The sequence below is a fragment of the Panthera onca genome, chromosome B3, assembly GCF_046562875.1.
Source record: "Panthera onca isolate mPanOnc1 chromosome B3, mPanOnc1 haplotype 2, whole genome shotgun sequence".
Taxonomy (NCBI): domain Eukaryota; kingdom Metazoa; phylum Chordata; class Mammalia; order Carnivora; family Felidae; genus Panthera; species Panthera onca.
The window spans coordinates 105,216,227-105,460,019 of record NC_138344.1 but is presented as its reverse complement, the minus strand read 5'-3'; the positions used below and the strand labels follow the sequence as shown (position 1 = coordinate 105,460,019).

General features: G+C 39.2%; 2 long non-coding RNA genes across 2 annotated transcripts; both read right to left on the bottom strand.

The window, feature by feature from the left end:
- Positions 1-5,882: 5,882 nt before the first annotated feature.
- On the bottom strand, positions 5,883-142,600 carry LOC144616650 (uncharacterized). Its single transcript, XR_013556099.1, has 6 exons — positions 142,507-142,600; positions 139,983-140,187; positions 95,770-95,914; positions 84,881-84,981; positions 7,446-7,537; positions 5,883-6,422 (listed from the first exon to the last, which is right to left on the bottom strand). It is a non-coding gene; the product is annotated as an uncharacterized LOC144616650 (long non-coding RNA).
- A 16,614-nt stretch (positions 142,601-159,214) lies between these two features.
- Positions 159,215-164,679, bottom strand: LOC132669923 (uncharacterized). Its single transcript, XR_009606292.3, has 3 exons — positions 164,507-164,679; positions 163,860-163,923; positions 159,215-161,498 (listed from the first exon to the last, which is right to left on the bottom strand). It is a non-coding gene; the product is annotated as an uncharacterized LOC132669923 (long non-coding RNA).
- Positions 164,680-243,793: the final 79,114 nt, after the last annotated feature.

The window sequence follows — 243,793 nt, the reverse complement described above, 5'->3', positions numbered from 1 at the left end:
AAAAATCATTTTAATCTTCAAGTCCCATAAAACAATATAAGACGCTCCTATAACTCACTTTCCTGGAATGAAGGTTATAGCAACTAAAGTACTTCCAATTTTATTTTTAGAAACCGGTTCGTGCATTTTACATTGAATTAAGCCGAGTTCCTTTCTGTGACAGTTGGAGAGTTGTTTTAAATCTCAGCCAGGAGGTAAAGAATCATTTTTGATGTACGTTTTTGCTTTGAAGAGACCATAGACTCTATTAATAAAACAAATGCTCAAACACATTTGGTTTCCTTGAGAAGCTACAACCTGCATAGTTTCTGCTTGACAAACGGAGACAAAATTAATTGTGAGAAATTTTATATTACAAGTTAACATGGGAGCTGAGGGACTGGTCCTGAAGAGTGACAATGACATAATGTCACGAGAGTGACATTACATTCCAGAGCCACAAATCCTTCGTGACCCCTGCCCGCAAGGGCTTTTGGATGGAATTTCTAAGCCCTTGCAGATCCATATGCAACCTTTCAAGATAATCTATACCTCAGCTGGTTCCTAAACCTCAAAATTACTGCCCACAGACAAAAGCATAATTTAGAAAAGAAACTCCCATAAAAATACACAGATGAAATATAGGTTGAAAATGGTGTATAATTACTGGTACATTACTGATCATTACTGGCGTGTTGAGTTTGCTCTGATTAAAGAGATAATAAATCTTCAAGGAATTAAATAATTCTTAAAAGGCAAAGTGACAGTTAACGATGATTTCTATGTCCCGCCAGAAAAAACTAGAAACTACATTTACGTGGGAGGTAATTTTTTTAGTTTCTCAAAAGGCAGCATAAACACTATCCTTTTTGCATTGAATGTGGAGATCGAATAACAAGTAAATCTTTGGTAAACCCCTGGCAGTCTGGAATTAGCTCAGCAAAAACAGAAAGGAGAATTCAGAAAAGCCACAAGGATGAGAGCCATGGGCTGATAGATGAAGTATAACTGCTGAAGAGGTTTATGCGTAAACCTCAAGCCACTTGTGTTAACTGGTTGACCCTCAGCGTGGACTACCGATCGATCATTTATATCCTGCCTGGTGACTTCTTTTTAAGTTATTATACTTTTTAGGTTTGTATTTTTCATTTTCTCCAACTTTCTGCTTTGAAAACTCTTAAATCTATAGAAGTGTTTAGGGGCACCTGGGTGGCTCACTCGGTTGAGCGTCTGGCTTGGGTTCAGGTCATGATCTCACAGTCTGTGAGTTCGAGCCCCGCGTCAGGCTCTGTTCTGACGGCTCAGAGCCTGGAGCCTGCTTCGGATTCTGTGTCTCCCTTGTTGTCTGCCCTTCCCCCACTCACATTCTGTCTCTGTCTCTCTCTCAACAATAAACATTAAAAAAAAGTGTTTAAAGAATAGTAGGATAAACCCTCTTATATTCCTCACCTAGATTTACTAATTGTTAACATTTGTCACATGTGTGATACATTTGTTTGCTCTGTGTATACATCTCTCCCATCCATTTGCAAGTTGCAGTATCTCCTAAGATCAAGGACATTCTTCCACATAACCCCAGTACCACCATCACACTGGATATTAACATGGTTATAAAAACACTGTCCAGCTATACACTGAATTTACTCATATTTCCCAAATTGTTTCCAAAATGTCCTTTATAGTATTTTTTTTTTTTTTCCTGATCTATGTCCAGTCAGGAATCATGTATTTGGTTGTCTCATATTCTTGGTCTCCTTAAATCTGCTGACGCTCTTCAGCAAACACTGTCTGGACCAGATATAAATACAAATATTTATATGTAATATAAATAATATACTACAATATAGAAATAATATAAATATAAGTATTTTGGGTTTTGCAGCTCATACTTTTCTTTTGCAATTATCTAACCTCTGTTGTTACAGCATAAAAGGAACCATAAATAATCTGCGATAGGAAGGGATGTGGCTGTTTCAATAAAACTCTACTTATGAGCTTATGAGATTCCTATAATTTTCACATGCCACACGATGTTTTCTTGTTGTTCTTTTTCAACCATTTAAAACTATATAAACCATTCGTATCCCACAGTCATAAAAATAAGTAGGTGGCAGAATTTGACCCACAGACCATAATTTGCTGGCCCCATATCTAGAACAATCCTCTGCCTTAAAAAAAAAAAAGTAAACTTTTTCTTGAAGTATAGGGAAGCATACACAACTTTCAGTGGAGAGCTCGATAATTTTTCACAAAGTGAACACGTTCATGGAACACAACTCAGAATGAGAAATAATTGCGATTTTCTTTTTTTTTCTTTTTTTTAAAATTTTTTTAACGTTTATTTATTTTTGAGACAGAGAGAGACAGAGCATGAATGGGGGAGGGTCAGAGAGAGAGGGAGACACAGAATCTGAAACAGGCTCCAGGCTCTGAGCAATCAGCACAGAGCCTGACGCGGGTCTTGAACTCACGGACTGCGAGATCATGACCTGAGCCGAAGTCGGACGCTCAACCGACTGAGCCACCCAGGCGCCCCCCGATTTTATTTTTAAAAACACTTCTTGGTGTCACATGTGTTGACCCACAGATGGTTAGCACCAAGTCTAGGTGTGAATCTATAGAATACTTCTAGAAATAGAAATGGAAATCCTTCTAGAAATCGAAGTCTTTACCCTCTGTTTACACAGCAAGGAGATCTGCTTGATCCAAACGTCTTCCATGTTGATAATCAGCCTGCCTGTTGGGCCAGCCCAGCTAATGCTCACATTTGGAGCCATCTCTGAGAGCCTGACAGTGCGTGTAGTTTCCATTAACTTGCTTTGCCCCCTCTTATCTTGCTCTCTTCTGGCAATACGCATCACCTCAGGTGGTGCCCAGGCTGGAAGGTGCTATTTTAGAAATGAGCTCAACAAAAGGTAGACATCAGCAAGGCCCGCAGTCTGTCAGGTTTGGGCTAAGTGAAGTTCACCTTTATCAGCAGATCTGCTCTTAAGATTTGGAATCATGACAGTCTGGTTAGAGGAAAGCCATCATGCCTGCCAGGTAACGGGCTGGTGGGACTCCTTAGTGCAGTTATTATATCTTGTTTGCTGTATTCTATTTCCCCTGGGGGGCAAAATCTCCTGGCTTTGTAAAAACAGAAGTTGGAAAGGCTCTTGTAGACATGGGAATGGTCACGAGTGACTCACGGGATCACCTCCTGAAACACAAGTCAGCTGCCTCACAAGTTCCCTCTGGTGGGTTCCAGCTTTCCTGTTTACTCCAGGCACCTTAAGTCTGTTTATGGTATTTCTAGGGATTATTCTGAGTATGAAGTGGGCATTAATGCATTTTCTCAAGACTTGGAGGCAGCATCAAGTCTCAGTTTCTCCAAAGGTGGCAGAATAGCTTGGATGGCTGTTTGGGACATATATCTTCATTTGGGGGATGTGCAAATAAATAAACAACGGTCCAGCCTTGAGCCTCAGCACGTGGGCTCGGTTACTCATTTTTACAGGGGAGAATTTGTTTGCCAAAGCTCAGTCCCAGGGCAATGTCCACTGCAGACCTTTAATATTCTCCCAGGGAATCTCACACTCACATTCCAAACTAAAGACCACATTCAAAGAGAGGTCAACATCAACACTGAAGAACCGAACAAACGAGGGGGCCAGTTTCACTCCTGGGGTTCTCAAGCCCCTTCCTTTTTTTCTACTCTCAGATCTGATTTTATGTTAAACTCCAGCACTACCCTCCCTCCCCCCACCCCAAGCTATTTTCACTTGGCTGAAGGCATTAAATTATTAGCACTTCAATTGTATTAAAAAATGTTTTCCCTGATATTCACATGCCAAATAATAAAAGTGGCACAGTGAACTAAATCGCATGGTGGAGAGACCCTAGTAGAGAAAAGAAACCAATCAGGCATTATGGAATAGGGACTTCCAGGTTAGGAAGGAGAAAAGATGTGATGGACTCTGACGGCTTTTCTTTTTAAGTTTATTTATGAAGATGCACTTGAAGAGATGATGGGCTTTCTCTTTTTTATTTACAGTAGGACAAGGTTGCCGACTGTTAAGCAAATCCCATTCTCTGGCTTTCCCATTTAGCTTGTGCTTGTGGCTCACAGCATCATAAATAACCAATGAAGAAAAATACTGCCTAAACATTAAGAGAGATTTCCATAAATGTTCACATTAAAAATGCATGATTGATATGAAGACTTAATTTTAGCCATCGTGCAGTTGCCGTGTTTGACCGCAGTCATATTTTGCTTTGCATTGTCTGTCTTCGCTATTTAACTTTGAAGCCCTCTAAAGATGAAAAATGGGCATTTATGGAGCAGGCGCTTATGACTTTAGTGGTTTGGTTGCTGACCTGGCATTTCCGGCTCTGTAGCACCAGCCATTGTGCAATGAGCTTTAACTAGTCAAACCATCTCAAATCAGAGCTGGTGGAGAGAAATCGGAGCACTAGATGTCAGTGAGGGCATGTCAATTGGCTACATTATTTCTATGGTCTGTAAATGTGGTGAAATAACATACACAGAATCGCTCCCTCTACTCCAGCTATGTGACATCTAGAGTTCTGCAAAGTTGTGCTAGATCTACTCACTGAGATTAATAAGCTTCCTGAGTGAGAGCTGAGTAACGTAGACGTAATGTTCTTACAGTGACTTTCTTTTCATCACAACCAAACTCAAGCCTTAGCATGAGAGAGAGAAAGACCCAAAACAGGCTCTTAATGACTATTATTGTTGTTGTTCTTCATGCAAGCTGGGGAGCTTCTGATCAATTATTATTCTTTGTCAGAACATGTTAGTAAATATTCTGAAATGCACTTTGTAAAATGGTTGATGTTGGGAACATAAGCAATAGTAGCCTTTTTTTTCTTTTTCTTTTTAAGTTCTCAGCTACTAAACTTTTGATGAGGCGGTCAGGCTGCTGCGGTTTTTGCGGGAAATATCATGCTGGCTTTGGGAGGATTGTGAGGCTCAAGTCAGGAATCATCCAGAATCTTGGGGTTCAGAGCTCTTTGGCTGTCTGGGAAGACAGGCTGCAAAATGTCCTTTATTTCCACTGCAGTGGGGCTGCTCCAAGACTTCTTTTCTTTGCCTTCCAGTCCCAAACATAAAGAGTGCGGAGATATTTCAAGCCAAACAGATGAAAGTGGTAAAGCAAATATGGCCATGATAGGCTAAGGATGGAGAAAGACCCTACGGATTAGACAGGAAGCAACCAGTGTCATGTCTCAGAGGAGGAAAGATCTAGGAGCATCTAGATCGGGACCAGAATTCTAAGAGAAATTCTGATGATTTTATGAATATAGCTCTGCTTCCCAAGTATATTCCAAAGTTGTTAAGAATTAAGGCCCTTGGCTTCTCTATGTCCTCCACATAGAACTCCCAGCAAGGAAACTTCCACATAGGTTCAATACATGTCTACTGAGACTCATATTGTGCTTTAAAAAATTCTTATTATATTTTACTTCTGTGTATATTTTGAGGATTACTACGATGGTGAACTTTAAAGTACAGCTAATTCACATTCCTTTCTGTAAAGTATACACATGAACTAAGTGCGGAAAGTCCAGAAATAGCCTAACCTTGTTTCTAGCCTTAGATTCAAGAGCCTGTCTAATCTGTGAGGTATTTGGAGAAGCAACACTGCCACCTTCTGGTAGATACATGTTACCTTTCTTCCAGCCCTTCAATGGCACCTCCTGCCCATCCATACCTAGTGTGTTGATCAATACAGATCTGATTTGAAGTTTTGCAGCCTTTAAATCAAATCTAAATAATATCTTAGTTAAGATGGCTAAAGATAAAGGCCTCTAATTCCCTTTACTTGTTCTTTTTTTGGAGAGGGCTATGATTTGATATTAAAGAAAATCTTACCCCAAGACCACTATGATATTAGCTTTAAGAACTACTACTTTACTGGAGATATTCTAATAGACATTTATCATGACCAAGAATGCTCTGGAATTAGGGTTGGGGATGAAAGAGTGGATGCAGGAAGAGTATGGTAAAAATTCACAGACAAGTTGTATCAGTCGTGAAAAAAAATGGATGAGCAAGCTGGCCAGACAGCCTGCCTAAGAGGTGAACAGGCAAACAGGATTTTCCACAGTGTGTTTTCAGACTTGTAGCTCATCTTACTTGCAGTTAAATGTTTCCATTTACAGTTACTGAGTAGTTTTCTGGAAACTCATGTGGACTCGTGGTTTTCCTAGAGCTGGGACATATGGTATGTGTCAATAAGAATTGATTGCATGAATGAATGCATGTGAAAATGTCTTTGCTTTTATAACCCATTTCTGAAATACTCTGAGGGACTGGTGCTGAAGAGTAGATTGTGAATTTTCCTGATTTTTCTTACCTATTCCCCAGGACAAACAGTGTTCATGGACCAATCCGATTCCTTTTTCTTCCACTTGATCCATGTAAGGAAACACTGAAGACACTGAAATAGCAAACAAGATCAGTATCTTTTCAAGGGAATGCTATAATGACTGGGGAATTATCCGCCTACAGTAATATGCACCTTTGTCTTTGACTAGGCTATCTTGTAATTCCGGAGGGAGAAAGGCAGCTTGTAGATAACAGAGAGCAATGCAAATATGTCAAGAGACATACAGTTAAATTCTGTCCAGTGGAGGGTTGACTTTCTTCCCACTTCCCTCCCCAGAAGCACCAGTTTTGTTTCCATTTGCAAATTCATTTCAGTGTTCCTGATTTATAAACGTCTCTGCTTTTTGGCTTCTCCTCTGAACTACCTGTTAATAAAGCCTTATTCTCTTGACCACCAAGCAATGTGTTATGTCCATTTAACTGGGTTTCCTGTTGAGTTATTTGAGGTCCTCATTTTACTAATTTCTTCATTTAGTTAATGAGTTAAATGGAAAGTTTGTTACCTGTTTGTTTTATATTTATATTAGAGCTATGACTGTACTTTGTTTTTTAAGTTTCTTTAATATTCGACATTAAAACAGAAGTCTGGGACCTCTTTCCATTTTGTTTCTATGGGAATTGCATCACGGGTATTCTGAAATTCAGTTCCCTTGCCCTCTTGGGAGCAGAGGGTGCTGCTGAGACTAACCGAGACCATCTGGTGACAAAATGCAGGAGACTGTCCATCTCCCAGGGTGATGCTCCCTACCCCCGGCTGGGTGACTCTATAATCATCCTAGTGATCCTGCCTCCATGTAAAATTATTTGTGGAATTCCTTTGCTGGAAGTTTCTTCAGAGCCTGCTGCATATTCTTTGGACTCTCTTGGGTTTGCAACACTGGTGAATTTCACCTGACACCTGGTTTTGGTATTGGTCAGATCTGCTTCAAATTCTAGCTTTCCCATGCACTAGCTGTGGGCTCTCATGCAAGTTACTAGCTGTTTCTGGTTTACTCAACTGTAAAGTAAGGCTGTGGTAAAGAGTGGTTGAAATAATGCATATGTGTCTGACACAGAAGCGCTTCCTAAATCTTACCTATTACTGCTATGCAGAGAGAAAAACATAGCTGGGAACTGGAGGCTCTCCTTTCTTCTTTGGCGTTGCTGAATTGCAGCTATGCAGGAACACTATGGGAGTGAAGTTTGAAGGTCATGGTTAATTCAGACAGCACTGTATCCATATAACCTTCACAGGGCCAGAAGGATCTAAGGGGCTGGGTGGACTGGGTCAGGCAATTTCGAAGCAAGTAGACCAGCCCGTAACCTTTTAATTGCTTGATTGTGGGGAAGTCCAGGGAGTCCCGGAGGAGGTCCCAGAGGTCAAAATGTGGTGAGAGGCATGCAGTAGACAAGGGCAGTGGGTGCAGACCGACCACTATAAAAACGTTTCAATATTTAATAACTGGTGTGCTCTGCTGAGTTAAAATCAGCCCTGGGAAAGGGTGGACGAGTTGAATTGGGGTGGGAAGGAAGCCTTCCCAGACACACCCCAGGCATACTCTGTAGGAATGGCCAAAGGCAGCCAGATGACCGAGTAAAGTACTCCTTTACCTTCCTCCTGATAGATTTTATGTGTGCGACGAACAGCTGGTAGGGAGAAGTTCTTTAGTAATAGGCTGGCTTTGCCACGCTGCCCTTCTAATACAAGTTTCATGGGCTGGGAGATATTACTACTAAACCAGGATGTAATTAAATAGAGCCTTCTTAAATATCACGGCAGCACAGTACCCTTTAGAGACTCCTCAAAGGTGGCAGTGATACAAACCACATCTACTCACTCCCTTCCCCAATAATTTCCACACAATAGGAAGGGCTGACTGAAATTTACATCTCAGGCACAGAAAAAGGAATTCTTACACCAGTGAACCATCAGAGCTGAATTTGAAATTCAAAAGCTATAGAGTGCCTGGGGGCCATAGCTGACTCTTGATCTCAGCTGAGGTCATGATCTCAAGGTTTGTGGGTTTAAGCCCTGCATCAGGCATCCGTGCTGATGGGGCAGAGCCTGCTTGGGATTCCATCTCTCCTTTGCTCTGCCCCTCCCCTGCTTGTGCTTGCTCGCTCTCTCTCTCTCTCCCAAAAAAATGAACTTAAAAAATTAAAATAAATAAATTCAAAAGCCATAAAAGAAGGTTTTGAAGATCATGTGTATTATTATTTTGGTTACTCGGCTGTGTTATTGACGTTTAACTTCAAATATCCAGTAGAGGGCATGAAAGGAATCGTTCAGCTCACTGTATTGAAGACTGGATTTGAACAGCAAAAATGAAAAAGCAAATGCAAATAGACTATATATTGCAACTTTCAGACACAGAACAACAAGTAATCTTTAAATACCAACCTAAAATACATTGCAACCTTTACTTTTTCTTATTATCTATACCCTTCATTTAAAATATAATACATGTCTCATTTCTCTAGAATTAGATCTATTATATTTATAAAATACACAAAATCATTAAATATCACTGATTTTATTCAGCTGTATTAGAGACAAACTCGAAAACTATATGAAACTTTAGTAGAGACATTATGCTAGGCATTGGAAAAATAATTTTACTCTTTATAACAACTCTAAGAAGCTGATTTACTTTTTCTATTTTGCTGAGTCTCAGAGAGGCTGCAAATTTCACCATATTTCTGTTTGGCAATCTTCACTATTTCTCATAAAACCTTTGGGAAGTGAGAAATAAATTTTCCTTATGAACAGACTCAGGATCTATAATCCATTTTTTAAAAAAGTTTATTTGTTTATTTATTTTGAGGGAGGAGAGAGAGAGAGAAAGAGAGAGAGAGAGAGAATCCCAAGCAGGCTCTGCACTGTCAGCACAGAACCTGATGTGAGGCTTGGACCCACAAACTGTGAGATCACGACCTGAGCCGAAACCAAGAGTTGGACACTTTACCAACTGAGCCACCCAGGTGCCCCAGGATCTAGAATCCTTAATTTAGATCATGAAATAACTAGCCTGATCACTTCTGTATTTACATATTTTGCACATTATCTTTACCTGTATTTTTTTTATAGCCAAATCCTGTATCTAGTTGATAATAATGTGTTTCTAATTAAGTGATTGATTGATTTGTGTTTTCCTTTCTGATTAGCTTCTTAGTGACTCTCCAAACTCGTCAGCACTCTCATATTCATAAAAGAAATCTGTCATCTGTTCTAGAGTGGCAACCTTGTCTTATATCATTTTGTTTATAGCTTGGGGTCACAGTGTTTCTAAGATGAAGATCAAGGGCCACCTGCATTAAAACATTTTGAGGAGTTTGTTTAAAACAGAGATTATTGGTGGGGGGGAGGGGAGCTGGGTGGCTCAGGTTAAGCATCCAACTCTTGATTTTGGCTCAGGTTATGACCTCATAGTTCGGTGAGATTGAGTCACACATTGGGCTCTGCTTTGATGGTGCAGAGCATGCTTGGGATTCTCTCTCTCTCTCTCTCTCTGCTCCTCCCCTGCTCATGTTTTCTCTCTGAAAATAAATAAACATTTAAAAAAAGATGCTGTTAAAATAGAGATTATTGGATCACAAAAAAGATCAGTTGAATCAGAGAATCTTGGGTTGAAGCCCAAGAGACTGCCACTTCACATGTTCCCCCAGATATTTCTCGTACACACTAAGAACTGAAGAACTGGCTTAGTGAGAAGGACTGATGCTCAGGCAGCACTTACTGAAACTTTTATTGTCAGTGACAGTGCTTCAGGCATTGGACCACGTCAACTTCCATGTGGTAATGGTTGGCTACCAAGCCACCACAAGTTTGTGGAAAAACATGGCTTGAGGAAGCAGAAGTACCTAGATTTTGATTACTTACTTAGCCTCAGTTTCTAAATATTAAAGTAATACCTATCTTACAGTATTTTTTGAAGATAAAATGAGATAATACAGGTCAAGCACCTACCTAGCACAGTGTCTGGTCCATATTAGAGCCTCAGGTAATGGTAGATGCTAATATCTCAACATGAAATCCCATTAAATAGATATAATACTAATATTTGGTGTTTGAGAGAATAGGGCTCCTAGAAAGGGAAACTTTACTATATGCTTATAGAAAAGGCATGCTATCATTTGCATTAAATTTGAATTCTAATGAAAGATCATAACTAAGTATGTCTTCTGGAAATAGTTTTCCCAACAAAACGATAGATAAGCATAATTCTTCCTTTATGCAAATGTTGCCAAATTCTAGAGGACAATTCTGCATGGGTCTCTTCCATTTCTGCATGTCTTAGGAGGAAGGCATTGATTGCTTTTTGTTCTGTACTATATTTACAAGGATATTTATATAGCAAACAGCTTTAGGAAATAGAGTGTCTATTCTGGAGCAAAGTCAGGCATGTTTATTGCTCATTATAAAAGATTCATGTACCCTATATTCAGAGTTCCTGTCCTGAAATGCAACCAACTGTGTGCGGGCTTCCTTTTGGGTCCATCTGTGTCTTCCCCATGCAACTTGGGGGCAAGAACAAGTGATAGAAATATGCTGATGCTCAAGCTGCTTGCTAGGTCATAATAATAAAGTCCTTTGTGTCTGATCCAGAAGTCTCGTGTGTGTGTATGTGTGTGTGCGTGCGTTTGTGTGTGTCTTTTTGCCAGCATTCATGAAATTGTGGCAGGCTAACTCATTGGATTTCAAGTATGGTAATGTCTTTCAACACTTCACAATTCTCTTAAAAAATATATTTTTTAAAGTTTATTTATTTATTTTGAGAGGGGGATAGGGGCAAAAAGAGAGGGAGAGAGAGAATACCAAGCAGGCCCTGCACTGCCAGCATGGAGCTTGATGCAAGGCTCAATTTCATGAAACATGAAATCATGATCTGAGCCAAAATCAAGGGTCAGATGCTTAACCGTTGAGCCAGCCAGGTGCCCTGACCCTTCACAGCTCTTGACACTAAAAGCACCTTTACCACAAGTTTTGTACATTTTACTTTTTTTTTTAATAGCCCAAGTGCTTGTCTGGTGAAATCAACAATGACAACAGAGGGGCACCTAGGTGGCCCAGTTGGTTGAGTGTCCAACTTCGTCTCAGGTCACGATCTCATGGTTTGTGGGTTCGAGCCCTGCATCAGGCTCTGTGCTGACAGCTCAGAGCCAGGAGTCTGCTTCGGATTCTGTGTCTCCCTCTCTCTCTGCCTCTCCCCTGCTTGTACTCTGCCTCTCAAAAATGAATAAATGTTAAAAAAATTAAAAAACAAAAACAAAAACAAAACAATGACAACAGAAAGAAGTAGGTGACTTGACCAAGATCACAGAGCTAGTTCCAAGCTGGGTCTGGAAATTTAGACTCATGACTTCTAGTCCTCTGCTTTTTTTCTATAGGCAGGGATATCTGGCTAAACATCTCGGGCAAAGAATACAGAAAAAGAACACGATTTTATCAGGATAGCTAGAAATATTATCATGGAAAAGAAATGCTTTCTACTGGGCAATTGGGATATGAACAGAGTTATTCTTAGGCCATTTCTTCAAGAAGCTTTTCCATGTAAAAATGTATGGACTGCAAAAGGTTCTAAAAGGGAAGTTTACAGCAATAGTTTCAGAAGCAAGAAAAATCTCAAATAAACAACCTAACCTTACACTTAAAGGAGCTAGAAAAAGAACAAACAACACCCAACACCAGCTGAAGGAAGGAAATAATGAAGATTAGAGCATAAATAAACAGAATAGAAACTAAAAAACAATAGTGCAGATCAATGAACCAGGAGCTGGTTCTTTGAAAAGATCAACAAAATCGATATATCTCTAGCTAAACTCATGAGAGAGACAGAGAATGAGGTGGGGGGGAGAGAGGACTCAAACAAAATCACAAATGAAAGAGGAGAAATAACACCTGACACAAATAAATTATAAGAGAATATTATGAAAAACGATATGCCAACAAATTGGACAAGGTAGAAGAAATGGATGAATTCCTAGGAACATATAACCTACCAAAACTGAAGCAGGAAGAAATAGAAAATTTGAACAGACCAATTACTAGCAATGAAATTGAATATGTAATTTCAAAAACTCCCAACAAACAAAACTCCAGGACCAGACAGCTTTACAGGCAAATTCTACCAAACGTTTAAAGAAAAGTTAATACCTACTGTTTTCAAACTATTCCAAAAAATAGAAGAAGGAAAACTTGCAAATTCATTCTATGAAGCTAGCATTACCCTGATACCAAAACCAGACAAAGATAACACACAAAAAAAGAACCACAGGCCTTTATCTCTGATGAACATAGATGCAAAAATTCTCAAAAAAATACTAGCAAACCAAATCCAGCAACACATTAAAAAATTATTCACTATGATCAAGTAGGATTTATTCCTGGGATACAGGGGTAGTTCAATATTTGTAAATCAATCAGTGTGATATGTCACATCAATAAGAGAAAGGATAAAAATCATATCATTTCAATAGATGCAGAAAAAACAGTTGACAAAGAACAACATCCATTCATGATAAAAACCTTCCCCAAAGTAGGTTTAGGGGGAACATACCTCAACATAACAAAGGCCACCTATAAAAAACCCACAGCTAACATCATAGTCAATGTGGAAAAACTGAGAGCATTTCCTATAAGCTCAGGAAGAAGACTAGGATCTTCACTCTCACCACTTTTATTCAACATAGTACTGCAAGTACTAGCCATAGCAATCAGACAAGAAAAAGAAATACAAGGGACCCAAATTGGTCAGGAAGGAGTAAATCTTTCACTTTTTGCAGATGACATGATATAATCTGTAGAAAACTCTAAAGACTCCACCAAAAAACTACTAGTCCTGATAAATGATTTCAGTAAAGTCATAGGATACAAAATCAACATACAGAAATCTGTTAAATTTCTATATACCAATAATGAAGCAGTAGAAAGAAAAATTAAGAAAAGAATACCATTTATAATTGCATCAAAAATAATAAAAATATCCAGAAATAAACTTAACCAAGGAGGTAAAGACTTATACTATAAAAATATAAAACATTGTCAAAATAAATTGAGGATGACACAAGAAATGGAAAGACATCTATGCTAATAGTGATAATGGATTAGAAGAACAAATATTGTTAAAATGTTTATACCACCCAAAGAAATCTACACATTTAATGAAATCCCTATCAAAATACCAACAGCATTTTTTACAGAACTAGAACAAACAATCCTAAAATTTATATGGAGCCACGAAAGACCCCAAATAGCCAAACCATCTTGAAAAAGAAAAACAAAACTAGAGGTATCACAGTTCCAGGCTTCAATTTATATTACAAAGCTGTAGTAATAAAAAAAATTTCAGTGTGGTACTGACATAAAAATAGAGACATAGATCAATGGAACAGAATAGAGAGCCCGTACATAAACCCACAATTAATACAGTTAATTAATCTTTGACAAAGGAGGCAAGAATATGGAATGGGAAAAAAGACAGTCTCTTCAACAAATGGTGTTGGAAAAATTGGACAGCTTTGTTACATCACACATACAAGAACCAAACTGGACCACTTTCTTATGCCATGCACAAAAACAAACTCAAAATGGATTAAAGACCTAACTTTAAGACCTGAAACCATAAAAATGCTAGAAAAGAGAACAGGCAGTAATTCCTCTGACGTTGGCCATAGCAACACCTTTCTAGATATGTCTCCTGAGATAAGGGAGACACAAGCAAAAATAAACTATTGGGACTACATCAAAATAAAAAGCTTCTGCACAGCAAAGGAAACAAGCTACAAAACAAAAAGACAACCTACAATGGGAAGATGCTCAACACCACTCATCATCAGGAAAATGTAAATCAGAACCATAGTGAGGTTATCACCTCATACCTATCAGAATGGCTAAAAAAAAAAAACACACACACACACACACAAGAAACATTAAGTGTTGGTGAGGATGTAGAGAAAAAGGAACTCTCGTGCACTGTTAATGATAATATAAAAAGATAAAGCCACTGTGGAATACAGTATGGAGGTTCCTTAAAAAGTTAAAAATACAGCTACATATGATCCAATCACACTTCTGGGTATTTACCAAACAAATACAAAATCACTACACTTCATCTTAGCCAAAAGGCTGAGAAATGATACAAATACAAAATCACTAATTCAAAGGGATACATAAACTCTTATGTTTATAGCAGCATTATTTACAATACTCAGATTATGGAAATAGTCTGGATGGAAATAGTGTCCATCGACAGATAAATGGATAAAGAAGAATTGGTACACACACACACACACACACACACACACACACACACACACAGAGGAATATTATTCAGCCATAAAGAGAATGAAATGTTTCCATTTGCAACAACTGGAATGGATCTACAGAGTATTATGCTAAGTGAAATAAGCCAGTCAGAGAAAGACAAATACTATATGATTTCACTCAAATGTGGAATTTAAGAAACAAATGGACAAAAGAAAAAACAGAGAGATAGAGGGAGACAACCCAAAAAACAGACTCTTAACTATAGAGAACAAACTGATGATTACCAGAGGGAAGGTGGGGGGAGGGGGAATGGGTCAAATAGGTGAAGGGGATTAAGAGTGCACTTGTCATGATGAACAGTGAGTAACAAAATTGTTGAACCATGGAGCACCTGGGTGGCTCAGTTGGTTAAACATCTGACTCTTGATTTCAGATCAGGTCATGGTCTCACAGTTCATGGATTGAAGCCTCTGTGTCAGGCTCTGTGCTGACAGCTTGGAGCCTGCTTGGGGTTCTTTCTCTCCCTCTCTTTCTGTCCCTTCCCTGCTCATGCACTCTCTCTCTCTCTCAAAAATAAACAAATAAACGTTAGAAATGTTGAATCACTATGTTGTAGACCTGAAATGAATATAATACTGAATATTAACTATACTTGAATTAAAATAAAAAACTTAATAAAAAATGGAGGGACTGCACCTTTTGGTGTCATTTTCATAGACCATTCAAGTTCATAGATTGAGCAGTGATGTTAACATGTATAAAAGGAAAGCAGAGTAGAAACTACATCCAAGCCTTGGGATGGATGGATGTGCCAAGCTGTTATATAAGAGGAATTCTGGATTACACTGGAATCTAAGGTGATAGAATATACACATAGCTATAAATGGAGAGAGGCCAGATTTTGTTTGGGGTGGATCGTGATGGGGTACAAAATTGGGAGGTAATATAAGAAATAATTCTATTCAAAATACTATTTCTTGGGGTGCCTGGGTGGTTCAGTTGGTTGAGCGTCTGACTCTTGGTTTCAGAGCAGATCATGATCTCATGGTTTGTGAGTTTAAGCCCCACATCAGGCTCTGTGCTCGAGGCATGGAGCCTGTTTGGGATTCTCTCTCTGCCCTTCCCCCACTCATGCCATCTATCTCCCTCAAAATAAATAAACGAACTTTAAAAAAATAGAAAAAATACTATTTCTTTATAAATTTCTCAGTGCCTTTTGGTCAGTGAAAGAAAAACTTAAAATCTTGGAAGTAAAAACAGCTGGAAAGCATTAAGCAATCACCAAGAGTTAGACAAAGGAAGCAAGAGGTTCAGATAGAGTCTCAAAGCAAAGAACATTTGATTTAAACTTCTGTCAGGAAACTTGGCATTGTTTTGGAAATTGCTTTTACCTAGGTATCAGAGTTCTAGTCAGTATAATACATGCATATTCTTTACTTTTGCTTACAGTGTTCCTGTGCCAGGAACAATTTCTGGGAGGACACAGAGTCTTTCTCTAGTTACGTATAATTAGCTCATCAGGCAGCTATAGGGTCAAGCCTGAGCGGACACTGAGAGTACAAATGCATGCAAAGTGTCTCTGTCCTTAAATTGCTTCCAATCCAGTAGAGGAGACGATATATGAATGAATAATAGGGTGATATATGTACAATAATATAAGAATTTATGAGATGCAGAAGAGGGTCACAGGAGGCTTAATTCTATCTTGAAGTAGAAGGTAGTGAAAAGGTTCACAGAAGAGGTGACATCTATGTCACTGGTAGATCCTTGGCCTCATTCTTTAATGTGATCTACAATGGTTTGATTTCCCCTGTTAACAGCATGTCCTTTAAAAAAAATGGATGGCCTCTGTGATATTGTGATTTATAATAAGAAATATATATTTGACCTTTGTCCTCTTGCTAGCACAGAGCTCCCCAAACCCTTGGAATTTCCTAAGTGAAGAGAACCATAAAGTCATTTTTGTTATGTTAATTAAATGACTTTTGGGAAGCTTGTAAGGATGGAGGCTGGCTGTCCGGGTAACCAACCAAGTAATTAGGAGGTTGGAACTTCCAGTCCCACCTACAGACACTAGGGAAGGGAGAGAGGCTAAAGTCTGAATCAATCACCAATGGCCAATGATTTACTCAGTCATGGCTATATAATGAAGCTTCCATAAAAACTGAAAAGGACAGTGTTTGGAGAGCTCCCAGGTTGGTGAACACATGGAAGCACTGGGAGAGCATTGCCCTGGGAGACTATGGAACATTCGCACCCTTCCCTCACACCTCATCCTATGCATCTCTTCTATTTAGCCATTCCTGAGTTGTATCCTTTTATAATAAAGCATTAATTTAGTGAGTAAAATATTTCCTGAGTTCTGTGAGCCACTCTAGCAAATTAATTGAACCCAGGGAAGAAGGGGGACCGTGGGAATCTCATTATAGCTGGTTGGCCAGAAGGACAGCCCATAACCTGACTTGTGACTGGCCTCTGATGTGGAGGGGTGGGGGCAAGTCCTGTAAGCTGAGCCCTTAATCTGTGGAACCCGATGCTATCCCCAGGTAAATAGTGTCAGAATTAAGTTGAATTGCAGAACACCCAGCTGGTGTCCAGAGCATTGCTTGGTGGTGGTGTGGGGATGCTCCCCGCCCCCACCCCATCCCACAACACATTGCAGTTGGTCTAGGAACAGTCTCTTCTTTCCATCTCATGGAGAAAATGATTTACAGTCCACAGTAAGTTGTTTGGCCTCTTTGAAATGTTTTCCAACTATATAGATACATAAATCATATCCTTTGCACAGATGATTTCAGAATTATTGAGTGATTGTGCTGTAAAAGATTAGGCATCAAGACAACGTGCTTTTTGATTTTTGTCATAACGATGCTGAGAACTAGTTCATTTACTGACTTCAGATTTGAGTTGAGCTTAGCAGGTTAGCTACTGAGACTTGGTGATGGTGAGGGGCTGTAACACCTTTCAGACCTAAGGACCTAAGGGCTCCTGTCATGGGTACCTCTGATCCCTATGACAAATGTTAATGTGGGCTCCACAGGAACTTAGTCATTGTCAGCTTTTCTTGCTATTCTAGTCATTCTAATTTCATCTGCTAGTTTTTTGGGGGGATAGTACTTAGTATTTTCACAGTTCTTCCCTCTTGCTTTTAGGAGTCTCCTATGGGCGGAATGCACAGGCACTTGGGCTTCACGTATTCAAAAAATTTGAAACTTTTTCCTAAAGACTTCAGGCACAATAGGAACCTTATTCTCCCCCCCCCCCCCAATTTCAACTCCCTTCATCATTCTTTCTAAGACAGTGCCCATTTAGTGTTTGAAGTTTGCCTTGTTCTCCTGGGAATTTCAGGTTAAAAGGGGATGGTGGGAAGGGCATTCCAAGTAGAGGAAACAGAATGAACATAAATTAAGGACGTTTAAGAGTAGGCATTCAATATTACTGGAGAACAATGTACCAGGGGAGGAGAGGAGAGTAGGAAATGGAGCAAGATGGGTGGGCAGGGATCAGTCATAAGGCTGGGGAGGAGAGAATGGATTTGAAACCTATTTAGAAAGGGAAAATAAGAGGCACCTGGGTGGCTCAGTTGGTTGAGCATCCAACTCTTGGTTTTGGCTCAAGTCATGATCTCATGGTTCATGGGTTTGTGTATCAGGCTCTGTGCTGGCAGTGTGGAGCCTGCAGTGTGGAGAGAGATTCTCTCTCTCTTTCTTTCTCTGCCCCTCCTCTGCTCTCTCTCTCTCTCTCTCTCTCAAAATAAATAAGTGAACTTTAAAAAATACATGAAAAGGGAAAATAAAAAGAATTTTATAAGAGAATTGATTTAAGGGTGAATAAAGGCAACTAGCAAAGATAAATATCAGGTTTCTGATTTTGGTGAGTCATTAAAGGGGAAGTCATAAGAAAGAAGGAATATGGGAGGAGGTAAAATTTTGAGAGATAAGTGTCAGCCTGACATCATTGTGGGAGTTCAGTTGAAGACATTTAGAGGAAGCTGGAAATGGGAACAAAATGTTGACTGATAATATATAGGGGTGAAAAACACCAGCAGTAGGAAACAAAGGAAGAGATATGCTCAGGCAATAAACTGGACATCAGTAATTATATCTTCCCAACTACAGCCTCTGCTGTCGAGGTAAGCCTTAGTACTTTCTACTCTGTTTCTACCATTCATTCAACATTCACTTGACAAGTACTTTTTGAGTCCCCATTGTCCTAGGCACTGTGGCAGGCATGAGTGATCATTTGGAGAACAAGACAGACAAGGTCCCTGTTTCATGAATTCACATTCGAGGTAATCACACAGGCAGTGAGAACACCACATGCAGTAGCCTTTAGGCAGAAAAAAATCCTGCTGTAGTCTCAGAATTTCATCACAAGGGGTGCCTGCGTGGCTCAGTGAGTTAAGCTTCCAACTTTGGCTCAGGTCACCGTCTTGCAGTTCACGGGTTCAAGCCCTGCATAGGGCTCCATGCTGACAGCAAGGAGCCTGCTTAGGATTCTCTCCCTCTCCTCTCTCTGTCGGCCCCTCCTGAATAACTCATCGGCATCTTGTATCTGTCTCTCCTGGTCTCTTTGCTCCAGTCTTGTTGAACATCTTTCAGCTCATTAATCCATTAATTAAACCATTAATCCATGCTGCTTCCCAGCTCAAGACAACACTTGGGTGAATGCATACATTCTCTCCGCCTGAAACAATGCCAAGATCCTAGCTATTTACCTAACTTTTGCTTACTCATCTGTTAGGTTTTAACTTAAGCAATGCTTCCTCAGGAAAGCCTTCACTGTCCCAAATGACAAGGTGAGGTCTCCCCGTTTCACATTCAGAAGGAACTGGACATTTTTCTATTGTAGCGTATTTCACAACTTCGATGAATCAGTTTGATGTCATAGTGGCTCATACACAGTACACTCGGCAAATATTTGTTCAATGAGTCACTGAATCAATGAATGAAGAGAGTCTGAAGTCACAGGGGAGAAAGGGAATTCACTTTTTTTTTTAACATTAATACAATCCATCAACTTTATTCAAATTTCACTAGTTTTACATGCATGGATTTGTATATATATTTAGTTCTATGCAATTGCATCACATGTATAGATTTGTGCGGCTACTAGCACCGTCAAGAAATCGAATAATAACATCACAAAGATTCTCCTGCCAGCCTTTCATAGCCAGTTTTACCTTTCTTCCTGTACTTCTTTCTGACCATGGGTAATGAGTAACCTGTTCTCTGCCTCCAGTTTTTGACATTTTGAGAATGCTAATTAATGGAATCATACCATATGCAAAATTTTTGAGACTGACTTTTTTTCACACAACATAATTCTCTGAGATCCATCCAAGTTTTTTTTTTTTTTTTTAATTGCTAAGTAGTATTCCATGGTAGAAATATGCCACAGCTTGTTGAACTATTCACCTGTTGGAGACATTTGGTTTGTTTCTGGGTTTTGTGTATTATGAATAAAACTGCCATGAACCTTTGGGTACAGGTTTAGTGTGAACCTAACTTTTAATTTCTCTGGGATAACTGCCTAAAAGTGAAATTGCTGATCATATGGTACACACATATTTAAGTTTTTAAGAAACTGCTTAATCACAGATATGTGTACGTTCAATATTTTGTTTAACCTTGTTAGTATTCGTTCTATAAAAATAAAATTGTACCGTAGGTAGTCTTCTGGGATTGACTTTTTCTCTCATGGGATTTCTAAGATTTTTCCATGTGGTTTCATGTAGCTGTAGTTCACTCATTTTCATTGCTGTATAAATATTTCACTTTGTGACCATATCACATTATCCAATCAGTGATGGAATAAGTTGTGCCATTTTGTGAGTAAAATGCATCATTTTATGAATAGGGTGTTCACGTGCAAAAACTTCCTATTTGGGTATTTTCTGAGGACTGGGGTTGCTGTGTGTTCAGGGATTTGAAGGTTCAGCTTTCAGATGAAAGGCTGTATTCATTTTCTAGGGATGCTGTGATAAGCAACCACAAATCCAGTGGCTTGAACCAACTGAATTTGTTCTTTCACGGTTTCGGAGGCCAGAAGCCTGAAATCATGGCGTCCGCAGTGCTGGTTTCTCCTAAGGAGACTCCCCTAAGGAGAATCTTAGGATTCCAGAAGGATTTCCAGGAGGAAAGCTCTGAAATAAAATCCGTTCCATGTCTCTCTCCCAGCTTCTGGTGGTAGCCAGCAATCCTTGGCTCATGGACACATCACTTCCATCTCTGCCTCCATCCTCACATGGTTCTCTTCTCTGTGTGTGTCAGGAATTCTTCACAGAACAAAAACCTAGAGGTGGTGGAAAGGATATCATCCAGAAACAGGTAAATGGAGATAGAGGAGGATACTTGGCACTGTGCTCCATGGTTTACAAAATGTTCACATTATCTCAAATGATCTTCAAATCAACCCTGTGTGGTATGCATTATCTTTATGGCTATGTTGGAAGCTAGAAAATTTCCAGCGGGGGGGGGGGGGGGGGATCTCAGGTTGTCAGAGCCTAAATCTGAGTTTTTTCCAAGACTTGACTTGGATAATTTCCATGTATGTGAATCTTAGACCTGTTCTGCTGGATTGCCATCTGAATATTTTGATGTGTGAAATATCTGGTAATGTTAATTGTTTAAAATAGACTTTGCCCATTTCCACCATTAGGTTAGAAATCTAATACTCTTTGGGGTGCCTGGGTGGTTCAGTTGGTTGGGGGGTCCAGCTTTGGCTTAGGTCATGATTTCACAGTTTGTGGGTTTGAGCCCCGCATCAGGCTCTGTGCTAACAGCTCAGAGCCTGGAGCCGGCTTCAGGTTCTTTCTCCCTCTCTCTCTGCCCCTGCCCTGCTCAAGCTCTGTCTCTCTTACAAAAATAAATAAACATTAAAAAAATTAAAAAAAAAAAGAAATCTAATACTCTTTGGCTCTGTTTGTTGACAATTCTGAATGCAACTGCACCCTGCTCACTTTAAATGGAGAAAGGCAGAGACTTGAAACTGAGACCATCCCAGGAAAACATAGAGCTTTAGGGCATGGAACTTTCCTTCTGGAAGGCCTTGCTTTTCTCAGGTTTTCCACGGATGGTACTTCTAAATTTCCTCACCAAGGACTTGATAATTCTCATAGCTATTGCCAAATGTGTGGTTCACCTCACTTCCTAAATTTTGTTGCCAAGTGGGTGAGGGGTAAACTCAATTCCCTGCTTGAAGAATTTCTCATGTTTCCTCCAAAACCACACTAGTCTTTAAATGATGATTCCACTAGTTCAGTAAATTTCTACCACTATTACTTAAAATTATATTATTTTTAAATATACTTTTTTTGCAGCACACTGTAGACTACAGCATATAATTTCAGATATTCAAATTTCAAATGAAGCTAATAAAATATTTAAATGCTTCTGAAGTCTTAAAGGAAACATCTCAGGTTTTTTCTGCTTCAGAGACCAGTGACACACTATCATGATGGTGCAACACCAACTATTAGAAGGAGCACACGGGGAGGTCTTTCTTGTCTGGCTTTGGGTCTAGGCATTTACTGTTTAAAAACAAGGAATAATTGAGGCACCTGGGTGGCTCAGTCGGTTAAGCATCTGACTCTTGGTTTCAGCTCAGTGTCATGATCTCACAGTTGGTGAGTTTGAGCCCTGCATGGGGCTCTGTGCTGACAGTGTGGAGCCTGCTTGGGATTCTCTCTCTCTCTCTCTCTCTCTCTCTCTCTCTCTCTCTTTCTCTCTCTCTCTCCCCCTCCCCTACTCACACATTCTCTCTTGCAAAATAAATAAATACAACTTTAAAAAAAGCCTTAAAATTTAATAAAAAAATTGAAAAAGGAATAATTGAAAAGAAAAGAATGCTCTGTTCATTACTTTTATGTGACAGAAAGCAGAAAACCTTCTGGGTTTTTTTCCTTTGTTTGTTTGTTTCTTTGTTTTTTAAAAAGTTTATTTATTTGCTTTGAGAGAGAGAGAGAAAGAGAGAAACCCAAACAGGCTTCACACTGTCAGTGTAGAGCCTGATGTGGGGCTCCAACTCACAAACTTTGAGATCATGAACTGAGCCACAATCTAGAGTCAGATGCTTAACTGACTGAGCCACCCAGGTGCCCAGAGAAACTTCTGTTAGTAGAGCTTATAAGACATTCTGTTAGGAACAACTAAAAATTTTTTCTATATTGTTAACCATGGTGTCAAGTAGCCTGAAGTGCTGGGACAAGGCCTTTCTCTCCCTCTTTTGTTCCCTGCTATCGTGTGGTTCCTTTCAGCTTAGCACTTCTGTGTTTTTCCTTCACTGGAACTTGGAAGGGACAGCAAGCCAAAGCCTGTGCCTAGTCTCTTAAAACTCAAGTTTTTCTTTAAAGATTAAAAAAAAAGTTTTTTTAATGTTTATTTATTTTTGAGACAGAGAGACAGAGAGTGAGCAGGGGAGGGGCAGAGAGAGAGGGAGACACAGGATCCGAAGCAGGCTCCAGGCTCTGAGCTGTCAGCACAGGGCCCGATGGGGAACTCGAACTCACAAACCGCGAGATCATGACCTGGCTGAAGTCGGACACTCAACCGACTGAGTCACCCAGGTGCCCCGCTCCCTTAAAGATATTTAAATAACATATTTATACTTTTATTTCTAGTCCCATCAATGTAGGAAGTATTTCTAGCCTTCTCCTCATGGACATCAGCTACCTTTACTGTCCTGCACCTTCCCTCCATGCTTCTCCCTTTCACCTGCTGGAGGCGATGCCTTTACTCTGACAATATCTAGGTTTAAAAGTTTTACATTACATTACAAATCTCCACAGATGTTTGAGATGTTCACATCATTTGGAAAGGAAAAATGGAGCAGCACATGATGAGACCGGCTAGTTTGTCAGTAACCTTGGGCTGTTTCTTCTGCTTCTTTGTACTTGCTGTTTCTTTCTCCCATTGCCTGCCTTTTTTCTATTCATCTTTCAGGTCTGAGCTGAACTGCATTTCTTCAGGATGGCCATTTCTAACACCAAACCTTAACTGTGACCCCTGCTGTCACAGTAGCCTGTTCTCAGAGCACCCAACATACATTGTCATTACGTGTTTGTTCCATGTGTTCTTCTTCTGTTATTTCTGTCTCTCCCACTAACCTATAAACTTCATAGAGCAGAGAGCTTGTCTATTCTACTTACTGTTTTATTTATTTATTTTTTCTGGTTTGAGATAGTCTTTATTCTGCAAACATCTGTGTTTAAAATACATGAACCCTGCTCGCAATTCATATATTGGATCTGAGACACAGTACACAAAGTTCAGGCATCACAGGGAGATGGTGGGGGCTCGGGAGCAGGTGGAAATGCCTGGGGCTGGGCTGAATCTCAAGACAGCAGGTGCAGAGGTGGTAAGTAACAAGGCAGAAGTGCCTGCGCAAAGGTCTGGGCCTAATGCCAGATCCCAGACTACCTCTTGGACTGAAGAAGTGTAGCGGTGAGATGCCGACTCCAATACCTCATGAGCAAGCTGCACCCTAAAAGTTCAACCCTCTGGCTCCCATACCGCTCCCCAGCTGTGGCCCTTGGGGAGCTGCCTACTGTTTTAAACCTAGTACTAGCTTACTGTCTGGCATCCAAAAAATGTTTACTGAATGAATTCATTGGGTTATTTTAAACATAGACTTGAAATATTAACGGGACTTAGCATGGCAAGGGGTGATGTTGAGAACATTATGGGACCAACAAATGCACCCTTTATTCCACCCATTGGCCATGTGTCACCACAGTACAGTTTGGGGAGTTGGCCTCTGCTTCCACGATAGATACTATTTGGTCTAAGCCACATTAGTTATCCCATATCCCCTGTCACATATGACATACCTCTGGTGACAATTATTTGTTTAGCAGTAGAAAGCCCATGACTAAATTGACCCAGTTAGATTGAGGGGCAGAAATGTTGTTCCACTGTTGGGGAAAAACATTTACTCTCTTGGGCGCATGGGTGGCTCAGTTGGTTGAGCATCTGATTCTTGATTTCGGCTCAGGTCACGATCTCACAGTTTGTGGGTTTGAGCCCCAGGTTGGGGTCTGCGCTCACAGTGCAGAGCTTGCTTGGGATTTACTCTCTCCCCCTATCTCTGTCCTCCTGTGTGCTCTCTTTCTCAAAACAAATAAAATAAACTTCAAAACTAAAAACAAAACAAAATGAAAAGCATTTACTCTCCTTTCAGCCAGATGTGCAAGAGGAAGGATGTTGCCATATGTCACTGGCAGCCATCTTATAACTATGAGAGTTTATGAGAGTTTTTAAAAATGTATAATATACATTTATCTGTGACATTTCCTCATTGAAGATATTTTAAAATACATCAGTGTTTCATGAAAAATAACTACCTAGTAGAAGATTTTAGATAATACCTATAATATACATGATTTGACTCCAAATATCCTTTTTCATTTCAAATATCATTTTTTTAAAAACTAACACAAAAATGATAAGAATTGCTGCATTCTTCATACATCCTGTGTATTCTAAATTTTAATTCAACTACCTGTTCCTTTCTCAACCATGTATGCTAATGGTATATGCTTCTGTTTTTTGGATGGGAAGCGTATCCATTTTCTGTTCCTTAACACTGATATTTAGGTCTTCTTTCTCTGATTCTTCAACAAAATGCTTCATGCTGAGTTTGAATGGTCATTGAGGGTCTGATCCAGAACGTCATAGGAAATCACAGATATCTCTAATTTTGAGAGCCTGAGGTATGTGTCTATCGAGTCTTTGGGTCAATTTCCATCAAGAAGGGTGTGTTGTTAACAATTCTAGCTACTTGGGATGACCGTGGAGGCTATCTGCAAATTCCAGCTGCTGCTGCCAAAAACATTGAACTGGTTGCCATGTATACACAAGCCTTTGTCAGCTTCAGCCTCCAGTGTTCCACTGTTTGGAACATACACTCTTGCAATTCAGATTGTATTCATTGGCCCCAAAGTGCCAAAATGTCTCAAGGACAAATGGCCCAAATCACTGTAAGGAAAATCAGACCTAGGAAATCCAATAAGTCAACCAAGCTGGCCTTTCCCACAGCATGGCCAAGTGCTGCATGTGCTGTTTCATGGCCCAGATGGATGAAATAGAGGCTGTGGACTATACAGCAAAGGGCATAAAAACCTGAGTTTTTGATGATGTCTTTGAGATATTGCATCAGCAAGTCCTGATATCTGACCTGTCTCAGTGAAGCAGGGAGAAACAGAATGCTTCAGACAGAAGGAACTGGTAAGGAAGGGTCACATATTTGAGGAACAGGAAGAAGACTGGTATGGCTGGATTATTTGCCTTGGAAAGAGTTTCCTGAGATGGAGCTAGAAAGGTGAGGAGGGATCAAATCATAGATAGGACTTGTAGTCACATGATCTGTCAATTGAGAACTCAGTATCTGGAACTGAGCACACCTGGGCTAAAACCCTAACTTTCCTCTTTTTTTTTTTTTAAACGTTTATTTATTTTTGAGACAGAGAGAGACAGAGCATGAATGGGGGAGGGGCAGAGAGAGGGAGACACAGAATCGGAAGCAGGCTCCAGGCTCTGAGCCATCAGCCCAGAGCCCGACGTGAGGCTCGAACTCACGGACCGTGAGATCGTGACCTGAGCTGAAGTCGGACGCCCAACTGACTGAGCCACCCAGGTGCCCCCAAACCCTAACTTTCCTATTTCCAACTGGGTAACCTAGGGAGAGCTACCTGGTTTCCCCTCTATACCTCAGTTTCCCCTCTTGCAAATGAATGACAATGTAGTAGCTTCTTTGTGGTGTTATTGGGAAGAGTAAATGAAATATTGCAAAGAACTTAGGAGTTGGAGAAACGAACAAAATAGATGAAATAGAAAGCTATTGTTATTATTTGAGGGGGCAGAGTTAACGTGAGTGATGATATTCACTATAACGATTTTGGACTCTCTAAAAGCGTATGCAGTGAACATCATGATCAAATTTCCATTTTTCAAAGCTCCTTCAGGTTGCAAAGTGGGTAATGTATAGAGGCAGGGAGATCACTTAGAAGAGATTATTGCATATTTCAGGCGAAGATGTTGGAGGTTTGGACTAAGGTAGGGGCAGTAAACATAGAGGGGAATTGATGGATTAGAGTCACTTAGAAGGAAGAATTGGCAGGAAGTGATCATTGATTGAGTAGGAGGAGTCAGGTAGAGATAACTCTGAAGTGTCAGGCTTTGAGCACTTATTAAGCCAGGGAACCCTGTAGGAGACACAGGCTATATATGAGTGCCTGCAGGGGTGGGGTGGGGGAGTTGTGGGGTCAGAGATCAGTTTAGTTTTGGACTTGATGAGTTTAAGTTACCTGTGAGCTACCCAGGGGGAGATATTTAGTCAGTACTTGAGTATATCTGTCTAGACTTTAGAAGAGAGGTCTGGTCTAGAGATATAATTTTGATTGTCAACATGTAAATGGTTACTAGAGTCATGGAGATGGATGAAAATGGGGAAGAGAAAAACAATCACACCCTAGAGGAAATTCACAAATTAAAGGCCATCGAGTCAGAAACAGTGAGTTTGGTTGTAAATAATTAGGCCAATCCAGACTGTCTTGAACAATAATTGGTTATGAAATGACAAAGCCCAGTGGTAATGTGGGCCTCAGAGGTGGTTAGATTCAGCAGTTTAATCATGCCATTAACTCCTCAATTTCTTCTCATGTCTGGGCACTACCTTATGTACTGTTGGCTTCCTTCTAAAGCCTGACTCCTTTATATAGCTGTAGGATAGCTGCCTAAAATTTGCAGGGTTACGTGCTTCTTTTCCACACTGAGAAAGGAGAGTGGTTCTATTATTTTTCTCAGAGAAGGAGGAGGCTTTTCCCTCTGAAGTCCCTATTAAAACTTTCCCTTTGTTAGCTAGAATTGGGTCATATGCCCATATCCAAACCAAAGTTTATAAGCCTCAGGGAGGCCATCTCTCTAGATAGAGGCCAGAGAGGAAGAAAGAAGCCACACGTGGGCAGTTGTTGTTGACATTTGACCCCTGTGTGATAGAGGGCAGGTGTGCTCATTAGTTTGGGTTACTATTCCTCCCTAGGGAGAATGAATGATGGAAAGGAGGGAGGAAAGTTCTTTTCCAACACTCCCAATATAGTGGAAGTGTCTCTTTAATCATCTGAGACACGAACTTCAGGAATAGAAGAGAATGTGTCCTCTTTTATGATACAGGGACAAACACCCTAAAATACATAATTTTATGTTATTACCTACAAAGTTGCACCTATGTAGGGGAATCATGCAGAATTCACATGGAAAAACTTTCCTGAATAATGATAGAGTTCCAAGACATTTTTTCCATAGTTTCCCAAATGTTCCATTTTAACTTGGATTTAGGTCAGAATTATGAGGTTTCTAAGAAACATAGCCAGAGACAGTAAACAGGGCTTGACTTATTTTAAAATACATTAAAATAAACAGATCCTTGTCACCCTAGGTCTACCCAGGTCAGCTGAGGTGTGTATCTCATTTCTGTGACCCACTTTGGTGATGTTAACATATTGCAATAAGCATGGTAAAAATCGGGCTATTAGCCAGTGAGAACAACGCAATGTGAGCATTCAGTCACAACTTTCTGGCCACCACGTCTCTTACACAGTATTCTGGCTTTGAGGCTTCAGTAGAAAGTAATGAGCCAAATGCACCATAAATCCTAGTATGGCAGCAGCTACCTCTGAATACTGGGGGATACTGCACAGGCCCTGGCTTGCTTGTAGAAACAGGAAGGCACTATCATGGTGACAACAGAGGATGTCAGAAGAGTTAGTTCTATTTTCCCTTCACACTTCTTCTGTAATGAGATTTCTCGAAGTCCACCATCAGATGATTATATAAGGGGAGTTGAAGGGAAGTTAAAACACCATCTGAGGACTTCTAGTTTAATTTTGAATTTGTTACATGGGAGAAGTTACATATTAAGTTGTTAACAATCTCTAGAACCTTAGTATGAGCCTTAGCAAATCTTATCCCACAGGATAACTAGCTGAGAGCAAGCTCCTCTAAGACAACAGGCATTTTGAATGGCTGGGGCATGGGAGTGGCTGAGGGGAATGGGGAAGCAAGGTTTAGGAATGACAGCCCTGAGGGAGAAGCATCATAGGGAAACCAGAAGATGGGATACCAACCAGATAAGGGAAATGGTTCTGCTTCAGCAGACAGGAGGACATCAGTGATTTCACCTCTGTATAAGATTAGCTTTTCTCCCTCCAAACACCCGCAAAAGCACCATGCCCACCCATGTCAGAGATGGATGATTGGCAACTCTCTTCAACCTTCTAGCAGCAGCCTCCACCCCTGCTCCACTGCTGACCTCAGTACTGGTCAGAGGCTCAGACTGGACACACACACAGACACAAAGACATGCATACACACATATAAACATAGATATACACACAGAGCAACAACCATGAGAACAAGTTAAATTGAAGTTCCCTAGAATACCAAGTGGCAAATATGTCAACAGATGGTGATTGATTGGCTTCAGAACCAAAGTATGAATAATTCTTTGGTAAAATCAATGCATGCTCCTCTCCTGGTCCTCCCTTCTGACCACAGGTTAGGGAGGCTGCCATTTTATCTTGTTCTACAAAGTGCTGCCATAGATGTCAGTGAGCCCCTTTGCTCAACTACAGACCCCAGTAGTTAAAACCAGAAATAGGCAAGACCACTTGACTCATGCTCTAGCTGAAACCCATTGTTCTTATTTCTTACAGCACCCTCTTGAGGCATGGACGAAGATAGTTTGCAATGACTGGAACATTCCAGTTACTAGGCCAGGAAAGCTCTGGAATGCCTGGAAGACCACATCCTGTATGTCCTCTTTTCTGTCCATAATCACCACTGAACACATACTTATCCCAACCTGTGATAACACGTTCTCTGCCTGCTCTCCTGCATATGCCCCCCAAAGCCTCTCTCTCCCTATAAATCTCTGGGTGTCCATCTTGCCAGTGGAGAAGAAGTTGTTAAGGCTTAAGGTTGCCACCTGCTCTGGCTGCTGGCACCTAAAATAAATCTCTCCCTTTCTCCTTTTCCAACACTTGTCTCGTGAGTCATTGGTCTCTCTTATGACAAGTTTATCCAAGTTTATTGGATGACATTGTTGGCAAACCCAGCCAGGAGCTGTGCTCCCAATTTGTCCAGCCCCCTTAGGACTCCCCAGGACAGAGAAGTTGGCCACAGCAGTGTCAGGGTTTACCCTTTCATTTCCTGAGTTAGCAGCTGAGATGGATTGACCAGTAACATATGGAGAGAACAGAATCCTGGAAAACTGGAAAACCCCAGTTAACTGAAGCTCAAGTGATTGGAACTCTCACTTAAATGGATAATCTTTCTGTAGTTTTCAAAAAACTACAAAAGATTCTGATTTGAAGGGGCACATGCACCCCAATGTTTATAGCAGCACTATCAACAAGAGCCAAATTATGGAAAGAGCCCAAATGTGCATCAACAGATGAATGGATTAAAAAGATATGCAATGGAATACTATTCAGCGATGCAAAAGAACAAAATCTTGCCATTTGCAAGAGTGGATGGAACTGGAGGGTATTATGCTAAGCAAAATAAGCCAGTCAGAGAAAGACAGATATCACATAATTTCACTCATATGTGGAATTTAAGAAACACAACAGATGAACATAGGGGAAGGGAAGGAAAAATAAGATAAAAACAGAGAGGGAGGCAAACCTTCAGAGACTCTTAAATACAGAGAACAAACTGAGGATCAATGAGGGTGGGATAAATGGGTGATGGGCATTAAGGAAGTCACTTGTTGGGATGACCATTGGGTATTATATGTAAGTGATGAGTCACTGGGTTCTACTCCTGAAGCCAAGACTACACTGTATATTGACTAACTTTAGAATAAAAAGAATAAAAAATAAAAGAATAAAAAATAACCACTGATACATGGATTTGAGCATTAAAAAAACATTTCCAGGGTGAGTAAAAAAAACCTGCTTGGTGTGAATTGGTAGATGACCATGCAACATAATTTCTGTGTACTGGAACTGGAGGCATGAATCCCCTTCCTCATCAACACTCCTCTTCAGAGAACATTCTGAGCTCTGCTAGGATACAGTGGAAAGTCCAGACTAGTCCCCTTAGGAGTGCATTTAAACATGACCTGGAGGCAGTGTAAGTTTTAGAATTATTGTTTTAAAAGGAATTTAATATAATTAAATATTATATATATAAATGACATATGTAAATTTATATATTTCTATATAAAGTTCCATATATAATTACACACAAGAATTTAATTATATTCACTGTGTTTTGCTTACTGAGGCAGGAAAGTGGGCTCACTGAGTCGAATGATTTCATAATGCATTTTCTAGCTTTTTATGTAAAATTATATATATATATACATATACATATGTATACACATGTATATATATACATATACATATGTATATACTTGCATATATATATATATATATATATATATATATATATATATATATCTGGCTTCTTGAGCTAACATTGAGGTAACCATTATATTCTATTCTTCAAGCATTTCAGCTAATTGCCATTTTATTGTACAATTCAAACATGATATTTCTCTTAATCAGCTTAGCACTGTTGCAGCACATGCCTGATTTATTCATTTCTAGGACAACGGAGAGTCTCAGGAGACTAAAAAGCAGGCAACAGAGAGAAAATCAGTGGTATTACGTTTCCATGTGTCACTTAATCTGAGTTATTTAGTGTCATCTCTCAAATAGGCAAATGTCTTTGCTTTTACTTAGAAAAATTTAATAATCTTGACTTCTGGGAAAGATGGTGGAATAGGAGGACCATAAGCTCATCTCATCCCACGGATGCAACTAGATAACACTTACATGAGTGTAAATAACCCAGAAAATGACCTGAGAGACCAGCACAATAGTCTATCCATAGGTTAATGTAGAGAAGAGGGTAGGAAGGATGGAGACTGAGGGACTGTCCTGAGGGAGGAAGGGACACTGCAGGTACAGAGCAGGGAGAAAAACAGACTCTCACACTAGGAACCTACATGGAAAATGCACATGGGGAAGATAAATCCCATAACACTTGGCTTTGGAAACAGAGGGCTGAATTTTGCAAGTTCTTATAATTAGCAAAGCTTAACACCTGAAACCTTAAAAATCAGTGGGCTTGGTTCTGGGAGAGCTGGGAGGGTAAGAGGAAACTAGGTCCGCACCCTTAAAGAGACAGCACAATAAACATCCCTGCAGAGATATAGCGTAGAAGCAGTAGTTTGAAAAACATTTGGGGTATAGGGGAGGGAGATTTTTTTACTAATCTCAGAGTTCTAGAGGGGCAGGAATCATTGGGAGAGTTCTCTACTAACAAAGGAGCAGGCAGGTATGTCTGCCTTCTGTCCTCTGGCCTAGATACATGGACACCTACAGGAACCAGTCTAGCACCAATGCTCTCCACCTAGCTTGCTAACAGCATGCCCAACCTTGCATTCTCCTGTGGACATACTCCCTCCAGGCAGGCCTTGGTTCCAGGTCTCCTTCCACAGCAGATCCTGCAAATCTTGATAACACCATGTGTCCACCCCCTTGTTCTCCTGAAGCCCTCCCCCTCACCAATGTGCCTTTGGCTATTGCCCATCTAAAGCAGTGCCACAAGTGTGCAGGAAGCAAGCAGCCCCAATGGGGGCTAACATCACCGCAAAGTGACTCCTATCCTGGGGAGAAGGGAAGATAACTACACACACCAACTGCAGCCCCAGCAGTGGGCTGGGGCAGGCATCTAGTCTGACCACAGGCCCTGCCCACCAATGAAAGCTTCTCAGCGGACAATACAGGGAAAGTGCCCTGAAATCTGGTGCTACTGCATCTCTGGAAAACACCTGGTCTGACTCAACTCAAGCCCAAGTCAGTCCCAGAGTGGCCCACAAACAACACAGGGAACAAACTCTACCCACAACAGGCAAAGAAAATCATTGCAGGCAACTGAATTGAAAGCAAAAGTGGTTCACCCCCAACAGTAGGCACATGTAACACACTAGGAGACACCCATGAAGTGCAAGGTTCTGGTGCACAGTGGACATTGCACTGCAGGGCACTATAGGACCTCTTCTTCATAAGGCCACTGGTTTGAAGGGCAGGAGACATAGCGGACTGTCCTAATACCTAGAAACAGATGCAGAGAATTAGACAAAATAGGAGACAGAGGAATATGTCCCAAATGAAAGAACAGAACATCAGAGCAAGAGACCTAAACTAAATAGAGATGGGTAACATGCCTGATAGAGAATTTAAAGTAATGGTTATAAAGATACTCATTGGACTAGAGAAGAGTGGAAGACCTCAGTGAGACCTTTAATGAAGTGATAGAAAACATAAAAAGGAACCAATCAGAGATGAAAGACCCAATAACTGAAATAAAAAATACACTAGTTGGAGTAAATAAAATAGTAGATAAGAGGAAGCAGGGGAGGGGCCAAGATGGCGGGGCAGCATGGAAGTTCTCTGCTTCTCTCATCCCTGAAATGCAACTAGATCAGCACCAAACCATTTTGCACACCTAGAAAACTGATCTGAGGATTAACACAACAATCTGTATAACTTGAGCCACAGAATTTGGTAGGTACATAGTGTGGACAGGTGAACTATGGGTGAGAGAAGCCATGGAGGGTAGGGAGCTGTTTTTGTGGAGAGAGGACAGAGAAAGGGGGGAGAGTATAGGAAAAGCAGTCCCCCTAAAAGTAGCTGGAGAGAAAGAGAAAAAGTGGAAATACCCACAAGTGATTGAACAAGAAAGGGAGAAGGAGAAAGAAGAGGGTTTCAATACCATTAGGACTCTATAAACAGGGGACAGTAAAGTCAGAAATTCCACAGCTCAATATCTGGCAGTGCTCTGGTGGGAAGGGTGAATCCCCAGGAACAGGCAGCGAGGCCCAAGGGGTATGTGGGCCACATGGAGAGAAGTGGTTCCCCTGTTAGGAGGGCATTTGGTAGAGACCATAGGGCCTCCCCATAGGCAAAGGTCCCAGCTGACCCCGGAGAAGAGCCACACTTGCTGGCATTGGAACAAAGACATCAGGGTGCGGTGAAACCTGGCTCTAATTGTGTGTTGTAATTTACCATAGTCCCTGAACCTCTGCTGCCATGCAATTGCACAAACTTTTTCTGGAGCAAGCTGGCACCTGGCCACAATCTCTGAGCCTCTGCAGCAGCAGGATACCATGAATGTTCCCGAGGAAAGCTGGCACCCAGCCATTGCTCAGCAAGACCCAACTCTAGAGATTTGGAGAGGGTCTAAGCACAAGGCCCTCAGAAGTGAGGGGTTTGGAAACACACACCCATCTGAGATAAAATGCAGGAGGGAGATGCCACTTGGCAGGTTGATGGCTTGGACATGGACAGTGTAGAAGCAGGGAATGGATGGAAGCTGGAGACAAAGGAGGGGTGTTTGATTGCCAGTTGGTGAGAGTGCAGTGTTCCTGTGCCAGAGACTGGGAAGCTGGGTCACCTCTCCTGCACATGTGCATACCCGTGCACATGCATGCGCGCCAAACCTATCCACCCCAGTAAGCTAAGCAGCACCACCTAGTGGATAACAGAGTCATTACACCAAACCCAGTTCAACTGTGTCAACCAAGGCCCTATAGGACCACCACAAGTCTCTCTACTTGCTTAGTGTATGGACTATAAAGTGTTTCATAGTTGGACTTCTAGGGGGAAGTGGATGCAAATTAAAAAAATTTTTTAAATGTTTATACAATTTTGAGAGAGAGAGAGAGACAGAGCATGAATGGGGGAGGGGCAGAGAGAGAGGGAGACACAGAATCTGAAGCAGGCTTCAGGCTCCAAGCTTTTAGCACAGAGCCCAACACAGGGCTCAAGCCATGAGATCATGACCCAAGCTGAAGTCGGTCGTTTAACTGACTGAGCCACCCAGGTGCCCCAGAACTGGATGCAATTTCATTTGGATTTCATTCTGTTTGCTGGTCCATCTATTCATTTTTTTTCTTTTTCTTTTATTATTCTTGGATACGGAAAGAGAAAAAATTTATTTTCTGTTTTTGTAAAAAAATTATTTATTGTACTATATTTTTTAATTTTTTCTAAATTTTAAATTCTATTTTACTTTCTTCATTTCATTTTATCCTATTTTATTGTATATATTTGTTTTAATTTTAAAGATTGTCTTACTTTCTTTTATTTTATTTTCTTTCCCTTTTTTCTTTATTCTATCAAGCTTCTTTCAACAACCAAACCAAAACACGCCTAGGATCTACTTCTTTTATTTGATGTTTGTGTTTTTGTGTGTGTGTGTGTGTGTGTGTGTGTGTTTATACTTATTTATTTTTGAGAGACAGAGAGAGACAGAGCACAAGTGGAGGAGGGGCAGAGAGAGAAAGAGACTCAGAATCTGAAGCAGGCTCCAGGTTCTGAGCTGTCAGCACAGAGCCCAACGCAGGGCTCGAACCCACGAAGCATGAGATCATCACCTGAGCCAAAGTCGGGTGCTTAACAAGCTGAGCCACCCAGGCGCCCAATGTTTTGTGTTGTTTTTAATTTTTTAATTAAAATTTTTAATTTAATTTTATTTAACTTTTTCTTCCTCCAAAATGATAAAATGAAGCAATTCACCCCAAAAGAAAGAACAGGAAGAAATTACAGCCAGGGCCTTAACCAACACAGATATAAGCAAGATGTCTGAACTAGAATTTAGAATCATGATAATAAGAATACTAGCTGGGGTTGAAAAAAGCATAGAATACCTTTCTGCGGAGATAAGAGAAGTAGAATTTAGACATGACATAATTAAAAATGCTATAACTGAGATCCAATCTCAAATGGATGCCACTGTGGCAAGGATAGATGAAACAGAGCATTGAATCAATGATACAGAAGACAAAATTAGGGGGAATAATGAAGCAGAAACAAAGAGGGAAACTAAGGCAAAAGAGCACGATATAAGAATTAGAGAACTCAGTGACTCATTGTAAAGGAACAACATCTGAATAATAGGACTCCCAGAAGATGAAGAGAGAGAAAAAGGGGTAGAAGGTTTATGTGAGGAAATCATAGCAGAAAACTTTCCTAACTTGGGGAAAGACACAGACATCAAAATCCAAGAAGCACTGAGAACTCCCATTAGATTCAACAAAAACTGACCATCAATAAGGCATATCAGAGTCAAATTCACAAAGTACACAGAAAAGGAAAGAATTATGAAAGCATCAAGGAAAAAAAAGTCCTTAACCTATAAGGGAAGACAGAACAGGTTTGCAGCAGAACAATCCACAGAAAGTTGGCAGGCCAGAAAGGAGTGGCAGGATATATTTAACATGTTGAATTGGAAAAATATGCAGCCAAGAATTATTTATCCACCAAGGCTGTCATTAAAAATAGAAGGGGAGTTAAAAAGTTTCCCAGACAAACAAAAACTAAAGGAGTTTGTGACTACTAAACCAGCCCTGCAAGAAATTTTAAGGGGGACTCTTGTAGGGGAGAAAAGATGAAATAAAACAAAAAGACCAAAAGCAACAAGACTAGAAAGTACCAGAGAACACCACCAGAAACTCCAACTCTACAGGCAACATAATGACAATAAATTCATATCTTTCAGTACTCGCTCTAAATGTCAATGGACAAAATGCTCCAATCAAAAGACATATGGTAACAGAATGGATAGGAAAACAAGATCCATCTATATGCTGTTTACAAGAGACCCATTTTAGAGCTAAAAACACCTTCAGATTGAAAGTAAGGGGATGGAGAACCATCTATCATGCTAATGGTCGCCAAAAGAAAGCTGGAGCACCCATACTTGTATCAGACAATCTAGATTTTAATATAAAGACTGTAACAAGAGATGAAGAAGGGCATTATATCATAATTAACAGGTCTATCCACCAAGAAGATCTAACAATTGCAAACATTTATGCCCTCAACATGAAAAACCCAAATATATAAATCAATTAATCACAAACAAAGAAACTCATTGACAATAACACCATGATAGTAGGGGACTTCAACACCCCACTTACAACAATGGACAAATCAAATAAAATAAGCAGAAAATCAACAAGGAAACAATGGCTTTGAATAACACACTGGACTGGATGGACTTAACAGATGTCTTCAGAACATTTTACCCTTAAAGCAGCAGAATATACATTCTTATCGAGTGCACATGGAACATTCTCTAAAATAGATTACATATTGGGACACAAATCAGCCCTCAACAAGTGCAAAAAGATCGAGATCATACTGTGCATATTTTCAGACCACAATGCTATGAAACTCAAAATCAACCACAAGAAAATATTTGGAAAGATAACAAATACTTGGAGACTAAAGAACATCCTACTAAAGAATGAATGGGCTAACCAAGAAGTTAAAAAGGAAATTAAAAAGTACGTGGAAGCCAATGAACATTATAGTACCACGGCCTAAAGCCTCTGGGACACAGCAAAGACAGTCATAAGAGGGAGGAATATATCAATCCAGACCTTCCTAAAGAAGGAAGAAAGGTCTCAAATACACAACCTAACCTTACACCTTAAAGAGCTGGAAAAGAACAATGAATAAAACCCCAAACCAGCAGAAGACAGGAAATAATAAAGATAGAGCAGAAATCAATGCTATCAAAACAAAACAAAAAGAACAAAAAAACTCAAAACAAAACAAAAACAGTAGAACAGATAAATGAAACCAGGACCTGGTTCTTTGAAAGAATTAACAAAATTGATAAACCCAGAGCCAGTTTGATCAAAAAGAAAAGAGAGAGGACCCAAATAAGTAAAATCAAGAATGAATGAGGAGAGATTACAACCAACACAGCAGAAATACAAACAATAATAAGAGAATATTATGAGCAATTATATGTAAACAAAATGGGCAATCTGGAAGAAATGGACAAATTCCTAGAAACCTATAGTCTATCAAAACTGAAACAGGAAGAAATAGAAAATCTGAACAGACCCATAACCAGTAAATAAATTGAATTAGTAATCAAAAATCTCCCAAAAAACAAGAGTCCATGGCCATATGGCTTTCCAGGAGAATTCTTCTAAAAATTTAAAGAAGAATTAACACCTATTCTTTTGAAGCTGTTCCAAAAAATAGAAATGGAAGGAAAACTTCCAAACTCATTGTATGAGGCCAGCATTACCTTGATTCCAAAACCAGACAAAGACCCCACTGAAAAGGAGAACTACAGACCAATTTCCCTGATGAACATGGATTCAAGTTCTCAACAAGATACTAGCCAATTGGATCCAATAATACATTAAAAGAATTATTCACCACGATCAGGTGGGATTTATATCTGGGATGTAGGGCTGGTTCAGTATCTGCAAATCAATCAGTGTGATACATCACATTAATAAAAGAAAGGACAAGAGACACATGATAATCTCACTAGATGCAGAGAAAGCATTTGACAAAGTACAGCATCCTTTCTTGATAAAAACCCTGAAGAAAGTAGGGATAGAAGGATCATACCTCGAGATCATAAAAGCCACATATGAAAGACCAATGCTAATATCATCCTCAGTGGGGAAAAACTGAATGCTTTCCCCCTAATGCCAGGAACAAGGCAGGGATGTCCACTCTCACCACTGTTATTCAACATAATACTGGAAGTTCTAGCTTCAGCAATCAGACAAAGAAATAAAAGCCTCCAAATTAACAAGGAGGAAGTCAAAATTTCACTCTTCACAGATGACATGATACGGTATATGGAAAACCCAGAATATTCCACCAAAAAACTGCTAGAACTGATCCAGGAATTCAGCAAAGTCGCAGGATATAAAATCAAAGCACAGAAATCAGTTGTTGCACTTCTATACACCAATAAGGAAGCAACAGAAAGAGGAATCAAGAAATCAATCCCATTTATAATTGCACCAAGAAGCATCAAATACCTAAGAATAAACCTAACCAAAGAAGTAAAAGATCTGTATGCTGAAACTATAGAAAGCTTATGAAAGAAATTGAAGGAGACACACACAAAAAAATGGGAAAATATTCCATACTCCTGGATTGGAAGAACAAATATTGTTAAAATGTTGATATTACCCAAAGCAATCTACATATTTAATACAATCCCCATCAAAATAACACCAGTATTCTTCACAGAGCTAGAATAAACAATCCCAAAATTTGTATGGAACCAGAAAAGACAGTGAATAGCCAAAGCAATCCTGAAAAAGAAAACCAAAGCTGGAAGCATCACAATCCTGGATTTCAAGATGTATTACAAAGCTCTAATTATCAAGACAGTATGGTACTGGCATAAAAACAAACACTCAGATCAATGTAACAGAATAAAGAACCCAGAAATGGGCCCATAAACATATCACCAACTAATCTTTGACAAAGCAGGAAACAATATCCAATGGAATAAAGACCGTCTCGTCAGTAAATGGTATTGGGAAAGCTGGGCAGGGACATGCAGAAGAATGAACCTGGACCACTTTCTTACACCATACACAAAAATAAATTCAAAACGGATGAAAGACCTAAATGCAAGACAGGAAACCATCAAAATCCTTGAGGAGAAAGCAGGCAAAAACTTCTTTGACCTCAGCCGCAGCAACTTCTTACTCAACACATCTCAGGAGGCAAGGGAAACAAAAGCAGAAATGAACTATTGGGACCTCATCAAGATAAAAACCTTCTGCACAGTGAAAGAAACAATTAGCAAAACTAAAAGCAACCGACAGAATGGGGGAAGATATTTGCAAATGACATATTAGGTAAAGGGTTAGTATCCAAAATCTATAAAGAACTTATCAAACTCAACACCCAAAAAACAAATAATCCAGTGAATAAATGGGCAAAAGACATGAATAGACACGTCTCCAAAGAAGACATCCAGATGACTAACAGACATATGAAAAAATGCTCAACATCATTCATCATCAGGGAAATACAAATCAAAACCGCAACGAGATATCACCTCACGCCTGTCAGAATGGCTAACATTAACAACTCAGGCAACGACAGATGTTGGTGAGGATGCAGAGAAAGAGGAACCCTTTTGCACTGCTGATAGGGATGCAAACTGGTGCAGCCCCTCTAGAAAACAGTATGGAGGTTCCTTAAAAAACTAAAAATAGATCTACCCTACAACCCAGCAATTGCACTACTAGGTATTTATCCAAAGGATACCGATGTGCTTTTCTGAAGAGGCACATGCACCCTAGTGTTTACAGCAGTACTATTTACAATAGCTAAAGTATGGAAAAAGCCCAAGTGCCCATCGACATATGAATGGATAAAGAAGATGTGGTATATATATACAGTGGAGCACTACTCAATAATCAAAAAGAATGAAATCTTGCCATTAACAACAACGTGGACGGAACTAGAGTGTATTATGCTAAGTGAAATTAGTAAGAGAAAAACAAATATATGACTTCACTCATATGTGGAATTTAAGATACAAAACAGGTGAACATAAAGGGAGGGAAGCAAAAATAATATAAAAACAGGGAGGGGAATAAAACATAAGAGACTCTTAAATATAGAGAAAAAACTGAGGGTTGCCAGAGGGATTGTGGGTGGGACAGGGGCTAAATGGGCAAGAGGCATTAAGGAGGACACTTGTTGGGACGAACACTGGGTGTTATATACAGGGGATGGATCACTGGATTCTACTCTTGAAATCATTGTTGCACTGTATGCTAAGTGACTTGGATGCAAGTTAAAAAATAAATGATAAAAATAAATAAATTAATTAATTAATAAAAAGGGAAGCAGAAGAGTGGGTCAGTGACCTGGAGGACAGAGGGGTGGAAAACAATCAAGCTGAATAAGAGAAAGAAAAAATAATAAATAAAAACAGATTTAGAGAACTTAGCGACACCATCAAGTATAATAACATTCACGTTATAGGAATCAAAGAATCAGAAACAGAAGGCAACAGAAAATTTACTTGAGGAAATAATAGCTGAAAACTTCCTGAATCCAGGAAAGGAAACAGAAATCCATATCCAGGAGGCACAGAGAGCCCCAACAAAATCAATCTAAGGAGGTCCACACCAAGACACACAGTAATTAAAATGGCAAAAGTAGTGGTAAAGAGATAATTTTAAAAGTAACAAGAGAAAAGAAAAACAGTTACTTACAAAGGGAAACCCCATAAGGCTATCAGCTGAGTTTTCAGCAGAAGCTTTGAAAAAGCCAGAGGGGAGTGGCATGATTTACTCAAAGTGCTGAAAGGAAAAAAAAAAAAAAAAAAAAACCAAACCTGAAGCCAAGAATATTGTATTCAGCAAGGCTATTATTCAGCATAGAAGGAGAGAATTTCCCAGATAATCAAAAGTTAAAGTAATGCATGACCACTAAACCAGTCCTACAACAAATGTTAGAGAAGACTCTTTGAGTGGAAAGAAAAGACCATAAGTAGGAGCAAGAAAAATAGGAAGCAGAAAAGCAGTAAAATTAAGTATGTCTATAAAAATCAGTCAAGGGATTTATAAAATAAAAAGGATGTAAAGTATGACACCATATACCTAAAATGTGGGGCGGGGGAGAGGAGTAAAGAATAGATTCAAACTTAAGTGACCATAGCTGGAGGATGGTCCTCCTCCATCTTTCAGCTATATGCAGGAGATGTTATATACAAGCCTAATGGTAACCACAAATCAAAAACCAGTAATAGGTATGCAACACTAAAGAGAAAGGAATCTAAGTGTATCACTAAAGAAAGCCAGCAACCTATGACAGAAGAGAGCAGTAGTAAAAAGGAACAGAGGAGAACTACAAAAACAACCGTAAAATAAGTAACAAAATGGCAACTGATAGGTACCTATCAATAATTACTTCGAATGTAAATGGACAAAATGCTCCAATCAAAAGACATAGGGTGATGGTATGGATTAAGAAGCAAGACCTATCTATAAGCTGCCTCCAAGAAACTCACTTCAAACCTAAAGATTCATGCAGATGGAAAGTGAAGGGACGGAAAAGTATTTATCGTGAAAATGGAAGTGACAAAAAGCCAGTACGTTTTTGGACAAAATAAACATTAAAACAAAGATTGTAACAAGAGACAAAGAAAGACACTATATAATCATAAAGGGAACAATCCAACAAGAAGAGGTGACAATGGTAAATATTTATACACTCAACATGGAAGCACTCAAATTCATAAAGCAGCTAATAACAAACAAAAATGAAGTAATTGACAGTTAAACAATAATGATAGGGGACTTTAACACTCTATTTACATCAATGGACAGATCATCCAAACAGAAAATCAACAAGGAAACAGTGTGTTTTTCTTTTTAATGGTTATTTATTTTTGAGGTGAGAGAGAAAGTGTGAATAGGAAGGAGTAGAGAGGGAGGGAGACAGAGAATCCCAAGCAGGATTCACACTGTCAACATAGAGCCTGATGTGGGCCTAAAGCTCACAAACTGTGAGATCATGACCTGAGATGAAATCAAAATCAGACATTTAACCAGCTGAGCCACCCAGGTGCCCCAAGGAAACAATGGTTTTGAATAACACATTGGACCAGATGGATCAAACAGATATAGTCAAAACATTCCATCCTAAAAATCCAATTCTTTTTTAACGTTTGTTTATTTTTTGAGAGAGAGAGAGAGAGAGAGAGAGAGAGAGAGAGAGAGACTGAGCGTGAGTGGATGAGGGGCAGAAAGAGAGGGAGATACAGAATCTGAAGCAGGCTCTAGGTTCTGAGCTGTCAGTACAGAGCCCGACGTGAGATCATGACCTGAGCTGAAGTTGGCCACTTAACTGATTTAGCCACCCAAGCACGCCAGAATATTCCATACTAAAACAGCAGAATGCACATTCTTTCCAAGTGTATATGGAACATTCTCCATAATAGTTCACATATTAGACACAAAACAAATCTCAAGAAATTCAAAAGGATCGAAGTGATATCATGCATCTTTTTTGATCACAGTACTATGAAAATGGAAATCAATCACAAGAAAAACTCTGGAAAGCACACAAATACACGGAGGTTAAATAACATGTGACTAAACAACAAATGGGTAAACCAGGAAATCAAAAAGGAAACAAAAAAATACATGGAGAAAAACGAAAATGAGAACACAATGGTCCAAAATTTTTGGGATGGAGGAAAACCTTTCCTAGAGGAAAGTTGATAGCAATCCAGGCCTATCTCAAAAACAAGAAAAATCTCAAACAACTTAACTTTATACATAAAGGAGCTGGAAAAGAACAACAAAACCCAAAACCAATAGAAGTAAGGAAATAATAAATATGAGAGCAGAAATAAATGGTATAGAAACTAACAACAACAAAAAAAAAAAAAAACAATAGAACAGATCAATGAAGCCAGGAACTGGTTCTTTGAAAAGATCCATGAAATTGATAAACCTTTAACCAGACTCACAAAAGAGAGAGAGAAAGAACATGAATAAGCAAAATCATATATGAAAGAGGAGACATAACAACTGACACCATTGAAATACAAAAGATTATAAGAGAATATTATGAAAAATTATATGCTAACAAATTGGACTAGAAGAAATGGATAAATTCCTAGAAACATATAACCTACCAAAACTGAAGCAAGAAGAAATAGACAATTTGAACAAATTGATTAATAGCAGTGAAATTCAATCAGTAATCAAAAACCTCCCAACAAACAAAAGTCTAGGACCAGATGGCTTCAGAGGGAAATTCTACAAAATATATAAAGAACAGTTAATACTTATTCTTCTCAAACTATTCCAAAAAATAGAAGAGGAAGGAAAATGTCCAAATTCATTCTATTAAGTCAGCATTACCCTGATACCAACACTAGATAAAGACATTACAAAAAAAGACAGCTATAGGCCTATACCTCTTATGAACATAGATTCAGAAATCCTCAACAAAATATTAGCAAACTGAATCCAACAATACATTAAAAAAAATCATTCACCGTGATCAAGTGGGATTTATTCCTGGGATGCAAGGGTGATTCAATATTTGCAAATCAATCAACGTGACACACCACATCAATAAGAGAAAGGATAAAAACCATATGATCATTTCAATAGATGCAGAAAAAGCATTTGACAAGTACAACATTCATTCATGATGAATGTTCCTCAACAAATTAGGTTTAGAAGGAACATAACCTTCACATAATAAAGGCAATATATGAAAAACCCACAACTAACATTATAATCAATAGAAAAAAACTGAGAACTTTCCCCCTAAGATCAGGAACAAGACAACGATGTCCACTCTCACCACTTTTATTCAACATAGTACTGCAAGTCCTAGCCACAGCAATCAGACAAGAGAAAGAGGTAAAAGGCATCCAAATTGGTAAGGACGAAGTAAAACTTTCACTATTTGCAGATGACATGATACTATATATAGAAAACCCTAAAGATGTCATCAAAAAACTACTAGAACTGATAAATGCATTCAGTAAGGTCACAGGATAAAAAATCAATATATAAAAATCTGTTGCATTTCCATACACTAATAATGAAGCAGCAGAAAGAGAAATTAAGAAGAGAATCCCATTTACAATTGCATCAAAAATAATAAAATGCCTGGGAATAACTTAACCAAGAAGGTGAAAGACCTGTACTCTGAAAACTATAAAACACATGGAAGAAATTGAAGATAACACAAATGGAAAGGTAATCCATGCTTATTGACTGGAAGAACAAATATTGTTAAAATCTCTATATTACCTAAAACAATTTACAGATTCAGTGCAATCCCTATCAAAATGTTTTTAAAAATTTTTCACAGAGCTAGAAAAAATGATCCTAAAACCTGTATAGAACCAAAAAAAAAGACCCCAAATAGCCAAAGTAATCTTGAAAAGGAAGAACAAACTGGAGGTGTCACAATCCCAGATTTCAAGGTATACTATAAAGCTATAGTAATCAAAACAGTATGATACTAGCACAAAAAGAGACACATAGATCAATGGAAGAGAATCAAGAGCCCAGAAATACACCTACAATTATATGGTCAATTAATCTTTGTCAAAGGAGGCAAGAATATGCAATGGGAAAAAGATAATCTTTTCAATAAATGGTGCTGGGAAGACTGGATAGCTACAAGCAAAAGAATGAAACTGGACCACTTTCATACACCAAACACAGAAATAAAGTCAAAATGGATTAAAGACCAAAACCTGAGACCTGAAGTCATAAAAAGCCTAGAAGAGAGCACAGACAGTAATTTCTCTGACATTGGCTGTAAAAACATTTTTCTAGATAGATCTCCTGAAGCAAGAGAAACAAAAGCAAAAATAAACTATCGGAACTACATCAAAATAAAAAGCTTCTGCATGGCAAAGGAAATAATCAACAAAACAAAAAGACAACTTACTGAATGGGAGAAGATATTTACAAATGACATATCTGATAAAGGGTTAGTATCCAAAATACATAAAGAACATATAAAATTCAACACTAAATTAGTATCCAAAATATGTAAAACTTCTACACCTAACACCTCCAAAACAAATAATCCAATTAAAAATGGGCATAAGACATAAACAAACATTTCCCCAAATAAGACATTCTGAAGGCCAACAGACACATGAAAAGATGCTCAACGACACTCATCATCAGGGAAAAGCAAATCAAAACCACAATGAGATATCACCTTACACGTGTCAAAATGGCTAAAATCAAAAACATAAGAAACCACAAATGTGGTGAGGATTTGGAGAAAAAGAAACTTTCGTGCATTGTTGGTGGGACTGCAAACTGGTGCACCCACTATGGAAAACAGTATAGAGGTTTCCCAAAACATTAAAAATAGAATTACTATATGATCTAGTAATTCCACTACTGGGAATTTACCCAAAGGTTACAAAAACATGAAGTCAAAAAGATGCATGAACCTCTATGTTTATTGCAGCATTGTTTACAGTAGCCAAATTATAGAAGCAGCCCACATGTCAATTGATAGATGAATGGATAAAGAAGAAATGGTGTACATATACAATGGAATATTACTGGGCTATTAAAAAGAATGAAATCTTGCCATTTGCAACAACATGAATAAATCTAGAGAGTATAATGCTGAGTGAAAGAAGCCAGTCAGACAAAGATAAATACCATATGATCTCAATCATATATGGAATTTAAGAAACAAAAGCAAAGAAACAGACAAGCTAAAAAACAGACTGTTAACCTGATGGTTACCAGAGGGGAGGTGGGTGGGGGGATGGGTGAAATAGGTGAAGGGGATTAAGAGTGCCCTTAGCATGATAAACACTGAGTAATGTATAGAATTGCAGAATTACTATATTGCCCATCTGAAACTAATATAACTCTGTATATTAACTGTACTGGAATTAAAATAAAAAATGAAACAGTAAAAAAATTAATAAAATAAAAATTTAATAATCTTAACATTTATTGAGCATTTAATATGTACCACACTTTGTTCTAAGTTTCATATATATATTTCCTTATCTGTGAAATTTGGGTCATAATTGGTCCTACTGGCTATTTAGAAGATTATGAGATTTAGAAGATTATATCCAACAGGACCAATTATGACCCAAATTTCACAGATAAGGAAATTGAGGCACAGTGAAGTTAAATAAGCTGCCCAAGCTCACATAAACAGGAAGTGGTTGGTAAGTCAGGGATCTATATGGAGGCACTCTGATCCAGAGGCTAGGTATGCCTTTAACTAGTGGCTACAGTGTAAGGAGCTGATCTAATCCTTTCATTCAATGGGTGTGGAAGTTACAGGTGACTCAGGTTAGGTGTTATCTTATTAGTGAGGACCCAAGGTAAAATTAAAAAATTCAGAGCTCAACTTTCAAGATACTTCCTGACTCTAGGTTTAGTTTGGAGGAAGAGGGGACAAGAAGGGAGGGAGGGTGGATGGGAGGAAGAAAGGAAGGAAGGAAGATTCAGAGATAAGTTTGTTGAGTGGTTGATAAATCAAATGACTGGTCAATAGATGGATAGAAAGATTAATGATAAACAGAAAGAACTGACCATTCTCAGGTATCTCCAGCACAAAGCAATTCTGGCCTATAGTAGTTAATCAGTTATTCCTTCTTAAGCCACGAAAGAATATGAAGACATGCTATTAACACCACCCCTGGGTGGTCCTATAATTTAATGCAATTACACATGATGCTGTTATGTGCCTGCCAGGAGGCCCACAGCTGAAGGAGAGGCAAGAGGCTTCGAGAGGGTAAACTGCTTTCCCAGCAAACCCCCAGAGATTCCTTTGATAAAGAAGAATTGACTCCATTTTCTCAGTCTAAATTAGCTCACCTATTTTTGTTTTTGTTCCATTCATTGATTAAAGAAAACTTTAAAATTTGAAAATTTGTAAATCCTCACTCTCTTTGGATGACTCATCCAGGAAATTAAATCTCTTTGCTTCAGTTCAGTTTGTATTTTCCTTAGTTTAATTATCTTAGTCACATGCAGTCCTGCTCTCACACCAGCCACTGTTGTAGTACTTAATTAACAAGGTCACAGACAAGAAAGGTCCTGGTTGTGCTGTATCATTTTCTGTTAGATTCTAAGTGCCCTAGAGGACACAGATCAGGTTTGAACCCAGAATTTTGTGTTGCTTTCCAACTCTTTTTGACAAATTTTACATTTATTTAGTTATATCTAAAGTGCTTTAGGAAAGCAGAAAGAGGTCTATAGCCACTGGCAGAAATTGTAGAAGCATAATTTACTGAAATATTTACATATTTTTTTCTCCCTGCATTTTCTTCTCTCCCCAGTTTGCTAAGATTACCTGGACATACTGGAAGCCCACCTCAGGAATCTTTGTATTAAGGAAAGCATAAGCACTAGAAGCTTTTAGCTTTCACAAAAGCTCAACCCCATTGGTGATAAGATGATGCTGGCTTTCCAGAGAGAGGGAAGAGAGAGAGAAGTTTCTGGAGAGAGCAAGAGGAAGACATACAGGAGACATTACTGCGGATTGGAAAGGGATGGAGGGCTGGGGGTCCTGCACATTCCTCTCTGCTCACCTATGGGATGGAGTTGTGAGAGGATTGGTAACTGACTTTCAAGAAGTGGTACAAAAAAGTGGCCATAAATGAGGGTGGCTGCATTGGATGCTGAGGGATGCAGACCCCAGATGGTGAACCAAAGTTTAAACACCCTCCACAGTCACAACAGGCTTTGGAGAAGGTAAAGAGAAAGGGATCTCCCTGCAGATCTCCTTTTAATGCTAGTGCTGGCTCTTATGCCTGACCTCAGTCCCATCCTATGGAGAGCCTTCCACTTACTGGAATCTTGTTCTGCCTTCATGGCCAGTTCAAGCCCTGCCATCTCTGCTAAGTTTGTTCCAACAACTCTGGTCCACTTATTCTGCTCATCCTCAGAACCCCTCCCGTGCTTACAGATCGCTCCAGACAGAGAGGCTTTTGATAATTTATTGTCCTAAAGTTTTCTCTCATCCATTCATTCAACAGATATTTATTGAATTCCTGCTGAGTGGGCCAGTCTCTGTTCTTGGCACTGGGGAGGCTATTGTGTACACGGGGACAAGAATCCTGCCCTCAGGGCACTCATGTTCTAGTAGGGAAGAGACAGAATGATAGCTCCTGTCTTGTCCCAGTCTAATTATATGTCATGAGAAGGGAAATGTCATATAACACTTAGGCTCTTGGACCACTGTCTAAGAAGAAATGGTGTATTGCAAACTCCCCAGCATATACTGGAATATCTGAGCATACTAGCTAATTAAGGAAAGATGGTCCACAGAGGTCAGGTAGGATTCTATAAACCTTCAGTCTCAGGCACAGTGAGATCTCAGATTTTTTCCATCATAGAATTTGTATTTTGTCATTATTATTGCTAAAGACATAACATGGAAATATTGACTTTGGTGTATTTCCTTTGACCTTAGAGCTGAAGAATTCTAGAGTTATAGACTCCTCCTCTCGCTTAGTAAAAAGGCCATTGGTGATTTCTGAGATGTTTATGGAGCAGATAACCCTCATGTACAAGGAATGTCTTTCCTGTCCCAGCTTGAATGTGTCCGGTTGGTTAAAGGAACTTTTTTATACTCAGGGGTCATGGGTTGGCAGATCCGTTATGGCTAAATATCTTCCCAGGCCTAAATGAGGTGTTGGTTTGAAAATCTGGCTTCCCTGCCAATAGAAAGATAAAACATGGAAGGAAGGCAGATTAAGATTGGGTGGTCTTCTTCTAAATTACCGGCACTGTTAAAAAAAATTTTCCCCACAGCATTGGAGGCCAAGATGTGTCCATGGAGAGAAGGATTTTGGATCCACAGGGAGTAGTGAAGATAGAACAATAGATTGATGGTTTCTAAGAAAAGCAATTATCTTATATTTGGTGTTAGAGTCACTTGGTTCAGACCACTACTTATGGAACCATTCTTCCTGTTGAAGATTATCATTTTGTGAGGCAGAGACCTCAGCCATGGAATTAGGAATTGTCTTATTTATTTTTCTTACAATGGTGTGTCAACAGTAAAGAAAAGAAAAGTCTGGAAGAAGCAGGGTAGTGAGAAAGAGGTATTTGTCATCATTAACATGGTAAAGAAATAATTATGGATCTCAAAGAGACCCTAGGGTGATACCAGATGTTTCTAGCAATTGGGAGGAAACCTGGCTGGCTATGTGTGTGAAAGAGGATCTATCCTTGCCAATGCCACCCTTTGCGGCTTCAAAGAGGAAAATTAGAGCTTTCAGAACTTCACTTGCAAGTTGGCATGCAGTATTTTGTTTAAAAAAAAAAAAGGGAGAGGGAAGTACTGTATAAAAAGACTTTCTTTTCCTTTGTGCCTGCATTTTATATTATAGGAAGTTTCCTACTCAGGAAATGAAGCTAGGATTGACTTCTCATGAAAAAAAAGTCAATTGAGGATATGTGCAAAAAAAAAATGAGATTTTTATCTTCTCTTGGAAAGCTGACCCAGGACAGACTACATCCTTCAGTATGGTCACACACCAGATGAAAGGGGCCTAGAAGAATGACAAGGACAACTATCTTGTATCAATTCCATTCCCACTTTATTTAATATATGATGTTTTATGGCCACATTTGGGGGTCCTTGAGCTTCCTTTGGCCAAATGTAGATTAAGGGACACAAATGAAGGGAGGGTGCTTCGGGTTTCCCTTTCAAAGTTTATTTACTTATTTATTTTATTTATTTTGAAAGAGAGATAGAGAGCGAGCGGGGGAGGGGCAGAGAGGGAGACAGAATCCCAAGCAGGCTCCACGCTCTCAGCGCAGAGCCTGGTGCAGGGCTCGAACTCACAAACCGTGAGATCATGACCTGAGCGGAAGTCAAGAGTTTGCCACTTAATCGACTGAGCCCCCCAGGTACCTCCCAGTTGCCCTTTAAATAGGATGAATGACAGGGCCAACCCTGGATGCAGCAGAGCTCAGCAAATGCTAGCCGTCTGGAATGTGCCATTCCTGTCCTGGCATAATAACGCCAGATTTCTCTAGGAAATCTTGTCACTCTACCTGCTGGGTGCATGATGATTTCCTAGTCTTTATAAATTTCCCACAGATGCTGTTCTGTTTCAGCCACAAGCCATTATTTAAGTTTACTATGTTAGTGACTGAAAATTAATTTCTAAAAATTGAACTAGACGATAACAAAAATTAGAACAAGAACAGATGATATTAATTAAAAACAATATGAGTCACAGGAACAAATCCAGTTTTGTGAGTAGTATTTGGAGACCCAAAATGCAAAACAAACAGACTTCAATTGCTTGGGGAAAAAGAGGAGTAAAGAGGGAAATTTTTGCATCACTATAATTATCTGTTAATATGAAACAGATTTCAATCGTCTTGGGATTACTAACATCCCACAAATAGGCGAGTTCCAAAAAGTCTGGTTAAGAACATAGCTTTCCGTCTCTAAAACACACTACACACTACTTATTTCTATATGCTGCCCAATGCATGTTTGCAGCAGCAAAGGACATAGCTAATAAAATAACCAAATGGGTGACCAATCAAATACTTATGTGTAACATAGTGTTCTAGAAGCCCATTTGTCATTTGAGGCTTGTCCCTACCTGCTACCACTCTCTAACTAAAGTCTTTCAACCTCTTATTGTACATTTGTGTACCAGGTTTGATTCTTACCTGGTTATTAATGCTGAGTCTTACCATAGTGCATACTCAATTAAGGAATTATATTTCGTTTTCCATTTGTATTTCAAATTAGTATTTGTGACCAATCAGAGAAAATGTGTAATTTTTTTTTTTTTAATTTCAAACTGGGTCTTTAAGCAGCTGGCCAACCATCAACCATTTATAAACCATCAGATTCTTCTTCCTCCTTCTACCGTTTATATGCAGCCTCTTTTTTATGAAGTTTGCTTTTATGAACAGACTCCAAAACAAGCACAGAGTAGACTATGTAAACTTGGTTCTGTTCATTATGTAGCGCATTCAGGGCTAAAAGACTTGCTAAAATTAAATAAGTAAAATGACGATCACGCCAACCAGTTGGCCAAGATTAACTTAGGGAACATATCCTACGAGAAGTTTCAGTATCTTCAAAACAAGTCAGAGTGAGATCACTTGTCTCCTTCTTCACTTCCTGTTTACATTTTTTAGCTTTTATCTTACAAGCCATTTTATTCTGTCTGTATGATCATCCTATAGGACCATATATCTCCAGTGGGCCGGAACTCTCGGCCTGGGGTTGTTTGGTATGTTACTTGCACCTGGGGAACAGGTGTAGTATTCAGAGCAGTTGGCAGCAGTAGGAAAGTATGGCAGGAGCAGAGGCAACCAGAGAGGTGCAAAGTCATCTTTGAGAAATACAAGGGCAACTGCTCATGCCTGGTGGAATCTTTGCCCAGTGCTGGTGACAGTCTGTGGTAATCTGGGAAGCTGTACCTTTATTGGAGAGCACGCTGCATTGTCTCCTGCTTTGTGTAGCCACATCCATACATTTTTATGCACTGCCATTAAAAACACTTTTGTGCGCTTTAACTGGGTCCGTTGGAATTTTTCTGTTAATCCCCTCTTTATCCAGTTATGGTAACTCTATGGCTGAAGAGGGCATAGATTTGAACTGCATGGACTCAAGGGTTTCTATGTTTTTCAGTTCTTATATAGATGTTAAGGATTTCTAAGAATTAGGAGATGATGACTTCAAAATTCTCTGATGCAATAAAAAGAACATGCAAACTACAAAGTGCCTCTTTCTATGCTAGTACCCAAGGAAAATCCCAGAGCATCACAGATGGTGTGAGATAATCTATTTAGTTGTATATTAGGCTGTGCTGCTATATCTTGTGGTTTGCTCTCAGTTCTGAAGCATAACTGAGTTGGCTTATACCTGTATATTCCATGTTAATAATTACTAGCAACATGCTTTGTTAATAAATGTTAATAAAAAGAAGACCATAATGTACCACAATATGACACCTAAACGTCTGCATGATTAAGATAATATTAATGAATAGGAACTAACAATTCTAGGCCTAGAAGACCTTGCTACATTATCATTTCTTTCCAGAAGTATGGAAGAAGTCATGTGACCCCGTAAATTACTGGGCCCTGGATAAACATTGTGTTGCCTTTCAGATTTATTGCTGTCTAAATCCTAGACTACCACAAGTGCAAAACAAAGATGTTTACTTTAGTATTCCTTTGTGCTTCAAATAAAGCTACTATAGTCTGACTTGCTCATGCCAGAGGGACGGGACGGAATAATTATCTAACACTTACAACATGTAAGATTGGTTAATTAGCCCTTAGAATTGCTTAGCAAAATGAAGTCTGTGCTGAACTGGATGCAATCACCTGCAAAGTAAATATGCTGTTGGCTTCCTTTTTGACTTCAGTTGCATACATGGAACAATGGAAGTTTTAAGATCTTTTTTTTTAAAAGAAATTCAATTGCTTGGGAGTGCTTCGGGTATGCATTTGGATACCTTGATGACTGCCCTTTCTTCCTTTTTCAGTGAACCAAATTTGTGTTTGGGATAAGCCCTTGGTTGGTTGGTTTTTTTGCCTCTGCTTTTTAAACTTACAGATTCTCTGAAACAATTTGGGGGGCCATTTGCCTTGAGACTAGGGATGAGTAAAGTTTTGGGGGAGAAACCCTGCCTGGTTTCAATCAGAGCAGCTTTGGTTTTTCTCATATGCTGGAGTTTCATGCACGGTTTTCTGGGGTATGGGGGATTTTTACTGCTTAAAAATATACCTGAAATCAGTTTGTAGAGAGCATTGTGCTAAAGAACCTATGTAGTTAAAGCATTATGAAATGTAGTCTCGAAAAGGGAGTTAATACTTCTTAAGGTACACAGAGATGAGCCAAAGTTAGCAATGTGCATAACCAAAGGGCACAAGCTGGGTGGGCCTGAATGACAGTCAGCAGTGGTGGTTGGGAAAGCAGTTCCCAGGTGGGGAACCCTTCCCCTGCCATGCCCTGAAAATCAACATGGAAGTCGTCATTAAACTCCCAGATCACATCCAAACTGTACATTGCCAGTGATGATCATGCTTGAATGTCATCTCTAAGGAGATTACTGCAGTGTTCCTCTCAAAATCAGCTATAATGTGATACAGAACCTGAAGCAGTCTTTATGGCTAAGTTCACTGTTAGGTTTATGCCAGAATCTAATTTATTTGATCTGTAGATTACAATTCATTGATTATTGCTCTTTGAAAGAAGTAATCATATGTTATATGTACTATACACACACACACACACAATGGAATAATTATTATACAGCCAAAAAAAAAATAAGATTGTTCCATTTGAGAAAACATGGATAGATCTTCAGAAAACACGGATAGATCCACTAATGCTAAGTGAAATTAAGTCAGACCGAAGAAAACAAATACCATATGATTTCACTCCTATGTGGAATCTAAAAATAAACAAACGAATAAACAAAGAAACAGCAGAATCAGATATATCAATGCAGAGAACAAACTGGTGGTTGTCAGAGGGGAGAGAGGTGGGAGAATGAGCAAAATGGATGAAGGGCTGTGAGAAATACAGATTTCCAGTTATGGAATGAATAAGGCATGGAATCAAAGGCACAGCATAGGGAATACTGATATTGTATGGTGACAGATGGTAGCTACATTTGTGATGAGCATAGCATAATATATAAAGTTGTTGAATCACTATGTTGTACCCCTGAAACGAATGTAACATTGTATGTCAACCATACTCACAAAAATTTTAATAATAAAAAGGGAAGTATCAATTTGTATGCTTTGTTCTCATCTTTGAAGGGAATAAGCCTGGGGTGGAAAAGGACACTTTACAAACTAGAGTCCTATCTACTCATGGATTATTCCAGGGCAAACTTCTAGATCACAAATTAAAAGTAAGAAGTCAAAGGAAAAGCAGCATTATTGCTCATTGATGATAAAAGTTTCATTCCCCTTTGATCTGTCCTACAAAGGAGAATGTTAAATGTTTTACAGATAGACTTTCCAGTAAAGTCCTTTACAGGAATACATTCTAAAAAATATTTAGAGATGAAAAAAGATTTATGTACAAGAATGTTTTAGCTTTATTTGTAATAAAGAATAGAAAACCACAATAGAAATCTAGCAAAGGGAATTGAGTTAAATAAATTATGGTACATTCATGTATTGCAATGTTCTGCAGCCCTTTAAAATTACACTTTTCAAGACAAGTAATTTTAGAAAATTCAGATATAAATGTTAAGGGAGTATATAGTAAATATTATTATAAAACTAATTTAGTGCAAATGTTAAGATACTTAGAATTTTATCACTATATATTAAACACTTAGAATTTATTACTATATATAGAATTTTATCATTATATATATAGTGATATATATAGTATATCATTATATATATAGTATACCCTTATATATACCATATATATAATATTTATATAGTATATCTGTATATATAGTATTTCCTTATTATCTAGAAGATAATAAAGAAATTCATCTAGAATGGATAAAGATGTGGTGTATATGTATATATGTATATACACACACACACACACACACAATGGAATATTAGTGATCAAAAAGAATGAAATCTTGCCATATGGAATAACATGGATGGAATTAGAGTGTATTATGCTAAGCAAAATAAGTCAGTCAGAGAAAGATAAATATCATATGATTTCACTCACATGTGGAATTTAAGAAATAAAACAAATGAACACAAGGGAAGGGAAGGAAAAATAAGATAAAAACAGAGAGGGTGGCAAGCCATAAGAGACTCTTAAATACAGAGAACAAACAGAGGGTTGCTGGAGGGGAGATAGGTGGAGGGGATGGGCTGAATGGGTGATGGGCATTAAGGAGGGCACTTGTTGAGATGAGCACTAGGTGTTATATGTAAGTAATGAATCACTAAATTTTACTCCTGAAACCATTATTATAACATATATTAACTAACTTGCATTTAAATAAAAATTTTTAAAAATAAAAAAATAAGGAAATTCATCTAAATATTAATAATGTTTTCTCCATGTGTTGGAAATAATGTAAGTGCTTTTTACTTCTGCATATTCCTTTATTACACACATTCTTTATTAAGACAAAGCATGATTTTTAGACTCAGAAAAAACTAATTATGTAACAAGGCACTTGTCCAGGCAGAAGCTGACATGCTTTTCTCTATGAAAAAATATATGGGTGAAATGAACTTGCGGTCTCTAGGGAGGAGATAAGTAATTTACCTGAGAATTCCCAGAGCATCGGGAAAAGGAGGAAACCCAGATCTCATTCCCTTTTTCCTGATATTCAAAGTAATTGAAACTTTTGGGTGGGCTGGATAGCTCATAAGTCATGTCACCATGACCCAGTGACAAAAAAGGGGGGAATAAAACTCCACACACAATCATCTCAAGGACATAGAGAGGATCCCACAGTGGTTGTCAAAGAGGACTGATGTGTTGGTCATGGTAGGATGAAGACAGAAACCTGCCTTGACCCAGGATATCTTCTAGCTCTGGCCTAATGCTATAAACTAAAAAGAGTATTCCATGGACATATGGTATTGTCATTGAAGCTGTCTCCCTGCTAAGAAGAGACAATTTTTCTAAGGGAAGATGTAGAATCAAACCATTGCGTTAGAACCTTAAAAGGAGATGTGGACTTATTTTGGACCTCCGAGCTGATAAAATGGGACCTAACAGTTGTTATTTTTTTTTCAAATAAAGGGATAAAATTCGCTATAAAATTTTCTATAAAATGAGATGAAATGGTATAATAAAAGCCAGAATGATTAAGATTAGAAAAAATCTTCGCTAATTGTAAAATAAAACGAGATTAAAAATACAATGATTATATGAATAGCAATAAAAATAATTACCTTAAGGAATATCCTAGATAAATATTGTTAGTATTTTGTCATATGTCCTTTGAAAGTCTCCATAAAAATGTTATAATACCATACATAGTTGTTTGCAGTTTAACTTAAACATTTGCCAGATGTGTTTGTTGTACATCAGCAAATATGGATCTACACCATCTCTTTCAATGTCTGTGAAGGATTCTATTTTATGGTGTAGTGACAATTTGTAATATTCTGATTGTGATGATCTAACTTAAGGTTTGGGATTATGATGGTGAAGAGGATTCTGTCTGCAAGTGGGAACTTTCTTCTACAGATGCTTTTCTTCTTGTATAAATACCGCAACCAGGGCCATACTCATATTCAGAGCTAAGAGAGAATAGAAATTCTCATGAATTAAAAGATAACTTGGTGAAGGTCAACTGGACCCAGGCAGAGGAATATTCTAATTTATTAGACTTATCTCCTTATGTCAGATAAAACAGTTGAGCCAATGTTAGTTTGACCTGCTCTTGTCTTTCTGAGTCTTAAAGTGAAATATAGACCAAAGAGAGAAATTACCTCTGCCTCTCCCAACGTAACAGCCCTCAGCTGTGATAACAAGCTATTCTGGTGGACAGAAATCTGGAGAGACACTATAAATGCTCTACGCTCTGGACACACTGAAGCTGTTGCAGTCAGTATTACTTTTATTTTGCCTGAATGAAATCCTGCCCAACGTTTTCTTTCTAGATCATTCTATGTTGGAAATCTTGTGGATTTATGTAGATGGTCCATGAGCAAGAGGAGTAAAACACATCTATTCTGAAGGAAGTATATCTGGACCAATGAAAGTCTTTTACTAGGACAAGGGTGAGAGAGTTTGGGGGTGGAGTGGACATGTCACTTATTTTGCTCTTATATCCAAGAATTAGAATTATTTTTATTTTTAAATATCTGGTGGTAAAAGCTTAAAATAGTTGAACCATTCAGGGGGACTAAAGAAAATTAAAACAGGCTGGATGCATCATGATTCATTTAGCCAATTCTTTATAGATAGATATTTGGGGGGGGGGGGTTGGGGCTCTTTTTTGTTTGTTTGTTTCTTGGCCTGCAAGCATTCCTGCACATAAATCTTGTCATATTTATTTGATTATACTCTTAAGATAATTGCCTTAAAATGCAATTGCTGAGTAAGAATTTGAAAAACTTTAAAGTTTTTGATCTATATTGTTAAGTTGCCCTCCAAAAAATAATAATTTATATCCCACAGAAAGTGTATGAGAATAGTTGCTTTCCGAAAAGTGTCACCAACATCATGTGTTACCATTATGTTAAATACAATTTTTTCAAAACTGTCTAATCCAAAACATGAGAAATGGTACACCATCACTTTGTTCAGTGTCAATGGTATACCTCAGAATAATCATCATGATAATCATTATCACAACATTTATTTAGGACTTAGTATGTGGCCAACTGCTATGATAATCACACATCTTATCTTCTCAAAATAGTGCAGTGACAGGGGTGCCTGGGTGGCTCAGTTTGCTAAGTGTCTGACTTCGGCTCAGGTCATGATATCACAGTTCATGAGTTCAAGCCCCACTGCTGTCAGCACAGAGCTCACTTCGGATCCTCTGTCTCTCTCTCTCTGTCTGTACCTCCTCTGCTACTGCTCTTTCTCTCTCTCTCTCTCAAAAATAAACAAACATTAAAAAAAGGATAGTGCAGTGACATAGGTTCCATTAGTTCATTGGCCATTTATAATGTTTTGGGCAAATTTCTGTTTATGTCTTTTGCCTGTTTCTCTTTGTGTACAAGTACACTGTAAACATTAAGGCAGTCAACGTTTTCCTTTTAATGTCCTTTTCTGGGGCTATGTCTTTATTGATATTTCTATTAGTCAAAAGTAGTAGATAAATCACAAAGTAGGAGAAACAGACTCTGACTGAGATAAAAGATGGTACAAAATTAAAATGGGGCAAGGAGATGAAGAGATAATTGGAATTGGAAGTATTAATATGAACTTATAATTTCATATGTGTTAGTCTCTCTAAGCAACCTCTGGATTTGTAAACATGCCCCAGCATTAGCAGATTGCACAAACAAGTTCTGCAGTCCCCAGGAAACGTTTACTCTTCAATGCCTTCAAATGTGGCCACAGGGCTGATGGGCAAGGAATCGCCTTCCACAGCCAAGAGTCACAGACAGTAGGGAGTGCCTCTCAGAGCTAAATCAGGAACTTGCTCCCTCACCAGGACAGGGGGTCTTCACTATCTCTGACTAGAAGGATTTGGAAACAGTGACTGTGGTATATTTCCTCTTTTTCCCTTTTTTGTTCTGAACCTATCACTGCTGGTGGGAAAAGATCTTTCTCTTCAACTGTAGGTGATCACACCAAAAAAGCCACATAATGGAGAGAAGTGCCATTTACCAACAGATCACAGACTTGGAACTTGAGGATATAACTGGATGGGACTTTGGGAACATCTCCTATAGGAAGAGGGATGGTAAGTCATGTGCAGTTGGGTATTTGGGTGGCAAAAGAGGTCTGTGAAAGAAACTGCTTGTTAGCGATCCCCAGTCCCCATTCTCTTCTTCCTCTATAGTAGACATCTTGAATTTTCACCAAGTCCCTACCTCCTTTGCAACTACATGAGACCCTGGGTCTCTGGGTCCCTGAGGGACTTTATGGAGCAGATCTCTTAAACCAGCATGGCATCATTTACTTCCAGTCTGGTGAGTCAGAGAAAAATAAACTTCTAACTAACTTAGTCAATACACTACTGTTTTGGACCCCTGGAATATACAGCTGAACCTATATTCCAATTTATGTATGTAAAGATTACGTCTTAGTGTATTTTGCCATGCTACAGTTCTGAAAGGCATAGGAATTAATTTTCTTGCATAAATTTTTGTTGAGAAACCAAAGTATAAGTTAAAATACAATTTGATTTATAATAACATCCTAGATGTACTAATTAGGGATTTATCTTGAAACTGAGAAATGTCATATATATTTTTTCATTTTTCATGAAAAAACAGTTGCACGTATTTTTTCAAACACAAGTTTGAAAAACAAAACTGCTTTTAATCCTTTTATAAATGGAAGCTTTATATTTCAAATATTTTAATTGGTTGCTTGGAAGTTATCTTTTCCAAACAGAAACATTTTTTTAAGCATAGAGACTTTTGAAGAGCATTTGAAAACCCAAATGGTTTACATTAAACCTACAAATTCAGAGCTCTAAGTTTAGAGTTCTTTTAGAAAGCTCAAGAACTTATTTTTAAAAGCAAACAAACAATAATAACATGCACATGTTAAATATAAATCATTTCTTAAAAATAGTGTACTAGAACTAATGAAGGCATGTAACTTTTCTCCTTTCATTTTGAAACATAAAAATCAACCTTGTCTGTCATATCTTGCACAAACTGACATTCTTTTAATTGTACATTTAAAGCAGTTGTTTGGCATCAGGTTGGGTCAGCTTCACTTCTTTTTTGCCTAAGAACTTTGGCCAATCTCTTAGATTCAGCTGAGATTCCCTACAACTACTCAGTTAAGATTTTTTTCTCCAAGGGCTTCATTCTTTTTCTCATACAGTAAGAGTAAGAAATTCATTGAATTCCAATTAATTTGCTCCCTTGAATCTCAGTTCACCCCTAAAAACGAATAACTGAAATTATCATTGACACACCACTTTTTATTTTTGAGGATTCAAACTATGCAGGCACAACAGGTAAGCTGAAGTATGGATGGGTACCTGTTATTCTCAAGAGAGTAGAAAAATAGATGATTTAAATGAAACTTGAGGCTTTCCTGGCCGGGGGGGGGGGTGGGGGGGGTGGGTGGGAGGTGCAAGGAAGGTGTGTGTGTCACCAGTTCAAACACAGAAGACAATCAAAATGAGACCTGCCATGTATAGACCAAGTCCTTACCTAAGGTACTGTTTCCAGTCTCTTGGTCCACTTGAGAAGGTGAGCTAGGGCTGGCAGACAGGTGCACTGGTCTCGAGAATTCAGAAATTCTTGCATTACTTAATTGTGCAAATGTGATCCGAATTCCTAGCCCTATTTCACAGAGCAGAACCGGCTATATCTCATTTCACATGGTAAGAAACACTCAACATTTTGCATTTACATTTAATTTTAAGCATCATATTTATCTTTTCTAAGACTGTGTCTAGCAGATGTGATTATGTTAACATGGGTAGTATGATCCTCACCAGAGTTAGACAGATGACAGGCGGCTTGTTACAGAAAGCTTGCACTAAAGGTTTTAAAGGACTCTTACTTTAAAGATTGGCACCAGGGGACATAGCCATGAGAATTCTGTCTTGCTGTCACTTTGTTAGAAAGAGTTGCTTTGAGCCAACACCAAAACATACTGATGCATTTACATACAGAAGTCAATATAAAACCAGCAAAACTTTTATACCCTTTCTTTTCTATTTTACATGTCTCTGACTCTTCCTGTGTCTTAAATAGATTGACTATAGTCTTAAAAGTCTGCAGAAGATTCCATTTACTAACTAACACTTTACTGATTAGGCTGCTTCAATTTCTCATTATTATTAACAGTGCTCCTGGTGAGACCACCCCTTCCCAAGCCTTAATTCTTATCAGAGTTTGATAGATGGCTATAGAAAGGGACTGTATATGGATGTACATGTGGCCCAAAGCAATTCCAGGGTTGCTGTTCATGCTGGATTCATGCACAACTTTCCAGGCTGTAGGTGATGGCCCCGTCTACAGAATTTGAAACAATCCCAGGAAGATACGCTGCCTGTCACCTCCTTAGAGAAGATCTCTACTCCTGCTTCTTCAACATTATTCATGTGATTCTTCCAAGGTTCCTAACAGACCAGTCGCAAAAAGGACACTACAATTAAATTGATTGCCCACCTCCCCTAAAATTAAGAAATACTACGAAGATTATAAAACTAAGAAACCATTAGGATGAATTCCATCATTCTTTGACTTCCTAAATCTTCACACTCCTCCAACTCTGACTCTACAAGATACTCAACCCTCTGAGTTCATTCTCCATCACTCTGACCCTTACTTGGTAAAATGCCTTATTAAGACCTGATTATAACACCAGCTAAGGACAATACCTGGGGGGTTATAGTTGCTGCCCAAATGTTGGGGGCAATGCTGTGAAGTTGAGAGCAAGTAACTTATTCAGGAGATGAACCCAGAAAATGCTGGTAAGGGGTGAGGAAAAGAGATTGAAAAATGAAAGAAAACCATAAAGGATGCGTTTTTGAGCATATTAATATTGTAGGCAATTGAAGCTCAATCCCACCGAGGATCTTGAGAGACAGTATTGGACGTGTGTCACAGTCATCCTCTCTGAGGGGCAAGGAAGCTGGAGAAGTTTTTCACCAGCTCCCCAGTTATCTTTGTTTTGTGGCTGCTTTCAGGGCAGGGATTAACCCTTTGGCACTTTTGCCTTGCCGTTTGCAAGGGCTGGGATTGCTCCCAGAGTCAGATACAAACCCTCAGACTTTGACTATAGAGAGGTAGGTCCTTGGGCAAGTACCAATAATGCCTGCTCCAGGGGTCATCCATGATGTCATTTTTCAGATGTGCGAACTGATAAATTGCTTATTTTCATTTAAGAAAATTTGAGTTGGGTTTATGTTACTTTTAACCAAGTGAATCCTGACTAATCCATATAGCAAACATACATTGCATACCTACATATACTGTAAAATTGTGAGAAATACTAAGAAGAATGTGATACAGGACCCATATCAAACATAATAATTACTATGATGAATAACACTTGGCACTTCTTAATAGTTATAGTTTGAATTTAGTGGCCATCTGCTACACATTGGTCCTTATGCTAGCCATTTACATGGTACTAAAAATAGTTATATTTTTATAGTCCTTAACTTGAGCCAAGATTTTTAATTGTATTCTTTTGTTTAATACATATGTTGTTTTATTTGGCAAGGGAGGAATTAAGGTTGCCAATAACCTGACCTTGAGATGAGGGGATTGCTCTGGATTATCAGGGTGAGCACGATATAGTCACAAGCGTTCTTTTAAGTAAAAGACGGAGGCAGAAGTGTCAGAGTCAGGGAAACTTGAAGATGCTGATGTTCAAGATGAAGGAAAAGGCACAAGCCAAGGAATGCAGACAGCCTCTATAAATTGGAGAAGACAAGGAAATGGATATCTCCCTTTTGCCTCCAGAAAGAATATAGCCCCTAGACACGTTGACTGTAGCTCAGTGAGACCCCTTTTGAATTTATGATCTCCAGAACTATAATCATAAATTTGTGTTCTAAGCCCCTAAGGTTGTGGTAATTTGTTACAGCAGCCATGGGAAACTAATCCACTGCAACGAAGGGTGGGGGAAGAGACCATCTGTAGAACTAGCTATTCCCAAGGTTCCAGAAATAATTGTGGTGTTGATGTGAGATCACTTAGAAGGGTTACATTACCATTCAGATCCTGAAGAAGTATTGCCTCAGCACACCATGGAAAATTATAAGGAAAAACTTACATTTAAAGGTAGGACTGCTTAAAGATATTCTATTTGAGTGGAAGCTTCGCCTAGTGAGTTGGGGACTGATCCTGGGCGAAGACTTCCCTGGGGGTTGTTTTCTCCTAATAGTATAATAAATGTTTCTTGACAAATCACTGGATGCATTTTCCTTTTTTATACTCTTACAGTGAATCTTAGAATGCTTTTTTTTCCTTATTCATAGAGTATAATAAAAATAAAATAGGATCTGATAAATCCTACTTTACTTGGGTCTCTTTTCTTTTTGAAGTCTAATACCATTTTTTAAACACACGCTAGCAAACAATCTATTCATACCACAAATCTGGAAAAAAAGTTACAATTTTTATTGTTTCAACGTAAGTTGAAATATCTGTATATAGAGAGATTAGATTTATGGTCCTTTGAAGAATATCTATCATTTCTCTATTGATGCATTTGTTATTTCAAAGTATGTACTCCAATTGGTATATTGACTTTAATATGTACCTATTTGAGGAAGTGTTTCTAATTGTCCTGTGACACTTCCAAAATATATATATATTTTTTTAATTTTTTTTTCAACGTTTTTTATTTATTTTTGGGACAGAGAGAGACAGAGCATGAACGGGGGAGGGGCAGAGAGAGAGAGAGACACAGAATCGGAAACAGGCTCCAGGCTCCGAGCCATCAGCCCAGAGCCTGACGCGGGGCTCGAACTCACGGACCGCGAGATCGTGACCTGGCTGAAGTCGGACGCTTAACCGACTGCGCCACCCAGGCGCCCCCCAAAATATATTTTTAGTTTGTAAATCATATAATAACAAAAGTTATTCCACAGTGCCAAGGGCTTGTGATTCACAAGATCTGGTTCACTGGTGGAAGAGAATGGTAGGTTGTGAGGTAGGTTTGATCTGATAGGAACAGCTATATAAACACCAAGGCTATCTCCAAAGAATTTCTCTGAGAAATAGGACAATCATTTGGCTGCATTGTCAGGTCTCATATTAGAGTCAGGTTGCATCAACATAATGGTTATTTTCCTCCCCAATAGGTAGTATTTATTCCTTCATGCTGAGCAGCAAGGAAAAGAATAGGAAATGAGGACTAGAAAAAGACCTCAGGGTAGATAATCTATCCAAATTCATCTTGATTGGGCAAACTAACTAATAGTACATATTTTTGAGCCTACAGAAACATTTCCCAAGAATAAACTATATTGGACTCAACTGCCTGTAAATGCCAGCATATAAGTGATTAAACGGTGATATTTGAACAAAGTCCCCTCTCTATTCTTAAGTTGACTAACATTCCTCAGAAACAGATTTTTCCCCCCCTAAATTTTCACAGACCAGAATAGTTTATGTCAGGATACAACTGGAGTTCAAATTTCATTTCGCCTTGTGTGAATACTTTGGGATTGTTTACTTCTGTATATTGTTTAAATATGAGATCACATTTTTCTGGGAAAGAGATGGGAAAGAGATCTTTCTTGTTGTGTGTTTTGTGTTTTGGGGAAGGAGCCATCTTATGTTAAAGCAATCTGGCCTCCTGTGCCTCTCATTCTGCTGGTCTGTACTATTTAATAAAGATGGTTGCTTCCCAGTCTACAGGTACATACTGTTGATTGCTTTTGTGGGCTGCTACTTGATGGGGGTGAAGATATTTCAAGCTTTGGAGACAGACATTCAGGAGGAATTGAAAAATTCCTTTTTGGAGGCCAGAGAAGCTTTAATGAGTAACTATGCCAACATCACTCCAGAAGAGCTTGAAATCTTTTTGCAGGTAAGAGATAAAGGGGTTTTGTTTTGGAAGTTATAAATTTGCTAATTATGTGTCTAACTGTAGATGCCTTCTTGTTTGTTTTACCTAAACTTGCATAAGTAATAGCACTAGTTTTCCATCATCTGGAGAGGGAAAAAAGGTATAAGCCCTTCTAGTGGTAGGAGACATAAGGAAAACAGTAAGAGAATGCAAAGGAGTAAGATAGATACAGGTAAGAGCAAAAATGACAGAGCAGATACAGCAAGGGCACAGGAACTCTAAAAGATATCCTGAGGGTCAGGAAAGAATAACTAGTATTGGACTAACTCTTCCATTGACACTAATTGTAAAGCAAAACAAAACAAATATTACAAAAATAACTGTCTGAAAACACAGGAGTATAAGCAAAGCAGGTGGGTCCCCAAAAGGGAATGACCATTTAAAGCAAGCACGTGAGCTGAAGTCCACATTTACTTGTCTTTTCCTCTGTGAGTTATTTCCTAGTTACCTTGGTGATAGGTAGTAAGTCCTAGCAGAAAGCAGCAGCCTTACTAGACTGAACTGACAAGAAGTCAGAATGTGGGGTTCTAACAGTGGCTGAGATTTGAGAAGAAAATCCCAGAAAGGAGGATTCCTCAAAGTGAGAAAGCCCACAAGTTCCAAGTCTGCTATGAATTCCTCTCAAGCTGTTGGCCAACTCCTTAGTTATGCATTTGCAGAGTAAGACCTTAGAGAAACAAATGAAAGCAGCATCTGTGATTCTAAAGAGCTGTGTAGAGACTTTAGCAGCCATCTATTGCTGGGGAGACAGAAATTGGAGTTCAAGGCTCACCAAGTTAGAGGGATTTGGTAACCACCCTGAGTTGTCTGTTGAGATCCCAGAAACACCACACCCTAGAAGTAAAACTGAAAATACAGCAAGCTCTAACAAATTATATCATTTACTCTCAACAGGAGTAAGGAAATCTGCTGGTATTCCATCTGCCTGCCAAATAAAACTCCAAACCCTCTTTTTTAAGGAAGATAACATCATCCAGAGTCTCTACATATTTTCATATACAATGGCCAGCATCCAATGAAAAATTAGGAAGTATGATTAAAAATGGAAACAACTGACGGGAAACTAACGGAACCACAGGCATTAGAAAGAGACCAATAATTTGATGAAGAGTCATCATCTAAAGACATTAAAATAAGTATGGTTAATAGTTTAAGAAAATCTAGGAAAGGACAGAAAATTTTTCTACTGTAAGTATCTGGAATGCTTAAAAAACTGTCTAACCAGTATTATAGAGATGGAAAACAGATTAGTGGTTAACAGAGGCTAGGGATAGGGGTTGTTTTGATAGATGTGACTATAAAGGGGTAGCATGAGGGATATTTTTGTGTTTTGTTGATACAATAGTTCTGAATCTTGATTTTAGTGGTAATTACAGAAGTCATTACATGCTCTTTAAAAAAAAAGCTTTATAGGGGCACCTGGGTGACTCAGTCGTTTAGGTGTCCGACTTCTGCTCAGGTGGTGATCTCACGGCTTGTGGGTTCAAGCCCTGCATCAGGCTCTATGCTGACAGCTCAGGGCCTGGAGCCTGCTTCAGATTCTGTGTCTCCCTCTCTCTGCACCTCCCCCACTTGCACTCTGTCTCTCTCTCACTCTAAAATAAATAAACATTAAAAAAATAAAAGATTGAGATACTGTTCACATATGGTACAATTTACTTATTTAAAGTTCACAATTCAATGGTTTTTAGGATATTCAGAGTTGTGCAATCATTTTATGTTGCTGTTGTCTAGTTTTGCCATCAGTCATGCAAGTCTTACAGAGAGCGTTGGGAACAAAACCTCCTTACCTTTCTCCCTTCCTACCTTCCTTCCTTTAATAACTATCGTGTATATCTGCCTGCCCCATGTCTAATGAATAATGCTGAACTTGAAGTACCTCTGGGAAATTTATGTGAAAAGCAGTGTTCATACTCATGGCAGATTGTGTCTATTTTTCTCTTGAATTTGAGCTTTTTGTCTGTTTCTTTAGTAATCAATTTCATTTCTTTTTTTTTTTTAATTTTTTTTTTCAACGTTTTTTTATTTATTTTTGGGACAGAGAGAGACAGAGCATGAACGGGGGAGGGGCAGAGAGAGAGTGAGACACAGAATCGAAAACAGGCCCCGAGCCATCAGCCCAGAGCCCGACGCGGGGCTCGAACCCACGGACCGCGAGATCGTGACCTGGCTGAAGTCGGACGCTTAACCGACTGCGCCACCCAGGCGCCCCTCAATTTCATTTCTTTAATGGCTTTTAGCAGTACTTCACAATTCAGATTTAACTATAATTCTTGCTTTTCAATGCCATGTTTTACTATTTTGTTTTGTGTGGTTTTGGCATCATCTTAAGGGAATTTTAGGTAAGTAGACAAGAAAAAAGAGCCCATCTCACTACTTAAAATTACAGGTAGCCCTAATGTCATCTTTATGCCATTCTTTGTATACTATTTACAAATGATTTTGGTGTCCACCATTTCAACCAGCAATCCACACACAGCCCTCCTAGAGAGTCACTCAGAGACATGGCCGTAATTAAAATTTGTTCACAGTCTGTCCTTATCTTACATAGCCTATCGGCATCATTTGCCAACAGTGACTCTCTCCTTCTTGACAGACTTTCTTCACGTGGCTTCTGGGAAACCACACTCCTAATTCTGATTTTCCTCCTGTTTTACAGGTGGTTTTTTCTTGGTTACCTTTGCTGGTTCTATTCTTCTCAATAATGTTGAAGAGCTCTTGGGTGCAGTCCTCAGACCTTTTCTCTTTTCTCTTTATACTTATTTCCTTTGTGGTTCATCTTTCTCATGGCTGTAAATATCACGTATGTGCCAAGAACGCCCCAATTTTTATCTCCAGCTGAAGCCTTTCTCACAAATTCCAGACTGTAAATCCACTTGTCTATTTGAAATTTCCACTTGGATGTCCAACAAAGCACTCAGGCTCATCATTTACAACAATGAGCACCTACTCTTTTCCTTTCAAAAGGGAAATCTGCCACCCACCCCAACCACCACCTTCCTCATTTCAGTTGGTGGCAACTTCATTCTTTTGGTTGCTCAGGTGAAGAGTCGCATCATCCTTGACTGTGCTCTTTCTCTTAGTTTTAATCTCTCAGGAAAACCTACTGGCTGGGCCTTGGAAACATATTAGATTCCCACTGCTTTTCCTCCCTCCCCTCCCCCAACATTGCTGCCACCTGGTCTCACTGGGCCACCACTTGGTCTCTTCTGGAACTTCTGGAGTTCTGCAGTATTCTCCCAACAGGTCTCCTGGTTCTGACTTTGCTCTCTATATTCTTTTCTAAATACAGCGGCCAAAGTGATCTTTCTGGTATCCCTTTGGTAGGTAACTCACCTGTGCTCAAAACTTTCAGTGACTCCTCCCATTTCCTTCAGGTAAAATTCTTGAATCTTACATGAACTGGTCTTCCTCCTCTATTTCCTTTTCCATTACTCTGCCCTCAACTTTGCTCTAGTCACTGTGCTTGATGTCTCTAGAATGGTCCAGGCTCTTCCCTTTGATCTAGTTGTTTCCTCTGCTTGGAATGTTCTTTTCTCAAATATTTGGCTAACTTTTTCACTGCCTCTAAGTCCAGCCCAAGTCTTACCTTCTCAGTGAGGCTTTCTCTGACTATCTCCCTTGTCCCACCTTATTGTGCTCTACTTATCTCTTATCACCTCCTAACATTATACAATATTTATATTTATTTCCCTAAGCTAGAATCTAAATTCCACAGTGGCATATTTCTTTCCATATTGCTTTAAGGGAAAGTTCATACATTTCACCAAGTTAATGCTTACTTGTTTTGGTTTTACCTTGTGGACACTGACCTTTTCTGTAAAAAAATGGAATAATCCCCTTAAGAAATGAAATTCTTTATTTTAGTTGGAATTTTAAGAATTCTTTTCATTTGTGGCATCTATATTAAGCACAATAGGTGAGTAAGATGCTTTGTTTTTAGTTTTAGTTTTTTTTTAATTTAGAATACCAGTGCATGGAACTTTGTCTGCGTGAGTCATAACCCCTTCAAACCTACAAATTCAGAACCTGCTTTTATTGTTAAGATGACATTTCATCAATACATGCAACCTCCCCTTTATTTGTATTTTTAGATCATTTGTCACTTCCATAACAAATTTGATGTGTCTTTTCTCTTTAGTGGGTGGTCCTGGCAATGGCATTTCCATCTTGTCTTCCAACATACTAGTGAGATAAGTAGCAAAGCAAGAACCAGTCACATTTTCCAGGACTGCTGATAGATCTAAGATGTCTACAAGTTTCTCTGGAATTCAGCTCAAACTTGGCTAGACAATTTTGTAATTTTTAAAACAAAAAGTTACATAGGTTTCTACTAAACTTTAGACAATTATAGGGTATTTTAATTTCAACTAAGAGTTATTAGGGTTTACAAAAAGAATAAGCATAACTTAAGATAGCCATTGCCAAAGACCGTAAGGAGACTCCTAGGAAATACCAGTTTAGACTGCCAGAGACCTCTGGCACTGCTGTGGAATTTTCCTCCTCATGGGACTAGGACTAGAGAAGGTTAATAATGACTGTTATTTTCAGTATGGCATGCTCAGATATATTTCCTTCACTAAAAATAGGGTGCACATTTACAGTTATGGAGAATGTGATGCCTGCAAATTCCAAGCAAAATAATCACATTTGTTAGAAACTGTTCTTACTTGCTTATTATATTTCAATAAAAGAACTGGGAGAATCTCGGACTTTTAGGGGTCCACATAAGATCAGACTGTTGGGAATGGATGTCACCGTGACCCATGGTTTCTGCCCTGAGGATAATAACAACAAGGTCTGAATGACCACTTCCTTTGGTATATGGCCTGGTGGTGCGCACAGAAGTCCAACTGATTGGTGGATATAGAGAGCAAGATGGAGTCACTCATGTCAAGCAGGGACATAGGCAGCCAAGGGCATTGGTGCTAAGATGAGATCTTGCTGAAACCAGCACAGGCTGATGACACAGCAGAACCAGAAGAGGCCCATAAAGGCCTAAGACTGGTTAAGCATCTTCAAAAAGAGAGGACTTTTGCAGCAAATGGTCAGACCTCCAGAAGCTGACCCTTCCATATCTGACTGCATCAGAAAGGCAGTTGCTGATGAAAGGTCTGCCTGACTGATCTCTGAACATAACAGAGATCTTCCACTGCTTGAATATAATAAGCAGCGTGTTCGGAGAGCTGACCCAGGCTGAAACGAGCCCTCATCTCACTTGTGCACTCATGCACAGACTCCACATTTGCTTCACTAAGTTCTTACCCCTTGTTGTATCTTCCTTGTTGTGACTTTGTTTTATGCTCTGCTTTGTGTGATACATAAGAAGCTAAGTTAAATGTGTAGTGAAATGTCATTGGGTTTGGAATACTGAACCTGCTTTACAATTATGTTAGCCTGGCGGGGCGCCTGGGTGGCTCAGTTGGTTGAGCGTCCGACTTCGGCTCAGGTTATGGTCTCACGGTTTGTGAGTTTGAACCCCGTGTCGGGCTCTGTGCTGTCGGCTCGGAGCCTGGAGCCTGCTTCAATCCTGTGTCTCCCTCTCTCCCTGCCCCTTCCCCACTCATAATCTCTCTCTCTCTGTCTCTCAAAAATGAATAAACGTTAAAAAAAATTAAAAAAAACCCAATTATGTTAGCCTTGCTTTATGATTAAATAAAGCTGACACTGTGGAAAGACACAACTCATGTATGCACCTTTATAGCCTGCTTGCAACAGTGGGCATGAATTTTGTCATCTGATCCCTAAGCCATTCCAGTCTGGGCCACAGTAGATGAATAATTCTAACTTCAGGCAGTTCAACCGTATCCGCTGGTTCTGTTTAACAGGGAGTTAAGGGAGGTGAAACCATTTGACCATTCTCTATCATATGAAGTTCTCATATTTTCTTCTTGATGAGACAGAATCAAAGTACCAGCTTGCCTGAAGAATGGACGTAGTCCTTATTTTGTAGTCCTGGAACCAGTCAATAAGCCTACTTTGCCTTTATTCTTAAGACACATTCTTTTAAACAAATGTGAGTTAAGGCGAACTATGAATTTGTAGGAGTTCAGGCATGACTTTAAATGGGCATGAACTCCTCATGTTGTAATGACTTTAACATTGCCAGGCTGTTTAAAATATCACCACAGGCAATGAAGGGAGCTTTTGTGTGAAGTCCATGAAAAATTGTGACACTTTGGTATGGCATTCTTCTCCAACCTGTGTGTGTGTGTGTGTGTGTGTGTGTGTGTGTGTGTGTAGTGTATTCCTATTCTTTTGTAGCATTGCAAATAAAAATTGAGGGTGCCTGGGTGGCTCAGTCGGTTGTGTCTGACTTCGGCTCATGTCATGATCTCATGGTTCTTGGGTTCGAGCCTCGTGTTGGGCTCTGTGCTGACAGCTAATACCTGGAGCCTGCTTCAGATTCTGGTTCTCCCTTTCTCTGTGCCCCTCCCTGCTCATGCTCTGTCTCTGTCAAAAATGAATAAACGTTAAAAGTAAATAAAATAAAATAAAATAAAATAAAATAAAATAAAACTTAAACTTAAGAGCCACAGGCATAGAAGGGATAAAATTGTTTAGTTCATCAACTGCTTTCACAAAAGCAACCAAAATCCACAACTTACAGAAATGAAATTATGTTAAATTTTGTGCTATCTATAGGCACCAAATACCAACATGTATAGATTAAAATTAGATTCAGTAGCAAGATTGACATATTCAAGTTTAACTATATGCAAAGTAGCAAAATTCTCCATTTTTGTTATCCCATAAATAGGTTTTAAAAGTGGTTATAGCAGAATCCACAAAAAAGTCTTTTTTGTGTGCAGCAATATATGATTAATTTCACATATCATTGAATATACTTCCACAATGTAATTCTTAAAGACTGGAAAGTATTTTATTGGGCCATTTTACTCAGCATATACCTTCTAATGTTAGATACTTATGTTAGTTTCCATTATTTAGTCAAATAATGCTTTAGTGATATTCTTATACACTTTTCTGATCATTTCCTTAGGAGAAATTCCCAGATATAAAATGGCTGGATAATACTTTTAAAAGTTATAAGTCACAACAAAGCATTGACAACAAAACATCAAAAGTGCATGTTCCAAGGAGTAGTAGTATTGAGCAGATAATAAATTTGTTTTTTATCATCCATCAGGTTATGGGTCAATTGCTCCTAGAACTCCTAGGGGTCAGACATTCTGTGTCTTCTATGCTTTATTGGGGATTCCTCTAACTATTACATTACTGAAATTTGTGAGTAATCACAACCATTTTCTGGACTTAGTAAACACCTTCAGACTATGGGAATGAGAGAAGTAATGTTTACTAAATGATTTTTTTTTGTTTTCTTATATATTCTTGGATTCATAGCCTTACATAGAATAAGTACACGCACGAAATAAATTCTTGTTAAATGCATGCTAAAATATCTGTGCGTGTGTGTGTGTGTGTGTGTGTGTGTGTGTGTGTGTGTGTGTATGCAGGTATATATGTGTTTGTATGTGTTTTTGTTATGCTTGCCCTGGCTGTATTTTTTATGGAACTCCTAGATCAAGAAAAGGGTATTCAGACCAAAATAACAGCAGCGCTTTATTTTTCTTCTTCAGAAAACATAAGTATTATTTGAAAGAACACTTGTAGAATGTTATATAATGCATCTACATAGATTTACATACATATATTTATAACCATGATTTTCTTTGATTCCCTGGACCACCTTATGAGCTAAGTATGGTAAAACCTAACATGTAGATTTTCTACAGGAGTTTATCCTCTTAAATTCAGTTCTTCTGATTCTAGGTTCTGAGCTCCCTTGCCTCCTAATCCATTTCTTGATACTGTTAAGGGCAAGAAATTCTTTAAGGTTATAGGTTACAAAAGTATATCATTGGAAGAGCTATTGGGAAAAGTGCTTGGCAATTTGTCTTAAGTTGGGGCAAAGTGAGAAAGAGAGAGATGATGTGAGAGGATGGCCCATTCCTGATGCTGAAGATATCCCAGAAAGAGGTATGCAGAGAAGATAAAGACAAGCAAATATTTGTTCTTATTGCCAGCAGGATTTGGATCAGGTGTTCCTGCGACCCAGGCTGCACCTTAGCAATGACCCCTTAAGCCTAACTAATCCATTTAAAATACACAACTGAGGCAGGATGCTCCCTTCCCTTCCTCTCTGGACTCATATGCATTGGCTTAAGAGTGATACTTGAAAGGCCAGCTTGATGTCTAAACAGGCCTGCTCTAAGCCAGTTGTCCCAGGCCTTCTTAGGACAGAGCAGTTCTGAGTAAGAGTGCTAGCTGGTGGTTACTTTTCCAGTCTCAAGGAAGTGGAGTCCAGAGAAAGAAACTCCTTGGAGAATATTTGGCCACTTACTGTGCAGTAGTGGTCAATGAATGTTCTTGTACTTTACCCATTCCTACCAGCAATTCTTTCTTGGGGGTGAATAGAGAGGCAAGAACTTTGAGCATATCTTAGGGACCAAAAATTCTCTGTGAAATAGCTCAGCCAGAGAAGTTTCTTGCCCCTTCAAGGAAGGAGATCATATAGCATCTGAAAAGATTCTACCTGTTCCACCTGGGACCATGTTATCAACAATTGTAATTATGTCTGATATCAAAGATTTGGCCATTTCAGAAACTCAGGATCTCTTGGATGTTGCCTTCCAAAGCCTATCGGAGGCCAAGGCTGTACCTTATTTACATGGTATTAGATATATCTAAAGAAACTCATCAGAGAGAGTCACTGAGGTGCACCAGATAACAGAATGACCCAAATACAATTATATCAGTGACCTAGCATACCCTGAGTTTGCCACCATCATACAAAGTTAAACAAAAGGAGCTATTAACAGAAGTAACCTTAGAAAATGAAATCCTGAATATTAATCTCTTGTTCCTAAAGTTCCTTAACAGTCCCAAAATATATACTAAAAGTTAGCTATCTAGTTCTTCTACTCTCCTCTAATTCTGCCCTAATCTTCTATGGGTGGGTTATATAGGCTTGAGCATCTTTAAAGTTGAAAATGAATCTCTGTTTTCAAATTTCTAGGACAAAAATGACATATAAGAATTTCATTACATCAGCTCCATAGTCCCACAAATTTAAAAAATACTGCAAATCTCCCAATGCAATATAATTATTGCAATAAACATATTATATAAACACTAAAATTTAAGGAAATATTGACAAGATGTCCCTTTACAATAATAAATCAAAAGGCACGTAGAGCTGTCAGTAACGTCTGTCCTGTATGAGGTACTTTATAAGTGAAAGTTTAAAACATGTTATTTCTAGTATCAGTTTACTTATCTGTCTCTTCTCTCCTTCCACAAAACTGTAATTTCTGTGTGGAAAAACTGTCTTAGTTTTACTCTGTATCTTGAGTATTTCTCATGGTACTAATAGAAAAAAAAAAACTCAATAAATGATTATTGAATGAATTTGAATTATATTATAAAAACATTTTATTTTATTTAATTAATTTTTTTTAATGTTTATTCATTTTTGAGAGACAGAAAGAGACAGAGTGTGAGCGGGAGAGGGGCAGAGAGAGGGAGACACAGAATCTGAAACAGGCTCCAGGCTCTGAGCTGTCAGCACAGAGCCCAATGTGGGGCTGGAACTCACGAACTGTGAGATCCTGACCTGAGCTGAAGACAGATGCTCAACCAACTGAACCACCCACGTGCCCCATATTATAAAAACATTTTAATTAATATGACATAGGCTGTAAATGGAATATCCAATTTTAAGATGGGAAAATTCATTTACTTTCTCTTATAATTTATGCATAAATTATAATCATCTTTCTCTTTTTTTCCTCCTTCACCCTCCCTCCCTCTTTATCCCTCCCCTCATTCCTTCCCTTTGTCCCCTTTTTCCTTACTTCTTTCTTTTTTTATTTTTAGAGAAAAATTAAAATTCACGCACTCCTCTTTTTTTTGGTGACTGGACTTGTCATTTTCATCTACCACCATTACTTTTCATGCATACAGAGGGCTGGACTTACAAGGAAGGACTATATTTTGCATTTATCTCCTTAAGTACCATTGGGTTTGGTGACTATGTACTAGGTAAGTCGATTGAATCTTGGAATTGTATTAGCATTCATAGCCACAGAATTAACAAGATTTGAAGTAAAAGTATCGCCAGAAACATAGCATTTAACTATAGGGGTTAGGGTAGAAGCCAAAACTATTTTACAAACTCCAATCATCTGACAATCTATGAAAGAATCTAAAATAATTCCTTTCCATCCAACTTCCTTCTTTGTTGAGGCCACAGAGTACCCTAATTGTTGGAAAATGGAACAGAGGAATTCCTTTTAAAGCATGTCACCATTTGCTGATACAGGTATCCAAAATTCATGTGTAATGAAAATACCAGTACAAAAGAAATCCCATGTAACATGCACTTAGTGTCTTTCCCAATAGATAAATCCACTTTCACCTTAGATTAAATATACTGTATAAGAAGGAAATAAAGACCCCCAGACACTAAGTATTTACATACATACCTAAAATTCAACAGTAACATCAAAAAAAGTATTTTGTAAGATGATTTTTATAAAGGCTTTTTGTGTTTATAAATCCTTTAAAGGAACAAAGTAAGTCTCTAGGCTATGTATTTTGGGAAACTACCATTGTTCTTGGCTCATCTCTGCCTCAAATTAAGAGTCATATCAAACATTATTCTTACTATGAACATATTTTTTAAAAGTTGGCCCAAAGAACATAGGTATACCACCCCATTTTGCATACATGCATATGCCTCACACTTATATAGAAGAATTAGTATTCTACATAATAAGGACAAAGGCAAGAAGCAGAACATTGATGTATGTTCTACCACAATCTCTCTGGGTCAATTTGGACAAGCTACTTGGCCAACAGGATTCAATTTGATCTAATATAAAATAGCTGGGGTGAGGAAAACTTTGAACTAGTTGATTTTTTTCCATGTGAAAATATTAATTGTTGTATGCTGAGGAATTAGCCATGACTAAAACTTGACTCCTGTCTACAAGGAGCACACACTGGAGTAGGGAAGATTTAGATATGTAAATAGACAGTTACAATTCAAGTTCCAGTATGCCATAATTGAGTTCAATGTATAGTGCAATGATGTCATCAAGGAAGAAGAAAAAGGCTTACCACATGCTTCAGCTATGGCTACAGGTGAGTCTTCAAGGAGAAGCATAATCTAAGCAGTCTGAGAGTGAGAAATAACTGACAGTCCAGGAAGAATACTTATAAAACCCCTTTAGTTCTAATGTTAACCAATTTCTTTCTTTTCTTAATGTTTATTTATTTTTGAGAGAGAGAGAGAGAGAGACAGAGCATGAGTGGGGGAGGGACAGACAGAAGGGAAGACACAAAATCTGAAGGAGGCTCCAGGCTCTAATTTCCCAGAAGGAACATGTATTGATATCTGGAATTTTGTTTATTGATTACTAGGTCACAGAAGTGGGACGATCTGTTAGTCCCTTATTTAGAAAAGTAACACTGAAAAGACAACATGGTATAAATAGTCATATGGAATATAATATTCATTTCAGAAGTATTCTTATTTCTAGTTGATCTTTAATAATCAGCAATTAGACTCTAAATGTGGACAGTTTTATGGGTTTAGAATAATGTAGTATCGTTTATGAGGGAGAAGAAAAGATCAGAAGTAAAAGTCATGTTCCAATGACTTACTTTTTGTGATTTACTTTTTGCCTTTAGGTATAAATCCTTCCCAGAATTACTCAAAAATTTACCCAGCAATAATAATACTTTGGTGTACTTTTGGTCTTGCTTGGTTTACTCTTCTGTTTGATTTATTTTCAAAAATATTGGACAAATCTTAAAAAAAAAAGCTTGTTTGCGATATGCTATGTCAAACAGAAGAATGTCGTCTATGAAAAAAGTTCATATTTCTGGCCTTCTCTGGATTCACAATCAAAGAGAACATCTCAACTTTCTTTTTGAAATAGTGGGACAAGATGATCCAAAAGAGGATACATGTGCTTTAAAAATTTACCTGCCATATGGGTCACACCCACAGTGAAGTTTTGTAATTCATATTTTATTTTGAGTTATAATAAATAATTAAAAATACAAAATCTCAACCATCCTCACCAAATCTTCCATTTTCAAAATCTCTCATTATGTAATATTTGATATATTTAAAACAATTTATGTAATCACATAAGTTAAAAAAATATAAATATCCATGAACCCATCATACAACTTGTGATGTAAAACTAATGACAATATAATTGAAGCTACCTGTGTGCACCTTCCCAATCCTAGCCTCCTTGTTCTCCAGAGGAAAGAGCTATATCCATCCATGTTGTTATTGCATAGGTACAAAGTTATTTTTTTAAAGTAGCTACTCAATTTCTGCTTATACTAGAAGTGCATTTGAATTTCCATTATTCCATATTTTCACTTTGGTATTGGCAGATTAAAAAATTTTCTTGCCCATATAATGGGTATAAAATACTATTTAATTGTAGTTTTGCTTTGTTTATTTCTAATTACCATAGAGTTGAGCACCTTGTGTTTCTGGTCATTCTTGTTTTTTTGTTTTTTGTTTTTTTGTGAATTGCCACTTCATGAATTTTGCCCATTTTTTTCTACTGGGTTACTTGTCTTCTACTTAGTAATTTGTAGGAGTATTTTCTTTATGGCACATTCTGAATGCTAACCCATTTTCAGTTATATTTACTGAGGATATCATATCCAGTTTGTGGCTTATCTTTTCAGTCTATAGAATACCTTTTGATAAACACAAGCTCTTAATGTAGTTCATCTTTTTCTCTTAAAATCACCACTTTTCCAATCTTGTTTTAGAACTTCTTCCATACCTCAAAGTGACAAAGATATTTTCTGATTAATGTATTTAAACCAAATTAATTAAAGACCTAACTTATGTAAGTGACTACCCTAAGCATTGTGAGGAATATGAAAATATAGTCACTGTCTTAAATGGTAATTAAACATTGACTAATATTGGAAGCAGACGAATGAATGCCGATTGTGTGCCAGTCACTCTGGTAAATGTTTTGAATAACGAAGATGTATTGAGCACTCATATGCTAAATATTTTGCATTCATCATTTTATCTAATATTCATAATAACCTCAGAAGTAGGTAAATAATGCCTTTTTACAGATGAAGCAATAGATCTATGATAATTTGCCCAAGTCACTCAGTAGGTTAGGTGCTGAACATAGTTCACTCAGACACAGTAATGTTTCCAAGTCATCTTTTATATACTGTAAGAAAAACATGAAATAATCCAAATAAATTAGCATTTACATTTAAAGAACTGCTAGGTAAAGAGCACTGATTTATGTCTTTTTGTGTCTACATACCATTTTATATAAGTAAGTGAGTACCATAATTAGGATCAAAGTACTTTGGGATCAAAGAGGGAGATGCCTAGGATATAGTGGAAGAAAATCAGAGTTAGCATCAATAAGAAGGTGGAAATGACCTCTGTTTGGATGGCTGAAAATGACTCTAGTAGGTCTAGCAGGTTGGGAGGTTGAGGGGCAAAGGCACAAGGTTAACAGTGCCTAGAAAATGGAGACTTGAAAAGAGACCAGTAGGGCAGGAAGTGAGGTTGAGAATACAAGATTTGATGACTACAGAAGAGAACTGCATCATGGATGGAAGTAGGACCCATCTGTGACTAAAGAGTGATGATGAGATAAGATTTAACTGAAAGAGTTTAGGAGAGAATAGAAACTCTGAAGGTTTATGACGCTCAGAGTCTGTTAATCACAAAGACAAAGTTTCTTGGTGTTGGCCATTGTATAGACATGGTAATAATTGGGAGCAGGAACTAGCCAAGGCTTCAAATGGAACTATGAAGTGGAGGGATAAATCATTTAGGCAGGCTCAAAGTGTCCACTCAGGTGTAAAAGTCTTAAAAGATGAATGAATCATTGCCCAGTTTTGTGCTGGAGAAGAAGCCAAGGACTTCATCTTTTGGTATAAATGCTTGAGTGAGGGATCTAGCCAAACAAGATCTACCATTGTTTTAGGATTTTACCCTTGGGTAGGAAGCAGAAGCAGCTTTGGCATGGTGTCACGAATACTTTAGAATATCTTCCTACAGTCTCTGAAGACTGGGAACAGTGGCTGTTTTGTCTAATGCATAGAAACCAACACAAAAAATCAAGGAAAATAAAGAAATAAGGAAATATATCCCAAACAAAATGACCAGATAATCTCCCAAAACGGATTCTAATGAAATGGAGATATAAGATTTACCTGATAGAAAATTTTAAATAACTATTATAAGGATCATCTACAAGATCAGGACAATGCATGGATAAAGTGACAACTTCAACAGACAGGTAATTTTTAAAATTACCAAACAGAAATTATGAAGCTGAAGAATACAGTAAGTAAAATGAAGAATTCCCTAGTGAAGTTCAACAACAGACTAAAACAGAAGAAAGTGTGAGAAAACTTGAAGACCAGTCACTGGAAATTATCCTGTTAGAGGAACAAATAGGAAAAATAATGAAAAATACCGAAGAAAGCTTAAGGAACACATGGAACACCATAAAACGTATCAATATATGCATTATAGGAGTTCCAGAAGGAACTAACAAAATGGCAATAGCAAGTTCTTCCCTATCAGTAATTACTTTAAAGGCAAATGAATTATACCCCGGAATCAAAAGACACAGAGAGCTGAATGGATTTAAAAACAAAACAAAACAAAAACAACATCATAAAAAGATTTCACTCTATACCATCTATAAGAGACTCATTTTGGATTTAAGGACATAAATGAGCTTAAAGTGAAAGGATGGGAAAAGATATTATATGTAAATGATAACTAAAAGAGAATAAGGGTGGTTATACTTAGACAAAGTAGATGTTAAAACTGTTACAAGAGATAAAGAAGGTCATTATATGAAGATAAAAGGGCCAATTCATCCAGGAAAACATAACAATTATAGAGGACCTATATATAAAGCAAACATTGACAGAACTGAAGGGAAAAATACATAGCAATACAATAGCAGGAGACTTGATATACCACTTTCAATAATGGATACAACATCCAGACCGAAAATCAATAAGCATACAGTGGGCTTGAACAACACTAACGACCAAATGGACCTAACTGACATAAACAGAACATTCCACTCAATAGCAGCAGACTGTACATTCTTCTCAGGTGGACACGGAACATTCTCCAGGATAGATCACATGTTGGGTCGCAAAACAAGTCTTAACAAATTCAGAATGACTGAAATCATATCATGTATCTTTTCTACAAGGGAATGAAATTAAAAATCAATAGCAGAGAGAAAGCTGGGAAATTCATAAATATATGGAAATTAAAGAACACACTCCTGAACAACCAATGCATCTAAGAAGAAATCAAAAAGAACTTAGAAAATAGCCTAAGACAAACGAAAATGAAAACACAACATACCAAAACTTAGGAGATGCTGCACCGCAGTACTAAGAGGGAAGTTTATAGCAATAAATGCCTACATTAAAAAAAATGATTTCAAATAAACAACCCAACTTTACACTTCAAGGAACTAGAAAATATTGAACTAAGCCCACAGTTAGCATAAGGAAATACATAATAAAAATTAGAGCAAAAATAAATGAAATAGAGAATACAAAAACAAATTAAGGGTTGATTAAAAAAATAAAATTGACAAAACTTTAGCTAAACACACTTGGATAAAAGAGAGGGACCAAATAATTACAGGGATGCTTGGGTGCCTCAGTTGGTTGAGTGTCCAACTCTTGATTTTAGCTCAGGTCATGATCCCATTTCATTTGGCTCATTTCATTCCTCTTACATTGAGCTCTGTGTCAGGATCCACACTGTGTGTGGAGCCTGCTTAAGATTCTCTCTCTCTCCCCCCCCTCCTCTGTCCCTCTCCCCTGCTCTCTCTCTCTCTCCAAATACATACATGCATACATACATACAGTCAGTCAGAAATGAAAGCAGAGACATTACAACTGATGCCACAGAAATAAGTCATAGGTGACTACTATGAACAAATATATACCAACAAATAGGATAACTTAGAAGAAAAAATTTCCTACAAATATAAAACGTACCAACTCCGAATCATGAATAAATAGAAAATATGAACGAATCTATAGGAGTAAGGAGATTGACTCAGTAATCAAAAGGAGAATGAATGAAAGCCAGAAAAGTTGCAGGAGATAAGAGGAATATATAAAAATCAGTTCTATTTCTATGCACCAGCAAATAAAAATCTCAAAATAAGATTAGGAAATTCCCATTCACAATAGCACCAACAAGAATGAAATACTTGGAAATAAATTTAATGAAGAAAGTTCAAGACTTGTACCCTAAAAACTACAAAATATTCTTGAAATATTTAAAGAAAACCTAAATAAGTGGAAAGACTTATGTTTATATATTGGAAGACAATATTGTAAGAAGAAGATACTCTTTTTTTAAAGTTTATTTATTTTGAGACAGAGAGCGTGCGCGCAAGTGGGGAGGGGCAGAGAGAGAGACAGAGAATCTCAAGCAGGCTCAGCACTGTCAGTGTAGAGCCGGACGCAGGGCTCAAACTCATGAACTGTGAGATCATGACCTAAGTCGAAATCAAGAGTCAGATGTTAACTAACTGAGTGACTCAGGCGCCCCATGAAGATATTCTTTTTTAATGTTTTTATTATTTATTTTTTCAGAGAGAGACAGACAGACAAAGTGTGAGCAGGGGAGGGGCAGAGAGAGGGGGAGACAAAGAATCTGAAGAAGGCTCCAGGCTCTGAGCTGTCAGCACAGAGCCAGACACAGGACTCCGAACCCAGGAACCCTGAGATCATGACCTGAGCCACAGTCAGACCTTCAACCGACTGAGCCACCCAGGTGCTACACCCCTTCTTGAAGATACTCTTAAAGTTGATGTACATATTCAGTGTATGAGTTTTTCTATGAAAATTCCAACGGCTTTTTTCTTTTTGCAGAAATTAACAAGCTAATCCTAAAATTCATACGGAAATTCAAAAGAGCAAAAACATCCTTGATAAAGGACAGTTTGAGGACTCTTACTTCCTGGATTAAAAAAATTACAACATTACAGCAATAAAAAAAATGTGTTACTCACATAAGGATAGATATACAGATCAAAGGAATAGGAGTGGAGAAATAAACACATACATCTATGGTCAATTGATTTTTAAATAATTAATAAACTTAATTTTTTAAGAGCAGTTTTAGGTTTACAGGAATATTGAAGAGAGTACAGTTTCCAGATACCCCTTACTTCACTCCATAGTTTTCCTTATTATCAATGTTTTGCATTAGTGTGGTACAATTGTTACAACTGATGAATCAATATTGACATTTATTATTCAGTAAAAGTCCATGTTTTACATTAGGTTTTACTCTTTGTGTTGTATATCCTGTCATGGTCAACTGATGTTTGACAAGGATGCTAAGATGATTCAATGGAAAAAGGATAGCCTTTTCAACAAATAGTATTAGGTAAAAGAATGAATTTGGACCCCTATCTAAGCTAACATCCCATAGAAAAATTAACTCAAACTGGATCAAAGATCTAAGTATAAGAGCTAAAATTTTAAAACTCTTAGAAGAAAAGTTTGAGTGAGTCTTTGTGACCTTTGATCAGACAATAGTTCCTTAGACATGATACCTAAAGCACAAGCAACCAAAGAAAGGTAAATTGAACTTCATTAAAAATTAAAACCTTTTATGAGTCAAAATATACTATCAAGAAAGTGAAAAGATAATCTGCAGAATAGGAGAAAGTATTATTAAATAATATATGTGATAAAGATCTAGTATCCAAAATATGTAAAAAATTCTTACAACAATAAAAATACAAATAACCTAATTTAAAAATGTGCAAAAGAGTTGAATAGACATTTCTCCAAAAAGGATACATAAGTGAATAATAAGCATATAAAAAAGATGCTCAACATCATTAATCACTAGAGAAATACAAATCAAAACCACAATAAAATACCACATTACACATACTAGGACAGCTATAGTAATAATAATATGATAAGGGTTAGCAAGGACGTGGAGAAATTGGAACCCTCTTATCTTGCTGGTGGGACAAGTAAAGTGGTACAGCCACTATGAAAACCAGTTTGGTAATTCTTCAAAATGCTAAAAAGAGTTACCATATGACCCAGAAGTTGTACTCCTAGGTATATACCCAAAATAAATAAAAACATTTGCTTTCACAGAAAACTGTATATGAATGTTCATAGCAGGGTTACTCATAATAGCCAAAAAGTGGAAACAACTCAAATACCCATTAACTAATGAATGAATATGTAGTATATCCATAAAATGGACATTAATTCCTTATCAAATAGATAAATTCTGTATTTTTATTGTATGATATTTCTGTGCAAGCTATACTAAATATATACCTGTATAAATTATGGTTCATGGTAAAATAGTTCGTATGTGTTACTAGCTGCAGGATATTAATCTCACTAAATTAAAGTTATAGAAAACTTCTCACCTCCTGCAACGTTCTTGAATTTTTTCTGATTAATCACAGTTATATAGAACTTTAAATTCCATTATGAATACAAATATATACTTAACACATTCATTTTTATTGATTCACTGGAGAAGTCCTAAATCAGATGTGTGTGTGTGTGTATGTGTGTGTGTGTGTGTGTACACACACACACACACACACACACACACACATACATACAGTGGAATATTATTTGGCAATCAAAAAGAATGAAATCTTGCCATTTGCAACTATGGGGATAGACTAGAGGGTATTATGCTAAGCAAAATTAGTCAGAGAAAGACAAAAATCATATGACTTCACTCATATGTGGAATTTAAGAGACAAAACAGATGAACATAAGGGAAGGGAAGCAAAAGTAATATAAAAACAAGGAGGCGGACAAAACATAAGAGACTCTTAAAAACAGAAAACAAACTGAGGGTTACTGAAGGGGCTGTGAATGGGTGATGGACAAAATGGGTAGGGTAAGGGGCATTATGGAAGACACTTGGGATGAGCCCTGGGTGCTATTCATAGGGGATGAATCACTGGAATCTACTCCTGAAATAATTATTGCACTATATGCTAACATGGATGAAAATTAAAAAAATAATAAAAGAAATTAATTAATTAAGTTAAATAAATCTAGCTTTATGTCATCATTCGGACCCATAGCTATGAAATTTCACCAGCAATTTAAATGTAAAGATATTCATTCATTGAAACTGAAATAACAATGAAGTCCATTAAAAAAAAAAGTTTGAAGCACTTGCAAAAAAATTCTCAACAATAAGCAAGTATGAAAGCTAACAGAATAGATACTTGCTAACCAGAACATACTGAAATGGCACAATATTTAGGAAGTTTTAAATGGCATCCTGAAAGAAATGGTATACTGAATTATTTTCAAGACGCTTACTTAATTTCAGTAATATTCACAGATAAGCAGAGACTTTGAGGGAATGAAAATGCAAACCAGCAGTGTCACTGCCTCAATATATACCATCAACAGAAGTAACAGTGACAGAGCAAGGTGTCCTGATACGAACTCTTCCAAAACACAGCCAGAAGTGCAATGTTTAATCCTGTTGTTTATAAGTGAATATAATAACATTCCTGGGAGAATATCTAAAGCCAGCTATCTAAATGAGCGATGCTTTTGGTAAATGAAACAATATATTTTGAAAACAAAGCTTAGTAATAAAAAAAATAGACGTATTTTACATAGAGGTGGATTTCTAAGAGATCTAGTACACCAGAGTTGTTGAATAGTATTGGAAATTTCAATAAGGTTATCTCAGCACATGGTGTTCAATTTTAAGGGATTTGACTTATATATTCCAAACATTTTACTTTGTTCTTTTTGTAGTCTAACACCAAAGACCATTTTCAAGTACTTATGATTCAGGACATCAAAATAACAAATTCCAAAGTGGTGACTTTGAAAAATTATGACTACCAAATTGAGTAAATTTGCAGACAAAAGTGTTTGGCACTTTCCAGTGAATATCACCCTAATACCCTGGCAGCTTCCTTAATTAGTATACAAAAACAGACCGTTTCAATTGGCTTCATAATTTCCTTGCCTCTTTTAATAAATAGGCAAAAACTAACATTCTACATGTTTTTGGATAAGATCTAATAAATTACAATGCTTAGAAACATTAATTCATTCGGAATTGCTCACTAACTTAGTAACATTTCAGATATGTTACACAAATTAGCGTAGAATCTAGCTTGGTTTCTATGTCAGGATTCTCCAGAAAAACAGGCCATATCATTCATATATATATACATATATATATACATATATATGTACATATATATGATATATATACACACATATATGTATATATATATGTATATATACATATATATGGAATATATGATATATATACATATATATCATATATATATGGAATATATCATATATATGGAATATATCATATATATATCATATATATCATATATATGGAATATATCATATATATATGGAATATATATATCATATATATCATATATATGGAATATATCATATATATATATGGAATATATCATATATATGTATATATCATATATATACATCATATATATGTACATATATATGTGTGTGTATATATATGTGTATATATATATATATATATATATATATATATATGGAAAGAGAGAGAGAGACTATATCTAGAACCTGTATATATAAACAGATTTATTATAAGGAATTGGGTCACTTGATAATGGAGGCTGAGAAGTCCCATGGTCTGCTGTTGCAAGCCAGACATCCAGGAGAGCCACTGGTAGAGTTGCAATCTGAGTCCAAAGGTCTGAGGATCTGGAAAGCCAATATTCTGGTTCAAAAACAGTCAGGGAGAGCAAATGCTTCTTACCCTGCCTTTTCTTCTTTTCAGGTCTCCAGCAGATTGGATGAGATCCATCCACACTGGGGCGAGCAATCTGCTTTACTCAGTCTACCGATTCAAATGTTAATCTCATGCAGAAACATCCTCATAGACATCCCTAGAATATTTAACTAGGTAACTGGGTACCCTGTATTCTAATAAAGTTGATACATACAATTAATCATCAGAGTTTCTATCACAAAATTGCCTTTTAAAAAGTCAATTTATGAATATAAACCCTTAACATTTCAATGAACTTCTACAGAAGCCTCTGTTAGTCATACGAGAGTGTACTCATATACTTTATGAACTAAATATAATTATTATCCTCATTTTATTGAAGTGGAAATTGAGGGTAAGAAGCCTGCCCAAGGTTACCTAACTAGTAAATGACAGGGTTGTGGTTCAAACTCATCTATTTAACCACCCTTCACCAGATCACTCTAGCATGGAAGGAACATTTGAAGGGTTGTATGCTGGAGGCAGGAAGACTATTACAACCTTGTGACAGTGTGGATGGAGATCTTGGAACGATTTTAGTGTTTTTATGAAGAAGAATCAAAAACACTATATATCAGAGATGGAGTGGGTATGTATGAAGGAATGCAAGGAGCCAAGGGTGACCGAAGTTCCATCTTGAATATCTTCTATTCCAACTACTCAAATTATTACATTTGATTCTCATGTAAGTAATAATAATAGCAGATTGCATTTTTCCAGAATAGGAGACATGAAGAGTTTTGAAATGAGTCTTTAATTGGTTTACAGAAACCATATATAGTGCAATAATGAGAAACAGTCTTAATCCTAACAGATCTTCCTTTCTCTCTGAAACTGGTAGACAGACACTGGCTCTTGCCAGACTGCTATCGTCAACATATTGAGTTGATGAGTTTGTAACAGAGGGAAACATGGAGGGATGAAATGTAAGAAGTAATCCCCTCATTTATGATCTCTGGGCATATGGCTAGGAATAAGAAGAGAGAAAACATTGTGACTACTGACATTTGCCAGTCCTACCATGAATTTTGATAGAAAACTTCATTAACTTTCTTTCTTTTGAGATGTTTATTACTTGTTACCACCTTAATATAACAGAAAACTTTCCTTTTTCTTAAAAAAACCACACACACACTCATTATTGGGAGTATAAAATCAGTAAGAGACATCGAAATCAACTAAGTCCCTTTAGCCAAGTACAAGAATCACACTGGCCAAAATGCTCTGAGTAAATTTCATTAATCAACCATCTTCCAAAAGCACAGTATTTCTTCTAATTTCTTAGACATTATCTTTGACCATGTCTTAGCTTTTGAGGTGGTTTTTTTTTTGGGGGGGGACAGAGAGAGACAGAGCATGAACGGGGGAGGGGCAGAGAGAGAGGGAGACACAGAATCGGAAACAGGCTCCAGGCTCCGAGCCATCAGCCCAGAGCCCGACGCGGGGCTCGAACCCACGGACCGCAAGATCGTGACCTGGCTGAAGTCGGACGCTTAACCGACTGCGCCACCCAGGCGCCCCTAAGGTGTTTTGATTCATCAGTCAAGTCCTGCCAATACCTTAGAGACAGTACTAGAAAAGAAGGCTGAGTTTTAGAAGAGGGGCCTTAAAGCAAAGATTAGCACTTTCCTAGCTAACGGCTCCAAGTGCAGTTGTGGGATTATGGAGCTGCTCAGCAAGGGCATTTAAAAGCTCAAGAGTGATGTGGCCCCCTTCCATCTTTGGAGGCTCTTAGTTTATTAAAAACGTTCTTTGAATGCTAAAGAGTTCTAACACTTGAAGTGTAACATGTCTACACTTAATACTTTTAATGCAGAAATACAGTACAACAGAATTATGCCGTTTTAGAAGATAATTACAACATTGGCAAAAGTTACATATTCATAACACATGATGGGGCTGGGCCATCATTTAATCAGACCCAAGCATGAAATTGAATGATGGAAGTCATCGTCTTGCAATGGGTTCAGTACATCCCATTTGGAGATCCACATTTGAGGCCCTTCACAAATGTGGGCCTTAAATAAATGGCATCTCAGGTGCCCATTAGGGTAGGGCTGGGCCCAATTCATTTGACCCAAGAGAGTAGTTTACAAATAGACCTCAGACTTAGTTGGCAAATGATAATATTTCTGAGACATTCCTGCCCCTTTCTGTCAACTCTTTTCCTAAGAAAGATTTTTTTTTGGCAGGGCCGGGGGCAGGGGGGATATTTTGAATGCTTATGACTTGGGAAGTTCTACAAGTTGGCTCCTTGTGGGAATGGCCCAGAGTGATTTATTCTTCACAGGAATTTCTTTTAACCCCACAACACAGTCCTCTCTGCAACAGTGCCAACTGGACTAGATTCTGCCGTCACATAGATTGGGGTTCCACTTCTGCTCTGCCATGACTAGTTAAGTGACCTTGAGGAATTACCAACCACTCTGAGCCTGCATCTCAACTGGAAAATAAGGATAATAATAGTCTTTATTTCATAGGGTGGTCTGAAGATGAAATGAGTTGCTGCAAGCAAAGCATTAGTGTGCTGCCTGACATCTAGCTGGTACTCAAGCAAAGTTAATCATGGTTGCCGTTATTCTTTCCCGGAGTTATACCCAAATTCTCCAAGCAACATAGATATTGTAGAATATACAAAATACAAGCTTTTTCTCACTACTTTTTGACATTTTTAGTGTTTCAGATGTTTTACTTATTTTGAAAGAGGTTGAAGGCACGAAGAACTCTGAAGTGAAATAGCCCTCATGTAGTACCAAACTTGACCTCCAGATGTCAGTATGAACTCAACTGATTGAGGCAATTACTAACAAATAGTAGGAGGGTTGAGGTTCCTCTACTGCCTTCAATAGAATTACAAATGTACAATAACCATTCTTTGATTTTAGGAAGGTAATAAATAGGTCAGCTTCTCTGACTTCCTAAAATATTGTACCATAAAAATAGTACTGAAAAGTTGGACACCTTTAACCACAAATAAAAATATGGATGGAGGGTTATATTTAACACTTGCTCTTGGAAAAAAAAATTATATGATTGTGATAGATAGCCTATGGGTCTTCAAAAATATTCAAGAGTATCAGAGACCATATCTAATATTTTTTACATTCTATGGCTGTGCAGTACACAGAGCTATTTCTACTAGAGAGGTAAATCAGATAATCACAATTATCTGATTTCATGTCTATGAAAACCATGTCAATCCCTCTATAAAGTGGCTCAGATTTATTGCAGGTGTTGCTACAGAAATCTCAAGAAGAAGTTTGCTCTCAGAGGGCACTGTTATCCATTTTACTCATTTAATAAATATTTACCAAGCACCTACTATGTTTCAAGCAAGTTTTAAGTGTTGAGAATACAGCTGTGAAGAAAGCAAACACAATCCCTGCCCTAAAGGGGTTTGAAGCTTAGAAATGAAAGACAATAAGCACAATAAATAAACAACAATAGTGTATTAGAAACTAAAAATTTCTACAAATCAAAGAAGAGACGGAAACATTTAAAGTGTAGCAGTTAATGTGGGCCACACTGAAAGGTGGCATGTAAGCAAAAATTTGAAGGGACTGAGGGAGCAAGCCAACAAGCCCTGGGGGAAGGGCACTCCAGCCAGAGGCATCTACAAAGGTGAAGGCTCAAGGGACAGCAAGAAGGTTAGTGGGGCTGGACCAGAGTGGGATACCAGAGTGGGATGAAACTCCTTGATTTTCAGTAGTTGTGACACGATTTGATTTAGAACATCTTTGGTTCTTCTGCTAATAGACTGTAAGCCTGGAAAGGGCAGAAATCAGTTAGGAAGCCTCTGTATTACTCTAAGTTAGAGACTCTGGTGGTTTGGAGGAAGAGGTTTGAATGGAGCATCTAAATATTAGTGTTTCAGTGAGGATCTATGCATGCTTCTGGTAACTGGAAAGGCCTTCTAGGTTAAGGATGAAGCTGTTTTAAATTAAAGTCCACTCTAAAAACCAGCCAATTAACCAACCAACCAACCAACCAACCAATGAGACTTCATAGTCCTTTTATGCTTATGGATTGCTTTTGGGGAGCAGATTATATTGAAGTGACAAGACAATAAAATTTTTATTTCATAACAGTACAAAAAGAAAAAACAGAAAAAATGTCAGCATTAAATATACATAGAGCAGAGTGATTTTTATGGGAGACAAAAAGTGCAAGGTTTCTTCTGACCCTGGCAAAAATATTGGGATGAGATTTCATTCATAAAGAATTTTCTATTTTCTCTGGAATCCTAGTTTTTCTTAAATATCGCACTTACAACAAAAATGCCAATTCAGTGGTTTTTTTCCTTAATTAATAGACTTTTTAAAAAAAGCAGTTTAGGTTTATAGAAAAAATGGAACATAAAATAGAGAATTCCCGTATACCTCTTCTTCCTCTCTTCTCCAAAGCAGCTTCCTCTGTTACTAACATCTTGCATTAGCATCATGATACATTTGTTATCATTGATGAACCAATATTGGTACATTATTAACTACAGTCCTTAGTTTACATTCAAGTTCACTGTGTTGTGCAGTTCTATGGATTTTGACAATGCATAATCTAACGTATCCATTACACTATCATACAGATTAGTTTCATTGTTCAAAAAATCCTCTGTGCTCTACCTACTCTTCCCTCCATGCTTTACCCTGAACCTCATCCAACCACTGATTTTTACTGTCTATAGTTTTGCCTTTTCCAGAATATTGTATAGAATCATACTATATATATGTGATCTTTTCAGACTGGCTTCTTTCACTTAACATTATGTACCTAAGGTTCCTCTACATTTTTTCATGATTTTTTCATGATAGCTTATTTAATTTTATTGCTGAATAATATTCCACGTGTGGATACACTAGTTTCTTTATCCATTCACTTATTTGGCAATTATTAAAAAACTACTATAAACATTCATGCACAGGTTCCTGTGTGGAGATTTTCAACTCATTTGGGTAAATATGAAGGAGCACAAATGCTGGATTGTATGGTAAGACTAAGTTTGCCTTTTAAGAAAGTACCAGGCTGTCTTTCAAAGTGACGGTACCATTTTGCATCCCCACCATCAAGAAATGAGTTCCTGTTGCTCCATATCCTCACCAGCATTTGATGTTGTCAGTGTTTTGGGTCATAGCCATCCTAATAGGTATGTAGTTTTATCTAATTATTGTTTTAACTTGCAATTCCCTAATGACATTTAATGTTGAGCATCTTTTCCTAACTTTCTTTGCCATCTGAATATCTTCTCTTATGAGGTGTGTGTTCAGATATTTTGCTCATTTTTTTTAATGTTGAGTTTTAAGAGTTCTTTGTGTATTTTGGATACAAGTCCTTTGTTGGATCTATGTTTTGCAAATATTGTCTTCCAATCTGTGGATTGTCTTTTCATTTTGTTAACATTGCCTGCACCAAGGCAGAAGTTCTTAATTTTAATTAAGTCCAATTTAGCAAATATTTTCTTTAATCGATTGTGCATGCAAAAACTCACCATCAAACCCAAGGTTACATAGATTTTCTCCTATAATTTAGAAATTTTCTTCCAGAAATTTGTTGAAACCTCTCATCTGCTGGTGGCCTTCCTTCCCTCTTCTTCGTCAATCTGGCTTACCTGAGTAGACTATTGAGAAAGATGGGAGATGGATATTTTTTACAGCTGCCGTTATATTTAAAGCCAGTTTTGGTATTAAAATTCATTAAAGTTTATATATTTATTTTTATCCCAACATGGCACTATTATGGTTGATTCCTACTTGATTTAATACTTTAGTTATTCTTGGTTAATGTAGTTTATTCATTGTTTCCTTATATTGTCTAGGGAACCAATATTTGACATCCTTCTTAGAATTTATTACTTCTTTATCCATTACTTCTTTATCCTTATTACATTAAATACCTCCAGAATAATGTTTAATTGGTAATTAAAGGCAACTTAATTTTTTCCTTACTTAGATAGGACTATCTCTGTTATATACTGGTTATTTCTGAAAGATGCCCTCCATCAAGCAATGGGATTTTCCATGTCTTTCTCAGAAAGACACTGAATTTTAGTAGATAGCATTTGGTAGAAGATTATCTTCAAGACGATGAATTTAGAAATTCTTGATGAATTTTTCTTGATATTCTTCTAATTTGCATTTTTAAGCAGTGTTTATTCTGATATTTATTCTCTTTAGTGTGTATTTAATACTGTTAGCTTTTTTATTTTTAATACCCTGAATAACTTTTATTTTTGCCTGATATTTTATATTTTCAAATTCAAGGATAAATTTAAACTATTAAACCACTTTTCTGTTTCTTCAATCAATTCTATTTCAGTGGTGGCCATTTGTATGTCAGCTTTGCTATTTCTTTTGAGTGCTTAGAATTTTTAATGAAAATTTTTTACCGTTTACCATGCATAAAATATATATAATTAAGAAAAAAAAAAGATATACCAAAGGTTTTGATACAAGTGTCCAGTTCTTTCCATAGAACTGGCTATAACTGAACTATTGTGCTTACAAGCAGTTTTTGAACTATAGATTTTGATCATTGGTTTCATAATTTTTCATTTTCTGCTTTATTTATACATGAGTCTAGTTTATGCACTATTGGTAGTGGTATCGACATTGCAAGTATTTATTCATTCATTGATTTAGCATTTTAGTTCCTGTAATGTCCAGATACTGTGCTTCTGCATTTCTGACCTTTCCTATCCCCAGACTGGACCAGAAGTAGATTAACTAAGTGGGAAGAGACAAGTAGGTAAATTTCTGCCTTTGTATAGTGAGCTATCCTCAACCTTGTGAATGAAGGAAATATTTTAGGAAATGGCAGAGTGACAATTTCTTGATTGGTCATAAAAAACTTCTTATACTTTGCAAACACTTACTTATGTGCCAGGTCTTCCTCCCTTTCTTCCTTCCTTCCTTCCTTCCTTCCTTCCTTCCTTCCTTCCCTCCCTTCCTTCCTTTTCCTGTTTATTTTGAGAGAGAGAGAGAGAGAATGAACACATGGGAGAGGGGCAGAGAGAGAGGGGGAAGAATCCCGAGCAGGTTCTGCACTGTCAGTGTGAAGCCACACAAGGGGATCAAAATTATAAACCATGAGATCATGACCTGATCTGAAATCAAGAGTCGGAGGCTTAACTGACTGAGCCACCCAGATCCCCCTGTGCCAGCTCCTTCAATCTTACTGGCTTGCACAAAATTTAAGGAGCTCCAAAAATCTCATTAATCAAGATCCATCATATGTGAGTATAATATTTTTTAAATAAAAAATTATACAAAAAATCTATGATAAACACAATACTAAAATTTTAAATAAAGAGGATCAGTATTACCGATTTTTCCTATTGCTTCAGACTTCAATATGGCTTACAATGGCACTGTTACTAACCCTGTCTTTATTTAAAATCTTGATACTTCTGGGTGCCTGGGTGGCTCAGTCAGTTAAGCATCTAACTCTTGGTTTCAGCTCTGGTCATAATCTCACAGTTCGTGAGATCAAGCCCTATGTCGGGCTCCACTAACAGCATAGAGCTTGCTTGGGATTCTTTCTCTCTGTCTCTCTCTATCCCTCTCCACGTATGCTCTCTCTCTCTCAAAATAAATAAACTTATAAATTTTGATACTTCTAATAATTTTGACTCAATTGGTGCATGTCCCCTTAAATTTTGTACTCAAGGCAATGAATAAGTGCCTCACTCATATCATCCTAGTCCCAGCCCTCCAGTATGTACAACACACTGATTTGCAGAATCGTGTACTCTAACTTGACCCAGATTCATAGATCAGATTTTCCCAGGCATTCAACTTACCAAGTTCACCTTTCTTTAAGGCAATACTCTATTCAGGTAAACCAGACTGATGAAGAAAAGGGGAGGGAGGCCATCAGTAGACAAGAGAGTTCAACAAATTTTAATGTTCCTTTTTTTTTTCAATGTTATTTTTGAAAGAGAGCACATGAGTGGGGAGGAGGCAGAGAGAGAGGGAGAGAGAGGATCCCAAGCAGCCCAATGTGGGGCTCTATCTCATGAACCACGAGATCATGACCTGAGCTGAAATCAAGAGTCAGACGCTTAACTGACTGAGCCACCCAGGCACCCGATCTTCTGTCAATGTTCTGATCAAACTGCTGGAGTCCCTGTCTTGATAGTGGTTAAAATGGCTTTTGTTCCTCCTGGGGTTCCTCCTTCTGTAGGTAATCCCCAGAAGTCTTTGTGAAGCATTTCTTGTCCAAAGGACTAACATTGGTTCCTCCTGCTTTGCCCCAGGATCTAGAACTCAGATACATCTCCTTAAGGCTATAGAACATCACACCCACTGTGGGAAATCAAATAGCTATATCCTGGGTTGGGAGATTACAGGGAATGCACTGCAAAGCAGAACACTGCTTTCTGGACTTGCTGAAAACAGCGGGCCATACTTCACTTATCTAGTTAACATATATCTAGAGGTTGGGTCCTGCCTATGCTTACAAATTCCTTAGACCATGTTGTCACATAGAATATTTTATCCTGTCTTAATTTGCTTTTCTGCACATTTTCAATACGTTCTTACTGGCACGTAGCCCACCAATTTATTGCACATTGTTTCCCTGAATGTATGTTTAATAAGTACGGGAGCTTGAGAGCAGCTTGGGGAGACTTCCCATAGCCTCTCGCTCACCTCTCTTGACTTGCATGGAGTCTTCACTAGTCCTTTGCCATCCTCAGCTCTGCTGGACAAAGCCGAAAGCTGAACCCACAACCCACTACTCGAAGCTGGTTCTTTGAAATTATATCAAAGCTACACTCAGAGAGGCTGAGCAGGCAGCTTCTCTGGCCACAGCCGAAGCACTCGTCCCCCGTTGTGTCAAAGTGACACCTCCATTGAGCTCCTGCTCTGTTCACTGCCATAGTCCCCTGTGTGAATTCCTGAGTTGCAGTGGCCCTTCAAAGCTTAATGGTAAATGAACCACATGCCCTCTACCTCCACACACCCAGGACTATGAGGTAGTCCAGGGTGAATCTGGCCTGGGCTCTACTCTCCCTCTACTCTCTTCATGTTCACTTATCCAGATTATTTTCTCAGGAAGATGGCATCAGGACAAGATCCTCTGTCTATTGCACGTAGTAGAAAAAGACAAAAGAGGGAATAGTCTGGGTAGTATTTGGCCACACCCACCGTGAAGAACTTTGCAAATATGTAATAAAGAGCCCTGAACTTGAAGTAAAATTAGAATAGCCTCATTTACTTTCCATGATAAAGAGGAAATTGTTCAACGAGAAAAAAAATCTGACTAAAAAAACAAAAAAACAAAAAACCCCAAACATTGGTTAGGACAGAAATAGCCATATACATTTTTATTTTACAAAATCAGAGAGATCCATTTTAGGTCAACCACACTGACTAACCCTGGACAGAGCGTCTTGATATTACCAATCACGGAAGGGATTAAAGCAAAGTAGAAAGTCCTTGAGGTCAAACAGAAGCATGTTTTGGGTTAGCCATAGGCTCAAAAACTTTGGGTATGAAGACTGAACACACAGCTTGACAGGGACTAAGAAATAGAAAGGATCACACAACAATTACTTAAAAGATGCTAGTTGATTCTTTTCTCTCCTTTTCCAATATGGTTCCCTTGATTCTGTTGATTCTAATAATGTCCAGTACTGTTCATAGGTGATAGTATAATTTTACTTTCTTCAAGACCATTTCCTCTTAAGGAACAAGGCAACTTCTAGCTACCTAGGATCACCAGGACAAGTTTTTGCCTTCCATGGAAGATACTAACTACAGACTTAAATTATTAACAACACTCAGATCACGTACTCAGTCTTTGAGTAAAGTCTGGGCCGTATGGGGTTATATTCAGCAATGTAAAGGATCAAATTATTACATATACATGGCAGTGGGGGAAGTAATATTTGTTATGTACAATCCCTAAACTAGCTTCTAGGTGAAGTACGTGTACCCACTGTCTAAAAGATTCCTAGAGAATCTTTATCAGTAGGAGTATAAATAGACTTTTCCATTAAGGAGGCAGATAGCTTAGTGAGGATTCATAGGTAATTGAGCGAAGGAGACCTCAAAGAAATTCTTTTTATCCTCTCTGAAGTCTAGGGCAATACACTTGCATGATACATTTGTACGGTTTAGGGAGGTTGGCTTGGCACCTTAAACCTTTTGTGAGAAGTATGACGAAGCAGAAAGAGATCACCCAAACACTCAGCCTAAAGCTTAATAATGTATTAATGACACAGATCTTTCTTTAAGTGTTCAGCCATTAAAAGTTTGGGGAGCTCTGATAACCCTTGTTTGTTCTCAGCTGAGTTGTCTTCATTTCTTTCCACACTTCTTACTGGTTAGGCATGAGGCTGACTTTACTAGAAACAAACACGAGTGTTTAGGTGCCAGGCATTCTGGCTTTAGATGCAGCCCTTTAGGGAGTTGCCTGGGAAACACGGCTACCCAGCACCTGGAGAGGTTGGGACCTGTGGGAAGTTGTAGCCCCTTCTGGGGATGGTGTCAGGGCCAGGGGAGGGAAGCTCTGGCACAAGGGTAGATACCCCTAGTTCCTGCCACCTTAATCTCCATGCTACCTGGAATGAATTCCCAGGGTCATTACTGGACAGATTTGCTTGTTGCAACATAGTTGCCTTCTTGTCATGATGAGGCAGCCAGGGGAATAACAGGGCTTCATTAAACATTCTTGAAACCAGAAGATAGAAGTTACTTGTTGCATCTGATCCCTCTATATCATACCTGTAAATATATCCCGAAGTGGAAAGAAAAAAGAAGGCTGCAGTGTTCTTCCTTGTCGCCTCTCTCCCCTTGATCCTGGAGTCTGCTGGGGCGAACAGGCCATTCAGGTCAGATTTGACCCATGTGTCTCAGTCTGTTCAAGCAGCTGTAACAAAATACTATAGATTAGGTGGCTTATAAGCAACAGAAATTTATTTCTTATAGTTCTGGAGCCTGGAAGATCTGAGATCAGAGTGCCAGCTTGGCGGAGTGAGGGCTCTCTTCCTGATTTGTAGCCTTCTCACATGGTGGAAGGGGGCTGGGGATCTCTGTGGGATCTCTCCAACAAGACAGCTAATCCCAAACTAACCAGCTCCCAGTCAGCCACACAATCACAAGGACATACACCCAATACGCTGACAACCATTCTGTGCTCATACAACCATTCTGTTTTTCATTTTCAGCACAGTACTCAATATATTACATGAGATACTCATCCTTCCATTATAAATAGGCTTTGTGTTAGATGACTTTGGCCAAGGTAGGCTAATGCAAGTGTTCGGAGCATATTTAAGGTAGGCTAGGCTAAGCCATGATGTTTGTTAGGTATACTTAACATATTTTCATCTTATGGTATTTTCAGCATATGATGGGTTTATCCAGACACAACCTCACTGTAAGTCAAGGAAGGTCTATACTGTTAAAAGATAAACTGAGACATATTAAATATTTTAGGAGTTTATGTGAGCAAAAATAAATGTGAGCAAAAATAAATGTGAGTTTATGTGAGCAAAAATAAATGTGAGCAAAAATAAATGTCAGTGCCAAAACAGAAGTGCTTAGGAGCACTCTGCCAACAGGAGCTGGGTACAAGAGCTATAGGATAAAGAGCTCACCAAACTCCACACCCGAAAAACAAATAACCCAGTGAAGAAATGGGCAGAAAGCATGAATAGACGCTTCTCTAAAGAAGACATTCGGATGGCCAACAGACACATGAAAAGATGCTCAACGTCGCTCCTCATCAGGGAAATACAAATCAAAACCACACTCAGATATCACCTCATGCCAGTCAGAGTGGCCAAAATGAACAAATCAGGAGACTAGAGATGCTGGCAAGGATGTGGAGAAACGGGAACCCTCTTGCACTGTTGGTGGGAATGCAAATTGGTGCAGCCGCTCTGGAAAACAGTGTGGAGGTTCCTCAAAAAATTAAAAATAGACCTACCCTATGACCCAGCAATAGCACTGCTAGGAATTTACCCAAGGGATACAGGAGTACTGATGCATAGGGGTACTTGTACCCCAATGTTTATAGCAGCACTCTCAACAATGGCCAAATTATGGAAAGAACCTAAATGTCCATCAACTGATGAATGGATAAAGAAGTTGTGGTTTATATATACACAATGGAGTACTACGTGGCAATGAGAAAGAATGAAATATGGCCCTTTGTAGCAACGTGGATGGAACTGGAGAGTGTGATGCTAAGTGAAATAAGCTATACAGAGAAAGACAGATACCATATGTTTTCACTCTTATGTGGATCCTGAGAAACTTAACAGAAACCCATGGGGGAGGGGAAGGAAAAAAAAAAAAAGGAGGTTAGAGTGGGAGAGAGCCAAAGCATAAGAGACTCTTAAAAACTAAGAACAAACTGAGGGTGGATGGGGGGTGGGAGGGAGGGGAGGGTGGGTGATGGGTAGTGAGGAGGGCACCTTTTGGGATGAGCACTGGGTGTCGTATGGAAATCAATTTGACAATAAATTTCATATATTGAAAAATAAATAAATTTTCAGTGATATCTCAAAAAAATAAAATAAAATGCATAGAAGTAAAAAAAAAAAAAAAAAAAAAAAAAAAGAGCTATAGGAAAGACCCAGAAGCAAAGCAAGGAAATTAATTGATTGGCTATAGCTCAGGCAAGTTGCCTTACTTGGGAAAATCTAGTTGGCTGTTTGTAATTGGTTGTCCTCAGGTTTTTTGATTTCTTAACCTTGAGGCACTGGCAGGCTTAGATTGGGTTTGCTTCCTTAGGCTGCCAAGGCATTAGAAATCACCCCAGTCTAATGGCCTCCCTGTTTACTTTAACAATATATATGTGTATATACGTATATATACATACATACATGTATGCATATATATAAACAAAAGATTGGTTTTGCTTCTCTGGAAAACCCAGACGAATACAGGGTCAAATGCTGTCAAGAGCCTATGATTCTTGAATGACCAGTTTTACATTCTGTATACCTTGGTCACATACACTCCACATCCAGTCCCAAGTACAGGCCAATGATTCTTGAAATTCTTTGGTTTTACAATATCTATTCTTCCTTAACAGACCACCATGTCCCCTGGAAGTTTATGCAGGGATTTAACTCTAGTTGTTGGCCTGGCAGACAGGAAAGGGAGTGGAGGTTACTTCTGAGGGGAACATTTAGTAGCTTGTCTGAGAGAGACCCCCTGAAGCATTTTCTAGCAGAACAGCTTCTCTCAACAGGGAAAAATGTGAATCAATTCTGCAGGCGCAGGGGGTCCAGGCCTGAAGGATGTAGAGTCAAGATCCTCAGGAGTATCCATCCCAATTTCCCTGTCCCAAGTTTCAGGATGCACACTAGGGCCCTAGCTTTTGCATAATATACCTGCTTTGACTGAGCATTCAAAGGTTTCCAGAGTGCTGCGACTCTAAGAACAAGGTTTTCAGGCTGTTGTTCAGCTATGACCTTCCACTCTAGGAGATAAAGGTCTTTTTGTAAGCTACAGAAAGACTCTTAACTGTAGACACAAACACACCTTTGTCTATGTCCATACCCATACCTATGTCTACATAGAAATCACACTTTGGTCTTTTAAAAGGAACACGGTGTGGGGCACCTGGGTGTCTCAGTCAGTTAAGCGTCTGACTTCAGCTCAGGTCATGATCTCCCAGTTCCTGCGTTCGAGCCCCATGTCGGGCTCTGTGCTGATAGCTCAGAGCCTGGAGTCTTCTTCAGATTCTGTGTCTCTGCCTCTCTGCCCCTCTCCTGCTTGTGTTCTCTCTCTCTCTCTCTCCCTCTCTCAAAGAATAAACATTAAAAAAAATTTTTTTTTTTAAAAAAAAGGAACACGGTGAGCAATATTTTATAGCGTTAAAGACTAAGTTTCCTCACTTTCCCAAAAAGGGTAATGCTATAATTTATGGATCATACCTTCTGAAATAAATCTCTCATGCCATAACTTTAGGGTTAACATACTTTTTGTTTAATGCACAAAATTTTAAGAGGCAATGGATTGATAATTAGAAATAATATGTGAAGAAACAGATCTCAATGAAAAGAGCCCTATACAGTTTTGTACGTGTGTATTTCTACCTTTACGGAAATACATGAGGGGACAAAAACAATGCAAACCCGGCTTTCAGAATGAGCTTCTATTGTATACAAATGCCAATGTGAGTCCAAGTGTGGGGTAAGGCAGATATGGGGAAAGTTGACAAGAAGAGCTGAGATTTGCATTATATTTTTAAGGTATTTTTCTTAATGATAACACAAAATTAAAATAAATAAATGTTTTTGTGCAAATATAATGTGCACAAGAGGTTTATGGAGAGACACTTGGTTGTTTTACTATTCCTTCTTCCTGTTCTGACACTTTTGGATGTGTTCCATATAAACCCTTTGCAGTTTGGGTAGAGGAAACCTCCTAAATATTGATATATAGCACCTGACTTCTTTTTCCTTCTCTACCTTCTATCTCAGATGTGTCTTTATGTAGCTTTGATTCCATTTCTTGAAAAAAATTGGTTATTAAGTTAAACAGAAGAGCAATCAAGGCAAGACCTTGGAGATTCCAAATTAATAATAAGATTGAATAAATGATGTTCCTATTCTCTTTCACAGGATTTGAAACTAAAGACAGAATGGAAATAACATGCAAATACTCAGATGGTGACTTTTCTCCATATTTTCTTTCTATTCATTAGTACCTAGAAAAATGCCTCCTTTTAGAATCTGATTCTGAGGACAAATTAGTTAAAATAAGGCATATCTAGGGGCATATGGGGCATAGGGGTATATCTGGGTGCCTCAGTCGGTTAAGCATCTGACTTCAGCTCAGGTCATGATCTCATGGTTCATAGGTTCGAGCCCCGCATCTGGCTCTGTGTTGACAGCTCAGAGCCTGCTTTGGATTCTGTGTCTCCCTCTCTCTTTGCCTCTCCTCTGTTTGTGTGCATGCACCCTCTCTCAAAAATAAATAAACATCAGGGGAGCCTGGGTGGCTCAGTCGGTTAAGCGGCCGACTTCGGCTCAGGTCATGATCTCGCGGTCCGTGAGTTCGAGCCCCGCGTCGGGCTCTGTGCTGACAGCTCAGAGCCTGGAGCCTGTTTCAGATTCTGTGTCTCCCTCTCTCTGACCCTCCCCCGTTCATGCTTTGTCTCTCTCTGTCTCAAAAATAAATAAATGTTAAAAAAAATAAACATTAAAAAATAAAATAAAATAAGGTATATCTAAAATTATCATTGCTTTCAAGGAAAGACTATAAATTACACATATTCAGACTCTTGCTTTTTAGAGCACATCTAGAGGGTAAAAATTTTCTTTCCCTTTGAAAATTATCCTATTGAATACCATAATAAGTATAATATTTTGCAGTAAGTAATGTATTTACCATTGTTACTGCTAGGAAACCTTTGAAATGAGGGAAGGAAAAGATAAGTATGTAACAAAATCATTTAAAATGGGATTCAGATTTTATTAACAAAATTACGGTTCATTTCACTGTGCCACTTATCTGTACTTCTGAGTTTAAAATTCTAGAAATTCATTGCCTTTGTCATTAGAAATCCTGAGGAACTACTCTCTGAAGAAGGAAAAGAAAATCACTCATAATTCAATTATCCTAATACTTCAATACTGTAACTTTTACCTTCCTTTTGGGTCTTGTCATTTGTTTTTCATGACTGCAATCTCCATGTTTGAAGAGACGCAGTGAAAAGAGTGTGAACTTTGAAGGCAAAGAGAAGTAACCAAAAACAACACAATAAACACATTGTGATTTATCACAAGAATGCAATTTAACTGTGCTTATGAGAGCATAAAATAACAGAAAATATTTTAAATTATCAGACATTAAATTATTCAGTATTTACCTATAATTTCATAAATTAATCAGCTAAGATCGGTGAAGTATAATCATCAGAGAGTAAACTGAATAAGTACAACTGGAAGGCTACACTCACTTTTGATTTAAAAGGATATTTGGTTAACTGTCCCTGATGTAGCTTCTCCAAAATACCGCCTACCAAAACATGTGTGCGTGTGTATGTGTGTGCATGCACAGACACATCCACTAATAAAAGCAAAATATATCTAAGACTGAGAGTCCAATCTATTGACATAATCTGAGTGCATTGTTTACTAGCTAAAAAAGCAAATGTAAGGAATTTCTGCATTAGCATGTGGAAAATCACAAGAGATGATCATCGCCACACTAACAGAGAAAGAAACCAGATAAGCTGCAAGATCAGATTTTATTTAAAAAAAAATCAGAGAGCTGAGGAGACGGAAAAAAAATCCTAAATGAACCAAACGTTAGAAAGTGACAGCCTTTCCTAGGAGAGAAGCTATGCATGGCTACTTGTTTTCCTGTGGAGTGATACCCCCTGTGGGTGTATTCCAAGTACAAGAGAGGTTGTCCGCTGAAGCCTGGAAGGGGGGCAGGAGAACAGAGGGAACCTGCCTGAAGCACACCAGGTTTCACTGAGTGAAGGCAGCAGCTGGGACAGGAGAGAAGCTGGAGAACAACAAGAACAACCCAAGAACGCAAATGGCTGTAACCAGGCTGTAAACTAGAAAAAAAATGCAATCCTATGATTGTCTCACTGGCATTCAGTAACCAAACCTTGCCAAAGGGTATGTTTTCATTTTTGCCTCAAAATATTACAAGCCAGTGGTGGACTAAATCTAGCCAATGCTTCATGCAACAAAGCCCAGATCCAGACTATCTAAAAATGCAATAGTTTTACCCCTCCACCGCCTGCCCATACTAGTAGCCTGGAAAAAGAAAGGGTATGGGTATGCCTTTTTCTGAAGGTAAACATTATTCTCTGCAGTCTCTACTACCAGAGGCTGGCATACAATAAAAATTTAAAGAAGAAATAAAATGTGACACACGCTCCAGAGAAAATGCAGTCAACAGTCTTAGAGATGGACAAAGTATTAGAATGATCAGATAGACATCTAAAATAATTCCCACAAATATGATAAAGGATATACTAGAAACAATGGATAACATATAGGGGATAACAGTTAGGGAAATATCAGCAGAGAGAAAGAAACTAATGAGAAGTAAATGGAAATGCTAGAAATAATTGAAATGTAAAAGTAATAGAAATGCTAGAATGGGAAGTGAAGAAATCATGTGACGGGCTTATCGTGGATACAGCAAAGGAAATCATCAGTGAAACTGAAGACAGTTCAATAGATATTATTCAACATTAAGGACAAAGAGAAAAAAAAAAAGAACTTAACAAAAAAGAACAGAATCTCCAGGATCTCCGTTTGAAATCTTTGGAACCTGGGACTAGGCAAGATGTTCTTATGATATAAAAAGCATGGTCCAGGGGTGCCTGGGTGGCGCAGTCGGTTAAGCGTCCGACTTCAGCCAGGTCACGATCTCACGGTCCGTGAGTTCGAGCCCCGCGTCAGGCTCTGGGCTGATGGCTCAGAGCCTGGAGCCTGTTTCCGATTCTGTGTCTCCCTCTCTCTCTGTCCCTCCCCCGTTCATGCTCTGTCTCTCTCTGTCCCAAAAATAAATAAACGTTGAAAAAAAAAAAAAAATTAAAAAAAAAAAAAAAAAAGCATGGTCCAACAGGCAGAAATGGTAAGTGATATTTGCTTAAGATTAAAAGCTTTTTTTTCCCCCCTTTTGGTATTTATTTATTTATTTATTTATTTATTTATTTATTTCAATATATGAAGTTTGTTGTCAAATTGGTTTCCATACAACACCCAGTGCTCATCCCAAAAGGTGCCCTCCTCAATACCCATCACCCACCCTCCCCTCCCTCCCACCCCCCATCCACCCTCAGTTTGTTCTCACTTAAGATTAAAAGCTTTTGATCTGCAAAAGAGATTGATAAAAGAACTAAAAGACAAATTATAGACTGGAAGTAAATATTGGGTGCTGTATGGAAGCCAACCTGACAATAAATTATATTAAAAAATATTTTCAAATACTATATCTAGCCAAGGACTTGTATCCAGAATATACAAAGAATTCTTAAAACTCAGTAAGAAAACAAAAGGTTTGAACAAATTTCAAAAGAGAAGAATGCAGATTTCAAATAAGCACATGAAAATACAGTCAATATCATTAGGTACTAAGGACATGCAAACTGAAACTACAAAGAGATCCCCTACTAATCCATTAAAATGGCTAAAGTTAAGAGACAGAGAGAAGAGAGAGAGAGAGAGAGAGAAGGCATAATCCAAAGGTTGAACAATAACAAATTCTCCTATATTGCTATTGGGAATTAAAGTTGTTCAGATACTTAGAAAATAATCTGGTAATTTTTTTATACAGATACATTTATCATATGACCCAGAAGTTTCACTCCTGGCTGTTTATTCAACATAAATGGAAACCTAAGTTTGTTACAAAAAACTATATGTAAATATCTATAGCAGTGCTATTCATAATTGCACCAAACTGGAAACAACACAACTGTCCCTCATCTAGGGACTGAATAAACAAACGGTATATCCCATACCAGGAAAACTAGTCAGCATTGAAAAAAGAAAAAAAGAATTATTGATATATGCAAGAATAAGGATGAATCTCCTACACATTATGCTAAGAAACCAGTCTAACAACTCAACATTCTGTATCATTCCATTTAAATAACATTCTGAGAATAAATAAGTAGTTGCTAAGGGCTAATGAGAAGGAGGGGATTCGATTATAAAAGGTTAGCACAAGAGAAATTTGTATGTGTGCGTGCACATACGTGTTAGGGGTGGGGTAATGGAACCATCTGTATTCTCTTTGTAGTGCTTACATGCACTTCATGCATTTTTCAAAATTCATTGAATTACATATAAAAATGTGAATTTTACTATCTGTAAATTTAAAAGAAGAAATACCTAAGACCAATAAAATAGTTGGAAAAAATTTACACTGCAAGATGTGTGAATGACCAATAAGCACATAAAAATGTGCTCAGCCATATCTGTCACCAGGGAAATGCAAACTAACCCACAATGACATATAATTTCATACCCATTGCAATGGTCAAATTCAAAAAAAACAAACAATACCAAATACTGGTAAGTTTGTAGGACAGTTAGAACTCCCATATATTGCTGATGAAAGCGTAACATGATATATCCCCTTTGAAGAACAATTTTAGCTTTATTTTATGAAGTTAATATACATCAGCTTATGATCCGATAAAATTCCACCCTTACCTAATTACTCAGAAAAATTAAAACATAGATTCACAAAAACTTGTATGAAATGTTCGTAGCAACCTTATATATAATAGCCAAAAATTGGAGACAACCCAAATGTCCATCAACCAGATACTAGATCTTTTACATTGTGGTATATTCATGCAATGTAATACTATACAGCAATACAAAAACAATGAACTAACAATGCAAAAGCGTGAAGGAATCTCAAAAACACATCAAGCAAAAGTAGACAAGCACAAAAGCATACTCTATACTACTATTCATTTGAAATTTGAAACATGCAAAATAACTCCGCTGACAGAAATCAGAAAGTGGTTGCTTCTTTGAATGAGAGGGAAGTGTTGTAGAAATGAGCCAAAGGAAATTGTTGTGTATTAGCCCTATGTTATTTACTTCTTCACAGAAGGCTGGGCCACTGGCTCAAAAGCCCACAAGCACTAACTCGAACTATTCTACACCTGACTGTTTAAAAAATAGCCTAACTAAGCCAATTTTTAGTCATTTAGCATCTGCATGCTTTGCACATCCTGTGAAACTGTACCCAGCACCTGGTAACCATAAGATAAACATAGTAGCTATAAAAGCCTCCAAACCACTGCTGCTCTTAGAGCTCTCCGACACAGAGACCCTACCTCCAGGCTGCTGAGCAACACTGCCTAGGTCCACAAGACCCCCTGATTCTCCTCTGCTCAGAAGTTCCCTTTCTCTCCTCTCCTGGGCAATGGCCTCCATGTTGTAGCCTCTAGATGCTTTCATGTGGTGAGGGATTTACCCTACCTGCAAACCTGTCAGAGTGCAGCTCAAGTAAAGCTCATGCATGCTACTGCCACCTTAGGGTCATATCCAACCCCTCGATCAGCTCGGGAATCTGAATTCATTGCAGGAATTGATAGTAAAGGATCATAATGATACTGTTGAGGTGATGGAATGTGACAAAGTCTGGCTTCATTTTTGGTATTTGCTGACAGTTTCCAAGCCTCATCCCTCCTTCTTTCTGTCTTGGTTCACATCTGGGCAAACTTACAAGAAAGCCCCCATGCTCCCTCCCTTGCTGATGGTGGGAAGTTCAACCACACTGACACTGGCCCACTCGGGGGGGGGGGGGGGTTTCACCCCTTCCCCACGCCCTCATCACGGTAAAAGCCAAAGCCAGCCACTCTTTCTTGCTCTCTCGGGCAATGTGTAGACCTGCTTGAGAGTTGTCCTGCTCTACCCAAAAAGCTTCATCATGTGTGATGACTTTATACCACTACAACTAACCCTTGAACAACATGGGTTTGAGCTGCATGGGTCCACTTATACCCAGCTTCTTAAAAAATAAACACAGTCCAGTACTGTAAATGTGTTTCTCTTCCTTACGATTTTAATAAATGTTCTGTTCTCTAGCTTACTTTATTGTAAGAATACGGTATATAATAGATAGGACATACAAAATATGTGTTAATCAACCGTTGATGTTGTTGGTAAGGCCATCAGTCAACAGTAGGCTATTAGTAGTTAAGTTTTGGGGGAGTCCAAAATTGTACATGCATTTTTTGATTGTGCAGGGGTCAGTGCCCCTAGCCCCCGTGTTGTTCGAGGGTCAACTGTATTACACATTACTCTATATACAACAGTCTACCACTACTCCCCATATACTCTTGGGGTATGTGCGTGGCATCGTCTCAACATCTAAACCAACGTTTGTTACAAGGTCTATTCTGCCTCTCTAGAGCGATCACAACACTGAGATATTCTATATATCTGAGCGGTTACACCGAGGCATATGCTAACCAAATGTCACTGAACTGAATACTTATATCTGTATTTTGCCATAGTTAAGTTACATCTCAATTTCAAAAGAAAGCATATTTAAAGAAACTTCCATTTATGGTATTGACAACCAAGGATATTTAGACCAACTTTCTACACTAAAGACAAATGAAAACATTTGATTACATATTTCAAAATGTTAAAGTCATCAGAAAACATAAAAGTTTAGGGAAATACTGGGCCACATTATGAATACCAAAGTACCTAAGCCATTTTTTCTTTGAAGGTATTTTCCGATTCTAGAACACCAGAGGATTGGTTTTGGCAGCTCCCGGTGGTGTGGTAAAAGCAACATGAAACAAAGTCAATATTTGAATCAGAAATAATCTCACCAGCCATGCAAAGAAGCAGGAAAATATCCTTATCCAGGAGGAAAAAAAATCAATCAATAGAAATAAACTCAGAAATGACAGAAAATGTTGAAATAGCTGACAAGAACTTTAAAATCAGCTGTAAGTGAAATATTAAATTTTATTTAAAATAGCAGGTATTTCCATTTATGAAGAGTTTTTAATGACTGAGGGAAATCCTGATCTACATAACAGGATACAGAATTATATATACTAATTATGTCAAGTGGGTGAAGATATTTTTTAGATGTAGAGAATTCAGGTAACATATTGATAGGAGCTGATAGAATTATTATTATTCTTTAAAAAATTTTTTTTAATGTTTATTTATTTTTGAGACAGAGACAGAGCATGAGTGGGGGAGGGGCAGAGAGAGAGGGAGACAGAATCTGCGGCAAACTCCAGGCTCTGAGCCATCAGCACAGAGTCATCAGCACAGAGCCCGACGCGGGGCTCAAACTCATCAACCGCGAGATCATGACCTGAGCCGAAGTTGGACGCTCAACTGACTGAGCCACCCAGGCGCCCTGAATTATTATTCTTTTTATGATAAGAGAATATGATTAGAAAAATGGGTAGTAAGCTACATAATATAAGATGAAAAATTCTAGAATAAAATTAGTAGAAAATTTCTATGGGAATGCCTAGAAAGTACCAACTATCTCTGCTCTGGGAAAAATGTAACAGACTTTTCTGAGTGATATTTAAAAATAGTTCTTAGAGGGGTGCCAGGGTGGCTCAGTCAGTTGAGCATCTGAATCTTGATATCGGCTCAGGTCATGATCTCATGGTCATGGGATCAAGCCCCATTTTGGGCTCTGCACCGAGCATGGAATCTGCTTGGGATTCTCTCTCTCTCTCTCTCTCTCTCTCTCTCTCTCTCTCTCTCTCTGCCTCTCCCCTGCTTGTGCATGCTCTCTCTTTCTCAAAATAAATAAACATTTAAAAAATAGTTCTTACAGTTTTAGACGTAGCCTCAAAATATGTTTATTTTTATAAAGTTATCAACCTAGATGTTATTCATGATTTAATTTTTAGTCCTATCTAGATTAAAAATAAATATTATGGGGACTCTTTCATTTCTGGGCAGAATGGAGTAGCTAGTGATAGAACAATGCTCCAGATGAGAACTAGAGAAATCAGATAAATTTTAAAAGATTGTATGTTTAAAGGCACTAGAGAGTTGCTAAAGTAATGAAGACTAAAAAGATTAAGATACCAGGTAAGGAAAATAAGGCAGAAAATCTGCAACTGTTTTTTCCCTTGGCATTTTTGCTAATTCTGGGCACAGGCAAGAGGTTATGGATCTGGGCTTTATCTAAGAAGAAAGATACGACTGAGGAACAGGGACATCAGCAGACCTTTTGGTAGTCCTGCATGGCTAGATTGACAAAGTTGCAGATTTAAGGGTTTGAAATCTACAGTTCATTTTCCCCTCCAATATACTGCCATATTCTGAAGCTGCATGAGGCTAAAAAGTTAAGCCAAAGACCTTAAAAAGCAAAACAGAATTTCCAGTAGATCCAAGCATCAGGACACAAAAGAATTAGCTTCAAGATCAACCTAAGGGAATGACCCTGTGAACACAACAGGCTTTTATTTGAAGGTCACGAAGAACTATGATTTGGGAATAAGAAGAAACCAAAAGGAGACTAAGCCTTACCAAATTTTCAATCTAGTCTCAAGTCAGATCATTCCTTGACTGAATTAAAGTGTTCAGTTATCCTCCCACAGTCCTATATCTCTATATGTTTAACAGAGGAAACAGTAAAACCTCTCCACAGGAAGATAACATTACCTGAAGCATCTACAATTTTTAAAATATGCAATGTACAGCCTCCCACCAGAAATTATCAGGCATGCCAAGAGACAGGGCAATATGGCCAAAAATCAGAATAAAAAAGACTATTAAATAGGCCTACAGGTGTTCCAGATATTGAAATTGGTAGATAAGAACTTGACAATAACCATGATTATATATTCTTAAATATAAGATAATATGGAAAAATAGATGGAAAGATGAAGAATTTCACCAGAGAATTCAAATACACCAAAAGGGTGGGAGAACAAAAGCACACTTTAGAACTAAAAAAAAAAAAAAAAAAAATATGATACTAAGAACTCAATAAATGGATTTAAAAGCACATTACATATAGAAATTAGAATTAGTAAACTAGAAGGTTAACAAAAAATATCTTAAGAGAAGACAAAAGAAAAAAAAAAAAAGGAAAACACAGAAAGTACATCAGAACATGTGAAACCCAGTGAGGAGGTCTTACATTCATGTAATTAGTGTCCCAGACAACAAGGAATACTCAATATTTGAACAGATAGTAGCTGAGAATTTTCAAAACAGATGAAAAATATCAATTCCTCAATTCAATAATCTGTGTGATCCCCAAGCAAAATAAATACAAAGTAAACCACATTGAAGTAGATAATAAATTGCTGAAAATCAAAGACAAAGATAAAAGCTTAAAAGCAGGTATGGTGCTGGGGAAGTATGAGGTGCAAGGGGATGGCTCTGGACCTCAAAGCACCAACAATAAAACTAACAGTTGACTTATCAGAAATCGATGGAAACCAGAGAATGAAATGGAGTTATTAAAGTACTAGCTTACAAATCTATATCCAAAAGGACTTATGCGCTATTTAATCTTGACTCAGATATTTATGAAAACATTTAGGGTCTGTATGGATCTATCCATTTCCTTTCCCCCCTTTATTTTAGGAAGGAATCTGAAATGCTTTCTGAAAAATTTATATAAGGTACAGGATATAGGGTTAATCACTTAAGCCTGGTGTTTTGATTATATATGTCTTTTGCTTATGTGTGATCAAGCAGAGATACTTAGTTTACAGGAATTACTCTGTATCTTATTCCCATAGTCAGTGATCACTGTGGTGTGCGGAGAGAGGGAGCTGGACAGGGTGAGTTTATTTATACGATGAAGATCATTTATGTAAAAGGGGTTGACCTCTATCTTCTCTCTTAAAGAAATCTGTTAAAATTTCCCTTGGATCACTTATTTTACATCCTGTTTCAATCTGTTTCTATGATAGCTAACCTTATTTCAAAAATTATTAAGCCTCACCTACTGTATAGTCTCCAAAACCAGTTGCAGTTATGGTGGTGAATGAATAATAAACTCCTTCAAGTTAAGTCCAATTCTCTAATTACATGAAAACAAATGGTGGTAATACCAGAAAGAAAAGGAATCCAATCATGATGAAAAATACCCAAGGTAAACACTTTTCTAAACTATATTAGAAAAAGAGATAAAATGTTAGCATTTACATCATAGACCAGAAGCATTAAAAAACTGTTTGTTCTACTAACTTAGAGTTCTTATTTACTCCTTCACTGCTGAAAGGCTTGGGGCCCTTACTATAAAGGGATCATGCCTTTGAATAATCCTGCCCCTAGGAGTTTGTCCAGGCTCTACCAGTCTACCTCCTATCATCCTGTGTTCTGTCATCTCTGGTCTTCTCTCCTGTTGTTTCCTAGTCTCTGCGTCTACACCATGATTTAAGATTAATTTCCATGTAACACTTTAACTTGACCCTCTTCCTTCTAAGATTGCCCTTGCCTAGGTATCAGGCTACAGTTCTGCATTGTTCTAGGTGCGGCCCACATACCCCCAGCCTACTCCAGGACACCTCATCCAGACTAAGCTCTACACCTTTCTGTGTGCTTGCATTATAAGGTAAATTAAACAAAGTGTCAGCTTCGTAGAAGATCAGGTCACTGACTGGCATCAGTGAATGGATCATTTACTGCTTAGAGAACCCCACAGAAAAAAACCATACTTACATTTTCAAGCAGAATCAAGACATTCATCTTGTAATTTAATTTCTTCCTTCTCACTTTCTTTTTTTATCATGACTCAAGTCTCTACCCATTTATTATAAAGTCATCACTCATCCAGCATCTTTTGCCCATATTGCCAGCCAGCATTATAAGAGATGCAAAGCAAAAAAAGGGGGAAAAAAGACATATTTTAGGCCTTCACCAAGCTTTGATAAATCAACATTTGGAAAACTTGTTTTTCATTTACATAAAAAATATCATTTACTTATATTTACATATAATTTACTTCATAACACCAGGGACTGTGAATTCTAAGTACCACAATGACAGGGCTGAGTTTTAAAAACACTATTGCTAAGGAGATTTAGGTTTTTATAGTAATTAGTTGTAGTGGTCACATTAGATCCTGATGTGTACTGTATTTTCTTTTGTGGGGGTACAATTTAATATTTGTAGATTATTCTGAACGCTAGAAAGGGGGACACATGGGGAAGGGCTTTGGAATCAGCCAACATTGGAAGGGCCCCCAACTGGGAAGTACCCCCTCCCCCAAGCCCTCCTGGATGATACAGAGAAAATTTAGGGAAAAAAGGCAGCAGACAGACATTTGGTATAGATTTTGTGGATTTTATTTTTCTGTGGAATCAAGACGTGTTGAAGCATTCATTTCTCTGTGAGCATAATGAGAATGTTCTCATTTTATTACATTAAATCACATTCAGACAGAAGTTGAGCATTTCAAATGTTGGAAATGTCTTATTTGAATTCTGATAATATCTAGTGTAGTTTTTATAAGCTTTCCTGAGTGTGGATGGGCAAGATTGTGGAGCTTTATTTGAGAGGGGAAATCGAATGAGTTGGATTTGGCCCTGTTGTGATATAGCACTGACAGTGATTATGGACTATCTTAACCTGATTTCAAGGCTTCTGAAGACCGCACCAGGGAGGGTTTGACCTAAGGATCTGATCGTTTCTGTTACTAGGTGGATTTACAGGAGAGGAGAGAAAGGTCGTCGAAGAGGTCCTTGAAAGCATATACAGATTTCCCTGAGAGGCACAGCAGCAGGCCTGGCTGATCACACCCTATGTCTTTATGTCCACTGGGTTAACAGAAGAAACAAAAAGGCTGAGGAAGCTAGCTTGTAGTGAGGGCTAAGGGATCCCCAATCCACTTCTTCCCTACCATCGTGTCCAGGTAGGGAACACTCCAGGACCAAGGGCTCGCTGTGTGTACTCACTGTGTCTACCTCCTGGAAATTTTTCTATCTTCGGATTCAGTTATAGGATCAACTCTATCGTCTCAAATTCATGGGGAAGCCCTAACCCCTCCTATCTCAGAATGTGACCATATTTGAAGATAGGGCCTTTAAAAAGGTAATTAAGTTAAAATGAGGTCAGTGGAGTGGGCCCTAGTCTAATCTGAGTGATTTCCTCATAAAAACAGATTAGGAAAGACAGCAGGGGCTGACACCAGGGGCTTCCCAGGACAGCCTTGTGAAGAGGCAATGCGAGGGCAGCCATTTGGAAGCCAAGGAAAGATGCTTTAGGAGAAATCAAATCTGTCTGCACCTTGATCTTGGACTTCTAGTCTCCAGAATGGGAGTAAATAGGTTTCTGTTGTGGAAGCCACCAAATCTGTAGTATTTTATTATGGTGGTCCTAGCTGACTAATAATACTCTTTTGTCCCACAGGCCGAAAGATCTGCATCAACTTGGAGGCTACATTGCCTTGAGAAGTCTTAGTCTCCACTCAGTATTGAGGCAAACACTCTTCTTTTGGTGCTTGCACTTTCCTAACAGGCATTTGTCTAAACCTGCCATTCTTTCCCTCTTATCAATTACACATGAATGTGGGCCCAGGGGAAAGGACAGCAAAGAAGCCATTTAAGTTTGACCAAAGTTATCTTTATGATCCATCCTGAGTAGCCACAGGACCACATCCATTTGGTCCAAACACTTCAAAGTTGTATAAAGCATCATGGAGTGCTGGTTTTAGCAAAAATGGACAAGATCTTGTAAGCCTGCTTATCTAAGTTTATTATTGAGTATCTTGCCCTAAGCTCAACACAATTCACATAGCACTCTTTCATTCTATAGGCCTGAGAAATATTGTTGTATGTGAATGTATTAAACAGTCTATTGTACAGAGTAGTGATATGGAGAGAAGCAGAAGAGTTAGATTTTGGCTCTGATGTTAGAAATCTCGACCCTATCAGTTTGTTTCTATTGTTTTAGATAGTAATAGCTTCCCCACCTTCCCCCACCACAAATGGAGTTGTCTTGAGGACCAGATGATAATATTGTAAAACTAAACTACATATTGCAAATCTCTAAACAAATACTTATTCATACATGTGACTTAAAAAAAAAACTATTCAGATATTACAATATTTCCCCCACCCTCAAAGTTCTGTAATTGTCGGCTAAAGACTAATCACTTGATCCCAAATGTTTAAAATATTTTAGACTTAGTTTTTTGTTCTTACTGCCTCCCTGTCTCCCCATTTATGAAACAAGATTACATAAATCAGTTTTTACATATTTAACTTTTACAGCGAATAAAGTTGTGTTCTGTAAGCCAGAGAATTATTACAACTGGGGATAAGATAGCAAACAAACTGCATACAACAGTTTCTGGCCCCTCACTCAAAAATAAAACTTCTTTACACAATAATACATAACTAGCAATAAAAACAAACTAACTGTTAAATGCTAAAGATGAAAATTCACATGTACCCATAATAATATGAAAGTTTTGCTAGATGCTTAAAAAATGTAAAACGATTAGAAGTTATACAGAATATATACAGTTTTTTTTTTTTTAGCATGTTTCATTATCATGACAAATCCATTTTAACCACTATTAAAGTTCTGTTTACAAGTTTGTGAATGGGCAGGAGAGATTTAAAAAGTTCGTGAATGAATCGCCTCTCGGCCTTTTGGCTAAGATCAAGTGTAAAAAGTTCGTGAATGGTTTGTTTAAATTATTAATATAAATATAATTTAACATGATATAATTGTAGGTACATTATAATAATAATTTAAACATAAGTAAATTATGAAAAAAATGGAATACAATTAAGTCATTAGACTTCATTAAGTAGCTTTTTAAAATACGATCACAGAGAGGTGTCTATAATTTTGAAGCTAAAGAGATAATAAAATTTTAAAAAATACTGTGTAGGGAGTGATATCAGCATCATGGTAGCATAAGATATCCCTTGTTTTTGGCCCTGTTCCCCACAACAAAAATTTGGCATCCATCCATGGACAAGAGTGCCTTTGAGGGAGCTGTGGGATCCAGCCCCATATACCAAGGGACCCAAGAGGCATCTAGCCCACCTGTATGCCAGGTAATAGGCAGAGAAGCCTTGGTCCCAGCTGTGGACCCCCCAGTGGTCGATGAACCACCTCTAATTCCCCTTGGCTGCTGTGCTTTCTAGAGAACACTGACTAAGACAATCACTCCTAGGTGAGAGAACCTTTGTGGACCTCTAGGTTTCCAGAGGAAAAGTTCCAGCACTCCACTGGAGAAAAAAAAAAAAAAAAAAATCAGACAAGCAAAACAAGTTTGGCCACATTTGAATTGATAAGAGGAACAATTTGACTTTGCCTGTATCACCTCTACCTTAAAGTGGCCCAGCTGAGGGCCAAAAAAGATCTTTCTCTGCCTATGTTTTACCCTGTGGGGGAAAGAGAAAGAATGAGAGTGAGCACGCGAGTTTCTCTGTGTGGGATGCTGCCGAAGGGGCTCATTTCTCTCTCACCACATTCAGAGGACTGAATTGTGAGCTATGTGACTGGGGCAGGGGTGTGGGGAGAGGCTGAAAAGTACTCTTAGGGCATTAAAGGAACACAGATCCTAACTGTGTCTCAGATTCCATCAAGAAGCCCAGCTCTGACCACTGGGAATGCCTCACTGGCCCACAGGCCCCCCAGGGCTCTGTGTCTCACCCTCACACTCTCCTTACCCTATGGCCAGCCCCCTGTGTACATTTCTGACATGTATCAAGTCATGTGTCAAGGCTACTGAACAAGTGCAGAAAGTCAGCCAAATATGTGGGCCAGACAGAAACCACAAATTTGAGCTTTAGTGTCAGCTTTGGAAGAACAAAAGAGAGGCTGTCAGCACTCAGCTGGATGTGTTGAGGCTCCAGAGAAGGCACATTGGCTTAAGCATTTTGCCAAAAGAGCGAGAAAGAACAGGTACACACTTACAAGGTCTGAGATCGCCTCGGAATCTCCAGCAGGGTTGACAGAAAGTATTTCTATCTTGAAGCTAGTGAAACTGGAGGGGGTGTCTGCTATTTCAAATGAGAAGACAGCAACGCAAAACTTCAAAGCACATGAAAAATCAAAGCAACGTGACACTGTTAAAGGATCACAATAATTTCCTGGTACCCAAACCCAAAGACAGTGTTCTGCAATTTACCAGATAAAGAATTTAAAAAGTAAAAAAGACCAGAGACAACAAATGCTGGCAAGGTTACGGAGAATAAAAAGTCCTTGTGCTTTGCTGGTGGGAATGTAAACCCGTGCGGCCACTCTGGAAAATAGTATGGAGGTTCCTCAAGAAATTAAAAATAGAACTACCATATTATCTAGCAATCCCCCTTCTGGGTATATGTCCAAAGGAAAGGGTAACGATCTCAAAGAGGTAGCTACACTCTCATGTTCACTGCAGCATTACTCACAATTGCCAAGGCATGGAAAAAACCTAAGTGTCTTTTGACAGATAAATGGATAAAGATACACACACATATAATTGTAGATACATTATAATACAATGAATTATTATTGTATTGTATTGTATTATTGTATTGTATATAATTCGTATACAATGAATTATTATTCAGCTATGAGAAGGAAGTAAATACTGCCATTTGCAACAACATGGATGGACTTTGAGGGCATTATGCTGAGTGACATAAGTAGGAGAGAAAGATAAAAAGTTGACTCTTCAACAGCACTAGTTTGAATTGCACAGGGTCCACTTAAATGTGGATTTTTTTTACAGTGCAGTACCATAGATTGGTGCACACCTTAAACTTATATAAGGTTCTATGTCAGTTATATCTCAATAAAGCTGGAAAAATCCTGTATACATATGTTTGTGTATACATTGAGAAATTCTGGAAAGATATATAATGAACTGCATCAGCTTAGTGATTAATTATAAGGTGTTAATACAAGTCAGAATGCCGTTCATGTGCCCCATCCTTCCATCCTCCCGAAAATAACCCCTGTACTGACTTATACAGGAATCACTTCCTTGCATTTCTTAACGGCAGTGGTTCTTAAAGCGTGGACTGTAACTCCCAGGAGCCCCAAAACCTTTCTGCACATCTGCAAGATCAAAACTGTTTTCATAATAATACTAAGACATAATTTGCCTTTTTTACTGTATTGACGTTTGTACTGATGGAGAGAGATGGTGTTAAAACTGCTGACACCACAAATATCAAGGCGACAGCAGCTGACTGTACTAGCAGTCATTATATTCTTGAACATGAGGCATGCGTGGTTAAAAAAAAAAAAAAAGCCAGCCTCACTTAAGAATGTCTTAATCCAGTAATTTAAGAACTATTAAGTTATGAGTCTTGAGTACATGAATTTTTAATATTCTGCAAAATTAACTTATTTTTTCTGATATTAATATTCTGGAGAAAATGAGAAAGTATGCTTACTGCACTTCTGCTGATTACTGAGGTATTGTGCTTTTCCTAAAGAATAGTTTATCAACAAAAGCCTTTGAGCTGTTTGCACTCGATAATTTTTAGGAGTGGAAAGGCATCTTGAGACAAAAAAAGTCTGAGAACTACTGCTTTATGGTTTTATCACCCTATGTGGATCCCTATACACTTTAATTTAGCTTGTCCAGTTTTTAACTTGATAGGAGTTTTACAGCTTCCCCTCCGTTTTTTTTTTTTTTTTTTAGATGTTTGTTTATTCTGGAGACAGCGAGCATGAGTTTGGGAGGGGCAGAGAGAGAAGGAGACAGAATCCCAAGCAGTCTCCATGCTGTCAGCACAGAGCCTAGAACTCATGAATTGTGAGATCGTGACCTGAGCTGAAATCAAGAGTCAGACGCTTAACTGAGTGAGCCACCCAGGCACCTCCCCTCCTCCTTTTTTTTAAATGGTTATTTATTTATTTTGAGAGACAGAGAGGGTATGTACACTCACATGTGTGCGTGCAGGGGAGGGGCATAGAGAGAGAGGGAGAGAGAGAGAGAATCCCAAGCAGTCTCCATGCTAGCACAGAGCCTGATGTGAGGCTTGATTTCACAACCATGAGATCATGATCTCAGCTGAAGTCAAGAGTCAAATGCTTAACCAACTGAGCCACCCAGACGCCCCTCCCCTCCTTCTTTTAAAAACAGGTTTAACTGATGAAAATAAACTTTGGACAACTTCATAAGTTTTGACATATGTATCCACCTGTGAAACCACAATCACAATTATGATAATGAATTTGTCTACCAACTCTAAAAGTTTCCTCATTTCCTTTGATGGTCTGACTTACCCAGCTCGCCACACCCTATCCTGACCTCTGACCTTAGACCCTAACAGGTCTGCTTTCTGTCACTCTACAATAGCTTGCATTTCCTAGAATTTTCTGTAAATCATATGGTATGTAGTCTTTTTTTTTTTTTTTTTTTTTTTTGGTGTGGCTTCTTTCAGTAAGAATGATTACTTTGAGGTTTATCCATGTTGTGTAGTGTTATAAATAGTTCATTACTTTTATTGATAAGTATTCATATATATACACACACACACACACACACACACACACACATATATATATATATATATATATATATATACTATTCATATATCAATCACAGTTGTATATTCATTCACTTGTTCATGGACATTTCAGTTGTTTCCAGTTTTGAGCTACTACAAATAAGGTTGCAATGAAGATTTATGTACTAATCTTTGAAAGGGCATAAGCGTTCATTTCTTTTAAGCAAATACCTAGTAATGAAATGGCTAGATCATAAAGTAAATGTACACTTAATTTTTTTAAGGAATTGCCAAAAACTGTTTTTAAAGGTGATTGTACCATCTCATGTTCCCATTTCATGTATGAGAGTTCCAGTTCCTCCATATCCTTGCCAACACTTGGTGTGGTCAATTTTTTTCTTTTGAACTGTTATGTTAGATGTGTGTTGGTATCTCATTGCTGTTATTGTCCTGCATTGTCCTAATGACTAATACTTAGGATTTTTTTCTTAGCATTTTTTAATGTGCTTGTTTGCCTTGTGTATATTTTTTTACTGGTAAAGGTGTGTTTAAGTCTTTTTCCCATTTAAAAATACTGAACTATTACTGAATTTTAAGAATTCTTAAATATTCTAGATGCACACCCTTTTACTGGGTATATAATTTGCAAACATTTTCTCCCAGTCTGTAGTTAGTCTCTCCATTGTTTTAACAGTTTCTTTTGAAAGGCAGAAGTTTTTCACATTTTAATCTTAAGTGTCAATCAGGCTTTAGGTCAGTGTCTCTTAAACTTTTGTGTGCATCTTTATTCACCTGCAGGGCTTGTTAAAACAGACTCATGGACCTATCCCAGAGTTCCTGATTCAGAACTCATGGATGGGACCTGAGTATCTGCATTCCTAAAAATTCCCAGATAACATTGATGCTGCTATTCCTGGGACCATGCTTTGAGAGCCAGTCATCTAGATCAGAGTTTCTCAGCCTTGATACTAATGACATTTTGGACCCAATAATTCTTTGTGGTGAGGGCCTGACTTATGCATTGTAGAATATTTAAGAGCATCCCCAGCCTCGACCACCTAGATGCTAGTAGCACTTCCTCCTGAGTTGTGACAATTGAATATGCGTCTAGACATTGCCTAATGTCCCTCTTGGAAGGCACAAATCACTCCAGTTAAGAACCATTGGTCTGGATCCATGGTTCTCAACCTTGTTGCACACTGAAATGACTTGGAGTGGTTTAAAAACCATTGAGGGGGAGCCTGGGTGGCTCAGTCAGTTGAACGTCTGACTTTAGCTCAGGTCATGATATCATGGTTCATGGGTTCGAGCTCCACATCGGGCTCTGTGCTAAAAGCTCAGAGCCTGGACGCTGCTTCAGATTCTCTGTCTCCCTCTCTCTCTCTCTGCCTCTCCCCTGCTCACACTCTATCTCTGTCTTTCAAAAATGAATAAACAGATGAAAGGAGAAGATGGTGGTGTAGGAGGACGCTGGGCTCACTGCATCCTGCGGATCACTTAGATTCCACCCACACTTGCCTAAATAACCCAGAAAACCACCAGAAGACTAGCAGAACGGATTCTCCGGAGCCAAGCATAGACAAGAGGCCCATGGAAGAGGGTAGGAAGGGTGGAGAGGCGGTGCGCGCTACACGGACTGGAGGGAGGGAGCCAGGGCAGAGGGGCAGCCCGCCAACAAAACAAAGCAGAGACCCCGAGTCTGGCTTGCAAAAGTGGAGGGGCCGGACGGAGTGTGTTCTGACAGCAAGCGGGACTTAACATCTGGAAGGTAATAACACCTCTGCTCAGAGAATGGGAGGGCTAGAGGACAATGGGAGGGAGAGTTGTTGACCGCCCCCGCCCCCCCACCCCCCACGACAGAGCTCAGCTTGGCGGGGAACAAAAGCGCTCAACAGCACCATCTCCCTTCCTCATCCCCCAGCCAAAATCCCAAAGGGAACCAGTTCCCGTCAGGGAACTTGTTTGCACCCCGCAAACACCCAACGCTGTGCTTCTGCGGATCCATCCCTCCAGTGGCAGGTCTGACTCCCTCCCGGTGCTGCAGGGCCCCTCCTGAAGTGGATCACTGAAGGAAAAGCCAGCTGAGCCTGCCCCTCCCGCCCCGTGCACCTTGCCGATCCACCCCAGCTAATATGCCAGATCCCCAGCACCACAAGCCTGGCAGTGTGCAAGTAGCCCAGACGGCCACACCACCCCACAGTGAATACCGCCCCTAGGAGAGGGGAAGAGAAAGTACACACCAGTCTGACTGTGGCCCCAGCAGTGGGCTGGGGGCAGACATCAGGTCTGACTGCGGCCCCGCCCACCAATGCAAGTTATTCAAGACAGCACAGGGGAAGTGCCCCGAAGTTCTGCACCACTCCAGGGACTACCCAAAATGATGAAACGGAAGGATTCCCCTCAAAAAAACCTCCAGGAAATAATGACTGTTGACGAACTGGTCAAAAACGATTTAAACAATATAACAGAAAGTGAATTTAGAATAATAGTCATAAAATTAATCGCTGGGCTTGAAAACAGTATACAGGAGAGCAGAGAATCTATTGCTACAGAGATCAAGGGACAAAGGAACAGCCAGGAGGAGCTAAAAAAATGCTATTAATGAGCTGCAAAATAAAATGGAGACGACCACAGCTCGGATTGAAGAGGCAGAGAAGAGAATAGGTGAACTAGAAGATAAAATTATGGAGAAAGAAGAAGCTGAGAAAAAGAGAGATAAAAAAATCCAGGAGTATGAGGGGAAAATTAGAGAATTAAGTGATGCACTAAAGAGAAATAATCTACGTATAACTGGTATTCCAGAGGAGGAAGAGAGAGGGAAAGGTGCTGAAAGTGTATTTAAAGAAATAATAGCTGAGAACTTCCTGGATCTGGGGAAGGAAAAAGGCATGGAAATCCAAGAGGCACAGAGAACTCCCTTCAGACGTAACTTGAATCGATCTTCTACACAACATATCATAGTCAAACTGGCAAAATACAAGGATAAAGAGAAAATATTGAAAGCAGCTAGAGATAAACGTGCTCTAACATATAAAGGGAGACTGATAAGACTCGTGACGGATCTCTCTACTGAAACTTGGCAGGCCAGAAAGGAATGGCAGGAAATCTTCAATGTGATGAACAGAAAAAAATATGCAGCTGAGAATCCTCTATCCAGCAAATCCGTCATTTAGAATAGAAGGAGAGATAAGGGTCTTCCCAAACAAACAAAAACTGAAGGAATTCATCACCACTAAACCAGCCCTACAAGAGATCCTAAGGGGGATCAAAAAGTACCAGAGATATCGCTTCAAGCATGAAACCTACAGTCATCACAATGACTCTAAACCCATATCTTTCTATAATAACACTGAATGTAAATGGACTAAATGTGCCAACCAAAAGACATAGGGTATCAGAATGGATAAAAAAACAAGACTCATCTATTTGCTATCTACAAGAGATTCATTTTAGACCTGAGGACACTTTCAGATTGAAAGTGAGGGGATGGAGAACTATTTATCATTCCACTGGAAGTCAAAAGAAAGCTGGAGTAGCCATACATATATCATACAAACTAGACTTTAAATTAAAGGCTGTAACAAGAGATGAAGAAGGGCATTATATAATAATTACAGGGTCTATCCATCAAGAAGAACTAACAATTATAAATGTCTATGCGCCGAATACGGGAGCCCCCAAATTTATAAAACAATTACTCACAAACATAAGCAACCTTATTGACAAGAATGTGGTAATTGCAGGGGACTTTAATACCCCACTTACAACAATGGATAGATCACCTAGACACATGGTCAATAAAGAAACAAGGGCCCTGAATGATACATTGGATCAGATGGACTTGACAGATATATTTAGAACTCTGCATCCCAAAGCAACAGAATATACTTTCTTCTAGAGTGCACATGGAACATTCTCCAAGATAGATCATATACTGGGTCACAAACAGCCCTTCATAAGTATACAAGAATTGAGATCATACCATGCATACTTTGGGACCACAATGCTATGAAGCTTGAAATCAACCACAGGAAAAAGTCTGGAAAACCTCCAAAAGTATGGAAGTTAAAGAACACCCTACTAAAGAATGAATGGGTCAACCAGGCAATTAGAGAAGAAATTTAAAAATATATGGAAACAAACAAAAATGAAAATACAACAATCCAAACGCTTTGGGACGCAGCGAAGGCAGTCCTGAGAGGAAAATACATTGCAGTCCAGGCCTATCTCAAGAAACAAGAAAAATCCCAACTACAAAATCTAACAGCACACCTAAAGGAAATAGAAGCAGAACAGCAAAGACAGCCTAAACCCAGCAGCAGAAGAGAAATAATAAAGATCAGAGCAGAAATAAACAATACAGAATCTAAAAAAACTGTAGAGCAGATCAACGAAACCAAGAGTTGATTTTTTGAAAAAATAAACAAAATTGATAAACCTCTAGCCAAGCTTCTCAAAAAGAAAAGGGAGATGACCCAAATAGATAAAATCATGAATGAAAATGGAATTATTACAACCAATCCCCCAGAGATACAAGCAATTATCAGGGAATACTATGAAAAATTATATGCCAACAAATTGGACAACCTGGAAGAAATGGACAAATTCCTAAACACCCACACGCTTCCAAAACTCAAACTGGAGGAAATAGAAAGCTTGAACAGACCCATAACCAGCAAAGAAATTGAATCAGTTATCAAAAATCTCCCAACAAATAAGAGTCCAGGACCAGATGGCTTCCCAGGGGAGTTCTACCGGACATTTAAAGCAGAGATAATACCTATCCTTCTCAAGCTATTCCAAGAAATAGAAAGGGAAGGAAAACTTCCAGACTCATTCTATGAAGCCAGTATTACTTTGATTCCTAAACTAGACAGAGACCCAGTAAAAAAAGAGAACTACAGGCCAATATCCCTGATGAATATGGATGCAAAAATTCTCAATAAGATACTGGCAAATCGAATTCAAAAGCATATAAAAAGAATTATTCACCATGATCAAGTGGGATTCATTCCTGGGATGCAGGGCTGGTTCAACATTCGCAAATCAATCAACGTGATACATCACATTAATAAAAGAAAAGATAAGAACCATATGATCCTGTCAATCGATGCAGAAAAAGCATTTGACAAAATTCAGCATCCTTTCTTAATAAAAACGCTCAAGAAAGTCGGGATAGAAGGAACATACTTAAACATCATAAAAGCCATTTATGAAAAGCCCACAGCTAACATCATCCTCAATGGGGAAAACTGAGAGCTTTTTCCCTGAGATCAGGAACACGACAGGGATGTCCACTCTCACCGCTGTTGTTTAACATAGTGTCGGAAGTGCTAGCATCAGCAATCAGACAACAAAAGGAAACCAAAGGCATCAAAATTGGCAAAGATGAAGTCAAGCTTTCACTTTTTGCAGATGACATGTTATTATACATGGAAAATCCGATAGACTCCACCAGAAGTCTGCTATGAATTCAGCAAAGTTGCAGGATACAAAATCAATGTACAGAAATCAGTTGCATTCTTATACACTAATAATGAAGCAACAGAAAGACAAATAAAGAAACTGATCCCATTCCCAATTGCACCAAGAAGCATAAAATACCTAGGGATAAATCTAACCAAAGATGTAAAAGATCTGTATGCTGAAAACTATAGAAAGCTTATGCAGGTAATTGAAGAAGATATAAAGAAATGGAAAAACATTCCGTGCTCATGGGTTGGAAGGATAAATATTGTTAAAATGTCAATACTACCCAAAGTTATCTACACATTCAATGCAATCCCAATCAAAATAGCACCAGCATTCTTCTCGAAGCTAGAACAAGCGATCCTAAAATTCATATGGAACCACAAAAGGCTTCAAATAGCCAAAGTAATTTTGTTTTTTTTGTTTTTTCGTTTTTTTATTTATTTATTTATTTATTTATTTTTTTTATTTTTTAATATATGAAATTTACTGTCAAATTGGTTTCCATACAACACCCAGTGCTCATCCCAAAAGGTGCCCTCCTCAATACCCATCACCCACCCTGCCCTCCCTCCCACCCCCCATCAACCCTCAGTTTGTTCTCAGTTTTTAACAGTCTCTTATGCTTAGCCAAAGTAATTTTGAAGAAGACCAAAGCAGGAGGCATCACAATCCCAGACTTTAGCCTCTACTACAAAGCTGTAATCATCATGGTACTGGCACAAAAACAGACACATAGCCCAATGGAATAGAATAGAAACCCCAGAAATAGACCCACAAACGTATGGCCAACTTATCTTTGACAAAGCAGGAAAGAACATCCAATGGAAAAAAGACAGTCTCTTTAACAAATGGTGCTGGGAGAACTGGACAGCAACATGCAGAAGGTTGAAACTAGACCACTTTCTCACACCATTCACAAAAAAAAAACCTCAAAATGGATAAAGGACCTGAATGTGAGACAGGAAACCATCAAAACACTAGAGGAGACAGCAGGAAAAGACCTGTCTGACCTCAGCCACAGCAATTTCTTACTTGACACATCCCCAAAGGCAAGGGAATTCAAAGCAAAAATGAACTATTGGGACCTCATGAAGATAAAAAGCTTCTGCATAGCAAAGGAAACAATCAACAAAACTGAAAGGCAACCAACGGAATGGGAAAAGATATTTGCAAATGACATATTGGACAAAGGGCTAGTATCCAAAATCTATAAAGAGCTCACCAAACTCCACACCCGAAAAACAAATAACCCAGTGAAGAAATGGGCAGAAAGCATGAATAGACACTTCTCTAAAGAAGACATCCGGATGGCCAACAGGCACATGAAAAGATGCTCAACGTCGCTCCTCATCAGGGAAATACAAATCAAAACCACACTCAGATACAACCTCACGCCAGTCAGAGTGGCCAAAATGAACAAATCAGGAGACTAGAGATGCTGGAGACGATGTGGAGAAACGGGAACCCTCTTGCACTGTTGGTGGGAATGCAAATTGGTGCAGCCGCTCTGGAAAACAGTGTGGAGGTTCCTCAGAAAATTAAAAATAGACCTACCCTATGACCCAGCAGTAGCACTGTTAGGAATTTACCCAAGGGATACAGGAGTACTGATGCATAGGGGCACTTGTACCCCAATGTTTATAGAAGCACTCTCAACAATAGCCAAATTATGGGAAGAGCCTAAATGTCCATCAACAGATGAATGGATAAAGAAATTGTGGTTTATATACACAATGGAGTACTATGTGGCAATGAGAAAGAATGAAATATGGCCCTTTGTAGCAACGTGGATGGAACTGGAGAGTGTGATGCTAAGTGAAATAAGTCATACAGAGAAAGACAGATACTATATGTTTTCACTGTTATGTGGATCCTGAGAAACTTAACAGAAACCCATGGGGGAGGGGAAGGAAAAAAAAAAAAAAGGAGGTTAGAGTGGGAGAGAGCCAAAGCATAAGAGACTCTTAAAAACTGAGAACAAACTGAGGGTGGATGGGGGGTGGGAGGGAGGGGAGGGTAGGTGATGGGTATTGAAAGAGGGCATCTTTTGGGATGAGCACTGGGTGTTGTATGGAAACCAATTTGATAAGAAATTTCATATATTAAAAAATAATAATAATAATAATAACATGAAAGGATAATGCAGTCAAATCTAATTCTAATAAATGCTACATTAACAAAAAAATGAATAAACATTAAAGAATAATTAATTAAATAAATAAAATAAAATAAAGTAAAATAAAATAAAATAAAAACCATTGAGTTTCCACCTTCAAAGATTCAGATCAAATTGGCCCGGAGTGGAGCCTAGGCATCAGGATTTCTTAAAGCTCAAAGGTGATTATATTGTACAACCAAGCTTGGGACCACTGGTCTAAACTCTAATTACCTGTGCAGATTTTATAGTAACAATAGACTTCCAAAAATAACACAAGAAAAAACAAAGAAAGTGACACCCCACATTCTGAAGCCTCTCTGCCCCCAGAGTAAGGACTCTGATTATATCAATTAATGGGATTCTCATCTTGCCTATCTACTCCCTGTGGGCATTCTGAACAGGATCCCATCTTTATGTTCCTTTATAGAAAATAAAATACAGTTGACCCTTGAACAAGGTGGGGGCTAGAGGTATTGACCACATATAGTGGGAAACCCATATAACTTTGGACTCCCCCCAAACTTAACCACTAATAGCCTACTGTTGACCAGAGGCCTTACTGATAACAGTCAACTAACACATATTTTGTATGTTATATGCCTTGTAAACTGTATTCTTACAATAAAGTATTTAGAGAAAAGAATATGTTATTTAAAAAAAGCATAGGGAAGAGAAAATATATTTACAGCATGATACTGAAAACAATCTGCCTATAGGCAGTGCACCCAGTGGTCCCTCAGATCTGTCTCTTGCTTCAACAGTATTTGGGCAGAACAGGCCCAGGGATGCCCCTCTTCCAGCCTCCCACCACCCTCCAACCTCTTTTCCAGTCACAATATTCAGAATTGTCTTCTCAGCTACCCTCTGTCTGTGGGACCAGCCAACACTGTTTTCTGAGCTTAGCTTCTTATTGCTGATCAACCATGAGCCCCCAGATCCATCAGAATTATTCCACTCAGGTGGAGGCCACCATCAGCTACCTGGTCAACATGCATCTGCCGGCCTCCTACACCTCTCTCTCTGGGCTTCGGTTTCAAATTCCACCATGTGGCTCTGGAGGGTGTGGGCCACTTCTTCTGTGAGCTGGCTGAGGAGAAACACTAGGTCACCAAGCCTCTCTTCATGCAAAACCAGCATGGCAGCCATGTCCTGTCCCAGGAGGCAGAAGCCAGCCCAGGATAAGGGGGTAAAACCCCCAATGCCACGGAAACTGCCAAGGTCCTGGAGATGCGCCCGAGGCAGGCCCTTCTGGATATTTATGCCCTGGGCTCTGCGCTGGCAGGCTCCCATCCCTGTGACTCTGTGGAAAACCACTTCCTGGATGAGGAGGTGAGCTGCATCAAGAAGACAGGGACCATCTGGCTAAGGTCCGCAGGCTGGCCAGTCCTCAGGGGTGGAAGAGGATCTCTCAGAAAGGCTCACTCTTTCATGTGACTGGGAGCCTCCAGGACCCAGCAGCCCTTCAGGGGCCCCTCTGGCATCCTCCTGGCATCATGGTTTCTGTCTGATTATCTCAGCCACGATAGGGCTCTTTAAATACCCTAGAGCCCTCTCCTAAGCTGTGGACCAAATGGAAACAATAAAGCTTTCATAGTAAGGGGAAAAAAAAAAAAAAAACCCTAGCAAATAAAAAAAAAAGTATTTAAGTGGACCCATGCAGTTCAAACACATGTTGTTCAAGGGTTAACTGTAGCTTCTTGAAGAATGTGTACAACTTAGCAATGTGGTAATAAATTATTCAATTTTTAAATAAAGAGCTGTGTTTCTAATTTTTTAAAAAGAGTAAAACCTGTGCTAATTACTAAGGTGACCACACATGTTTCTTTTTTTTTAATTTTTTTTAACGTTTATTTATTTTTGAGACAGAGAGAGACAGAATATGAACAGGGGAGGGGCAGAGAGAGAGGGAGACACAGAATCTGAAACAGGCTCCAGGCTCTGAGCGGTCAGCACAGAGACCGACGCGGGGCTCGAACTCACGGACCGTGAGATCATGACCTGAGCCGAAGTCGGACGCTTAACCGACCGAGCCACCCAGGCGCCCCATGACCACACATGTTTCAACCTGATACATAGACAAAGCTTTGCACCTCTCAGGTCTGCACGACCTCTAATTCTTTAGGTAATCTTGGGTAAGTCATTCAGCCTTTATAAAATGTTTTCCTCTTCTGTAAAATAAAGGAGCTGGCTAAATGACTTTCAGAACATTTAGGTCATACCAATTCACCACTGCTCATCTTATAAGTTAAATGATTGGAGGCAAATCACCTAAGAGAAAACAGATGGTCTCTTGAATGCTGGATTTTCTCTTCTGTTTCATAACACAGGGTGCTTTGCTTTTTCGACTCCTACAAATTTCATTCAACATGAATCCAGTAAATATAAAATGTCATGTGCCTGGTCAATCTAAGGTTGTGAATCCATAAACAAAATTTCTCTCCCAGATACGTGTGTGTGTGTGATTGTGTGAAGAGGGAGAGAAAACTTACCTCATTTATTCCCTTATATTTAAGGTAGTTTCCAAGGTTTTCAAATGGCAGAGAAATTAATTTACCAAGATGTTTAAAGAATATGATATTTAGAGGGATTCCAATTGCAGCAAAGACAACACAGAACATCTGTCCACCAGCAGTTCTAGGAAATATTGTTCCATAACCTGATAAAAGAAAAAAGGATAAATGCGATCCCCCTCAAAATATGGTAACTTGGTATAATTTGCACATTTGACACTGGGCTTTGAGAACAAATCTTTAGTCGTTGGTACTCTAAGAGGCCTAGCACACACAGCACATATTAAAAAACAAAAAAAAAAAACAACAAAAAAAAACCATGAGAATTCAGATTTCACTCTAAGAAAATAATCAAGAAATGTGAATGAAAACGAAAAAGATTTTTCACAGTGTCAGTGTTACAAATTAAAAAAAAAAAAATTGGAATCAGCATACCTGTTCAGCAATAAAGGAACCTGATCATGTACAATATGGTATATCAATGCAATGAAATATTGTGAGATCTTTAAGGATCATAATGAAATATATATGACTAGAAAGATACTGATGACATATTCCTCTGAGAAAGCCATCTAAAACTGACTATTGTCATTTATACATGAAGAACTTTCTGAGACAAAAGGTTGACAGTTCAAGTATGGGGAGCTGTGAGATTATGCTTAATTGCTTAAAAATTGTGGTTTTCTATGTATCCAAGTTTTGCATGTAGCACATTCTACTTTTGCAAGCAAACCAGAAAGTGAAGAGCATTTGCTTTATTTATCAACTAATTTTTAAAATGCATGCCACAGTTTATGAGCTCAGGCCTTCACCCAGATTCCTTTGAACCTTTTGGTATACTCTCATTCCCAGGTGCCATAAGTATCAACCGCGAAGGCAGCGTGTCCTTCTCTTGAGAAGTAAGTGTCCCTAGCCCCTTGGAGATGCTGCACCTGGGAGGTCTGCCCACACCTCACCTTGGGAGGCACGAGTACCAACAGCTGACTGACAGAGGGTTATAAAAACACATCTTGTGGGGGCTCCCGGGTGGCTCAGTTGGTTAAGCATCAGGCTTCAGTTCAGATCATGATCTCATGGTTCATGAGTTCAAGCCCTGCATCAGGCTCTCTGCTGTCAGTGCAGATTCTGCTTCAGATCCTCTGTCCCCCTATCTCTGCCCCTCCCCTGCTTGCACGCGTGCTCTCTCTCTGTCTCAAAAATAAATAAACATTAAAAAAAAATTTGTGGTGTAATTTAGTAATAAATTATCTGTGGTGCAATCCCTGCTTCAGAGCTACTCTGTTGGATTAGACTAATGTTTGTGGTCATACCTCCCTTTGTTGATTTATCAATTTTAGGTATTTTGTAACTGAAAGGGATTCAACCCCTATAACCCTCTTCTTCCATCTCTCCAAGTTTGATATTTATATTACCACTTCTCATTCTTCTATGTTTGCCTTTGTACTTAAAAAAATACCCCTGTTTAGGGGTGTCTGGGTGGCTCAGTCACTTAAGCGTCCAACTGTTGGTTTCAGCTCAAGTCATGATCTCATGGTTTGTGAGTTGGAGCCCCAGGTCCAGCTCTGTGCTGCAGCCCAGAGCCTGCTTGGGATGCTCTCTCTCTCCCTCTCTCTCTGTCCCTCCCTAACTCATGCTCTCTTTCTCAAAGTAAATAAACTTTAAAAAAAAAACACTGTTTAAATATTCTTTATAAATTCTTGATTCCTGATATTGTAATAAGGAGTTTATCTTCCCTATTATCTTTTCTCCCTCTTTCCTTCCCCTCGTAATCATTCCATATTCTAGTTTTTTTTTTTTAATGTTTATTTATTTTGAGGTGGGGAGGGGTGGAGTGAGAAAGAGAGAGAGAATCTCAAGCAGGCTCGGAGCTATCAGTTCAGATCCTGACTTGAGGCTCGAACTCCCACACAGTGAGATCGTGACCTGAGCCAAAATCAAGAGTCAGACCCTCAACCAACTCACCCAGGTGCCCCTCTGGTTTCTTTTTTTATCATCCTCTGTAATAGCATTTGCACCCTGTTCTGCAGCTACAACCTACCCCTTTGGGGAGCTCCTTACTAAGAAAAAAAAATTTTGAACCTTATTCATGGGTCCTTTTTTGCCCACGAGTTGATGATGCACCTTTTGGGGGAGTGCGAGAAGAGAATGAAGTCCCAATTGACTTATTTGGGCACATTTTTCTAGCTTTGAAACATTTTTTTTGTTGAGATGGGGTGGGGGTGGGGGACAACTTTTTTACTCCCCACACTTTCTGGTTCAGAGACCATACTTTTAGGCCAAGATTTTAAGAGACCCAAGTGTAGGAAAGAAGAAAAAATGTCCTTTTCACAGACAGCCATGAATATTGCCAGCTTCCCTTTTTTATCTTAGTAGACCTAGTTCTGGAAGGGTACCTGCCCCTTAAAATGACTACTTTATTTCATTAAATCTAAGATACCAAACATATAAAGATATGGACAGTATGCAGGCAGTTCCTTATGCAAAACATTTATCAAATATTTACATCCTCAGAAAAAAAAGCACAATATCTACCAATTGTAGATATGATGATTAAAGAAGTCATTAAAGAGTTTCTAAACGTCCAAAAGGAGGCACTAGTCTTATTTCCTAAGGGAGGTATTCCTGACAAGATGAGAGAAGTCATCATCTGCAAATTAAGAGAAAAAACAAAAACCAAAGTTTGGGGTTGTGTAATTTATATTTCTTCAAGAACAACACTAAAGAAAATTAGTTTCATTTAGTTGGGTTAAAAACAAACCCATATTTAACTGGGTCAAGTTAGAAATTTTCCTTAGGCTCAGGTGAAATAGAAATGCTTAGGATGATCATTTGTGATGAAGAACCCTATTTGTTTTCGGGGTGTCATAACTTTAAGAAGTTGTATATGGATTAGATAGGACTATAACAATATTTTTGGAGGAAACTGGTGAGAGTGTGTATATAAATTTAGCATAAGGATTAAAATGTTAATAAAGTTCAATTATTTTAAAGTAATCAGCAAATCTGGGTCATAGATAGCTACAGAGAGACTTCCAGTTGAAGCAAACTGCGATCATGAGACATAAAAGAAAAATAATATAAGAGCACAGTGATTTTATCACATCATTGGAGAAAAGAAAGGAGTTCATGACAGAGCCAGCAATTTCTGGAAAGTTTAAAATACATAGAATTTTGTTGGTGAAAGAACCTTGGCCAAATCTAAATCTAAAACAGTAACAATGGGGTGTCCCGGTTGGTTAAGCGTCCAACTCTTGATTGCGGCTCAGGTCATGACCTCATAGTTTGTGAGTTTCAGCCCTGTATTGAGCTTGGTGCTGACCATGTGCAGCCTGCTTCAGATTCTCTGTCTCCCTCTTCTCTGCCCCTCCCTCCCTCCCTCTCTCTCTCTTAAAATAAATAAACTTTTAAAAAAATTTTTTTAACGTTTATTTATTTTTGAGACAGAGAGAGACAGAGCATGAACGGGGGAGGGGCAGAGAGAGAGGGAGACACAGAATCGGAAGCAGGCTCCAGGCTCTGAGCCATCAGCCCAGAGCCCAACGCGGGGCTCGAACTCACGGACCACGAGATCATGACCTGAGTTGAAGTCGGACACTTAACCGACTGAGCCACCCAGGCGCCCCAAGATAAATAAACTTTAAAACAAAACAACAATAAAAAAAGAATGTACGTTTTTAGGCTACCTAGATTTTTCTTTTCAAGAAAGTTAAGTTATATGGTTATTTTTCTTCCATTAGAAAATCAATACAAGTTAGTCTTATAAGTAATCAGACTTTTTTCCTTTTCCTGTAACAATTAAGATTGCACAGTTGGAATCTTTTTTTTTTTTGGTTGCAATCTTTTAATGTATTGTTGCCTGTTTTACATAAGGATAATACCGATGTTACCACAGAATTTAAAGACTAAAACAATTCTGGCCAGAGTAGACTCACGTCTAGATGACTATAGCTTAATTTTTGATTTTTGATCTAGCCGAGTTTCAGTAACACCTTTCAGGACAGATATATGTGCTAGTATGGGGCGCCTGGGTGGCTCAGTTGATTAAGCATCTGACTTTGGCTCAGGTCATGATCTCATGGTGCGTGAGACAGAGATAGCCCTGCATCAGACTCTGCGCCTGGCATGGAGCCTGCTGGGGTTTCTCTCTGTCCCTCTCCTCTTGCCCCTCCCCTGCTCATGTGTCCTTGTGCATGTACACACTCTCTCCCTCAAATAAATAAATAAATAAATAAAATAAACAAACAAATAAATAAATAAATAAAGAGTAATAGTAGTGACCTGTTCAAGAGGTCAGTGCCTTAATTCTCTAAACGCTCCCGAGAAACTGCAAATACAGAGTCAGGGACAAAGTGGAAAGTGATAAAATGAGGAGAATAATTGAAAGATTTTTTTTCTGTGCTTCCTGATTCCTTATGAAATGTCAGAATAAATCTGGTACTAATATATCAAAACTAGACATGGATAGCAGAGGTATAAAGGAAGGAGGGAGAAAGGAATAAAGGAAGGACATTATAAACTGCTTATAAACATAGAAGCCCAAATCTAAATAAAATATTATTAAATAAAATCTAGTGAGTTATAAAAGAATACATTATGACTAAAAGCATGTACTAACACTGAATAGGAAATCACTAAAAACATAATAAATTTAATATAAATATATATAATAATATAATAATAAAGATGAAAGCATATATTAATTATTTTAATTAGTACAAAAATAGATGAAATAGTTTTAGGGTAATATTTTGTAAGTTAGAAATAGGAACAGAATGTTTAAATTTGATAAAACAAGTAACTATAACAAACCCCAGCAGCTTCATGTTTAATAGTGAAATATTGGAGGTATTCTCTTTCAAATACCTCTAAAAGCAAGGTAAGAATGCCATTATGGGAGTCACAGATAAATCTAATAGCAAAATTAAAATCCTAAAATTTCAAATATTGTAGTGGTTGGATACAAAGTACAGAATATGTTTGATTTGTTTAATGAGACAAAAAAAAAATAGAGACAGGTAGGAATACAAGATTATCAAGAAACACCAAACAAATTTAAAGAGGATAAAATAGAACTTCCAGAAAGGAAAAATATAATTCTCAAAATTAAAAATTCAAAACATTAGAAAAGAATATGGAGTCAAAAAGAAAATAAGGAAACGTATGTCTTATTGTATTACTCAAAATACAGCAAAAAAGAGAAAATAGCAGAGAATGTAAAATAGGAGTTAAGAGAAGACAGAGGCGTGAAATAATAGGTCAATAATATTGGTCATTTAAAAAAAAATTAATGAATTTCCCAGAATTGGTAAGAGAAACAGCTATGAAGATTCAGGAGGCAAACCCCAAGCAAAATAAAAACAAAAGTTACATCTAGACTGTTAAATTAAAACTGAAAAAGAGCAGAGATCAAAAGAAGCTCATAGAATCAGAGAAAGTAGTTTCTGATGCCAGAGAGAAAAGATAAATTACCTACAATACTATAGGCAATTAGATTGACAGAAAATGCCTTAAAAGCAGCTGAAGGAAGCTACAAAATAGTGAAATAATTTAGTCTCCCATGTTCTGAGAGAAAACAATTGTCAACCTAGTATTGCATACTCTGCTAAAATACATTTCAAGGAAGAAGATGAGATGAATACACACTTAGGCCAAAACAAAACGAATAAAAAAAGATTGCTTTCACTAGCAGACTCTCACCAGAGAAATGTATTAAAGATGTATTTCATAGAAGAATTAAACTGGACCACTTTCTTATACCATACACAAAAATAAATTCAAAATGGATGAAAGACCTAAATGTGAGATAGAAAACCATCAAAATCCAGGAGACAACAAGCAGCAACCTCTTTGAACTTGGCCACAGCAACTTCTAACTAGACATGTCTCCAGAGGTGAGGGAAATAAAAGCAAAAATGAACTACTGAGACCTTATCAAGATAAGCTTCTGCACAACAAGGGAAACAATCAAGGAAACCAAAAGGCAAATGGCAGAATCGGAGAAGATATGAGCAAGAAAAAAAAGGGGGGGTTAATATCCAAAATCTATAAAGAACTTATCAAACTCAACACCCAAAAAACAAAGAATCCGGTAAAGAAATGGGCAGAAGACATGAATAAAGCACTTTCCAACGAAGACATCCAGGTGGCTAACAGACACATGACAAGATGGTCAACATCACTCATCATCAGGGGAATACAAGTCAAAACTACAATGAGATACAACATCACGCCTGTCAGAATGGCTAAAATTAACAACTCAGGAAACAACAGATGCTGGCAAGGATATGGAGAAAGAGGAACCCTGTCGTATTGTAGGTGGGAGTGCAAACTGGTGCAGCCACTCTGGAAAACAGTGTGGAGGTTCCTCAAAAAATTAAAAATACAACTACCCTACAACCCAGCAATTGGGTGACCTACTAGGTATTTATCTAAAGGATACAAAAATGCTGATTTGAAGGGCACATGTACACCAATGTTTATAGCAGTGCTATCAACAATAGCCAAATTATGGAAAGAACCCAAATGTCCATCAAATGATGAATGAATAAAGAAGATGTGGCATATATATATGTATATATGTATATATGTATGTACATATATACATATATACGTATATGTATATACATATACATATATATGCCATGGAATACTACTCAGGAATCAAAAAGAATGAAATCTTACCACTTGCAACAATGTGGATGGAACTAGAGTGTATTATGCTGGGCAAAATAAATCAGGCAGAGAAAGACAAAACATGATATGATTTCATTCATGTGTGGAATTTAAGAAACACAACAGATGACCATAGGGGAAGGGAAGGAAAAATAAGATAAAAACAGAGAGGGAGGCAAACCTTAAGAGACTCTTAAATACAGACAACAAACTGAGGGTTGATGAAGGGGTTGTCCATGGGGTGGGGGGGGGGGATGGACAAAATGGGTGATGGGCATTAAGGACGGCACTTGTTGGAATGAGGGCACCCAATGAACACTGGGTGTCATATGTAAGGGATGAATCACTGGGTTCTACTCCTGAAACCAATACTACACTGTATGTTAACTAACTTGAATTTTAGGTAAATAAATTTAAAAAATAAATACAATGACATTTAATATTCATACAACAACAAAAAGATATATTTCACTAGGAAAATTATCCCTGAAAGAACCCCTGAGATGAAGAAAGAATTAATAGAGAAACCAATAAAATGTGAGCAAGTCAAAACAGAAACTACATGTATAATAATACATATGGGAGTTTTAAAAATGAGACTGAACAAGAACACTCTGCGATGACATGTTAGATGAGAACAGGGTGATGGTAACCAGAGGTACAATACCCCAAGAGACAGACTGTAACCATTAAGAGAAGGGAAGCAAATGAAATGAGCACAACTGTCCAGATGGTTTGGAAGTAATTTCTAGAATGGGACATAGAGAGGGGGATCCCCAAAGAGCATGACGATGTTGCTGAGTTGAGGAGACAGAGATTGGATTTCCGTAAAGCTGAGGTGGCTACAGTTTGTGGGCAGAGTTTCACAGTGGAGGAAGCTACACAGAGAATGAGTTCTAGATATCTACACTGAATCTTTGGCTGGCTGAAAAACATTCTGCACATGAAACAGATGCAACTTTGTAAGGCTGGTCAAAAACAATTTGCTGAGCGTGGCAGACAGACTCTCAAAGTTGCCCCCATGGTCTAGTGTTCATGCCCTGAGTGATCCCTTCCCTTTGACAGTGGGTAGGACCTGTGATTTATTTCTAGTGACACATAATGTATCAAAAGTGGTAGGACACCCATGATCCCAATTATGTGATTAAGATCAAATGAGATTGTGTGTTGCTTCTGCTAGTCTCTCTCTACCTTGCTGGCCTTGAAGAAGGAAGCTGTCATGTTGTGAACTGCCATGGGCAGGGACCTGGAGATAGCCCTGGCAGACAGCCACTGTGAAACTGGGATCCTTGGTCTGACAGCTGAAGGAACTAAATGTAGCTAAAAGCTACATGAGTTTGCAAACAGGTTTGTCCTCAGTTGAGCATTGGATGAGACCACACCCCTGTCTGATACCTTGCTTGTAGTCTTGCAAAGGACTCCTCTAAGCTGTGCTGAGACTCCCGACTTACAGAAACAGATAATAAATATGTTTTAAGTTTGTGTTAATGTTGTTCTGAAGCAACAGTTAACTAATGTATTGGGAAAAACCAATTACTGTGGCCTGTAAACTGGAATATTCCTGGAGTTCACACCAGGTTAGGAACTGTTTGAGTTTTCTCACCTGGGGTGAACAAGGCTTCGTTGTGTGTTCAGGGCATTCAGTAGAGAAACCAAAAAGGCAGGGACTAAGGAGTGCAGCACAATTTGCTCCTGAGAAAGGGCTACTTTAAGCCTAAAAGGACCTTAAGACAAATCTTGAAAGGATTAAAGTAATGTGTAAGTAACTTATTTAATTGCCTGTCACAGAACTTTAAGAATTTAAAGGAATATAATAAAACAAAGCATCTCAAAACAATTTGCAATATCTATCATCTGATTTCTAAAAATCAATGGACATACAAAGAAGCAGGAAAATGCAACCCATTACCAAAAGAAAAACTACTTTAAGAGAAACCAACCCATAAGTAGTAATTCCATTAAACTGATGGAATTTGTAGACAAGGACCTTAAACAGGCTAATATAAATATGCCCAAAGATGTAAGGAATCATAAACATAATGAGGAGAGAAATGGAACATGTAAGGAGAAACCAAATGAAAATTCTAGAAATGAAAAATACAATATCCAAAAAAAGAATATTTCAGTAGATGAGATTTTCAGAAGAAAAGATTAATAAACTTAAAGATACAGAAGTAGATTTTATCCAAACTATCATAAGCAATGCAAACCAGAAGACTATGGAACACTTTTAAGGTGCTGGACTAGAATTATATATCCAATGAAAATGTCTTTTTAAAAAAGGCAAAACAAAAACTTTTTAAGACAAACAGAACCTGAGAGGATATATCACCAGATTTTTGTGATTCTTCATATGCTGAGTACTTCTGGATTGTATCATCTACATTTTCAATATTATGTTATGAGACTCTGAGGCTAATTGAAATCGTATGTTGGATGCTGATATTTTCATGTTAGCAGGCAATCCACCTGTTTAGATTCAGGCTGCGAGTTCCAACTCACATTCTATGGAATGTGTTCACCTCCCATGGCCTCTGCAGTATCATTTGGACCTGTCCCACATGTCCATCCCTCAGGGGTCAGTCTGAGACCCAGACTCAGGCCTACCCACTAGTTCAGGGCTCAAAGTCTTTGATGTGCAAATTAGGATCAGATCCAGGCATGTGCATGTCCGGGTGAGTCCAGATCTTCAGCAATTTGATAGGTTCACTTTCCCAAACAGCTTCCTCTCTGCGATCTCCCTTTCCTATTCCTGGGGGCTCCCCTTGTTGGTCTTCTAGCCAGAAACCAGCTACTACTTTCATGATTGCACCGTATCTGGGGCCAGACGGTGGGGGAGAGAGAAAGAAGGAAGAAAAGGTGACGGATTTGGCTCTGGCCTTGAAACTACAACTTCAGGGAACAGAATTTCCCACAGGACTTTGTCTCTTGTGGCTTCCTTATTGCTTCCACTGTTGCTTTTGTCACCACCCTAGGATGGCCTGACAGCTTGGGTGCAAGACAATGAAGAAAAGGAATAAATGGGAGAATTTCCACACGTTCTCTGAGCCATAAGAGCTCCCTTTCCTGCTCCTGAGCCAGAACTAGACGGTGTCTCCAAGAGCTCTCTGACTATTCACTTCTGACTTTTGAGTGCATTAAGATTAGTCGGGGGGGGGGGGGGGGGGCGGGATACCAGAGCGGGGAAAACAGTTAATTTGCTGCCAGTACAGTGCTTCAAACTCTGGTGTTCTTCCTCAATATCTTGCTGCTACTATTTACTTTTCAGATTCTTCAAATACCTGATCCATATATTCTCTCTAGATTTTATAGTTACATTCGGGGCGGGGCGGGGGGGGGGGGCAGAAAGCGTGCAGTGTGCTTACTCTACCTTACCCATTACGGGAGCCCGGTCAATCGACTTTGGACAAAGTTGCCATGGCAATCTATGAAAAACAGATAGTCTTTTCAACAAGTGATTTTGATACAACAGGTTGTGCGCATTAAGAACACCACCACCAAATCTTGATGCTTATCTCACACAATTCACCAAAAATACCTTGAAATGTATCGCATAGATACATATAAAAAGCAAACTATAAAACTTCTGGAAATCTTTGTGACTTTAGTGTAGCTGAAAACTTCTTAAATAGAACACAAAAAGCACAACTCTTAAGAGGAAAAAATTATAGACTAGAATTTATTAAAAAAAAAAAATACAATTCTCTTCAAAAGAAACCACAAATAAAATGAAAATCAATCCACAGTCTAGGAGCAAATATTGGCAATTCATATGCCTGACAAAGTGCTTTTCCCCAAAATGTATCACAAACACTTATAACTCTGCATTAACAAGACAAATGAAAACAAGGGCAAAAGATTTGAACAGACACTCACAAGAGATGATATAAAAATGGCCAATAATCTCATAAAAATGCTCAAGATAAATAGTCATTAGGGAAGTGCAAATTAAAATCACATTGAGATATCATTAGATGGGCTAAAAGACTTTACAACATCATTTTTTTGGTGGGGTGTAGAGTAATTGAATTTTCACTTTTGCTGAATGGAGTGTAAAATGACATAACCACTCTGGAGAGCCACTCTGTTTGGCAGTTTCCTATAGAGTCATACATACTCACCCGCATAGTTCATTTCACATAGTAATTTCCATAGTAATTCCTTCCCTAGGCATTTACCAAAACAAAATAAAAACATGTTTCCTCACAAATACTTACATAAAAAAATATTTGTAGCAGCTTCATTTATGATAGACAAACCTAAAAACAACTCAAGGCTCATCACTGTGAATGGATTAACAAATTTTGGTATAGATATATAATAGAATACTACTCAGCAATAAAAAGAAAAGACATACTGATAAATGCAGTAATGTAGCCTAATGTCAACAGTATGGAGGTTCCTCAAAAAATTAAAATTAGAAATACCATATGATCCAATAATTCCACTATTGTTTACCCAGAGAAAATAAAAACACTAATTGGAAAAGATATACACATCCCTATATTTATTGCAACATTGTTAATAATAGCCAAGATATGGAAGCAACCTGTGTCCACCAATAGACAAATGGATAAGGAAGATGTGGTTGGTATGTATGTACATATGTATGTACATATGTATGTATGTATCTATCCATCCATCTATCAGCTACATTATAGAATACTACACAGCCATAAAAAGGATGTCTTGTGTTATTTGAGACAACATGGACAGATCTAGAGGGTATTATGCCAAGTGAAATAAATTAGATTAAGAAAGACAAATACCGCATGATTTTACTCATAAACGGAATATATAATAAAACAAAAAAAAATGAACAAATAAAGAATAGAATCAGACTATGAACGCAGAGAATAAACTTATGGTTGCCAAAGGGGAGGGGGTGGGAGTTTGGGAAAATAGGTGAAGAGGAGTGGAAGATACAGGATTACAGTTACAGAATAAATAAGTCACAGGAATAAAATGCACAGCATAAGAAATATAGTCAATAATATTGTAATAGTGATGCATCCAGACTGTAGCTACTTGTGAACATAATGTATAAACTTCTCAAGTCACTGTTATACACCTGAAATTATGTAACATTGTATGCCAACTATACTAAAAAAACAAACTCAACCCCCCAACAAAATAAAACGAAACAAAAGCATGCCAAATGGAAGAAGCCAGCCGTAAAAGACTGCATTACATGATTCCTTTATACTAAGTGATTCCAGTTTGTCCTTAAGAATAGTCAATATCATCACATAATAGTTCTCCCCAAGTTCAAAGAAATTTCAGTCAAAACCCCAGCAGAATCCATCATAAATTTGACAATCTGACCTTGAAATTTAAACCCAAGAATAGGAAAGTTTATTCCAGGACTTTTTGCAAGGCTATTGTAATTTAAACAGGAGGGAATAGAATCAAAAGCCAGAAACAAATTTATGTCCAAATGAGAACCCAGAATATGCTAGAGGTAACACTAAAAGTAATGAGAAATAATGAATTAATCAATAAATTGTTCTGGAACAATGGACTCTTTATAGAGAAAAAATGTGTTCAGCTAGATCCTACTTTACACATACACATACACACACGTGCATACACAATCCAGGTTAATAATTTAATTAGAAATTAACTATTTAAATGTAAAAAAAAAACCAAAATTTTAAGACTTTTAGAAGAACGTTTAAGAAGATGTTTTTGTGACATTAAGGTCGGGAAAGACATAAACTGTACAAACGGTAAAGAAAAAGAGTGATAAGAATGCCTACATTAAAATTATATTTACTCTACCACAAAAGATAGCATAAGGAAAGATTTAAGGGAAATGTGCCCAGAATTTAGACCATAACAATCTCTGGAAAAAGTGGAAGGGAACTAAGCCGTATTTCCTGCCAAAGTCTGATCTCCTTTTCGGAACATCTGTCTGCACTTTATATGGAATACTGAAAAGGATCGTTTCAATCAGAATATTTTTAGTTTTTATACTCATGTGGTGATTGCGTTGTAATTTATTCCTTCTCTGACTTCCACCTTCTTCCACCTTCCTATTATCTGCTGCTTTCTTTCCTCTTTCCAGCCTGCATGATTTATTCCTACTCTTCCCTGTCTGGCCCACAGCTAAGATGTAGTTTCCTGTTTGGGTAAACGATATGTAGTCTCAACGAAGGAAGTTATTGCACAGAATCTCACATCCAATGGCTTCTCTGCATAGGTAGCAGTCATTGACTCTGAAAATAACCGTATCTTCATCTGTTACCCGCACGAAGAGTTCCACATCTTCTTGAGTCATACTAGAACGCTTTTCCAGAAATGCAATTTTTGTTTTAACTGCCAGCTGGTGCTGCTGTACTTCCAATTTTTTTCCAAGGCTTAAAATATCATCTCCCCAAGCACGAGGTACAGTATATAGGTGAACAACAGTGTGCCCTTCTGGAATCTGGTGTTTATCTCCTCTTTATATACTGGAATGAGGGTCAGAGAATTCAAATCACTTTCATGTAAAGTGTAATGTCCTCTCAAAAGAAATCCAATATAACAAAGCAAAACAAAATTCTCAGGTACAGAATGTGAACTCCCTTTTATTAACCTACCTTTAAACAACTATACAAAAGAGACCAATCCTAAATAGTCATGGTAACAGAAAAATAACTCCACTTTGTTCCTGACTAGAAATCTGCTTACTTTAAAAAAAAAAAAAAAGCTGAATTGTGCTATTTGGGGAGATAGGGAAATATGGCAGGGTTGAAGTTCGCCAAATGACTCAGTTATTCAGTCAATTTCCTTAGAGGACATTTTACTATGGAGTATGTCCAGCGAACGTTTTTAAAAGAGTACAACGTTGATGCTTTAATTGATAACATGGATTATGTTAGATCATTCACACTGTACCAATTACTAGCAGTAACTTACGTATCCTTGCTGTGTTACCTTCCTCTGTAAAATGGAGATAATAATAGCTACTTGATAGGGTTGTTACAATGGTTAAACGAGGTAAGACATATAAACCCTTAGACTGAAGCCTAGCAAATAGGAAATCTTAGCTAGTGGTTGAAGCCGGGGTGATGTTTGTAGTAGCAGCAGCAGTGTGGCAGGAGTATCTAGTCTGTATCCGGATTCCTTTACCCCTAGCTCTGCAAGCACGAAGCAGAAAGGAACGGTATCATTGCCGGCAAGATCAAGGAGACTCTTAGCTGAATGAGGCCAGATTCTGATAGTAAGAAAGGTGAAGCCCCTGTGTGTTTCATGTGCCTCTGGGACATTGCTTTGAGACAGGCATTCGTAGCTTTGAAGAAGCAGTGTTCTCCACTCAAATCTGCCTCTTCCACTTTAGAGAATGGGGCAAACCTCAGTAGCACTGACCCTCATCACTCGGCTGGGCTTTCTTTGCCAATGGGGTTTTAAAAATAAAGCTCCTGGGGCGCCTGGGTGGTTCAGTCGGTTAAGCAACCATCATGGCTCAGGGCATGATCTCGCGGTTTGTGAGTTCGAGGCCTGTGTTGGGCTCTGTGCTGACAGCTCAGAGCCTGGAGCCTGCTTCAGATTCTGTGCCTCCCTCTCTCTCTCTGCCCCTCCCCTGCTCATGCTCTGTCTCTCTCTGTTTCTCAATAATAAATAAATGTCAAAAAAAAATTTTTTTAATGAAAGCATGTGACTATATATTTTGTATGTGATATCCAGAACTCTTAAGAAAACATGACAATCACAAGCACATTTAAACCCCATATGCTTAAAACATCTGATATGTACCCTAATAGCAACATTACACAAGTAAACATATCAGAGTCAGTTATTAATATACATTTCCAATGTCAAATAATACATTTAAGCATACTGCATGTAAATAATTCAGAACGACAATAAATCAGTACGATCTCGTCTAAGCAGTCCTTTCACTTTTCCATTTCCACTAGAATAATAATATGCTTTTATGATCTTCTATTTCCATGTTTAAACTAACAATAAATACTGTGACTAAAAAAAAAAAAAAAGAAAAATATCTGAGTTAAATCTACTCTGAGTTTTCCTTAGGTCTGCCTGGATTCAGTAAAATATTAAGAAGAAGGAGAAATCAAATAATTATGACCTAAAACTACAACAATGTTAATGTCAGTTGTATTGCAATAAAAAAAAAAAAATACTTTCAGGAGCCATTACTTAGAAGAGCATTAAAAACGAATGCATCTGCTTTAGCCATGTTTTGCACCAGGGCTTTCATTGATCTCTTGGGATAACACACTGGCCTGGAAGATTTTAAACCTTTCATTAGTACCACTTGGAGATGTATTCTCCGGTCATACTACCAAGCCAAGGCTGCTCCCCACCATCCCTGTCACCCAAGACCAGGCCCCCACTCTAGTGAGGCAATTTCAAAGTAATCCTACCGCTAGATCGAAAGTTTTGCGATTCAGACTTGTAGGCTGGATTGCTGAAAAGGGACATTTTGAGCCCATCTAAATGAGCCTTTCACTCCACAGTTCCACCTAGAGCCTTGGGGACAGCTAGTTCTAACATAGTCGCCTCCATATTATTACCACATCCTTCCCGTTGACCATGCCCAGGAATGTGATTCACAGACATTCTACACCCACACTGTCCTCACCTGCTACATCTTTGCTGTGGCCTCATTCGGCTCACGCTTCCTGTTCTATCAGGCCAGGATAGATCCCTTTCTTGGCAATGATGTGGCTCCCATTGGGAACCTCTTTACATTCACTCCTTCAGACCACTTCAACTCTTGTCCCTGTAGACTCATGCTCAATACTGTCAGGCCTCTGCTTTACCTGTGTTCTTTCTACCTTTGTCTGCATGCTGAAATGTTCCTCAGTCTTCCAGACTTGGATACCTGACATCATCTGTGATGACCTCTCTGATCCTAAGTAGAGAGAAGTTTCTCTGCTGTTAACTCAATTATAGCATATATTCAAGCTCCGTCCCCTACAAAAGGTGTAGATAGACTTTACCTTATTCAAGTTATACCCCCTTTGAATACCTAATAGGGTTTTACACACCCAGAAATGCTTCTTGGATGCAACTGAATAATTTCCATATAGCTTGTATTATTGACAAACTTCGTATTTTCCTCTCTAGATTATAATATCCAGAGACAATATAAACTATTGCAAAAATCATAGGCTTTGGAGTTTGGCAGCATTGGGTTTGATTCCTGGCTCAGTCATTATGTAGTTTGTGACCTTGGATAGCTAATGCCTCTGAATCTACTTTCTCATCTGTAATGTAGATTTCATCATGCCCTTGCATTATCATTTTGGATTTGAGTTTCTGTGCAGGCTGCCTGACACAAGATAACGTCTCAATAAATAGCTTTTATGACTTTATAACTAGGTGTAATTATTGTCTTTGCAGAAAGAATCTGCATGGCACATTTGATGGTGACTTCCCTCTAGTGTTACTTTAAAAAAAAATGTGGGGCGCCTGGGTGGCTTGGTCGGTTGGGCGTCCGACTTCGGCTCAGGTCATGATCTCACGGTCCGTGAGTTCGGGCCCCGCGTCGGGCTCTGTGCTGACAGCTCAGAGCCTGGAGCCTGTTTCCAATTCTGTGTCTCCCTCTCTCTCTGACCCTCCCCCGTTCATGGTCTGTCTCTCTCTGTCTCAGAAATAAATAAATAAACGTTAAAAAAAAATGTTCGTTGAGAGAATGGAAATGTGGTAATGAACAAACTTGGAGATGGGGTCTTGACCCGAAGTTTCTGGGAATTAGTCTGTGAGAAACGTGAATGTGTCATTTCTCCTTCTCTTGAATCCCAAAGAACCAAGTGGGATTCTTCTTCCACTAACTTATTCCTGGCTGTTGTGAACTAGGAATGAGACAGCTGTTTGAGTGTGTGAACCAAGAATGTGTCTCCCAAACTCTGAGGGAAACATTGGAACTGTTCCAGGTTTTTGTGGACATGAGTGACTTTAAACTTGAATCAACCATTATGGCTGTCCCAAACTGTGTAGAAGGAGGTCACGGTGTCCCTGTATTCAAATGTCCTAGTGGCAGATCACTATTGAACTGGCAGTGTCACCTGCATTGCAATGCTGGGACACACTGAAGGGTAAGATGGGTCAGCTTACTACAGAGGGAAGCTCCCAGACGCTAAATAACAAGTTGGAACTCTAGGGAAGAAAATTATCAATGTTATGCTTTTTACTTCAAATTAGTAACCTAAAGAAGAGGAGGAAAGGGAGGAGGAGGGGGAGGAAGAAGTGCAGAGGAAGAAGGAGGAAGAGGATGAAAAAAGGAAGCTCTGCTGTTCTAGACACTTATCATGATTGAATCTTTCTGATCCATTTTAACACCATATAAAGTAATTTTAATTCTGCTGTTTTTATAGATGAAGAAACTGAAGCTTAGACAAATTAAGAAATTTGTCGAAGATCACACAGCCATTGTGACCTCAATAAGGTGAGATTCAAAATAATGTCTAAATAGCCCCAAACTTATGTGTGCCCTTCAATACTATTCATTCATGTATTAAATAAATATCAGTTGAGTACCTATTTATTATCTCTTCTGGCACTGAGGTTATAACAGTGGACAAAATAGACAATAATTCCCGTCTTCCTGGAACTTGCATCCTAGTGGGAGGGTTCAAATAACAAATCAATCAATCAATCAATCGGTAAGATACACAGAAAGTGAGATGATGAAGAATGCCCTAGAGGAGAGTAGAATCACGAAGGGAGTGGTGGAAGTGAGGGGCCAGGGGGCCGCCACTTTTTTAGAAAATTGCTTGTTTTTTAAAATTTCAGTATAATGTGCATTGTTATATTAATTTCAGGTATACAATATAGTGATTCAACAATTCTATACATTACCCATCCTCCCACCCGCTTCCCTTCTGGTAGCCACCCATTTGTTCTCTATTATGTAAGAGTCTGGGTTTTTGTTGTTGTTTATTTCTTTTTCTCTTTGATTGTTTCGTTTCTTAAATTCCATGTTTGAGTGAAATTACATAGTATTTGTCTTTCTTTGACTTGTTTCACTTAGTATTATACCCTCTAGATCCATCCATGTTGTTGTAATGGAGATTTCATTCTTTTTAAGGCTGAGTATTATTCCATTGTGTGTGTGTGTGTGTGTGTGTGTGTGCATATTCATATATATACTCACATCTTCTTTATCCATTCACCTACGGGTGAACACGGGCTGCTTCCATAATTTGGCTATTATAAATAATGCTGTAATACACAATAAACATGGGGGTGCATATATGTTTTTGAATTAGTATTTTCATATTCTTTAGGTAAATACCCAGTAGTGGAATTACTGGATCATATGGTAGTTCTATTTTTAATTTTTTGACTAATCGCCATACCTTCTTCCGCAGGGGCTGCACCAGTTTACATTCCCACCACCAGTGCAAGAGGATTCGCTTTTCTCCACATCCTTGCCAATACTTGTTGTTTCTTGTGTCTTTTATTTTAACCATTCTGACAGGTGTAAGGTGGTATCTCATTGTGGTTTTGATTTGTATTTCCCTGATGATGAGTGATGTTGAGAACCTTTTCACGTGTCTGTGAGCCATCTGGATGTCTTCTTTGGAGAAATGTCTAGGTCTTCTCCCCATTTGTTTTTTGGGTGTTGAGTTATAGAAGTTCTTTATATATTTTGGATACCAATCTTTTAACAGATATGCCATTGGCAAATACCTTCTCCCATCCAGAATGTTGGCTTTTTGTTCTGTTGATTGCTTTCTTTTCTGTGCAGAAGCTTTTTATTTTGATGTAGTCCCAAGAGACATCAGGAGATCTATCTAGAAAGATGTTGCTATGGTGGGGACTGCCATTTTAAATGGCACAACTAGGGAATACCTCACTGACAAGATAAACGTTGGGCAAAGACCTAAAGAATTAAGGAGGAGAGTTGTGAGGATCTAGGAGTAGGCTTTCCAGGCAGTGGCAGTGACAAATGCAAAAGCCCTGAAACTAGAATATTAGTTCATTTTTATGTGTGTGAAGAACATTGGGGAAGCCAGGGTAGCTGGAGCAGATTTACTGGGGGAAGAGTGGGCACTCCACAAAATCAGAGTGCTGTTGCAAACAAGAGAGAATGGATGCTATGTGATTGAAAACAGCATTAGCGCATACAGGATATGTGGAGGAAATTCATAAAAGAAATAAATGCATAGATAATGTCTGTGATTTAACCCCAGGAGTTGAACTCCTTAACTCCAAGGAGTTGAACAGGAGATGGGATAGAGCTTAGACTTTCCATTTAATACGCTTCTCTACTTTTTTTTTATACCAAGTCTATATTTCATTTTTAAAGTTTATTTAAACAAGCGAATGAGTACTCATAGAAATGTACCTAGGTATGGGCACAAGAATACTTATTTCTTCACTTTTCATAATAATAATAAGTAGGGAACTGCTTTTAGAAAATGGACCATGCATAGAAGACAATATGAAGATAATGATAAAATAGGTCTACATACTGGTGTGGAAAGAGGCCTGCAGTCTAGAACTCAAAACACTGGAGTAAGAAATTTATCTTATAGATGTAATTGAGTAAACGTGTCTGTTTATTTATGTGCCAATGTACAAAATTCCTCCAAAAAGTTGTTCCTGCAATAATAGCAAAACACAATGGAAACTATCTGTTCAAATTATGGAACTGGATAAAAAAAGCTAGCACTCTAATGCTAACCTATTAAACAGTCATTTAAAATTACTGCATAGATCTGTATTTAGCATGAATGATGTGAAGTATATTTTAAATTGACAAAAAGCAAGTTTTAAAATTGCAGATGTGGAAGAATACACTTTTTCTTTTTAAAGAGAGAGAGAGAACAAGCAGGGGAGAGGGGCAGAGGGAGAGAAAGAAAATCTTAAGCAGGCCCCATGCTCAGCACGGAGCCTGACATGAGGCTCAATCCCACAACCCTGGGATCAGGACCTGGGCTGAAATCAAGAGTGTGACGTTCAACTGACTGAGTCACCCAGGTGCCCCAGGAGGATTCACTTTTTATAAAATATCCTAAAATATAAATTCCATGAAAGGAAGGACTTTATTTTTAGCACTGTATTTTCTATACCTGGTTCCTACAGCACGGCTTACACACAACCAATCCCTGTTAAATGTTTAAAGAATAAATAAAAATGTGCACCCACACACAAAAACACAAAACCACAGGACCTGTCACAATATGTTAACAGAATTTATCTTAAACTAATAGCATTTACGTGGTTTTTACTTTTCTTCATTCAGACTTATCTACTTTTCCTAACTTTAAAAATTAACATATATCACGTAACCAAAATACCACTTTCACTTAATGTTTATTTAGAGGATTAAAAGCCTCGATACATTTCAAGGCTAAGAGTTTAGAAAACACCTAATGTTGAGAATAACTACGATTCATCGTTTTCTGCTCGGGACTCAAACAGGGTCGGTTCACTCAGCAGGACCATTGACTTCTACTGGGTAGAATGGTAGACTTCTACCATTTCAAGGCGCTGAGAAGGGGAGACTGAACAAATAAAAAGTAAAACCCAAGCAGAGTTTCTAAGCCAAAATAATTCCATGGTGCTGCTGGATCCTAGAAGGCATGCAAAGTATAGATAGTCCCAATCATTTGGGAACTTGATGAGTATGGTTATTCTTGTTTTACTTTTTGAGGCTGTGCTTGCAAATTAGGCAACTGCCTCTTGTGGACTATCCAGTTAGGGTTCCCCGGGCGTGGGTGTGACGTGCACACGTACAATCAATTACGCGTTTGCTCTTGAAAAATGATGCCTTCGTGAAAATACCAAGAACAAAATATGGACTAGCCAGTCTGCCTGAGCAGGAAGAAGGCAGAGGCTTTGCATTTCCACTGGGACCGGGGAAAGAGCAGTTGGAGCTGGACCAAAGTTAGTTGGCTGTTTCTTTAATAGAAGGTTTAAAAAAAAAAAATCCAGACAGACCTACCTTCATCACGAGGCTATAGGGATACCTCTGTTGTTGTTGTTGTTTTGTTTTGTTTTTGTTTTATTTTGTTTTTTACCTCACAGAGTTCTATAAGAAATTTAAGAAGACTTTTCCTGGACTTGTATAACTTCTACAGCCTGAAGAGCTGTGAACTAAAATCATATGAATCCCAGGCTTTCTGGAGCTGTTTCTTCCTTTTTTAAAAAATCTTATTTTAGCTATGTGCCTTTAATTGAATTTGTTGTACACTGTGTTTGATCTTTTTGTTCTTCTATTATTTCCTTTTATTCTTTTTTTTTTAATGTGTATTTATTTTTGAGACAGAGAGAGAATACAAGCAGGAGAGGGGCAGAGAGACAGGGAGACAGAGAATCTGAAGAAGTAGGCTCTGTGCTGTCAGCACAGATGTGGGGCTCAAACTCACAAGCCACGAGATCATGACCTGAGCCAGAGTTGGATGCTTAACCAACTGAGCCACCCAGGTGCCTTCCAACTCCACTTTTTCAGTCTGTGGTCATGGACAAGTTGTTTAACCTCTTGGAGCCTTAGTTTCCTCATACATAAAATGGATATAATAGTAACACCTCTCTCCTAGGTTTGTTGTGAAAAACAAATCATGCAAAGGTTTGAAATAGGATTTTTGTGTTATTTTCACTTTCTCAAATGTAAGTAAAACACTCATCTCTTAAGACATCATTAAACGTAAGTCACTTTTGCATCTCTGATCATTTCTGGGAATCCTTTCCTAGGATGGGAATTCCTGGTTAATGTCTATTTGTGTTTGATACCTTAGCAGAGTTTTATAAAAATAAAAAAAGCAGGGAATTCAGGCCTCAAGAGACAAGAGTGAGAGGAATATATTCTATCAAAAAAAATTAGTATTTTTCATTGTAGTTGGTCTTTTGGTCACTCTCCCAACATTATAGAGTAGATTCATCCACTTCCTCTAAAGTTGAAGTCTTCCTAAGAAGAAGTCTTCCTGTCCTTAAATTGAAGTAATCCGGTCCATTCACAGGTCAAAATTAGCTAGTAACATATCAATATGTCTATTCTAGGGACCACTCAGATGACCTACTAGAATCATATTTTCTTTTTCAGTTAAGGATTCTCATTTTCCTTTTTGAAGAGAAATGTGATTTAAACAAAAATCTAGGCTTTTTCCTCCATACAACTTTTGAAAAACTCATAGGAGCACAAGGAGTAGGTAAGAGAGTCCTTTCTGGAAGGAGCCTTATTGCAGCCCCCAGGCATAATTTTATTAAGCAGTTTAACTAACTACTTAATTAGGCAATTAAGTAGTTTCATCAACCAATTGTCAATTTCCTCAGGTACACTTTCATTCATCCTATGTTTTGATTGAAATTGTTAGTATATCTTTAGCTGCCTGCTTTCCACAACATTGAAGAAAGGCCATAGGCTTTGTCCTGAATTCTTAATTACTAATCCTAGAATTCTCTACCCATCATAGCAGACAAAGAGAAAATAAGGAAAGGAAGAAAGCATCTTCTGGTTTTTCCCTACTTGGAAAATCCTTTCACAAGACCCACTTCTACATAAATCTTTGAATCTTTAAACTACATATAAAAGTTACTTTGGATTAAATTGCATTAAACTCATGAAAAAATATTTCATTGACTCCCAGCAGTTTTAAATGTAGATTCTGTGGTGGATTTATATCTTGAAAAAACGCTTCATTCAAGGACACTCAAGAACTTCCATCTATGCTGCGTTTGCTGCCCTCCTGTGGCTGTCCTGGATCCTAACAACCTGCAAAGCCTTTTTTGTCCCTCTGCCCGTCTCCCCCTTTGTCAATGGCTTTCTCTGCCAGTGAGCCTCCTCCTGACTGACTCTCCTCTACGGTATCTGAAGGAATTCAGTCCTTCAATGACTCATCCAGATTCATGGCTCCATTTTGACCCAAGACTGTAATGTTATCCTCTGCTAGACTCCTATCTCCTTTCCGGCCCCGATTCTCCCACGTGTGACTAAATGCTTGCTTCCTCTTTGATGGAGAGTATACACTGTTAGTAATGGTGCATTCGGTGAGGTGATCATTTGTTTCAAAATGATATTTTCAGTCCTTGCTTATCATCTGGCCCTTCATTGGCCAGCTTATCAGGCTGGACACATTTTTTTAGCAAAGCTTGGCTTGTTCACTGAGCATTTAATAGGCATTTCTGGGGCTACTTATTCTAGGGGGGTCTTTTCCCAGAAGCCCTTTTCCTATGTTTTTGTCTTTCCCACCATCCAGTTAAATATGCCTTTTCCTGGTTCAGAGAAGCTCGCAAAGATTTTTATTTCCAATCTAAGGAAGGTTTCTAATTCAGAGTCACTTGCCAAAATGAAATGCCTGATGCAGCTTATGGGAAATTAATCATTTAGCTTTTCCTGGCACTTTCTCAAGTTTTTGGAAATGATTTCCTCTTCTCTCCCAATGGAAACAGCTTTTTAAAATTAAAATTGAAAAATATTTACGAGGGAAGATGCCAATTTCATTAAAAGCTAAAGACAACATAAAAAATGGGCTAATAAATGGGGTGACACAGAGATCTCAGGATAAGGACAGTTGCCTACTCATTGTCTCTTAACTAAACACACCAGTACTAAAAACGCAGGTAAACAGTAGTAGGTACTGGATACATGACACAATACTAGTGAGTTAGCAATTCAAATGGATACTCAATTCTAGTATTCTCTACCTCTGTGAGCAGGTCACTTAAGCGATCAGTGCCTCAGTTCACATCCTTAAAGTGGAGATAATAAGGGGCGCCTGGGTGGCACAGTCGTGTGGGCATCTGACTTCGGCTCAGGTCATGATCACAAGGTTTGTGGGTTTGAGCCCCACGTCAGGCTCTGTGCTGACAGCTCAGAGCCTGGAGCCTGCTTCGGATTCTGTGTCTCCCCCGCTCTCTGCCCCTACCCTGCTCACTCTCTGTCTTTCTCTCTAAAAAGTAAGTAAACATTAAAAAAAAATTAAAATGGAGGTAATAATACATACTTTTAAGGGCTGTTATAACAAATATGTGGTATTTTTGCAAACTATAAATTGGGATACAAATATAAAATAGTATTGTTTACACCCCATCATTTTGGAGATAAAATTAAAAGAAAAGCTACATCAAAACAGCCAACCAACAAAGATCCTCCTCTAATAGGTTCTTTATAAAACTTAAGCAACAAGGAACTGATAATTCATACAAATACATTTTATTCCAGTTTCCTGTACTTTTCTGTCATAAATGCAAGAATATTTGTAGTGTGCACAACTGATGGTCTCTTACATGGAAGGAAAACTTCTAAGTACGAGTAGACTTTAGGTTGAAATTCACAAAGCAATGAAATTGGATTTTAGGGAGAAAATAGGGTAATGCCTAGTTAGATACTGTCACAAGAGTCTCTGGCCAGTCTGAGTCTAGTTGATTTTAAGGCAAAAGGTTGACTTGATCATCGTACTGGAGAAGTGATCGTCTTACTAGAGGAAATATGATCTAAAATGCGAGAGCATCATCTCAGAATTAATAAACTTCTCTACATGACCTGGGGAACACAATCGGGAATTGCCTTCCCAATTCCTATGCTATTCGCTTCCACGTGCAACCACCTTGTGTTGTCAGACTTCATTCTGCACAACTGCTAACTTCCGCTCACTCGCTTGGGTCTTATGAAGCCTAAACTGTCATTGTAAGAGTTTGATTCTATAATGGCTCGATTTAAACACTGTAGTTATTTTTGGCACAGTAGCCTTGCCAGATAATATTTTAAAAGAAGCAGAACCCCTTTTACAACCAATCCCACATGGAATTCCAATTTATAAAAGAGTTCAAAGGAAGCTGCTCCAGTCGAAATAGGAGTTGAGGAATAGTCTAGATCTCTCTGAGATTCTCCCTCAGCTCTCTCTCCCATCTTCCAACAGTGGCTCCCACGCAAACTTCAAGGATCTTTAAGACTCTAGGAAACACAGGTTGGAAACATTGTCTATGCTACAGTCGGTTGGTTTTCTAAATAAGAAATTAGGATAAACTCTAAAATAAAGGAAGGCATCATGAGAGAAACCAAATCAGTCTCTAGAAAGGAGAATGCTTGAGAAGGGGAACAAGGGAACTTTCTAAAGTAATAGTAGTGCTCTGTACCTTGACCGGGTGTAAGTGTAAGCATTTCTCAAAATTGAACTGCACACTTAGGATCTCACAATATGCCTCAATAAAAGAACAAGGCTAGAGCCAGGCTGCAGCTATTAAGTCCCAGATAAATGCTGATTCGTGTTCACTTAACTAAAAAGATGCTCTGTCATTTCAATGGGTTTCATCTATAAAGGTCAAATTCATGTTTATGGAGCACCACAAATTTTTGGCTAGTTAATACTATAATTCTAAATCAAGTAACACAGTCCAGTGCATCAGCTCAGGGTTTGCAGTATGTACCAGTATTTAATCTGGAGTCTTTATTTATATTTGATCAAGATAAAGAAGGATGTTACAAGCCCTTATTAAATTTATTAATGCTTTGCATCACATAATTATGGTGAGAGCTAATACTGGAGCACCCTAGAGAGCATTCCTAGAAAAATGATTCCATAAAAACAGCCTAGTTTCAGGTTAAAGTGAAGCATTAATTCTCAAGTGGTATTAGGAGTTAGGAGTTTCATTCCAAAACAGTGGTCCGTATTCATGTTGGTTCTTATACACATTTGTGAATCTGATGAGATGGAAACCTTTCTCCCTCAGATACGTGCACACATGTGTACACACACACGCGCACACACACACACACACACACACACACTAAATGTTGGATACATTTCAGAAACTTACATTCCCTGAAGCCTATTCATGAATTCAAAGAATTCCTTCACTGAATATTTTCTCAGCTTCAGAAAGTCTCATTTGAGAATAATCACTATAGTTTGGTAGAATAACAAAAAAGTTGTCCAGGGGGCGATGATTTGATGCTCTGTTCCTGAGTGGGTTTATTGTTGTTGTTATTATTGCTGAGAAATTTATTTTCTACAAATTGGCTCATGTCTATTAAAGGAATATCTAAGATCTGTGCAGCATTGTTTGATTTTCAGACACTGGCATAAATGCTGTATGATTTACCTTGGGGATTTTACATAATAGACATCTATTGAATCAAATCTTAAACCCATACGATTTTCCCAACAATTCTAGAAGATTTCAGTCTCATTCATTGATAGGAAACCTTAGGTACAGAGATATCCAAGCTGATATCCAAGCTGAATTAGTGAGTCAATACAAGATTAAAAAAAAAAAAGACTGAATCCTTGCTCTGGTACTGGCCCCTTTTCTTTTGGCTATGTTGCCAACCAAATGTTTTAAGTAAATAAATAGCAACAACAATAATAGAATAGTTACCATTTGTTGAGCAGTTTCAAGCATTAAGCTACGAAATGCTCAAAAAATCCACTCGGAGCAATAATTTTGAAATCAGAATTTTAAATGTGGATTCACACTGAATGATGATCTTTAAAAAATAATGTGAACATATTCTTCATCATCTGGTGATTGTCTTAACACTGAGTGTCGCTACTTCATCTTAGTGTTTGAGCTCACGCTTATCCCCGCCACTGTGCTCATGCCGTGTGGAAACTAAATAATTTCATGGCATCCTACACGAAGAAAGGTTTCTGGCAGTCCAACTGGAGAAATGTAATGACAGATCTGTGTTCACGGAGCACAGAGTAGCTTGAGAAATGTGCTCAAAAAAATCGTTGTTAATTGAATAGTTTTGAAAATAATATTTAACTTTTCTTCCCAAATGCCAATTTAGCAGCAAATGTTATAGTAAGTGTAAAGAAATTCTGTTCCCACTTACAGAACTAAATGGATTAAATTCCTATTTAATGTGGATTTCAATTCCCTAAAAATATTAACCTTGATGCTAATCTTTAGCAATTAATAAAAATTGGCATGTAAGAATTTCTTGCTTACAGAATTTTGACAAATTACAACATTTGACCAGCTCGCACTATCAAACACATCCTTGGAGTTTTAAATTTCAGTTTGTACAGCATATTTATGCAAGTAAGCCTTTTCTGCACTGGAAACAAGTGAAGCCAGAATGTTGCAAGTTATAGAACCTGACATGAAGCCTCATCATTTTAAAATTAAATTCAACATTAGTGTCAGTGAACCTTATCTGTCATGTTAAATGAATACTGTTAACTTATATTGTGCTTTTATTTGCTTTATGTGTTTGTTATGATTTTAATATTTATTGTTGAATAGGCCTGTAAGCGTAAATTACTTATTTCTAGTTTTAGGTTTTTATGCTTGAGTAATATCACAATTAAAATTCTAAATCAATATTTGAGAGGTCTAAGACTAGATTTCCTTTACAAGGGCTCTACATATTACTCAAGTCTGAGAAACATAGGTCCAGGTTAGCACTGGTTAATTTATCAGTATTGTTGAGATATATTTTTGCCACTTAGGTATCTAATTTCTCAAGTTTATGTACAAGGGTACCATGAGAAAGTTTGTCAGGTATCTTGATGACACCAATACATTTTTGGTGCCCTTTTAAGCATTTTGGATACATTTCTGGCACTCAGGTGATCTTTTCATTTAGTGATGCTATAAAAAATAATAAATTTTGGAATAAAGCTTGGGGGATAACTCGGTCTCTCTAGAGACTCAGGGAAAGCCATATTTGTTTCATGTGATTCACTCTGAAACCCATTCTTCACCACAGAGAAGACAGAAGACAAAATGGAACATAAGGAGCTTTGAGTGCTTCGCTGTGTTTTGGGTAGGAAAGGGCCACGGAGAGAGATGATCTCAACACTGGGTTAGGGGGTCCACTCTCTCTTTCTCTCCGTCTCTTCCTCTGGTAGGAAGCATGATGCGGCCATGTCAGAATGGCTAAAATTAACAACTCAGGAAGCAACAGATGCTGGCAAGGATGTGGAGAAAGGGCAACACTTTTGCACTGCTGGTGGGAATGCAAACCGGTGCAGCCACTCTGGAAACCAGTATGGAGGTTCTTCAAAAAGTTAAAAATATAGCTACCCTATGACCCAGCAATTGCACTACTAGGTATTTATTGAAAGGATACAAAAATGTTGATTCGAAGGGGCACATGCACTGTTTACAGCAGTGCTACCAACAGTAGCCAAATTATGGAGAGAGTCCAAATGTCCATTGACTGATGAATGGATAAAGAAGATGTGGTATATATATACAATGGAGTATGACTCGGCAATCAAAAAGAAGGAAACCTTGCCATTTGCAACAACATGGATGGAACTAGCGTGTATTATGCTAAGCGAAATTAGTCAGTCAGAGAAAGACAGATATCACATGATTTCATTCACATGTGGAATTTAAGAAACAAAACAGATGAACATAGGGGAAGGGAAGGAAAAATAAAATAAGGTAAAAACAGAGAGGGAAGCAGGGTGCCTAGGAGGCTCAGTCAGTTAGGCATCTGACTTCAGCTCAGGTCATGATCCCACCGTTCATGATTTTGAGCCCCACATCAGTTTCTGTGCTGACAGCTCAGAGCCTGGAGCTTGCTTCAGATTCTGTGTCCTTTTATCCCTCTGCCCCTTGCCCACTCATACTCTGTCTGTCTCTCTCAAAATATAAACATTAAATTAAACAGAGATGGAGGCAAACCATAAGAGACTCTTAATTATAGAGAACAAACTGAGGGTTTCTGGAGGGGTGTGGGGTGGGGGCATGGGCTAAATGAGTGATGGGCATTAAGGAGAGCACTTGTTGGGATGAGCACTGGGTGTTACATGTAAGTGATGAATCACTAAATTCTACTCCTGAAACCAATACTACATTATATGTTAACTAACTTGAATCCAAATTAAAAAAAAAATAGAATAAAATAAAATAACCTGGAATCTTAATAGCCAGTTAAACTTACTGCTAACATTTTGTTGTGTATCCCTCATAGGTATAATTTAAACAACAAAAAAGACCCCTCGTAGTCTTTAGTAACCATTATTTTAGGATTGTGTAATATTGTTCAGTAACAAGTATCACATTTATTTACCTCATAGGGGTGCTCAATATCTTCCCATTTTTTTCCTTTTCTTCCTTCTCCTTCAACTCTTCTTCCTCTTCTTCTTCCTCCTTTTTCCTACTTATAAAGAGATCTGTATTAAGCACCCTTGTAAATAAATCTTTGCACTCACCTATGATTATTTCCTCAGAGTCCATTTCTAGGAATAAATAATTGTGGCTCAAAAAAAAAAAAAAAAAAAAAAAAAGAGTATGTTGCCTCTGCTGTAGGCCAATATCTGCCTGTATCTTAATCACCAACTACAAGTAGCTGTAGTGTTCTGCCTCCTTCTGGAAAGCGGTCACATCTACCCATTCTAGGTCCTGAAATGGGGATTCTATTACAGGTTCAGATTCTAGTCTCTGCCAGTCTCTGGACACAGGCCCCATGGACATGAAACTTCACCTCTGTTTTCTGGTCTCCTTTGAGGCTATGAGTCCCCAGGGAAACTATCATGCATGGTGGCATAGTATAACTGACCCATTGACTTTAATTCTTCCCAGCTCCTATCCCAGCCTGTGCTATACTGTGGCTACTCCAAACCTCAGAACTAACAGAATTCCCATATTTGGTCTCTCCTAGCCATAAGACCTGCGAGGGCAAGAACCTTGTTCCTTTTGCTTATCTTATTATTTTGAGCATCCAGCTTGGTACCCAGCATATAGTTGGCTCTCAATAAATACTTATTAAATGAATGAGTAAATGAATGCACGTCTTGAAACATGTCCTAACTTACCAATTAAACAGAGACCTGAAGCATTTTTTTCCCACTTCAGAAACACAGATGATTTTTTTTGATGCCCAGGTTATTTCATTTGTGTGGTCTCTGAATCCAACAACTGTTTGCTTGTGGTCATTCTAGCTTCTAAAGGACTGAAACAAAGGCTTTCCTCACACCTTTCTCAGTCACGGAGCAGGAGGAAATGCAATACTCCCAGGGCCTGGAAGCCGGCACCCCGTCTGTTCCAGGAGGTTAAAGAGAGGGGGTTCCAGCTGTCCAAATAGTGGAGGCAGAGACCTCTCCTTTACCTCAACACTGGAGGGAATTTTACTTTATTCTGCTCAGAAGTCCAGAAGTCCAATGTGAACGCAAAAAAGGATTTAAAAATCTGTTCCCAGAAAAACTTGTGTAGTTACAGTGACCACTTGTTCTCACTCTCTGCTTCCATAGAGCTACCCCCCAACCCCTTGCCCATTGTCACACTTGAGCAAAATGCGCCCGTGTACTGAAGTAATCTTATTTTTGCCTTTGCTCGAAAATGCATCCGTAATTTTGCTCATTTTCATTCTCATTTCAAATAAATTTTCCAGAATGAAAGGGCGTGATTATGATCTAACTCTCAAATCTCTACTGGAAATTCAGATTACTCACCAGGAATCCAGGACCTTCTCACACCAGAAAAATCTAATTTCTTGCTATAAAAAGCCACACTGTCGGGTGGCTGAGTCAGTTAAGCATCCAACTTTGGCTCAGGTGATGATCTTGTAGTTCGTGAGTTCAAGCCCTGCATGGGGCTCTGTGCTGAGCCTGCTTCAGATTCTGTATGTCTCCCTCCCCTGCTGGCTCTCTCTCTCTCTCAAAAATAAATACACGTTATGGGGCGCCTGGGTGGCTCAGTCGGTTAAGCGGCCGACTTCGGCTCAGGTCATGATCTCGCGGTCCGTGAGTTCGAGCCCTGCGTCGGGCTCTGTGCTGACAGCTCAGAGCCTGAAGCCTGTTTCAGATTCTGTGTCTCCCTCTCTTTGACCCTCCCCCGTTCATGCTCTGTCTCTCTCTGTCTCAAAAATAAATAAACATTAAAAAAAATTAAAAAAAATAAATAAACGTTAAAATAAATAAATAAAAGGCTACACCATCATTAAAAAGTGACATATTTGAGGAAAGTTAGCCTAACCAGAAATAGAATGATTAATCACACCTAGCCAACATCTCACCTTAACATAAAAATTATGTCAAATTTTCAGTATCCCATTGTGCGTCAGGATGTCAAGAGTATTTTCAAATAAAAGGCCACAGCCATATTCCTGGTCCTGCACACCACTTTTCGTCAAGCAGTAGAGTCTACTTTCCTTCTTCTTGAAGTTGAGGTGACCACTGTGAATGTCGCCTAAACAAAGACAATGCGGCAGAGGTAACACTGCAAACTTCCAAGGCAAGATCACAGGAGTTCTCTCTGGCCTCAGTCTTGGGACATTCACTCTTCCAACCCAAGGATGACATTGTGAGGAAGCTCAGGCCACAAGGGGAGGTCACATGTAATTGTTCTCGCTTGACGGCCCCCCAATCAGACTCAACTGATGGCAGCATCACCACCAGAGCTATGAGTGAGCAAGCCTTGAGGCTGCAGGTGATTACAGGCCTTGTTTTCAAACCGCCCCACCTGAAGCCCGAATGAAGCAGGAGCAAGCTATTTCCACTGCGCCCCACCTAAACGACAGGGCAAAATAATAATTGTGGTTATTTCCGGCCACAACACCTTGGGTTGTTTGTTACACAATAGACAACCAGACCAGTCAAATACTATATTATCTCAATCCTGTGTTCATTTAATCCTCCTAACAACTGAAAGGTAGGTATGATTAACTCCATACTGCCAGCGAATAAACAGGCATTGTGCTAAGCTCTGGAAATACGTTAGTAAAGATGGCTGACATGTTTCCTGCCTTAGCAAGCTTGCAGGGCACACTGACTATGTTCCTTTCCTTTAGAACCATAAGCCATTGGGGGCGCTCCTGACCCTTCACCCCTTCACTATACATACGAGAACGGAAATCATGTGTTTCCCAAAACATTGTCTTAATCATAATACTCTCCCACAGGAATAAATTAGATCATGTGTTTCTCTTGGCTTCAGATGCAGTGTGTGTGTGTGTGTGTGTGTGTGTCCTTGCATTAGAATTTTACAGACTGAGTCTTAAACGATAATGGTTGGCTTTCTATTTTTCATTTGATCCTCTTAAATATGTTTTAAACTTTCTTATTATTCAATAAGAATAAATATACAAATAAAAATATATTTATAAAATCTAAAATATAAAACCTAAGTACATGTTTACTGAAGGAAAGTTAGAAAATACAATTAATACAAAACTAAAATTATACAAAAGTGACAATATGGACATAAGCATCCAGAAATTTGTTATGTCTACCTACGTATATCTCTGTCAAATGGTGGAATATTGCTGAAGGACACAAGACTTGTAATTTCTTGCATTTTAACCTCATTCACATTAGTACTAGAAATGAAATGATGGACGCTTAAAATCAATGCAAGTAAGGGGCGCCTGGGTGGCTCAGTCGGTTGAGCGTCTGACTTTGGCTCAGGTCATGATCTCATGGTCTGTGAGTTCCAGCCCCGCGTCGGGCTCTGTGCTGATGGCTCAGAGCCTGGAGCCTGTTTCAGATTCTGTGTCTCCCTCTCTCTCTGACCCTCCTCCGTCTCTCTCTGTCTCAAAAATAAATAAACGTTAAAAAAAAAAAATTAAAAAAAAATCAATGCAAGTAAAATCAACTTGACTTTGAAAAGTGTGATGAGTCTAAAGAGGACTCCCTTCAATTATTTTTTTATTTTCTTTCACTTCAGGAAACTAAGATAATTCAAATAGAGTATCCCTAATGTTATAGGACTCCTCAACCTCTTGGCTTATGTGTATTCCTGTATACTTACAATTATCTCAGACCTCCAAGTTCATTAACACATCGGCTGTGACTTTGAAGCCTTGGCTATGGAAGTTGTACTTCACCCATTAGCAACATCCCACATTCTCAGATGGCAACCTCTGGATTCCGTTTTAGCTGATTGTGGCAATCTGGGTTTCATTATTTAAGAGAGATAAGATGACAGATTGGGCTGGTTCCCACTATCTCAGAATAGCAGCCTTAAGTATTTGGAAAATGTGAACACAAAAATATTTACGGACTTGAAGAGTGAATGCTATTTGCTGTCTGAAAGAGAAAAAGCAGAAGATTATCACCCACACAGTGTTGATATTGGGTTTTATCTTCCTGAAACAAGCAGACTATGGGTGAAAGAGTCTGGTGCCATTTACGGTGAGACTGGGACTTAACTCATATCTCCAGCATCTCTCATTTGTTTCCAGCTTCATGTTTAGTTAATAACAGTAGAATCTGTAAAATCTGTAAAACAGTAGAACATGTTTTTAGTAAATACTGTCCAGATCTGCCAGCGATTTCAGCTGCTTATGGCCATGTAGAAATAGAAAGCAGGAAAAGCAATGAAGAGGAAAAGAGCTTTCAATGAGGGAATGTTCAGAAAGGTTTCATAGGTTACAGTTCAACTGTGAATTTCAACTTACTGCACCTGTTCTCTTACAGTATTCACACATTAATGAAGAAATGATCCTGGAAAAGAAATCATTTTGGATTATCTTTTTTTTTTTTTAATCACATGGAGGGTTATTTTTATTTTTATTTTTTTAATGTTTATTTATTTAGAGACAAAGAGAGAGAAAGCAGGAGCAGAGGAGGGGCAGAGAGAGAGAGAGAGAGAGAGAGAAGGAGAGGGAATCCCAAGCAGGCTCCACACTGTCAGCACAGAGACTGACATGGGCCTCAATGTTGCCAGAGACTGACATGGGCCTCAATGTCGCCAACTGTGAGATCATGACCTAAGCTAAAATCAAGAGTCAGACACTCACCCGACTGAGCCACCCAGGCAAACCTGAGTGATATTTTTAATATCCAATGGCTCATCTCTTACAATCTTTATTTCTTTTTTTTTTTTTAATTTTTTTTCAACGTTTTTTATTTATTTTTGGGACAGAGAGAGACAGAGCATGAACGGGGAAGGGGCAGAGAGAGAGAGGGAGACACAGAATCGGAAACAGGCTCCAGGCTCCAAGCCATCAGCCCAGAGCCTGACGCGGGGCTCGAACTCACGGACCGCGAGATCGTGACCTGGCTGAAGTCGGACGCTTAACCGACTGCGCCACCCAGGCGCCCCTACAATCTTTATTTCTAAAAAGAATTCTATTCTCAACTACTAAACATGGCTCTACACTTAAGGGACTGTCTTCCTTCAGCACTGAATGGAAGCCACGCACATTAGGTCTTAGCTCTAGCAAAGATCAGTCCTCAGGAAGCCTGCATTCTTGCCATCCCTCATATGATACTCCGCATTTAAATTAGACCACCCAAATGGAATAGACATGTGACCAGCGGTCATAAGCGTAGTAGAAAATATAAAGCCAAAATTGAATGACCCAAGAGATAGTTGCTGTTTATACTCTCTGCTTCCTCATGGTGTTACATGTGCATAAATAAAAGTACCAAAGATAGGAACAGAAGGCCAGATTGAACAGCTGGGAAATGTATGACAAATCTATAGTCAACTCACCTTCTGATTTCATTTCAGTTCTTTGCACCGAACAGTCCCAGTTCTATAGCAATTCATAAGCTTATGGGAGAGTCATTATCTTGGTCTGCAACACTAACTCATTTTGGGGTGAAATAGGCAGTGAGATTGCAGGAGGTTACAACAGTTGAACAAAGGAAAGCCAATTCAATATTATTTTTATCTGACTGGGCATTTTAATGTCACTGGGAACAAAAGAGTTCTCCTCTTTCCTTTTCTTAACTGTGACCATCAAGGAAGACTTAGAAATGCTATTATAATTATGGCTTACGTTTCATAATTTCTTGATTCCCTGGAGTATATAGAAAATGAAAAGATAATGTTTTACCTTGAAAGGCTGAAATGGAAAAACCTCCTGTTCGTGAAATCTCTCTGGAATGTAGTGATTTGTGTGATTGCAATCACAGAGCCAGCTAAAATAGCATACGAATTCTCCAATGTCTTCCTTCTGTCAAAAAGAACATTTCATTGAAACTACCTTTATAGCCTGGAATGGCTGTCTGCTTTCCAAAAAAGAGTTCTAAATGGCTATTAAGCAACCAGTAACTCTGCCTAAATGTGGAGCAATTAGAACCATTTTCAAAGTTTTGAAAGATTGTTCTAACCTCACCCATTCCTTTGCCAAGACTTAGATGGAATCAAGAAAATAAGAGGCTTGGAGATGAATAAGACTAAAGACGTAAACGAGTCAGCGCGATGTTTGAAAGGGAAGTGTGTCCGCACCTTTGGAGCAATTTTTGAATTTTTAATTATTATGATTAACTCTGGAAAATGGGATGTCATACATCACAGAACATTTCCTCCATTAAAAAAACAAAAACCCTCATCGCATCAACCTCAACCCACATCATTACGCGTCTATGCAAGGCCCATCCTTTTTAAATCATTTTTCTCCACTTTCATTCTCTGTAGTGTGGTCATCTTCTCCAATGTGCTTGATATGTGTTCATATGTATGAATAGACACTTATAAATATACTTTGTGAGTGTTAATTTACATAATGGTATTGTGGTATAGATACTCTGCAACAAAAACAACATTTTGCTTTTAAGATCTACCTCTTTGGCTCTATGCATATCAGATGCTTTGTCTCTATCACTGCATAGTAGTCCGTGGTGTGCAGTCACTGCTTTCTTTATCATTTTATCTTTTATCTTTATCATTTTCTCTTTATCATTCCCCACTACGGACACTTCGGTGGCCTCAATCTCCACCACAATAAGCAACACTTGATGAATATCTTTGTACAGTCTTTCATGGATCTGTAATGAGTTTTTCTTTTTCTTTTTTTAGCTATTGCTATTTTTTAAGTATATTTATTTATTTTGAGAGAGAACGTGCAAGTAGGAGCAGAGAGAGAGGGAGAGAGAGAGAGAATCCCTAGCACGCTCTGCCCTGTCAGCGCAGAACCCAATGCAGGCTCAAACTCACCAATTGCAAGATCATGACCTGAGCTGAAGGCGGACACTTAACTGAGCCACCCAGGTACCCCAAGAATTTTGCGAAAGTATGGATCCAGTGGGGCAACTGGGTGGCTCAGCTGGTTAAGCATTTGACGTCAGCTCAGGTCATGGTCTCGCAGTTCGTGAGTTCAAGCCCCACATCGGACTCTGTGCTGACAGTTCAGAGCCTGGAGCCTGCTTCAGATTCTGTGTCTCCCTCTCTCTCTGTTCCTCCACCTCTCCCTCTCTCTCTCCCTCTCTCTCAAAAGTCAGTAAACATAAAAAAATTAAAAAATTAAAAACTTAAAGTATGGATCCAGGAGTAGGATTCCATAATTATATATGCCAAGCTAATTTTACTAAGTACCCTCAGCCCTACCCCTCTTGCTTCTCCAGAACAGCCAGGCCAGTTTCCTCTTCCACCGACGGTACATAGTTTGCCTCCTCACATTCTCATTAATATTTGATGTCCTTCTAATTTTTGATAATTTAATGGGAATAAGGTAGCACCTTGCTGTTTTAACAACGCTGAGATTTTCCAGGGAGGTTGAGTTCATCTTGCTTGTGTGAGGATAGTTACATTAAGTACGGGCTTGCTATTGCTTCAAAGTTTGAGAATGGGAAAGAGAGTCTGTATGAGTGTTGAGCCGAAGGAGGTGCTCCAGACAGATGTGGATGCCCAGCTTAGACTGTTCCATCAGTCCTCCCAATGATTCTGTAAACTGCACATACCATTTAATAAACCCCTTTCTGCTTAAAATAGTTAGAAGGCATTTTCTTGTTGGCAACTAAGAAGACTGGTTTATATGGTAATCGGTACCATAAGTGGTTGCAAACCCTCAAGGAATAAAATGGGAATCAAGGATAGGTTATTCAGATAGGTTAAGCGTGAAAGCAGTGAGGATCTGCTTCCCATTATAATATAGGTCACTACAGCATTTTATCTGTGGACTTCCATTTTTCCATATACATTTTGGCATAGATTTGATGATAGTATCAAAAATACTCTTGGATTTTTAGTAAAATCATATTGAATTTATAGAACAATTTGGGGATAATTGACATTATTACAATATTTTGTCCATCAGTGAACATCGTATGGTTCTCTATTTGGGTTTTATTTTATGACCCATAATAATATTTTTAAAAGTTCTCCATAAAAGCTTTGTGGATTTTTGTTGGATTATTTTCATTTCTGGGTGATGTCCATTTCTCCTCTAGTCCAATAATAATCCTGTTTGATATACAGGAAATTATGAACCCTATTTTGTTAACCATTATAACCACATTATATGACAACTGTAAAATAGAAAGGGAATGACAAAGAAAAAAATTAAAAAACTTATTATGTATAAATATCTACTTACAGGTTTTTTAATGCTCTTCTGGATGATGCCTGGATTTCTAATGCATTTTCTAGTTGGTTGTTGCCTGTATAAAGAAATAGTATGAGCTAAGGATACTATCTACACTCTCTTATTCAATCAGCTTCCCAGTTGATTCAACTTTTCAAAATGTAGATTGATCTTTTCATTTTCAAAAAACGACTTTCCTTTCTTCCCTTCTAACCCTTAAACTCATTTATTTCATTGCCCTATTTTGCTAAAACTCTAATGCTGTGTTGAACGGGGTCAAGGATAGAGAAAGTCTAGTCTTGTCTCCAGTCTTAAAGAGAATGCATAATAAAAGAAAGATGAATAACTTTGCAATCTGGCCTCTCCATTTGCCACCCCTTTTCCAAGAATTGTGTCCCTCAATTGTAACCAGCTGTCCTTGGAGTGTGCAGTGCTAGAGAAGGAGGGAAGGTGGGGAAGCCCAGGCCCTGTTTAGTTGTTTGCACTCATTTTATTCCTCCCCATCTCTCCTCAGCTCAAAGATCACCCTTGCATTAATCTCATTGATCTGGGCTTCTAATTTGCTGCCTCAAGTTTAGACGGAGAAGGCAAGAGCCAATCAATGCTCTCTTTCTATACCCATGCTATCTTCCATCGCCTTTCCCTTCCGAGGCTCTCACTTCAGCTAGGGCTCAGAACGGAGCCAACTTCTGTCTCTCCAGGGACTTTTCGGTTTTTCCAATATTTTCTTAGATCCACCATTTTCTTTCTCCCTTCTGTGACATCTTCAGGATTGGGTTTAGAGTAGGGCTCCAGAAATTCCTTCAGGTAACATCTTAAATTTTTGCTATCCTGGAATGTTGTCTAAAAATGAAAAGATAAGAGATAAAACTTGGTTGACAATGTAATAAGGAGGTAGCCACAACCTGCATGCCTACTGCATTATCTGTGAAATGCTATGAAAGTTGGCCTCAGGTGCCTGGGTAGCTTAGTTAAGTGTCCAACTCTTGATTTCAGCTCAGGTCATGATCTCACGGTTCGTGGGTTCAAGCCCTGCATCGGGCTCTGCACTGACAGCTCAGAGCCTGCTTGGGATTCTCTCTCTCCCTCTATCTGTCTCTGCTCCTCTCCATACCCCCCGCCCCATCAAAATAAATTAATTAATTAAAAAAAAATAAAGTTGACCTAAGACTAGAAAGGAGACTAGAACTGACCCAGACCTCTGTATACCTCAAACTAAAAATAGATTTCCCTAAAATCTTGAGGGTTTTCATAAAATCTAGTGTCACAGTGCTGAAAGACACATCTTGATCCTTTGCACAGAGTGAGAATAACAGAGAAAGTGGCTGCAGCTGAAGAAGATGTACTCATATTGTATTTCCATGTGTCTAAAATCTAATTTTCAGTCTAGGGGGCTAGATGTTGTGAAATTGGGTAAGAGAAAGAGGGAAGGTGACAATGGGCAGATCATACACAAAAAACTTTGGCCAGAGGTCTTTGCCCTTGAACACCAAAAACTGAGAGAGACATTTCCCAGGGCAAAAGAAACAAACAGATAAGATGGCATTTGTGATAACCCTAAAACAGCTTTGGACTGCCCATCTTGGGCCTCTTCCTTCTTCCCCAGAATATTCTCTAGTAGGAAATTTGCACTCCTCCAAGATGAGCAATCATCAGACAAGCACTGATACTGGACCTGTGCACAGATATTAGATCTAAGTGGAAAAGAGGAAAGGAACATAAACAAAAGACAAATTAAAAACTTACATCACAAAGAAGATTTATTTTTTAAAAATATTTACTTATTTTGAGAGAGAGAGAGAGAGAGAGAAAGAAAGAGAGGGAGAGAGAGCCGGTGAGGGGTAGACAGAGAGGGAGAGAGAGAATCCCAAGCAGGCTCCGCACGGTCAGCACAGAACCCGACAGGGGGCTCAGACTCATGAGCCATGACCTGAGCCAACGTCAAGAGTCGGGCACTTAACTGACTGAGCCACCCAGGCACCCCATAAAGCAGCTTTTAAAATGAAAATCTAAATGAGGCAAGAGTTCATTATCTCAAAGCAATTACAAATCATGTTCACTCCACACAGGAACTGCTGCTGTTGGAGTGCCTCATTTTATGTGACTCCAGGTCTTTTCTCATACCTACTCCAGGGGAAATACCTTCCTCGTCTAGCTCTTGGTGAGAGTCTCATCACCTCCCAATCTCGGCCTTTCTACTCTTCCCAGGCTGGTTTGTTTTTCCCATGTATGAGCCAGTCACCACACACTTGAAAGGTCCCAATGATGCTCACCTCCCACAGCCTCCATCACATCTCTTTTGGAAGCAGAAAAATTACCAAGTACATATACTGTATGAAAGAAAAACATAAATGTTGTAAAATTTGATTTTATGTAAGCAAAAGATAACATTAATTGCATGGATTCAAAAACCAGAAGGATGTTTATATAACTATAGGCAAAAAATTTTTATTTTCAGTAGCATTTATTTTTATTGTTTATTGTTTATTTATTTTTGAGAGAGAGAAAGACAGAGACAGAGCATGAGAGAGGGAAGGGCAGAGAGAGAGGGAAACACAGAATCTAAAGCAGACTCCAGGCTCTGAGCTGTTAGCACAAAGCCCGACATGGGGCTCGAACTCACACACTGTGAGATCATCCCCTGAGCCAAGGTCGGGGCTTAACCAACCGAGCCACCCAGGTGCCCCTCATTTAGTTTTCTTTTTAAAAACTTGTGTTAAAAATTTACATAAAATTTTACCATTTTAACCATTTTAAGGGTACAGTTCATTGGCATTAAGCACAATCCCATTTATGTGCAGTCATTACCACTATCCATCTCCAGAACTTTTTCTTCTTTCCAAACAGAAACTCTACCCATTAAATAATTACACCTAATTTCCTCTTCCCCTCAACATTTTTTGTCTCAATGAATTTGACTACTTTAGGCCCCTCATATAAGTAGAAGCATTTAGCATTGTTAAAATCAAATAAATCACATTTTAGGGGCACCTGGGGGGCTCAGTTGGTTGAGTGTGCGACTCTTGATTTTGGCTCAGGTCATGATCCCAGGGTCATGGGATTAAGCCCTGGGTCGTGGGATCAAGCCCTGGGTCAGGCTCTATTTGGAGTGTGGAGCCTGCTTAAGATTCTCTCTCTCTCTCTCTCTCTCTCTCTCTCTCTCTCTCTTTCTCTGCCCCTCTCCCCTGCTTGTGCTCTCTCTCTCTAAAAAAACTAAAAGAAAATGTAATTTAATTTAATTTAAAAATCACATTTTATTTTTCTATTAACCTCTACTTTGCACACTCACCATTCTTGTTCTCCAGACTGATTAGAAAGAGGTTTGTTTTAAGTCCCAATTGTAACCATGTTACAGGGGGCTTTTCTTGGTACCAATAAGCAAGTCTCTCTGAGCTTTAAATATACTAATACTAGAGAAAATTTATTCTGGATGGAGAAATAAAACTGAAAGAGAAAGTTGAGAGAGTTCTACAGAGAGGAAAGACTCACAGAAAAGACCCAGCTAACAGAAGTCAGTGTCTCTCAGTGGATTGTGTAGGTTTAATTTAGTCATTAAGTAAGTGTACCAGCTGCCTTGAAACCACAGGGCTGGACATATCCGTCCTGGACTGGAATAGAAGGCAAGGTATCTGGCTTTGGTTCATCACAGGGGCTCATTCATAATTCAGAAAAAGAAAACACAGTCAGGCGTTTGTTCTTATTCTTGGTTAGGAAACTTTCAAATGCTGCAATTGTGAAGAAATAGTAAGATGATGGACCCCTGGGTGCCTCAGTCAGTTAAGCGTCCAACTCCTGATTTTGGCTCAGGTCATGATCTCAGTTCAGGTCATGATCTCACAGTTTGTAAGATTGAGCCCCAAGTCCAGTTCTGCGCTGACAGCACAGAGTCTGCTTGTGATTCTCTCTCTGCCCCTCCCCCACCCCTGTGTGAGCGTGTGCACACGCTCTCTCTCAAAATAGATCAATGTTAAAAAAAAAAAAAGAAATAGTAAGATGATATTTCTGACTTTTAAAATTGATTCACTGGCTTTTCATAATAGATAAAGACTTCACATTTCAATTTTTTTATGTCTATTTATTTTTTGAGAGAGAGACAAAGTGTGAGTGGGGAAGGGGCAGAGAGAAAGAGGGAAACACAGAATCCGAAGCAGCCTCCAGGCTCTCAGCTGTCAGCACAGAGCCTGACACGGGGCTCAAACTCACAAACCACAAGATCGTGACCTAAGCCAAAGTCAGATGCTTAACCGACTGAGCCACCCAGGTGCCCCAAGACTTCACATTTAAATGGTATTCCAAGATGGCCTTTTATGACTGAGCTTTGTTTAGGTAAAATTCTGAAAGGCATCACTCACTAATCATCAATTATTTCATGATTCTCTGTGATGTTTTAGACATTGTGCTGGGCACTGGGGTAAAAAATACTACACTCAAATGCTTCATGAGAAAACAGTTGATAAGTGGGTAGGTAGGTTAAGTAGTTAGCTACATAGATGACGATCAGGGTGAAGAAAAGAAGAGAGAGAGAGAAACAGAATAAAAAAACAATGTGGCAAACTAAGAAATCTGGGTAAATGGCAAATAAAATTTCTTTGTACTATTTTTACAACTTTAAGTTCGAAATTACTTTTTAAAGGTTTTACGTTTTGTAAAACGTAGGAAAATAAAACATATAAGTGGTTATAACTAGTTCATTTTAAAAGTCATGTTATAAAAGGGACTTCCAATGTCATTTTTAAAAGGAATGATTCCTCATCACACTAATAGATATTTAGAGGAAAATGGAGCTCCACAGTTATAAGTTCGCAAAATATATACCACGCACCTCTCCCAGTCGAATGTACATTTTAGCATACTCAAAGATCAGAGAAGTCCCGTAGGAAATAAAGCCAACTACTGTATAATGTTTAATACAAAATATCCCAACGCATTTGACCATTGACTCCCCACCTCTTTTTTTTAGTAACATCTACTAAAATAGAGATTTCAGAAATGCCATTGTGAGATAAGGAACATTATCTCGATGTGTGCAAACTCACTTAGAAGAAGGAGTCTACTTGCAATGCATTATATGTTCCTGAGTTTACACAGATGCAATTCCACTTGGTTCTCAGAGATCATTGTGTGAAGGTATAGACATGTGGCTCCTCTTTTAATTGGAAACTCTTATGCTTAATGTGGTATTTATTGAATTTCATGCTGAGATAAATAGCTTTTTGTTTATGCAATTTCCCAGGACTAATTGCTGAGTTTTTAGAACAGTCTTTCACTAAGCGTTAATGATTACAATTAAATGAACCACTAAGATAAAACAAATTATCAATTCAGCCACCTATTGTGAATCTGTTGATCTTGAACTACCTGATGTAAATATGTAAGATGGCTGGCTTTTTCCCATGATTGCTAGAGGCAAGATGATCCAGGTAATTTCTGCTTGTTCCCTGGAATCTTTTTCCTCAAAATTCCCTAAGAGTAGAAGGTGACTTCAGAAATACAACATCAGGTTTTTCTCTATATCAATAAAGAAATCTCTGTTATACGAATTCTCACTGTATGCTTTGTTTAGTGGAAAAGGCTACAAGTGAATACTTTGAGAAATTTTAAGAAGTAGTTGAGAACAATTTTTCTTTCATAAAAAAATTCTAATAAAAATCTTGAATAAGATGTCTTATTTCTTAAGTGATAAAAACACATCCTCCTGGAAGTGAATTCAGAGAGTGCTAATTTTTAAAGTTCACAAACCATTGTGTATTCAGATGTTACTGATTAATTCTAGTATTCTATTCTCATATATCTATAGATATATCTATAGATCTATAGATATATCTATAGATCTATAGATATATCTATATGTATATATCTATAGATATATCTATATGTATATATCTATATCTATAGATATCTATAGATATAGTATAGATATCTATAGATATCTATATCTATATCTGTAACTATATATATCTATATATATACACACACATATACATACACATTTAGGGCAAATGCCCCAATACCTGATCAAAAAATGGAAATACAAATCCAGTTTTATAAGGCATATAATGAATTGTACCCACAATAATAATGTATATTGCTAGTAATAATGTAATATTATTGCTAGTAATAATAATGTAATTGCTAATAATTTTTAAAATATTTCCTAATTAAAGTAGGTTTTCTTCATAATTATACATGTAAAGTCATAAAACAGAACACAGTGATTATTTTTGTTGTTGTTGTTTTTAAGTTTATTTAATTCATTGTGAGATAGAGAGAGTGCACCTGTGCATGGGAGAGGCAGAAAGAGAGGGAGAGAGAATCCCAAGCAGGCTCCACACTGCCAGTGCAGAGCCTGACTCAACATACAAACCCACAAACTGTGAGATCATAACCTGAGCTGAGACCAAGAGTCAGATGCTTAACTGACTGAGCCACCCAGGTGCCCCCAGAACACAGTGATTCTTAAAGAGCAAGTAAAATCTATTAATGGACCAATTCTTATTTAATTAATTGACTACAGTGCTAATAAAAAGTAAGTGTATAATGTAAAGCATGGTATTATTAAGTAGATAAAGGGAAGCAAGGTATAATGCCAAACAGACGAAACTTCAAAACATCAAATTGTCATCTGTCAATGATATTCCTAATTTGCATTTTTTTGAGAGAGAGAGAAAGAGAGAGAGAGATAGAGAACACACAAGATGGGAAGGGGATGAGGGAGAAGGAGACAGAATCTTAAGCAGGCTCCACATCCAGCAAAAAGCCTGACACAGGGCTCCATCCGAAATCAAGAGTCAGTCCCTCAACCGACTCAGCCAACCAGGTACGCCCTTTATTTTTTTTAATTTGAGAGAGAGAGAGAGAGAGAGAGAGACAACATTCAAACAGGCTGCACACTCAGCATGGAGTCTGATGCAGGGCTTGATCCCACAACTCTGGGATCACAATCTGAGCCAAAATCAGATGCTCAACCAGCTGAGACACCCAGGTGCCCCTACGTATTTCTTCACTGTTCTCTACAGTTATGCTCAGTACACTATGTAAATTGTCATTTAACCATGTTAATTACCATCTTGATTTCTTTGCTTAACTTTATGCCTTGGATTACATGAAATAAGAAGAAATAAGAAAATAAAGATTAAGGGAAGAGAGACAAAGAAGAAACCAACACTCCCTGAGACAGTTCTGTATTAAAATATAAAACGACATAAATTTTGTTCCTGAGGGGGAATTGTTATGTGTGAAATGCTAATTCCTTATTTTTCTTGGTTAGACCAAAGGTAGAGAAAACAGTGGGCTTTAATTATTTGCAAAAGAACTACAAATTAGAGTTTAGTTAATTCATTGACTCACTTCATAACCACCTATCACTCATTCACTTAATTCAGAGATTTGTAAAGCACAACCCATGGGACAGCCACCAGGTTCTATAAAGTTGAACTGGAACCAATCCATGCCCATTTGTTATATTTTCCATGGCTGCTAAGAAATCAGAGTGAGCGGTCACAAAAGAGACTTTCTGGTCCATGAAGCCTAAAATATTTACTATCAGGCCCTTTACAGAAAAAGGTTGCTGACTCCTGATTTAAGCAGGCCTTTAGTCGTTTGTTTTCATTTAACAAGTATTTTGCAGTCGAAGTGGCATTGGCTTCAGTGCTAGGACCACAGCCATGAACACACAGCCCTAGTCTCTGCCCCTGTGGACTTTACATTCTCGTGGAAGAGACAATTAAACAGCAATGACATCAACAGTGTGATCAGGTCTAGAATAGGGAAAGATGTAACAGGTGATGGGAACCCAGTTCAAAGGCACCAAGCTGGAATTGAGAGGAGCGAATGTAGTAAGGGTGATCCTGGAAGGAAATGATACCTAAACTGAAATCTGAAGAGTGAACAAGAGTCAGGAAAGTAAAACCCGGGGCTGGGAGGGGTGAGGCAGAGAAGGAAGGAGTCTGAGGTAGGTTGTGAGTATTGCAGGGAGAAAGACATATGTTGAGTCCCATGGGTAGATGAAAGTGTGGCATGAGCAATGTCTAGTCCAATGAGAACAAAGGCTTATTGGGAGAAGTAGTAAAAGGAAAGCTAGAAAAGCAAGCAGAACCCAGATTATGTGTCTTATAAGGAGCTTAATCCAAGGAAAATGGAAAGCCATGAAAGGATTTAAATTATGAGAGAGATACAATCATATTTATATGTTAGCATGATCACATACTCTTCAGTGTGGAGTTGGAGGGGAGAAAGGCTAGAGTCAGAAATAAGAACTAAGAAGCTATTGTAGATATTTGGGCTCTTTCCATAACTTGACTATTGTTGATAATGCTGCTATAAACACCAGGCTGCATGTGCCCCTTCAAATTTGTAGAATTACTAATTTGTAAAAATACTGATTCAAAGGGATACATGCACCTCAATGTTTATAGCAGCGCTATATACAGTAGTCAAATTATGGAGAGAGCCCAAATGTCCACCGACTGATGAATGGATAACGAAGATATGGTATATGTATACAATGGATTATTATTCAGCCATAAAAAAGAATTAAATATTGCCATTTGCAACAACATGGATGGGGCTAAAGAGTATCATGCTAAGTGAAATAAGTCAGAGAAAGGCAAATACCATATGATTTCATTCATATGTGGAATTTAAGAAACAAAACAAACATAGGGGGAAAAAGAGAGAGAGAGGCAACCCAAGAAACCAACTCTTACCTGCAGAGAACAAACTGATGGTTACCAGAGGAGAGAAGGGGTGGAGGGATGGGTTAAATAGGTGGTGGGGATTAAGGAGTGCACTTGTGATGAGCACAGGGTGTCGTATGGAAATGATGAGTCACTAAATCCTACCCTTGAAAGTAGTATTACATTGTATGTTAACTAACTGGAATTTAAATAAAAAGTTTAAAAAAAAAAGCTGCAGGGGTGCCTGGGTGGCTCAGTCAGTTGAGCATCTGACTTCAGCTCAGGTCATGATCTTGCAGTTTGTGAGATCGAGCCCTTCATCCGGCTCTCTGTTGTCCATGCAGAGCCGGCATCATCAGATCCTCTGTCCTTCTCTCTCTCTCTCTCTCTCTCTCTCTCTCTCTCTGTACCTCACCCACTCACACTCTCTCTCTCAAAAAAAAAAGTATATACATGTATAAAGAAGCTGTTTTAGAGATGAAATTCCCAGTTATAGCCAAGTGAGGAGACTGGCAAATCTTCTACCTGAAAAGCAACTATAAAGCTGGAAAAAAACAGCAAACAAAAAAAACACCTTTTAACAGTCTGAAAATGAACAAAAGCACGCAACAATCCGAGAAGCATTTATATTTGAAAATCTGCTGAACTTCCCAGGTAGGAACATGGGAATCTGTGGTGCTCTCTGGACTTGGCCGCCCCCATCTCTCCTCCAGCTCGGACAAGGTGGACAAGGAGGCTTTCCAGGGCAGGGCAGGTCCTAAGGACCAGCAGCTTCTCCCTGACTGGGGGAAGGGGCTTCCTCAATGCAGTGTGGTGGGAAAAGCCTGCACCCAGCAGTGTTATTGGTAAGAGTGACAACACAGCCCTAGTTGAGTAGGAAAGGCTCACAGCTCTGCCAGCCTGAGTTTGTAGTCATTGTGGGAGAAGGCATATTTCTTGTGTGGGTGTGTGTGTGTGTGTGTGTGTGTGTGTGTGTGTGCGCGCACGTGCGCGTGCCGCTTCTAATGGAGAAAACCCAAACCAGTTACAATGCCTCGCTCACACTGAAGCTGAACATAAAAGGGCCCAGCAAAGGGCAGAAGCCTGGGGATACTTGAACATGGCATGAGCTTTGAATGTCGCCCCCTGTACTCTCATATATATTTATCGGCAGAGAACAGAAGCCTTACGGGCTTGAAGTGGTTGAGTACAACCTCGATCCAACCTCTGTCTAACCAAGACAATGCAGACACAGGGGTGACTTCACAGAAGCAAGGTTAAAAATAAAAACCAGAAGATTTTTAAAAACAAAACAAACAAAAAACCCGTGAAGCAGAGACATCAGCATTCACAGACCAGAGAGGAGACCGATGTCATAGATCTTGCCAGGGAAAGCACGAAACAAAGAAATAAGCAAAACCCTAACAACAACAATCTTCATGAGTGGAAAAATGAGAATCCAGAGCTGCACTAATATATTATATGAAATGTCCAGATTTCAACAAAAACTGCTGGACACACAAGGAGACAGGGAGGTGTGGTGCATGCTCGGGAAATAAAGGCGCCAGTAAAACGTGTCACATGTAGCTGAGTTGTGCGCTTCGGCAGTTCACGTCCTCTAAGAAGCAGTCCGAAGTGAGATTAGACACACAAGAGATTTGGTGGTGGAAATGCTTGTGAACGTGGAGAAAGCAGCAGAAATGGGTAGGGAGAGAGGCACCTGGGTGGCTCAGCTGGTTAAGAGTCTCTTGATTCTGGCTCAGGTCATGATCTCACGGTTCATGAGTTCCAGCCCCAGCCCCGAGTCAGGCTCTGTGCTGACAGCCTGGAGTCCCCTTCCTATTCTCTCTCTCTCTCTCTCTCTCTCTCTCTCTCTGCCCCTCCCCTGTGCTCACTCTCACTGTTCCTCAAAATAAAAAAATAAAATAAAATAAAGAAATGGTAGGGAGAGACTTCAGTCCACAGTGCAGGTCTGGGATCTATGAAATGAGAGCAGAAAAGGAAGGATTGGCTAGGGGACCCTAAATCGCAGTGCAGTTCTGAGAAAGTCTGAGCTCTGTGTGGTAGAGGAGCCTCATGCTGGGCGGGTTCAGCTCAGGTACCCACACTGAGTTCCAGCCCGGGAGTGACCCGGAGAAGTGTGGTCTTGGTGCAAGTAGATAGATGTGAAGATGCCGTGCTCAAACTCGAAACCTTTTGGCCTTCCACGACACATCCACGCCGGCACGCTCCCTTCCAGCAGCTTCATCCTCCTGTTTTGCTCCCCTTTTCTGCTGGCCAGAATAACTCTGGCCTCTCCACTTGACCCGGCATCAGCCATCTCTAGTCTTCTAAGAGCCACCCTAACCGTGAGTTTACCTGATCCTCTGGGGCCCCACCAGAGCCCCCCAAATCAATGAATTCTCACTTAACCATTCTTTTGTTCCAACCCTCTTGATCAAGCACCCTCTCAATCTAATTCCAGGGGTAATCCACTCATTCTTAATGGTACATGCTGGTGAATTCTTATAATTCTTTTAGGGTGTAATTTCCTCCTTTCTCTTATCAGGCCCCGTACATCCCTGTCCAGGTCACGTGAAGATTTATTTAGCCCTGCTCATCACTCTGGTAGCCAGGAGAGGAGGCAGGATTAGCTCCTGAGCGGGAGCACCTGTTGCCTCGCAGGGGAAATGTCTCTGCCCTAGCAACTGCAGGCAGGAGGGGGGATAGCTCCCTACTAGGGAAGGGTAGCCGCCTCTGAAAGCCCTGAGTGTTCAGGGTCCCAGGGGTTCCCAGCCAAGGCCCTGACCTTAGCACGAAAGACCTGTCTGGTCTGAGCATTTAAACATCGCTGGAGCTCTGTGACTCTGTCATAGCTTCTTTCTGCTCCTGGGCTGTTTTTACTCTTCCATTTTAGAAGATAAAGATCTTTTCTTAAGCTGTCAGGGCCCTCTGGCTCACACACTTAGCCTTTAATGGTTTGTTAACTGCCCTCAATTTCTCATTATCCCATCAAAGGACATCAATATGGCTTGTTAAAAATAAGGCAATTCCACTCCTTGTAGGCCTTACTCCCTGATATCTTTCACATGTCAGAATCACTGCATTTCTCTCTAATGGGACATTTTCTAAGGTCACCATTGGGGAAACCTTCAGCAACTGGGCTCTCACCTCATGCCAGAGACTCTATCACGGCCCCCACGTTCTATTCAGGATAGAGCCCTTTGTGACAGCTAGCCAGTGAGGGTGCCAGTCCCAAGCCCCGTCTTTTTTTTTTTTTAATGTTTTATTTATGTTTGAGACAGAGACAGATCATGAGTGGGGGAGGGGCAGAGAGCGAGGGAGACACAGAATCTGAAGAAGGCTCCAGGCTCTGAGATGTCAGCACTGAGCCCAACGCAGGGCTCGAGCCCATGAACTGTGAGATCATGACCTGAGTCAAAGTTGGACGCTTAACCAACTGATCCACCCAGGCACCCCCCCAGGCCCTGTCTTAATGTTCGTTTTCCCAGACCCAACACTTGGTACCACCTATGTTAGTCTAGGTCCTTCAAGAAGTACACACTAAGTTGTGTTAGCCATGCAAGAGGTTTCCTGGGGGAGGAGGAAGGGAAGGGAGCAGGGGTAGGTATGGAGAACCTTCAGATTGCAGTGCAGGAAACTCCTGCAGAAGGAGAGAGGTAGGGAAGGATTGGGTGGGAAGAGGCTCAGATGACAGTGTAGTTCAGAGAAAGCCTCAGAGGGGCTGGTGGAGGGCCCCAGGGAAGACTGCCTCTAAGGAGTCCCGCAGGAGGGAGGCATGGCCCAGCTCAAGTCATTGGCTTAGTTAGGATACCTTGCTTGGTCACTGGCTTAGTCATTGGACAGGAGCAGCCTGGGAAGCGTGGCTTGGGTGTGAGTGCCATGTGGCTCTAGGTGAGGCAGCTGGAAACTGTCAGTCAACTGTGACCCTCAGCAGTCCTACTGAATGATGATATGAGAAATATAATTCCATCCTATACATATGTCCTCTGCTGGTGTTTCTGAGGATCCCCAGACCAGACTGTTTGCACAAATGTCTCCTTTTGTTTTGAATTCCTACTCCTGCTTAAGTGATCTGTTTCCTTTAGTGATCTTACCACTTCTGGCAACTTTAATTCTCTCTTGGCATCTATGGCTCAAATCTGAAGATCTCACTTCATTCCCCAAAGTGGCACTATCACAGTGTTATAAGTATCTGACATATGAAAGATTTGGTGGTGATGGGGAAAATTCCAAGAGAGGGAAATGAAACACTTGATTTTTAATTTTAGATGCTCTCGTGCCTAAAGTTCACTGACCCTTGTCTGTTACAAGGAACCTCCATCAAGGCTTTCCCACCCCCTCCTCCATTTTGCTCTTTCAGAGAACTTTTCCCCGTCCATTTCTTATTTCAGCCTCCATTTGCAAAATTCTCCTTCCCCTGGGTTGTTTGGAAGGGGAAAAAATAATCAAGATTCCTCTGTTTTGCATTCCTTCATGTCGTTTGTGGACAATTTTTTTTCTTTTATCTCAACTGTTACCTAAGATGAGGATCTGGGATCTAATTGGGCCTAGCCAGAAAATAAGGTGTTTTTATTAAATATTATAGTCAATACCAGATTTCTGGTACATTCTCATATCTTGGTTTTGGCCACTTCTCATCATAGTTTTATTTGCTAATAAATTATTAAAGACTCAATCTCAGATTAAACAGAAGGTTATGATAGACCTAATGCAAAGATACAAGACAACAAATAGCCATAAGCCACAGACTTTTCTATGCTATTTCTCATCTTAAGTTGACTTTCCAATCTGTTGGTATTTTCATCTTTGAAGGAGGTAACATTCAGTAATGGCAAATGTACACAAAAAAAGATTGCATATCAATTTATGAACAGATGTAGGCATGTAGCCAACATGTATAAAAGGAAAATGTTTTAGGGAGCTGATTCTTTGATGTGCATGTTCTTTTATAAGAATTTTTCTTTATCTCTCCCATAAAAAAAAGGAGCCTAGTTCAAAGCACAATCAGTCTTTCATGGTAAGGACAATGGATGGAAGCAATTTGAAGCAAATGCCCTTTGATTAAATAGATGACTGTTTGACTTCTTAATAAATAATCAACATCAAAATAAAAGTCTAGATCTTTTCAAGTTCACATGGCTATGGTTTATTTTAGCAGAATTAAATTGTATATGCACTTTGAACTCTGTAGCTTAAATATTTTTAAAAGACTCCTTGGAAACGATTTTAAATAACCCAACATCATTCATGCACCAAAGCATGGAAAATTGAAAGCAAATCAAGATCCCCAGAATATATATTTGCTTTTCAACATCACCTTGTACTTATAGCTTTGATTGCAAAACGCCCCCTGCAGGTGTTGGTTTTGAAGCCACGTTTTGATAGGGGGAGGTACGTGCTGCAATATACAGATAAGCAGGAAATGAACCATGGAGGAAAAATCTATTAGTTCCAAAACTCAAAGAGAGCAGTGGCCTCAGCACTGCATGTGTGTCCCTTTGCCAGTTTAAAAGTTTCTCTGTTCCAAATGATGCTGCACGATCGTCCCAATTTTGAATGAGCCTATCCTGCATTTCTACTAGGTTACTAGTACGGTGAGTTGATTTTTATACCTACAAATTCCTAAGAAAGGTGATCATTTTCACAGGTCATGATCTCGTGGTTTGTAAGTTCACGCCCCGCATCGTGCTCTATGCTGACAGCTCAGAGCCTTCATGATCCTGCTTCAGATTCTGTGTCTCCCTCTCTCTCTGCCCCTCCCCTGCTCATGCTCTGTCTCTCTTAAAAATGAGTGAATTAATTTTTAAAAATTAAAAAAAAAAAAGTCAGAGTTTTATTTTCTTCCCCACGGTTGGGACAATGTGCCCTCCCCAGTGAGTCGGAGATTCTTTCCCTTCTACACACACAAATAAAAATACAAAACAATGGCTCTTCACCAAAGCGTAATTCTAATTACATAGTTCTCTGAGTAGGCATTAGCCGAGAAAAAAAGACCTCGGTATGTCTGCTTACAAGCTGCTTGGCCTTTGCTTATGGCAGAGAGATTTCCTAAATGGTTATAGTTATTAAACTGGAATAAACGGGAGCACCGGGTGGCTCAGTCGGTTAAGTATCTGACTTCTGCTCAGGTCATGATCTCACGCACAGTTTGTGAATTTAGAATTATTTGAGGCAAGGACCTTATGTTGTTATTCAAGTGAACACAAACCATCATTTTAATATACATAATGCTTTCTGAATTTTCAAAAAATACGATTACTATAAAGGGAGAGAACTTTGCATTTCTTTTGTTTGGAATCATATCTATGCGACTTGCCTGCATTTGTAGCTATTGCCTCAAAGCATCAGATAGCACTCTTTTTTACCTGGTAATTTCATTGTGCTTGAACATTTACATAATTAAATAAGATATTGCATTCATCAGGGTTCTCCTGATTAATGTAAAGAGATTTATTGTTAGGAATTGATTCACGTGGTTATAGAGGCTGACAAGTCCCAAGAGTGACTTGGCAACCCAAAAAAGCCAATGGCGTAGTTCTTGTCTGAAGGCCAGCAGGGTTGGGACCCAGAAAGAGCTGACATTTCAATTCAAGTCCAAAGGTGGGAAAAACAACAAGAGCAACAAGAATAACAACAACAACATGTCCCAGTTTGAAGGCAGTGAGGCAGGAGGAATTGCTTCTTACCTAGTGAGAATCAGCCTATTTGTTCTATTCAGGCCTCCAACTGATGGAGTGAAGCTCACCCACCACAGGAAGGACAATTTGCTCTATTTAGTCTACTGATTTAAATGTTAGTCCTCTCCGGGGGCGCCAGGGTGGCTCAGCAGGTTAAACATCCGGTCTTGACTTGGCTCTTGACTTTGGCTCAGTTCACGATCTCACAGTTCGTGGATCTGAGCCCCACATCAGGCTCTGTGCTGGCAGTGTGGAGCCTTCTTGGGATTCTCTCTCTCTCCCTCTCTCTGCCCCTCCCTTGCTCATATGCTCTGTCTCTCTCTCAAAATAAACAAATAGACTTAACAAAAATTTAAACAATGTTAATCTCATCCGAAAATACCCTCACGGACACACACAGAGTAGTGACTGACCAAATAAATATCTGGGCACTCTGTGCCCCAATCAAGTGGACACATAGAATAAATACATCTCAGACATAATTGCTTTTCTTTCATTTCTACCTCATATTTTAGTTAAATGCAATATTGGTTTCTAAAAAACTAATTACCTAAGGTTATATTATCTGTGCATTTTGTTTTGCAATAGTAAAGGGGGAATTACAAAATATCCATTACAAAGAGGAGTCACTGGCTGATAGAAGATCGAGAAGCACTCATCTGGATATGCTGCATTCTACTGTAATGGTTTAATCGCCCACCATATATGAACATACAATAATATATTTAATTAATTAACACTTCTGTTGTTGTTTTTTTTATTTTTTTGCTGCTACAGAAATATCAGGGAGAACACCCTCATACGTGTATCTTTGTACATTTTACAATATTTCTGTATAATGGCTTCCTCAAAATAGAATTCCTCGAGTATGCACATTTAAAATGTTAATAGACACTGCAGCAGTGGGGTTCAAGACTAGAACTCCCCTTTCAATGGAAATTATATACCAAAGGGTATAAAACAGATATAAGTAAAGTTGCTTTTTAAACGAGGATGGAAATCTAGAAGTTGCCTCCATTCCTTTGTTGACCAAGGCAGTCCTGGGGGCATCTCCACAGAGCTCTGCAGGGGTTGGAGCCTAGCCTGAAAACCACAGTCCTGAGATTTACTCCCTTCTTGGTGGCTTTGGCTTTGTGAGGCTATGAGGTTGCTCAATACCTTCTCCTCATCTCAGGTGTATAGGTTAACCAGCTAGATTCCCCATGCTGCCTTTATTATTATTATTTGATATGCAAACTAAAAAGTACATAAAATGTAAACATTTTGTAAACAAATGTAAAAGCCTAATAAAATAGCATGATGCACATACCTCTATAGGCACTACCCAGATGAAGAAATAGAACCCTACTGGCATCCCATGCCAAACACAACCCCCTCATCCCACCCCAAAGGTAATCACTATACTAACATATATAGTAATCACTCCCTTGTTTTTCATTATACTTGTACTCTAGAAAGTATTATATATAAGTCAGTACACTATAGTTTCTTTTTTCCTTTTGGAGGGACTTCATATCAAAGGGATAGTACTGCAGCCATTTGGTCCAATACTGTTTTTGTGAAATTTTTAATTTTTATGTGCTATTGCATATGGTTATAGTTTGTAATTTTTTATTGCTATAGGACATTCAATTTTTAAAAATTTTTTTTAATATTCACTTGTTTTTGAGAGACAGAGAGACAGAGCACGAGCAGGGGAGGGGCAGAGAGAGAGGGAGACACAGAATCTGAAGCAGGATCCAGGCTCTGAGCTGTCAGCACAAAGCCCAATGCAGGGCTTGAACTCACGAACTGTGAGGTCTTGACCTGAGCTGAGGTCAGATGCTTAACCCACTGAGCTACCCAGGTGCCCTGATAAGGCATTCAATTTTATGAATACACCATAATTAATTTATCCACTCTATTGTCGATGGGCATTTGGCTGTTTTTAGTTTAAGGCTGTTATAAATAATGCTGCTATGAACTTTCTCATACCTATCTTCTAGTTCACATAGTCTTATATTTCTATTTCACAAAAAGCTAGAGATAGGATTGTTGGGACATAGGACATGAACGTGAACTTTCTATTCTAGGCTGTTTAGCCAAGTAAACAAACAGCTCTACAAAGTATTAAAAAAAAGTTTGTTTTAAAAAAGTATTTGTTCTGTAGATTACCTGATATCCACGTGTAATTGCAATAATCAGTTCTCAGATATTTTTCATAATATCTATAAAACATGGGATTGTACAGGGTTTCTTTTGTGGTAATGAGAATATTCTAAAATTAGTGGTTATGATTACACAACACTAAATATACTAAAAAACCTCTGAATTATACACTTTAAAAGAATGGACTTTATGGCATGTGAATTATTCTCAATTGTTGGTATAAATGAACAAACAAACTCCCAAATGACAATAAGAATTCAGGATTATTGGGGCACCTGGCTGGCTCAGTTGGTCAAGTGCCCGAATCAGTTGGTTAAGTGCCCAGCTCAGGTCATGATTTCACAGTTTGTAAGACTGAGCCTGATTCAGACTCCTTGCTGACAGGGCAAGCCTGCTTGGGATTCTCTCTCTCCCTCTCTCTCTGTACCTCCCCTGCTCACTCTCTCTCTCTCTCTCTCTCTCTCAAAATAAACATTTAAATATAGATTTAAAGAAAAAAAGAGTTCAGGACTGTTGAAGACAGAAGCCATGTAATATGAGACTGTTTCAACCTCCAGCCAACCTACCAGGAATTATGCATTGGGGGTGGGGTGGGGAAAGGAGTGGAGAATTGGGGCCAAGCTGGGGTGGGGGTGGGGGATAGGTAAAGGAGAGAGGACAGCAGAAAGTGATAGGTTTAAATGGTAGCTTAGAAAAATGTTTTGGTAGCTTGTATTATTTGATTATGGAAATAAGGAAAAGAAAATGGAATAAGGTTGGTGGTGTACTTTAAGCAATGATCACGACTTTCTGATCTGCAAATATCAGCTCTCCACATCCCAAGAAGTGTTGTTATGTTCACAGAATATATGAAGAAAATTGAGTTTTAGGGATAGAACTGGGGGTCACAAGGTTAATATATATATATATATATATATATATATATATATATATATATAAAATTAATATATAATAATATATAATATTAACAATATAATTATATATAATCATATAATATATAATATATAATTAATAATGATGTTCACAATCACAGTTAACACTTATTATTTCATATTTATTTTGTATTTATTATAAGATTTCAAGTTCTGTTACAGCACTTACTAACTGTATGACCGTGAGGAAGCTTCATTCAATAAGCTGCTATTGTGCATTTCAGTTCTGGAAAGTATGTCATGGGAATTGCATTGTCCCTCCTCTGCTTTACTTAGTAGTAGATACACCAGTGAGAAGGAGCATACACTTATCCAACTCTTCCCCTTGCACATCCCCAACATAATCCCCTTAATGAGGTAAGGCTGCTGACAAGAGACAGGGACATCTCCTGGGTCAAGAGAACACAAAAAACTGCCTCGCTGCTCGAAACTAGAGAAAAGAGGAACATCGGAAAAATAATGTCTCAACAAATCATCTTGTCACATAAGCATCGTGCTAGCTGAAGAATTCTAAGCAGTGGAACTACTACAAAAGCCCTTGTTTGAATTGTATGGTATTCTGCGCCTCTTCGGCTCTGGTATGGGAAATAATCTTTTTAAATCCATAAATGATTCTTTGAAATACATCTTTTTACCTTTTTTAAAGTACAGTTGGGGATAAGCTCATTTTTGTTAAGTATAGGTAAGTAACACAACTCATGTCAGTTTTGTTCATTTAGAAGGTTTAGAGACCTGTAAAGCGCCCAGAAAATTCCAACAGGCTGTTGCTATCAAATGAATCAAGATGGCTTCTTCAGCAGTTGAATATCACTCTATATAACACTTTCCTTCTATAAATGAAAGCCTTGTTTTATAACTGGCCTGGATGCTTCTGATTTTATTGGAACTATACTAAGAAGCTGGTTTGCTGTGAATTCCTGCCTTGTGGCTAAAGGTGCACAAAGTCAATACAGTGCCTGAGCTGCCCCTGGGTCTCGCGCCACCCACGTCCCAGGTGGAATTAAATGTCCTCAAGTAGGCTACTTTGAAATTCTAGTTTTTAAAGCATGCTTTTCAGAGCAGCAAAAACACAAATGACTGTGTGTATATTTACTGCACTTTATGCATCTCATATATAAAAGCTGTATTGAACATTTATGAGGGTTCTCCTCTGAAAAACTGCAGATCATAATAGAAAGTATGTTTTTGCATTTTTACTCAAACCTCAGACTCCAATAGAATGAGGGCCTAATGGAGCCAAGAAAAAAGAGGGAGTTGCTTACCACAACATACAGTTTTCCTGGCACAAATAAATCTGTCTCACTCACTCAGCCCTCGAGGCAAAGGAACAAAAGAACCCAAGAAGTTCCAGAGAATGCTTTGCTCACATGTACCCATGCCCCTGCTCTTTTTCTGCACAGGGAGCCAAAGGGGAAGAAGTAATACAGGCAGTGAACATGAGCTCTGCAAGATGGGGTGAAAGGGAATACTGGGAGCCCTTTCATCTTTCTCTGTTGCATATTTAATACATTTTCCTTGACTTTCAGATTTCAAAACTATTTTACATTGTTGAGACGGTAAAGGTCTAATTATGAGTGGCTTCCAAATGTTTGTGTTAAGCAAGTCAGCTTGTTTCCAAGGTAATGTAGTAACAAATGTTCCCTGTATTTATTGGTTGAAAAGTATTTAAATATACTTGCTTTCTTCCCACCCATCTACTTGTAATAGTCAGGGTCCAACAAGGAAACCACTATCTTTTTTTAAAGAGAAATCCATGCTGGGAGATAGTTACAGGGGTGATAGAAGAGCTGGAAGCCAAACAAGAGATAGTGAAGCCAAGCAGAGATAAACAACAGCAGAGAGACAATGGGTTGTAAATGGAGGTCCCAGAACCCAGAGCCAAGGCCACCAGACAGTAGCTGGTACCACAGCAGACCTGTCCAGTGGGAACTGAGCCAAAGGAAAGAAGCAGTCACTGCTGGAGAAGCCATTCAAAGCAGAGAGCTGTCCTGTGTGTACCCTTCCTCCTGCACCCCTACTCCTAACCCCACACTATAGCCTCTGGCCAGTATCTTGCGATGCTCAAAAGCCAGAAGCCAACTAACATGAGACTCTAAGAATCAGCCTGCAGGCAGGTTCAGCCTCACCACCTTGGAGAGCAGAGAAGAGGATGGGAAATGAATCTGAGAGCACACTGAGTTCGCATTTTTCTTGATCATTCTCTGAATTCTCAAAGCTAAAAAAAAAAATATTCCTGACAGAAAATCTCTAGCTTACTGGGGAATGGGGAAGATTGAGTTCTGAATGGCTGCAGCCACCAGATAAACTCTGCCCTGCGCCTACCTGCTAACTCGGTACCACTCACCTGTGGTATTACCAGTCTCTACAGTTCATCCGGCAAAAAGTTGTCCAGTGGGACCCAATGAAGATGGATCCAGGGGACCAGTTGCCTTTTGCTTGATTCTCTTGACGTTGTTTCAGTATTTTCTCATACTCACACAGGAACTCTTATGCAGCATTTTATGAGCTGTCACAAGGGGAAATGGCTGTGGGATGTGTCTGTGGTTGACAGGGTGCTTTTATCATGTATATCTTCCAGAGCTTTGAGGTATAGGGAGAGAAAAAGAGGAAAAAACTGATGTAAATGAGTGGTGAGTTACCTCTCCCGTCCTCTTTACTAGAGTGAAAACACCTTTTCCTTTTCTATTTTTTCCTCCTTTTTAAGAAGAAAGGATATACCTAAGAGAAATATTTGGATTATCTAAGGGTGGGGAACAAGGGCAGTTCAGCCGAAAACAGCTGGAATGTATCTGCAATAGGAGTGGACAAAAAACACTCTTTTTGTGCCATCAGTGAATCCTTGCTGTGAGTAAGCCAAAATAGCAACTTCTTTATCTCCAAAACAATTCTCCCTGAGGCCAGTTCCCAGCTTTAGATGCATACCCAGGACACTTCCCAGCTGTGTGGCAGTGCTGAGCTCTTCTCCACTGACCAGAGCCTTAGATCACAAAGGAAGCTGCTACGTCCAAGGACACCACACGCTTGCAGTAGAGGGGGACATCACATGCAATAGAGGGGGACAGCAGGTCTGGGCCAGTCATGTGGAGATCAGACACTACATTGGTCAATCTGAATACAGAAGGAAACTATTGTCTTTAATATAAGTGACATAACTGGCATCTATTGAGCACTTGCTATGTGCCAGGCTCTCTGTTGTCTTATTGAAACTTCACAACAGCACTTTTTGGTCACCATTCTTATTTTCCCCATTTCACAGATGAAGATGTTGAGGTTTTGAGGTTGGGTTGTTTGTCTAGCATCTCACAGCTAAGAAGTGGCAGATTTGAGACTCAGACCTATGTCTGTCTCTCCCCCAGATCCAAAGTTCTTCCCCTTTACACTATCCTGCATATCAACTCTAAGGGAAACTCAATGGACAGTTTGTATGTTCAGTGCTAGCCAGCATCGCAAACAATCACTGATCTCATTACCCATGGTTTATGGAAGAGATAGTAAACAGAATCATTGCTTGTTGGTTCTCTCCATGAATATCTGAGTGCAAATGATCAGTGAACTCTTGTTACCTCTCCAGTCCTAATGACTGAGTCATAGCATATCTGCTGATGTTCTAGAAGCTTCTATATTCTGAATCTCTCCAGCTACCCAAACCCTAGAGAATAAATGCTCCATTTCTGCAACTTTTCTTCCCAGAACTTCTCAGCTGGAATCCCAGAGATTGGAATCTGTAGGCTGAGATCCTGGCCAGTTCTGGAGTGACTCCTAATCTCATCTTCAAGGAAGGTCATTTATCTTAACAGCTTTTTGCCCAAGATCTTTGTATCTGTGATGGATACTATGGATTTCTATTCTACTCCAACTGGTATAGCTAGACTTTGCTATCATCTCTGCTGCATCACTAGAGCCCAGATGGCTCATGACTAGTGTATAGACTCTTCTCCCGAGAAGTTGACCCTGTCCCTTGAATTCTTATATTTATAGAAGTAAAAGAGTTAGCACAGGATGACAAATACATTGCACATACACTGCTACTTCTCTTTCCTACACCCATAGTTAGGATGATCATTTGATTTATTGTCTGAACCAGGATGCTTGGAGAGTGAAAAGAAGGGCTAAATTACATGAAGACAAACAGGTTTGTAAACCAGGGCAGTCCCACAGTAGACAATGCTCATTGATCCTACCCTTCTCCACAGGGATCCAGGCAGCCCTTCAGAGATGAAAACTATGAGTAATCATATAATTGGTACCTTAGGACACTTACTGTTTACATGTGTATGCATCTCATTTCATTTTTTCAGCATAGGTTTGAGTGTTTACTCTGCAAATTTATAGATGAGGAGCTACTCACTTTATAAAGAAAAGGAAGATATAATCCTGTTCACAGATTAGAATCTAGTTATGAAGAAAAGACAACATAAAACAAATAAATAACGTTATGAGTGCAAATATTCTCTTCCATGAATGAATTTCCCTGGGTAAGAAGACCAGGTAGCAATTTACAAGGCGAGTTAGGCTTGAACTTGAACATTCCATTGGGTTTCACTTAGAATTGATATGAAATATAGTCAAGATTTTAGAGTCAGAAAGTCCTAAATTCAAGTCATGAACCTGAATTTACTAGTTGTGTGAAAAAAAAAAATGGAATATAGGAAGTAAGTCCCAAAGGAGAGGTAATTATGCTTTGAACGTGGAGAAAAGGAGGAGAATAATTCTGTTTAGAGATGTCTGTCTTACTGTGCTCCTTTATATAATTTCTTCCTAAAAATATTTATTGGGTTAAAAAAATAGCACAGAGGTACAAACAAGAAATAAAAAAAAAGATCCACAATCTTATCCTAGATCACCATTGCTGATATTTAAAAACAACAAAAGAAATATAGATACATGATCACAAAGTTCAAATAGTATATAGAAAGACACAAGAAAGTCTCTTTCTCCACCCCCGGAATCACTCCCTGAAGTGCCCACCTCTAGTATTTTTTTGCATAGTTTTCATAGGAAAAAAAAGGCATTTGTCTGCATTACATACTCTATACCTTGTTTTTTCCCACTTAATAGTATATCTTGGAGGACTTTCCATCTCCACACATACAAATCTTTATTCTTTTACCAAGAGGAAGAGTCCATCGCAGAGATTATAATTTATTTAACCAGCCATTTTTTATTTATTTGTTTTTGTCATGATAAGCAATGCTGTGGTGCATATGTGAGCCTCTTTCAAAGAATATAGCTTAACCTTATAGGCTTATTAACAGTGAACCTAACTAAGAATATGCACTTTGTCTCCAGAGTCCATTCATCATCTCTCATTGTCCATTCCTGCCAGCTTCTCCTCATTTCTAGTTTCCTGTGTCCTTAATCCCCTGATTTTTCACAGGCCATCTTATCGTCCATGGTTTGCTTAACCCCCTTGATGATTGAACTTCCTTTGGACTTGCTCTCCTGGCCTTGCCCTCAGCATCTTCCCAGGACCCAACTGTAATATCACCTTTTGGCTCCATAACCATCAAATGTGATTGAGAAGCACTCCCTTTGGACACTTGTGATATTGTGATTTATAAATTAGAAATATATATATTTGATTTTCATCCCAGTTCTTGCATAGAGCTACTAAAATCCTTGAAATTTCCTAAGTGACAAGAGCTTTGAAGGTGCCTTTTGTTATGTTAATGAGTAACTTTGGGAATCTTCCTAGATCCCCTAAGGAGAGGTCTGGTCACCAAAGGCACAAACTGTGTGATCAGAGGGTTGGAATTTTCAGTCTCATACCCTCTTCCCCAACTCCAGGGAGAGGAGAAAGGGGCTAGAGATTGAGTTCAGTCACCGATGGCTAATGATTTAATCAGTTGTGCCTGTGTGATGAGGCTTCCATAAAAACTCAAAAGGATGGGGGTTCAGAGCGATCTGGAATGGTAAACACAAGTAAATTTGGGGAGAGTGGTGTACTTGGAGAGGGCATGGAGCTCTGTACTCTTTCCCCATGATTTTCCCTATGCTTCTTTTCCATCTGGCTGTTCCTAAGTTATTTCTTTTTATAATAAATTGGTGATCTAGTAAGTAAAATGTTTCTCTGAGTCCTGTGAGCTGCCCTAGGAATTAATTGAACCCAAGAAGGGGGTTATGGAAACCTTCTATCTATAGCCAGTAAGTCAGAAGCACAGGTGATAACTTGCACTGGCATGAAGTCAGGGGAGGGGGTCAGTCTTCTAGGATGGAGCCCTTAACCTGAGGGATCTGGCACTTTCCAGGTAGAGAGTGGCAGAATTGAGTTGAATATAGGACACCTAGCTGCTGTCTGAAAATTGCTTGGTGGTATGGGGAAACCACACACACACACACACACACACACACACACACACACACACTAGAATTTGGGAGACCAGAATCATTAGAACTTGAACCTTGCCAAGTACTCCTATTAGGTGAATGTGTATTTGACAGAAACGTTTCCAAGAGTGAGACTCTAGTTGTCCTTTAAAGGACTGATGGATTTTTAAAAGCAGGACAAAGTCCTCTGGGGAGGACTAAACAATTTCTCCAGATACTCTGCAATGCATGACTCTGTATAAGGCAGGTATTCTGTGAAAAGTCAACTAGTTTAGCAAGATTCCTCTAAGCACCACATTAGTACCTGGAGGCCAGTTTAATGTAAATTAAATTGCAATGTATATTCTCAAGCCAGACAAACTGTCTGCAAGATTATTGAGGGCCCACAGAGTGCCATAATGACCTAGAAACAGAGGCCCAGCGGTACTGACCAGGAGCTTGTGTAGAGTTGATCTCTTGGGGAAGATTCAGATGGAGGGTTAAGGATTTTATGAAGAATTATGATTCTCAGTGATGAATGAAGAAAGCTAGAGCAAAACCACCCTGCCAAAAATGAAAGTGTCTTAAAGACTCGACAACAGTGGCAGTTCTGCCTGCCAATGCTGTAGGATAATTTATGAACCACACAGTTCAGAGCGGTTTAACAACCATTACTGAATGATGAATACATACTTGGAAATGTTATTATTTCTGCAATAGCATAATGATATCAAATTCACAAATTCGAGTTTAGTCTTCTATCTGAGGGTATGAGGAGGCAAATCAATCAGTTAAATATGTATAGGCAGAACCCTACTTGTCGAAGATTCCAATGTTCTATAAAGAGTGAGAACCTCCTACATTTGGAAAAATGTGGAATCTACATGACCAAAGATGGTTTGGTCTAGTTTTTATATTTACCTCATGTGGTAGGAAGACTAACGGCCCCCCAAAGATATCCAGGTTCAAATCCCCAGGACATGTAAATATGTTACCTCATATGGCAAAAGGGGCTTTGCAAATGTAATTAAGTTGAAAACCTTGAGATGGAGAGATTATCTTGGTGAGTCCAGTGTAATCACAAGTGTCCTTATAAATGAAAGAATGATGGAATAAGAGAATTAGAGTCAGAGAAGGAGATGTGTGTGATGACCAGAGAAGCGGAGGTTGGAGTGATTTGAATAAGGGGCCATAAGCCAAGGAATGCAGATGGTTTCTAGAAACTGGAAAAAGGCAAAGAAATGGATTCTCCCTTAGAGCCTCAAGAAGGAATATGATCCTGGAAACATCTTGACTTTAGCCCACTGAAACCCATTTTGGACTTCTGACCTCCAGAACTGTAAGAAAATAAATATTTTCAGGCACTTAAATTTGTTACACCAGCAATATAAAATTAAGACACTTAATATCTTTCATTATTGTTTTCTTCATTTCTTTGTCTCATAAATTCACAGAGAGGCTAACAGCCAAGTTCAATACTGAAGGAAAATTCAACAAAGCGTGAGAAAGATATCACATAGATACAAATGAAAGTAAGAGAAATATAGAATAATACTATAATTTTTACGCCATATTAGCCTAGAACCACCCTTGGTTACTTGTTAATTCAATTTATTTAAATATTTTCAGTGCCTCTTACAGATTCATATGTGCTACAGTTCCCGAAGAGAAATCTCTTCCATGTATTTCTTGGATATCTGAATATTTTAAAGGCAATAACTTTAAAATTTTAGGATTTCAAAACTTGAATTTAGATGTTGTGATACATCTTTTTTGGATTCTCCTTTAATTTCCCTGATAATTTCCACCTCTTTGGGAATTGCCCCTTGATCTACAGGGTCTAAATTTAATCCTTCCTTCTAGTCAGTCTGAATTGGGACAAGGAAGGGCCAAGAAGAACTCCTGATCCAAGTTAGGCCAATTATTTCTCCTGGGAATCTAAAATCTGAACTGCAAGATTCAGAGTCTGGGAATTGGAAACAGAGTTACTTTAATGTCAGAATGTAGAGAGAGGTTCCATAAGTTCCATAGGTGAATGTTAAGTCTTCCTAGGTCTGGTTGTTAAAGTCTTCCTTGGATTCCACAAGACACTCTATGTGGCAGAATGATTTGTGTAAATAGCAGCAATTCTCACCCCTCCCCCTGTCCGGTACTCTTGCCACACTCTTGGGATTTCAGCTCCTCTCAGTCCTGGTTCTGGCATGGCCTTCTGACTTGCATTAAACAGTGGAATGTGGTAAAAATTATACAGAAGTCTCCACACTTCCTCAGTCTGTTTGTCTGTCTGTCTCTCTTTCTTCTCCCCTGCTTCCTATGAGAACAAGCTCAGTGTAGCCTTCAAGGTAAATAGACATGTTACCCACTCACAGCCTTTGTCCCAGCCAAGAGCCACTCAACCACTGGACATGTGAATGAGGCATTGATGATATCCTAGACCTGCCAGTCCTCATTTGACCCACTAGGCTAATCACAAATTTATGAGCAAACCCAGCCAAGATTAGCCAAATCTTGCCCAGATCAGTAGATCCATCCATCTGACTCATAGATGTACAAGTAATTTTTTTTTTATCATTGTAAGTCAGGGTTTGGGGTGATCTATCATGAAGCAATGTGTCTAATTGATATACCCTAATTTGTTTGTGTGTTTCTTCTCTTATTTTAAGAAATATTTGTTGAGCATCTAGTAAATACAAGATAAGTTCTTATGTTAAAAATATGAGACTACTATGACATTACTATAAAACAAAGTTCCCACCCTCATAAAGCTGACATTCTGGTGGGCATCGTGGGAGAGGTGAGAAGACTGACAATGAACAAATATAACAAATGGAGAATTAATAAAACAGGATTAGGAAAATAGGGAGTGTCCTGTCAAGGGAAGAAATTGGTATCTTATAAAGAATGCAGATGAGGGGTGCCTGGGAGGCTCAGTTGGTTAAGCGTCCGACTCTTGATCTCAGCTCAGGACTTAACCTCAGGATCAAGAGTTCAAGTTCTGCATTTGTGTGTGGAGCCTACTTTAAAAAAAAAAAAGAATTCAGATGAAAGGTATATTTATAAGATGACATTTGAGTAGATACCCAAGGGGAGTGAGTGAGTAAGTCATAGAAATGTCTGAAGAAACAGCGTACCAGGTAGAAGAAATAGCAAGTGCAAAAGGCCTGAGGCAGGAGTGAGCTTGTTGTGTTTGTGAAATAGGAGGTGAATTTCCTGGAGCAGAAAGGGGCCAGGGATAAGTCAGAGCAGTGACCAGGGCTCAGGTCATGGGAAGCTTGAAATAATGATGACAATTTTGGATTTTACTCTGAGCAAGATGGGAGGCAATTAAAGAGCTTCAATCACAGTAATTAACTGAAAGGAATCACATTTTAGAATGCTCACCCTGATGACTGTAAATAAACTCTAGATGGACAAGGGAGACCAATTGGAAGGCAGTTGCAATACTTTGGTGGATATGATGATGATGTGGACCAACATATTAACAGAGGAGCTAGCAGATTCTGGATGTGTTCCTACAGGAGTGACCACAGAATTTGCAAATGTTTGGTAATGGTCGTGAATTAATGAGGGGGAAGGGAACGCTGTAAGGTTTTGGTCTGATAACTGAAGGGACAGTCATTAATGGGCATGGGGAAAGAAGAGGATTAAGGAAAATCAGGACTTTGGTTTTGGACATGCCACATTTGAGAGTGGTTTTAGTTGGCCACAAGGATAACATCCAGTAGATAGGTGGCTGTATGAATATGGAGCTGAAATCAGAGCACTGAATTACAGACATGAATTTGGGAGTCATATGTGTATAGTTGGACTTGAGATGTCTGAGTCTGAGAGAAATCCTCCAGGGAGCACAGACAGAGAATGGAAAAAGCTCTGGGGCTCCCTAATGATTATATCCAGGGAGACAGGAAGAACGAGCAAGAGTTGACAAGGTACAAGAACCAACGGGGATTTCTGCCAATAAATTCCTTTCTTTTCTCTTTAAACTAGCTTAAGCTGGTTTCTGTTATATATGTAATTAGATAATACACAGAGATTTTAAGGAGAGGTTTTCCTTTCTGAAAATTATCCCTGTTGCCCTGTGGCTCTCCATGTGCTGGGCCCAGAGCATCTATGGCTGCATGGATGGAGGGCAAACACAGACAAAGACTTCCACTGACTCAGTGATTTTTTTTTTTAAGTCATGGAGGCTTAATAGTCTAAAACCCAAGCATTTTTGATTTGTGAGAGCTAAGAGTACGAGAAAGAAGTGGTTTTGTTTGGATTTCTAAAAGGGTTTGATGGAAGAGTAAGCCAGAGCCTAGGGTAGAACATAAAGTCCTGTAGGAAATAATGTAGGACAGGGATTGACAGCAGTTTCTTGTGTCCCCACCTCCAGCCCCACCCCTACCCCAGGAGGGGGACAAGATCACTTCCTGGGCAGGAAAAAGGCTGGAGAGAGAAATCAGCTCTGAGATGCTGGTGAGGAGACTTCCCAGCCTGCTCTTCAACCTCTTCTCTACCTTCCACTCCCCCAACCTTGAAAGCCCTGCTGCGGTGGGGCAGACCAAGACTCTCAGGCAAGTTTGAAAACCTCCCAGCTAAAGGGTTTTGTTCCCCACTTCCCATCTGTGGTGATAAAGGGACTAACTCAAAGTCCATCTCACACCAATTCAGGAGAGTGACAGCAAAGTGGACAAGACGGCTCCGTGTATTTAAGCAGAGAGAGCCTAGGCCAGTGAATGGATACCTCCCATGGTCCCCTCTGATTTCTTCAAGCCAGCATGCAGCACAGATAAGATTCAAAGATTTCTACATCTCCCAAGATGTTGGATGTTGAAGGTGGCTGCAAGTTGAGTGCCTCCAGGCCTGCCAAAGAGCCACCAAGGCCAGGGGCAAAGTCCCAAACCAAAAGTCTCAGGGTGGAGAGCTCAAAAGCCCGAGCCACATGGAAGCGTGAGCTGAGGCTCAGAGGAGCAGTGGTGACAGTGGGACCCACAGGGGTCGACTGCACACTGCCTGTGTGGGAGACCAGCCTGAGTTAGGTGAATTCAGTTAAAGGGAGATTTGGTTATACCTTAGCTTAGGGATACACATTTAAAGCACTTTTCCATTACACTTGCAATGGAAAGATCCCTGCTTGATTTAGATTTCAAAATTCTAGTTGTACATCCTATATCTCTTGCTCAACAACTAACCAGATATTCTGTAAATTCTACTAAAAATATTTTGGTGATGTTTTTGCCACTAATAATAACGAGCACTCCTCAACTGGTGGTTTAAAATTTATTTTTCCATATAAATGATATAAATAGTGGTTAGTATCCCATATTCATTCACCAAGTCTATGTAATTCATAATATAATTGAATTCTAACTAGTCTAGTTGGTGCCAGAGTTGTATAGAGAAAGGGTGTTTCAAATCCCAAGCACCATTACTCACAGCAGATCCTCAGCTATATACTTAGCTTTCCTGGGCCTCAGTTTCCTTATATGTAAAATGGGGATAAGAACATCTTTTCTTGGGTTTGTTGTAAGAATTAGTAACAATTTTCCTAAGTCACCCAAATCTTCAGATGTGAGGATTAGTATCATTTTTATAAGGCACCCAAACAATTTCTATAAAATGCTTCAAATCTTAGCAATTGATCTTAGCTCAGCATTGGAAAAAATAATCTGATTGAACAAATCTATTGTAAGCTATGGACTGTTATGCTCCCTTAATCCTCATAGAAGTATTTCTGATCTAACTAAATTCTAAATAAAGAGATTTTTTAGTAATTATTTTAATAACAAAGCCAACTAAAATTTAAAGTACCATGATGATGGGCACCTGGGTCGCTCAGTTGGGTTAAGCATCTGACTTTGGCTCAGGTCATGATCTCAGAGTTTGTGAGTTTGAGCCTTGCATCAGGCTCTGTACTGACAGCTCAGAGCCTGGCACTTGCTTCGGATTCTGCGTTTCCCTCTCTCTCTGTCCCTCCCTTGCTCGTGCTCTCTCTCTCTCAAAAATAAACATTCAAACAAATTAAAGTACCATGAGGGTAATTTCAAACTTTAGTTTGAAAAGGGATGACCATCTTTTAAGCAAGATAGATCTACCTGTCCAAGCTAGCCTAGAGTCATCTGCCTCAGGATTAGTTTGGGCTGCATATACGAGAAAAGCTGTAACAGTTTAAACAAGATAGAAGTTAATCTCTCTCATATACATAAAAGGAATCTGGAAGTTAGCAATCCAGGACGAGCATGGTTACTTTGCAAAGTCCACAGCTCCTCTGCCATCCTTGAGAGTAGTTCTTGTTTGTTTTGTTAAATGTTTATTTATTTATTTTGAGAGAGGGGTAACAAGAGAGAGTACATGCACGCACACAGAGGGAGAGGCAAAGAGAATCCCAAGCAAACTCTGCACTGTCAGCATGGAGCCTGATGCAAGGCTAGATCTCAGAATCTGGAAGATCATGACTTGAGCTGAAATCAAGAGATGCTTAATTGACTGAGCCTACCAGGTGCCCCCTTGAGAGTGCTTCTTGTCCTCATGTCCAATATGGCTGATAGAGCACCAGCCATCATATCTACATTCTGAGCAGATGGAAGAAGGAGCAGAAAAATAAAAAATAAATAAAAACAAAACACTTCTTGGAAGCCCCCACTTAAAATTTTCACTTTCATATATTAGTTAAAATATAGTCGCATGACTATGACCATATCTAGCTGCAAGGAAGGCTGAGAAACATCCTTTAGCTGAGTTTTGCTTTCCTAATAATTGAGGGTTCTATTACTAGAAATGAAAAGAAGAAGAGAGGTTAAAAATAAGCAACAAGCAATCTCTGTCACAGTTCTATTGAACTTCTCATTTAGCTCTTGCCTCTCAGTGGCAATTTCTCCTTTTATAGTCTGCTTTGTGCTGATGGAGATGGGAGCTTTGCACACCCCATTCTGCTTTGCCAGGGGATTCTGGAGGGAGACTAGAAGACTTGAGGAGGAAGGATGCCGTCCCTTTCTGTGTTACACAGCTCTGCTTCTTCCACCTTGGCATTGGCAGTTCTCTCCGGGAGCAGTTTGCTGGTTTTCAGCACTCATAGACCAGCCTCCTCACTCCTCACTTCACATACACGAGTGCCAGGCCAGCTGGCACCCCTACTATGGGCTGAACTGTGTCCACTCAAAGCACATATGTTGATGCCCTGACCCCCATTGTGACTGCATTCAGAGACTAGGCTTTTAGGAGATAATTAAGGTTAAACAAGGTCATAAGGTCGGGGTCTGAATCCTAATCTCTCTCTCTCCACTAATATGCTCTCAGGAATGGCCACGTGAGCACACAGCAAGAAGGTGGCCATCAGCCAGCCAGGTTAGAGCCATTTCTAACCCTCATTAGAAAATGACTCTGCTGGCACCTCGATCCTGGATGTCCAGTGTCCAGAACTGAGAAAATAAATGCCTGTTGTTTAGGCCACCCAGTCTGTGCTATTTTTTCATGGCAGCCCAAGCAAACTAACATGGCACCCTCCTCAGTGGTCGGTTTTCAGTCCGTGGGACCCATTCTCCAATCCTTCCCTTTGCGCCTCCAGACCCAGGGGGTAGTAGCTGTTCCTGTCAGTTGCCACCTTTCTGATAATTGATGTTCATTTTTTGCCTTTTAGGTTCTTCAATATCTAGTCAATTCTTCATCTTAATTCTTTTCTCCTGAAATAGGTGGTTGTGGTTTCTGACCCTTGACTGGACCTTGACTGATACAATATGAACAATTCCAAGTTACCCCCAGCTGTGGCTACAGATACTTTATAGAAGTGCCAGTAGCACAGTTCCCAGCCTTCATCTGCCCCAAACGCATCTCTACCAACTCCCATCTGTCACTTTGCATTTCTGCTCATGGCTGGTCTCCACTTTTGCCCTGCAGCGGTCCTCTATCTGGATTCTTTCTCCCTTTACCCAGCTGGATGATGTTGCTGGCTTTTGGTTCTCTTTGTGTATAAAACACAAATTCTTGTATTCTTGCCTCAGAACTGGTTGCACTGCTTCCCTAAGTCCCACGTTTTCCCAGATGGGATAAGAGTCATAATCTAAAATTATATACTCAAACCAACTCCCTTTATCAAGCTGTTGTTTTTTTTCAAAGTTGTAGAGCTTTCTACTCTTGTAGCTTGCAAGTTCATAAAATAGTTCCAATTTGTTCTCCTGATGGCAGCAGGGGGAATTCTTTGGAGTAGGTGGGACATTTAATATAAGAAAACTAATTAATTAGTAAGGCAGGAATTTTATGCCTGAAATAACTGTGCACTTAGCTGTGTAGTCAAAGATTAATTTCCAGGCAATACATCATCTTCACACATTTCCAGGTTGCTTTCACAGACTCAAGATTTCTTTTCTGCCTCATCTATTCCATGCCATATTTAAATTGTTTGTGTGTTCATGAATGAGAAGCCATGGAAAATAAAAATTTTTTTGAAGACATTATCTTTCCTTTCATAATACTCTTCCATTATCTCTGCTTCTCTTCTTAGGCTGTCTGGTTTAGTTTAACAGACTTTCCTTTACCTGTCACTATAAATCCCACAATCACTAAAAAATGCTAGGGAATAAATATACTCTCTCAAAGTGCTCTCTTATCAGGTTATCCTGTATAAGATAATAACATTTTAGGTCCTATTCATGTCAAGAATCTTGTTCGTGTGAAGAATACTTCTGGTAAACGTGTTTTTACAGCCTTAGGCATCGGCAAAGAGGGAGGCTGGGGAGCTAGTCACTGATGTAAATTCTCTTGCTTTCTCTGTGGCCGAAAAAAACGAAAATTCTCATATACGTTCCAACATGAGGAGCTAAATTGCAGGATGCGGATATTTAAAAAATACCTAGAAGGCCTCAGGACTGATGATGGTCATATTGATTCAACACAGTGATAACTGTAGCCTCTGTCTGTTCTTCTGTGTTCCTAGAGAACCCTGGCATCCATACCCGTGGGGGATATATTTGTTAAACCAAAGAACAAAATACACTATCAAATCAGTATAAATTCCCTCATGTATACATTATGAGGGCAACAGAGAAATGACACTGGCCAGGACTGTCCCAGGAAATTGTATTATGGCTTCTGTATCCTTACCAGCTAGGTAAAACACACCAGGCAAGCCCACAGAGACTTTGCAGAAGCTTCGCTCTACTTTAAACACACGAGTTGGCACGCTTCTTCTATAAGGGGCCAGAGAACCAATATCTTAGGCTTTGTGGACCACATGGACTCTGTTTTAACTACTAACTTTCGCTGTTGTAGCATAAAAGCAGTCATAGATAGTATGTAAATGAAGCAGCCTGTGCTCAATTAACACCAAAACACAAAGAGGGCCATTTTGGCCCATGGATCATGGTTTGCCAACCCCTGTTCTAGGATATCCAAGAATGTACTTTTATATAAAAAGAAACATGCCACCAAAAAATCTGTGCTCTGTTTTCCCAGCCTTCTACATAATAACCTACACATGTTATACCTATAAAAACACAAAATGTTGTCCTTTTCCTTTCAGCTTCCTGAACTGAGACAACGAATTTTTATGCCCATAGAGAAAGGAATTTAGTGCCATTTTGTCACTTCCTATTTGCTAGGGTTGTATGTCAAGGCAAGACGTTGTAACTAACGGGATCATTTATGGGCAAGGCCTGAGTTCTAACTTAACCTCTTCCAAAAGGGTAAGTGTAAGAGCATTCCAGGCCATTACAAACCAAATAACCCAACAAAGACAGGTGAAGGCTAATGCCTCTAATGGTACTCAGGAAAATCAATCAGCCAAGACAAACAGAGAAGACTGTCAATGTTATGTTGACGAACTGGTGGGTGGTTAAAGGGAAAAAAAAGGGAGTGGGTGAAAGGAATATTTAGAAGAGCAACAAAGGATGAAATTCTTTCTAGACCCTTGAGGCAAAGGTTCAAGTTCAGGGTTGAAGTTAATGGGGTTCACAGAGAAGAGGCTTCATCTACTAGATCATAATGATCCAGTTCTTCTGGGCTTTTTTTTTTTGGTAAATCACGAAGTTTTAAAAGCCTAACTTTAAAGTAATCGTGCTTGAAGTCCCCAGAGTGGGAAAAATAATAATAGCTAATACTTGAGTGTTTGCTCTAGTTTTACATATTATCATATTTAGAATTTATTATTATACCCAATTTTTAGTTGAGGAAACAGGCTCAAAATGGTTAAGTAATTTGTTCAAGGACACATGAAGAGGCAGGACCAGAATTTGTAAATGGGTCTGGCTGACTTAGAAGCCCATATTCTCAATCTTTACATTATACTATCTTCCCTCCTCACTCTTGCTGATAGCTAAACCTTCAGGTCACAAAAGATTCTGGAGTAATTTTTAAATGCACATTATAAACTAACACTCATGTTTCAAAGACACATGATCAAAGATCAAATTCTCCACCTACCGAGTTTTGCTTGAAGTTCCGTTACTGAGAGGATGATATCTTAAACTTGGAAATATTTATCCTGGGCCAGGAAAAAAAAAAAAAAGGAAAGGAAAAGAAAGAGATGGCAAGAGGAAGAGTTTAGTGAGTTTAATATTTAATTAATTTCATCAAATATTTAATTTAATCATTTGTTTCCATAGAGGTTTGGAGAAAACATTTTAAGGCCAGCACATTGATAAAATTAAAATAGAAAATGCCAGGTTACAAAGTGCATGATGGTAGTGAGGGAATGTCAGGCAGACACAAATAATGAACAATCTGAAAAATGAATATATATGTGTGTGTGTGTGTGTGTGTGTATAATATATATATATTATATATACAGATTTTATAAAAGTATTCCCATTATTATACCCAGCTAGTCTCTTGAAGGAGCATTCATTTTTTTTAAAATTTTTTTTCTTTTTTTTTTTTCTCAATATATGAAATTTATTGTCAAATTGGTTTCCATACAACACCCAGTGCTCATCCCAAAAGGGAAGGAGCATTCATTTTAATCCGGTGTTATTTCTTCCTTTCTGCCACCTAACACATGTCTTACAAATCCTAGCCTTACAAATTTAAAAATTAATGTGGGGTTGTATCACCTCATTCTTTGAGATGGTTTTCATCTCTGACAGATATATTCTGCTTCTTCTTTTTTAGCATAGAATTTGACATGTTTATGTAACACTGATCCTGAAGTCCAGGGTTGTTTTCCTAATTTGTCTTCATTACTTAATCCTGTAGGTTTGGTAGGTGGAAGCCTTCCCTCCCTCTCACTACAGCACATTACAAAGCTCGAGAGCTTGGTTGCTTACATACTAGTTAAAACGAGTGGGCATTTATTTGTTTGTTTGCTTATTTGTGTATTCATGTGTTTATTTATTTAATTTTTTGGTTAAAGAAAGGCAGATAAAGGAAGTCCGAGGTAAGGAAGCTAAGTTCCCCTTGGGGAACTGCTTCTCTTTGTTTTAATAAAATCACTTCTGATTCTAAATGTTTTGTCTCCAGAAAACCATCCAGAACTGAGTTGATTTAAAAATATTAGTCATATTCCAGGACCCAAGACCCCAAGGAGTTAAACTGGCTACAGATCATTTAGACCACCCACCTGTAATAGATGCATGGTCTGTCTAAACTCCACAGAAATGCAAAAGCCTGCCTCTTGCTATCTCTCCAAATAGTGCCCAGGAGGCTTTGCTCCCCTTTAGAACTGCTGAGCTGGACAAGAATTTTACTCCTCTGGCCCAGTGTCACTTGCAGGTGGGAGGGGAAGGGAAATTAAGACACAAATTCCATTGCTAGTGAATACATGTGGGACCCAGGAGACCAGTTTATCTAAAACTGAGAAGGGAATTTTGGGCTTCACATACTTATGCACTGTGCTTCCATTCAAATATTTCTTTCTTTTTTTTTTTCTTCCAACACATCAGTTCCCATAAAAAGCATTCCCTTTTCAGTAGCCTAATCAAACATGAAATAAGAAAACTTCCACGTTGAAATTACTTTTAGATCTTGTTTATGGGTCATGCAAACAAAATGCACCTATTTCTTTGTATTCAAATCACAAAATGACTTTTGTGCACGTCCAAAGAGTTGATTCACTCCTGGTGGCCTATAAAAAGAACATTGGCTGTGAAATTGTGGTAGGCAGAATTCTAAGAATGACCCCTAAAGACTCTCACTTTTGTATAAGACCCTTCTCTGTGGATATGATGGGACATCAAAAGTCACATTGCATGGCAAAAGGGATTTTGAAGATATAATTAAGGTTTGACCTTAAAAGAGAGGTCACTTAGGTGAGCTAGGTCTAATTACATGATCCCTTAAAAGCAGAGCATTTTCTCTGGTTGGTGACAGAAGAAGTCGGAGAAATTCCCACCTAAGAATGACTGGACACACTACTGCTCATGAAGATGGAGGGACCACGTGATGAGAAATGAGCACGGCCTCTAGAATTTGAGAATGGTCCCCAGCTGGCAGCCAGCACTGAACTCGACTCTTTTTTTTTTTTTTTTTTTTGGAGAGAGAGAAAGTGGGGAAGGGGCAGAGAGAGGGAGACACAGAATCTGAAGCAGGCTCTAAGGCTCTGAGCTGTCAGCACAGAGCCTGACACAGGGCTGGAACCCACGAACCGTGGAATCATGACCACAGCCCAAGTTGGAGGCTCAACCCACTGAGCCACCTCACCACCCTAAACAGGATTCTTAAACAGCCTGAATGAGTTTGGGAGCTGATGCTTTCCCTAAGCCTCCAGATAAGAACACAGCCAAACCTCACAAGGACTTCTGACCTACAAAATAGTGAGCTAATCAATGGGTGTTGCTTTTAAGTCAGTAAGTTCATGGCGTTATGTTTTGCAGCAAAAGAAAATTAATATAGAAGGAGATAAAGGGGACCTTTAAAGGAGATGAAGAGCCCCAAAGGCATTCAGAGTAATAAGTGCATCTCTGGAACAAGCATCCCCCTTATAAGGGGAGGAGATGACTAGAGCTGGGAATAATGTTCAGGCAGATGTATAAATTCTGAGGCAATTCTTTTCTTTTCTTTTCTTTCTTTTTTTTTTTTTTTAAGTAGGCCCCACACCCAGCATGGAGCCCAATGTGAGACTTGAATTCACAAACATGAGACCAAGACCTGAGCTGAGATCAAGAGTCAGACACTTAACCAACTGAGCCACCCAGATGCCCCTGAAGCAATTTTTAATATGTTATTTGGTAGCCATATTTCATCTGCTGTTTTTTGATCTGCTGCTCAGAATTTACTCCTCCACTCCGAACCCACTCTAGGAAGAGGACAAGGAGATTGGTGAGTGTCCCGACCAGGCCAACAACATATGGTAGCGGCACATTGGGCACATTTCTCCCTTCTTATCCCACATGTGTCCTTCTGCCTTTCAGGATGAAGGATGTGACCCTGTATTCTCTTGGAAACCTGCTCTTGCCACACCGTTAGTCCCCACAGGCTCCTCTAGCCCCACTGAACATGCTGCCCAACCCCTCTGCCAGTTGACGAACCCATTTTCTCCCTGTCCAAGGAGGTGGAAACCAGAACGGTCCAGAAAGGTCCTTCCTAGACTACATGGAAGGGGTGTTACTGGTATTCCCGGGGCGAGCTGGGATCCGTGACCAGGGATCCCAACAGAAAAACAGCAGGCTCTAGCCAAATAGTCACAGGAGATGGTGGGTGAAAAGTAAATAAACAGACTGGCCAAATTTCAGTTTGTTGGAAAAGAATCATACTGGGTTGAGTCATTTTAAAAGATTAGACACACACCTATTGGACCTGCACTGTGTTCCCACTTATCACTTTGATATCTCATGCATTTGAATTTCAGTGTTTTCAGCCCTACTATGTTGACATATTTGTAGCACTGACACTGTCACTCTCTCTATATGCCAAAACTTCTCTCATAGCTTTCCTGATACCAGCCTCTCTTGCTTTTCCTACTACATCTCCGGTTTCTCCTTCTCTTTCTGAGACTGCCTGCCTCTACTCACCTTTAAAATTGGTATTCCACCATGAACCACCCTTGACCAGCTTCTCACTGTCTCCATTCATCCTACGTTGTTATTTCATTCACTCCTATGGCTTGGTTTCATCACCCACATGTCTGATGATTCCTAAATGTCTATCCCTAATCCATTCACATCTTGAGCTCTAGGAATGTGCATACAACCATCTTCTGAACAGTGCAAGTTGGATGTTCTGTTGTACCTCTAACTCAACATGTCAGCTCCCCAAACCATGTTCTTCCTCCTTGGTCCCTTATCTGGGATCTATCACCATGCACCAATTGTTAATTACAAATCTATCTATTCTGGATGTCGAATTCTCATTCTCACAGCCTGAGACCCAAATTACTTAGGTTAATAATGAAGAGTTAACATTTAATGAAGAAGAGTCAGCCAATTAATCTTTAGCTTTAAGCAAAGAGATCGAGACAGCAAGAGAAGAAATGCCAGTTGTAGGACATCATTAGCTGGTAGGATGTAGGTGAGAAGTGTCTCCTTGATCAAATCTATATGCCAATAGGAACAGACCTCTCATGGGGAACGCTGCTTTAGACAAGGCACAGTCTGACACAGACAGGATAATCTCCTTCTAAAAATTCTCTCAACCTAGTCATAGGAGCTCATGCTTCTCCCTAAACTGTGAAAGTTTGGTCCTTTGATGATTCAAAGCCAGGATCCCGGCAGTTGTCTTACTTGAGGCCAACTCCCTAATAGCTTTAGCTTCCTAGCAAGGTGCTAGGATTTCCTGCAACAAATGGTCCATAGACAGAGCTTTCCCCACTGCTCTAGGTCCACTCGTGCTTCTTTCTATCTTTTCACACAAGCCAGGAAGATAATTTACACACACCTCTTGTTACTATTCCATTTAATTATAATATAATCCTACATATGCAAACATGAAAACAGCAATCATGTTTTATTCCAAGTTCTTTTTTTTTTTTTATTTTATTTTTTAATATATGAAATTTACTGTCAAATTGGTTTCCATACAACACCCAGTGCTCATCCCAAAAAGTGCCCTCCTCAATACCCATCACCCACTCTGCCCTCCCTCCCACCCTGCCCTCCCTCCCACCCCCCATCAACCCTCAGTTTGTTCTCAGTTTTTAACAGTCTCTAATGCTTTGGCTCTCTCCCACTCTAACCTCTTTTATTTTTTTTTTTCCTTCCCCTCCCCCATGGGTTTCTGTTATGTTTCTCAGGATCCACATAAGAGTGAAACCATATGGTATCTGTCTTTCTCTGTATGGCTTATTTCACTTAGCATCACACTCTCCAGTTCCATCCATGTTGCTACAAAGGGCCATATTTCATTTTTTCTCATTGCCACGTAGTATTCCATTGTGTATATAAACCACAATTTCTTTATCCATTCATCAGTTGATGGACATTTAGGCTCTTTCCATAATTTGGCTATTGTTGAGAGTGCCGCTATAAACATTGGGGTACAGGTGCCCCTATGCATCAGTACTCCTGTATCCCTTGGATAAATTCCTAGCAGTGCTATTGCTGGGTCATAGGGTAGGTCTATTTTTAATTTTCTGAGGAACCTCCACACTGCTTTCCAGAGCGGCTGCACCAATTTGCATTCCCACCAACAGTGCAAGAGGGTTCCTGTTTCTCCACATCCTCTCCAGCATCTATAGTCTCCTGATTTCTTCATTTTGGCCACTCTGACTGGCGTGAGGTGGTATCTGAGTGTGGTTTTGATTTGTATTTCCCTGATAAGGAGCGACGTTGAACATCTTTTCATGTGCCTGTTGGCCATCCGATGTCTTCTTTAGAGAAGTGTCTATTCATGTTTTCTGCCCATTTCTTCACTGGGTTATTTGTTTTTCGGGTGTGGAGTTTGATGAGCTCTTTATAGATTTTGGATACTAGCCCTTTGTCTGATGTGTCATTTGCAAACATCTTTTCCCATTCCGTTGGTTGCCTTTTAGTTTTGTTGGTTGTTTCCTTTGCTGTGCAGAAGCTTTTTATCTTCATAAGGTCCCAGTAATTCACTTTTGCTTTTAATTCCCTTGCTTTTGGGGATGTGCCGAGTAAGAGATTGCTACGGCTGAGGTCAGAGAGGTCTTTTCCTGCTTTCTCCTCTAAGGTTTTGATGGTTTCCTGTCTCACATTCAGGTCCTTTATCCATTTTGAGTTTATTTTTGTGAATGGTGTGAGAAAGTGGTCTAGTTTCAACCTTCTGCATGTTGCTGTCCAGTTCTCCCAGCACCATTTGTTAAAGAGACTGTCTTTTTTCCATTGGATGTTCTTTCCTGCTTTGTCAAAGATGAGTTGGCCATACGTTTGTGGGTCTAGTTCTGGGGTTTCTATTCTATTCCATTGGTCTATGTGTCTGTTTTTATGCCAATACCATGCTGTCTTGATGATGACAGCTTTGTAGTAGAGGCTAAAGTCTGGGATTGTGATGCCTCCTGCTTTGGTCTTCTTCTTCAAAATTACTTTGGCTATTCGGGGCCTTTTGTGGTTCCATATGAATTTTAGGATTGCTTGTTCTAGTTTCGAGAAGAATGCTGGTGCAATTTTGATAGGGATTGCATTGAATGTGTAGATAGCTTTGGGTAGTATTGACATTTTGACAATATTTATTCTTCCAATCCATGAGCAGGGAATGTCTTTCCATTTCTTTATATCTTCTTCAATTACCTGCATAAGCTTTCTATAGTTTTCAGCATACAGATCTTTTACATCTTTGGTTAGATTTATTCCTAGGTATTTTATGCTTCTTGGTGCAATTGTGAATGGGATCAGTTTCTTCATTTGTCTTTCTGTTGCTTCATTGTTAGTGTATAAGAATGCAACTGATTTCTGCACATTGATTTTGTATCCTGCAACTTTGCTGAATTCATGTATCAGTTCTAGCAGACTTTTGGTGGAGTCTATCGGATTTTCCATGTATAATATCATGTCATCTGCAAAAAGCGAAAGCTTGACTTCATCTTTGCCAATTTTGATGCCTTTGATTTCCTTTTGTTGTCTGATTGCTGATGCTAGAACTTCCAGCACTATATTAAACAGCAGCGGTGACAGTGGGCATCCCTGTCGTGTTCCTGATCTCAGGGAAAAAGCTCTCAGTTTTTCCCCGTTGAGGATGATGTTAGCTGTGGGCTTTTCATAAATGGCCTTTATGATCTTTAAGTATGTTCCTTCTATCCCGACTTTCTCAAGGGTTTTTATTAAGAAAGGGTGCTGGATTTTGTCAAAGGCCTTTTCTGCATCGATTGACAGGATCATATGGTTCTTCTCTTTTTTTTTGTTAATGTGATGTATCACGTTGATCGATTTGCGAATGTTGAACCAGCCCTGCATCCCAGGAATGAATCCCACTTGATCATGGTGAATAATTCTTTTTATATGCTGTTGAATTCGATTTGCTAGTATCTTATTAAGAATTTTTGCATCCATATTCATCAGGGATATTGGCCTGTAGTTCTCTTTTTTTACTGGGTCTCTGTCTGGTTTAGGAATCAAAGTAATACTGGCTTCATAGAATGAGTCTGGAAGTTTTCCTTCCCTTTCTATTTCTTGGAATAGCTTGAGAAGGATAGGTATTATCTCTGCTTTAAACGTCTGGTAGAACTCCCCTGGGAAGCCATCTGGTCCTGGACTCTTATTTGTTGGGAGATTTTTGATAACCGATTCAATTTCTTCGCTGGTTATGGGTCTGTTCAAGCTTTCTATTTCCTCCTGATTGAGTTTTGGAAGAGTGTGGGTGTTTAGAAATTTGTCCATTTCTTCCAGGTTGTCCAATTTGCTGGCATATAATTTTTCATAGTATTCCCTGATAATTGTTTGTATCTCTGAGGGATTGGTTGTAATAATTCCATTTTCACTCATGATTTTATCTATTTGGGTCATCTCCCTTTTCTTTTTGAGAAGCCTGGCTAGAGGTTTGTCAATTTTGTTTATTTTTTCAAAAAACCAACTCTTGGTTTCGTTGATCTGCTCTACAGTTTTTTTAGATTCTATATTGTTTATTTCTGCTCTGATCTTTATTATTTCTCTTCTTCTGCTGGGTTTAGGCTGCCTTTGCTGTTCTGCTTCTATTTCCTTTAGGTGTGCTGTTAGATTTTGTATTTGGGATTTTTCTTGTTTCTTGAGATAGGCCTGGATTGCAATGTATTTTCCTCTCAGGACTGCCTTCGCTGCATCCCAGAGCGTTTGGATTGTTGTATTTTCATTTTCGTTTGTTTCCATATATGTTTTAATTTCTTCTCTAATTGCCTGGTTGACCCACTCATTCGTTAGTAGGGTGTTCTTTAACCTCCATGCTTTTGGAGGTTTTCCAGACTTTTTCCTGTGGTTGATTTCAAGCTTCATAGCATTGTGGTCTGAAAGTATGCATGGTATAATTTCAATTCTTGTAAACTTATGAAGGGCTGTTTTGTGACCCAGTATATGATCTATCTTGGAGAATGTTCCATGTGCACTCGAGAAGAAAGTATATTCTGTTGCTTTGGGATGCAGAGTTCTAAATATATCTGTCAAGTCCATCTGATCCAATGTATCATTCAGGGCCCTTGTTTCTTTATTGACTGTGTGTCTAGATGATCTATCCATTTCTGTAAGTGGGGTGTTAAAGTCCCCTGCAATGACCACATTCTTATCAATAAGGTTGCTTATGTTTATGAGTAATTGTTTTATATATCTGGGGGCTCGGGTATTTGGCGCATAGACATTTATAATAGTTAGCTCTTCCTGGTGGATAGACCCTGTGATTATTATATAATGCCCTTCTTCATCTCTTGTTACAGCCTTTAATTTAAAGTCTAGTTTGTCTGATATAAGTATGGCTACTCCAGCTTTCTTTTGGCTTCCAGGAGCATGATAAATAGTTCTCCATCCCCTCACTCTCAATCTAAAGGTGTCCTCAGATCTAAAATGAGTCTCTTGTAGACAGCAAATAGATGGGTCTTGTTTTTTTATCCATTCTGATACCCTATGTCTTTTAGTTGGCGCATTTAATCCATTTACATTCAGTGTTATTATAGAAAGATATGGGTTTAGAGTCATTGTGATGTCTGTATGTTTTATGCTTGTAGTGATGTCTCTGGTACTTTGTCTCACAGGATCCCCCTTAGGATCTCTTGTAGGGCTGGTTTCGTGGTGACAAATTCCTTCAGTTTTTGTTTGTTTGGGAAGACCTTTATCTCTCCTTCTATTCTAAACGACAGACTTGCTGGATAAAGGATTCTCGGCTGCATATTTTTTCTGTTTAGCACACTGTAGATATCGTGCCAAGCCTTTCTGGCCTGCCAAGTTTCAAAGGAGAGATCAGTCACGAGTCTTATAGGTCTCCCTTTATATGTGAGGGCACGTTTATCCCTTGCTGCTTTCAGAATTTTCTCTTTATCCTTGTATTTTGCCAGTTTCACTATGATATGTCGTGCAGAAGATCGATTCAAGTTACGTCTGAAGGGAGTTCTCTGTGCCTCTTGGATTTCAATGCCTTTTTCCTTCCCCAGTTCAGGGAAGTTCTCAGCTATAATTTGTTCAAGTACCCCTTCAGCACCCTTCCCTCTCTCTTCCTCCTCTGGGATACCAATTATGCGTATATTATTTTTTTTTAGTGCATCACTTAGTTCTCTAATTTTCCCCTCATACTCCTGGATTTTTTTATCCCTCTTTCTTTCAGCTTCCTCTTTCTCCATAACTTTATCTTCTAGTTCACCTAGTCTCTCCTCTGCCTCTTCAAGCCGAGCCATCGTGGATTCCATTTTGTTTTGCAATTCGTTTAAAGCGTTTTTCAACTCCTCGTGACTGTTCCTTAGTCCCTCGATCTTTGTGGCAAGAGATTCTCTGCTGTCCTGTATACTGTTTTCAAGCCCAGCGATTAATTTTATGACTATTATTCTAAATTCACTTTCTGTTATATTATTTAAATCCTTTTTGATCAGTTCATTAGCTGTTGTTATTTCCTGGAGATTCTTCTGAGGGGAATTCTTCCGTTTGGTCATTTTGGAGAGTCCCTGGCGTGGTGAGGACCTGCAGTGCACTTCCCCTGTGCTGTGGTGTATAACTGGAGTTAGTGGGCGGGGCCGCAGTCCAACCCGATGTCTGCCCCCAGCCCACTGCTGGGGCCACCGTCAGACTGGTGTGTGCCTTCTCTTCCCCTCTCCTAGGGGCGGGATTCACTGTGGGGTGGCGTGTCCCGTCTGGGCTACTTGCACACTGCCAGGCTTGTGTTGCTGGGGATCTGGCGTATTAGCTGGGGTGGGTAGGCAAGGTGCACGGGGGCTGGAGGGGCAGGCTTAGCTCGCTTCTCCTTAGGTGATCCACTTCAGGAGGAGCCCTGTGGCAGCGGGAGGGAGTCAGATCCGCTGCCGGAGGTTTGGCTCCGCAGAAGCACAGAGTTGGGTGTTTGCGCGGAGCGAGCAAGTTCTCTGGCAGGAACTGGTTCCCTTTGGGATTTTGGCTGGGGGATGGGCGGGGGAGATGGCGCTGGCGCCTTTGTTCCCTGCCAAGCTGAGCTCTGCCGTCCGGGGGCTCAGCAGCTCTCCCTCCCTTTGTCCTCCAGCCTTCCCGCTTTCCGAGCAGAGCTGTTAACTTATGACCTCCCAGACGCTAAGTCGCGCTTGCCTGTCGGAACACAGTCTGTCCGGCCCCTCCGCTTTTGCCAGCCAGACTCGGGGGCTCTGCTTGGCCGGCGAGCCGCCCCTCCGCCCCGGCTCCCTCCCGCCAGTCCGTGGAGCGCGCACCGCCTCGCCGCCCTTCCTACCCTCTTCCGTGGGCCTCTCGTCTGCGCTTGACTCCGGAGACTCCCTTCTGCTAATCCTCTGGCGGTTTTCTGGGTTCTTTAGGCAGGTGTAGGTGGAATCTAAGTGATCGGCAGGACGCGCTGTGAGCCCCGCGTCCTCCTACGCCGCCATCTTCCGGCACTCTCTATTCCAAGTTCTAATTGCGTGTCGCAATCATGTGCTTTCGCTAAATTATTTCCATCAAGCATACAGAGCGCCATTATTTCCAGCATGCCAAAAGGCCCACCTGCAGCCTCGCACCCCCATCAGAAAAGCCAATCGGAGTTTCGTATTCTTGCTCTGATGTTTCAGGTAGTGGTCCGTCCCCCCACCCCCAATTTCTATGTGCTCAATCTGTGTGACTTCAGCTCCCCTGTCAATTTTCTTTCTCACCAGCATCAGAGACCCTGAAGTGTTGAGTGTCTGCTCACCACTCCTCTCTTGCTTTTGTGCATAGAGGTGCCCTTAGTTGGGCTTCCTCCTTAACCATTTCCTATTCTTCTGATGCTAACATGTTCGTCTCTGTTCCTCACAGGCAGACCCCTCAATAATCCCTTTTCTTTTTAAATAATACCTTAAGCTAATCTTACTAGCATCAACCGACAATCTTTCTTCTTCTTTGAACCTCTCCCCCACCCAAAATACAGAATAAAAAAGGGAAAGAGAAGAATGTCCTTTCCCTAAGTTCATTGTGAAACTCATTTCTCACTGTAGGAATTGTGCATTCTTTGCTTTATTCTCTTCCCACTCCTTTTCTACATTACGTCATTGGAAACGAGCCTAGAAATTAGTCAAGTCACGTATATAAAAAATGAACACTAGAGAAAGAAAACAGGACAGTGAGGTGGCAAATTACTAAGCACTGGGGTCAGAAAATGTTTGAATTTTTGCTTCTGCCCTTCAAAGTTTTCGCTGCTGGGTACGTTCCAAGCTAGGTCTCAAGCCATTACCAGAACAGGTCATCCCAGTAGGTTTTTCTTTTACTTTTTTCCAAAGATGTTATCCATCAAGTTTTCCCAAAGGCTCATGGGCTATTAGCAAAGCAAAAGGGAGCCTCAGTGTCTCAGACGCAGGATTACCATCTGCTACAGGAAGCAGGGCTAAAACCGGAGGACTTGGCCTTGCACCGTGTGTCTGTGTTTGAGAAAAAGCCTGAGAGAGCTCTGAGGACCTGAAAACAACCAGCATGACGTGACCATTTAAAAAAGAAATCCTGGAGCATTCCAGAGACATGAAGACAAGCTCAGTACTGTGCAGCCAAAGGAGATCACTCCTCTGGGACTGGTTTGTGGAATTGAGCGAAATGACTTTTAAGAAGTGGCTGTCTGAGTGAGAACAATCAGGGACTTTCTTTTTCTTTTAGGGCTGAGCTGCATGCTCCCTAGCCTGAAATGCAAAGACTGAATATAAAAGGAAACAGAAAAAAATAAATAAATATGTTTTCCAACTGTCTCCATGTGGCCGGCTGCCAATCTGGCTGGCCTGGGTGGGGATTCTCGCCCTCAAGTTAGCAGAGAGATGGGTTGCATGTTCTTGCTGTTTTTTGTTTGTGTTACATTTTAGCCGCTTTAGTTGGGAAAGGCTTTGAAATTTCACAGGAAAGACGACAAATTGTGGTCAGAGTTCGGGATTATAAATTTACTTCGAGTATTCAACTGAGGCAAAAACGCACACAGTCTCTCAGCCTTGGTTTCCTGATTCATAAAGTGAAGAAATAATGATGCTGCTTCAAGGCTGGCTTCTTACTGTTATTCAGGTCCTGGTTTAAATGCCACCTCCTCAGAGAGATATCCTATCCGAAGTATCTTCTTCCAACCACCTGGCCACTTCCTGTCACATCATCCAGTCCCAATTCCGTTCCTCAAACTCTGCTTTCAAATGTATTTGTTGCCTGTCTCCCCCGAGGAGATAACATTTTAAGAGAGGCCTGAAGAAAGGGAAGGGCGAGATGTGCAGAAACTTGGAGCTCGTGTATTCCAGGAAGTAGGAGCATGAAGGGCAAGGGCCTCGTGTGGTTTTTCCAGAAACAGCAAGGGCAGGGCGGCTGGAGAAGGGTGAGTGAGGGGCCTGAGGGGAGGAGATGGAAAAGGAGCCCAGCTCCTGGAGGTGCACGTGATTTATGGTCATGGCTTGTGACTCTATACTGAGTGCGATAGGAAGATGGGCTAGTTTGGGGTGAAGGAGTAACTTCTGTTTTGTTTGGCTCACTGTGATGGCTGTGTGGAGAAGAGATTTAAGAAGGGTTCAGTGGAAGCAATGTGACTGTGGAAGTTATTTATAGCAATGATCCAGATAAGAAATAAAGGTGTTTGTTGTTGTTGTTGTTGTTTGAAAGAGAGAGAGAGAGAGAGAGAGCAGGGGAGGGGCAGAGGGAGAGAGAATCCCAAGCAGGCTCCACACTCAGCGCAGAACCTGATATGGGGCTCAATCCCACGACCCTGGGATCACCACCTGAGCTGAAATCAAGAGTCCAACACTCAACCAACTGAGCCACCCAGGTGCCCCAGAAATAAACGTGTTTTGAATGGTGGCAGCAATGGCAGTCGTGGGATGGGCTTCAATTCCAGACACATTTTAGAGGTAGAGGCTACAGAATTTCCTGACAGACTCAATGTATAGGGGCAAGCAGGGAGTAGGGAGAGAGCAGAATCAAGAGTGTTTCCAAGGTTTTGACTTGAACAACTGGCACAGAGATAGAGAGCTTAGGGGAGGAGAGGATTTATATGAGAAGGGTGGAGGCAAGGGTGAGTTTGCGTTTGACATATTAGTTAAATTTGAGATACATATTAGAAATCCAGGTAGGGGCGCCTGGGTGGCTCAGTAGGTTGAGCGGCCGACTTCGGCTCAGGTCACGATCTCGCAGTCCGTGAGTTCGAGCCCCGCATCGGGCTCTGTGCTGACAGCTCAGAGCCTGGAGCCTGTTTCAGAGTCTGTGTCTCCCTCTCTCTCTGACCCTCCCCCATTCATGCTCTGTCTCTCTCTGTCTCAAAAATAAATAAACGTTAAAAAAAAAATTAAAAAAAAAAAAAAAAAGGAAATCCAGGTAGAAATGTTGAATCAGTTAGCTTAAAGGAAGCTATAAAGACTGGAGATAGAAATTTGGGCAATATGAGCAAATAGACAAAATTTAAAACCATCTCTTTCGTCACTGTTGGTGCCCAACACAGTAAGGACACTCAATGAATATTTGTCAAGTGAATAAATTAATGAGGACCAAATGAGATTATGGGTATGAAAGTGTTTGTCAAACTGTAAGTGTCTCTGAAAATAAAAGGAAACAGAAAAACGTTGAATGAGCAATAAAGATTTAGCAAAAGCACAACTAGAAATTTTGCTTCTAACAGAAACAAACTCCAGATGGCTCCTTTCCTCCTCCCCTTTTCGATATTTAAAGTTGAAAGTGTCTAATACTGTAATTAAGGGCAGTAAAGCACCATAAAAAACTGAATGCGAGTGAAATATAGCAATGCTTTTTTTTTTCTCCCAATGATGGCTCTTCAAATTGTCAAAACGATTTTCACAGCAATTTTTCAAACTGTTTCAGGAGTACTTTTTCAAAAAGTAATTCTAAAACTAGATGGCTTTTGTATGGACTTTCCCATCTCAGATCATGCCATAACTCTAAATTCAACTGGCGTTATTTTGCATTAAATTAAAAAATAGCCCTGGCTTCGTTCTATTTGCCTTTTAAGTCACAGCCTGATATTGTCATTTAAAAAAAAATGTTGCTTGATGAATTTTATGGGGGAAACTATTGGTTTGGGACTTAAGATACCACCTGATAAAATTCTCTGGACTTTTCAAAACACGTGATAGAAATTAGAAGTTGCAAGTTACATTCCCCCTACTGGTTACAGAAATATAACAAAGTCAAGGGTTTTCTACCTATGAGAGTTGAGCATTGTGATATAAAGACTTAAAGTTCTTCTAACCAAGAGAGGAGACAGTCAGGAAGATGGATGGATGAGGGGATGGATGGATGGAGAGAAATGAGGGTTGAGAGAAAGAGAAGCAGGGAGACATGAAAGAGTGAAAGGGAAAATGAGACATTCTGACTTTTACCCAGGGGTCAAAATAATTCAATAGGGTAAGGACAGTCTTCTTCAGAACTGACTGGTATAATTAATATCCCTACTGGAAAAATAAACCTGAGGCTTACTCCACATGATTTGCAAAAATTAACTTGAAATACAGGTGCCTGGATGGCTCAGTCAGTTAAGCATCCGACTTCAGCTCAGGTCATGATCTCATGTTTCATGAGTTCGAGCCCCACTTCAGGCCCTGACAGCTCAGAGCCTGGAGGCTGCTTCAGATTCTCTGTCTCCCTCTCTCTCTGCCATTCCCCCCGCCCCCTCTCTCTCAAATATAAATAAACATTAAAATCCAAAGAAATGCAAGTTAAAATCACAGTGAAATACTACTCCATACCCACAAGAATGGCTCAAATTTAAAACAAAACAAAACTGACAGAGATATCTATACTCTAACCTGAGGAAATAATAGGGACCAAACTAGAAACTAAATATCCATCAACTGGTGAAGAGAAAAACTGGCAGGTTCATACACATATTACTCAGTTATAACCACTGACACATGCCAGAACATAGATGAATACCAAAAGCATATACTGAGTTAAAGATGTCAAACACAAAAGACTATTTTCTGCTTAGTTCCATTTACATGTTTTTTTTTTTTCTTTTAAGGCAAAATTATAGTAACATAAACAGGTCAGCAGTTACCAGGAGCTAGGAGTGGTAGGAGGAAATTGACTGCAAAGGGGTAAGAGAGAACATGTTGGAGTGGTAGAAATGTTCCATATCCTCATTACATGTCTAAATATATTTGTCACCACCCATAGAATTGGTAAATTCTAAAATTGGTAAAGTTTATTGTATGTTAACTACATCTCTCTAAAGCCGACTAAAATAATCATTTGATGGGATTAAAACATATTGGACCATCAACAAGAAAGGATCAATAAAATAGGAGGCAAATCAATAGAATTTATCCAAACTAAAACACGAAGATAATAAAGTTTTAAGAAATGAATAGGGGCTCAATGACTTCAGGGCCAGTATCCAGCTATCTAAGCAACAAATGTACTTAGAGCTTCAGAAGGAGAGGAAAGAGTGAATAGGGTGATAAAAATGTTTGAATAAGTACTGGTCAAAAATATTCCATATTTAATTAAAAACATCAATCAACAGACATAATCAACTTAGTGATCCTCAAACAGGTAAATGCAAAGAAAATCAAAACAAGGCACATCATAATCAAGCTGCTGAAGCCCGAAGATAAAAGCAGTCAGAGGGGAAAAAAGATAAATTACATACATTTTAAGAATGACTACTGACTTACTCGAAGCAATGTAAATCCAAAGAATAAAACTTTCAAGGGCTTAAAGAAAAATTGGTCAGGATATAATTCTATGTGTAATAGAAATATTCTTCAGAAATGAAGGCAAAATAAAGACATATCCAGATAAATGAAAGCTGAGAGAATAAAGTCCTTGGAAACTCACAACCAGAAGAACCAAAGAAATTATCCAAGGTGAACAGAAATGACACCAGATTTATAGGAAGGAATATAACCCACCAAAGATACTAAATATGTGGTTAAATATAAAGACTACTTTTAATTAAATTCTTTAAAAGATACTTGACTATGTAAAGCAAAATAATAACCATGTGACTTTGTAACAATGTAACAAATATAGACACTAAAATGTACAACACCAATATCACAAAGATGAGATGGTAGGTAATGGAATAAAGGTGAATATGGTAATCCCTAGAGCAACCACTAAAACAAATAAGAATACAAAAAGTTCTAGTTCAAAATCCAGTAGAGATAGAATACCATAATAAGTAATATTTTACTAATTCATAATAAGGCAGGAAAGAAGGAATAAAGGGAAAAAGGAAGAGGGGACAAACAGAAAACAGATTTACACTCAACCATATCATGGGGCGCCAGAGCGGCTTAGTTAGTTAAGTGTCTGATTCTTGGTTTCAGTTCAGGTCATGATCTTGCAGGTCTGAGTTTGAGTCCCTCATAGGGTTCCATGCTGATGGTATGAAGCCTACTTCAGATTCTCCCTCTCTCTGCCCCTCCCCTGCTCGTGCTCTCTCTCTCTCTCTCTCTCAAAATAAATAAATAAATAATAAACTTAAAAAAATTATATTAAGTGTAAGTAGACTAAACATTTCAGTCCAAGACAGCTTATCTTATGGGATTAGAAAAACCCAAATACATGCTGTTTGCAAATGATGCACTTTAAATATAAAGACACAGATAAATCCTTGGTAAGAAAAAATTGAGGAAATATACATTTTCAATATCAAGAATGAAAGAAGAGATATCTTCACTGTTCCTGCTGCTATTAAAAGGACCATGCCAGTTATGTTCATACTGAAGACTTACAACCTAATATTATATCCCAACTGGCTAAATACTCATTAAGATGATGACCAATAGTTACCAGAAGCCAAAAATTGTGCTAAACAATTCAGGTACACCCTTTTATTTAGTCCTCTCACAATCCTGCAATGTAGGCATATTTCTCTTCATATATTACAGATGAGAAAAATCAAGGCTTACAAAGGGTAATTGACTTGCCCAAGGTCACAAAGCTTGTTAATATCGGAACTACTTGCTTCCTGAACTCACATCTTCTGTGTATTCCCAGCTTCATAAGTATCTCATTCAATGAGTTTAAATGCATGTATTATATTTTAAAGGAAGAAAAGGGTTTGTTTATTGTTTGTTTTTTTCCCTGAAACAATCTTACAGCCTGAAGGTCTTGAAGGAAGAATGGAAAAGCTACTCACTGAATTGCTACCACTGTTGCCATGGAAACCTGAAGAGATTACATACACATCAATTTAACAACTCCATCTTTTAATAAGTGCAGAACATAACCACAGGCTGCTGACTCCTCATGGAAAACTCCCTGAAAAATCCATCTAATCAAAAATCTCCACAGCTTTTCTAATACAAAAATCCCAATTCACACAGTAAACTGAACTTTGCCAGATGGGGTGGATAATGATTCTCTTTTCCTAAACTGCTGTCCACCCTTTGCCTGTTGAGAAGTGAACCAAGACAAAAAAACAAAACCAAAAACAAAATTAAAGTAATACTGAAAAGCAAGAAGGGGCTGTGATGCCTTGGATGCTTTTGTCCTAAAAGCCAGATCAGGAGGTGCTGGGGCGAGACTACGGGCACTGACTGAAAGCAGTGGTAAATATCACTGAGATAAAGAGGCAAATGTAAATTAGTCTCTCACAATGAAGGCAGCATTTTTCACCAAAATCAAAATAAAACATTCCTTGGCAGTACAGATTTAACTCTGTTGAGGATTTCTGGTACTGCTGAGACACAGACTCTGTCAACTCGAAGTCAGCTGTCATAGTAAGATGAAATTCTGAAATTCAATAAAGCATATGTCTATATACAAAAAAAAGGGTGATGTCCTTGCTTATCTACATTTAGGCTCTTTAATATGCCTCCACAAAAGCTGATTTGAAAGGTCACAAAAGAGGTTCCTGGGTGGCTCAGTTGGTTAAGTGTCTGACACTTGAATTTGGCTCAAGTCATGATCCCAGGGTTGTGGGATCGAGCCCCACATTGGACTCTGCACTGAGCTTAAGAGTCTCTCTCTCCCTCTCTCTGTGCTCCTACCCCCCTGCTCATGCAAGCTTGCTCTCTCTCTTTAATACTAAAAATTAAAAAAAAAGAAAAGTCACAAAAGAAAAGTGAAACAAGAACAGTAGGTACAGCGAAGGACGATGTGATGTGCCAATTCTTTTCATGACATATGACTCTGGCTCAGCCAGCAGAAATGATTTAGGAAAAATGTTAATTACAATTTAGTTCGGTTGCGAATGGCAGAAAGCCTGAAGTAACAAGGGCTTGAACAACACAGAATTTGATTTCTCCCTTATTTAAAAGTCTGCATAGATCATCTACGGCTGATATAACAGCTTTGCAACCATCAGAGACCCAGGCTCCCCCCCCCCCCCCCGCCCCGGTTTGTCCTTCCACCATTCTTACCATGCAACTTCCAACCTGTGCACCAAGATGGTTATTGGGATGGCAGACCACACAGTCACAAAAGAGCCCACAGAAGGGAGAGAGGAATGAAGACGGATGCTCCCGTTCCCTTTAAGGACATGGTTCTCCAGTGTCATACACTTCCACTTATACCCCGTTGGCCGTGTCAGATGTGACTTGGTCTGCCCCTATGTGCCAAGGACAAGCAGGACCTCGCGAGTTGTATAAAAATAGCCAGAGGAAGAGGAAACTATTCCTGCAACTGCAACTCCAGGGGACCACCAGACTCAGGTTTGATTGATTCATTCATTTTGTCATACGTTCACTCAAGACACAATGATCAGTCATCCTGCATGTGCCAGGCTCTGTGTTAGATTCTGGAGATAAGAAAGATGATAGCGACCCAGAAATAAGCAAATCACTTTGGCACAATGTGTAGGGAATTTCAGAGAGGTGAAAAAAATAAAAGGAGCTAACTGTTGCATTGCAAGGAGAGCTTTCAATGAAAATTGCACAGAGGAAATGCCACATAAGGTAAGTCTTTCAAAAATGTGACTTCGTCAAGTATACTGGTGGAGAAAAGCTGGGGTGGGGGTGGGGAGACAAGAGTCGGAGAGTGTGGGAAAGTAGAGAGGGCATTCCAGGCCGAAGGAGGAACAAATGCAAATGTGACAAAATGGCTTGCTAGGGAGCTCTAAGCAGTTCCACGGGGCTTGGAATGGGGACGAGGGTGTGGGAAGGGAGCCAGGGAGGAGTGGTGGTTGAGACGGAAATGGAGACAGGTTAGAGAGCTTATGCTCTGTAGGAAGCACTGGAGAGGTCTAGGAAGGAGAGGATCACAATGAATTTGTGTTTCGAATAATAACTCCGGAGGGTGTGTGGATACTGGAAGGATAATGGAAGATGGGCATTACGGAAAGCAGAAAACATGTTCGTTTACGAAGCAGTTACTGAATGTCAAGTCTGCACCACCCGCTACGGGAAGTGCTAAGGATACCAAATAGAGTGCAACAGACACAGGGGCCCTCAAGGACCCACAGCAGAGGAAGGGACGTGAACCAGTGTTAACAGTATTCTGCAACACGTGTGACCACAGGAAGGTCCAGGGTCATCTGGGAGGGCAGAAAAGAAAGTGTCTAACCCTCCTGGGATGGGACCAGAAAATTTCAGAGAAAAGTGAACTTTAGTTTGTAACGACTGAATAGAATTTTGACAGGGAGTCAAGAACTGCAAAGGGCATACTCGCCAGAGAATAAAGTACCTACAGACATAAAGAGGCATGAAGAAAAACCACACGTAGTTCAGTCTAGGGGTTCAGGATGCAAGTGTGTGCGGAGGGGTGGAAAATTAGGCCCAGATCAGGACAGAGACAGCTGGAGAGTCACATGATCAAACCTGATAAGAGGTTACAGCAAATGCCTAGTTAGGAGGAGATGAGAGCCTGACATAAAGTGGGTGGAAAGAGAGGTCACTGAGCTGTAGCTCCCCCTTTGCTCCCCCCTGATCCTGATCCACACCGCGACCTTCTCTGCTCCATTGCCCAGAAGTCCGAATTGCATGGACGGCATCGATCAGCTCTCTTGTCCTCTGACTTCCAGCTGGGTTTGCCCAATGGAGAATGACAGAAGGAGATTAGTGGGGAGGAGAACTTCAGAGAGTGAGGTCAGGTTCCCTGCCCATGGAGTTAGTTACCCAGGGCTGGCTTCATACTTTCCTTCAGTGTTCCCATCTCCGCAGGAGCTCTCGCACGTTTCCTCTCTGCCCCAAAGCCCTGGCTTTCTTTGTTCTCTTTGTCCCCAGAACCATTCCCTGCCCTTCCCCACTTGAGCATGGGAGTGGTAACAACAACCCACTACCTATAGGGTGTCTCACTATCCCCGTGGTTTCCCTACACTGCGCCCTTTGTGAATAGTCCCTTTAGTAAGTTCCCAAATTATGCATTAAGTGTGCCAACTGAGTCCTGCCGGGATCCTGACTACGTAATCAGTAAACACCACCCTCGCTTAAACCATTTCTTCACAATTCTCGTGACTTTTCTGTGAAATCTGGAGCACTCCGTTTTCCAGGGGGGATGATCAAACCCCCAATATGGCTCATGGCTCTCACAGTACATTTAGTTAGTTCGGTTATGTCAGAGATTACAGTCCAGTGGGTTCAGATGAATTCAGGGGAATGAAACTAAATTCTTGCTACCAACTAGTTCATGAGTTGAGGGCAGGGGTAGATAAACTTGTGGATAATTAACAGTAAAACCCATCAGACTAATCTCTGGCATACCTCAGCATGGCACAGTTTAAGCAAATAGTCCAGAATGAATAAAAATCATTTCCATGGGGATATATTGGTCAAAGGGTACAAGCTTCCAGTTATATGATGAATAATTTCTGGGGATCTAATGTACAGCATGGTGATTACAGCTAGCAATATCTTATCATGTACTTGAATGGTTGTTAAAGAGTAGATCTTAAATGGTCTCACCACAAAAAAGAAATGGCGATTATATGATGGGATGGAGGTGTTAGCTAATGGTAGGGTGGTAATGCTTTTGCAATATATAAAAGTATCCAGTCAACCTGTTGTATACCTTAAACTTACACAATGTTACATATGTCAGTTATATTTCAATAAAACTGGGCTGGTGGGGGGGGGTGGGGAAGACTGACAAAAAAAAAAAAAAAAAACAACAACCTAGTTTAAAGGAAACAAAGTCTCAGGGATGCACTTCAGCTTGTGCAAGACCACACAGCTGGCCCATGTGGGAGGCAAGACTTGAACTCCAAGCAATTCAAAAACAATAGCAAACTCATGTCTGTTCCACCTCATTAGAACTGCATGGTTCAGAATCTGTTCATTAACATCTGGTAAATGATTTTTAAAAAATCATCACTTCCAATTCCCAGTGCCAGATGGACAAAGAATCTGATTGTCCATCTAAATCGGGTATTCAGTTCTAATCCAGTCCGGGTATCTTGCCGTCCAAACAAGCTGCCTGTAAATTCAACACTCTATGGGGAAAGGAAGTTTCCAGGGAAAGGGTACTGGTGTAAGATGAGCAGACATCCCTAAAAGTATTTATTACAGTGGATCATAGGCCCTGGTTAGTCTTTCTTTAAAGGAATAATTTCATAAGGCAGATTTTGAGGTGCCAAGAAAGACTGATTTAAAGTCCATCTTGTCATAAGGTATTTTAGTGCTTTTTTATTTTGAAGAGAAGGAACAATAGTATATTTACAACTCAATTATATTTCTATTATTCTACGTCTAGTCCAATTAGACATTCCTTAGTTCCACAGTGATTTTTCAGGGGGGGGAGGGGTGTTGTCACACCTGCCACACAGCTGGGTCCAAGGACTGCCTGCCTGCTCCCAGCATGCTCTGGGGTTAGTTTCCATGCCAACCAATCTAGGAGTGTTTCCACCCTATCTACCCGCTCCAGGACAGGCATTAATAGAATAGGCATATATGAGAAAGAGTAAGAGACAGGTTGAATAAGTGTATGCAATTATTTTTATAGCACTGTGGTCCTAAATTATTCCTTATGCTAGTCCCCTTTATAATACAAGATAATTGGAGACAGATTACCATGCCTTTCCTGCTAAGTGCTCAGAACTCTTTCAAATATGCTATCACATTATCCTCACAGCGTCCCTAAGAGATAAGAAAGGTCTTATTTTGCAGGTTGGGAAACTAAGGCACAGAATGGTAAAATGTCCACTCTATACACACAGGATAAGGTAACACTAGCATTGGGATGGAATTCAAGAACCCTACCTGTAAAATCTGCATTTTCACTACTCATTTCTGCTCCCCTGTCTCCATCAGCTTTAGGCTCCAGAGAAAATCAATTCAATACAATTTTTGATTAAATCTCATCCTCATTATAGTTCGTGTAAACTGTAAAAATAACAAAACCAGTAGAGGTGGCTAACTGGGAAGGACAACTGGGTAAACTATTAAAGAAAAAGGCAGGTGAATACAAAGATTGAGAAACAGGAAAGCAAATGTGTATGTTTCACTCAGGTTAAAATATTTCACCGAATTTTCTTTCAAAGGAAAGAAATCACCGCTCAGCATTGGAATAGAAGATTAATCTACTGGCATGAGGCCTCTTTGTGACTCAAGGAAACAATAATATGGCATCAAATACGGCCAACACTAACAAGAGACACCTCAGAGAGTGAAAGGGAAACTCAGAAAGATGCGCCTCCCTCCCCACAAAATGAGCTAAAAGGAGCCCACTTTTCACCCACTTTAGCCACAATGCTGCCTTTGCCCTCCGCTGCCTCAGGGAAAGGAGGCCAGGAGGATACCACTGGACGGGATAAGAATTGCCTTTGTGAGATGGAGGCTGAGGACACATCAAACCCCATCAAAGTGCTGACTCCATTGTTTGAAAGATCCTGAGATTCATTTCACCTCGTTACTCCACGTAAAAAACTACAACAAAAAAGGACAGCACTCCAGCCAGTGAATTCAGAAACACCAGAATGTAATTTCACACCCCTGAAGTTTCTCCAAAGCAGTAACCAATCACTCCAAAAGTCAACTGCCAGTGACATTCTAGTGTCAGGTGCTTTATGAACCCAGTACCCAGAGCTTTGGCACCCAGTATACTTATTCTGAATTCATATCTATGTAACTATGCACACACACATTTATATTTGTTTCTTTCCTCTCTTATTCCTTTATCATGCAACATAAGATGTATTCACTTTTTATCATAGTATTTGGGTACTGTCAATTTTAAATCATTGTATTTCAGTTACGATATCAAAGGAGAAAGCACATATTGCTCAAGGGCATTATCTATGAAAGGGCCTCTTCTATGAAAGGAATTTGCATGTTTTTGGCTGCATACAAGATAGTTGTATCATGGTAGGTGGAATTATGACCTTGTTAATGTCTTTATTTGGAGATTAAGTATGGTTTAAGGAATCGTGTATGAGTATCAAGTCGATAAGGGGTGGATTCGTGATGATTAATTTTATGTGTCAACTTGACTGGGCCTTGGGATGCCTAGATATCTGGTTAGACACTATTGCTGGGTATGTTTCCAGAAGAGACTAACATCGGAATTGGTGGACTGAGTAAAGAAAATTGCCGTCTCTTCTGTACGTGGTATCATGTACCTTTGAAGGCCCTCACCAGACCCTTGAAGGCCATATGAGGAAGTGTTGATCTCCCCTGACTTCTTAGATCCAGGATGTGTTAAGTCACATCATTTCACACTATGTCCAGAATCTTCATTGCGGAGTAGAATACTAGCCTAAGACTGTCTTCTTTGACCTACTATAACAGAGTACCATCTCTGTGCTATCCATTGCCTATTTGCCTTAGGGCAACAAGCTCTAGCTGGGCTCCCCATCCCATTCTGTCCCCAGGAAAAGGAGCAGGGCTCTGGAGTAAAGCTTAAGAGGTTCAAATCCTGGCTAATGGTGAACACTTTGTTAACCAATAACACTTATAGTAAGTGAACAGAGGCAGTGTTACTTCTCCTCTTTGACATGTAGTGTTTCTGTCTATAAACTGTGATTACTGACAACAACCTCATAAGGATATTGTGAGGATTAAATGAGATAATTCACATAAGTCTAAGTCTAGTTTAGTTTAGTTTAGTCGGCACGCAATAACTGTTAGCTATTTATTAGAACAACTCTCTAGAAATCTGTCTCAATGAGGAGCTGTGCCTTTGCTCATCAGACAGGACTTTATGTCACACTCAAAGAGGGTAAACACAAAGGAAGGCAAGGAAAACTAAGAACTGGAAAATGGGGAGGCTGTGGAAGTGGCCAATCAGGAAGAGCCAATTAAATAGTTGCCTGAAGCATGCATAAAGGGTCTCCCTGGACAGAATGGAGCATAGTGTATATAAAACAATTAAATGGGCACAGTTTAAACCTCTTAGGGCAAATCTAAGAAGGGGCATATTAAATGTATTCATAAAAATAGACAGACTTTGGAAAATATACTTAATTAAATGAAAGATTTGCATTGAAAACTAGTCTTTTTCCCAAGCTCATTAGAATGGCAAGTCAATGATCCCTTAATAAATTTAGAATGTTGCTTTTATTATGGTGGGAAGATGAGAAGACTGAAAAAACTCAGTGCCCTAGCAGTAAATCTATGCCACGTCTAGACCTCAAGCAGAACTCATGCATTCTAGGAGGTGAAAAAGTAGACTCTATAGGAGAATTCAAGAGACACAAGTGATATGCTTAACATATTCTAAATGTATTTGCAAAGAAAAATTTATTCTTTGCTGCTTTCAGTATATTGCCTGAAGCAAGAATAATCTCTTCCTCACTCTCTGGTTCACACTGGCTTTCTTTTTTTTACATGCTGCCCTTCATTTGCCACAAAGATCTTTCGAATCTGTCATAAACACAGACACTCCCCATGCAGTATAATGATAAACTAGCTGTTACAAAGAGCTTAGAAACCAGACAGAGTGTTCCTACATATCTAACCCAAGTGATTTTCTGTGGCTTAACATATTTTCAATGGCAGTTCAACACATGCTTAACTCTAACATAGAATTCCTTTCACCAGCTTTGGAAAAAAATAATCAAAGAGACTATTGCTTCTGTGGAAGTTCTTGTACATGACTCCAGGGGAGTTATCCTTTCCCTCACTCCAACATGCTTTATGAGGTTGCCCCAAACTGGCTGCACTAAACCCCTAAAACGTATGACTCTGTGTTCACCACAGCCATGGAGGTTGGAAGAGTCCCAGGAGTCTTGGAAAGACAAGAAAGAATGCTTTATAGCCCTGAGACCATTAATTATCCTGCAGAGCACCTCAACAGGCAAAGCATTTCCCCTCCATGGTCCGCATTATTCCAGTCCCTTTCAAAGTACAGCAGTACCCCCCTCATCCATGGGGGATACATCCCAAGACCCCCCATGGATGCCTGAAACTGCAGATACTATCACACCCTATATAGACTATGTTTTTTTCTATACGTACGTACTCATGATAAAGTTTAATTTATAAACTAGGCATCATAAAAGATTAACACAAAAACTAATAATAAAATAGAACAATTATAACAATATACTGTAATAAAAGTTATGTGAATGTTGCTCTCTCTTTCTCCCAAAATATCTTATTGTACTATACTCACCCTTCTTCTTGTGATGATGTGAGATGATAAAATGCCCACGTGACAAGATGAAGGGAGGTGACTGATGCGGGCATTGTGACATAGCTTTAGGTTAGTACTGATCTTCCGACAATTTATCGAAATCGATCATCTGCTTCTGGACTGCAGTCGACCACAGCATAACTGAGACCATGGAAAGCGAAACTATAGATGGGGTGGGGGGTGGGGTGGCAGTTACTGTAGCATTTCCAGCAACTGTGACAGCCTCCATCCTTCAGAACTTCCGGATGTCCTCTGCCCTTCCACCTGGATCAAGCTTCTGACCAAGGAGACAATAGGGCCTCGACACAGGAACTGGCTGGCATTCAACTCTAGCTCAGCCTACTGCCACCTTACTATATGATTAAGATTTTGGGTTAAAAAAAAAAGTTAGGTTTATGGTAGAACAAACCGGGATTGAATTCTGGCTCTACCTCTCACTAGCTCTAAGACCTTGGACAAGTTATTCAATTTCTCTGAGCCTCAGTTCCTCATCTATCACTTGAACTGAATAATATACCTACCTCTCTGAGTTTGTGGGAAAATTAAATGAGATAATTTATGTAAAGAATTCAATAAGCACAATAAGCAGTCAATACATAATAGCTATTGTTATAGACTTCTACTTTAGAGATGCAGAGTCTGACTTTCCCTCTCGCAAACATTCCTTCATTCATTAAATGATGATTGATACATTTCAGAAATTAACAAACCATCCACAGAGCTCCATCAGCTAGATGTGAGAGCTCTGGGTGCAAACTACATACAAACATTCAAATTTGAGAGTATTATATGCAAATATGCAAATTGGAGGACACTAGTGCAGTTAAACCCATCTGCTTCTAGTACCAAATTATCTTTTCCTGACCCCTAAGAATTATTTTACCAGACTGTTGGGTCTGGTCACATGAAAACCCAGCAAGAAAGTCAATCAGTAATTTATATAAGAAGATAAACAGATTACCCAAAAATACATTAAAAATTTTAACCTTACTAATGATTAAATAAATCGAAAATAATCCAATAACACCAGTATACCTATCCAAAATGTGAACATTTATTTTTTTTAAGTTTATTTATTTTTGAGAAAGAGAGAGAGAGAAAACACACAAGTGGGGGGAGGGGCAGAGAGAGAGAGGGAGACACAGAATCCGAAGCAGGCTCCAGGTTCTGAGCTGTTAGCACAGAGCCCAACACAGGGCTCGAACTCACAGACGGCAATATCATGATCTAAGCCAAAGTCCAATGCTTAACCAGCTGAGCCACCCAGGTGCCCCAACAATGATTTATTTCTATACAATCAGTAGGCTATAGCTATGCAACTGATCCCCATTGCTATGAAGGTGGAGGCTGAGAATAGTTTCAAACCAGACACTTTGTCAGAAATGGCCTGATCTCAGAAGAATAAGTATGGCAGAACAAGCATGGCCCTTTGAAGTCATCCTTTGAGTCACTGTCCAGCACAGGCTCAGGATGTGAAGGACAAAAAGAGATACATATTGTACTGAACCTCCTAGTTTCTGAAGGCACATCCTATCAACTTGGCGAAACTGCAGTATTGTTCATTGCTATTATTTAGCACCCATAGAGTATTCTATTATTCTGGGGCATCCTGCCAACAATAATTAGTAACTTTCCTCATCATTTTGAACAGCATTGTTAGCATGATTAGCCTCTGAAATATACAAGAATATTATGAAAGCCAATGCCACAGCAGTCACAGGCAAAGCCAAAATTAAACTTATTTTCTGGCTTCTTGATTAATAGTTAGAAGTTTTATATAATATAGAATTTTCCTACTAGAAGTAAAAGATGCATTATTTATATATAAGATAAATAAGTTGGTTGTGATTTTCTCTCCTCTCAAATAAAAATTATTGTGTATTCTTCTAATCAAATAATATGATTATACTATCTGAGTTGCAATTAGTGTCTTCCTTCTCTTGCTTTCCTAGGATGGCTTGGTCTCTATTTAATTTCTTCTGATTATTTGTGTCCGTGGCTCTTGCTGGCTTTTGTGTTAGTCATCTATTGCTGCATAGCAAATTACCCCTCTAATTTAGAAGCTTAAGACAACAAATATTTATTATCTCACATAGTTTCTGAGTGTCAGGAATTTGAGTCATTCAGCTGGGTGGTTCTGGCTCAAGATCGCTTTATGAGACTGCACCCAGGCTGTCACAGAGTCTGTGGTCATCAGTAACCTGATAGCTTGACTACGGCTGTGGCTGTTGGCCTCAGTTCCTTGCTGGCTGTTGGCAAAAGGTCTCAACCCTCATCCTGTGGGGCCTCTTCATTGGACTACTCACAACATGGTACCAGGCTCCCCCCACAGTGAATGACCCAAGAAAGAACAAGGTTGTAAGACAACAACCAAAATAAAAGTCACACAGTCTTTAATAGTCTCTTTTTTGACATAACATTGCTTCTATCATATTCTCTTGGTTACACAGAGGAACTCCAGTAAAACGTGGAAGGGAACCATACAAAGGCATGAACATTAAAACAGCATGGATTGCTGGGGCCATTTTGGATGCTGCCTACCACGGCCTTTAAAGAAAGTGTGATTTGTTTGTTTATCCAATGGTTTCTCCTTGTCTCAGTGGCGGTAAAGTCTTTCACATTCTTCCACAACCTAACCAGCAGCTGGATGATAGCCAAGGAAATGTATTTAAAGTACAATCTTCCAAAATAACTCTGTCTTAACTTAAAAACATGTTTTTAACTAAATACATTTTGATCCTTTTTTAATTAGCTTCACTGGCCATAAGACTGTGGATCTGTTGACATCGTTAGAATTTTTGGTACAATTGGATTTCCAAGAGAAAATAGTAACACCATGCTAATAGGAAAAACCATTTAAAAGACTGGAAGGCAATGATACATAGCAATTAAGACTCAGATCCTAAGTCATGCTGGCCTGTGTGCAAATCCTAGGGCTGCCCTGTTCTTGCTATTTGACTTTGGACAAACTGAGCCTCAGAGTGTCAATTTCCTTATCTATAAAATGGGCACATTCTGAGCTCTGTTGCCTGAAAACCAGGCAAGTGCATAGCCAAGTGTGATCACTGTTAATAACAAGGCTTTTGTGTTTTGGTATAGAACCCACGCTGGCAAAAGGGTCTTTAGGAAGTTTTTTCCAACTTCATTGACCCCTCCCTCTCCTTTCATCTTAAGGAAGTTATTTAGTCCTTTTTGCTTTCTATAGAAGGGGGATGTTTCTTAAGAGATTCTTTATTTTCAACGTTCGAAGGCTATGACCAGCAAAGGAAAGCAGTGAATAGGTGTTTTATTTAATTTTTAAAATTAATTTCAAGAATCTGTCCGAGGCAGGCATTTCGAAGCTAGTCTGCTGTGGGCTGTGAAGGTTGTTCCCTCACCTTTCCCCTACTCTGTGCCCTGTCCCCCAGAGTGGAGCAAGTACGTGACCTGAATTGCGGTGGCAGCTTTCACGTGTAGAGCTGGCCTGTGGAGGTCCCAGGAGAGGTGAGTGGCTGCAGTGTACCAGGAGGCATCTATTCGTTACCAAGTACACCGATTCTCGCTGCTTAAGTCTTGAGCAAGGTCATTATCCTCAGTCTGCGATGCAGGGGTGCACGGCAGGCCCAGCTGATTGTGCACAATCCATTAGTATTCTGCACATTCCATCGGCTAAATTTGCCATTTCGTTTAGAATGCTTCTGATTGCACACTTTTAATACTCCTGGCCCCCTCAGAGAAACGCATGCCGCTGTTGGTGATCTGACCGGCAGCAGGGCACACAGTGACGCGTCTGTGATCAAACTAAAGGGGAAAGTTATTAAAACACTTGGCCGTCAACCACGAATTTGGTCAGAATCATTTAAGTCATAAAAGTGCTTTTACAGGCAAGAGCCAAAAATAAATAAGTAAATCAAGGAAGAAATGGGGGGGGTGGAATTTTCATCTCATAAGTTAGAATTTACTGAAAAGACTGCCTTTCTTCTATAATTATGTCCAAATAAAAGTAAATGAATGCAGACTTTTTTTTTTTCCAGGCTACAAAATCATTATTGGGCCATTGATCTCGATATCTGCTCAAGGCACATTTGGCATCACATACTTTGCAAATGCCAGAAACGACATGTTTTAAAGTATGCACCTTTAAAAGATAATTAATATTTATATTTAATTATGCTCTTCTCAATATTTCTTCGATGTGATAGGCCAGAAGACATCTGAATTGCTACTTCACAAAAGAAATAAATGAGGGGCATTGTTTTATGGGCTGTGAAGGGAATGTAAAATTTGTACTCCTATCAGCAGACCTACTAAAAAATGGAAATTTATGATTTTTGCCCCCCAGAAAAACCTCATTAAGCTCCTTGAAGAAATGGAAACCTCATGAGCAGTAATCAAAGCATATGAAGCCTCCTGAGTGGTTAACAGAACCCACTTCATCAGACAATTCCACTGAGGACGGAGTTGCCCAAGGACATGCTTCTTGCGGAATGTATTATGAATTAAAATTCAGCTGCAGAGAGTGATTGAGCTAAAAAGCTTGAACAGTAGGATCCTTCCTGAGAACATATTGGCCTTCCATCATCGCCAAATCCCTAGGAACCATAAACAAGCAAGAGGCAGACTGATGATGCCATTCAGGGCAAATCCATGGACAGAACATTCCAGACAGATAGGCAGTGGAAAGCCCCACTGCTGAAGGTAAAGGCAGCTAGATAATACCACTCCTCAACAAGTCAGTGTGATTTTGAACCACAGTCTGTGTATGTATCAGCTTGGACTAAGCACGCCCTCTCTGTTTCCACCAAGAAGACCACTCATACATGAGCCTAGATACTACTAGCCTGAGGAAGGAACATCCAATAGAAAACATTAACAATACTTTGATTTTAAGGACATCCTGTAGGATGGTCCAGCTTGAGGCTGCTGTAACAAAGTACCACAAACCAGGTAGCTTAAAACAACAAAACATTGTGTCATAGTTCTAGGGGCTAGAAGTCTGAAATCAAGGTGTTGGCAGGATGGTGCTCCCGCCGAAATCTCTAGGATGGAGTCCTTCCTTGCCTCTGCTAGCTTGGTATTTGTCAGTAATCCTTGGTGTTCCTTGGCTTAAAGATGCATCACTCCAACCTTTGCTTCTGTGGTTGCCTGGATTTCTTCTCTCCATGTGTCTCTGTCTTCACATGGTGTTTGCTTTTCTTATAAGGATACCAGTCATTTTGGATTAGGGCCCACCCTAATGACCTCATCTTAACTTGATTACATCTGCTAACACCCATTTTTCAAATGAAGTCACATCACAGGTACCAATGGTTAAGACCTGATGTACCTTTTAGGAGACACTATTCAACCCACAATGGACCACTTTGGTTGAAGGAGGCTGGAACAATTCAGTTAGATGGATAGGATGCAGACTATGAGAGAATTCACTGCAGAACACAGAGGAAGAGACTTTTAGAAGAGTGTGGCCAATAGCAGTGGGTTGATTAAATTAAAACATTAAGTAAAATAAAAACCAGGTATCCATTGGATTGAACAGCAGGGAAGTTTGTGACTATGGAATGATCAGGGCTAGGACCATATTGCAATGGGTAACAGAGTGAGCAGCACATAAGGGCATGAAGACCATGAGTGTAGGTCAGTCTCAGGACATTTAGCTGTGCAGAGATCCGAGACAAGAAAGCTATGGGAGAGAACACCGATTCTATGCAGGGCGTTAGTGTCAAGAAGCTGGAAGCACATAGCATGTTTTGGTGCTTCTCCATACTGAATGGCCCTTGATTCATTCATACACCTGCCGTGGATGAAAACACTAGCACCTCCCTTTTGGTGGCAACGATTCTATTTGAGAGCATATTGCTCCCTGCTTATAATGTGGTAGGCAAGGTGTTTGAAAAGGTGGTTACAACTGGGAGGGGCTTGTTAAGCATGCTTCAATGAAGACCACGCTTTCCTCTACAAACTGTCCCAAAAACTGACTCTGAGCAGCTAAGTTTGGCTAACTCTGTGACACTTGCTTGCATCAAGGGCCCAATAAACTCTCCTGTGATTTGCAGGTCACCTGTCTCTATCTGTCTTTCACTACCTGTATCAGTCAGGGTTCCCCAGAGAGAACCAACAGGATATATATGTATGTAAAAAATATTCATTTTAAGAAATTGGCTTAAAGGATTGTGGGGCCCTGGCAAGTCTAAAATTTGCAGGGAAGGTCAGCAGGCTAGGAACTCAGGTAAAGAAGCTGATGTTGCAGTAATAACAGTTAGAAAAGCAGCATTAGGATTTAGAAATGCAGAAATAGCATTTCTTCTCTGAGAAACCTCAGTTTTTCCTCTTAAAGCCTTCAACTGTTGGGATGAGTGAGTCTCCACCCTCATTATCGAGGGTCCTCTCCTCTACTTAAAGTCAACCGATTATAGATGTTAACCACATTTACAAATACCTTCACAGTGACATCTACATTCATGTTTGATTGAATAACTAGACATTATAGTCTATCTACGTTGACACATGAAATGAACCATCACCTCCTCCTACAGACCTCTGAGAGGCCACAGCTTCTGAAAAAGCACACCCATTCTGTCCACAGCAATCAGGCTACTTTATTGCTACAGGCTTGGATTTAGGTATTTATAGAACAGTATTTTCAGAGAAAAATCTGTATGGTAAATGGAGTTAGTAGCCACAAATAAAACTATTTAAGACAACTGGTTCACAGAATTATAGACACTTGCGTTCTTTCTAAAACAGAAGTTGAACTATGATGTGCTTTGCTCATTCATGGTATAAAAACACCAGACCCTGACTGTGGCAATTAGCTCATTTTCTTATAGTAACACTACCTATTACTATCTGGAGGTGTCATTAACCTCCTTTCTCCTCAGAGGAGAATTTAATACAAGGCAGCTCTGTCTCTCTTACCATTCAGTGGAGCATTTAATTATCAAAGGATCAAAAGCATCTTGTTAGTATGTGGCTGTGCAGTGTGGACTCCGAGGGAATTATGAAGGACAATTTAAGTGTAATTTCCTAAAAGAAAAGGCTGTCAACAAAAAAATTAGAACACAGAAGACGATAACTTCAGAATCATAAGCCGCTTATTTCCATATTTCTATCACAGGAAACTCTATTAGTGTAACTTACAACAGGAAAAGCATCCAAAGAAAGCCCGATTGTTTCTCATATGCATGCACTGAACATATGAAAGTGTCACCAATGGTGCTTACTCGAGAATGCCATATATTGTTATCAGCCTTTAACATTTCAGTTTAGGTCACGTATCAAAAGACTGTGGTAAATGGTGAAACACACACGCACACGCACACACGCACACACGCCTGAGCTTCCCCAAACTCCCGCAATTAAATGAGGTTTAAGATCCTTCACTCCCTAATCATATTCCTTCCACTCGGAAATGATTTTATTATAGCTTCTCTTGAGATTTTTTTGAAATTGAAATGACATAATATGCCAGCAGAAAGATAGAAACTCACAGTTGAATATACAAAGGTGTCATTTCTAACTCATCCTTCCAAGACAAAACGAGCTCGCCTTTGTATAAAAGCTTGACGGGTTTGTGCAGGGGCTAAAACAACGCAGACAGCCATTTAACGCGAGCATTGGAGAGAAATCCGAGCGCCGCCTTTTCCTGTTTATATTTCTCATCTCCAACCCGAATATATGATTAAAAGATGTCACTCAATTACATTTCAGTTTTTCTGCCAGCTGCATTCATTACAAAATTTCAGAAATGTTCTGGGAAGGATAATTTATTGAACGGATGTTGACTCTGCTGTTAGAAATTGACAAGTACCAGGAGCACATTTTGTTCTCTCTCAGAGTTCATTTATTTCAAAATATTGTAGTTTTGATAAGTGGACTGTGTTTGGGACTTTAGTGTGTCATCCAGAGTATAATAATTCCTTCTTACAGTGATTTAAATGCTTTTATTACTAGGTCTTATCAAGGAAAAAAATGTGGGTTATATTAGTGAAGGGGATTATTTTTTATTACATAAATATTTTATGATATCTATTTTCCATTTCTTGCCCTGACACTTTATTACTACCCACTCTTATTAATTCCGTGCTTGATATAAATTAAATGTGAGATTTTGATGTGTGTGGTTGCAAGGCCTCGAGGGCATAAAATCTCTTCTCTAAAATTACAATTACCTAACTTCTCCTAGGATTAATATGCCTAACCACAGTCCCTAAGCTATCCAAGAAAGGGATAATTTGGAAACATAGCAGTAGGCTTCAGATGTGATAACTCATAACCTCCCCTTTATGCAGTTTGTGGGAACTCCAAGAGAGAGTTCACCAAGAAACCTTTTATAAAAAGCTTGGGAAATTGAATACACTCAAACTCTCCACTGTTCAGAGGCCGGTGCTCTTGTCTGGGGACCTCATTACTTGCTGGCACCTCTGCGCGAGGCTAGATTGGGCTTGGGGACCCACACCATGGTTACCACTTGTTAGCAACTCGCAAGAAATGTGGGTATGGCGGCGGAACCAAGCTCTGCCTTCCTTGGGGACTTACTCAGGCCCTCCTCACCTCGGTTATCATCACAAAATTGATTCGACTGCTGTGGTTTTTCTAAGTTTCTCCCCAAAGAGAAAGGATAAACACAAGTAGAAATGCTTAAACCAATAGGATATGGTTAAGAACAATGAGGATGACAGAGTCATAGGGTAAAGGGAAAGAACACTGGAAAGGCAGGCTAGATCGGATGTCAGAAAGACACGAAGCTGAAAAGTGTGCATGTTTTCTGCAGGCTGTAGTTCCTTAAGTACCTTACAAATGCCATTTTATGTTATTTATTTATTTATTTATTTATTTTGTCAGTATTTATTTATTTTGAGAGGGAGCACACACGTGCATTTTGGTGAGCGGGGGAGAGGGAGAGAAAGAATCCCAAGCAGGCTCTACACTCAGCAGGGAACCTGACTGGGGGGGGGGGGGGTGGGGGGCTCAATCTCATGACCTCCAGATCATGACCTGAGCCGAAATCAAGAGTTGGTGGCTTTGGGGCACCTGAATGGCTCAGTGGGTTAAGCGTCCAACTCCTGATTTCAGCTCAGGTCATGATCTCATGGTTTGTGAGATTGAGCCCTGCATTGGGTTCTGTGCTGACATCCGAGACCCTGCTTGGAATTCTCTCTCTCTCCCTCTCTCTGCCCCTCCGCTGCTCTCTCTCTCTCTTTCTCAAAATAAATAAATAAACTTAAAAAAAAAAGAGTTGGTTACTTAACGAACTGAGCCACCCAGGCACCCCATTAATGCCTTTTTAAAGGAAACAATTATCCCAGTGTTAACTTTATGAGATATAGATACATGTACATATATACATGTGTGTGTGTATATATATATATGCACACACATATATACATGTAATACACGCATATGTAAAACATATGCGTGTATTACATGTATATATGAAAATTCCCCGCTCGTGTTCTGCATGGTTGGCTGAAGCTCATGGTTAACCTTGCATTATCTTCATTATGGGGTCAGGGCTGAAGAAGAAATCCTTTTCTACAATATTGCTGGGCTCATGCCAGAAAGAAGGAAAGAAAGAAAGAAAGAAAGAAAGAAAGAAAGAAAGAAAGAAAGAAAGAAAGAAAAAGAAAGGAAGGAAGGAAGGAAGGAAGGAAGGAAGGAAGGAAGGAAGGAGAGGGTGAGATACGTAGTGGCTCTGAAAGCTTCCTCTTGAAAATGGCACATTCACGTTCATTCACATTCTATTTGGCTAATCAAGTGGTACAGCCAAATCTAAAGTCAGGAGGGTGGGACGTAGTTTTCCCACAAGGTCTGTGATGTGACCAGATAGTGGCTACATTCTCCCCACACTTTTCTCTACTGGAGCCATTGTACTGAAAACCTGCCTACAAACAGTTTACTGTCACAGCGTTTGGACTTCACATGGATCAAACTCATGACAAATTTCGTTCACTTCTGTTCATTTTTCATTAATGCATGACATTTAAAATCGTATAACTTGGTGCCAATTAGACCATAAAGAGATCTGCAACACAGACAGTGAAATTTTATGACAGTGATAAGACAGTCATTTAGATGTTCCGGGATATACTCATACTATTTTTTAAAATGATTTTTTTCATTGTTATTAAAACACAAAATTCAGGAAGATCCCAGGCAACCTAAACCTCCCTCTTCCCACAAGAATGTCACCCCAGGGGTCTGGGAACACCACTATAATGTGGAAGGGAGCCGTTGAAGAATTTCATGCCATCAACTCTTAAAAATCAAATTTATTTTTGAGAAAGATCACGCTTAGGAAACCAATGGGCACCAGTTTGGAGGCATGACAACAGGCTGGGTAAAGATGGGTGAAGGACTGAACTTAAAGGTGGTATGAATAAGATGGAATGAAGGAAACTAAGTGTTTAAATGGCCAGCTATGAAATCTGGAGAAGAAAACTTTGAAGAAGCAGGGAGAGATGAATGGGGGATAAAAGGCTCACCTGAATTCAGGTACATAAAATCTCCATGCCAGTCTCCCAGAGCAAGAGGAACTCATCACAAATAAGTCTGTGGGTGGATGGTAAGTCACAAAAATCAGAAAGAACACTGAACAGAGTTAAAAAAAAAAAAATCAGAGTTCCAGTTTCAGCTCTGCCACTCTCCAGCTTTGTCACCTTGGGGAAACAACAATCTGAGTCTATAAAGAGAAGATTCATGAGCAGTCCTGCCTATGTCACAAGTGTTTCCGACAGCAATACACGAGGAAGCACATGTAAGCAGTTTTACACTCAGTTCAACAAATACTTCTTAGGTATCTACTACACTGAGGGAGGAACTTGGAAATTTGTCAAGTGCTATACAAGCATGTTACAAGTAAATTTTTTTCCCTCTTCCTTCTGTTCCTGGAGCCCGGAAAACCCAATAATAAAGTAATAGAATGGAAAGTTTTGTATGGAACTCATCTGAGCGGGAGCCAGGCACTCTTTCAGCATAAGGTAAGAATGTAAGCTAGAAAAAAAACTCATACACAGAAGTGTTCTGATTTCCTTTGGAGAGTCTGCTCTTCCCTGTTCCATTACACGCTTCGCGCCTGGGCTTCCACTTGTCCCTGTCAAGCTCATAACAGAAAACAGCCACCCGTGCCAGAGGCTGTGGCACAGGAGGATAAAGAAACTTCAGAGGAAGAGAACTGGCCACAAGGCCAAGGGATTGAGCGGAGGAAGCAGAAAAGGAAAGAAGAAATGTGTCAAAGGGGGTGCTTTCTGCTTCTGAATGGGGAGCAGTCAGGTAAGGCACCTGGAGAGTCCAGGAACAGAGGCCCCAGACAACACGTAGGTAAGTCAGTATGAGAAGGGACTCCGTACTGGTCAGATTGTTGCTGGAGGCAAAAAATGGCTTGAACATCCTTTGGGGGTCTGTGTGTGTGTTTGCTCAGCTGAGGAAAGGCTTAGCCCACTGCCTTCACACTTCCTCATCCCAATCACCAGAAGATACCTGGAATCTGACAGGAGAAAAGACCAGGAAGCAAACAAGTCATGTGGGATTAATCACTAGCTGACCAGTGAGACATTCTTCTGAACTTCTCCTTCCCTCCCACCAAGACAAGAAACACAATGTTACTTATGCTATTCTTTTAAATCCACCCCTCTGCTGTAGCATGATGGACTCTCCTTAAAGTTCAGAAACCACTAAACATTGACCTGAGCAAAGAACAAAGAGCTTCTTGTGGGAAAGCAGGTCTTAGAACAGCATTATGATTTGTCACTGTTTGATGAGTTTTATCTTCTATATTTTGATTCCTGACTTTCCTGCCATTTTCTGAGGCTTTCAAACTGAAAGTAAATGTGGGTTATTGGCTTCTAAGCCTTGTTAAAGGAAGTATTAAAAGGAACTGTGGTTAAGCTACTGGCCTTCCATCTTACAGAGGGCAATTCAGCTACATACAAGGACACATTGTGGACTTAAAGTAAATCAGATTCAGCAACTTTTTAAAGGTGGATTTGAAATCTGCAATGGTAGCCAGGGAATTAAAACATTGGAGAATACTGAGGCAGACACAGAAATCATAATATTTATCAAATCTTACGTCACCTTACCCTTCCAGTACAAAAGGTCACATAATATTATCCTTGAGCAAGAAAGAATGTTGTTCAACATCTGAAATGAAACACCAATATGGCTATACTACTTTGCAGGAGTTTTACAAACATTATTGTAACAACAGTGTTCTCTCAAGAACGTTAAGACCACTTTTCCTTTTCTTAGATGGGCAACCTAAAGGACTATCTTCTTCCTCAACACCTTCCAAAGCCTCAAGCCCCAAATTGTGTAGGTCCTAGTTTATCAGTCCAGAAACCTACAAGAACAAAGCTTCTGTTGACTATCTGTAATAGCCCATTAGCACCTGTGGTTTCAGGAATGCTTGACATCCCTATGAGGCAAGTAACTCACAAACAGTTATTAGAAGATTGGATTAAGAGAAGTTGAGTGTGTTAACGAATGAGTGGTGAGCAGATCTAGTTGTTATGGTTCCCAGATTGGTATTTTATCTCCTGGGATAAATCACACTGCCAGCATAGAACTCTATTTTAGAAGATCAGATGCCACCACAGTGAATGGAGGTTAATTCTAAGAGGTATCAATTTTAAAGTTGGGTCCTGAAAAAGACATGAAAATATCTAAGTAATCCAATAAATTTAACTAGTGTGAGGCTATTGACTGAATAATATGGCTCTCACTGTAACATGTGTGTATGTTTAACCTCATACATGTGTCCTTTGAAAATCTGTGTAGATATAATTTTTTTTAAGTTTATAATTCAAGTTTTATTTTAAATATCCAAGGGGAACTCACCATTGAAAGAAGGAAGCCTCTTTTGCACAGGCCTATCCCTTTTAGAACTTGAATCCTCACTCTCTCGTTTGGAGGCTTTAGAGTCTCAGATTTAGTACATTTGTGTTTCCTGATAGCAGGGCTTGCCCAAAGTTTGAATTAATAGGAAAATAATATTTCGTAACAGTTCACGTTTGGCAGATGGATGAGAGTTGAATATATTCATGAAAGGCTTTTACTTGTATTGTAGGCAATGTTATGAGAGCAGTAACTGATACCAAGGCAACATTCTTTTTTCTACTAGATAAAATCTCATAAACATATTTTTAGACCGTGCCCATCTGCTCCCATGGCCTTAAATTGTTAGGCGTGTCTTATATGCATGGGTTGGCTCTCAGAGAGTTATCTCTTTCACAGATATCTGTCTAATTGGTAGCAGCTGTTAATCAAGCACATTGTCACAAATCCTGTAGTGTAGCATTTATCCTAAAGGTTTGTGGATTTTTACATTTTGAAGAGAAGCCATATGCCTTAGGCAGCATGGAATGGAGTAGATTTCAAGTAATTACATTGAGTCAATGTAATTTGGCCTGAAATATCTGATTTGAATGTTTATGTTGATCAAACTCCCTGGGAAACTGTCAGGGCTTATCAACACTTTGTGCTGTTCACACATAACCTAAGAGGAAACGTCCCTTTAACACTCTGGTTATAGGCCTTGGGAACAGAGAATTGAAACATAGCAGCATGCTGTCAGCGGAAGCTTGGCTTCAGCAGTCTGGGGCTTGAATCCACATCCTATCATTAATTCGTTAAATTACTCAGCCACCTTTCAGTGTCTGGATACACGTAGCGTTGTGCTAGATGCTGGGATACCAAGGTAAGTGAGCCATAATTTAGCCTCAAAGGCTCCCGTCTATTGGGGGACACTTCAATCACCGGGGCACAACAAGACCAGGCTGATGCTCCAAGACACCCAAACCCATAGGCCCCTATATCCTCCAAGCCTTCTACCCTAAAATCTGTCAGACCAGGTTGAAACTACCTCAAGTTCAAGGAACCAAAATATCCACCCTTGGGTCCAGCGCCTACCTTCCAATAGGAGACGGTCAGGACTAAACCCATTCAATCTTCTCATCCCAGTTCTTTTCCGTCAATGCCCAAGTCTAAGCTTCCTGCTCCTTTAATCTATTCTGCAGGCATTACAGTCGCTATAATACTCTGTCCTTCCTTATCCTCAACTTGATAACCTGACCTGTCCCTCCCCTGAGCTCTCTGAGTCCCCTCTCTGTTATCAGACTGCTCCTACCACCTCAACCTACCCTGCAGGGACTTCCTCCACTTCCTTTCATGAACGGAAAGCTGACACTCCTCAAATATATCCACTTCTATATAGTTCTGTCAAATGAGGCTCTTTACTCTCTCTCAGACACCAAGCACCCAGGGTTGGTGGTATGCTTTATGCTCCCCCATGCCTTAACCCTTCAACCTCTTAAACATGCCTTAACCTCTTAAACATCTTCAACCTCTGTGGCAGACTGCATTTCCCAAAGGTGGCTGTAGCAATATCCCCCATTTCAACTGTCACCTTGCCATGGGGACGGGAACTCCCTCATCCTCAGCAAATGTACATGCATCTGCCTCATCTGCCTTCCCTCTCCTTCTACTTTGGAGTCCATTCTTGTATCCATTCTCTTCTCATTCCTGCATTTTAGGCTTGCCCCATCTAGTGAATCCTTCCCAATGCCAATAGCGTTTACACATTTTCATGTTTGGGGGCACCTGGGTGGCTCAATCAGTTGAGCATCCAACTTTGGCTCAGGTCATGATCTCACTGTTCGTGGGTTTGAGCCCCACATCAGGCTCTGCGTTGACAATGCAGTCTGCCTTGGATTCTCTAGTTCCCTCTCTTTCTGACCCTCCCTGACTTGCTCTCTCTCTCTTTCTCTGTCTCTCTGTCTCTTTCTCTCTCAAAATAAATAAAGTTTTTAAAAAGTCCATGTTTTTGCCAACTTAACAAAAAAAAAAAGGTACTTGATTGTCCAACCTCAAAGATAGCCTCCCTTATAGCCATGCTTGTCAAGAGATGTTTATCCTTGTTTTTTCTGTTTCCTCACTTCCTTCCCACTCTGAAGCCAGCTCCATTTGATTTCCATCTTACTGACTCACCAAAAGAGCATTCACTAAGGAAAACACAGACCTCTGTAGTGCTCATTTTTGTAGATATTTTTCAGTCTTTGTTATAAATGGTGCCAGATCTAGGGATATAGTTTTAGGGGTGAAAATAGGGACAGAGATCCTTCAAGGAGAAATCCTGAATACCAAGAGAGACAGGGGGAGGGAGAGGAAGAGAGAAGACCCAGAAAAAAGAACTTCAGAGAAGGCTAACACACGGAAGGGATGAGAAAAAAAAAATCTGAAGAAGACTGAGAAGGCATGGTTACAATATAAGTAGAGATCAATATTATGGAAGCCAAGTGAACAATAATACATGTGTTATTGCTTATATGTATTCATGTAGTGCTCATGTATGACTGAGACTGAGAGGGTCCACTGGATTTAGGAAGTAGGAAGTGGATGGCGACCCAAGCACAACAGAATAATGAAGCAAAAGACTGATTAAAGACAACAGGAGGGGTGGCTGGGTGGCTCAGTGGGTTAAGCATCTGACTCTTGATTTCAGTTCAGATCACGATCTCACAGTTCATGAGGTTCAGCCCCACATTGGGCTCTGTGCTGACAGTGCAGAGACTGCTTGGGATTTTCTCTCTACTCTCTGTCTCTCTCTCCCCCTCCCTCACTCTTGCCCTCATAAGCTCTCTCTCTCAAATAAATAAAAATTAAAGAGGAAAAAAAGAAAAAAGAACAGGAATGGAGACACTCTTTTAAGAAGCTTACCTATAAAAGAAAAAGAGAGCAGGGTGCCTGGGTGGCTCAGTCATTTAAGCATTGACTCTTGGTTCCTGTGCAGGTCATGGTCTCATGCTTCATGGGTTCGAGCTCTGCATCAGGCTCTGCACTGAGAGTGTATAGCCTGCTTGGGATTCTCTCTCCCCCCTCCCCCGCCTCTCCCCTGCTCTCTTTCGAAATAAATAAATAAACTTAAAAAAAAAAGAAAAGAGAGAGATGAAGCAGCAACTAGCACTCTCTCTGCACCTGTTTTCAATTCTGTGAAGTAGTGAGAGTAATCACTTACTTGGCGGACTTATTGTGAAGGCTAAATTAGATGAGGAAGAGAAGATGTATGGCATGTAGCATATGCTCCATAAATGATAGCTATTGTTATTAAAGGATGAACATGAGAAATAGGGTACCTTTGCAGTTGGCAAGAAGAAACTAATGGGGAGGGGTTGAAGATAACGGGTGCAGGAGAAAAACGGTAAAGAGAGGTCCTGTGACCCTACTAAATGAGATCGAGCAGGTAGGTGGAGAAGCTGCCTTGACCAGAAAGAAGGGAATATCATGGCCCCAGACTGAAGAGAAGGGGAGAGGGACAAGTGTTGCTACAGAAGGCTGCCTCTGGAGGGAGAAGAGCCGTGAAACTGAAGTGTGTGACTGAAAACCTGGATCTATTAGGCAAGTACATGGGGAGGTGATCTGCTGATAGTAAACGGGTGGGGGAAGATAAGGGGTGTGAGTAGGATAGAGTAGTTGCCAAAAGGAACAGGACACAGTGCTGACCAAAGACAATTTAAGTAGGTGGGCATTGCTGAGGGGGTCACTGAAACTGGAAACCAGAGATGTGCAATGGCCCCAAACCGCACCGCAGTGAGCCTTGCTCTCATTGCCCTGGGTTGATCCATGCATTGCCCATCTTCCACCAGGAAACACAAACTCCCTGAGGGTAGGATCTGTGTGGATCTTGGTCACCACTACATCCAGTGACTGTGCAGAGTAGGTGCTCAATAAATATCTATTAAAAGAACAAACAAATGAACGGATATAGAAATGCAAAAGGAAAATCATAAAGTTGTGTGGGTTTTGGATGTGTCAGATGGAAGAATTAGGATGGGAAAGAAGCGAGGGAACACATAGGAAAATTATGAGAATCTGTGGTGCCTGGGTGGCTCGATCAGTTGAGAGTCTGACTCTTGATTTCAGCTCAGGCCATGATCTCACCGTTTGTGGGTTCAAGCCCTGCATTGGACTCTGCACTGGTAACAGAGAGCCTACTTGGGATTCCCTCTCTTCCTTTCTCTCTGCCCTTCCCCTGCTCACATGCACGCATGCTCTCTCTCTCTCTCTCTCAAAATAAATAAATAATCTTTAAAAAGAAAATTATGAGAATCACATAAGTGAATCAAACTATTACTGGAGATATTAAATCTAGGACATGTCCAAAGGACTGAAAAATTAAAAAGAAATGGAGACCAAAGTCAAAGGACCTGACGGTCAAGGAACTATGAGAACAGAGTGAAGTTTTCGTCATTTTTCTAGCTTTAGTACCATAAAACAGACTGAAAACAAACCATACTAGAGATCTCTCCTCCCAGGGTTATTTGTACTCATCTTATCTTCCTGGAGGGTAGGGACTGCACCATACTAATTTTAGGTCAATGGTTTGCACATAGATGGAACTCTGTTGAAGCGAATAAAAGATAAGGGAGAATTGCCTATTCCCCTTCACTCAGACGCGCCATGAAGCCAGAATTGTCAATCAAAGGTAATTATATGAAAATCTGTCCCATTCATGTTCCAAGGGAGGCTAGCCAAATGTTAAAAAAATAAGAGATTAGCAATTAATTTAGCAGCAGAGATGATGTCAATGACAGATTGCCTCAAATATCAGTTCTATGATTCCTCCCTTTAAATGACTCTTTGTTAAAGGTAAGATACAAAAAAGACTTCAAAGTTTAAAGTTTTACAAATATTGAATCAAAAAGATACACCTGGGATGAATTATCTCAATTATCAAAGTACCTGGCCAATTGGTCAGCGTATCCTATCCTCTCTCATCCTCAGTTTTCTCATATCTAAAGTAGGGGGATTAACAGTACTATCCCTCCAGGATGTTTGTAAAGACCTTAGCATAGGGCCTGGCACATAGTAAACATTTAAGAAATGAAAGGTATAGCTATAATTATCCATGAGAATGATGCAAATCCCAGGCCTCCTAGCCTACCTCCCTATACCCAGTCATCCACAGGGACAGCAACTCAAAAGTTAACTCTGGCCTTCCAGTTCAATATGAGAGATAGAAAATAGGCATTGACTTCTCCTCCCCCAAACCCAATGAATCACAGTAAAGAGGCGTAAGAAGAAATTCACATGGGGTGCCTGGGTGGCTCAGTGAGTTAGGCATCTGACTCTTGATTTTGGCTCAGGTCATGATCTCATGGTTTCTGGAAACGAGCCCCATGTTGGGCTCTGCACTGACCATATGGAGACTTCTTGGGATTCTCTGTCTCCTCTTCTCTCTCTGCTCCTCCCCCACTTGTGCTCTCTCTCCCTCTCTCAAAATAAATAAATAAATAATTTTTTTAAAAGAAATTCCTGTGTGAAAGCCCTAAAAAAATGGGAAGGGTGTTAGTTTGCTGGGGTTGCCATAACAACATATCACAAACTGGATGGCATAAACAACAGAAATTTATTTCCTCACAGTTCTAGAAGCTATAAGTCCGAGATTGAAGTGGCAATAAGATTGGTCTTTTCTGAGAGCCTCTCTTCTTGGCTTGTAGATAAGCATCTTCTCCCTGTGTCTTCACGTGGCCTGACTTTTGTGTCTGGCATGCCCAAATTTCCTCCTCTTACAAAGGCACTGGTCAGATTAGGGCCACTCTAATGACCTCATTTAACCTAAAGAGTTTATTCCCAAATATAGTCACATTCTGAGGTACTGAAGGTTAGGGCTGCAACACATGAATTTAGTGTGGGGACACAATTCAGTCCATTAAAGGAATACAGGTAAGAAGGAAAAAAAGATATACATAAATTTTTGGAAAACAAAATACAGTTGGAAACCAGATGATGGATAATCCAGAGTGGAGACAGACATGGGTCAGAGAGGGGGATTCCAGAGGATTCAGAGATCATTGACGGGGGAGAAAATAATACAAAATAGAATTTAAAAAAAAGATATACAGAAATCAAGGAAAAATATTAAAAAAGAATTGAATGAAAGAAAAAGGAAGGAAACAAACCAGGACAGTCAATAGCGTTCTCACAGGAGTTCCTGAAGATGAGGACAATAAAAGTAAAGGCGTGGGGATTATCAGAGAAACAACAGAAGAGAAATCTTCCAGAAGACCAGTCTTCAGACTGAGAAAGTCAGACAGCACTGAACTGAATGGAAGAAAAAGACTCGCAAAACTCCAGGACATCGATAATGATGAAAAAGTTGCCCAAATTTTGAGAAATAAAAATCAAGTTACTCACAAAGGAAAGAGAATCAGGTTAACGTGCTACTGCCTATCAGCGACCTTGAAGTTTAGTAAAAGAGGGACCAAGGCCTCTAAAGTTTGAAAGAATGGTCTTGACCCTAATATTTGGTATAAATAAATGGAATTCTCTATGCAGAAAAATTCTAATGGAGTGCAAAAGTGAAATACAGACTTT